Source organism: Podarcis melisellensis (assembly GCF_964234715.1).
Source record: "Podarcis melisellensis genome assembly, chromosome: 5".
Lineage (NCBI taxonomy): Eukaryota > Metazoa > Chordata > Lepidosauria > Squamata > Lacertidae > Podarcis > Podarcis melisellensis.
This window is the reverse complement of record NC_138537.1, coordinates 68852144-69140501: the sequence shown is the minus strand read 5'-3', so window position 1 is coordinate 69140501 and position 288358 is coordinate 68852144. Positions and strand designations below refer to the sequence as shown.

The 288358-nt window shown below is 44.9% G+C and overlaps 5 protein-coding genes and 1 long non-coding RNA gene across 13 annotated transcripts; 4 read left to right on the top strand and 2 right to left on the bottom strand.

Annotated features, from left to right (window-relative positions):
- The first annotated feature begins 46108 nt into the window (after positions 1–46108).
- LOC309370952 lies at positions 46109–53249 on the top strand. Its single transcript, XR_014168758.1, has 5 exons — positions 46109–46214; positions 46712–47135; positions 49120–49247; positions 50174–50828; positions 51379–53249. It is a non-coding gene; the product is annotated as an uncharacterized lncRNA (long non-coding RNA).
- Positions 53250–81129: 27880 nt separating this feature from the next.
- On the top strand, positions 81130–91779 carry PCBD1 (pterin-4 alpha-carbinolamine dehydratase 1). 2 transcript variants are annotated; one of them, XM_081913227.1, is made up of 4 exons: positions 81130–81296; positions 89184–89315; positions 89811–89891; positions 91110–91779. In XM_081913227.1, the coding sequence occupies exons 1-4, from the start codon at positions 81294–81296 to the stop codon at positions 91206–91208; spliced, it is 315 nt and encodes a 104-aa protein (XP_081769353.1). In that variant the 5' UTR covers positions 81130–81293; the 3' UTR covers positions 91209–91779. The 2 variants fall into 2 exon arrangements, with proteins under 2 accessions (XP_081769353.1, XP_081769352.1); XM_081913226.1 differs by lacking the exon at positions 81130–81296 and adding an exon at positions 82302–82433.
- On the bottom strand, positions 91595–133026 carry SGPL1 (sphingosine-1-phosphate lyase 1). The gene is made up of 14 exons (XM_081913154.1): positions 132685–133026; positions 116110–116275; positions 114431–114498; positions 114038–114185; positions 112843–112922; positions 110666–110794; positions 101216–101304; positions 100042–100147; positions 99747–99845; positions 98184–98333; positions 97173–97411; positions 96154–96300; positions 95343–95463; positions 91595–95219 (listed from the first exon to the last, which is right to left on the bottom strand). The coding sequence occupies exons 1-14, from the start codon at positions 132685–132687 to the stop codon at positions 95076–95078; spliced, it is 1689 nt and encodes a 562-aa protein (XP_081769280.1). The 5' UTR covers positions 132688–133026; the 3' UTR covers positions 91595–95075.
- A 4126-nt stretch (positions 133027–137152) lies between these two features.
- On the top strand, positions 137153–158932 carry TBATA (thymus, brain and testes associated). Of its 3 annotated transcripts, none has more exons than XM_081913195.1 (9): positions 137153–137271; positions 143986–144225; positions 144907–145077; positions 146866–146954; positions 150172–150336; positions 152795–152876; positions 155325–155496; positions 156359–156411; positions 157994–158932. In XM_081913195.1, the coding sequence occupies exons 2-9, from the start codon at positions 144006–144008 to the stop codon at positions 158071–158073; spliced, it is 1032 nt and encodes a 343-aa protein (XP_081769321.1). In that variant the 5' UTR covers positions 137153–137271; positions 143986–144005; the 3' UTR covers positions 158074–158932. The 3 variants fall into 3 exon arrangements, with proteins under 3 accessions (XP_081769321.1, XP_081769320.1, XP_081769322.1); XM_081913194.1 differs by lacking the exon at positions 137153–137271 and adding an exon at positions 137784–137921; XM_081913196.1 differs by lacking the exon at positions 137153–137271 and adding an exon at positions 137785–137921 and having other exon boundaries at positions 146869–146954.
- A 489-nt stretch (positions 158933–159421) lies between these two features.
- LOC309370897 (microsomal triglyceride transfer protein-like) lies at positions 159422–177702 on the top strand. Its single transcript, XM_081913087.1, has 18 exons — positions 159422–159866; positions 161377–161564; positions 162277–162411; positions 163526–163633; positions 164189–164305; positions 164924–165063; positions 165842–165992; positions 166287–166444; positions 167220–167388; positions 168395–168502; positions 168624–168836; positions 169592–169806; positions 170501–170601; positions 170805–170926; positions 172049–172270; positions 173021–173145; positions 173731–173901; positions 177521–177702. The coding sequence occupies exons 1-18, from the start codon at positions 159800–159802 to the stop codon at positions 177669–177671; spliced, it is 2661 nt and encodes an 886-aa protein (XP_081769213.1). The 5' UTR covers positions 159422–159799; the 3' UTR covers positions 177672–177702.
- ADAMTS14 (ADAM metallopeptidase with thrombospondin type 1 motif 14) lies at positions 175373–258565 on the bottom strand. 5 transcript variants are annotated; one of them, XR_014168730.1, is made up of 23 exons: positions 258361–258565; positions 255221–255642; positions 239194–239347; positions 236912–237108; positions 220574–220657; positions 219089–219245; positions 207389–207494; positions 206429–206572; positions 205651–205783; positions 204648–204761; positions 202243–202391; positions 200848–201023; positions 198930–199063; positions 197113–197236; positions 196207–196290; positions 193893–194056; positions 193176–193341; positions 190696–190828; positions 189285–189492; positions 187445–187574; positions 186864–186974; positions 183624–184556; positions 175373–177114 (listed from the first exon to the last, which is right to left on the bottom strand). XR_014168730.1 is itself a non-coding variant. In XM_081913073.1 (23 exons), exons 1-22 carry the CDS (start codon positions 258446–258448, stop codon positions 185312–185314), a joined length of 3219 nt encoding a protein of 1072 aa, XP_081769199.1. In that variant the 5' UTR covers positions 258449–258565; the 3' UTR covers positions 184416–184556; positions 185296–185311. The 5 variants fall into 5 exon arrangements, 3 of the variants coding, with proteins under 3 accessions (XP_081769197.1, XP_081769198.1, XP_081769199.1); XM_081913073.1 differs by lacking the exon at positions 175373–177114 and adding an exon at positions 185296–185352 and having other exon boundaries at positions 184416–184556; XR_014168731.1 differs by lacking the exon at positions 175373–177114 and adding an exon at positions 185261–185352 and having other exon boundaries at positions 184421–184556.
- Between the last annotated feature and the right edge of the window lie 29793 nt (positions 258566–288358).

Sequence of the window (288358 nt, the reverse complement as noted above, 5' to 3'; positions counted from 1 at the left end):
TTTTTAACCAGGCCTTTGGTTCTCCTGATCAACAGCCCATTCCCTTTAAAAATGTGGCTCTTTTGGGGAGAGTATTATTGGGTTATTGCTTTTATTTTTATTTTATATATTGTGATCTTTTTATGTGACCCGCCCTGAGACCTCCAGGTATAGGGCGGTATATAAATTCAATATAATAATAATAATAATAATAATAATAATAATAATAATAATAATAATATCTGATGATTTGTCCATGTGAGTCTCCAACTGGGACAAGCCAGATGTCCCCAGGAAACACACGAAAGGAGTAGCTTTCTTCTGTTTGTCCACAGCACCTGTGTATGCCTGGGCATCGCTCTGAACAGGGATGTTCCACTTTTCACTGTGACAGCTTAATAAGAGGCCCCTGCAATCAATGTCACAGTATTGAATTTCAATCAGAGTTTACATGCCAAAGCTGGAAGCGCGAATGAGTCCTCTGGATTGTTTATTTGCATGTTTCTCCTCTCAGCATTTGGGGAACCCTGGAGAGAGATTCGCCTGATATGTTGATTTTTATTTCATTTTATTGCATCACCTCTCGAGAGTTTGAGGTGTCAACAGCACTCTTTGTCCAGCGACAGCAAAACTCACTATATTAAAAGAGCATCTTGTCTAGACTGTGGGGCAACACTGGATATCTTGCAGATATTCTCTTGACAGAAGCAAGATTTAGAAGATGCATTTTGTCCTGAAAGATGGTTCCGAAAAGGGGGGGGGTGGAATGGTAACTCATGGGCATTAGATATAAATTAAGGAGATAAATAATAGTTTGTAATTGGGTGTATGGACTAATTTAAATGAAACTGCAAAAATGTGAATAAGAATGTAAGATTTGCCAATGCTATACAGTGGTACCTCAGGTTAAGAACTTAATTCGTTCTGGAGGTCAGTTCTTAACCTGAAACTGTTCTTAACCTGAGGTACCACTTTAGCTAATGGGGCCTCCCGCTGCCGCTGCACCACTGCCGCATGATTTCTGTTCTCATCCTGAAGCAAAGTTCTTAACCCGAGGTACTATTTCTGGGTTAGCGGAGTCTGTAACCTGAAGTGTCTGTAACCTGAAGTGTCTGTAACCTGAGGTACCACTGTATTAGACAATGTGCTATTAAGTTCAGCACTCTGCCTTTAACAGTCGTCCTCCAAACATCCCTGAGCAGTTCACAAGTCAAGAAAAGTGAATAGACTATATTTAGAGACACTATCTTGAGCAAGATGGTCCAGTGGTCTGATTCAGCATAAGACAGTTTCCTACTTTCTCATTTGAACAAGGGTCCAAATGGATGCAATGCATTATTGCACGTAATTTGAAATATTATTGCACAGCTATCTCTCAAGTGTATGAAAGAAGACATCGGTTCAGCCTCCAGGCCATGTGACATGTCTCTCAACAGCTGCCCCAAATCTGCGAACTTAAACCTTTCACAGCCGTGAGGAAGTGATGGCTTTAGTTGCCTCTGGCTTTTGCCCACATGGAAAACTGTGACCCATATTTGCAAACATGTAACTTTAACAGCCAGGATTTCAAGCAAGCAATCCTAGGTGCAGTTTTAGTCAATCCTTCTCAAAGGGGATATAACAGAGCTGGAAAATGTGTGGAACGGGGCAACCAAAATGAGCCAGGTGTTGGAACACCTTCCTTGTAGGGAAAAAAATGGCTTAAATGGGGTTTTGAGGTGTGTGGCACTTCTATACTGTCATTATTTTGGGGGTGGGATTTGACCAGATACCAGAGAATTCAGGCTGCACAGTTGGAGTTTGTGTGGCGCACTTGCACAACAAGCCCACCCACTGGACTTTTTGTGAAAAGGGAAAGTAAAGGGGAACTACACTGGAGTGGTGTTTCCCTGGCACAATGTCATCTAACCTCCTTGCAAACAAGTCACAATGAATGCACAATAAATAGCTAGGGTTGTCGAACCTCCTCACAAACTTTGTGCAGACAAGTCAGGGTGAATGCTTGATAAACAGGTCGTCTGGAAGACTGGAAAACAACTGCTGGAGGAGAAACATGGTAGAGGTGAATAAAATTGTGCATTATATGGGGAAAGTGGATGCAGAGAAAGTCTCTTCCTCTCTCTAGCGGTAGGATTCGGGATCACCCAATGAAAATTGACCAGCAGGAGATTCGACACAGCAGCACAAAGTCCTTCAAACAACAAAAAATGCACTTCTGGAATTTGCTGTTAAATGATTCAGTGATGGTCACTAGTTCAGGTGACTTTAAATGGGCATTAAACAAAGGATTTGTCTAGTAAAGACTTATGGGAGATAAACTGAACCTTTATGTTCAGAGAGAGAAAGTTTCTGATGGAGGTTTGCTGCTTTCGTGTTCTGCTTGTGGGTTTCCCAGAAGCACCTGATCACCATTTTCTGTGGAAAGATGATGAGTTAAATGGTCCCTTGCTCTGTCCAGCAGGGCTCTATTACGACAGGGGTGGGGAACCTGTGGCTCTCCAAATGTCGCTGGACTACAACTGCCATCATGCCTGACCACTGGCCATGCTGGCTAGGGCTTGTGGGAGTTGTAGTCCAGCAACATCTGTAGGCTTGCAACTGTGTGTAAAGCTCTTGGTTCAGTTCTTTCTGTCTGGAGATAAAAGAGCTCACCTGCGAAAGACTCTTACATGGTACCTTGGAGAGATGCTTTTAGTTGACAAAGACCAATGAAAGTGGAAGTTATATATAGTATAGTTATAATTTAATTCCACACACACACATATACCCCTAAATAATTAGCTGAGCTGGCAAAATGATAAGAGCCTTTAGATCTAGGGGGGGGAAACACCACTTGAGATCATTTATTTATTTATTTGAAACGGTTCTTTTAAACTACCTTCTTTCTACAACAGCAATTAAAGCAACCAACATAATAATTAAACACACACAATCAAAAGTATTGAGATTTTAAAAGCCAGTGCAGAACAATGAGACAAAAATTTTAATGATGGGATAAGACTCATGGTACATCAACTTGAGAGAAAGATGAGTATACGGGGGTTTCTTCAGTCTGCATTTATTATCAGAACTGTAGACAGTCTTATTAATACTAATGATCCAGGTTCCTTTCACAGACAGACAGACACACACACACACAGAGAGAGAGAGAGAGAGAGAGAGAGAGAGAGTTGTGCAGAAGCAGTTTCCCCATAGAGAGCTCCAATATCACTGTGCAGGGATGAAGCACCCACATATCTGAAGATAACAAGATCCTGAACATTTGCTAGATGTAGTAAACCTCTTTTCTGGGTTCAGGAGGTGATTGCAAGCCACACCTGGGTGATTCCAAGTCCCTTTCTTCAGGAATATTTCCTTTTATTGTCTTGTCTCTGTTGATCCTTGACTACAGCAGGAACATGTGAGGGGGGAAATGGACAATTCTTTGTACATATATAGAAGCCACTGGCTTCAAGGGATTCATATATCGAGATTAACCCTGAAATATGGAGCAAAGCAATTGGGAGAGGTCGCTCCAACAGATAGCTCGCTGAAGCTTCAGGTGGCTTCTTAAATTCCACTGGAATAATCTTTAGAGTGCTGTAGAGGGGAATTCAAGGCCTTGGTCTAGCTTATGAGAGGGAGAGATAGAGAGAGAGAATGCAAAGAAGCCTCATCAGAAAGCAATTGATCTAAAATAATGGCAATGAAAGCACTTTTGAACACACATACATTGGGCGGGGGGGGGGGGAGAAAACAAAGAAATGGACCCAGTTTCAATTCTCTGCCAACCATAAACCTTAAGTTGTTGTTGTTGTTTAATTGGGGTATTGATTTGAAATCAAAGCCTCTCTAAAAACAAATCAATTCTTCCTTTCCTTTCCTTTTCATTTTTTAAAAAGCAAGAGCCGCTCTCTTGAGTCATGCCTTACTACGCAGAAGAGCGGGAGGACGGGTGGAATAAATGGAGAGCTGGCAGCGTCTGTAGCTGCAAGGTCTGCTGTTTGCGAACAGCCTTAAGGAAGTGTAAGATTATTGCTCGTCTCCCTCCAGACTTCCATCCTAGAAAACGAGGGCACAAATCCAGCCCAAATTCAGTGCGTGATAAGAAGCCCTGGCGGTTTCATTGGGTTAGCTGAGCACAGTGCTTCTTCAGCTGCGGCTGAATCATGCCCTCTTTAGTTAATTTCCATTGACAATATTATGATTTCCCCAAGAGCCGAGAAGGCATGTTTGGCATTTAAGCTCGGGGTTTGTGGGAAATGGTTCCAATTCTCTCTTCCTTTTTTCCCCTCCACTGCCAGTTCCTCAGACATCCTGTTTGTGTGGCAGCCATACAACGAAAGCCTGTCACCTAGATCTTTATGGCGCTGGTGACCCATAATTCCATGGCCACCTGGTTTAAGATAGGACCGGGCCTCTTGATTATCTGGATCTATCTTCTCTGAGGGTGTCTTTATGTCCCCCAAGGGTGGGGGATCTTTTGGAGGATGAGGGCCATGTTGCCTTCTTTACAAGCTTTCAAGGTCCATGTGCCATGGGGCCAGAGGGAAAAGTGGGTGGAACTGTGGATTAAATTTTTACTTTTGCACAGTAGGCTGGTTTCTACACAACAGGGGTGACAGCTCCTCCAGACAATTGGGGGGGGGGTTAGGGGGCAGAGTCGAATGACCTCTGAACATTGAGGTGGCCCTGCTCCCTAAAAAAAAGTTGGGGGGCCGAAACAGCCTCAGCCCTTAGGAGTCAACGCCTATGCAAGAGAGAGAGAGAGAGAGAGAGAGCTCTTTCCTCCATCCAGGCAAGGGACATTATCAGAGTAATAGCAGCCAACTCCTAGGGGTTGAGGTTCCTTCAAGGGCCCCCCAATAAAATATTTCAGCCCCTTCCCAAAGTTCATGGACATTGCTATTCAAATGGTTTGTGTGTGCCATGTCTTGTGATCAATTATGCAGGGTGGGCCTTACCTCCATACACGCACCCCACAAATATTTTATTCAAGTCAGCACCCCTGATCAGAGTTCATGGTCACATTCCAGCCAGGCCAGAAAGAAACCTGCAAGGTGTGATACAAGTGAGGGGCGGGGCCTTTGGTGGAGGAGTGGCGCTGCACAGTCCAAATCTGGTTTCAAGCTGAAGAATCCTAAGAAGGGAGAGCAGCCTGGACCACCAAGTTGCACCTGAACAGCGAAATGAGCAGATACACCAGACACAGCTGGTCACAGTCTTCCCCACTAAAGTGAGATGTATTTAAATCACAATTATTTGTATATTTGCAGCTACGCTGATAAATTAGCTTATGGAAATGGTATGCGAATCACTCTCATCTTTTGTGGGTGTGTAATGTGTTTCCTCTCCTTTTTTTGTGACTCATAAGTGGCCCCTGATTGCCATCTGGTTTATCCCAAGGTGGCCTTGGTGCATTCAAAGGGGAGGATCTTCATTGTTGCTGCTTTTTGGTTTCAGTTTGGAGAATGGGTTTCTCAATGTAGAAATGGTGCCGTGTCAGTTGGATTCCACATTCCCTTTATTCCAGCACTTTCTTAATTCAAGGCACGGTTAATATTTTCAGCTACCAACCCATTTTAATGGAGGGAGATGTGGAGACGGTCTCGGCAATATATACATTAGTGCTAAATTAATGTACCTTTCTTTAACCTGAGACAAAAAAAAGAGAGCCAAAATAAAGCCTCCAACTTGGCTTGTTAAATTTTAATACCAAACTGTTCAATTAAAAAAGTAAGCAGCTGCCATCTGCTCCACTCTGCGAGAACAAACCAAGAGCAGCGCAGCTAAGAGAGACCATTTCTACCAAGCCACTTTTACGGCTACTTCTTTGTTTTCCTGCCAACAGAGGAGGGAGGAGGCGGGTCACTTGAAAGACTGGCTTCCTCTCCTGACTCAGAGTCAGCGAAACATCTCACATGATGCACTGACCTGAAGCTCCAGAGAACAAGGAGTCTGTTAGCCTGCAGTCATGTGAAAAAGCCTTGGACGTGCCGCTGTTCTTGCCCAAATATTAATCAGCAGAGAGAATGCCTCAAAAACAGAGGCAGGGCGGAGGGACAGCAAGTAGGGATAAGTGGAGGGATTTGATTCAGTTTGCATTTAAACGCATTCTGAAACATATTGCAAAACTGAAAAACAGCCACCCGTCGAAATCCGCACTGCTCCGTGTTTTGCAATGCAGTTCTCCAGAGCCAGTGTGGTGTAGTGGTTAAGAGCGGTGGACTCGTAATCTGGTGAACCAGGTTCGATTCCCCACTCCTCCACATGCAACTGCTGGGGGACCTTGGGCTAGTCACACTTCTATCTGAAGTCTCTCAGCCCCACTCACCTCACAGAGTGTTTGTTGTGGGGGAGGAAGGGAAAAGGAGATTGTTAGCTGCTTTGAGACTCCTTAGGGTAGTGATAAAGCGGGATGTCAAATCCAAACTCTTCTTCTTCTTCCAGCCAATTCATGTTGGGAATTACTGTAATGGAAGTTTCAATGGCATTGTGGTTAGAGTTCTGGACACACAGGCTCACATCTTCTACATATAATTATAGAATTATTGAGTTGGAAGGAACAGCCCACTGCAATACAGGAATCTCAACTAAAGCATCCATGACAGATGGCTAGCCAACCTCTGCTTAAAACCCCCAAGGAACGAGACTCCACCACATCTTGTGAGAGAGTGTCCCACCGTCAGAAGGTTCTTCCTGATGTTTACTTAGAATCTCCTTTCTCGTAACTAGAACCCATTGGTTCAGATCCTAGCCCCTGGAGAAGGAGAAAATGAGGTTCCTCCATCTTCCATGTGACAGCCCTTGAGATATTTGAAGATGGCTATTATACCTCCTCTGAGTCTCTTCTTTACCACGCTAAACATACCTAACTACCTCAACCGTTCCTCATTAGACTTAGTTTCCAGACCCTTGGGTGGGCAGGCAGGGGGAGAGAGGAGTTTTTAAATTCCTTAAAAAAATCAGAACTGATGGAGCCAGGCGTCTTTCTCTCAGAAATTCTATCGGGCAGGATTCACCACTGAATTCTTTGCTTTTTCAGTTAGTTCCTCAGGGAAGCTAGACCCAGGGCTGGCCCTACCATTAGGCAGAGTGAAGCGGACAGATGTTGTATGGACAGCAGTGATAGCCCACCTGGAGCTGTGTGTGCCTCCCACACACTAAAACAGTCTGCTGCTCTCAGGGATACCGCCCCCCGCCCACTGTCAGAGTGCCATTTTCCATTCTACCTTGGGCAGCAAAATGTCTTGGCCTGGCCTTGCATACACAAGACCCAAAGATGAGTGAATACAGCTAGCAGTGACAGGGTGGGGCATAGGCAACCATGACCAAACCAACCAGTATAGTTATTCTCTTCCAGTCATTGGCATTTTCTCATTTACAAGGAGCCTAAACTATAGCAGGAAACACTTTTCTTTTCAGCAGCGTATGTGGATATTGATCAGTGTGCTAACTCATCTTTGAATTCTCCCTTTCTTAAGGGAGGGGAAAAACCTTTGTTTTCAGAAGCTTTCGTTGTTTATTTTGCCACCATTTCTCCAGAGCGACAGTTTGGGTTCACTCAGAGGCTGAGGTGACCATTCGGCTGTGGGAGATTGCAGTGCTAATCTCTGGCTAAATGGCTTTCTTTCTTTTTTTCCCCCATAGGGGGAAAAAAATCTTTTAGCAGTATCTGCAAGAGGGTGCCAAAAGCTTCTAGTCTTGAAAGAAGTCTTATTTCTCCTTCCTTCAAGTGTTATGCAAAAAGAAGACTGCCTTCAGAGTCTCTGGTGCCTGCCTGCCTCTTTTCAATGAGGGCAGCTAGGTGGGATTTATTTAACAGGCTTCCAAAAAGCCAGAAATAATTCTATTCAGCAATATGTTCTGCTGCTTTCCCCACCCTCAGCTCAGAACTGAGCTAACTTTTATCTCTGGCGTTCTTGAGGAGAGATAGCAAAGAGAATGTTGGATTGTGACTACTGAGGAGGAATTTCCCCCTCCATTCTGGAGTTGGTCACGGATGTACAGCTCAAATCTCTCAGAGGGTTACTTTTATATTTTCCTTGACTCAAGAGAGCGACGTTGCATTTGGCCACAAAAAACATACATTTTTACTCCGAAATCTGCATTTTGAACACATTGTGTAAGTACTTTAAGCTAAAATCCAAATTTTGGGACTTTTTGAGTCAAGAACTGTGTAATAAAAAGTGAGAAGGGCAAAAGTGGAAGGATAGCTGATACCTTTCACCAGGGTCCACTGTCACTCATAGGTTTCTACTTGTGTTCACAAGTAATTGGTTCCTGCAGACCTGACCCACCAGGTCTCTTCTTATGTTTTTGTGTAGAGTGCCTCAAGTTTAAGGCCCACCCCACCGCCTCACACTTGCCCACACTTGAATTTGGGCTTGTTCCCCATCTCTGCCATCTGCAGCTGGAGAATGTGGGGCTTGTAGGGCCCATTTACCCCTTGACTACAAACGCTGCCTTCTCATCTTCTGCCACTTCCCCAACACTCTTCCCTAAGGTTTTTCACCCGTGGGGTAAGTTGGGAGACATGGAGAGGAAGGTGGAAGAATGAAGTAGGCAAGGAGGAATAGAGAAACTCAATTGTTCAAGTGGAACACTAAAAACATTCCCCTAAACTGTCCCGATTTGAGCGGGAAATCCCTGAATCACAGAAGCCCTTGATTAGTCCCAGAATGTCCCATTTTTTGGTCCAGCGCTCTGAATCGAATCAACTGGCTCATGCCAGAGTGCCAAACCAAACGACATTTGTTTTTTGGTTTCATGCTCTCGTGGGAGTTAGCTGGCTCCTGCGAGAGCTCAGGCCCCCAAAAACAAGTGTCCTGTTTTGATCAGCAGGGTGTGTGTAAAAAAAAACTCATTTAAAAAGCACACCTTGCAGGTGGACAGGAAAAGTATGACATGGGGAGTAAGCCCATCAGCAAGCTGCCAAAATAGATCCCCTTTCTGAATATTCTGTTTTTGTTCTCTTTCAAACTATGAGAAATACATCATCAGTAGCAGTGGTGGTGACAGCAACAACAACCACTCACATTCCTGTGAATCAGGAAACGTGTGGAGAAATTACTTAATTTTACACAGTGGAGCTCACCACTCTTCCTTTTGGGTTTTGATGCTCCCTTTTGTGACTCTTATCCCCTAGAAGGAGCAGGAGCCAACAAAATTTGAAACTCGTCATTTAAAAATACAAGAATCCCCTTTAGATGTCAGCCCTAGTCACAACTGCTGAGGAAGTCTTTCAGCTGAGTGTTTTCTAGACAGAGATTTCTTCAACAAGGTGTTCTGTATTAATGAATAACCCCAGCCATGTGCTGCAATACATTCCCTACAGAGAGCTGTCACCAAAGAAAGATGCGTTCATTATTTTCCAAGGGGGGGAGAGAAAACCCCCTCACAATCTCACCTCATGCACTAAATTAGTTTAATTAAATAGCTTGGGAAAGAGGGGAGGAAGAGTCCTGTACAATAATATTCATTTGTCTGTATGTTTAAATAGGAGGTGAATGAACGGTTTCTACAGTCGCTCAATGAATAAGATGTCACTGAAAGATACTTTTTATTGTTATTATTATTTGGGTTTCTTTCTTTTTTTCCCCCTGAGGTGTCACTGTTAGAAAAGCACAAATCCAGTGCTTTTTAATTACAAATTTAAGATTGATGGCTTCGGATCATTTTAAAACTAATAGAATAGCCACATGCAAATGAATCAGGAAAGGATGAAGGCGGGGGAATCACTGGTTAATGGATTGTAATGTATATATGCTGAGAATCCGTGGTGGAATCTCCTAATTTCTTTATCAAAAAGCAGCTGGAGGAGAGGAGGTATGTTCCTCTGAGGTGGTATAGATGAAGGCCACTGTGCTGCAACGATTGGTGAAAATGACGTACAAAACTGCATTATATTCAGGAAAATTGCTTCCCCTTATTGCGTCTATTCTGCATGCAAAAATGTCTGTTTTATTTAGGAGAAATTTGTGCTAAAATGCCAATGAATTTTTAGAAAGGCCCAACGTAGAAATGCTTGTGTTGGAATCAGCTTTCCTATTCGTAACTGGAAAATCCTCTTATGAATCTGAAATTTTGCATTATTTCAGCTGAAAAGACGTTTGGTGCTCCCAAAGAACTGGCACGCACAAGACCCTGCTCTGCAACGGGGAATGGTTTGGAGTGCAATGGGCAGGTGGGTTGGAGGCAGCTCTGTTGTTAGTATGTTATCACATCACATATTTATTTCTTTGTTAAAAACATGGTGGCCACACAATGCCCAGGCAGCACAGGAGGTCTCCAATTTGATTGACATTATCATTTCTGAAATGTGATCAACAACATACTAGCCTCATCATCACCCAAGTGCTGATGACTGGAAACCTGTGGGCCTCCAGGATATTGTTGGACTACAACTCCCATCTCCCCTGATTGTTGACCATGCTGGTTGGGGCTTATGGGGTTATGAAGTCCAGCAATATCTGGAAGGCCTCAGGTCTCCCAAGCTTGTTTTAAGCCAGGGTTTCCCAAACTCGGCCCTCCAGCTTTTTTTGGACTACAATTCCCAACATCCCTGACCACTGTTCTTGCTAGCTAGGAATGATGGGAGTTGTAGTCCAAAACAGCTGGAGACCCGAGTTTGGGAAACACTGGTTTAACCAATGAGGACAATCTAAGCAGGGAAACCCAGCCAGATGGGCGGGGTACAAATAAATTATTATTATTATTATTATTATTATTATTATTATTATTATTATTATTATTATTATTTGTTCAGCCCAGTTTACAATGGAAATCAACACATCATTTCCCTGCCCTACACACATTTACACACACAATAGAAAATGGAGGTGATGGTGAGCAAAAAGAGAAAGCCTGAGAACAGGACAGGAATTCATCATTCTTTTGAGCTAATTTGGATTGAAACCATTGCAGTTCAGAAGAGCAAAGTTTGCTTTTGGATGAGCCAGGAGGCATTTTCTTCCTCCCTACTACCCCAAAGATTGGAGATGTTTTTTTACGATGCAGCCCTTACTGATGAAATGGCCTCTCGTGTCTTTCCCATAGGAGGGGACAGGATGACTTGTGATTCCTGGCTCAGAGTCCCAAGGCTGAGTTTACAGAATATTTTCTGACAGGAGAAGGGCTCTAAATGGTGACTTTTCCCCTGCCTGTCTCCCCTCCACATGGTAACAGTTATATTTAGCCATGTTTTGAAGTACTTTGTAAGATGGATCGGGCAGTGGTGACAGAAAGAGGAGAGAGTGCAATTCAGAAGGCACAGGAATAAGGCAAGATTTGAGGTCTCAGGCTGCCAGTCTGAGAAGGCATCCTGGTTCCTGGAAGTCTCTCTTTCCCGCCCACCCTCAACCTGGCACGGATCCTGCACCCTTCTGCATGCATATTTACATGGCCAATTGTGCCATTTAAATGGGTTTCCAAAGCACCTCGCAACTTACATAGAGGTTTTACATAAGCAGTATACATTGCAAGACATTTTTTAATGTGAAATAACGAGTTGCATGGCTTTATATTTCTCTAACCAGTGACTGGTTGATTTGGAACTTGGACAATCTTTTTTTTCCCCTCCCACTTTCCCAAAGCAAATGGGCAGATCTACTGAGAGCAACTGGCATGACATGCTCCAGAGCCAGCTTCTCAGTGTTCACACTATTTAGGAACAAAATAACCCAATGTCCCAATGTGAAAGCTTCATTTTGGGGCAACCAAGCACAGCAAAGTTGTTTGCCAGGTGGCACAGTGCCCTGTAGCAATTAAGATAATGCCCTCTTTTTTAACTGAACATGGGGCTGTGTACAATGAGAGAAAGCTGGCCTAAGGAAGAATGTGGCACATATTGTAGATTCTGCAATATTTTGGACTGTATATTTGTTATTTTATTTTATGCATTTCTTTTTATGTGATTTTCCCCCATGTTTTCTTTTCTGCTGCTGCTGTCAAGAGGATCACATGTTCTTCCTCCCTCTGATCACCAGAAACTTGGGTTTCTGCGCCTCTTCTAGCTTCCTTCCAAAAATCTCACCTGGCCATGAACACTCAAGAGCAATTTCAAATTCAACGAGGCCCTTGAATTTGCAGTCTTGTAACTTCAAGCTCAAAATTATTTTCAGGTGTGCACATTTTGTAATCACGGATCACATGGTGCATATTCTCCCTTTCCTTATTTTTCTCCCCTAAGTATTTGTGGCCATTTCAACTCAGTTACCTTTAATTTCAATAAACTGAGTGCAATCACAGGGGGAAAAAGATTGCCCTAAGGACTTCTGAATTTGCATACTCTGTCATTCCCTCAGTGTGCTGGCAGCCATTTGCATTATTATGGAGTGCCCAGGGAGTAGAATGGATAATTTTCCCTATTGATGGTGAGCTGGAAAAGGAGGAAATTGCAGAGAAAGCCATAAGACATTACAATAGTGGTGCCTTTTCCCCCCTGGAGAACTCCATTCCCTTCAGAGCTTGAGGGCCACATTCAGCACCCAGGCCTAAGGTTTCCCACTCCTGGCCTGTGTCATCAATGCATTCATCTGGCCTTGGCATATTTTCTTGGCTTGTTTTCTAGCAGTTCCCTGGTTTGGCTAGTACTAGCGAATTCTGGCTTAATACAAGTGAAACTCAGCTCCAAAATGGCTAGGGGGGAAGATGAGGGGAGGTGCGAGGGAAGAGCACTTTGACCTGGTGTTCATGTTTAATTGACAATGAAATGCTGTTTAAAATGAAAGTTTAAAATGGGGAAATGGCTAAATGTGTATTGCTTTAAAAAAACAACAACAAGTATACTGCATAAAAATCTCTGCCGAAATTCCAAGTCAGGACAGTGCTTGAAATGAACTTTTTGGGTTTAGCTTTAAAATATCTGTACTACAGCTGAAAGCAGTTCCCATAATTGCTGAGTGAACTGAATATGAATTAAGTTTGTTTGTGGTGGAACTTGGAATGATTTCTGATCAAGTTCATCCCTTTGCATGTGAATTGCTCTGAGATTTAAGCTTAAAGGTTGTAATTGTTGAAGAAAATGAACATTTCACATCTCACTGTCTCGGCATTTTGATGTTTTCGTCATCTTCTTAAGTATATTTTATACTTCTGCACAGCTGCTTGTAAAGAGTCTGAATGCTGAGGCGGACATGCCAAGGATCATTTGGATGAAGTTGAATGTGAACTGAATCTGAATTGAACTAGTTTGTTTTGTAAAGGCATGAACGTTAACTGGTATTAGTTCCCATTTGGACATGTTGAACTAGAACTAGTTTCTTTTTGAAAAATGAACTTTCCAAGCTCTGGGTCACAATCAGGAATGTTCACACTTATCCTTACAGAACTAATTTGCCCATCTTTACCTCTAGCTCAGTAACAATCCTAGATTTCAAGAGAATGAAAAACCTTTGCATAGTTTTTCCCTAACTCAGCTCCCGCTCTCTTCTTCAATCAGATATCTCCCTCCTTTTTTTCCACTTCGTTTCACTACGATAAGAATTAATCTACAGCTGCAGTGATAGAAAAATAAGTTAACTAAGTTCTATAAAAGATTGCTTTTAGGAAGATCTGAACTTTGTGTCTTTCAGATATAAAGCAGTAGACTGGAAAGTATTGATGCCGAAGCAGCTTCCAGAGTTTGAAGGTCCTAACTTGGCTACTGGAAAATCTATATTCTGTTTCTGAACCTACCAGGTTGCATGTAAATGCAATACTGAGGCAGGACCACACCAATCTGGAAGAGCATTTAAAAGGCGATCAGTAAACACACAGTAGTGGACTTAAGCTGAGGACAGGCAGATCCAACCGGTTCCAATCACAAAAAGATTTGACGACCCTGTATTCTACATTCTGCCTGTAGTACGGGTACCCAACATGGTGCCCTTCAGATGCTACTGAACTACAACTTCTATCATCTTTGACTATTGGCCATGATGGCTAGGGCTGAGGGGAGCTGGAGTCTGACAACATTTTGAGGGTACCATATTGAATACCACTGGCCATTGTGTACAACAGATCCCCCACTTCTTTTGATCAATGTATCAAAATCTGGCATGTTTCAGAAATAAGCAGGTCCAGCATTTCCAGAGGCTTACTAAATCTTTGAGGCCAGTGTTGAGAAGATGCAGAAGTCCCCACATCAGCAGTGGTACATCATGCCACCATTAGATGCACAGCTTACGTCACCAGGACCCTCACCAAAACCCACCATGATCTAATAAACTGGGACTATACTCTGGTTTGTTATTGCAGTGGGTGAACCTCACATTCCATCCCAAGTTGAATTTGGCCATATCCTTAGCTAGAAATACTCTTCAGTCCAAAATTTCACAAGGCTCATTCAGGAATGTAGGGACATGTTTATGCCATCTGTTCACCTAGTTTCATTGACTACAGCTTTCCAGAGCAGCAGGACAAGGGTTTCAGATAAGGGTAGCTCTGCAACCTACCTGAAAATGCCAAGAATTGAACCTGAGACCTTTTTCATGCAATGCATGTGCCCCTTCTCCTGAACTATCCGCTACCAAATTGGATGGATGTGTCTTTTGATGTGCATGCAGATGATAATCCCCATTGGGAGCCACTAGTCACTATATGCTTTAGGGACTAAAACTACGTTGGGAGCTCAGGTGAGCTGGAACTTCTCCCCTAGAGAGAAATAATAATACAAAGATAACAGCTACGTTGTAGGAAGTGCCATCCAATGAGGGTTCCCCACAAGTGCATAAGTCCCAGTAGCAAGAGGCTAAATCATCCCTCTAACCCAGGCATCACCAACCTTCAGCCCTCCAATTCCCATCATCCCTGACCACTGGTCCTGTTAGCTAGGGATCATGGGAGTTGTAGGCCAAAACATCTGGAGGGCCGAAGCTTGGGGATGCCTGCTCTGACCTATAATCCACAAAAGTGGATCACATACACACACAAAAATACTTGCACTGATGAAGAATCCATAGCTGGCTTGAATCTCCCCTTCTCCAGGGGCAGTTCCTATGGCATTTTCCATAGCAAACATGCAACATGTAGACAACATATATGAGTACATGTGTCTGTTTAAACACATTTAAATGTGTACATGTGAAACCTGGCTGAACTCAGGTTTCCAGAAACACGAAGGCTGATGCTAAAAGTTGTGTGTGCACTTGTGTGTAACAGCCACACAATTGCTGTTGGAAATGCTATTGTACCACTTGTGTTCCCTACAGCAAACATGTGTGTGGAGCAGCCCTTGCTAGTGGTTGGCATGATGGTTAGCCCAGTCCTCCTGCGATACGTATCTGGCCATGCATTTCAAGTAGTGACCAGATCAGACAGGTAGCATATTTGCCATTCTGGTTCAAAATTAATAATCTAGTTTTTGTGGAAATGCAGTTTATAGGCAGAGTAGGCAGACACTATACTTAAGGTTGTTGTTGTCTTTCACTTTTACAGTCTGGAAAGAATTCATGCCTGCCCATCTGTACTGACAAGAAATTCTCCTCCCTCCCCACAACACACAAAAAGAGGCAAAAGAAAGAAATTTAAGCTGAGCCACAGAAGGAGCTGACCATCTCCTAACCCTTTTTATAGAATGTTGCCAGCAACAGGCAAAATTGCCAGCAAGTTAGAACACAAAACAAAGCCATGTTCAATCACACGATCTGTTAGAAGTGCCTTGACACAATGTTTGGCAAAAGGAGAGGAGTTGACAGACTTGGTACCAGCAAATGTGATTTCAAAGCAATCTGCGTTGTGATTTGCAAAGGAGTGGACATTAATGAAAAAGTGGTTGACAAGTTTTCGTTAACGCACCTCAAATGTCTTGTAGTTTTCTTTCTCGGCACTCTTTTTAAAGTGAGCAATTTGTGTCAAAGAGAAAGTAAGAGGGAGGGAGGGAGGGCGGGAGGGAAGGAGGGAGGGAGGCATCAGCTATTGAAAACTAAAGGGATGGTTCTAATGGGCTTTCATGTGGATGAAATGAAAGACGATGGAGGCAAATCTTGTTGATCTAGTTTTGACACCTATCGACCACCCATTAACAACATCCGCTGGGCAGTTCACTCAAAATTCAAAAATAATAGTTATAAATGACAGCGGCATGTTGTGTTGTTGTTTTTTTAAAGTAAAATCCTCTTAAAAATCAATCAAATTATCCACATTAAATATATATAAAAGCACAAGCAGCACAAAATCATTCTAAAACAGCAACCAGCTAAGAGAAAAAAATGTCTTCCAAGAACTAAAATAGACAGAGCAATCAATTCTAAGTGGGTTCGGGGAGAGGAAGTGACCAAGTAGAAATATCTCCACAGCTTCACCCTGCCAACTCACACCAACCAGGGCAGGGACTGGGGCCTTACACTTTTCCATGATTTTCCTGTTTCACTACTCCAGCTCCTGGCTGCTACAGCTGCAGGGCTGGAGGATTGAGCTCAAGGTGTGTGATTTGGATCCAGTTAATCTATGAGTAGACAAACTAAGGCCCGGGGGCCAGATCCGGCCCAGTCGTCTTCTAAATCCAGCCCGCGGACAGTCCGGGAATCAGTGTGTTTTTACATGAGTAGAATGCTTTCTTTTATTTAAAATGCTTCTCTGAGTTATTTGTGGGGCATAGGAATTCGTTCATTGCCCCCCCAAAAAAATATATAGTCCGGCCCCCCACAAGGTCTGAGGGACAGTGGACCGGCCCCCTGCTGAAAAAGTTTGCTGACCCCTGAGTTAATCCAGAGCCACTGCTGCCCTCCTCCAAAAACTCATGTTTGCTTGCTCTTGCAAGAGGGAGAACTGTCATTGGTCACTTTCTGGGCAAAGCCATAGCCCTCCACTGGGGCAACCCTCCTCCATTTGTGGTGCTCCTCTCTGGTGTCAGAGCGAGGCCCCTAGGTGCTATTCTAGCTGCCACTGCCACCCCAGATACTAGGTTTAGGGTTGTGCTCTAGACAGTGGTGGCTTGTCCCCACTTCTGCTACTCCCGTGCCTTGAAAGCAGTGGTCTGAGTGGTTTTTCTTTGGTTCAGCTGCTTTCCCTACTGATGATGATGATGATGATGATGATGATGATGATGATGATGATTATTTATTTATACCCCGCCCATCTGGCTGGGTTTCCCCAGCCACTCTGGGCAGCTTCCAACAGAATATTAAAATACAATAGTCTATTAAACATTAAAAGCTTCCCTACCACTGAATTTGAACAAACGTCAATCTGCAGAAAAACTGGATTGTTCGGATTCAGTGGTAAGCAGTGGGTTTCCTTGGGGGAAATGGCAGAAGCATGGGCAAGCCCTGGGACTGGTAGGACAGAAGGCAGAGAGGCCAACCATAAATGGAGCCAGATCCAGGAACAGGCAGAGTTTACTCCTTTCCCCCCCATCGTATTCTACAAAGGCAAGACTGAGACCGAGCAGAAGGGAGGTGATAGCTGGTGCTACCCACCAGCCTGGTTGTAAGCAGGAAGGCAGGCAGGTGGGGGCTGGCTAAGGGCAGAGTGGAACTGGTGGGGCATTGCCCCATTTGCCCTAATAGATCAGCCTCCACTGGTTCTAGAGCAAGGTTCCCAAACTTGGATCTCCAGCTGCTGTTGCACTACAACTCCCATCATCCCATGCTAGAAGAACCAGTGGTCACAGTTGATGGGAACTGTAGTCCAAAAACAGCTGGAGACCCAAGTTTGGAAAACGTTGCTCTAGAGCATTATCTGGCAGGATAGGAAAGTCCATGCCTGGTGTCAAAAGGATCTGAATGTAGGCACCACCAAGTGAGCCTTGCTGGCACCAGCATTCCATAATCAGGACACCGTCACTGAAAAGACCCTCTCCGTGATGGCAATCCCTGTCACCCTTTTATGGAGGTGTACCTGGAACAGAGGGACACCGGTGGCGCTGTGGGTTAAACCACAGAGCCCAGGACTTGCCGATCAGAAGGTTGGCGATTCAAATCCCTGCGACGGGGTGAGCTCCCATTGCTCGGTTCCTGCTCCTGCCAACCTAGCAGTTTGAAAGCATGTCAAAGTGCAAGTAGATAAATAGGTACCGCTCTGGCAGGAAGGTAAACGGCATTTCCGTGCACTGCTCTGGTTTGCCAGAAGCAGCTTAGTCATGCTGGCCACATGACCCGGAAGCTGTACGCCGGCTCCCTCAGCCAATAAAGCGAGATGAGCACTACAACCCCAGAGTCAGCCACGACTGGACCTAACGGTCAGAGGTCCCTTTACCTTTACCTGGAACAGAGCCTCTGCTGATGTTCTTGCAGTCATTCTATTTGATTCCTAGTTGCCTTCAGCCTTGTACAGAAGGAGCTGCTCGGTTTTGTCCCATTACAGGAGGTGGGCGCATTGCCATTGCAAGCAATTATCCCTTACCGCTGGCCAAGGGAAGGGGCCCAGCCCATAAGCACCCTCATTAAACCGGCTGTGCTTACATGGGAATGGAGCACAGCAGTGACATTCAACAGGGCTTCCTTGGCCCCCTTCGTCTCTCCGAACCCTCGGGGCATTCTTTGGGCGATAAAGGCTGAATTCAATCATGAGTCTCCTGCTGGCTCTAGGAAGCGTTGGCAAAAAGGGAAGCTAAGATGGATGGCCTGCCTGGGGCTTGGGGGTGGGTGGCTGGGGGAGAAGTTAAGAGAGGGAATGATGATTTCCTGGGTGATTGATTTAACTAATTAGCACAAGTGTTTAAGGGGAGTACAGGGTGGAGGTATGGCGAAGGTGGGGGCTGGGAGAAAGAAGAGCACTTCTTGGCTTTTAGCTAAAGAGTGCCGTGTTTTGTGAGTTTGCAGTTGCCTCCGCTAAACTCTCCTTTCCGTTAACCAGGAAGCTCCTTTGCTGTTCAACAGTAATGGTCAGGAGGTCAGGCATGGCGGGTGTTAAGAGACCAGTTACTGCATTATTTATCTGTTCCTGCCATTTATGGGCTGACCCATAATTCGCTGAGCAGCTTACAATAAAAGCTTGTTAAAATACGATCCAAAGCCTTCGTGGTTATCACAGGAACGATGACTGCGCAACTGTACCTTGACAAAGGCTAATTTAGAGGGGAGTCTGGTAGGCCTGGTTCTTTGCCCAGCAGTTCCGTTTTCAAGAGTTTTTAAGCTATAACTCTGTGGTAGAGCACATGCTTGCATGCACAAGGTCCCAGGTCCCATACCCTCCAACATTCCTCCAATAAAAATAGGCACATTCCATTCCATAATGATAATTTTACTATTTTATACATCTTATTGGGTTGCCCCAGCACTCTGGGCAGCTTCCAGCATATATAAATAACATAATAAAACATTAAACATTTTTAAAAAACTTTCCTATACAAGATTGTCTTCAGACAGCTCAGGGGTTGGATAACTCCATAACCTCCAACATTTCTCCAATGAAAATAGGGACATCCTAAGGAAAAGCAGGACATTCTGGTATCAAGTCAGAAACAGGTATAGCTTCTTTAAAGCAGGGATGTCCCTGGAAAATAGGGACACTTGGAGGGTCTGAGGTTCAATCCCTGGGATCCCCAAGGAGAAGAAGAGTTTGGATTTGATATCCCACTAATTTATCACCACCCTGAGGAGTCTCAAAGTGGCTAACATTCTCCTTTCCCTTCCTCCCCCACAACAAACACTCTGTGAGGTGACGGAGGCTAAGAGAAGTGTGACTAGCCCAAGGTCACCCAGCAGCTGCATGTGGAGGAGCGGAGACGTGAACTCGGTTCCCCAGATTACGAATCTACCGCTCCTAACCACTACACCACACTGGCTGGGAATGCCCCCTGTCTGAAAGCCTAAGCTCAGGGCCTTCAGACCTCTTTATGCAGTCCTCAGGACTCTCCTCAGGCCACACACCTCATTGGTTCTGCTCATCACCCTTCTTCACTGTTTATGCCTAGCTGCAATACGTCCTTGAATTCTGACAATGCTTATTTTTTGCCTGGATAGAGGGCAAAGGGGACATGTGAGCACGTACAGAAACAAGCCTACTGAACCAGATGGGAAATTAACATTTGTTGCTCCGCCCATTTTACTTCTGGCCATGCCCACCACTGACGGTTGCGTAGAAGGGAATGTCACACTTGAGCGGAAAAATGTTCCTCAGCCCAGCTGCCAGTCAGTATAATGAATACTAAGATAGATGGATTGGTGGTCTGACTGGGACCAAGGCAGCTTCCTTTGTTCCTCTAATTTAGTGTTCACGCAAAACTGGGGCTTTGGGAAGTGCTCATGCCACATTCAATCCAAGTGTGCCTTTTCCCACTCCATAGCGAAAGCCAGCTCAGCACATTTGCAGCAAAAAACAACAACCCAGGTATCACAAAAGCCATTTCCCTCCTTTCACCCGCCACTCGAAAACCTGGAGCAGTTTTGAAAATGCATCCCATTAAAAACACTGAAAGTGTAAGATATGAGTCAGACACTTAAATGCTTTGTTTAAAGATGGACAGTTCACCTGAAGTGTGATGTAACTGACCCAGATTTCAGCTTGATGGGATCCACAATTACCATGTGAATTGGGAAGGGATAGGGGACCTGCTCTAATTTCCCTTTGGTATTACGTCTTTCTTCACTCATTGTCTATAAAAGAAGGTTTGTGGTTTAGGAAGACAAATGGCATGTGAGCGGCAACTATGGCAGGAAACATATTTGATCCTGTTTTAGACTAACCCTACACTGGTGGCAGCAACAGCTGCTGCCCAACACTCCTCTGTTTGTAAAACTCCAAAGCGGATGAATTGACTTTTTAAAATAAATAAAAAATTGCGCTATTTGCCAGAGTCTCAGAATTACAGCAGCTCTGTTGACATGAGTTCTGCCAATAAATCCCACTGGCCTTGGTTCAGTGGTAGAGCTAGGCCCATGGATGCTCCAGCTTCTGTCCAGATGTGCAAAGAGCTAGGAGGGAGGCACAGAAGGATACAGGGCAGACAAAAGAAAGCACTCATTCAGTCAGTGCGTAGTTGAACTATGGAATTCTGAAGACTTCTGAATTTGATCTTGGATAGCCTAGTGGCTGGTACAACAGGAGAAGACCTATGAAAACAGGTGAGGCCAATAACATTTCATAAATCAAACTAAAGACTGGTTGCATCCAGTGAAACTGTCCTGTTTGCTCAAGGACCTCCACTTATACAACAAAACTTCCTCTCCCTCTCCGATCCCCATGTACCCCACACACAGCCAAAATCCAGTTCCAGAGGGTTGGGGAAACCCCCAGAATAGATTTGGGGTTCACACAGGGAAAGTATGGGGGAGAAGAAGTTCTGTTGCACAAGCAAAAATCCTTGTGCGAATGGGATGGTTTTGTTGAATACAACCCATGTGGCCCAAAAATATCTCGTCGCTTTTTCTCCTTCCAGAATTTTTTTAGAACTCTCTGTGGTAGATTGATAGATATAGTTATCCTCGGCTAATTGACCAAATATTTCAACAGAAACACTCTCTGGAGCATTGTCTATCAATGAGAAATGGAAGTGTCAGAGGGCAGATGTTAAAGGTGAAACATCTGCATCCAATGGATCTTGTACAATAATTTCAATTCCCTGCTAGACAAGGAGAGTAAAATAGCTTTGAAACCCCTTAGAGCCACTCTCACACTTTCCTATTTCTTCATATTGGGCCCTTTCAATATATAGGGCAGGTTGCTTTTGCTTTACCACCAAACCAGCCACATCCTTCACTTTGATGGCGAATAAATAGGCACTTGGCTTAATATGACAGCATTTCTCCTGTGAACTCCCTAGTAGTACTCCCACATCAGTTGAACTCTCCAGGGTCTGACATTCTCTCGAAAAAATGCTCTGTTGGCCATTTTTCATCTTGGCATATTACCACTCCAAGCCCAATCCACTGGTTTCTAGCTTGTGAAGTGATATGTGCTTTATAATTGGCCGTGTATGTAGGTCACCGCTAACTCTTTGGACCCAGAAAAATGTTGCTCACACAAGAAAGGAGCCAGCTTCCCCCACCCCAGGTGGACCACCTGGCTGGGTTCAACAGGTGTTGCTTCTGAGACTGGCATCTGCAAGACTTTAAAAACCTCAAAAGTGTACATAGGTTAGTTGCCTGGAGGAACTATGAACAACAGCCTGTCTAACCGATGGTTTCAATAGTGCCAAATAATGCATTATGAATAGGGGAGGGAAAATGGTTGCTCAGCTGCTGTAAAAAAAATCTATTTTTAAAAAATAGCTTTCCTCCAGTTTGCGTAGATCCGATGTGAGGAACGTTTGTTCCTCCAGGTGTTGCTATCCTGAAACATCCGCCATCCCTGGTGATTGGCCCATGCCTGCTGGGGCTGATGGGAACTGTAGTTTAGTGACATCTGGATCACCTAAGGTTTTTCCACATCTGGTGCTGATGCTGTGTGAAGATGTGGGTATTTTTTTCTTAGTAGCACTTCTTTTTGTAAGCAGATTATTTTTCCCAAGGGAGAGGAATGTCAAGATCTCACTAGCATGAAACAAAAAATTCCTGCTGCAGTAGACATGAAGATACCCAATAGTTCTGGAAATCTGAACTCTTGTTCTGTTGCCCTCTTGTTCTGTTGCAGGGTCCACTTCTTCTTACTCTTTCTTGCAAACAGTGATATTTCAGGAACCTAGCCAAATGGGAGCCCATCTTTTAAGACAACAGTTAATGACTGGCAACTTCTCTGCCCAGACTCTGAAGCTATAAAAGTCTCTTAACTAGCAGGAATGTGTTTCCACTACCTCCCAGCAACAGACAATGCTTTAGAGTTCATGCAGGGATTTCTTGTCAATAAATTGGATCTCGGGGCTTTAGTGTCCTCATTCCAGATGAGTGGGGAGGGATGGGGAAACAGTGTCAGTTATACAAATGGTGAAGACTGGAGATAATAGCAGAGATTCCGGCTGGTTGGCTGGGAGACACAATGCAAGGGAGCAATCTGAACAAGCCCGGGGAGATAGCAAGTCAGGAGAAAGGATATTCATTTCTCATCCAGAGCCCTTTTACAAATGATGTCCTCTTGACTTTCTCCCTTCCCACCCCTGATTATCAGAAAGCTTTCCAGGCTGCATTTGTGAGAGTGTCAAACTTCAAGGATATTCCAGAGAAACCTACAGCACCTCCTGGGCTTAAGTCATGACCAAAATGAGGGTAAAATTCAGGGCCAACCCAAGATGTTTTGCTTCTTGAGGTGGAGCAGCAAATGACATCCCATCCCACCTCAAGTCAAGGTGTATAGCCATAGTACCCAAGGCCACTCACATTATTATCCTGGGTGAGACAGCATCTTCCAGCTTTAGTGGACAGGGGCCACTAGGAGCTGTCCAGGGTCCTGATCTGCTTAAAGAGCCTTAGCTGGTTCTGTGTGTTGCCTTCTCATGGGAGCCCCACAGAACAGGATAAGAGCTGGAGCATCTCCATTATATTCTGTCCAGCCTTCACCTGAAGACCTCCAGTGAGGGAGACCACACCAGCCCTCTAGGGCATCACTTCCACCGCTGAATTTCTCTTACCATTGAGAAGTCCCTCCTAATATTCAGCCAGACTCTACCTCCCTATAACTTAAGCCCATTGGGTCGTCTCCTGCTCACCACACAGCAGAGAACATTATTTTCACCCTCATCTATGGACAGCTTGTCAGGTGTTCACAGTGTACTGCCACTCTAGGACACTCTGTAGTAAGCATGGGAAGCCAGCAGTAGAGACTTACCCAGCCCATGACAGACCCTTTGAGGCACAGGGATCAGTGGAAGCTGGAGTAGCCCACATATCTCAGTGGTGCAAATTGGAAGCATTAAAAAAGATCCCAATTCCCAGAATTAAAGCAGTCTGTGTGTGCCCACAAAGAGGCCATGAAATGCAGAGCAATCTTGGAAGACACAAGAACTACCCACACTGGAAGAATGGCAGACAAAGGTGATTGACTACATGGGACTAGCGGAGATGACCGGCAGAATCCGTGACCAAGAAAAAGAGATGGTGGAAGAAGATTGGAAGAAATTTAAAGTTTATCTTTAAAATTGTTGTAAAATTGAAGAATGCTAAAATGTCAGGGGAAAGGAAATTATAGAATTACAGCTGTAACTGATTAAGGGTTAGAAGAAGCTTAAAAAGAAAATAAGTAATTAATTAATTGGTCTGAAGAGTTGCTGAAGAAATTTTAAAACAAGGATGCAGAAAAGGGGAGGTAAGGGGAAGTCCGAGAAGGAAGGTTATGAAAAAAAGTTTTTGAAATTATACATGTTTATATGTTTTCATTTGTTTATGTGAGTGTGCTGTTTTGTCTTTTGTTTGTGTTGGAAAACCAATAGAAAATTATTTTTTAAAAAAAGAAATGCAGAGCAATCAAGGCTGGATCGTGAGTTGGGAGTTTTGCCACGGGAAGGTAAATCTGTGAAGGTGGCCCCTCGACCATCACGTGTGACTAACCTATACATGTGTGATTTGCTGCAAGTATGCATGGTTCCTGTGCCGCCTCCTAGCAATCTGCAGATGATTATCACCCATGCACGTTTCAGGTGTAATTTTCTTTCTGTGTCAGGAAAATTGAAACAGGAAGTGTCCCCCAGTGACAAAATACGTTGAAATGAAAGGTCTGGGGAAGAAAATGGAGCAATGTTTGTAGAGAAAGAAACAAATGTTTCTCATGGGGTCAGTGTTAGTCCTTTGGCACTTTGCAGAGCCAAGGGATGCTACTATATGGAAGGCAAATGTTATGATATGCAATTAATAATCCTGTTGAAAGTATGGAACCTGAGGCCTGCACTTGCTGTCCAACTCACACTTACTTTTTGAACTTCACTATAAAAATGCCCAAGTTTAAATAGCAACACTCATGGGCACGCAGGGTGCATATGACCTCTGCAGTGATCAGATTCTCCTTTCCTGATAGCTGCTTGTTTTCTTTACTAAAGAGAAGGCCAGTTATTTAAAAACACCATCCATAATCAAAGGCGGATTTTACTGAGACAGGCTGGTAACACTGAGACATTCATGCTGGCAAAGCTGGCAAGGAAATCACGACATAAGGCACAACTAGTTCAGCTTCCAACACCAGGATTTGACATGCTGAGGATGGAAACAATACTTATTAGATGGATATACATGGAGAATTTGGAAAGAAGCCTCTGTTCATTGGCGCTTCTTTGGTGCACAATGGTTAACTTTTTTAGATAGTGGGAAATTATGCAAGGAAAGTGTCCTGTGCTGCTTAAACAAATGCTGATTTTGAGGGAGGAAGATGCTACAGTACCATCTCAAAGACTTCCTGGCTTTTGTTTTATCTCATATAGAAAGCCCTTTCTGTTAATTAACATACAACTGCCAGGCCTGCTGTATCTTCGAGAATTTTCTGCCGTACTTCTTTCATTATCCCAGATCACGTTGCATGATGCTAGCACAGAACAGCTGGGCCACTTGTTCCCTGCCACTCCTGAATTTAAAAGATGGGATTGTTTCCTGAAGGACCTTCATCTTGTTTTTCTGCCTCTTGTTGTTTGGGTGTGATCCGAAGCAGAACATGGACCAGAGCGAAGCAGACAGCGCTTCCAGCTCTCCCATCCTTCTTGACATTGTAAACCTGTCTTGTAAAAGTAAAATTAAAGGCCTGAGTGCTGGCCCTGGAACTCTTGCTCTCTGGACATGTTTTAGCTACGAACAGCTCCAGCTCACAATGGCAGGGATTGCAGAAAGGAGAGGGAGGATAGCCAGCACTAAATTCCTTTATATAAATCTGTTGATGGCATTTTATCATTTCCTGACAGTCTTCTATAAAAACCACTCAGCTACATTTACAAATTAAAAAATTAGTTTTATGAGAAAGATCCAGCTAATGGTGTAACTAAATCTAGCGAGCAGAAAGATTAGATACTTCTTCCTTTCCACTGCAAGAAATTTATTAGGTAGCATCTTACCAGGGGGTTGGGGGGGGGAGGCAGAGAAACAAAGAAGTCGAGTTGAGTGGCACTTCTCAAGGGTCAGCAATGCACCAACCAGAGACTTCCTTGCAGTGATGAAGCATGATTGGATGGGTTAGGGATGTACTTACACTTTATAGATCACAAATATACTGCCTATAAATAAATGAGTGCCGAACTGGAGAAGGAGTTTAAGTACATGGAGCAGTGGGCTGAATGCTGCGAGAAGAGACAGAAGGAATGAGCAAAGGGCTGGGGAGATTTAGGGGGAGTACATACAGGCACACTCTCAGATCCTGATTTTTTGGGGGGGCAGCAGGGGGCATGGACAAGATGCCCTGAGGTCAGCTCCCCCTTCTTCAAGGAAATAAGGTCAGGGACTCAGAGTTAGAAGGGAAACTAATGTAATTCTAGGCTGCATCAACAGAAATTATAGTGTCCAGATCCATGGAATTAATAGTACCACTTTATTCTGCCTTGGCCAGACCACAACTGGACCACTGTGTCTGGTTCAGGGCACCATGTTTTAAGAAGGATATGGACAAGGTGAAACGTGTGCACAGGAAGGCGACCAGCAACAGACCGCCATATTATTGTTTAACATTGCCTTCAGTGCTTCAAGCCACCAAAACACTTAATTCTGTGGACTGCTATTTTGGCTATGTACTTAAGCAAACTGCTTTATTTTAACCCAAGTTGGGACTTGATGGTTTTTGGCCAATTTCCCCTGAAGCAATTAAAGGGAGCAGAGCCACAGTGCAATATCCCACGAGGCATGCAACGAGCTACAAACTGAAGATCTCCGGTATTGTGCCTCTGTGGCCACATGTGGAACTCAGGAGTTGATGTAATACATAAACAGATTCATGCAGACTACAGAGCCAACTTGGATTTCAGAGCAAACTCCCCCCTATTTATCTATCATCTATCATCTATCTATTTCACAATATTTATATACCACTTGATTGTAAACCTCGAAGCAGTTTGCAAAAAGAAGAAAACAATAAAATTATCAGTCATAATAGCTAAAAGTAGCTATTTAAAACTTTTTTTAAAAAAATCAACAATGATCTAAAAACCAGATGACAACACATCTCAAGATTTTATGCATCTAGATAGGCTTGCCTAAACAAAGCTGTTTTTTAGCAAGTGCCGGAAGGGAAATACAGTGGTACCTCGGGTTAAGAACTTAATTCATTCTGGAGATCTGTTCTTAACCTGAAACTCTTCTTAACCTGAAGCACCACTTTAGCTAATGGGGCCTCCCGCTGCCGCTGCGCCGCTGCTGTACAATTTCTGTTCTCATCCTAAAGCAAAGTCCTTAACCCAAGGTACTATTTCTGGATTAGCAGAGTCTGTAACCCAAGGTACCACTGTACAGTGAAGGCACCTGCATGGTGTCAATAGGCAGGGAATTCCCAAGTTTGTACTTACAGTATTATGAACAGAAAACAAGTATTACATGGCATGTTCTCTGCCACTTTGCAGAGAAAAATATCTTCTCCTGCCTCTCAAGCAACTGCAGTGTCTAAGGGCGACCTAAAGCAGCCCCTCCCCCTCCCATTGTCAGATTTTATTACAAAGCCAAATGTGGTCCAGATTGTGGCAGAGAACCAAAACTGTCAGAGGGGCTCTTAGAAAGGATGCTTTGGAAAAGGAGCTGAAGCAGCAATGGCTCACACTGAGCGACATCTTGTTTGGGGGATCATCCAACACGAGCCTGCAAACATCTGCACGAAAACAACAATGCCTATGTTTATTTCTTCGCTTATTCCCTGAAAGTTTAGTCTTTCCATTTGTGGTCTTTAAAGATTACTCTGGGATGGAGAGAGAGAAAAATAATACGGCGTAATGAATCAAGGCCTTAAGAGGCAGATAAGCAGCGGGCGGCTGGTTGGAGGAGAGCGTGTCTCCTGATTTAATTAAAGTCTTAAAAGATACTCCAAGAAACAAAATCCATTCAAGCCATCAATGTGATAAAAAGACTGCGAGTTTCCATCTACTCACCTGCCTGCCTCATGAATCTCCTTGCTAGGAAAAGTAAAGCAAAGATGTGGTCTTCTTTCATTTAATTCTTCAAACCAGCAATTTTCTTGCAAGCACTACAGTTTTACTGCTCCCTGGAAACACTAATGGGAGCTACGCCTGAGCAGTGAGAGGAGGAAAATGCTTCAAAGCAATGCCAAGGCCAAGGTGCATCAAAGCCCTGAGAGGTAATTGAAGACATGCTATTCGTCGGAGGACAGGCATGTGTTCTGATCTAAAGCTTCAGAGACGGGGGAGATTACTGAAGGCAGTGGCACTCTGCCAGCCAAGTTCACTCCGGCGTAACTGAGAACAGATATACACACTATGCAGCTCACACAACTTTGAACGTGAGCTTGAGGCTGATGCCTCTGGACTAAACCCCTCCTAAACATCTATTTGGCTGGATGTCTGGAGTATGTCAGAAGTCTGTTCTGCAGGCCCCAAATAGGCAGGTTCTTCCAGCTTTCATGCAAGGGTGATTTTGTTCAAATGATTATATAACACGAGCAAAAAAAAGGACGGGTGGGAATAGGGAACCTGGGTTTTCTTTCCCCCCATCTCTTGCAATGCCAGAAGGCAACAGACATCATGGCGCAGGTTAAGTGTCATCCTAGAGACCCATGTTTATATTCAAGTCTACGAGACGGACCACTTTTTCTTGCCCAGCTTGCACCACATTGTTCAATAGTAACAGTGCACTCCCAACCATGCCTACTCAGATGTTAAGCCCTGCTGAATTCATGTGCATGGTTAGGATTGGGCTGAAAATCCATCTTATCTGGTGATCCAAGATTTCTGCATGCCTTGCTGATCACAGGATCAACAAGATAATATCTCAGTAAAAGCCAGCTCCTGGGCTCTTTGTCACATGCTGTCATGACCAAGAAACTGAATCTAGAGTGGATCCATCCATGTGAGATGACTGGACACTGCTACACAGAGGTTTGCTTGGTTCCTTGTGGCTCCCACTCAAGGGCCAAGAGCCATAGCTCAGTGGTAGCTTGCCTGCAGAAGGTCCCAGGTTCTATGGTGGTACCTCGGGTTACAGACGCTTCAGGTTACAGACTCTGCTAACCCAGAAATAGTACCTCGGGTTAAGAACTTTGCTTCAGGATGAGAACAGAAATTGTGCTCCGGTGGTGCGGCAGCAGCAGAAGGCCCCATTAAGCTAAAGTGGTGCTTCAGGTTAAGAACAGTTTCAGGTTAAGAATGGACCTCCAGAACGAATTAAGTTCTTTACCTGAGGTACCACTGTATCCCTAGTATCTGCAAATAGGCCTGGGAGAAAACACCACCTGAAATCCTGTGAGGGCCACTGCCAGTCGATATAGGAAATACTAAATTGGCCAATGGTCTGACTCTGTATAGGGCAGCTTCCTATGAATTCTAAATGAGAAGCTGAAGAATGGAGCAAAATTTGCCTAGCACATTAGACACTCTGCCAAGAATCCCCGATATAGGCATCCATGTATCATTCGCCCTCGGATAGTATACCAGTAGGCATGTATCTGAGCATGCTAATCTGATGAATGAAGCCAATGGGATAAATGGGGTTCTAAAATTATCCTGCGGATCACAATAGGAACAGTCAAATAAGTCACTGCTTGGCAGGATATGCAGAGGGATTCATATCACTGATCGTTGTGATGTAAAATTAAACTGCAAAAAATAAATAAATCACAAGGTATCTTGCGACCAATTAATTCATAAATAGATGGGTAAATTATTCAGTGTGAATTTTTCACTCAGATTTGTTCACTCTGTTTACTTTTTTCATGCTTGGTGAAGACTAAACTGTTGCTTTTTTACATTTACCTGTGTTTCTCTTTGTTGTGCTATGCAATACGATGCATGTTTAATCAGAAGGAAATTAAGTTCACAATTGCAGAGCAGTAAGACCATTCAGCTAAAGGCTTATTTCTGAAAAGGCATGTACATAGGATTTCCCTGTTAAGTGTGCAGACGTGTGACCCAATCCCATGCATTTTTTCACAGATGTGAATTTCATTTCACAATTAGAATCGCTTGATGGCTTCATGCCCACTGTCTCCCTTTTCTTCACCCGAATCCAGAAGTGCTCCTTTCAGTCGAGTGCATATTTCCCCCTCTCTCTTTTAAAGTTTCGCTGAGAAATAAAACCAGTAAGAATGGAGGCTCCTCAGGAACTGACGTAGCCAATTTCCACACACTGTATGGAGGTTGAAGAAGAAACTGGAATCAGGAGTTTGGAGATTCTCCAGTACACTTTTTTAACTTTCCTCATTTATTCCCTGAGTCAAACCACCCATTGGCAAAGTCAATGCTCAAGCATCCAAGCGTGACAGATGTCTGAAGAGTTTCTTTTCTCTCTCCCACCACTTACTCAAGGATTATCTGCAAATAGGAAAATGTAATGTGTAAAACAGCTCTCGGAATCCATATAGTTTTGGAACCCATCTGCAGTACAATCAATATCGTGAATCCATTTGCAGCCATGCTTTTGCAGCCATGCAAGTCTAGATAACAAAATGAATCTAACACGCCATCTTGTCATTGCAATATGGCAGGCTCTGTTAGTTAGAAGCAAAATGTCTAAAATTGTTTCATTCCTGCTGGATGCCCGAGTAAGCTGAGTGATGAGAAAGGTACCACTCATTCTGTTCAGAAACTATGTGCAATAAAAGCAACGGTTGGGAGCAATCTGATTCTATAGATACAGTCCATACATCCACCACAGATATTTTCTACAAGCAGCTCTGCCAATTGCTGCCAAATCTCCATCGGTAGTTTTACCAGCTGGGGAAAACAGTGTACCTTGGTTTGATCCCTGCTGCCACCTAGAGGTAATAAATATAGAAACCAATCTGCCTTAATTAACAGAACAAATGAGAGAATATTAACAAGATGAGAAGAACTCAGCAGGAAAGACTCAATTGGTGCTATTTAGTAGTTGGCTCAATATGTTGTTTTCTAGATTGTGAGCCCCTTGGGGCAGGGAGCAGCCCTCACTTTCTCTGTAAAGTGCCTTGTATGGTGGTGGTGGCAATTGTAATAATCCTTCAGAAAGATCACAACAGTAGGGCTGATATTCTAATAGGTCGATTAATAATGTAGGCAAAACATGATGTTGATGTTGATATACCCGCCTAGACTGTGATGTACTAAGGTCACAGATGCTCACACAGAATGCAAAGAGGCACTGGGTGGCTCAGAGAGCAGTGAAGGGACAGAGAAAGAGTGAGAGAGCTCTTGCAATGATGCAAAGCCCTTTCACTTTTGGCTCTAGCTCCACCCTCCATCAGCTCAGAAGACTTCTCCCATGAGTCTTAAGGAAAAGGCGCCTCACTCTGGATTAGTGCTTCTGCACACAGATAGAACGAAACTGCTGTCAGTCTTTGGTTCTCTCTCTCTCTCTCTCTCTCTCTCTCTCTCTCTCTCTCTCTCACACACACACACACACACACACACACACACACAAACACCCTTCCTCTTCCCACCTTGCCAGGTGGGAGGCTTTAGCAGAGCTTAGTTTTACTTTGCATGCAACCTGGCTCATCCCTCTGGCATGTGAACCCAGTTTCTAAATAAAACAACTTCAAACCATGGTTTCCGAAGCCGGCTTCTTTCACTCAACAGCAGATGCTCTCCAGGGTTTCCAACAATGGAGATCCTGGGTATTGAACCTGCAAAGCAGATGCTCTACCACTTGAGCGATGGCCCTTTATATTACTATCTAAAGTACACACACACACACACACACACACACACACACAAATGTCATAAGATGATTCAGTTCAATCTGCAACTATCTAACTGCACCGCTGGAATCCAGGGCAAAACATATTCTATTTACTTAAGGTGCACAGCTTTATATGGGGAGGGGATCAATCCAAGGGGTGGAAGGAAGAGCCTTGCCCTCATTTCTTTGGCCACTGGCCTCAATTTTGCCATCAGTTGATTACCCGACCCTTCGCATATTTTTAATGTTCAAATCTTAATTTAAATGAATTTGCGGTGACACACACACATACCTGCATGTGCCTATTTCTTTCTCTTGTCATTTTGGGTGGTAAGGATGCTTATGTGTTGGGGGTTTGGCATGGCACTGCTTTTCAAACGGCATTTTAAAGTGACTGTCTCATTTTGTTAATCCTGCTTTAAATAGAGCTTGCGTGTAATCCCCCAGGTGGAAAGGTGCATCGAACATTACAATGGATTATGATGTGGCAAAATGTGGACCGGTGAGATAACTGCCACAGTTAATTTCCTGCCTTCTCTATGTAAACCTCACCTTTGGCCCTTCTGTCTGAGTGTTGACTGTTTCCTGTGCGTGAGTGTGCTCAAGAGATTAGGATGCTCTTCCCACTGCTGCCCCCCCAAAAAAAACACTTTGGGGAAAATGTATATTCCTACCCACCCCACCCCAAAAAAAGCATCTGGTGCATGGAGGTGTAGTTTATATAATCAGTTCTGACTTTGAGAAAAACATGTCACATTGCATATTGTTCAGAATTGTCTTCTTTGTTGGCCAATTCTCCTGTTTGCAAATATTAATAATCAAACACTTCCCATGCTGCTAGCCCTCTCTAAACATCCATTGCTTTTGAGAGACTTCCCCTTTTGTGGAAGGAATTTGTAATGTGTTAGTTCTCACTGGATACCAGGGAGGAAAAAATAATCCCTAAATAAATTAACCAATGAAAAGTTGCCATTTCTTTCCCCTCAAGGAACATGCTGGATGAATAAGGTTTGATCAGTTTTACATGCAGCCTGAGACGTTGCAAACATTTTTTCTCTCTCCCCTTCAGATAAATTATTTGACAAATCTCAGCATCATTCATCCAGTGTATTCACTGAGTACTATTTGACCTGCTCTGTTTTACATCGGAATTAGACTGCAAGGCTTTCACAACTCCCTGAGAATAATTCAGTGAGCCAGCTTCTGTTTTTCTTTCTTGACCCAGTTCTCTCTCTTTTTTTAAGCCAATTATAAATCATGAAGCTGCTGCACAACACCTACAACTAGTGGACCAATGATATGAGGAGGCTGGCGTGAATAAGGAGGAACCTCTCTGCCCCCATTCCTCATCTGATGGGAAGGTTCAGCTGACAGAAAGAAAGATTGGTTCCATTCTACATGTTTGACACAGTCAGTACAGTAGTGGCAAGTTCAGAAGTAATAATAATAATAATTTATTATTTAGACCCTGCCCATCTGGCTGGGGTTCCCCAGCCACTCTAGGCAGCTTCCAACAGAATATTAAAATACAATAGTCCATTAAACATTAAAAGCTTCCCTAAACAGGGCTGCCTTCAGATGTCTTCTAAAAGTCTGGAAGTTGTTTTTCTCTTTGACATCTGGTGGGAGGGCGTTCCACAGGGCGGGTGCCACTACCGAGAAGGCCCTCTGCCTGGTTCCCTGTGACTTGGCTTCTCACAGGGAGGGAATCGCCAGAAGGCCCTGGGAGCTGGACCTCAGTGTCCAGGCAGAACTGCGGGACCTTTTCATGACAGTCGCAGCCATGCCCTCTCACAGCCACACACCCTTCTAAGATTATTCAACCATCTAAGATTATGCAGTAATAATAATTAGGGATGCAACAATCGATGCAGATCTCCATGTGTTGCCTTTCAGCTAGATCTAATATTTTCTATGCGGGTATGCACAGGCAAATGATTTGGAGCACTCCAATATCTTCTTTTCAGAGTGATTCAAGTTGTGTTTTCCACAAAGTTCCTTTGTAAGTAGCAGAACTCTCACACTATTCTTGTGAAACTGGATAGTCCCTTGTGTTTTCAGTGTTCCTCAGTGGTTAGCATTGGAGCATAGAGAACAACTCTTCTGTGTTCTTCCCACCCGCCTTCTCCAGAATGACCCTAGGAGCCAATCCTCAGTGGCTGACTCACCTCCTTCCACTCAGTCAACCCAAAGACTCTGGACTAGATGGGTCTTTGGTCTTATCCAGCAGGGTTCCTGTTATTTTGGTTACATTCTTAACATACACACAAACTACATTGTCTTATGAGAAAAGCAGTAATTCAATGGTAGGAGCACACTTAATCTCTTGTGTCTCCAGGTGGGGTGGAGAAACACTCTTGCCTGGAGGCCCACTGCTAGTTGGTGTTCACAGTACTGAGCCAGATCAACCCATGGCCTGATTTGGCATAAGGCAGCTTCACATAGTTCAGTCGGTAGAGCATGAGACTCTTAATCCTGTGGTTGGGTATACAGGGCTGAGGCTGTTTAGGGCCTAAGAGGTCAACACCAACACTTCAAACTGTGTTCAGAAATGTACTGGGAGCCAATGTAGATCTTTTAGGACCAGTGTTATATGGTCTCGGCAGCCACTCCCAGTCACCAGTCTGGCAGCCACATTCTGGATTAATTGTAGTTTCCAAGTCACCTTCAAAGGTAGTCCCATGTAGAGAACATTGTGGTAGTCCAAGCTGGAGATAACCAGAGCGTGTATCACTATAGTGAGGCAGAGTGCAAACAGGTAAGGTCTCAGCCAACAGACCAGATGGAGCTGGTAGACAGCCACCTATGTTCCTATGACCACTTTGCTTAGCTGGGATCACCTCCTGTGATGACAAAGAGAGATCTCTAGATATCAAGGCACTATCTTCTAACAGGTAGGTAGCTGTGTTGGTCTGCCGTGGTCGAAACAAAATAAAAAAATTCCTTCCGGTAGCACCTTAGAGACCAACACATGCACACAAAAGCACATACCAATAACAAACTTAGTTGGTCTCTAAGGTGCTACTGGAAGGAATTTTTTATTTTGTATTTTGTATCTTCTAACAATTAGCTTCCTCTGAAGAAACATCAACCAGGCACCCTTGGCCATTAAAAAGCAAAGGAATGGTCCCAGAAGCCAAAATAGTATTTATATAGCATATTCTCAAAACCCTCGAAGCTCTTGCCATATATTATCTTGTTATTTTTACATCAACCCTGTAAATACATCCATAATTCAACCACTCATATCTTCAGTATAGGACAAAAAGGGCTGGCACCCAAGGGAACAAGTCGTAATTGACAGATCAATGTCTTTAACGGCTATCAAGACCGGGTGAGAGAGACATTCTAAAAATCAGATTATTATTACTTTTCTAAAAGGCAATGAGCAGGCTTGCACTTGGAACAATCAGGGCAGCTGAGAGACCAGAGGCAACCTAGCGAAACGACAGTAGTGATTAATAAGGGTTGAGAGAAATGTCAACATGTGGGCGAAAGGAAGCCTCCTAAGGTCTCGCAGATCTCCACCCTCCAAGCCTGGCTATGGTTTATTAAGATTCAATGAGCCAAGGGTTTATTAAGCAACATGCTCAATCGCTGAATCTACAAGCATCATCAAATTTCATTGGAACAAACTATCACCAGCTGATGCCAAGGGCACATTACTGCTTCCAGCCAGGTCTTTAGGTTCTAAATTAACCTTTTCACAGCTGCCAGGCACCACAGTGGCTGTGTTTTGCTTTTTTTAAAAAAAATAGCAAATTAGATACTGTCAGGGAACTGCCATCTAAAGCGCCGGGGGCGCAAAGGCTCACTGAGGTTGAGAGAGGAGTAGCAGCGGAAGAGGGAACCAGTAGAGGGCGAGCAAGAACTCCAAGGGAAAGTAAGTCGGAGGGATGGCTCAGAGACACTTCCAGCGAAAACAGTGGGGAGGTCTCAGGACCTCCTATAGGGACACCCACACCTCGCCGGAAACTGTCACGCCGAGAGGCCAGACGACGTGTTTCCGTTAAAGAGCTTTTATGTTGGAAAAGATTCTGAAAGCAGCCACTTTCGGATTCTACTAGTGATTGACGCAGCCATGCTGGAGGGGCTCCGTCACAGGCAGAGGTTTGAAAACCTGATCAAACTCTGAGGGACTTGCATTTTACGCACAAGCAGCTCATCGTCCCATCACAGCAATCCGAAAGTCACCGAAAGCCAGCTTGTGCAGGGAGAAGCATCATGAGCAACCCAGCCGGAACCGGAGGAGCAGGAGCAGCTGGAGGGGGTCCAAGCCTGGAAGAAAGGTACAGGGCGTTGGAGATCCAGTTGGCGCTGCAAACGGCGAGGCTTGAGGAGAGGAGGGCTCAGGATGCAGAAAAGGGAAAGGAGAAAACCACCCCGCTCGCCAGAAAGGTACCAGGATTGGTGCAGAAATTCGGGGGGGATCCCAGGAACTATCATGCCTTTAGAACAGAGATGCAATATGCTCTAAACTTGCAGTTTGATGACTTCCCCGACGAGGAATCGCGAGTGGCTTTTGTGATTGGCCATCTCGAATCCGGGGCGAAAGATTGGGTTAGACCCCTGATGGCAGCGAATAATGAGATCCTAAAGGACACGAGGAAGTTTTTTCGTGCCATGGACCTGATGTTTTCCAGCGATATTGAGCAGGGGGTGGTGCGAAGGCAGTTAATGGCTTGCCAGCAAGGAAGCAGATCTGTCCGTGAGTACTGGACTGAATTTACTATGCTGATTCATAAATTGGGGTGGGACCTATCGGCGGAGCCCATCCAAATGCTTTTCGAAGAGGGGCTTTCTTCAACCGTCAAAGATGAGCTTTCCCGGGGGCCCAGGGCGGAGTCTATGGATCAGTTAACCAAATCTGCGCTGTCCATAGGAGCGCGCCAGGAGGCGAGGGCTTTGGAAAAGCGGGAAGGGAAAGGAGACCGTTGGAGGGAGTTCCGCATTCCAGACATTCCAGAGCCACCTTTCCCGCCGGCAGAGCCGATGGAAGTTGGAACAGCGCGGGCGCGCGCAGTTTCAAATCCCAGTGAAGGGCGGAAGAAGGAGGGAAAGAGCGCCAAGAGATGTTATCTCTGCCAACAGCCAGGGCACTTTGCCAGAGTCTGCCCACAAAGAAAGGAATGGCAAGGGATGGCAGGAGCTGTTGGGGGAAAGGAAGAGGAAGGCAAGGAGCAAGTAAAAGCCAACGCCTGGCTGCCACCGTCGGGGCACAGCAGCCAGGCCAAAGAGCAGTGAAAGTGCCCACGCCGGAACCTCCCAGACCCGCTTTAGTGATAGAGGTGTTACTAGAACTGCCAAACGGACGCCCACTAAAGATCAAGGCGCTTTTGGATTCAGGCAGCTCCTGTAATTTCATGAGTAAGGAGTTTGCAGCTGAGCATCAGATACAGACCATCCCTTTAAGTAACCCCTTGCAGGTGACTACGATTGACGGCAGAGAGCTGTTGGGGGGAGAAGTTAGCCAACAGACTGTCCCGATGATAATGAGGGTGGCAAGGCACACCGAACAGATAGCGTTTAATGTGGCCATCCTGGGAGGAGCGCCCATCATTTTGGGGATGAGCTGGCTGGCGCTACACGATCCGCTAGTGGGCTGGCATCAGAGGGTGGTCTCCTTTGGGTCAGCGCATTGCCTAGAACACTGCAAGGAGGGGAAGGTTTCGGGAGGAGACAGAGTCACCCTAGCCGGGATGGAAGTAATGGACAAAGGGAAGGTGCCCCCGCAATACGCAGATCTGAGCAACGTATTCAGCGAAAGGGAAGCAGACAAACTGCCACCGCATAGACCCTTTGACTGTCAAATCAACCTACTCCCTGGGGCCCAACTCCCAGTAGGCAAGCTGTACGCCATGTCAGACAGGGAGATGCAGGAGCTGAGGGAGTTCATTGACAAAAACCTGAAGCGAGGTTTCATCAGAGAGTCCCGAGCGGTGGGGGGCAGCCCAGTGTTTTTTGTGGACAAAAAGAACACAGACAAACCGAGACTGGTGTGTGACTTTAGGGCCCTCAATGCAGTGTCGGAGCCCCTGGCTTTCCCTATGCCCCGAATTGATGACATTTTGACCAGAGTAAGGAAGGGAAAGATTTTTACAAAGCTGGACCTGCGGGGGGCGTACAATCTGATACGCATAAGGAAGGGAGATGAATGGAAGACCACCATGTTTACCCCTTTGGGAGCCTTTGAATACCTCGTTATGCCCTTCGGTCTACAAGGGGGCTCCGCGTGTTTTCAAGCTTTTATAAACCACGTTCTGGGACCTTTGCTTTACAAGAATTGTGTGGCCTTTTTAGACGACGTGTTGGTGTATTCGGAAGATGAGGAACAGCATGTGAGGGACGTTCGAGAAGTGTTGGGCAGGCTGCAAGCCAACCAGCTGTGGGTGAAACTGGAGAAGTGCCAGTTTCATACCAAGGAGGTGGAATTCCTGGGGTACCGCTTGTCAGACAAGGGATTGGCCATGGATCCAGGCAAGGTCCAAGCGGTACTGGAATGGAAGACACCGAAGACCAAGAAGGACGTGCAAAGATTCTTGGGGTTTGGGAACTTTTATCGGAAGTTCATCAAGAACTTTGCCCACTTGACGGCGCCCATCACCGACTGCCTCAGCAGCAAGAAGAAATTTGTTTGGACGGTAGAGGCGGATCGAGCCTTTGAAGAACTGAAAAGGGCTTTCGCCTCGGAAGAACAACTTCTGCATGTGGATTTACGAAAACCCATGAGAGTGGAAACCGATGCATCCGACCGGGCGGTAGGGGCGGTCCTTCTTCAACCGGGGAGGAGTGCGTCGGAGTGGAGACCGTGTGCCTTCTTCTCGCGGAAGCTGAATAAATCCGAGAGGAATTACACGGTGTATGACAGGGAACTACTTGCCATTCACGAAGCATTTCGGAGGTGGAGACATTTATTAATTGGGGCACAACACAAGGTGCAAGTGTGCACCGACCACAAGAATTTAGAGTATTGGAGAACAGCTCGAGTGCTCAACCAACGACAAGTGAGATGGGCACAGGAATTCTCCAAATTCAACTTTGAAATTTGTTATGTGCCAGGCCCAGAAAACGTCAGGGCGGACGCGCTCTCACGCAAACCAGAGTATTGGGAAGGGGAGGGGGTGATCGAAGAGAGACATGTCATCCCTGAGGACCGCTGGGTGTGTGGGGCGGCGCTGGTGGGGCAACGAGAACTGGTAGAGGAAACGGAAAATGATGAATATGCCCAGGATAAGCTCAGAGGTCTCAGGGGGGAGGGCGAGAGTCCCGGAGGTTTTGAGGAAAGAAATGGGGCATTGTATTACAAAGGGGCACTGTATATACCCGAAGGTGAATTGAGGGGGAGAGTACTCAAGCAGTTGCATGATAGCCCCACGGCGGGACATTTTGGACAACACAAGACCATGTGGTTGGTTACCAGGGAATTTTGGTGGCCTAAGGTGAGGGAAGATGTAAGGGAGTATGTAAGAGGGTGTGACCAATGTCAGCGAGCCAAAGGGGAAAGAAGGGCGCCGGCAGGGTTATTAGAACCATTACCCACACCAGAACGGCCTTGGGAAGCGATATCAATAGATTTTATGACGGATCTGCCAAAGTCCAAGGGGAAAACAGCCATCATGGTAGTAGTAGACCTGTTAACTAAGATGTGCCACTTTGTAGCATGCTCACATGCAGTCACAGCGGAAGAAACAGCGAAGTTGTTTGTAGAACACATCTTTAGGTTGCACGGGGCTCCCTTGAGGGTGATCTCAGATCGCGGCAAACAATTTACTTCCAGGTTCTGGAGGAAGCTCATGAGCTTGCTGCACGTGGAAGTCAATTTTTCAACTGCCCGGCACCCTGAAACCAACGGGCAGGCGGAAAGAGCAAATGGCATTCTTCAACAATATCTGAGGTGTTATGTCAATGACAGAGAGAACGATTGGGTCGAAAAGTTGGCGTTGGCAGAATTTGCCTACAATAATGCGGAGAATGTGTCCACAGGGATGAGTCCCTTTTTGGCTAATTACGGGTGTCACCCCAGGGCATTTCCAGGGGAAGGAGGGGAGAGATGGAGCGTCCCAGCGGCTGAACATTTTGTAGAAGAGATGGAAGCGATCCATCATCAGCTCCAGCTCAACTTAGAAAGGGCTAAGGCACAATATAAGAAGCAGGCAGACAAGAACAGAAGGGAAGGTGAAACCATAAGGGTGGGGGATCAAGTGTGGTTGTCAACCCAAGGGTTGCCGTTCAAAGGGGGTTGTAAGAAATTGAGGCCCAGAAGATTGGGACCCTTTGAGGTCATTCAGCAGGTCAACCCGGTAGCTTTCAAACTCCGATTACCCAACCACATGAAATTGCACCCAGTGTTCCACAGGTCGTTACTGTCACCATACAGGGGGGGACGTGAAGGGGAGTACGTCAGGGGACCAGCCTTGGAAGAGAGGGAACGCCGCAACCATGTAGCGGAAATCCTCGATTCCAGGTGGAAGGGAAATCAGGTGGAGTATTTGGTGGCGTGGGAAGGGGAACCGGAGTCAGAAAACACCTGGGTAAGTGCAGAGGAAGTCAATGACGAGGTTTTAACAGAAACGTTCCACCAAAGGTTCCCGAGGAAACCTCAGCCGATAGCAAGGTTTAGGAGGGAGTATTTCGGCACCACCGATGAGGAAGAGGAAATGGAAGGGTTCGCGGAGTCGGAGTTGGAAGAGGGAGTGGACTCCGATGACGAAGATTACCGAGAGAGTAGGAACAGCAACAAGTGGAGGGAAGTGTTCGCGACGTCGGAAGATGAGGGAGGTTCTTTCAGGGGTTTTACCTCCTCACCGCCAGTAGGGGAGGAGACGGGAGGGGGTGAAGGGGGCCCTGGAGGGGAGGTGGATGTCAGGGAACTGCCATCTAAAGCGCCGGGGGCGCAAAGGCTCACTGAGGTTGAGAGAGGAGTAGCAGCGGAAGAGGGAACCAGTAGAGGGCGAGCAAGAACTCCAAGGGAAAGTAAGTCGGAGGGATGGCTCAGAGACACTTCCAGCGAAAACAGTGGGGAGGTCTCAGGACCTCCTATAGGGACACCCACACCTCGCCGGAAACTGTCACGCCGAGAGGCCAGACGACGTGTTTCCGTTAAAGAGCTTTTATGTTGGAAAAGATTCCGAAAGCAGCCACTTTCGGATTCTACTAGTGATTGACGCAGCCATGCTGGAGGGGCTCCGTCACAGGCAGAGGTTTGAAAACCTGATCAAACTCTGAGGGACTTGCATTTTACGCACAAGCAGCTCATCGTCCCATCACAGATACACATCTTTGCCTCCTGTGAGACTCGGGATGCAAGAACCCTTGAAAATTGCCGTGCCCACTGCTGCTGCGACATCGCAGCCGTTCTTCACAAGTTTCTGGCTGGATGTTTTCATGGCTGTAGGCTGCACCTGAAAGAAGAGTCAGGGTGGGATGGGATGGGGTATCTCGCTCCTTGTTCTTAGCGAGGTCAGCCGCTTGATTGACAAGTTGACATGTCCAGCTGACAGATCTGTCAGGGGCTTTCAGTGGCCTCTAGCTAAGCAGTTTCAGTGCATCATCCACTGTGCTCATTTGATTCCCTGCAAGGGTTATACAAGCCACCTTCTGATATACTAGTAGATATTTGAGAATAGTCCTTCGCTTTCCTTCTCAACTGTGTGGCGTTCATACGGAGCCCCCGGTCATCTCACGGACTATTGACCCATACACCACTAATCTGGGGAGAACCAACCAGGTTCTCCCCAGTAAATCACTTAGTCTCAGTCAGGTTCTCAAGTTAACAACAAAGATTGTTGTTTCTCCCTACTGTCTTTCCCCTACTGTCTAAACCTATGGCTAAGCCTTTTAAAGACAGGTAGGCTCTGCCTCTGGGCTTTCTATTGGGCTACCTATTAACCCTTTCTCTCCCCTGTACAAACATTTCCAAAAGAATGAGCAAACGCCACAAACTGTTATTTATTTTTATTTGTGTCAATGTTGTTGAGTGGCTAAAGAATTTGTTGCTGTTGATTAATTAACACACTGCCTCTGGTGAACGTCAGACTTTGGGACACTGTTTCTGTTGCATTTGACATCCAGTCTGGTGGAAAGTTCTAGCAAACTCCAAAGGTTGCACATGACTTTGTGACATTCTGGCTGGTCCTAATCAAGGTGTTATCATGCTGTGGCTTTGGGCGTTATTGTAACGGGCCATCGATTTTTATGTGCCTTGTAGTATGTTGTCCTGGGTCATGAAGGAGAGGGAACTTTAATCCAGAAGGAAAATATCTTCTGAAATAAGAAAACAGTATAACTTGGGGGACAGGGAGTGCATGACACTAACTTACCCAGTTTTAATGTTTTTATGTGGGTGAGGGGATGGTTGGTTGCAACTCACTTTGGGTTTCCTTAGGCAAGAGAAAGTGACTAAAAATTCATTAAATAACAATATCTTCCCCTTCCCTCTTCTCTCCCTATGTGCCCCACATGCCCCCTAGCCATGGAATCTGCTGTGGGGGGATTGAGGGGGACCAGAACCGATTTGGACAACACAGGGAGAAGAGGAAGTTTCCTTTTGCAAGCAGACATCATTGCAGGAGTGGAAGAACTTAGCTGAATGCAAGCCCTCCCTCTCCGAGATGACTTGTGCATATCTCATAGCAATCTCCATCATGTTTTTTGTTGTTTTAAATGTGTTTTTGGCTTTATTCTTAATTGTATTGCTTTTCCCCTTTGGTGTTCCTTTGGGAGGAAGGGTGGGATAAGAAATATTAATAAATAAGTGGAAGAATCTCAATTAATCAGCAGGCAGATTTCCTCTTCCAATGTAACTATTTTCAGTATGCAGGTGGATGGCACTATCTCAGGGTGTTTCCAGGAAGCCTGTTTATTGATTGTTTGTTCTGATTTGTTTTCAGGGAGGTTAGATGATGCTCGAAAGCAAGTGTCATCCCACACTTTCCAATTTCCTGTCACTTTCCTTATTGCAAAAAGGCTGGCTCTTTGGAGGGGAGGGTTGTTGCACACGACCTCCCTATGAACTACAATTGTGTGACCTGAATTTGTCCGTATGTGATTGGGTCCCACCTGAAAATACCAGCACTCTGGAAGCATCCCTTTGGATCCTCACCATGGATCTTCTGAGAGGCTGTGATGCTTTTATTCATCTATTGTTCACAGGAATATTTTCATTTGTTCTGATTTGCAATAGTTAATGAATTATGTTGTTTGTTTTTGATGTTGTGAGCCATTTTGGAATGTAGATCATCCCTGACAAGTGGCATGAGAGATGCACTTATTTATTAAATCTTATTGGATCTTCTAACCCTTAGAATGGGAAATGAAAGATGAGCCTGTGAAATCATATATGATTAATCTGGCAAGGGGTGTGGGGCACAATATTGAGCCTGCACTATGGGAGAAGCTATGGGAAATGAACCTGAAATATACTGTGTGTTATATATTGAAGTAAAGCCACATGAAAATGATCCACAGACGGTATTTAATGGCAAGGAGACTAGCAAAACTGTTTAAAGCTGGGACAGGCAAATGCTTGAAGTGTAAAGAGGTAGAATAATCATTTTACCACACGTGGTGGTTGAGTAAAGTAATCAAGGAATTCTGGGAAATGATTCATAACGAATTAAAAATATTTCAGAGAACATTTCCCAAGAAACCAGAAGCTTTGCTTCTGGGAATAGTAACAACATAAGTCCCCCAATGGGTGGGGACACAGGTGGTGCTGTGGGTTAAACCACAGAGCCTAGGACTTGCCGATCAGAAGGTTGGCGGTTCGAATCCCTGCGACGGGGTGAGCTCCCGTTGCTCTGTCCCAGCTCCTGCCCACCTAGCAGTTCAAAAGTACGTCAAAGTGCAAGTAGATAAATAGGTAAACAACATTTCCGTGTGCTGTTCTGGTTCGCCAGAAGCAGATTAGTCATTCTGGCCACATGACCCGGAAGCTGTACTCCGGCTCCCTCGGCCAATAAAGCGAGATGAGCGCCACAACCCCAGAGTCGGCCACGACTGGACCTAATGGTCAGGGGTCCCTTTACCTTTAAGTCCCCCAATATGTTTTTTAAAAATATATATATATGTGTGTGTATGCCACTACAGCAGCCTGAATTTTGCTTGCACAAAAATGGAGAACAGGTGTAGTACTGACCATGAAGGAATGGCACTTTAAGTTGTTGGAATATGTGGAGCTGGTGGGTCTGACCAGTAAGATAAGAGAACAAGATGATGAAGAATACAAAACGGATTGGAAAGTGTTTGTACAGTATTTTAAAAATCAGTATAAACAAGTGAACAGATTAGCAGGACTTGAATAAATTCAGCAGTATAAGTGGAAGTAGGACTAGTAAGAAGAGTAGAACTTGGTAACTTGGAAGAGAGGGAAAAGAAAATATATCAGAGAAGGAGAGGAAGGGAAATCCTTAGGTGTTTTGTGTTGTGTCCTTGGTTTTTCATGGTTTTGTTTTCATTTTTCTTCATTTATTCTTTACTTTCTTTTTCTTTTTAATTGTATGTAAAAACACACATAATAAAAATTACTTTCAATTAACCCAACTGATTAATTGACAAAGTACTGCAGCTGGAGGAGGAGCAGTCAAAAATGTCAGGGCAGCATTGCAGATGGTTTTATGGCATGGGGAAGCAGAGAAAGCTAAATCAAAGCTGGCTTGTGAAAGGTAAGTGGTGTTCCATTGAAATATCAGTAGGCATGTGCCAAAGAAAGCAGGCGCCATTGTATCAAAGCACTGCGAGCTGCCTTTTCCCCTTCCTTCCAAAGAACACCAAGCTCCTGATCCCGCAATATTAAAAACAAACAAACAGCTAGCTCTCTCAGGTACCTTCCTCAGCGCAATCACATATTTCACCCTTCCATGTATAATAGCATTGGTTTCAGCTAGCCAATTCATAATGCGCTTTACCTTACAAGAACTCTGTTTTTGTGTGTTCCCATTTCTAACCACTCTTCCGGGTATTTGCAAACCCCTCTCTTCTATACCTCTTGAAAGAATTGCTTTTCAGAGAATGCAAAGCATGGGGTGGGGAGCCTCTTGTTTTTGGGAGCAGTGAGAATCAGTTCACTTGAGGAAAACATGCCCAGCAGAGAAAAGGGAGCTTGAGAATCCCTGGATTCAGTTCCAGCCAAGCCAGGGCAAAAAGTTCGACACCACTCATGTGCCAGGTCAACAACAGGTCGCTTTCATCTCATTAAATAAAACAGGGTGAATGGGTATTCACTGCAGATCCTTATACAACACTTAACATTTTCCTCACTTTATGATGGAAGGTTAAGATGCTCCTGTCCTCTCAAGCCTATTACGTATTTGGCTACTGTTGCTTTGATCTGTTTAAAAAGGATACATTATATAGCTAGCAGAGGGCAGCAGGATGCTCCCCAGTCCACCAGAACCAGTGCCTTGGAAATGAGCACATGACCCTTCTAAGATGAGCACAGAAATCGTGCTCCGGCGGCATGACGGCAGCGGGAGGCCCCATTAGCTAAAGTGGTGCTTCAGGTTAAGAACAGTTTCAGGTTAAGAACAGACCCCCAGAACGAATTAAGTTCTTAACCCGAGGTACCACTGTATCATCATCACCAGCACCGCCAACACAGCAGTCCTTTTGCTAGTAATAATATAAAATAGATTCCCAACAGATGAGGCTGCTCGGTTCTGATGAGGTGGCTCCCGCCTTCTGACATGCCGTTTTCCACTGTCCTTTGCAATCGGCAGATATCTTTAACCTTCTGGGGTTGCCATGCTCTGGCACACAGTTCCTGCTATGTTTCCCCCCCCTCTGCCGACAAACAAATCATTCTGTGACTAAAATCACCGCTTGAGCATCCTTTCGAAAAACAAATTGTCGAGGAGACAGTAATCAATTCTGTGTCTCCATGTTATTACAGCTATAACCGACCCCTAAAAATTAACCTGTCTTTTGGGAATGCCCTTCAGCCAGAAGCGAGCAAATCTTATAAGAGCAGAAGATTCAGCCTTCGTCCCAGTCGAAGCAAGGGGTGAAGTTCTCCACTCTTCCTGCAAAACGAAGAGCTTGCAGATGGCTTGCGATGCATCCAGCCACAAATCTCTGCACATCCAAATAAATGCACCTGAACTTTAAAAACGAGGAGGGGCCACCACTGAAAAGGACAGCACCTGCTTGCATGCAGAAGGCATTAGGTCCAATGCATGGCATTAGCAGCTTCAAAGGGCAACGGAACCTGGCTGCAGCATCTGAAATCATGCCTGAAACTATGGAGAGCTGCTATCAACCAGAATAGGGTATATACTGCAATGGTGCGCAGAAATAAATAGTCCGACGAGACTGCTGAAAGGATAAAGAAAACTTGGGTATAGGTTTTACATGTGGTCAAGATGGAGCCAATTAGTTAACACTAGCAGAAGCTGACTCATACTCAAAACCAGGCATCCCCAAACTCGGCCCTCCAGCTGTTTTGGGACTACAACTCCTATCAGCCCTAGATAACAGGACCAGTGGTCAGGGATGACGGGAATTGTAGTCCCAAAACAGCTGGAGGGCTGAGTTTGGGGATGCCTGCTCATAACAGACCTTGGAGAAGAAGCAGAAAGGAAGTAAGCCTGAAAGGATGTGATCTACTTTGCCAACAAGCATACTAAAAGTGAACGGATCAGTGAGCTGAGCAACAGGTTGCCTTTCTATCACCCTCTACTGGCTCAGGTTGTTGTTGTTGTTATTTAGTTGTTTAGTCATGTCCAACTCTTTGTGACCCCATGGATCAGAGCACACCAGGTACTCCTGTCTTCCACTACCTCCCACAGTTTGGTCAGACTCATGTTGGTAGCTTCGAGAACACTGTCCTCTTATCCTCTGTTCTCCTTGTGCCCTCCATCTTTCCCAACATGGTCTTTTCCAGGGAGTCTTCTCTTCTCATGAGGTGGCCAAAGTATTGGAGTCTCAGCTTCAGGATCTATCCTTCCAGTGAGCACTCAGGGATGATTTCCTCAAGAATGGATAGGTTTGATCTTCTTGCAGTCCATGGGACTCTCAAGAGTCTCCTCCAGCACCATAATTCAAAAGCATCAATTCTTCGGCAATCAGCCTTCTTTATGGTCCAGCTCTCACTTTCATATATCACTACTGGGAAAACCATAGCTTTAACTGTACAGACCTTTGTTGGCAAGGTGATGTCTCTGCTTTTTAAGATACTGGCTCAGGTACCTAAGTGCAAGCATTGTTGCTTTCCTTGCCCCACCTAATAGATTTAGTTTTGGACAAGGCAGCAGAGGACAAGTCTTCAGTTATCTTCTCAGCAGCTGTGCAGGGTTAAGTCAAATGCTGTGATGTGGAAGTACACATGCAACTGCAAAGGAAAGCCAAAAGGCAAGTGTTTGATATGTAGCTTTTCATATATGATAACACAGGGGTGAGATGCTGGGTGTAGTTCTGAAGATGTCCACCACTATTACTGCCACCAGAATGGCACACATACACTTGCCTTCTTCCCCCAGGTCTCATGCAGGGGTGCTTGGGAAATTTGAATCCTGTCCATCCCACTGCAAATGGATCTTACCTCTGCCTCCTGGACTAATGTGTGGATTGGAACACAATTATTCTTTGGATTTCACACTTCTCCAAAGGGTGCGATGCGGCTCTTGATTCAGAAGAACGTGCCAATGTGCATTTAAAATGGGTATTTTAGGATCAAACACATTTAGAAATGCATGCACTGAAACGTATTTATTCATTCCTTCAACTTTGAAGTGTTTTACCGGAGAGAGAATGGAGTGATGTGGTGGGTGTTAAGGAGATTGGTGAGCAATTGCATACTCGGAGGTTGCATGCTTAGTTTTGTGCAGTGCGGACGTGTGGTTCGGTGTGGTGTGAATATGCAGATGAATGATTTTGGTGATCTTACTTTGTGGCTTTAAAATATACTTACGATATGTTTAGGGTGCTTTGTTGCCTGTTGATGTTCCCTGGACGGTTAAGTTTTGCATATGGTTACATTGCTTAGAGGAATGTATTTAATGAAGTTAGATAACGTAGGATTGTCATGATTAATAGTGACCATAGTAAGGTAAACAGACCCCTGACCATTAGGTCCAGTTGTGACCAACTCTGGGGTTAGAGCGCTCATCTCACTTTATTGGCCGAGGGAGCCGACATACAGCTTCCAGGTCATGTGGCCAGCATGACTAAGCGAGAGCAGCGCACGGAAACGCCGTTTAGTGGCCATAGTAGTTCTACCTTATTGTGTTTCAGTTAAAGGTTTTGTATTGCGTTTCTTAGAGATTTCTGCTGAGAGATTTCTGTTCAAATATGAAGCGGTGTATAGAAGAAGAGGAAGAAGAAGAAGAAGAAGAAGAAGAAGAAGAAGAAGAAGAAGAAGAAGAAGAAGAAGAAGAAGAAGAAGAAGAAGAAGAAGTAGTTTTATTTATATCCCGCCCTCCCCAGCCGAAGCCAGGCTCAGGGCGGCTAACAACACTAAAACAGTACAACATTATAAAACATTATAAAAATGAATTAAAATCAAAATTGATGGCAACCATAAACTAAAGTTTTGTAAAGATTGCCAAAGGAGGGAGTCAGGCTGCGCCCTGACCAAAGGCCAGGTGGAACAGCTCTGTCTTGCAGGCCCTGCGGAAAGATGTCAAGTCCTGGAGGGCCCTTGTCTCTTGTGACAGAGCGTTCCACCAGGTTGGAGCCGCAGCCGAAAAAGCCCTGGCTCTAGTTGAGGCCAGCCTAACCTCTCTGTGGCTTGGGACCTTCAAGGTGTTTTTATTTGAAGACCGTAAGTTCCTCTGTGGGGCATACCAGGAGAGGCGGTCCCGTAGGTACGAGGGTCCTAGGCTATATAGGGCTTTGAAGGTTAAAACCAGCACCTTAAACCTTATCCTGTACTCCACCGGGAGCCAGTGCAGCTGGTATAGCACCGGATGAATGTGATCTCTAAGCAAAGACCCCGTAAGGAGTCTCGCTGCGGCATTCTGCACCCGCTGGAGTTTCTGGGTCATACATACCTATTTAAATAGCATGCTGCAAAAAATTCAATTTAAATACATTTTTTGTGCATGTTTTTCCACCCTTTTTGGTAGATTAATGCAGAAATAGGATGGAACAAATATATGAATAAACAGAGAAATAAATAGACTTGTTCATCCATTCCAAGTCCCTGGGATACAGGCCATATAAGTTCTTAACCTGAAACCTGAGGTACCACTTTAGCTAATGGGGCCTCCCACTGCCGCTGCGCTGCCGGCACGCGATTTCTGTTCTCATCCTGAAGTAAAGTTCTTAACCCAAGGTACTACTTCCAGGTTAGCAAAGTCTGTAACCCGAAGTGTTTGTAACCCAAGGTGTTTGTAACCCAAGGTACCACTGTATCATCTCCTGCACCAACCTCTGAAGCACAGCCAGCCTTCCAAATTCTAACATCTCCAAATTTCGCAGTGTGAATTTATTTCTCCAGCCAAATAAAGCTAACAAAAATGCCCATACTGGGATAAAGGTATATATTAGGGGAAATAGCATACCAAAAAAGAAAGGTGTACAGTACAAAAAATGCACACTAAAATGCTGACAATTTTCATTTGGACTTTTTTAAATTAATAAAAAAAACCAGCCTTGGTGTGAAAATATGCAGAACCAAACTTCAGATTGGAAAGGAGAGAGAGAGAAACTGAGAGAAACCAAAAGTGACTCATTTGCCCATCCTGAATCACAGCAAGCACCACCTGGACCTCTTGAGGAGTAAGTGCCACATTTTCAAGAGGTGAGACATGCTTTCCAGTTTAGATTATGGTGCTGGCTCCGTGTGTAGAGATGCACAACTATTTCATTTGCACTTCATATTTAAGCAAACCAGCCTGAATCACACTTTCCGGACTAATACACTGATGAGGGGGAAAATGTATTTTAGGGCAAAAGATGTATCCAAAAATGCTAATTTTATGCAATATAAATATATTAAAGCTCAAAGTCTGCACCTTAATAAATGTAAAATGCATGATTTAAAATAATAATAATAATGGCATAATGATGAGGCAAAATAGTTTACTTATTATTTTTATATCCTGTCTTTCCTCCAAGGAACTGAAGGTTGTGTACGCATTTCTTTCCCTCTCCATTTTAACCTCACAACAACAACCTTGCGAGCAAGGTCAAGCCAAGAGATACCGACTGGCCCTCATTCAGCCATGAAGCCCAAGGTCACCCAGTGGGTTTCATGGCTGAGTGGGGATTTGAACCCTGGTCTCCCAGGTCATAGTCTGGCACTCTAACCATCACACCACACTGGCCCTTAGGAATGAACATGTGTGAAACTAACTAGAACTAGGAAGAGACTGGCCTGCCCATCATCAGTTGTGTTCAGTGAGTCCTTGGCACCATACGCAGAGCTGTTCAGGCAGCCTAACTTTACAAGGATCGCATCCCACCTGAGTCACTGTGCAGTGGCTCTAACAAGGTCACCTGAATGGTGCTTCAGATTGTCACCCCAGTGCACGGAGCCTTCCTACCTTTTCTTTTTAATGGGCACACTTGTAGGAGAAATTAACAAAAATGTGGCCGATTGGGGAGGGGGTGGGGAAGAGAGAGATGAGTAAAGGTGCTATTTCATTAGATGTCAGGTTTCCTTGCTCTGAAAGCACTTTTGCTCTGGCACTTTTTTCCTGCAGGCGATGATAAAGCTACTGATTAAATTTTAAAGAAACTGTCTTTGAACAAGTCAAGAGCTGGAACTGTAGGGGAATACATTATTTAAAGGAGAGGCCACGTGACTTCCAGGCTCCAGCACAGATAGCACTTGTCCTGAAAGTCCCGGGCTGCAGAGTCTCTCCACCACATAACAGCACTACCTCCAAGTAACAAAGAAGAGCCCTGAACTCTGATATATGCTGAAATAACTCCTTTATTGCACCCTCTGACTGTAACTTTAACAAGGCTCCGTTTTTATAGCTAATACTCTGGAAAACTATAACTCCCGCTCTTTATGACAAAGCACAAAACTCTGCAGGAAAATGGGGGCAGGGTGTGTGTCACATGGGTTCATCTTGCCTTATCCATCAGGGCCCTAAACAGATTTTCCACATAAAAATATATATCGCATGATGCCTGTAAAAACAAACAAACCCAGCTGTAAATGGCTAAATGCCAGCTCAATGGTATGACGCATTTGTGTGTGTGCAGATTTACGCAGCAAGATGACCGACGGTGTCACAGTGATTGATAAAACTCTTTTGGAAAGTTAAAATTGTGGCTGACGTTGCATCTCTTGTTAGGTGTGTTTGACTGTGGATTTGTATTGTTTGAGCCAAAGGAAAGTAAGCCTAGGTGAGTTTTTAGGTGCATGCTGGACCAGGTCAATATCTGGACAGGGTGGAGATTTGTCAAGGTTGAAAGCCTATAGCAGTGAAGTCTGGAGCTCATTGGGATTGGTAGGGTGGAAGGTAGGGAGGTCCAACAGTAGGTGGCGCAAGAGCAAATGTTAGGCAGAGCCAAGGAATTCTGGTTTTGTTCCTTTCCTCAGTGAATTCAAAGAGGAGGAAGCTGGCAGCCATTACCACTCCTTAGATTGGTTGTATGTATAAGGATGTAGATAGGCTGGTCGAGGGCAGGCTGAGCTCAGTGCAGCAGTGACCCATGTGTCCTAATGGACCCATCTTCCCCAGCCAGCCCTACCATTAAGCAATTTGAGGCAGCCAGCTCAAAGTGGTGGTAACTGAGCTGTGTGTGTCCTCTGGTTTGCCCCGTCCCCTCAACTCTCCTGAGATGTGGTGGTGGTTGGTATCCCATTGCCAGTGCTGAAATAAAATTCTCAGCCACCAGCCTAATTGGCCTCTGTTTCTAGAATTGAGCAGTCATATCTTGTCTCTCATTCCAGGTAGCAAATAACAAGCCCTGCCAGTAAAGCAAGGGTGGGGACCATGTGGTCCTCCAGGTGTTGCTGGACTCCAAATCTCATCACCCACAGCCAGCTTAGAAATGGTCTGGGATGACGGGTGTTCAAGTTCGACATCATTTGTCATTCCACAGGCTTCGCATCCCGGTTGTTAGAGGTGCTGGATGTAGCCTTATGTCTCTCTATCCAGAGGAGAAATAATCCCTGACAGTTGCCTGTCAGGAATTTGCTCCCTCAAGACGTAGTGGTGGCCACCAAAAGAGGGTTAAACAAATTTGAGGAGGAGAAGGCTATGAATGGCTACTAACTTTGATGAATATGTTCCACCTCCACTGTCAGAGGAGTATGACTCTGAACACCAGTTGCTAGGAGGGAACTGCACTTGGAGAATGTGGTTGCACTTGTGTGCTTCTCATAGGCATCTGGCTAGGTTCTGCGAAGAGAGCACTGGACTACGTAGACTTTTGTCTTGTACTCCTCTTACGTTCTTATTCCTCGTGGTCACCTGGCATGCTCCCCAAATTTGGGAGGGTACGTCCACCTTCACCAGCACAGCCAAGTCAACAACATGAAGCCCAAGTCTCATAAAGCAGACCTGCTCAAGATGTGAGCCACTAACCACACCAGACATGTTCAGCGGTCGCACCCAGTGGGTTAATAAACATCCCAGGCTAAACCTTCTGAAGTTCATCAGAAGCTGTAAAATCAAGAAGTTAATTGAGCTGCTAATGGATTGCATACATGACTAGTGGTGGGTAGTTTTCAATTTGGTGGGTCATAAGCTATGGATGCCCACTGTAAAATCCCTGCATACCATAAAACCCTATGAATAGAATGGGGATGGGAAGGAAGGAAGGAAGGAAGGAAGGAAGGAAGGAAGGAAGGAAGGAAGGAAGGAAGGAAGGAAGGAAGGAAGGAAGGAAGGCTTCAGTGGGACTGAATAGGTTAGCAGTATCCTTGCTTCCATTGCATTTCCCCCACCAGTTCAGACTTTTAAATCTGGATTCCAAAACTGGAAAGACACTTCACAAAATTACTGTCACCTTGATTATTTTCAATCTCTTTAAAGAGTGTCTACAGAACAGCAGGGTTCCGCTATCATTTTTCTGGTGCCAACCTCTACTAATTTTTCCCCCTTCAGATTTTTCAGGAAAATGTATTTTCCTTCTCAAAAATTGGATCAGATTGAAACCGCGGGGTGAGAAAGCAAAGCGGGCTTCTCAAAATGCTGTCGGCATCTCGCAGGACTTTATTTATTTGTTTTGCATTTGGAAAGACTTCAAGACATATTATGGCTCGCCTTGGCCTCTTCTTCCTTTTAATTTGAAGTTACATTAAGGTGAAAAAATAATGTGATGTTTACATTTTTATTATTGTTGGCACCCTGCAGTGTGTAAAATAATCATAATGGGGGGAATGATTACATCTGTAACATTTTGGTCAGAAAAGTGGTGAGTTTCTTTTAAACCAATGAAATGGCTGCTTGATGTAGCTGGTCATTATGGAGTGGAGTGGAAAGCATGAATCAGTGCAAATCTGGTGGGCTAAAGGGGCTGCTTGTTCCTACTGTGGACCAATGGGAAGAGGGGAAGGATAATGCCAAAATTCAGTTTTTTTCTTGTGACTGTGAATGTGCTTTAACATGGTATAACATGGTTCTGACATGTGTGGTGCTGATTCAGCATCACCTAGTCTGTGCAATCCACCAGAAAACCATGGCATCAATCTCTTTGAACATCCCAGTCTCTGCACATTACAGGTCACAGAAATTCCAGGGGCAGACACAGAGAACACACTCCGTGCTGGGAGATGTTGCCATGTGTATCGTGGTTTGTGAGTCTTGGTAAGGTTAAAAAAAAGGTAAAGTACCCCTGGGCGGTTAAGTCCAGTCAAAGGTGACTATGAGGTTGCGGCACTCATCTTGCTTTCAGGCTGGCGTTTGTCCACAGACAGCTTTCTGGGTCATGTGGCCAGCATGAGTAAACCGCTTCTGGTGCAATGGAACACCTTGATGGAAACCAGAGCGCACAGAAATGCTGTTTACCTTCCCGCCACAGCAGTACCTATTTATCTACCTGCACTGGCATGCTTTCAAACTGCTAGGTTGGCAGGAGCTGGGACAGAGCAACGGGAACTCACCCCGTCACAGGGATTCGAACCACCGACCTTCTTATCAGCAAGCCCAAATGGCTCAGTGATTTAGACCACAGTGCCACCTTCATCTGGTCCAACACTTTAGGAAGCTTCGGCCCTGCTGATGGACAAAAGGGATATTGACAAACATTGCTGGGAATGATTTGCCTGGTGCTTGAGAGCCAGTGTGGTATAGTGGTTAAGAGCGGTGGACTCGTAATCTGGTGAACTGGGTTCGCTTCCCCGCTCCTCCACATGCAGCTGCTGGGTGACCTTGGGCCAGTCACACTTCTCTGAAGTCTCTCAGCCTCACTCACCTCACAGAGTGTTTGTTGTGGGAAAGGAAGGGAAAGGAGATTGTTAGCCACTTTGAGACTCCTTCGGGTAGTGATAAAGCGGGATATCAAATCCAAACTCTTCTTCTTTCAGCTGAACAACAGCTATACTAACAGCAGTAAATAATAATAATTACAATTACAGCAGCATACATTGCTTTATTGTGTTTAAAGCACTTCACCTATTTCACCTATTTGTAATACTTACAACAATCCTGAAAGGTAGATTACTTAACTGTTTTCCCAATATAGCAGAAGGGGCTAAGGCCAGCTAATGGGTTCATGGCATGCGTTCGGAACAGGGTCCATCTCTTATTCCCTCTGCTTCTTTAGCATCTCCCAGGTGCTGGAGGGGAGCCCAAGCTCCCTGAAAGCCCAAAATAAGCAGAGTTACCGCAGAACAGAACAAATGGATTTGGAAACACTTTTGCTTTCGGCTCAGCAAAATGACATGGTTGAATATGCGACTCCTGTCTCATCTTCTGCAGGCGTGGAATGGATTTATTAAGAAGATTTTACCCCTTTCCTCCCCTCCAACCGCATCTGCGCATCGTAACTTTGATATGTTGCTTTCCGAGGCAAAATATAAATGTGGTCTCTGCCTCTGCATCTCTGCCCCCAGTTCCACACCATCCCTGCATGCAATCTTGGAGCTCCTTCATGCAAGGTTTCTCTCTGCCCATCTTGATATTGTTAACTCTTAAACTGCCTTCAGGTGTTACAATAAGGTAAATTTAAGCATGGGAGAAGGAGGGGGAGGGGAGTTAAGCATGATAAAGTCAAACCTGCTGCAGCAGCCATTCCCATTTGCCCTCCTTCTCAGGGTAGGCAAACATCTGCAACAGGGATCCTTTTGTGTCTGTGGAGGCTCCATGCTTATTTTAAAAAGCTAGGGAACTGGGAAAGGAATTATGATGATGATGATTTTATTATTTATACCCCGTCCATCTGGCTGGGTTTTCCCAGCCTCTCTGGGCAGCTCACAGCACATAAAAAATGGTAAAATGTCATACAAAGGTGACTGCAATTCTTGATCATTCATATACATATACATATACATAGATATATTATACAGGGCTCATCCACACATTTGCATGTGCTGTGCCTAGAAAGCACAAGTCCTGGCTATTTCCCGCTTGACCCACACTTTCTAAGCGTGGGTCCAGGTTTTCCCCTTGCCCAGCTCCTTTACAAGGCAAAACCCACTCTTTAGTGATATATCAGAACAAATGGCAATCTGGTCAAAACCCAAATTCCTGTTAGCTCAAATTGAGCACTAAAGAGCAGTTTTTTCCCCAGGAGGGTGATGGAAGCAGCAGAACAAGGAGATGTGTGGATAACCCAGTCTGTATATATGTATGTCTTTATTGTGAAATCACTTTGGGAATTGGGGCAAAAGCTTTAAATATGCTGTAAATATATGCTATACATATATACACAGCCTCAGTGTATGGGAGTTTCCTATGTTCCTGTCCCACATGATGTCATTACATTAGACTCTTCTTCTGTTTTCATAAAGTTCTGCTGAATTTTTAAAATATTTGTAAAACTGCACGAAGTCCATGAACTGCAAGCACGGGGCATTTCATACTATGTGCTGGTTTACTGGCTAAGGGTGAGCTGGGCAGAGAAGATGGCAAGGAAACGAGAGGAATTAGTAAATGAACAGATTGAAGCAACTGATGTTCAGTTAAGGGTTGAAATGAAAATGAAGTGCTTTTACTGCCTTGACTCCAAAGAGCCAATATTCTTAAATAACGCTGGTGCCTGCCTGCTGTATAGGTCCACTAAATCAACTTCATTTGTTTTAAGCAAAGCTGTATCTATCTATCTACTTACTTAACCAAAATCTACCCTAAGCACAACTCATCATGCAGGCAGGGAGACATTGCAGTGAGCTGAAAAACAGCTAAGCTGCAAATCTTGCAGGAGAAGGAATGGCGCGGCTGATCGAAAAGAAATGAAAGTTTCTGCAGGCAATGGAATCGAAACAAAATAAATGAGGTACAGGACACATTCACACTACCAAATTTCAATGTTATTCCCTTTGGGAGAGAAGCGTGGGGGTGCGGAAATCTTCGGCAAAGAATTCTTGTAGTAACAGCAATCCCCAGATTTGCAAAAATCTGACACTGGTTTTGAGGGGCATTTTGTTTTTCCAGTAGGGTGCTTCTACTGCAGTTGGAGGCGAAGCAAATGGATGAGGAGCTGAAGTATGAGATTAATTAGGCCATATGCACACTACCCCAGTGTAGTGTAGTTGTTAGGGTGTTGGACTAGGGCCTGAGAGACCAGGGTTCAAAACCCCACAGTCAAAGTCTCCCAGCTTAACCTACCTCACAGGACTGTTGGGAGGATGAAATGAGATGGGGGAGAACCATGTGTGCCTCTTTAAGCTCCTTGGAAAACTGATCTGCTTTCCCCTCTACTCTGTCTTTCCTTCAGTGTTTTGTCTAGTTTGTAAGCCTGATGTAAGCGGGGCCTACCTTTCCTGTTTTTACTGAATTGAAATGAGCTGCTTTGGCAACTGCAATTCCAATGTGGCAACTGCAATTCCAGAAAACTGGTTCAGTGGCAAAAGTGGACTCAGCTAGCAGGCAAGCCCATTCCTCATGGGCAACATTTGACAGGTGTGTGGGTCCACTTACCTGATGTCACAATGGCATCAGGTGACCCATTTTTCCCTGAGCAGTGCACCCTGAAGCCCGTTTGAGTCAGGTGATTGCCAGGGCTTCAAAGAACCACACACAGATCTATGCAAGTGCTGACTATTAACTGGTCAAAGGGACTTCAGAACACATTGCCACTGTGAGCACTGGGGTAATATTAGCTCTCAGAGCAGTAGGTTAAGTGTTAGGCCAGCGCAGCCTGTTGTCTATCATCACCACTATTTAGGCACATTTGTTTAAAAAGTCACGTGTCTGTTGCATGTTTCTGCACTAAATTAAAACATGAAAGGAAGGGGAAAGAAGGGAAATTTTAACTGAGCAAGTTTAATTGAGTAACACTCCTTGGCATAAGCTGAATTTGCACATAACAATAAGCCATAGTTTGTTTGTGTCATCTAAGCCAAGTTTTAACCATGTAACTATGATTTGCTCACGTCATCTTGCAGAACAGCAAATAAGCCCCACCTTCTTCCACCAAATCATGGCTTGCTCTTATTTCATGGTGAGTGTCTGGGATGGTCATACAAACCATGGTTAAGAAAGACAGTTGGGTTCAAACACAATGAGAAACCATAATTAAAACAAGCTGTAAATTGTAAGCTGCCAGCAAACCTTGCCTTCACATTATGGTTTTATTATTTATTGACAGAAAGAAAACCATAGTTAGTATGCTGGACTAGGTATACATGCTCAAACCAACCATGGTTTGGTTTAACAAATCATGACTTGGCGTTGTGTGAACCAAGCTGATGCAAATCAAGACTAATCTGTGTCATGAGAACATAAGGAATGAACAAAGTATACAACAAAGAGAAACAAGAAGGTACAAAGTTATAAAAAGGAACAGCTATAGTCACAAAACAATACTGATGGAGCTTGAATGGTTTGCTGCTATGGAACAAAGTTTCGTGTCAATTGTATTCCAACCCATTGTCTGCTGGGGGAAATCAATGTCATTCAAAGACTCGCCCTTCAGTTTCCTGTACTCCCCCATTCCCAAAGGGTTCTTCTGAGCTGTGACCTTCCATGTCAGGAATTAGAAATGTGCCACTCATCACTCTCGGCCCAGAAAGGAAACAAACACATTATGTGCTAGTCTACTTCTCACCCACTCTGCTGGTGAGCACATCTGACTTCCCAGGTGACTGCAGGGGATGCCCTGCTGGACCGTGACAGCATGGCAAAGAGCCGCAAACTCCTTTACACCAAATCCTCTTCCACTTTAGAAATGCGCTGCAATGGACCACAAAACCTGGAGGGATGACAACGGCTAGGAAATGTCACAATCTTCTTTGTAAATGTGACACAAGCTGACTTGTGGGCGAAATTAACACAACTGGAAGAATTTGCTCAGCCTTGTCAGTGTAATGAAATGTGATCTGTGCCGCCAAATGCTGTGGCGTGGGCAAGTTTGGACCATGTTAGAGCAGCCGTGCCCTTTGGACAAGTGACTTCCTTGCAAAATTTAGAATAACCTTTGGAATACCATATGCCTCATAAAGCGAGGCATATTATTATTTATTAAATTTCTATAAATGGTATGAATAAACTGTATGAATCTCATATCCATGCAAGGGAACACGTTTTCTTTCTTTCTTTCCCAGTTTCTCCGCTGCCTGTCCTTAAGGCTCGGGGCAGCTTGTAGTCTGTAGTTTAATGACGTATCCATTTAAAACAAATTAAAACATATTTTATAACAGGAGAAACATAATCAAGCTAGGACTTCACCAAATGTTTTGTTCTTGGGATGGAAAGTTGTGAAGGAGATGGAATTATTTCCGGGTTGGGTTGGGGAGAGACTTTTAAGCTTTGAGAATGTTCACCTTTTCTCTGTTGCCAGGGCTCACTGCCATTGTTCCGATATGCTGCAATGTCGGTGCTATTCCTCCACTCTTCCAATTATTGCGTATTTTCTTGCTCAGTTGATCACATTGGCAAACTCAACCAACTGGAGATCACATAGCAGGGGTCTGAGCAAGCAGCAACACTTTGAGGAGCACCCCAGCTCCTGTTGAGTTCGGTGAGACCCGGGTCACGGCAGAAGTGAGGTGGTGAAATGGGCTGGTCCACCCCAATCATGGTGGTAAATAGCCAAATGGATTTGAGTATGTTACCAAATAATCGAGGGCAAATGAAGTCAACTCAGAGTGAGGGCAATGTCTCCTAGGCCGGGCTGCAATCCTATGCACTTAAGTGCATTCTTTTTACTGGATAACCCAAACTGTTAGTAACACAATTTAGGACTGTGGTGTTCTTGTTGTTATTATAATGTATGGATTTTTACCTCAGGCGTGTCTCTTTAAAAATAATTCCACTTATACTGTCCCAGCACAACATCTCCAGAAATCTCCTAGATTTACTATTTAATCAGAAGGAAATAACAGCAGGAGAAAGTCTGTGGGAAATTAAACATACACAAACATTAAGAAAGACAGTAAGTGATGTATACTGCCCAATGAAACTTTATAGTTTGTGACCGATAGCTGTATCTGAAAGTGTGATTTACGAGTTTGCATTAAGAGCTGGAATCTTTGTCTAAGCCCTATAAATAACACGTGCCGGTAACTCTTAAGGAACATTTTTCAGCTGGGCGCTAAACAGGCTAGGTAAATATTTTGAGGCAAAATAGGAAAATAAACATACATTTAAGGCACAGCCAACACATATTTAAACCATCTGACTTCCTCCAAAAGGATCCTGGCAAGTGTAGTTTGTTAGCGGCACTGGGAATTGTAGATCTGTGGTGAGGAAACTATAGTCCTCAGGACTTGGGGTGGGGGGAAGAGTCACGTGTTTTAAGTACGCATTAGGTGTGCTTTGACTGTATCTGCTGAAGTTTCCATTGGCAAAATACTTAATGGGTCTGATATCCTCCCCAGCCCTCCCCACCTTTTGCAACTTGCGTGCGTCTGGCAGAAATTCAATAGCTGCCTTTCGGCCTGTACTGCTGCAGTTAATGGCCACCAGAAAAGAGATGACAGCCTTGATATCTAAGCAGGAGAACAATCATGCTCGGGAATCAGGAATTGTTACCCTGGGAACTGTGTTTTGCTTGTACAAAGAGACAGCAATTAAATGTTCGTGGCAACCAGAAAAACCTCTTCCACCGCAAGGACCTCTAGGAGTGGCTAGTTTGTCTTTCTTATAGTTGCGCTAAGCCAGGAGAGAAAAAACAACCCCTCAAGTTTCAAGGTCACTTCCTTAAGACGCTCTGGGATGGTTTGCCACTCTTATCCCTCAAGGCGTATGAGAAGGCGGCATTCTCTGCCGCTGCAGCGTCTCCCACGCCGACGAGTCTCTTTGTCCTTCTGGCTCTGGGGACATGATGGCCCAAAGACTGGAGCCCAGTCAAAAGGACAGCTCTTCATCCAGTGAGCTGTGTAAAACTTGGAGTGGAAGAGGGGGGAGATATTTCTGCCAGTCTCAGAATGAGAGCCTATTTCACTGCACGGCCATAAAATGCGGCAGTTGCTACCCTGCCCTTCTGGGACTTTGTGCGCATGAGTCCTGAGGTCTACAGGGTTATTTCCCAAGCGAGTTCTGCTAAGCAAGTGGGGAAGTCAATTTTTAGTCTGGGAGAATAGTAATTCAGATATCAATGAATATTGATCTCCCTTCTTGACCTAGGAAGGCATTCTCAGATTACTTCCAAAACGAAGGAAACTATACATTATTTATCCGCCTCTTAAACGGCTCACTGTCCATTCTCTTCCTCAAGCCGCACACAGAAATCTGGCCAGAAGGAGCGTTGGAGATGGGGAGGGAAGGAGGCACAATGATGACCTTTCCACCTCCCTCTTTAATAATAATAATAATAAACTCCTGCATTTATATTGGATATGTTTCTCATATACCGACATAGGAAACTATGCCCTATGCCAAGTCAAAGAATTGGTGCATCTAGTTCAGAATTCTCTGCGCACATTGAGTGGCAGTAACTCTCCAGGAATTCAGACCAGGGGCTTCGCCAGAGTCCCAAACCTGCATACCTAGAGAAACTGGGATGGAACCAGAGACCTTCTGCATGCAGATGATCTGCAACCAAGCTTCAGCCCTTCCTTTCCAAAAGTCAGATTCACAATCTCTATTCTGTTCCTCCCCACTACTCTTCATTTCTTTCTTCTCTTAGAAAAAAACCAGAATCCCAAACTTTAAACCAGCTGCTACATACATGCAGCTGAAGAACCTGATGGAAAGGGAGATTAGGGGGTTGTTGGCAACCCCAATTAATTTAGAAGAGACGCATTATGTATAACAAAAAACCAACCAAGTTGTTCATAGGAAGCTGAACGGAAAGGGGAGGAGCCCAGGGAAGAATCTCCCCAATTGGCATTGGCCAGTCATGGGGCTCTGAGAGTTAATGAAGACAGATGAGCCCATCTACACTGCTGGCCTCTCGTTGCTAATGAAAATTATTTAATGGTAAAGCGCTGTCACTGGGAGGGCTGATTAATTAGCAAAGGAAGTAAGGAGAGGAGCTCTAATGGCATATCAGCTGCTAATAATAGAGATCCAATCAAGTCTGGTAGCCTATGTGTTAAAAGAGGAAGATAGGGCAGAGCAGCTTTGCAGCTCACCTTCTGCACCAGCAGCAAGGGTGGCAGCAGGTGCCCTCGTCACCACCAGCGAGCAGCTCTGACCTCCGAATGAGAGGGGCACGGCCAAGATAAATCGCCATCTTCTCTGCAATTAACTTTGGCCTTGGATCCAAAAATCCATATGGCTCAGCACTTGAATGAAAGCGCCGAGAGAGGCGCAAGGGTGCCTAGAAGACTTTGCGTTGGATGGGGCCCAACTGCATGGGAAGGCTGTTGTTTCAGGTGGGTCCCTCCAGCACGTTTCCTTTGCCGATGGAAAACAACGAACTGCTTCGACAGGTGGTGCACTCTCCTTCACAGGAGATTTTTTTTCAAAGTAAAGGCTGGTGGATAGCCATCTGCCACAGATATTGTAGATGCACCCTGCATTGCAAGTACTACATTGAGCAGACTGGACACTGGACCAGATGTTCTCTATGGGATCTTCCAACTCTTAACACTTGATGATTTTATGAAAAACATCACTATGAGAGGGAACAGTATCTGGATGATTCATTGACACAGCACCATTTTTCTTGGGCATTCACAATAGGATGCAACCTAGCCCAAAGCCTGTGGATTTGATTGGGATTTAAATATGGGTGACACCTCTAGAATCACAAAAATGAAGTGAGATCTTCCAAAAATTCTCTAGCTTAAAATCCATTACAGTGGTACCTCGGGTTAAGAACTTAATTCATTCTGGAGGTCCGTTCTTAACCTGAAACTGTTCTTAACCTGAAGCACCACTTTAGCTAATGGGGGCCTCCCGCTGCTGCCACACCACTGGAGCACGATTTCTGTTCTCATCCTGAAGCAAAGTTCTTAACCCGAGGTACTATATCTGGGTTAGCGGAGTCTGTAACCTGAGGCGTCTGTAACCCGAGGTACCGCTGTATTATGATGGATTTCAATGGAAATATTAAAAGGCACAGAACAGATTGTTGGTCCACATTGCATATAACCAGGAGCGGTAAACTGGAATAATGAAACAGCAGATGAGAACAGATCAAGAATCTCGCTTCTAATTTTATAGGCTGCTTTTATAAGAACATATGGAGAGCCCTGCTGGATCAGGACAAAGGCTGTTCTTGTCCAGCAATTTGTCCCCTCAGGGCCATCAAAGTGCCTCTAGAGAGCCCACAAGCAGAACATGAATGCAATAGCCCTTTTCCCTCTTGTTATTCTCAGGGACTTTCCAGGCTGGCATGAAGGTATGGCAAGCCCCAGACTCCTTCCCATTAGCCTGCTGGTAAAGTCTGCTTTGAACTGGATAACTTGAAGCTGGGATGGGGAAGCTGTGGCCCTCCAGAAGTTGCTGGACTACAAGTCCCACTATCCCTGACCCTTCACCACACTGCCTGGGGTTGATGGGAAATGGAGTCCAACGCCATCTGGCAGGCCACAGGTTCACCACCCCTGGTCCCATACAGGGTTAAGGTGTGCTTAAGTGGCACAAGCAAGTCAGCAGTAAATCACAAGTTGGAGTTAACGCTTTACTAGCAAAAACACATTTTGCGCAGGAGTGTCAGGCCTAATGAGCACAAGAACTCATCTCTGGTAGTTCTGGCCCCCAAGAAGCAGTTGCTAAGACTGAAGGTTCCTAAATCACCTCCTCTCCAGGGTTTTTCCCAAGCAATCAGAGACTGTGTCTATGTGTCACCAATCTCTCCCCTGGCTTTTTCATGCCTCTTCTGGTTCTGGGAGCTGGATGCCTCTTCACCAGTCTCTGCCTCTTCGCCTCCTCTGCTTCAGTTTCTTCCTCTCGTTCTGGAATCCTCTCTGCCACAGACTCTCCCTGCTCACTTAGTCCTGTTACCTCTTCAGCTTCCGATGCCTCCTCTTCCCAGTCATCTCCCTCTGACCACTCATTGTTGTCCCACCACCAATCCCCGGGTTCTGAACCTCCTTGGGGGTTCCCCAGCAGCTTCCTCCCACCGTTCCTCTGTGTCCAATCAGTCCATGACACTAAGCCTACTGAAATAATGCAACTGAGATTTTCTTCTTGATTTCTCAAAATAAAGATAATAAGTCAAATTTTGACTTACAGTGGTGCCTCGCAAGACGAAATTAATCCGTTCTGTGAGGCTCTTCGTATAGCGGTTTTTTCGTCTTGCGAAGCAAGCCCATTGACAGCTTAGTGGATTAGCGCTACAGCTGTCAAGCGGCTTCCAGCAATCAGCTGTTAAGCGGCTTATCAGCGGAACAGCTGATAAGCGGCTTAGCGGCTTAAGAAAAGGGTGAAAAAAGCGAAAAAAACCCGCAGGGGGATGCAAGATTTTTTTCGTCTTGCGAAGCAACCCCATAGGGGAATTCGTTTTACGAAGCGCCTCCAAAACGGAAAACCCTTTCGTCTAGCGGGTTTTTCGTCTTGCGAGGCGTTCGTCTTGTGGGGCACCACTGTATTTTCATTTAGTTCACCGCTTTCATAACCATCCATTTTTCTTTTCCTAGATCCAGAGAACTATGGAAGAACAACAAGCGGGGGGCGGGGGCAAGAAGGGAAAATATATTGTATTTTCTTCTGTTTTCATTGAGGCATTTTCACCCTTGTTGACTGTGGGGAGAGTTTTGTGGCAACGCTGAGAAGTGTTTAAATCTTCCGAGGAAAATGTCATCCCCTTCTAGGATATGCTGGGACCAATACATCACCGCAGCCTCAAAATACTTAAAAATAGGTTTTTAATAAGCTATGCATCGCCTGCGCTTTTAGAAGTCATCAGTTCAGCAGAGCAGTAAACCTTTCAGTTAATCCATATGGATTCCAGATTTTATTTGTATTTACTTGATTACTCGGGGGATAGCTCTCTCTCCAATTGTAAGTGAGGCTCCCTTCAAATATCACAAAAGCAGCTGGTTAATGAAACTTCTGGATTTTAGGCCTGCTGCTAATTCATACGAACAGTTGTCTCAAGCTGTTTTGAGCACTGTGTTTTAATTGCCATAACCTGCCCAGTGACTTTAGGGTGAAGGGCAGGCGAAGAAGGATTTTAAAATCCTCCACATGATTTCTGGCTAGGATTCATCCTTAGCAACTGCTATAAATGCTTCTTTCTTGCTAATGCATCAGTAAGGCAAGGATAGGGAGTATTCATGCCAGCTCCTAGGGACTTTCAGACCCTCCCCAATTTATCCAGGCCTATCAGTTAGCACGGCCAATGGTAGGAGGTCAAGGATGAAAGAAACCTATGAGGGCAAGTCTTGTCTAGAACTGCTGGCATATGTAGTTTGCTGCCATGGGTCCAGTGGCAAATCTACACTGGTTGGTTATAATGCTAAAAATGAGTTATAAAAATGTGACACCAGAGGGCGCTGCAGGGCATATAACTTTTTTTAAAAAATAGCCTTTCATAGTGTTTTTACAAATCAGTGTAGATCCAACTCAGGTCAAGGGGCAGCAGATTAAGAAGTTGGAAAACTGACACCCAATGGAGCAAAGAAAGATAAGCTAGGTCCCTTTTGCCCACAGCCCAAGCCCACTCCGGCCATGTCACTCAGAAGGAATCCTGAAGGGTCAAAAAATAATGGAAATGACCATTCTAGAGTTTCAAGGACGAAATGAGATTTGATCTACCTCTTCCCCGCCCTCCGCCCCAAGGCGCAGCAGAGGAATAGCGAAGCCTTTAGTGTTCCACTCGCTTAAACTTACCTTTTGATGCTGACAAAAGGAGAGGTCTGAAATATTTTCTCTGCGTGGTGGGGGACATGTCTATTCAGCCCGATTTCCCTTTTCTACAATCAACCTGCTGGGTGCTGCTCCACAGGTACATGCACAATATTCTGCAGAAACACAGTTACCCTCCAGCAGCAAGTGTACGATTTCTTAAAACGAGAGAAAGAAAAGACCTGAGGACAAAGCAGAATGGTAGCAGTCATAAACACAGCACAAATCATTACCTCTGACAGTTTTTTTTCCTTTTATTTCCTTCCACTACCTATTTCCAAAGCCATTTTCCCACAATTTTTATTTATTTTTTATTTTGACCTATTTCGGCAGTTAATGAGCACACCACGCAATGCGGCTGCAGGCGCAGATTTACGCACAAGTTAAGTAAACTACAGTTTAGGGCTTCCGATTATGAAAGGTCTCAACAATTTTCTTTTAAAAAAAACACACTAAATTTCAGTGACGTCGCTCTTAAAGAAAAAAATCACAAAAGAATGTGCTTTTAAATGTTATGTCATGTGCAAAACACAGTTGTGTTTCTGTGTAACTGTTCCCAGGTTGCTGCCGTGAAAAGCTCCCATATATGCTAACTAAGAAATCATAAGGTGTTTTCATTTAAAAGCAGTGCTTTTTTTCTGAGGGGAAGCAGGGGGATGCATACCCCTAAACATTTTGCGAATCTAAGTTTGGCCTCATTGAGGGGCAGTATTTCAATAGGAGTAGGAATATGAGAGTACCCCGAAACATTTTTTTAAGGGAAAAAAAGCACTGTTTAAAGGCATTTCACGGCTTATTGCAATATAAAGGTTTAAATTAGATTGTAATGTTTTAGTTGTATCCCCACCTATGTGCAGGTATAAATGGGAATTTAAAAGTATATCATTTATATTTTCATTGCCTTCTCTGTTAGAATAATGCACATTTTGTTTTGCAATGCAAACTTGACCAAGCTTAGGCCCTCAGCATGTCTTACTCCAGTCCTGGGGAGCTGCTTTCAACATATTACTTGGTTCTACTTTCCATGCAGGGTGGAGAATTCAGGGCAGACTTCGCTATACATTGCAGCTGATCCAGTCTGCAGCTGCTGTTTCCTGGAGTTTCCTCTCCTGACCCCCCCCCCCAAATGGATGGGATACAAAGTTGGTGACTGGTTGCAAAGGAGCAGAATGCATTTGTACCTTTAGGAGTAATATAAAGGTAAAGGTAAAGGGACCCCTGACCATTAGGTCCAGTCGTGGCCAACTCTGGGGTTGCGGCGCTCATCTCGCTTTACTGGCCGAGGGAACCGGAGTACAGCATGACTAAGCCGCTTCTGGTGAACCAAGAGCAGCACACGGAAATGCCGTTTACCTTCCTGCCGGAGCAGTACCTATTTATGTACTTGCACTTTGATGTGCTTTCGAACTGCTAGTTTGGCAGGAACAGGGACCGAGCAACGGAGCTCACCCCATCGCGGGGATTCGAACCGCTGACCTTCTGATCGGCAAGTCCTAGGCTCTGTGGTTTAACCCACAGCACCACCCGCATCCCATTGCTGGAGGTAGCATGCCTGTACTAAATATCAGCTGCTAGGACTCACAAGTGGGAAAAGAGTGCTTAGATCTTTATTGCAGGCTTCCCAGAGGTATCTGATCAGCCATTGTGAAAACAAAATGCTGGGCTAGATGGGCATCTGACCTGATTCTTATAGACTTATATAATTGTAGAGTTGGAAAGGGACCCTTAGGGTCATCTAGTGCAATGCAAGAATCTCAGCTAAAGCACCCATGACAGATGGCTATCCAACCTTAAAAACCTCCAATGTTCTGATGCTGGTGGTATCATTCTTACTTTTGTTTTCTAGCTTTCTTCCAACATGGATCCCAAAGTATCATATATGTGGATTCCAAGGGGTCTCAAATCTAGACACTGACTAGACCAGACTCATATCTCCTTAACCTTCAAGAAGGTGGTGGTCTCCTCTGCCTTAAGAACATCCTCAGCATTTACACAAGACGTCTTCATTTCTCCTTATCAAGATTATTCATAGCCAACCTTTCAGTCTAAAAGGTTCTCAAAGCAGGGTACATTTGACATTAAAAATGTGAAATCTGCAGATAATATTTGCTATGTTGGCCTTTGGAAGCTTTGGATTATGAGCAACCCATCCATTTGTTGTGATGCTTAACCCTGTGGATTTTTGTAATCATTCATTGATGTGTGTTGTCATGCATTATTTGCTTAAATGAGATTATAATGCTACTGAGCATCTTGCAAAGTGCTTTCAAGTGTTTGAGGCACTTCGCCAGCATTACCTCAGCGATGCTTGCTTACAACAGTCCTACCATTATCAGATGGGATGAGGGGCTAAGGAAAAGTCACTTGCCTGAGATAGTAATCCCTGTGCACTCTTACCTGTGAGTGAATTCAGTGAGACCTACTTCTCAGTAAAGGGACGCAGGTGGCGCTGTGGGTTAAACCACAGAGCCTAGGACTTGCCAATCAGAAAGTCGCGGTTCGAATCCCTGTGACGAGGTGAGCTCCCGTTGCTTGGTCCCTGCTCCTGCCAACCTAGCAGTTCGAAAGCACGTCAAAGTGCAAGTAGATAAATAGGTACCACTCCAGCGGGAAGGTAAATGGCATTGCTGTGTGCTGCTCTGGTTTGCCAGAAGCAGCTTAGTCATTCTGGCTACATGACCTGGAAGCTGTATGCCAGCTCCCTTGGCCAATAAAGTGAGATGAGCGCCGCAACCCCAGAATTGGCCACGACTGGACCTAATGGTCAGGGGTCCCTTTACCTTTTTACTTCTCAGTAGCTATGTATAAGACTGCCTGATCATACCTGTTGAATTCATAATAGAAAAAGCCATTGCCTGATTCACTCTGTCCCTGAGAGACAAATCTGATCTGTTGCAAGTTCTGTCATTAAGATATCCCATAATGGCGTTGGTTTTGTTGGAGGTAAAGATAATAGCAGCCACAGATGGGGGTGGGTAAATGTGATCAAGTTTATGTATGATGCAGAAAGGGGGGGTTGCATCCTGATCAGGTTTTTGATAATGGCATGGTGACTAACCTTTCTCCCATGCTATTTCCCTAATTAACATTGCTACCCTGAAGCTGCAACAGTGGTACCTTGGTTCTCAAATTTAATCTGTTCCGGAAGTCTGTTCCAAAACCAAAGCGTTCCAAAACCAAGGTGCACTCTGCCATGGAAAGAAACGCAAAATGGATTAATATTTTCCAGACTTTTAAAAACAACCCCTAATACAGCAATTTAACATGAATTGTACTATCTTAGAAAACCACTGATCCATAAAATGAAAGCAATAAACAAAGTACTGCAGTCACACAAGCAATCAAGCAATCGGTAGCTGAACTGGGTTCCACACAGTCACAAAAACAAAACAAAAAGAGCCGCAAAAACAAAAACGCAAAATAAATAGCAAAAGCAGATAGACCTCAGCATAACACTCAAACCGTCAGTGTAACACTCAGTATGGAAATGTGGCTCTCAAAACGGAAGTGCGGCACTCAAATCGGAAGTGTAACACTCAAAATGGAGCACATTTGGCTTCTGAAAAGAGTTCGCAAACTGGAACACTTACTTCTGGGTTTCCAATGTTTGGGTTCCAAGTTGTTTGAGTACCAAGGTACCAGTTTATTTGCATCGTTATGGAGCAACGCTTACAGGTATCATATGGGCACTTCTGTGGGAGGGGTAGGGAACTTGTGACCTTCCAGAAGCTGAAAGACTCCAACACCCATCTTCCTCAGCCAATGGAAATGGATTGTGGGAGTTGTAGTCCAGTCTGGTGGGCCACAGCTTCCCAATCCTTGCTCTATGTTTTGCCGTGAGAGCAAACAGTTTCAGGGAGGCTATTTTCATCAGGAATTGGGCACAGGAAGGGAAAATTAATCACCTATTCCCCTCCCTCCAGTGCCCTTGGCTCTCTCAGCTGGTGGTGTGTGTGTGTCTGCTGTTGCAAATGAACTTTAGTTTAAACCTAGAGGAGTCCCGGTTGCACATCTCCAGCATCACATCCAATTTGACCTACAACCGGCTATCTGCCGAGAGTCGGATGATGTCCAAACCCTGTGAGGGTGCCTGACAGCAATCTGCAAGATTAGTACAAACTGGGAATCTGCCTCCCCTGTGCTTTTTGTACTTGGCAGGGGATTTCTTTCAAAGGTGCAGTCTGCAGACACCGTGCTCTCCACGTGACTGAAAGGGTCAGAAAACGTGGATGCAATGCCAGGCCTGCAAGCCCTAGCACAGCAAAGGATAGTGAGCCTGGCGCAACATTGGCAAGAAATGTCCAGTACAGAGCATTGATAACAACCCGGCGGCTCACGCCACCTCCACTGCAGGAGTAATATGATGTAACAGCCAGAACATGATGTTTCCTGGCTACTCACAGCAGGCAGGCAGAGCCTCCGAGACTCTGACTGCTGAGCAAATTAGAGCGTCTTGCAGCCTATGCTTACCTACTTGGCAGAACATCAAGGGCTTGAGGCTACACACACCTCTCCACTTTGCCATGTGTAATTTCTGCCATTCATCAAATCCAGTGGTTTACCTGAAAGGGTGCGCGTTGCGGGCAGGAGGGGGAGTTACCATGCATTCCCACCCCACCCCCCAATAACCACAAATAGACCCGTTTTCTAAAGTCTTTGTCTCACTTGAGATCGCCTGGCATTCCCCAAAGGGAACTTTTATATAATCTCTGAATCCAGCCTCTGTTATCCAACCAACTCTATGTTGGTTCACACAGCATAAAACAAAAACAAAAAAACACAACAACAACAAAACTTGGGAATGAGGTTTTCAATATCCAGAGCAAGAGATTAGGGCTTGAGTTTGTTGTTGCCACAAGTGGTGATGAGAGCTTTTCATGTGTCAAGTCCTTGGAAGATAAAGATGGTATATAAATTAAACATTGACAGATGGTCTGGACAGAAGAAGGGGTTTGTCATTGGGCCATATGTCTTCCAGGTATCAGATTCCTAGCTAACACTGGATTCAGTCTCAAAAACCACCTTATAAGTTACCTGCACCTGCATTTTGGGGATATGGGTCACATGACGTTTCCACCATCTGCTTGACATCTCGATTTCTCTAGCGCCTAAAATCTGCTTTTTGCCTGACCATTAGCTGTGTGAAACATCGTCTAAAATGATTACATTCCACTGGAGCGCGCAATGTGTGTTTGGCATGTCACAGTTTGGGGCTTAAATGGGCTATCCCTGCTTTCAGAGCCCACCCCCTGCCTGTGCCCACAATCATGTCACATTCTACTTGCCCTTCCTTGCCCCATTTTCTTTCTGCTGCTGCCCCCATTTCCCATGCTTCCGAGTACCGTCCCGCACCTTTCACTGAGTCTCTTCAACACATTTGACTTACTTCTGGTTTGCTCATTGCTCCAACACGTGCCAACGGCCTCCACTTTCCCCACCAGCCCATAATGTGCTCTTCCACCCACTGGGTGGAACAATCTAGCAAAAGCTGCACCACCAGAAAGCAGCCTAGGGAAGATCCACTGAGGCCTGCTTCTGAAATTGTGGAAGCTTAGTCGGCGCATATCTAATAAAACAATGCCCCCTAGCAATCTAGCAATCTAACAATGCCCCCCAACCCCACAAAAAAATGCATGGGGGTAAAAGAGAAGCAAGCAGAGCACATGCATCTTTCTTCTTTCCACCGGAAACAGAAATCAGTGGGTTTTATGCGCTGCTTATGAAAAGTTTGTGAGCAGGGGCTCATGATCAATAGGCGCCTAGATGTGAAATACAAATTAGGCAGAACATGTGGTTTTGGTCGAACAAACTGCAAGAACAGCAAACAACCAGCACAGAGCATTACAATGCACAAAACTGATTTGAGAAATGTGGGTTTTCAAAAGATACGCCTGATCTTTTAGAAACTCTCACTAGAACATGCTCTCCAGTAGCTGTTCCCTGACCCCTAGTGGCAGGCAGAGAACACTGCATTGCAACATGTTCATAAATGGTGCAGCCAGTCTGCACAACTTGTGATTCAACCAGCCTCATGCAGAGCGTCAGCTAAGACAGGCAGCCAAATCAGGAAGACTGAGACCTGGCTAGACCGCAATGCATACCAACTCTGATCTTGCAGGCCAGTGACAGAGAACCCTTTTTCCTAAGGGTTTGTGGGCTGCTTCACATATCCTATTTTAACAAGAGTGGCTGGGAAAACCCAGCCAGATGAGCGGGATATACATCATCATCGCCATCATCATCACAAGTGCACCTGAAGTGTTTTGTGTGCCCGTGTATGGGCACAACAGCATACATTTCAGAAAATGCATGTTTGCAAAGTTACATGCATTGAAGCCCAGGGACTGGCTGTGCGTCCTGAACCACCGTGCATTATCCAAGAGGCTGGGTTCTATGGCCTCTCTCTGTAAAGACTGAAATAAAAAAGGACTGTAATAAACTTTTCCTTAAATTTATAATTTCCTGGGCAACCAACCGGGAGCCGCTAACAGCACCCTGAGAGTTGCGAATACTGATTTCTATTTCAAGAAACAACCTAGCCGCAAGGCAATCAGTCTTGTAGGGGCAGTTCTACTAAGGTCCATCCAGTCTGGCCTTCTGTTCTGACAGTGGCCAATCAGGTGGAAAACTGGCAAGTCGGAGCCAAATGCAATGATCTTCTCCAGCAGCAGATATCCAAAGGCATACTGCCTTCATTGGTGGCACTCTCACTCCTCAGCAAGGCCCCTTTGTTTACCATCTCCATTCCTTGTTTTATACTTGTCATGGTCATCATCCACATCAACCTCAACTCAAGCGACAACCCGATTCCTTTTCTGAGTCCTATTCACAGAAAGGGACTCTATGCAAGTGTGTGTGGAAGTAAACCCCACTCTGCTCATAGGCCTTACTCATAGCTGGGTGTCAGGGATTTTTTTGCAAAGAAAACGTAGAACTGCCCAGTGGTATGTGATTATAACTCATGCACAAAGCACTACACACCTGTGCATTTCCTTCATGCGTGTGTGCACACTTTCCTGCTTACAGTCACATTCCATGACATTTAGACGCTCGCAAAGAGTGGGAAAGAAGCCTCAGAACTGGGGATTTGGTGGCACTAACGCAGAAAAGTGTTGTAAGCACCACACATGAATTGCGGGCTTTGGGGGAGGTGAGAAATTGGTATGTTTGGTCAGAATCAGGGGTTCTAGGGCAACACGGACAACCGAATTTACTTTTCACATTGTTTACTTTTCACGTCACCTAACATAATACAATTTTTTGCGTGGCTTGAATTTTTGAGCTGCCCAAATATTCTTTTTGTTCTGCCCATTTGGGGTCAGGCTGCCCATTAAAAACAACGAGCCCTGGCAGGTGTGCACAGGATGATGGCCTTAACCTTTGTCTTGGTCCCTGCCTCCGCTCAAGGTATTTAAATTCATGTGCGCTTTCCGCAGTGATTTATTCCCTTTCTCTTAAAAAACAATTTGGACAGAGCATAAAAGATTATGACTATTCTCCAACCCTGTTACAACAGACTGTATGTCCTAGAATGTATTTTCAATGTCAAACTCCTATAAGTCCAGAGAAGTGAACTTGGGCTATTACCACCTATGGCAATGGGCCAGGACAGAAGATTTTCTGCCATGCAAAGAGGTAGTCAGGCTGCCTTAAGGGGCCTTAAGAACATGAGCAAGAGGAGTCCAGGATAGGGCTTCCATACGTCTGGAATTCCCACCCACCCACTTTTGTGTCAGGATTCTCACTTTTAGAAATATGGCAACCCTACCACAGGAAGAAAAGCTCCATCCCTGCGATGGCACCTCCAAGGAGTCCCTGGTCCACAAGAAGAAAGCTCTGGGACATAAATGTCCCATTCTCACTGATACTGAGATGGGGAAGAGGACAGGGACAGCCTTGGCTCTGCAAGATGCAAAGCCCCCTCACTCCCAAACAAATACACCAGTAGCCAGGTTAATTTTCGTCCATTGGCGTCAATGGGAGATAAAAAAATTAAATGAGGAAAATAGAAGGAGGAGGAGGAGGCATACAGGACCCACCCCCCACATACCTCAGCTGATCTGTGCAGGTCTGTAGGCGAGCCATCAGCCCCTCCTTGCTCATGAAATAATTGATCTGATTTGCATTCTCAACAGGAAGGGATGGGGAAATCTTGTCAATTTCAGTTTCTCCAGCTCCCAGGGCCTTCTGGCGGTTCCCTCACTGCAAGAAGCCAAGTTACAGGGAACCAGGCAGAGGGCCTTCTTGGTAGTGGCGCCCTCTCTGTGGAACGCCCTCCCACCAGATGTCAAAGAGAATAACTACCAGACTTTTAGAAGACATCTGAAGGCAGCCCTGTTCAGGGAAGCTTTTAATGTTTGATGTACTGTATTAGAGTATTTTAATTTTTTTTTTGGAAGCCCAGCCAGATGGGCGGGGTACAAATAAAAAATTATTATTGTTGTTGTTGTTGTTATTTCTCGTTTCCCCCCGTTTTAAGCTCCCTTCTCTGCACTTCCATATCAGTCTGTGACTTTCTCCTAATACACACGTTCATGCAGTTTTACCTAACGTACACATTTTTGTAAAGCAACGCATTTCTGCCGTGTTTCTGTTCTCGTATTGTTTCAGAAAGTGCGAATTGGGGAGGTTCTCAGCCTTTAAATGCAAACTGAATCGAATTTTTCTCCCACCCCTAACTGCAACACACAACCCAGTGAGAGTTGTTCTGCCCATTGCATTGGGGGGGGGGGACCTTCGCTTGCCCTGACAGCCAACTGGCCGCGCACCTGCTTCCCCCCAGTCCATTTTCCTCCCCCCTCTCAAGCAAATGAGTAAATGAGTCCTCCTCAATGACTTTGGCACGGCGACACGACAAGGCCGAGCCTTGCGCGGGGGATAATTAATACTTGTTAATAATTCATCCCTGTTTATCTGGCTCTTTAGTCAGTGTAAAGGTTGCCACAAATCCACTAAATCCAAAACACTAAACAAGGCTTTTAATTAAACCTTTTGTGTGTGAAAGACAGCGGCAATGTTATAAATACTGACGGAGCTGGAAGAACCTGCTGCAGCAGGGATTGCAGTGATGCCAGCAGAGACCGGCAGAGTAGAGAGAGGCAGCTCTGGTAGGTGAGTTGGGTGGGGGAGGGAAGCAGGCACCTTTGCCACCCAAGCTATAACTTAATCCTGCTGGCTTTGAAACAGCTATTCTTAGCCTGATTATTCAAAATGTCCTCCCACGGAATTATGCATATGCACACACGTACATGCCAGTCTTTGAAATCACGAAGTCACTTTAATTGCCTTTCTTATAATTAAGCAAGCACGCCTTTTGCCAATGCCTCCCTACCCCCAACCAACCAACCACTCCTTACTAGTGGAACCCAAAGGGATATCTAAAGTACAACCTTTTCCCTCCGGTGTAGAAATGGCTAATCGTACTGTTGCATTCCACCCCAATCTCCAAATGGTTTGAGATGACAGGGGTTCCGGGAGCTTATGCAAGGTTTCCATTTCCTTCAGGAATGAGGCACAGTGGAGACCATGGAGTCTTTATGATATATGGTTTATTTGCACAAATATACAACCTGAGCATTCGATGCAGGGGTTCACGGCATCACAGGAGCCAACTCCTAGGGGGCAAAGGGTCTTCGCCTCCCCCCCAATAAAATATTGGAGGGGGCCACCCCCCCAAAAAAGGTTGATGATCATTGCCATTCAAATGGTGTGTGTGCACCACATTATGTGATCAATTGTGCAGGGCGGGGCTTACTTGCCCCCCCCCCAATATTTTAATTCCTGTTGGCACCCCTGCACAGCATGAACACCCAAAAAGCATCTCGTTTCTCCCATAGCTACAGCCTGGGATTCAAGTGGAAATCAAACTTTGCTCTGACTCTCTGTCCAGCTTGCTGCTTTACTTATCACTGTCCAAGCTCTCAGTTCTCAATGCTGACTTTTGTCTGCCTCGCTACTTGCGAGTTGAGGAAGCAGCCCCACACATTTGTCGTCTCCCACTGAAAACCCTTCCCTTGTTCCCCTTGCTTCCTGGCTATTCCCCTTGCTAGCCTGGCTATTCGAAGAATGAGAGCCTTGGTTAAATTCTAACCTTTGCTGGATGCAGGGATTAGAGGAGTCTCTGCATACAGGCCATTTTTCACCCTCTGCCAAACTTATAACAATACTGTAATGAGATCTGGTGGGAGCGGGACGGTTGTATGATTTTTCAATGCTTCCCCTCCCCAGTCCTATGAATCTGATCATAAAAGGGGACTGCTAAAGGGGGTCAGATCATTTGGAAGTGGCAGAGTATCTGATGTCTCCGGTTCAATCCCTGGCATCTCCAGAGATGTCCCATCTGAAACCCTGACGAGCTGCCAGTCATTTTGACAACGCTGCGCTAGATAAGCCAATGGTCTGTGCAAGGCAGCTTCCTGTGTTCCTAGGACAAGCTTAACCTGGCAGAGTTGTTGGGAGGAAAGACCTTTGTATGACTACAGCAGATCCGGCCAAGTTCAGGTGGAGGCAAACAAGCAGTTGTGATTTTGGAAACAGAATATAATTGCCCTTAATCTTTCCTGCAAACACTGGAACTTTTGGAGCCAATGTTCCAGCTTCGCAAGCACTCCCACAAGGGCCCCTGTCTGTCCTTTCTCTGGCAGAATCTCTAAATTCCCTACTGCAAAGACGGGAAACCTGTGGCCCTCCAGATTTTGTGGGACTCCAGCTCCCATCAGCTGCTGCCCGTCTGGTCAATGGTCAGGCATTATGGGAGTTGTAGTCTAATTAACATCTGGAAGGCCACAGGCTCCCCATAACTGCCTACTGCTTTTGTGTAGCAGGTTGGGCATATTCAGATCAGCTGGAAGACACTTGTGCCATGGTACCTCTGCAGGCAGCAATCAACTCTTGTTACGGAGATTTGCAAAGCACAGTCTGTTCCATAGCTTGCGTAAAGCAAGCAATTATCACAGCTCTTAAGTAAGTTAGGTCTGATGCAACCAATAGATTTGCTAAATGGTGCTCCAGCAGTGTGTGGCAAGTCGTCCAGTAAATCTTTTATTAACTCTATAGCCTATGTACCTATTTCCATTGCCAGATTCACGCATACACACGTCCCTGCCATCATATTTCTTTCAAATTTAATTTTGATTTGTGAAAGATCTATTTTAGCAAACTGCTGACAAATGGCAGCTGAAGGGAACCATATATTATTGAAAAGTTATCCGGCAATATAATGAAGTGCTTTCCTCGGATCAGCATTACTCCTGGAATGATTGCTCTGACCACAAAAAAAAACCAAACACCATTCTAATGAACCAAGATATATGCAGTGTGCTAGTTCACAAAGGCGTCACTGTTAGTGGTAAGAAGAAATGGAAGTCAAACATGGACAATCACTGCAACAACAGCCAAGGAAAAACCCCAGAAGTGATGCCAGAGACTCAGAGTTATGGATCCCAAAAGACTCATATAAACAAGTGAATCTCACCAGGAGAAGACAATTGCTAGACTTGGTGTTAAATATCAGGGAGTGTGGGATGTGCTGGGAGTCAGGTCAAATATTGCAGTTGTGCCCCTTCTGACTCCTGATCTTAGCGTTCTGACAGCCATTCCAAAATCTTTCATGCTTATGATGAATCGACTTATGTGAGTCACACAAGCATTTTCTTTATTCTTGTAAGAGCTGCACTCTTGCAAACTTTTCCCTCCCAGAGTTACAATTCCCAGAGTTCCCTGGGATGAGGGATTGCCTGTTAAACCACTCTGGGAATTGGAGCTCCATGAGGGGTACAGGGTCTTCTAGCATCTCACAGCATCCTTAACAAACCACAGTGAACCAACTGCAATCTAGGAGGCAGGCAAATGTTGTCCCTATCTTCAAAAAAGGGAGACAAGAAGACCCAGGTAACTACCGACAGGTGATCTTGACATCAATACCAGAGAAGTTCCTTAAACAGATAATTCAACAGTCAGACTGTGAGCATTTAGAAAAGGATGCTGTGATTACGAAGACCCAGCATGTGTTTCTGAAAAATAAGTTGTGCCAGACCAATCTGATTTCTTTTTTGATAGAATTACAAACTTGGTAGATCAGGAAAATGCTGTGGACACAGTGTATCTTGATGTAAGGCTTTTGACAAAGTCCCCCATAGTATTCTCACAAGGAAGCTGGTAAAATGCAGGTTAAATGGGGTAACTGTTAGGTGGATTTGTAGCTGGTTAACTGACCAAACCCAAAGAGTACTCATTAATGGTTCCTTGTCATCCTGGAACAAAGTGACAAGTGGGGTGTTGCAGGGTTCTGTCCTGGGCCCGTTGTTGTTTAACATCTTTATCCTTGGATGAAGGAATTGAGGGGATGCTCATCAAATCTGCAGAGGACACCAAAGTGGGAGGGGTAGCTAATGTCGCAGAAGGCAGAATCAGAATTTAAAATGACCTTAGCAGATTGGAGAACTGGGTGCAAGCTAGCAAAAAAATGAATTTCAGTAGGGACAAATGTAAGGTTCTGCACTTAGGCAGGAAGAACCAGATGCACAAATATAGGATGGGGAAACCCCTGGTTTACTAGATGTACATGTGAAAAGGATCTAGGGGTCTTGGTGGAACACAAGCGTAACATGAGTCAACATGTGTGTGATGCAGCAGCAAAAAAAGCTAATGGCCATCTGTGGATGCTTTAGCTCAAGATTCATGCATTGCAGGGGGTCGGACTAGATGGCCCTAGATGGGTCCCTTCCAACTCTATGATTTAGGGGCTACCCAGAGAATGTTGTTTATTATGCCCACCACCCAGCATAAGAGGTGCTACTCAGAGGAACTCTCCTTCAGGTAAGAGACAGGCAAAGGTCAGACCAGCTCACCTGCCCTTTTGAATTTTCTACTTTATCTGGGAGCATACAGAGGATAATTAAGAAGCACTGGCAACTTATGTGAGCTACCAGGATGTGAGGAGCCCCCCTCCGGGGGTTCTAGAAGGACAAATTCACCAGGTCATACTAGTCCATAGAGATGCATATTCATGGCTTCCGTCTGTCTTGGGAGCCAATGGAGGAGTACGCCTTTGGAAGTGAAGTCAAACCGTTGGAGAGTTACAGCGCCTGCTGTGGCTGTAGAGATTCGGGAGACACATGTTTTCTTGCCGCTGGGGCAGATGAAGGCGTTCTGCTGCAGATGCACCATGGAGTTTCTTCTCTCTGCCATCCTCCCAGAGGTCATTCCTCCTCTGGCCACTGCTATGGATACACGACCTGGCCTGATCCAGCAGGCTCTTCTTATGTCATTATCGATAGATATATGTTGATACAGGCAAAATTGATGCAAATTTCATCATCTTTTTTTTGATGAGGTGGTCACACTGGCACACTGTTCTCATTTCTGTTCTCCCTGCTGCTAAATCCTCCCTTCCTGGCCCTTTCTTCTTTCTAAAAACAACCCATCTGATAGGTTCCCTTATTACTTCTGCCTCTTGAGGCAGTCACAGGCAGGCATCTCGGTATCCAGACATTTCTGGTAACATCTCACTGGCACTCTGTGCTGCAAGCGTTTCATTCATTCAAGGCTGTCTCTACCACTGACTCAATATTTTTGGTACCCTGCAGACCTTTTCCGTTCTGTTCTCCAAGCTGAGAACAGTCAGGTCATCAGTCCAAACTACAAATAAAATGGTATTTGTTGTCCTATGTCATTTTTTCAGATCTCCACATCCTGTTTTAATGGATTGTAAGCAGGGCTGCAATCCTGACCCCACTTATCTGGGATTTCACTTCTATGTGCATTTGAATGCAATGGAACCTTGGAATGGGAGCAGGGGCGCCGACTTATAAAAAATATTGGGGGGGCCCATACCGACTTATAAAAAATATTGGGGGGCCCAAGACCTCCAAACCGCTGCTGCTGGGGGAACGAAAGGGGCGAGCCCCGGGCTGCCCCGACCTTAAGTGAACCTGTGAGGTTGGCTGCCGCCGTGGGCGGTGAATATTAATGATGTATCATTTTTGTGCTTCATGCTGTGGCCACGGACATGTGATCTGATGGTGAATTTGGGGTGACCCAATGCAAAAATCCTGAGAATCCCTGTGGATCCATGCTTTGTAACCACGTTTTTGCACCATTGCAGCCCCAGGCAACAGTGGGTGTGTGATTTTTGGGGGGCAGGCTGTAGCCATGGACATGCTATGTGCTCTGATGGTGAATTTGGGGTGACCCAATGCAAAGATCCTGAGGATCCCTGTGGATCCATGTTTTGTAACCACGTTTTTGCACCATTGCAGCCCCAGGCAACAGTGGGTGTGTGATTTTGGGGGGGCAGGCTGTAGCCATGGACATGCTATGTGATCTGATGGTGAATTTGGGGTGACCCAATGCAAAGATCCTGAGGATCCATGTGGATCCATGCTTTTAAACCACATTTTAAGTGGGGAGGGAAGGAAAAACACAGAACGGACAAGGAGCACGAGAGGGGTGTGCAGAGAAGCAGCTGGCTAAGAATGCAGGGGAGGGGTATAACGGCAGGGAGGAAAGGAAGGCAAAAGTTTTCCCTCACCTACCCACCCAAGCCAGCCAGCTCCCGAGTGCGCTCTCTCTCTCTCTCTCTCTCTCTCTCTCCCCCCCCCTCCTGGAGCACAGAGACGACACTCTGCTTGCCTGGAGGGGAGGGGCTTTCCCTGCTCTTTGTTCCGTTTGAGCAAACACAGCAAGGAAACAGAGGCGAGTGGGCAGTAAGACCCTGAGGCAGAATGCAGGAAAGCAGCCGCTTCCTCTTTTTGAGGGAAAAATACGGTAATAATTTTCTTTAATTATTGGGGGGCGGAGCCCCCCCAAACGAATTTTTGAGGGGGCTCGGGCCCCCTCAGGCCCCATGGAGTCGGCGCCTATGAATGGGAGCAAAGCTCTGCTCCCATCAGCAGTTGCTGCCCATCTTGTTGTCGTTTAGTCGTTTAGTCGTGTCTGACTCTTCGTGACCCCATGGACCAGAGCATGCCAGCAGTGACGTAGCGTGGGTTGTCAGCACCCGGGGCAAGGCAAGTAATTTGCGCCCCCTAACCCGTGGATTTGCGCCCCCTAACCCTAACCTAACCCTAACCCCCAGATGTTGCGCCCGGTGCGGCCGGCCCCCCCTACACCCCCCCCCCGCTACGCCACTGCATGCCAGGTACTCCTGTCTTCCACTGCCTCCTGCAGTTTGGTCAGACTCATGCTGGTAGCTTCGAGAACACTGTCCAACCATCTCGTCCTCTGTCGTCCCCTTCTCCTTGTGCCCTTCATCTTTCCCAACATCAGGATCTTTTCCAGGGACTCTTCTCTTCTCATGAGGTGGCCAAAGTATTGGAGCCTCAGCTTCAGGACCTGTCCTTCCAGTGAGCACTCTGGGCTGATTTCCTTAAGACTGGATAGGTTTGAGCGACTTGCAGTCCATGGGACTCTCAAGAGTCTTCTCCAGCACCATAATTCAAAAGCATCAAATCAGCGATCAGCCTTCTTTATGGTCCAGCTCTCACTTCCATATATCACTACTGGGAAAACCATAGCTTTAACTATATGGACCTTTGTTGGCAAGGTGATGTCTCTGCTTTTTAAGATGCCATCTATGTTTGTCATTGCTTTTCTCCCAAGAAGCAGGCATCTTTTAATTTCGCGACTGCTGTCACCATCTACAGTGATCATGGAGCCCAAGAAAGTAAAATCTCTCACTGCCTCCTTTTCTTCACCTTCTATTTGCCAGGAGGTGATGGGACCAGTGGCCATGATCTTCTTTTTTTGATGTTGAGCTTCAGACCATATTTTGCGCTCTCCTCTTTCACCCTCATTAAAAGGTTCTTTAATTCCTCCTCACTTTCTGCCATCAAGGTTGTGTCATCTGCATATCTGAGGTTGCTGATATTTCTTCCGGCAATCTTAATCCCGGTTTGGGATTCATCCAGCCCAGCCTTTCACATAAATTCTGTATATAAGTTAAATAAGTAGGGAGACAATATACAGCCTTGTGTTACTCCTTTCCCAATTTTGAACCAATCAGTTGTTGCATATCAAGTTCTAACTGTAGCTTCTTGTCCCACATAGAGATTTCTGCCCATCTTAGAATCATGGAATTGTAGAGTGGGAAGCGACCCACGCGGTCATCTAGCCCAACCTGCCTGGCAATGCAGGAATCACCGCTAGAGAATCTCTGGCAAATCACACAGCATCCTCTTGCGTTGGCGGAGTATTCTCTCCGACACTTCGCTCACCCTTAATCTGGCCCGCCCCGCCCCCTCGCGCGAACCCTGTTCCATTCAGGATCAAAGGGCCGCTTCGGAACCTTGCGCGCCTCGAGATTCCACCTCCGCTGATACGTCACTGGTTAATCATTGAAAAAGCTACTCCCGCTCCTAGTGAGCAGCCTGCGGACAGAGGCCCCGCCCTCTTCCGCCAACGCAAGGCCGAGAGCAGGACGTCTGCGAAGCGCCCGGGCGGTGCTATGAGCGCCCGCCCGCCCGCCCGCCCGCCCTCCTGTTGCTTGCACAACCCGGCTGCTAGTTAATCGGCTGCAAGCATGGTAAGTTAGAGAAGGTGCTTTCTTGTTGCAGGTTCTTAGCACGGTGGCTTGCAAAGCTAGCTTAAGAGATCCCTCCCGGTGCCAAAGTGGCGGAGGCACTGAGGGAGATGGAGCCGCTCAGGTGAAATAGATGGACGAGTTAATGCATAAGCCAAGTTAAACGCCCTGCCCTTCTTTAAAGGAGGGGTGGGGCGGGAGGAAGGGTTTTTTTAGGCTCAAGTCTCGAAGATGGGGAGAATCCCAATGTCTTTAAGGTGCCACTCTCTTTTGCATTTCAACGGATCTCTCTGAAAGTATTTCTCTCTGTAGATCTCTCTGTAGTATTTCTACGGCTACGACAGTTGTACTCTTGTTAGGCACACGGACAGTCATAAAATACGGTGGGTTGGCGTCCTGTAAGAACCGTGGCACCTTTGAACCCAGCAGAGCAAGGGGGTGGACAGTGGGGGGAGGGAAGGAGAGAGCGTCTGGCATTTTCTGTTTTTAGCTAGGGGGTGAGGAGGGGCTAGCCAGGTTTTTTCCCCCAGGTGAAGCCTCCAGAGGGGCGCCATTGAGGTTGCCAGCATGTGTGCATGTGCGCGCACAAATGTATGGGTGAAATAACGCCTAGTTTTGTCCCTGGCTAGGTGTAAATGTTGCTTTAAGAGCCTTCATCCTTGAGATTGCTGCTTCTGTTTTTGGAAGGGACTGAAACAGACAGGTGAAAGAGGCACTGAAATCAGCCTTTCCCAGCTTTGGGTCCCCAGATGTTGTGGGACTCTAACTCCCATCAACCCTGACCACTGGTCTTGCTAGCTAGTTGAGATTATGGGAGTTGTAGTAAAAAAAATATGTAGGTACCCAAGCTTGGGAACATCTGGTTTAAAGCACACACACCCTCCCAAAAAAGGACTCTGGGAACTGTTGTTTGCCCCTTATAGAGCTTCAATTCCCTGTATCTTTAAACTACAGTTCCCAGGATTCTTGGTGGGGGGGACGACGTGTGCTTTAAATGGATGGTGCATACACAGCCAATGTTTCATGTGTGAGTTTTGGGGGAGTGGAGGATGTTGTTGCCTTTTGGGTAATACATTTTGCAACTTTTGCCATCCCCAACTGAAGCCTGAAAGGGAGTTGCTATACCTTTTTAAGTTCCAAGTAAGTAGACAAAGTAACTTCTGTTGTATGCCTGAATTAGCTTTTCATGCATCTGTTGTTTATAACTGGGTCCAGGAAGTTAGAAAATTGCATTTGTTGGTGTGACGTTCCCCCTTAAATGCTTTCGGCAGTCTGCTGTAATGAGAAGCATGTGGACTTTAATGGTTTGTGGAAAGCATGTGGAAAGCGTTTTTTGTTTCCTATGTTGGAGAGAAAAGGGGGCAAAGCACATCAGATCTGTGAGGCATTAAACATGCACACCCACAGCTTAGGACTCATAGTCAGAAGCATTAGATAGGGAGAGCAAGCTGACAAGAGGCATGATACTCAATGGGTAAGGAAATTGTTAAAGCTAGTGGCTGTCAACACCAGGGATGAAGAATCTTAGTAACAAGTTTACTCATAAGCCTGCAAACTAAAGTAAAACATAGGTTGGCACCAGTTGTGTTGAGGTCCCACTGCTATCAACGGGGCTTGAGTTAGTCATGACTAACTTAAGCTCTACTGACAGCAGTGGGACCTAAATGCAACTCATGCAGTTTGGATCCAACCCTTTGTGACCTTTATAAATAGACAGTTGTCAAATGAATTGGAAAGTGTTTACTTTAGGACCTAATTACAAGCAGCAATGGGATTGCTAGTGGATACCTTGTTCTGAGTCACCACAAATGTGTGCTGTCCAGATATTCTGGACCTCGGCTGCTCTCTCCGTTCCTAACTGTTGGCCAAACTGGCTAGGAATAATGGAAAGAGGCGTCCCACCAGCATCTGCAGACTTAAGGTTGAAGGACACTGTTCTCCACCCATCATTTGTGTCTTCTGAATGTCTTCATACTGGATGCCTGCCATTTTTAACAGCGGCACAACATCACAGACTCTGCACAGGGATGGGGAATTTGCTGACCTCCAGCTGCCATCAGCCCCAGTCAACATGGCCAGTGATCAAGGATGATGGGAGATGGGGCCCAACAAGATGCTGCAGGTTCTCCATCCCTGCCTTAGCAGGTGAGGCCTTCTCTAGGCTTGTCTATGAGACTTCTATATGCATCCTTGATGGATGTAATCTCTCTCCATTTCTGGGCAGCATCTGAAAGTGGAGCAAAGCCTGCCAAATAATAATAATAATAATAATAATAATAATAATAATAATAATAATAATAATAATTTATTTGTACCCCGCCCATCTGGCTGGGTCTCCCCAGCCACTCTGGGCGGCTTCCAACAAAGATAAAAGATACACTAAAATGTCACATATTAAAAACCTCCCTGAACAGGGCTGCCTTCAGATGTCTTCTGAATGTCAGGTAGATGTTTATCGCTTTGTGCCAGGAAGAGAACGTCGTCTTCAAACTGAATAGATATAGTATGGCAAGGTTGCATAATTAAAGTGTTGATTTGTTTAATCTATAAAAGGGTGGTTCAATCCCTCTTTTTCCCCCATGGAAAGAAGTGGTTTTTTTCCATAGGACTGAAAAGAATTGATTTATCCTTGCTTAGTCATCACTACCTTATCTTGCTTTTTTGTCATGGCCCGGGATCTGCAAGAGTTGTGGCACAATCCCACTCCCAGAGAATTATCCCTTTCAGGAGTGGAGAGTCTGCTTTTTGCAGTTGCCTTATCTGAATTTGTTTTTAACCTTCCATTAATTGCTGGAGAACTAGCCACTTCAAGGATAAAGTGGAAGAACCTCACCAGTGTGTGCTGCCTTGACAGCACCAACATCCATCTTAAAACTGAATGCGAGCTCTTGAAACATCCATTCACATGATAGAGGTGAACCCGTTTTCCTTTTCTCTGGTCAGTTGCCTCCTCCCTTCTAGCAGGCGGTTATTGGAAGAGCAGAAAGCAGTGGGCTCCGTCAGTCTCCCTTCCTCCTGTCCCTTCTCCTTTATTGTTGCTAAGATACCCTGTGCCAGCTTATCTACTGATCTCACTCAAAGGGCAAAGGCTGGAGCTTTATTGCACTGAGCAGCGTTTACTCAGTGCAGCTGCACTTCAGCAAAACAATTGGCTGAGATGAAAATGGGAAGAAACCCTTTTGAGTGACTCCCTGAATATTCCCTGCAGGGTGTAGGGGTGAGGGTCCTGCGACCCTCCAGATACTGTTGGACTGGAAACTCCCATCATACCTGACTGGTTGGGCTGGCAGGAGTTGGTAGTCCAAAACATCTGGAGGGTGCCAGGTTGGGGGGAGGCTGTTCTTAGCCCTCCGGGAACTTGCTGTTTTACATTAGGGTGGCTCCCTCATGGTTTCTGAAGTGCATCTCCAGCCATACCTGACCATTGGTCATCTTGGTGGGACCTAAGGGGAATAAAACAACATCTGGAGGATCAAAGGAAAGCCCCCCACCTTTTCGGGGTTCCAGTCTTGTGAAGGTTTTTCTTCCTCAAACTTGGCCCTCCAGATGTTTTGAAACTACAGTTCCCATCATCCCTGACCACTGGTCCTGCCAGCTAGGGATCATGGGATTTATAGGCTAAAAACATCTGAAGGCCAGAGTTTGAGGAAGCCTGCTCTACACACTAGCAGTGTGAGTTACCTCATACACAACAGAAGCCTCAAGAATCTCATATACATATGTGTGTGTGTTTATATATGACCAGAGTCTTAAACAATCCACATCTTCAGCTGGTTTGTAAGATGGTCAAAGCAGGAACCTACCAGACATCGCCTTAGTGATGCTTCCCTGATCTAATATGAATATGTTTTCATAGAATTGCAAAGTTGGAAGGGACTCTCAGGTTCATCTGGACCAACCCCCTGCAATTCAGGAATATGCAGCTGCCCCATATGGGGATCAAACCTGTGACCTTGGCGTCATCAGAACCACGCTCTAACCAACTGAGCTATCCACAAAAGCTTCTTTGTTGTCCTTTTAAGAAACCACCGTGGCGTCTAGTCCAAGCAAATTGCCCTAACGGGAAAGGCAGGCTAATTACGCAAATATTTGATATTCAGTAACTTATCTTGAGTATTGCATGGTGATGCAAAGTTGTGGTTGTGTTATAAAACAATGTACAGTAAGCCCACAACTTACGCAAGTTTAACTTGTGCGCATTCAGCCTTGGGTGCTTGGCAAAAACAATTCCTTTGCTGTGTTTTAGTTGTTGAAAAACACAACCTACCAGCATAGTGCTGTGAACTCATGAAGACTGGTCCTTTAGGGAAAGTGGGGCACTGCCAGCCCCATTCCCCCTTAACTGCCTTCCTACTTGCAGGGTTGAAATTGCCTGCCAGCTTCCTCAGCCTCCATCTTGCTGTTGGAGAACTCTGCAGAGATGAGGATGTGGTCCAAGCTAGAATGTGTTGCTCTGCCTGTCCTAGCCACCAGCCCCCCCCTTTTGGTGCTCTGCTAGCCCCTGTTCTAGAACAGAGCCCATCGATGCATGGGGGGGGGGACAAAAAAGTGGACAGATGGTAAATACAGTGGTACCTCAGGTTAAGTACTTAATTCGTACCAGAGGTCTGTTCTTAACCTGAAGCACCACTTTAGCTAATGGGGCCTCCTGCTGCCGCCACGCTGCTGGAGCACGATTTCTGTTCTCATCCTGAAGCAAAGTTCTTAACCCGAGGTACTATTTCTAGGTTAGCGGCGTCTGTAACCTGAAGCGTCTGCAACCTGAAGCGTATGTAACCCAAGGTACCACCGTAGTGAGCCTGGACACAGAAGAGGCTTTACATAAGGAAACAGGTTGACAAGGCTTCTACAGCTTTGTTAAATGTTCCAAAATGTATAAAATTTTATTAGAATGGTCAGTTAAAGATGAGGAGGTAAAATCCATGATGGTAAAGTGGGCAAGAGATCTAGGTCATAACATACAACTCTCAGATTGGCAAAAACTGTGGAGGGAAGAGGTTAGGTTCACAGCATGTTATACTATTAAGGAAAACTGAGTACATAAAACCGAGTAAATTAGCAATAATGTACAAAAAATAATTCAGACCGGTGTTGGAAATGCAGGGGGGGGTGGGATCAATGTTTGGCTTATGTAAGGCAGTGCCGTCAGCAGGAGGCACGATGTTTGGTGGACCTGTAAAAGAATGAGGGAATTTTGGGATTTAATTTATAATGAGTTAAGAAAGATGTTCAAAATTTCATTTCCCAAAAAACCTGAGGCATTTCTTTTAGGGATTATCAGGAGGGAGATTCCAAGAGACTTAAAGAAACTATTCATGTATGCCACCACAGCGGCGAGAGTTTTGATTGCACAGAATTGGAAAAGTGAAACCATACCATAAAAAAAAAAAGATTGGCTGATTAAACTGATGGAATATGCTGAGATGAACAAACTGAGAGGCAGATAAGGGATCAAGCGAAACAACAACAAAAGAGTAAAGATTGGAATATATTTAAATAATACCTGATAGACCACTGCGGAGCACTAAAAATTTTGACTGGTTTAGATTAACTCTTGTAATGGGAAACATTAAATAGTAATAAAAGTTTGTTACCAACAACCTAGCTTTATCATGATATGCACTCAACCAAGAACTTTAAAAGACCCAAGTAAGAAGGGCAGGGAAGTGAGAGGTAATTAGAATATCAATGAATCAAAGGAATAAAAATATATCTTTGTTTTTCTTTTTTATGATTTAGAATTACATGTTTATCAACAAGAAAACTGAAATTTTACATTGTGATTTCATGTTAAGAAAGCATTTCTGTTGTAAAAAAAAAACCCAATAAAGATGAATGGGGGGTTCCCTAGTTAGTGTCCCTCCTCTTCTGTAAAAAATAAAAAAATAAAAAAATGGAGATTACTTTTGAGTAGGTGCCTTGTGGATCTACAGTCCCATCAGCAATTAGCACAGGATGGGAATAGCTGGCAAGCAGCAAGTATGATACAATTAGTAGTCAGTGGGCTGTGTTGGGACACTCAGTCTCATGACCTTATCAAAGACCTTGCAAGGCCATGGCTTGGCAAAGACCGGTTGTGGCTCCTGCTGATGACACTGCCTTACATAAGCCAGCCTATCCTTGGATCGCCATGGATTGGGAAGCTTGTTCTTGCATAATAATGGTGTGGTTTTTCTCCACCTTCCCTCCACCCCAGCGGTAATGGCAGTTATATAAAATATTACCCAAAGTGGTTCGATTTATTATCCGAATTCTGGTTCAAACAAAATCTGCTGCAGACTGGGGAGGGGTTCATTGCATTAGAGAGCCTGCTTCCAATATTACTGTGCTATGGACAACAGTACTGGCTGTTCCTGATTTGCCGCTCTCTGTCCCTCCCAATATCCAGGCGAGCTTAAACAGCAAAACAAAGTAATGCAATAGCTTTTAACCATTAACCGCAAACAAGCTGGTTAATATGAAGCAGTGTTTCTCTCTCTCCCTGCCCCCCCCTTCACTGGGAGCCAGTGTGGTGTAGTGGTTAAGAGCGGTGGGCCAGTAATCTGGTGAACCGGGTTCGATTCCCCGCTCCTCCACATGCAGCTGCTGGGTGACCTTGGGCCAGTCACACTTCTCTGAAGTCTCTCAGCCTCACTCACCTCACAGAGCGTTTGTTGTGGGGGAGGAAGGGAAAGGAGATTGTTAACTGCTTTGAGACTCCTCAGGGTAGTGATAAATTAGCAGGATATCAAATCCAAACTCCTCTTCTTCTCTCTTCATATAAACATGGGTGCTTCCTATTTCCCAGAGAATAATAGCCACATGCTTTAAGAAAAGCTTTCCCAAAGACAGAAAATGCACTGCACCCCAACAGCACACATGATGTGACATTGGAGGCATGCATTGTGGTGCAGTTTAGGAGAGCATCTAATCACAGACACCAACTGCATGACGCAAAAAACCAAATTGTTCTTGTTCATAAGCCCTAGGTGTATAGCCTAGTGTAGCTGGTGTAGTGTAGCTGCCAAGATAGAGCCCAGTGAGTAGGGATACGGAAGGGCTTTCAATTTAGCCTGTTGGCCAAAGGATGGGTTCAAACACCTGGACTTCAGCTCCTATAAGTACCAGAGAGCATGGCCATTGGCCAGGGGTGATGGGAGCTTTGTCCAACACCACTTGGAGAGCCCCATTCTTCACCTCTACTGTAGGTAACATATACACTGGGCTGTTCCTAATGGCATATTACATTTTTTTGTGAGGGTTTCCCACAAAGAAAGAAAAAAAGTGTAGCAAGACCCAAACGTTGTGAGTAGTAGTTAAAAGTGGGGCAAACATCTTGTCAGATGTTCTCAGCAAGATGGTTCAATTGATCTAGAATAACTCTGAAACAAGCGAAGTATGAACACCTTACCCCAGGCATGGCCACACTTGGCCCTCCAGCTGTTTTAGGACTACAACTCCCATCATCCCTAGCTAACAGGACCAGAGGTCAGGGATGATGGGAATTGTAGTCCCAAAACATCTGGAGGGCCAAGTGTGGCCATGCCTGCCTCACCCTATCAAAAGGCTTGTGGACAAATCCCTTCCCACACCTGACCTGCTCCGACGGACGTTCTTTGGTTGCTCATCTGTTGCTCAGCTGCAAGTCAAAGTCTACTCGCATGCATGGAACAAACCACCCTCTGAGCTTTCAGTCCGAATTATTTTCTCGAAATGGAGAGTTCAGGTGTTTTGCTTTGTCGTTCGCTGATGTGCGCACTAGTTTGTCTCTTCTTCCAAGACAGATTGTCCTGCTCTCCGCCCCAGTTGAGAGTGCGCATTCCAAATGAAGCTTGTATTATGAAGTTCTGAAGGTGATCTTAAAGCTCTTGTGACAGTGCCACTTTCTCTCTCTCTCGCTGTCTTTCCTAGGCGGGAAAAGCCCACAGACTAAGCGGCGAAGAGAGAGAACAGCTGCTGCCCAATCTCAGAGCTGTTGGATGGAATGAGGTGGAGGGTAGAGATGCCATTTACAAGGAGTTCCACTTCAAGGACTTCAATCGGGTACAAAGAATAATAATATCCCCGCATCATAGTTCTTTTGTCTGCATTTTATTCCAGGGAAGCTCAAGCAGGTTTACCTTCCCACTGGAGTGGTACCTATTTATCTACTTGCACTTTGATGTGCTTTCGAACTGCTAGGTTGGCAGGAGCAGGGACCAAGCAATCGGAGCTCACCCCGTCGCGGGGATTCGAACCGCCAACCTTCTGATTGGCAAATCCTAGGCTCTGTGGTTTAACCCACAGCGCCACCCACGTCCCCACCCCTCAGGGTAATAGCTTAACTTAAATGCAGTTTAAGCCTCCCCTTCTCTACCAAATGATTACATTGTGTACAGTACTGTGGTGTCAATGACTGTCCATTCTTTTAAACTCTGTAAGAGTCAATGACAAGCTTGTGCAGAGAGAAATGAGTATTGGTTGATATTTATGAAGTTCATCATGTGCGAACTTCCATGTGTGTGTTTTCCTAACTCACTCTTTGCATCTCGTGAGCAGGCCTTTGGATTTATGACCAGAGTTGCTCTGCAGGCAGAAAAACTGGACCACCATCCTGAATGGTTCAATGTCTACAACAAGGTAAGAGAGAACAGTTGGCTGTCCAAGCTTAGACAAAGCGGTCTGCGGCTGCAATCTTATAATATGCACCCTTCACCTGAGAGTAAGCCCCGCTGAGCTCAACGAGGCTAACTTTTTGAGTAGACATGAGTAGGATTGAGCTGCATGTGATTAAATGCTACTGGCTTAAGATCAAGATAACCAAACTGTGCTTTCCATCTCCCCAATTCCCATTGTTTCCCTCCCCCCTTAAGCATGTACCATTGAGGAGACTAGAAGGGGAGGGGTGTTAACCCTCCCTCCAAAATGTCACCTACCAGCTACATTTTACCCCTACCAGCCAACTTGGGCCTGTCCTCTTCCTTTCAAAGGTATGGTATGCTGCAGGGGCTTGACAGGGGGCAGTTAGAAAACCAGGAAGCTGCCTTAGACAGAGCCAGAAGATGGGTGCACCTTAGCTCAGTAGAGTCTACCCTTGACTGGCAGCAGCTGTCTAGGTATCAGGCATGGAGTCTTCTCAACCCCAGCTGCAAATGCCGGGGACGTATGCTGCAAACAAGTCAGATTCTCTACTACTGAACTACAGTCCTCTGCCTGCGTAAACAACTCTTCCTTTTCCAATGCAAAAGAAGGGGAAGGAACCACTAGGGCTTTGCTATTTATGCCTATAGCGTAATTCATAGTCTTCCTCTTAGGTTGCATAAAAGGAGGATCGTGTCCCTTGGCCAATGCATCAGTATTTCTTTTTTCCACTTTAAAATCAGTGTTTCGCCAGCAGTTAAGAAGCAACAGAGCTCTTTAGAATTTCCCTAGATCCAAAGTGGATCCTTCTAATGTATGTGGCATAGATGAAGCCAGAGCTTTCCAAACACTGTGTTGGCTGCAGTGTGTAGGTGTGTTGCGCCAACGCTCCCCACGCTCCTCCCGGGGCCAGAAAGGGGTTAGTTCGCTAGTAAAAACTGAACTACTGTGTCACGAAATGATGCAAAACTGAATTATACCGTGCTGTGAAATGATGCAGGTCTAAAAAGTGTGTCACCAACATCGAAAGTTCTGGATTAAGCCTTAAGTTGTGCTGGTGTACTCTCTGGGGCCGAAAGTAAGAGATACTTCGTACAGCGGTACTGAACTTTTAAAATGTGCCCTACTGCTCTAGGGTGCTTCCAAACTTGACGTGTGCTTCCTGTATTCCCACTCAGCATGATGACTACATTTTTATTTTATTCTTTGTATTTGTAGGTTCACATTACCTTGAGCACCCATGAGTGTGGAGGCTTATCGGAGCGGGATATCAACTTGGCCAGCTTCATAGAGCAAGTGGCAAACACACTGGCTTAGAATCGGCCACCCTTGCCACCTACAGTCTTCGGTTGACCAAGGCAATGCCAAGGGAGAAGTGTGAGATGTTGATGCAAATAATTGTTTTTATCCAGTTGCTGACAAAGCCTTAGTATTAGCCCAGTGCATGATGGTACCCTGTCATTTTAAAAATCCATGCCATTGCATTATTTTGCCTCTTAGAATTCAGTGTTGCTACTCCGTAGTCTGTTCAAGCAGTATTATACCAGCACAGTAAAAAGCTACTTTTGGGGTAGGCGAGATACCGTCCAAAACTGTTTTGAAGTCCATATCGTGATATCCGTTTCATAATTTTTGACCTGCCGATATATCGTGAATCATGGTGTATGTTTGTGTATGCAAAAATCACATTGTGGGGACAACCGTGAAGCCAGCCAGTGCCTCTACATAGCTCCATCCTTTATTTCAGACATTGTGATATATCGGTCTATTGCAATGTTTTTAGCTGGTGATAAAACCAGGTATCGCCCAGCCCTGCCTGTGATACAGTTACAGTCAACCTGGCTTGTGACTTAAGCGGTTTACAATAAACCTAACATCTGTCCCGTTACCCGAGTCTTACCTTCTTTCTGCTGAAGGGCATATTCTAGAACACCAATGAGCAGACTGAACTCAAACCAGGCATTTTCTCTACCAGGGCACGATAAATGATTGCATGCTTTTTGAGAAAAGAAAGGGATGTGTGCGTGTGTGGGATTTTGAGGCAAGCCTGCCACCTTATCCAGCATCCTATTGGGTGGAGGAAAGGTGCAGGAGTGCCCTCCATTGCCATGTCCTCTTTTCAGCTTTACAGTTACTTCAATGAGCATAATTAAATGGTTAGAGCGTCGACCTGGGAGAGCAGGGTTCAATTCTCTACTTGGCCATGATGCTCACTGGATGACCTTGGACCAGTCACCATCTCTTAGCCTAACTTACCTCACAGAGTGGTTGTGAGGGTGAAATGGTGAGGAGGAACCGTGTACACCACCTCGAGATCCTTGGAAGAAAAAGCTGGCATATAAATGTAATAAAAATGTCTCTCAAGTTTGAGGTGGGTGGGGTAGGGAACTAGGATGACTTTCGGATCCAAACCATTTCCTAGAATGTCCCATTTCTAGTTGTACCATGAGAGAAGGGAGAGAGGTCCAAGCTGTGATGTCAGGAGAACAGATCCTCTGGGACCATAGGATTGCACCCTTTAGTAAACATCATCTGTGAGTGTTTGTCTCAAATACAGTGGTACCTTCGTTCCCAAACGGCTTAGTTGTCGAACAAATTGACCCTCAAACCCAGAAATGTTTTGGTTTGCGAACGTTTTTCGGAAACTGAATGTCCTCTGCAGCTTCCGATTGGGTGCAGGAAACTTCTGCAGCCTATTGAAAGCCACGCCTTGGTTGCTGAATGGTTTCAGAATGGACTGCCTGAATGGATTAAGTTTGAGAACCAAGATACCACTATACAGTGGTACCTCGGGTTAACTACTTAATTCGTTCTGGAGGTCCGTTCTCAACCTGAAGCACCACTTTAGCTAATGGGGCCTCCCACTGCTGCCGCGCCACCGCTGCGCGATTTCTGTTCTCATCCTGAAGCAAAGTTCTTAACCCGAGGTAATATTTTTGGGTTAGCGGAGTCTGTAACCTGAAGCATCTGTAACCTGAAACATATGTAACCCGAGGTACCACTGTACCTGAAAAGGAAAATGGAATGTACTTTTACACTTTTGTAAAAACAAGTTAAAAACAAATTTGGCAGCAGACCTTTGTTTGTAATAATACTTGATAATTTGTGGAAGGCTGTACAATACTTTGGAAGCAAAGGCCCCCAATGGGTGAGTACTTACTCTCTTAATTTGAAAAAAGTTTACCAGTGAATGCAGCTCTACATTTAAAAATCTTATCTGCTAAATGGAAAAGTCATCCCAACAATATTAAAAAAACAACTATTTTTTCTGCCCTAGATTTTTTTTATTTTAAACTTGGAATTGTATACATGATGCATGATAAAGTAAACATGGATTATGCGTTCAAAATAAAATAGTACCGAGACAGTATCCTACAGGATAATTTTTTTAAAAAGTGGTATGCAAACACATGTTCGACTTCCTGATTGGACTGCAAAATCCAACTCATTTCTTGCAGAAACTGACAAGAGTTTCATTCCACTCTAAAACATAATCAGAACTACTTGAAACACATTTCTGGGTGAATTATGCACAAGGATGTGATGGTCAAATGTTTCCCTTTCTTAAACAATGCAGAACTGTCAACTTGGTGAACAGCACACAGTAGTAAGTTATCATGAGTTCTGTACAAGTCCAAGTTGTATGCAAAGCATTCTGGTTGGACTGGCTAGATTTAAAACTAATTCAGAAAGATGGCTATGGAGGGCTAAGCCAATATTCCCAATAGTCAAAAGGGAAGATGTCCCGCGGAACAAATCAAGCCACAAAAAGGATTCTGTCATAATGGCGGAAAACAATGTGCTGCACAAATCTACAATTCTGTAAATTCACATTTGTGCTTCCTTCAAAGGAAGCACTGCTACCAAGTAGGAGGTAATGAACTATTTCATGAGACTGACCCAGTGAAGTACTTAGTGCTGTATCAAAATGGCTCAAGTCCCAACTGAAAACTCTGCTTTCAGCCTCACTTCAAGCCTTGGAAGAAGCTACTGGTGTCTGCTTTTCTCAGCTTTGTGCAGGAATTATAGCTGTTTTCTAAAAGCAAACTGTATACAATCAGAATACAAGTTAAGACCACTCCTCCTAGTCAGCAGGTAGCCCAAAACACAGTTGTGAAGTCCTGTTCTACCTATAAATAGGAACGGGGAGAGGAATGTTTTCATTATACCTGAGGCTGATTCACCACTGAGGTTGCTTTCAGTGTAGTACCACAAAAGAGTTGATCACCTGTTGACTGACAGTATTCAGCTCCCTTCCTGGGCTTCCCAGGGGGAATGCTATCAACATTAAGGCAAACCTGTGAGTGCTCTTTTTAGAAATGTGCCTTACAGTCAACGCAGCACGAACAAAGCCAAATGGAGTCCGCTATTGTAAGATTACATTTAAAACGAAACAAAAAGTTGATGTTAGTGCTCTCCACTTTTATAAAAGCTCACATCCAGTTACAGGAAGGAGAGCAGAGCTCTGGACTTCTCAAAATCCAATTCTGGCACCTAGGAATCGCAAAATCGCTTTCTAACACTGCTGAGAGTGCATTATTTTAAGCTGGAGCAAAACATTCAGATAACTGAATAAGTGTGTTGCCCTTGAAGCTGTTCCACAGATACGCCATGACTCAATAGGACTGTGGGCGGCACTGTAAAAAAATCCAGAGAAAAAGGAAAGCAGCAAGGTTGTACCATGGGGAAAACAGAGTTAAGTACCTCGTATCTCCCTTTCAGAGCAAATCCCACACCTGGTGATTTGGAAAAAAACAAACTAGTTTCTCCTTTCTCCTCTTCCAACACTTTCAGTTCTTTTCCCATGGCTCATCATTCAGCACAAACAAGCAAGCAAGCCAACCAGGAGGAAGGAATATATAGATTTTGAACACCTGAGAACGAGGGGAGTAGAATGGAGTCTAAGTGGCCATAAATATAGCTGTTCTGTTGAAGACTAGTAGTAGCAGCAGTGAGCAAGTGTGAAGAAACACAAGGAGTTAGTGTTAGAAAGAAAGTGGGGAGGGAAACCACTTGACTCTGAAAACTCACATAAACAAAATGGTGAACAGAGCCGATGCCTATCAGAAAGAGAGATGGGACAAGAACAGAAATCAAGCTGCCATATGATCTGCAGGAAGAACAACATTCCCTTCCCCTGGAATTCTTTAGAATACCATCCATCAGCGGACAAGGCACACAGAATCAATGGTGGCCTGGAGACCCATTCACATGTGCTTCAGACGAAGGAGACATTTCCGTGCTGTACAGGCAGTCCAAGTAAGAACCAGCAATCTCTGAAATCATATTCCTGTCGGGGATGGCTTGGGCCATGCCATAGATAGCACCCTATAAAAGTCAAAACAAAAGAAAAGTCAGTAAATGCGTCCAAGCTTTTTTTTTTGCAAACGCAAGACACTCCTGCTGAAATTCAACCCAAAGCATCCCCTTTGAATTTGAGAGTCGTCTTACCAGGCCAGTGGTCTTGCCCTTGGGGAACTTCATGATATCATGGACACATTCTTTGATGTCGTTCAGCAGCCGTTCAACCACCCCAGGCTTTGTGTGCAGTTGGGTTAAGCAAAAATGAATACTAGGGAAGGAGAGAAAAAGAAAAAAATTAGCTTTGTTCCCAATAGTGCTGTTCTGTTTCACAGGCATTTGTACATAGCCTTTCTTTTAGTTCTAGAAAACTGCTGGTAGATCCGAAGAGCATCTTTCATCCATACACGATGCTCACCTGTGTGGAATACAGCAGCTGCTTTGGGTTTCGAACACAGACTGGAGCTGGCTGTAAATTTACATGAATGCAACAGCAAGCACTGCTTCTCTGTGCTTCCTGTTCCTTTTGAGAAACCAAGCTATTTGTTCAGAGCACTGTGAAGTCACAGAACACCCAACGAGTCAATACCTTTTTTGCTCTGCTATTGAAATGCAGAAGCCATCTGTGCCAACACTTTTTTGGTTTTAAAAAAAATAGTTAAAAAAGAAAGCGTCTTTGCGAGATCAAATGCCGGAGAAGCTTCCCGTCCTCGTCGCATCGTGGCGCAACGGCATGTGAATTCCTTTGCCCTTCCTTGCCATGCCCTCTCACTCCAGACACCTTGAGTACTTGGCTCATGTAAAATGTAGTAATTTCTAATGTGGCTATTGCAGTAAATAGATTTTCCTCAGAGGTGGGGGGGGGGGGCGGGCGCCAAAACAGCTCCTTGACTGTTGCTCGTTCTCCTACGTGATCATCAAAGCACTCAGCCCACAGAACCCAGGATCACAATGAGCTCACCTTGGAGGAAACTGCAGAATGTTCAGATTCCATCCTCTTGTTATTAACATGTTTGACAACCGATATATGTCAAATGTGTCCGACCCCAAAGCAAGTGCAGACACCTCGGGATTTCCAAAGATGAAGATGTTGTCAATTTTCCGCAGCCTTAAAAAGATGCAAGTTCAAAAAGTTTACACTATTATTGAATTTATATACCGCCCTATACCCAGAGGTCTCGGGGCGCTTCACAGAACAAAATCAAAATATTCCTATTGCCTTTTGATACTGACGGGGGTGGGGGAATGATTCATACACCCTAATTACATTTAATTCTGATAATATTGTTCATATTTTTATTATCGTCAAAGGCTGGCTTCCCTCCCTCTAAATTCAGGGAAACCCTCCATCTTCCCCTAAAAGAGCACAGAAAGCGGTTACTGATCAGTGTCACCTTTCTTCCCCTCCAGAACAGCTGCAAGGAGCAGTTCGGAAGCTTTCCCACTGTCACTTAACCAAGGTTTCAAGTTGGCTCATTTCACACAAACAGAAGGTTGACAAATACACCGCAGTTAAAGGAAAATGTAAGCAAACACTTCCAAACTCCTTGCAGCCATGCTGGCTGGAGCAGGCCTTGCACAAGCCTGTTCATATCACACTAAACAATGGTTTGTCTCAGTAGTGGGGAACCTGTGGCTCATGGTCAGGGATGATGGGAGCTGTAGTTCAACAACATCTGGAAGGTCATAGCTTCCCCATCCCCTGTCCAGCATCACATCTTAATGAGGCCAATGTTTTCTTAAGTTTTCATAAAGTTTGTGTGCCTCTTTTCTTCAAGGAGCTGCGACCACCTGCTATCCCAAGGATGAGGGGCTCTTTTAGCTTCATGGGCCATGTCCTTATCAGGGTCAGCCTCATGGGCCAAATTTGGCAGGTGGACAAATTTAAACAACATTATGATGTCACGAATGGCAGATGGGTGGCCCCGACAATCTCTGTTTGAAGCGTCTGGCTTTGTCCCCTTTAAACCCCGCACATACTCTGCTTCGAGGAAGCGCGCAGCTGCAATTATCTTCCTGGTGTATTCCACGTATCCATCTTCTCCTATGTGCATCATGGTCGCCCAGCAAGCTGCGATGAGGCCACCTGGCCTGGAACCAGACATGGTAGGGGAGGCGTAGATGCCTCCTGGCCAGTCAGGGGCAATGAAGAACTGATACTGCCGATATCTCTCACTGCTGTACAGGATCACAGAGGAGCCCTTTGGTGCATAGCCGTACTGCAGAGGACAAGATGGGAGTCCAAGTTGCAAAACAATAAAAAGCAAGCATTTAATATAAATCCCCACACACAAGAATTTGATGGAGACTGAATTCCACAGACATGTTCAAACCTCTTCTGCAGGGAATTGCAGGGTAAAACCAGCAGCTTAATGATTCCACACAGGCTTCAGTGATTTTTAAAATGTTAAGTGTGGGTTTTCTTTTTTCTTATAAAGCATTCCAGCTGCTGAAAGTCTATGGGCAGGTAAGAGCTCTGCCAGATGAGGCCAAAGACCCACCTGCACCAGGATCTCGCTCTCACCATGGCCAACCAGATGCCTATGGGAAGACTGCAAGCTATTTAGGAGTCTCTCGTTCAAAGATGGGGCATAACAAGGGGACAGGTGTCAACTTGCTAAAAAGACAGAGGATCACATCTGAACCCAGTTCCAAACATTCTGAAGATTAATGTATTTATTATTGCATTTAGTCTTCTATTAAAGTCCACTCCTTTCTTGCAAAGGTAAATTCTCCTGCTGTGTACACACCTGCCATCATGCTTATATACCCTGAACCTAAAGAAGTTTACTCAGAAGTGCAGTGAGAATTATTTGCAAGGACTTATGTTCAGGATTGCAGTTTAGGGCAAATGCCCAGTGGCAATGATCATAAAAGTCTTTCCGTAGAAATGAACCAGAAGCAGAATTAAAGGAAGCATGCCTGATCCAGTTTGGAGAGTGGGCAATCGACTCAAGCTAGATTTTCTCCATTAAACCTGCTTAAACTCACCTTGTGCGTATCTGCAGAAATGCTGGTGACACCTTTCACTCGGAAATCAAAACCCCCCTTCAGAGGGTACCCTGCCTTCTCCATGAAGACAATGAGAAAGCCTCCCAGGCAAGCATCCACGTGGAAGGGAATCTTGTATTTCAATGCAAGCTGTGCCAAAGGGGGAAATCAACTTAGTTTCTCCAGCTAAACCAAAAGCAACAAGACAGAAACTTCCCGCCAAGTGTGAATCTCAAATATATCAAGCCTATTTACATTGTTTGAAAAGACAAAAGGATGCAAAATTTACCATTCTCAAGGCATTCTACAAGCAAGGAGGCCCTGACCAGTGGCTTCAGATTCTGGTAGTGTCTACCCAAGTCCTTCTATTTGTAATTTCCAAACTGTTATCCTCCCTTTGATCCTCATGAAGTCAATGAACGGGAGATCTGCATCAATACAGGGTTGCTTCAAATCCAAAACTGATCACAAGGAACAGTCCTTGTGAGGTCAGCAAAGTTTTTGTGGCTTCGGCCGGTTCACGGTCCCGCAGACACCGCAGTGGGCCGGAGTGCGTGCACATGCATGTGCAAACGCTATTTCCAGTGCTCCTTCCAGAGCGGAGGTGGTGTGTGCAGCTTCCCATTGGCTGCAGGGGCTTCATGCAGCCAATGGAAAGCGGGCCAGCATCGCGGAAGGCGGTCCCTGTTGGGAAACTGTGTACGTGCAGCTACTCACACAGAGTCAATTAAGGTTTGACAGACAACCAGAAGGTCATGTGAAGGAGTAAGTCCGCCTGGTGATAACAGAGACATGGAGACAGCTCCCTGATTGGTCAAGCTATCTCAAGGGAGTGATAATGGCCTACTAACTGGAATGTGTTAGTTCAAGAGTTTGGAGTTCAGAGTTCTGTGTGTCAGTGTAGGAGTTGTGAGAGGTAGCAAAAGATCCGCGTTCTGTTCCTGTAAATAGTCCACTGTATATAATAAACACCTAACTACAAGTTCCTGGTTCCTGCTTCGTCTATCCTGTCTGCAGCCAAGTCGCCAATTGCTTCCGTGCATTCTGCGTTTACTCTGCTAGGTCTGGCTAAGGTCCTGCAACTAGTCAGAAAGTTGCGAAAGACCAATAGGTTTTGCCAACAGTCCCCACTCTGCTCAGCGCTGGTTTAGCGCAGCATACAGGAGCCGACCGAGCGGGCAATGGGGGTCCCCGAGTGGGCGGTGGGGGTCCATGGGCCGCTTAAACGACCCCCATGGGCCGCTTGTGGCCCGCGGGCCTTAGGTTGCCGACCCCTGGCCTAAGACCACAGAAGGTATGGTAATAGAACCGTTTGCTATCTTCCAAAGATGTGGAGCTGCACTCAGCTACATCAGGATATTGCAGTCACTTTGCAAGTGATGCGAGTTTGTATTTATGAACACATGATGCCCTGCAGGAGGCCAGATCTGTACATGGGTTTTCCATTCATCAGCTATGGACCAGGGGGCTGGAGGGATAAACTTTGTGTGTTGAAAACAACTCTCCTCCCCCCTCACAGGAAGCAATGTATATCTCAGGTTGAAGTAGCACAAAGGTAGTTACCTCTGCGACCTCCTCAATTGGGTCCATGACTCCATGTGGAAACTGCGGTGCTGAGCAGACCAGCATGGCTGTATTCTTGGAAATGGCTCTCTTCATTGCCTGAAAAAAATCAAGAGGAAACGATCAGGCAGTCAAGATGCTCTGTTAGACACCAGTCTTCAGAATGGCACATCAGGCCTGCAACTATGATTGGGATACAGGGCCTTTTGATGAACCCTGTCCTAGGAAGCCCAACGATGTTCAATACTTTACAGAGTCACTATTGATAAGAGGTCTGAGAATATCTGAGCAATACCTCAACATCCACTTGCATCGTCTTGGTCAATGGAATGTGCACAATCTTCATCCCAAAATAATGAGCTGCTTTATCAAATGCTGCATGGACACTCACTGGAACCAGCCTGGGGGAGACAGATATAGCAAGATGTCTCAGAAAACGTTTGTAGTTGCCCGTGATTTGTATCCTTCCTGTTTCATCCCCTCCTTGTCTGCACAAAAATAAACTGATATATACCTGAAAGCCTGGGAGATGTGGGGGGCTCAGGGTCATGGATTCAAGCCTTACATTGGGCAAAAGATTCCCACACTGCAGGGGGCTGGACTAGATGATCCTTGTGGTCCCTTCCAACTCTGTGATCCTATTATTCTGCCTCCAATGACAGTTTATTCTTCCATTAACAACCACCAAACTCCAAAGTGCTCCTAGATAAGCAAAAGTCTTTTTTGGGGGGTTGCATTTAGAAGAGGTTTCAAAGTTGTGCTTTTTGAATTCTTGCCGTTCTGCAGTGAATTCAGAGTTTAATTCAGAGTACGACCATCAGCCATAGGGGATGGGACTGATGGGAGTTGGGAGTCCAAAAAACATCTGCAGGGAACCATGTTTGGCTACCCCTCCCGTTTAGTTTTTGATTCCATTTTCTTCAGTGTAAAGTATTTGTCAGTACGCCTTTCAACCGATGTCAGTGACTGGGCTCCATAACTGGTTCTGCCCCGACGGGGCTAGGCGACTGGAGCACTTTCAGAGACGTTCCAATCCTGGAAACAGGTCATCTGTGCATTGTGAGCACCAGACTCATGCAGAGTATAAATAACGCAGAAGCTAGCTGTGAAGCATAACTCCTTTTATTTCTAATAGCTACTACAAACTAAAGAACTACTGGCTTGCATGAGTGTTACATCTCCCAGTCAGCCATCTAGTCACTACGTAGATAAGACTGTCTCCACACACAGGCAGGCAGTCAGGAGCGGAAGACTAGAAGAGCAGTTTCTGCCCCCTCCTTTCTCAAAACATCAGATCAGGAGATTCTTGCAATGGGAGGGGTGAAAATATCAACAGTATTGGCCCAGCATATGAAAAGGTAAAGTAGTGACCAATCTAAAAAGATGCTTAATGAAAATAGCTTCTCCTATATTAAGGGTGTGATTAGTTACTTTGTTGGGGGGGTGGAATGGGCTAATGGGCTACATACATTTCTGGATGCTTGATTCCTTTTTCGTAAGCCAAATTCCTGTAAGCTTTACAGACCATCAGGATGCTCTCAGTCCCACCAGAGGTCATCTGTTAAGAAGGAATTAAAAACAGCAGACACACTTAAATGACCACATACAAATGGAAGTACCGTCTTATACTGGAAAGTGAATTTTAGTCCCTAGTTATCAGAAACTCTGAAAGAGTGTCAAGTGCGCACGGGCACACACACACACACACACACACAAATATAGACACCCACGCACGCACATACACACATCACAGGAGAGGATGTAAGTGCCACAGCAACACCGAAATCAAGCCAATGAGATGCAATGCCCTGTCCTAACAACAGAAGACTTCCACACACACAAATTGCACAAACAGAACAAAGGGACTATTAGCATGTTAGCTCCTGTAGGCAGCAGGTCGTTTCCAACTATAGGGGGATGGATATATATATATATATATATATATATATATATATATATATAATATTTATAGAATATATATATATATATATATATATATATATATATATATATATAAAATATTTATAGAATATATATAGAATATATATAGAAAATATTTATATATTTGCTTTCGTAGATTTTCGTAGATTTTCGTAGATATTCAACAATTTTCATTGTTGAATATATATATATATTCAACAATGAAACCCTTTCCAGTAAAGAGGAACGGATGACAGCAGTTGTAGCAAGGACTTTTCTGCAGCCAGACTTGTTGGTACACATAAACCCAAAGAGACATTGAAGTAATCTGAGACAGGGAGACAGTTGAATGAGAAATCTGCTTAAGAGACTCGGCTGTTGTTGTTGTTGGCCTGGTGTTGTGGGATCCAGCATCCAAGTCACTCCTTCTTAACTTCTTTGTGCAAAAGCGTCTCCAAACATTCCAGCTACTGTGCATATCAGAAAAGAGCAGAGTTGTGGTATTTTGAAGATTATGACCACTTTTCATGGGACAATTCAAAATTTATAAGCAGAAGAAATGTAAATGAGAGTCCATTACTGAGTGAGGTTGTGAGCGCAATTGCAGAACTGCCACGTTCAGACCCCTGCTTAAAGCTTTGATGTCAACTTTAGCCTATATAACACTGTCTTGGTTATCTTCCAGTGTAGACTATTGTCTCCTTGAGACTGTATGAATCACTGTCACACGGCATTTATTCTGGTTTTTGCAATATAGTGGGCAGCTGGCCAATGCCAGGTGACTCAGCAACAGCTGACAGCCTTTTCAAGCATGTATAGCTGACTGACTTCCTCTAATACAAGGGGGAAGCTCAGAACGTGACGAGCGAAAAATGAAGCAGACAACGTCTGGGAATATCTTTCTAATTCTGTATACAAAAAAAAAAAAGCTGAATGCATTACCTCAAGAATTTGACTGTTTTAAGGGAAAATGAGAGATGTCTTATCACATATATTTATATATACACACTCTCTCGAAGAAAGTTTAGAAGATATAACTCTTCCTTGCTAATCTGTCAGTTCCACTACATATAATGTTGGCATTCCACAGCAAAACAGCACCCTATTATGATTATTTTTAAGCACCTCTAGAGTACTTCCTACATGGCATATGAATAAACAAGAACCATTTCTATGAAAGGAGAGGGAGAAAGAGCCTCATGCAGCAAATCTCAAATTCACTGCTTATGGTACTTGGGCAACAGTGGTTATATTTATACTACAAACCAGTTTAATATTAACATTGCTCTCCCAGGAATCCTGGGATGTGTAGTTCTGCGTGGGAATTCTCAACATCCTCATCAAACTACACTTCCCAAGATTCTTTGGGGAAGGTTATTACAGTTGAACTACCCACAACTATGCCTCAGCTGCCTTCATGAACACACAATGCCAGTACTGAAGGTCAATGTAATAGATTTACAGTGGTACCTCAGGTTAAGTATTTAATTCGTTCCGGAGGTCCATACTTAACCTGAAACTGTTCTTAACCTGAAGTACCACTTTAGCTAATGGGGCCTCCCACTGCCCCTGAGGAGCAATTTCTGTTCTCATCCTGAAGCAAAGTTCTTAACCTGAAGCACTATTTCTGGGTTAGCGGAGTCTGTAACCTGAAGCGTATGTAACCCAAGGTACCACTGTAGTGCACTTACTATAAAGAAAGGTGAATGATATGGTTTTTTAAAAAATAAATGACAAATAATAAAGGCACATATATTGTGGGCGTATGAAAAAAAAAGGGTGTGTGCCAGAAGTAATAACTCACACTATAAAAAATTACTTGCAAGATGAAAGCACAAAGTCCAACTGAATGAGTACAAATTTAAATCAGTTCCCTGCCATAGAATTGTAGAATTGGAAAGGACCCTGAGGATCATCTAGTCCAACGCCCTGAAATGCAGGAATATGCAGCTGCCCCATGCAGGGATTGAACCTGCAACCTTGGCGTTATCAGCACCATGCTCTAACCAACTGAGCTATCCACCTATGGCTTATTTGTGAAACCTGTAATTCCCTACCAATTCTCAGAATCACTGTAACCCCCTTGGAATATATAGCTCACGATTTGTCAATGTAAGATCCCACATCCTTTTGATTCCTCTCCCTTTAAAAAAAACACAAAGGCAAGAAAACAAACTGTCATTGCACAAGACAGTACGTCACCTCCGACCCTATCCCTCTAACAAAGAAAGAACAGATGATGCACTGTTTGTTTTTAGCAGAAGCCAGACAGCTGTGAAAACACTAACAAGGAATTGTATGTCGCTCAGCAAGATTCTTATCCCAGTGCTGTTGTTCTTCCCAAGTGGGATTTGAGTAAAGCACTGGCAAATTTTAGCATGGCATGTGTCTGGAAAGAAAAGGCTGGGCTTATTTGCAAGTGAGGGAAGCATGGGGTGTCACCCCCCCAAAAAAAACACACACCAAAGATAGCATTTCCTATACAATAAACTCCTCTTTTATTCTGTCCTGTTCTGTGTAGGAAAATTACTTGACAGGAAATCTTCATATTAACCTTCCCCAACCTGGTGCCCCTTCATATGTTGTACTACAATTCCCATCAGCACCTGCCAGTACAGCCACTGATGGAAGCTATGGTATATACATCAACATTTGGGAGGGAGGGGGGGAAGTTCTGCTTCCAGTGCATATCTAGTTATTAAACTCCCCAGAACAGCTGGGCAAAAAAATTGGCCTTACTCATTTTTCCTTGTCACTTTGTTTCTTGACAAGATTATTCTGAATGTTGCCAGTTTTAGCAGGGAAGAGCACATTTAAGATGTGCCTTTCTGAACACTGCAGAAGACAGAAAGGGTGTGTGAGAGACCAAGAGGAATATCCTTTGATTCTGGGATTAAAGATCATGGATAGTTTCCTCGAAATAGTGGGAGTGGTTTGGCAAGCACAAGAGGTAATGTGAAGTTTGTTACAATGGTAGAGCAGTACGACAGAAGCATATAATCCTCTGAGTTTGGTTGGAAACTCACAAGACGGCAGCACATCTATGCCCACAGACACAGCAAAACTGGAGTGACACATAGCCTGAACCTCTGGTAAAAACAAAATGCCGCCACTGGCAATTAATTCTTTATGGGTAAGAACAGTGGGACTGCTCTTATGACTTGGCAGGCTTTCAGTTTTCACCAGAGATTCAGACTGTGCGTTGTGTCCCTAATCTTTTTCTCACTGTTGCAATATATTTTGCATTTGAAAGTCAGGTGGAAAATTGGCTCCATTACAGACTGGAAGTGTCAATATGGCCTACATGCATGGCCTTTGAAAACTGGAAATAAATCAGAGGTGGCAGGTCATATGTTGCAAGGGAGGAGACATAAAATGAAAGCTCCCCATTTCACAATGTAAAACATGCCGGGTGCAAGAAATGTGGCAAAGTCACCCTGGAATTCCTTGGGTCAGGCAATAAGAATATTGCTACAGCTCTTCACCACATTTAGTTTCTTTGTTTAGCATAACAGCTCAAGAACCTTCTTTGAAGAGTAGTAATAGGTAGAAGATGCTTGGGCTCAGTGGCTTTTGATGAGTGGCGGGTGCTAGCAGACTGCAAAGGCAGCAGAGATTTGCAAGTTTTAATTTCAGGAAATTAATTACAAAGGGTTGGGATCATATTGCATCTCTCCCTGTTCCTCCTGCTCTTGCATTGACACACTTCTGCAAACATTCCATGCCTCTTACAAACATTTCATGGCAAAATCTCTGGCACGTCTTATCTCTTTAGATTAACAACTAGAGTATAGTCAGTGAAGGACACAGAAGTATGGGAGCTTGCAGCGGCAGGGGGAGATCTAAGGGTAAGTTGTTTGGTTTTGTGGGGGTTGGCTGAGGTAGGTTTCTATAATGCACCTCCCAAGGAGAGGAATCATAAAAAAGGTTGTTATGTAAACTTGCTGAGAAGTGAAACTCTGTGGGCTTAAAAAAATTCTGAAGCAACTACAAAGGAAGTAGCAAAGAAGGAGCTCCACAGCATGCATGTATTAGGAGGACCCGAGTCAAAAGGTAAAAGGTAAAGAACCCCTGGACGATTAAGTCCAGTAAAAAGTGTTAGAATTCCTGCTCCATGACTGCAGTCATGGGATTGTTGTCTATCACATGACAGTGTATGTTTTGACTCCACAAAGTGGGAAGTTACGGAGACAGGATGTTTGTGATACTGTGTTCCGTAACATGGGACTATTGTCCTTTGTTCTTTCTCTTTGCTGTCTGATGCTAGAGAGAGAGGGAGCCATGTTGCAGTGCTCCGTGTGTGTTTATATGTAAATATAGTAGATTAGCCAAAATGCTGAGTTGCTGAGGTCTGTTACACAAGCTGTGAAGACTCTGCAGATCCCTAAGTGTGCCGATGTCTGCTGGCATCAGTCGCTGTGATGTTCTGCCTGAAGAAAGCTTTTGAAGCTCCCAAACGATTGACCAGGAGGGAGAGAACATGCCAGTCGGGCATGTGTCTCTGCCAGGGTCCTACTCGAGTGTAGGATGAGCTCCTGACAAAAGGCGACTATGGGGTTGCGGCGCTCATCTCACTTTCAGGTTGAGGGAGCAGGTGTTTGACAACAGACAGTTTTCCGGGTCATGTGGCCAGTATGGCTAAACCGCTTGTGGCGCAACAGAACACCGTGATGGAAACCAGAGCACATGGAAATGCCCTAATTATGTTTTCATTAATCAGGCATAGTTATAAGGCTCAGAATAAACATTTGCCGTGCCCAAGCACTGAGGTGGGGCCTTGAAACTCAACAATTCTATACTGCGAGAAAATAGATCAAGAAAAACATTTTTTAAAAGATTAGGAAAAGGAAGTATCTGTGCTCTACTCTCAAGTAAAAAACAAAACAAAAAACAGACACTCAGAATTCCAAAAACACATTTTAGCTTCCAGAAATTTACAGCAAGAATAGAGGAGGAGGAAGATATATTGGCAGGCATGGCAATAATCAATTAACAAAGACTCTACCACTTTTTAAAAAAGAATTGTTAATTGTACGTAAGCCTTTTTCTCTCTATCTTTATAGTGCAGAAGGACCCATTTTATGTTGCCAAAAGTCAAACAGAATTAGCTAAGCAAATAAAGGCTACACTGGTGAAACCAGCAAATTAAGTCTGCACGGATTCAGTTAAATGGTATTTAGGCTCTTTTGAAAGTGTGATGTCAGTACATTTATGCAAAATGGAACTGTGGCTCCTAAGACCTAATGGGGCTTCGTGATTAAGAGAATGAGCTGTGATGATCCCCCCAAGCTGCCGCATTACACACACATCTGTAACAGGAAAAAGGATACTAGCCTGTCTTACAGGGTAGTTGGAAGCATTCGTTGAGAATATATGTGAAGCCCTTTAACCCTTGAGAGGAAATGCGAAGTAAATGCTAACCACCAACAAATATGCAGCTATTCAAGCAACTATTCATATCATTGAAGAATTGTTTCCTATGCCACACAGCCTCCTCAAAACACCATGTCGTATTTTCTGCTCCAAGTGAGTTCTATTAACCGCTAGCCACACACCTCTGAGTCCTTTGAACTGTTAACCTCCTTCCTAAGTTTCACTGTCTGTGGGCAGCTCCTTCCCTACGGATTGCAAGGCAATGCTAACCCTGCAAGACGAGTTTGCAAGAAATTAATTTTAATAAGGTCTCCGAGCACACGAAAGTACAACCCTCGCTTCCTTACATCACTGCCTGGGAGCCTGCTGCTTCTTTAGCAACAATGCCTTACCCAGTCTAGGTCACGGCTGGTGACTGGGCACCGAGAGCAGTGGTTTCAGGGCGCCGCTGCTTAGTTGGAAGCACTCAGCCTCAACTGGTGGGCAAGACTGCACAACAACAGTCTCCGGTTCAGCCCCACAGAGGACCAGCCCTCCTCACAAATAAGCCTCTTTCAGGGAAGTCACTTGGCAATTTTCATCTGCCATTGGACAAGAGCAGCTGCCTCAGTTCTTAAAACTGGAATTTTATCCTTGCTCTCCCATTCAGGTCTTGTATATCTGAAGGAGCATCTCCACCCCCATCATTCAGCCCAGATACTGAGGTCCAGCGCCAAGGGCCTTCTGGAGGTTCCCTCACTGCAAGAAGTGAAGTTACAGAGGGCCTTCTCAGTAGTGACACCCGCCCTGTGGAACACCCTCCAATCAGATGTCAAGGCAATAAGCAACTGTCTTACTTTTAAAAGACATCTAAGTCAACCCTGTTTAGGGAAGTTTTTAATGTTTAATGCTGCATTGTGTTTTTAATGTTCGCTTGGGAGCTGCCCAGAGTGTCTGGGGAAACCCAGCCAGATGGGCGTGGTATAAATATATTATTATTATTATTATTATTATTATTATTATTATTATTATTCACCCCACACTCACATTCCTAAAAATGTACATGAAGCACAGAAGCACCTGCGAATACAGACAATGTACAGAAGGTATTTTTGGATCAGCGCAGATGACTGTGAAAGGCAACCTTAGGGCATATCTACATTAATCACTAAGATGTATTGCAGTTTATTCATTGTGGCTTCCTCTGTGATTCCTGGGAAATGTGGTATGGTGAGGGTGCTGGTTGCTAGAGACCCTTAGCCTTCTCTATCCCTCGTGAACTACAGTTCCCAGAGTTCCCTGGAGAAAGGGGTAACTATTGCATAAATTTCAGTCTAAGTCCGTAGCACAGATAAGCATCCTAGCAGTAGAACTCTAGAGGCTGGTTTTGTTGTTCATAAGGAACACAGTGGAGGCTAAAGAAAAACAGATTTTTTTTTTATTCTTGGTAGTTTTTCTGATAGCTTTTATTTACATGGAGATAGAAGATTAACACCATCCTGCATATCGAATGGCAATATTACATCTTGCAAGTTCATGTACGCCCAGGAACTGGAAACGGTATTGTGAACCTGACAGTTTTACTCTGGGGAAACGTCTGGAGAATATAAATATTGACATAAAGATGTTCATCTCTCTTGGTACAAAAGCAAATCAGTATACTTCACTTAAAGTGCATCATTAATATTTCGATTATTACCTACCCTTCATCATCAGGCTCCAGGGCAGTTACAACCATTTAAAATTCAGTATTTAAAATATGTAAAACAAATTACAAGAACAGGGTAGGTCCTGAATACATGCATCTCATGTATCAAAAGCCAGGGTAAAGAGATGATGATTTATCTTTTATATGCTGCCTGTCTGACTGGGTTGCCGCAGCGACTCTTGAGCAGCTTCCAACAAACTATAAAACCACAGTAAAACATCAAACCCATCAAAAGGCAAGCCCTTGACCTATTACAGATCTGTAGACAAACAAGTGTCCAGTTGGTTTCAAGTCCATCTATGTCATCCATTCTCTCCTCCCCATCACCCTCTTGGCATAGGTGAGATGCACTCTTTCGCAGCTTTGAAAGCCAGGTTTCCCAGATCCTGGCCCACATACAATGCCTCTTGAATTGAACAGACTGACAGGATGCAGAGCATGACTGTTGTTCGACTACAACACCCATCACCCCTAGTTAGCAGGACCAATGGTCAGGGATGATGGGAGCTGTGGTCCAGTAACAGCTGGGCACCCAAGTTGGAGAAACACTGTTTATAGAATGGGACGCTGCATTGCTAGGGTCATAAACCCTAGGCTAACTGCGACACGAAGTTAAAATTAAGCATGCCTAAATCTGTGCTGGATTTAGGCCTCTCATCCCATATCTTCATTAGCAAGATGTTAATGTGTTTCCTGCTACCCCACCCCTTATTCTTGCAAACCTTGCAAGTGGCTGCAGGAGAGGGTCACTGAGTCAAACCACGGGGGGTCTTTTTCTAGGTCTAAAATGAAACTGTGACGCTCCCTTGTTCTTTTTGCTATTGAATGCTGCCTGTCAATTAATCTTGTTTTATTTACAGTATTGAAATGTGGTTATTTTGTATGTTATTTTTGTTTTGCCAGATTGTTATGAAATTGCTATTGCGTTATTTTGCTACGTTATGAAAGTTTTTGCAATGTTTGCTTGAAATGCATCTCTGCTTCTTTGTTGTAAGCAGCTTTGAGAAGTGTGTGTGTGTGTGTGTGTGTGTGTGTGGAAAAGCGGTATACAAATAAAGTGAATGAATGAATCTTACTGACCCTAAACTGTTCCAGCAACAAATACCATCCACATTAGATCCAAAGGAACTCCGGCCTAATCGCTCACCTTCTTGGCAACAGAATATAGAAGATGCTGCTACTAAACATATGAGTTGCTGAAATACCAACCACAATTTTCACCCAACATATTTATTACATACAACTTGCTCTGATAACACACACACACACGGAGGGGGGGGGAGAACACAATTCTCTTTCAATTTTGACTTTTTCAAAAACTGGACACCCACAATTCTTGGTGTTGTCCTCTTTAGAAATGACAAGGCTTTTTACATTTGCAAGCAAATTTGCACAGGTCAACCATCAACATTATGTAAACAAACTAGCCAAGCAGCGTGCAACTTGGAAGAGAGGTTAATGAATAGGACTGCATAACTACCAAGGTATTTGACAAGCTGTCCACAATTTCTTAATTACCTTTGGTGTCTACTGTGTCACCAGTTTGCCAGCACAGCTGTTAATTGTCAGGATAGCTTATATATGTTCTGCCTACACAGACAAATAATTTAACTACCTGTATTGTAGCTACGTAAAATTTGTTTTCAAACTTGAACAAAATTTAACAATGTTTCGTTTCTCAACTGTTTTGTGGATTTCAGCTGTGGTTTGTCTACAATTTCATTTGTACACTGCTTAGGCAGCTCTTTCATCGAGCAGGTTATATACATATTCTAATAAATAAAATAACAATTTCATTAGAGTTCGCTAGACCCAAAGCAAATGCAGCTTCCCTTGGAAACAAGGCAAAAAAGACACACACTTTTTTCTGTAATGGATCTTTTAACATGTACACAAATACACTGGCTGCAGCTAGTGGGACTCATGTCGTGTTACTTACTGTTCCACAAGATTTGGGTCCTCCGTGGAAAAGATTACAAGCCATTCTCACAACCTCTGCTTCCATCTTCCTCACGCCCGGAAATATATCTGGATGAAGTGGGTTACTCCATGCAAATTCCTCATAAACCTTCAGGGAGAAAATTGGCACAGGTGAGATAGCTCCTCGAAAGTAAACCCTGAAAAGGTGATGCTGTACTGTACAGGAGAAAGTCACCTCACTCCCCATCCATCAAAGATGACTGGTTTTGGAGAAATCACAGGAGGACCCTGCAGAGTTTTCTCTGCTATAAAGTTAGTCCCAGAATGCTTTGCATACTGTCATATCATCCAAATACCGAGTTCTAATGCCGCAGAAGCTTTGAATAGGAGTTACGTCTCACGTGATGGTAGCTGTGTGAAGCAACGAGTGGAGCTATGCTTGGTGGCCTCAACCTCACAGACCCTACCTGTTCCACGCATTCGCCAACATCCACACCTTGGCTGCAAAGTCTGAAGAAGGGACCCCTAGGCTAAACCATGTGAGAAGCCTACATGCACACACAGAGGCGGCTTCCCACCCAAGGCAACTGTCGCCATTCATTCCTATCATGGCTGGGGGCCTCAAAACCTAGAAGCAGCCCAGGGTCCCTCTGGACCTCTGAGGGGGGCCTGCAGAGGAGTAAGGGAGCAAGCACAGCCCTGCTCTTCTCCTGCAGTTCTAATCACGTGGGCCTCAGGTGCCTCTACAAAGCTAGTGTGACATTTCTTCCTACTTATTTTCTATGACAGAAGGAAAACAAGTTTTAAAAGAGATACAGAGGACTGTTTGGGAGTCAAGCAGACTATTGAACACCTTTTTTCTTAACAAGCCTTTTTAGCGGAGATTTTGTATCCCGGCCTGAAGCTTGAAATTCTTTTTATGCGTGCTTTCATTGCAGAATCGCATCAGGTTTGTTTCACAGGAAGTGATTAGCGATAAAGTGTTTTAAGTAACCTCATTGTAAACGGACTGTGGCAGAGGCAGGGACAGTCTACCAAACTCTTCCACCTTTTCCCTACAATTTCTATCTCCATTGGGCATGGGAAGGGGGAAGGATAGGTTTAACTGAATTAATGCTTGGAAGTCACAGCATGTGGTAGCCAAACCACACCTTATAATTATGAGCAAGACACATTAATACATTTGAAATGATTCACACGGCATAAATTCAGGGGAATTTCTGCTTCCAATTCCAATGTGTGTGATGCCTAACCAGTACACCTACTTCACTGGTCTGCCTGAACCTCATTTACTCACAAGTGGGATGGGGGTTTTTTCCCCCTGTCACAATTTGTTTTCCACTTCACATTCCTTCCTGTTCCTTCAAAATAGAACGCCTCATTACAGGGAGAATTAGTTATCCTTATTATTTAATTTGTATACCGCCCTTCACCCGAAGAGAGCACAGGGCAGTTCACAACATAAAAAATACAAAATGAGAACTTGCTTCATTTAAAATGTCATTAAAAAAATAAAAAGTTGCACACATGCATTCAGTGTGGTGTAGTGGTTAAGAGCGGTAGACTCATAATCTGGGGAACCGGGTTCACGTCTCCGCTCCTCCACATGCAGCTGCTGGGTGACCTTGGGCCAGTCACACTTCTCTGAAGTCTCTTAGCCCCACTCACCTTGCAGAGTGTTTGTTGTGGGGGAGGAAGGGAAAGGAGAATGTTAGCCGCTTTGAGACTCCTTCGGGTAGTGATAAAGCGGAAAATCAAATCCAAACTCTTCTTCTTCAGGAAGAATCAGGAAGATTGGATCAAATTTAATGATTACTTAGTTAACATGTTAAGCTAAACTAACTGAAAACAGCTTGCAGATACTTAATTGGCTTAGGATTTTATTTAAGTGATGAATTAATAGGTTTAATTTTATAATGTGAAAATCTAAGGATGTTAATGTTTAAGTTAAATTATTTTAAGAACTATGAGTTGGAAAACCGTTAAAAGGACGTGCAATGAAATTCAACCAAGGGGAAGCGAGGAAGTAATTTAATAATGTTAATGAGTGTAATTTTTAATAAGGTTATGATTTATGTTTGTTTGTTTTATGTGTTTGTTTATAATGTTGTGAAAATCAATTAAAAAATTGAAGACAAACGCTTCTTCTTCTACAAACTGAAGGATAAACATATAGCTATTACCACACTGAATTACCTTCACAAGCAGATCCGTGAGTTTCTGATCCCCACTGTACACTGTCCCGGACACTTTCCCGTCTTCCCAGTTTACTTCACCTGAAAGAACGGAGACAAGAAACCGCCCATCATATTTAAAAGCACTTTGCCGATCAAAACTGCAGTTGATTGACCGTTCACACAACGGTCTATGGAGACAACATTAAAACTACAGTCTAGCACAGAGCTGGGGAACCTTTACTCTGCATGCAGAATTAGGCCCAGCAGGTCTCCCTTTCTGACCCACAAGGCTGGTTTTTTTCTAAATCACACCCACCTGCTGCTTGCCTGACCTCATATCAGGCTTTGGGCGGGTAAAAACAAGGCAATGTGGGGTTTTAAGACACGCTTTGTCAGAGACAACTATCAGCAGATAGGCATGGAGGTTTTTAAGCACTTGCAAACAGCCTGCCTCTCTAACTATTGTTAAAAAGCAATGATTAACCATGGAACTGTAAAGTTATTATTTACTGATTTTACTGTTTACTATTGGATTCTAATGGATTACTGAATATTGATTTACTTGATCTATATGACCAGGAAAGCTGTTTGTGGACAAACGCTGGCTCCCTCAGCCTGAAGCGAGATGAGCACCACACCCCATAGTCACCTTTGACTGGACTTAACTGTCCAGGGGTCCTTTACCTTTAACCTATATGTGTTGGAAGCCACTCAGAGCGGCTGGGGCAACCCAACCAGATGGGCGGGGTATAACTCACAATATTATTATTATTAATAATATCCGTATTATTACTACTATTACAACAGCAGGTGGCAGGAATTCATGCTCCAGAATGGGACCCAAACTTATAATAATCTCTTTCTGGAAGAGAGAAATGTCCAACACTTGTGAAAAATACATGGCAAGGAGAAATGATGAAAATCAGGTTTTACACCCCTCCAAACAGGAGCTCTCCAAACTTTCTAAGTCAAGTTAGTATTTCCACATGTTCATGCAACTAACAACATTACTTCGCTTCTATGAGACAGTGGCAGGGTTTTTATTTTGTTCTCTTCTCCATGAACTATGCTTCCATCATTAATTGAGAATGAAGGCTGAGTATTTGTAATACACAGCCATTTGCTGCTGCTTATTAATTAACATTGGCACTGGAGCAGAGCAGAGCAGATGCTGAAACTGATTGACACGTGCCAGTATGCATTCAGACTCATACCCATAGAGCTGTATTCTTTCATCTTCTTCAGCACATCTGGTTGGCTCAAGCCTTTTGCCGGCAGGATTTTGACATAACCCGTTTTTTCTTTCAAGAAACTTAAGGTGCTGGCCATATCTTCCATAGTCTTATTCATCTGTTTCTTTATCTGTTAGGATAGACAAACACACATGCAAATATAATATGAACAGATTCTAATCATGGGGATAATTTAATTGCAAATTCCTTGCAAAAAAATAGTTCAAGCCTTGAGTTCAATTTTAAACAAGCTGACCTCTTTTCACAGGTATGCTTTTAATTCCCTTCCCCCCCCCCCCGAGCATCAAATGAGCAATAAATATGTTTCCTCCTAGCAAATTAAATAGGTAAGTAGCTCAATGCTTAAAAACTTACAATAGTACCAATAAAGGGCAATTTGCGTAAATTTCTGAAGAACCACTTTTTAGATCGTGATGTTAAACCTAGAAAGAAAACATTAAAAAAATATATTATTATTCAGCCCTAAAATTTCCAAATTTTTATTTGCCAGGGTAGAGAAGAATCCCTGCTTCTTGAGTACAGAAGGCTTCCTGCTTCAGAAAGCTGCCTTCTACCCCTCTTGCATGCTTACCTGCACTGCCCTCTAGCCATCAAAGTTCCCAGCAATTTGTTGCCAAGACCTTTGCACTGCCCCTACTGATCCCAAGCACATCCGAGTGCACATCTTTGGGAATTGCAAAACCCTGCATGTACACAGGAGAAGGCTGGCATGCACGAAATTTCTGAGCTGCGAAGCTTCCCCAGATGCTCTTAGACCAGAAGGGGCAAGGATATAAATGAAAGGCATGTCTGCTTTGCGAAGCTGGAAATGCTCTGAAGCCTTCTGAATTCCTGTCTGTGCGTAGCAATGGGGGTGGGGGGATAAACGCAATCCAAAAGCTTATGGATGGAATGAACACAGAAAGCAGCACGGATCACATTTGGACATGTGCTGTAGGAAAAAACACTAATACCAACAAGGGGGTGTGGAACCTAATGAAGGCCAAAAACTAGGCTTTTGTGTTAAACCAAGAACCAACTTGTTGCCTGTGTTATCAAACATGTCTGTATTTAAAATGCTACCTTTCTTTTCTCCATCAGGGACACATGTGCTCACACACACACACATGGATATCAAGACCTATCACACCCTACAACAGAGAGTATAACATTTCTTCAATACCATAACCCTGAACTGCAGAGGTGATGCCTAATTAATGAATTTGTTGAATTTGAGTACGCAATTTGTGCACTCTCTCTCTCGCCATGAACCCTATCAACATATAACTTTATTTGGTGGACCTATTCTACAACACCCAACTTTGAACATTTTCGAGCCAGCTGTTCAAAACGAACCCACAGTTTAGCCTTTTATTTCTAGAAGTATTTATATACGGCCCGGTCACGTTAAGTATCAAGGCAGTGGGCATCGTAATGAAATCATAAAGCAATGTGGGAGTCCCAAGGGCTATACAGGGAAGAAGCCCCTGCGTCTGTGGTCCCAATCCCTGGAATAAAGCATTAGAGAAACGGACCTGAGTGAGCCTCAAGCTCACACCCTCCCATCTCTCCTGGCTGAGCCACAGGAAATTTGAAAGCTTTCATTTCTGTTTTAGATCAGCTACAGCTTGCTCATGCATCTAAACCTGAGCAAACTGTGGTTATCCTTAACTCTGATTATGAACGCAAGCCAACTCCAAACCAGGCTGGCTTGTTTCCACTAATATTAAGGTTAAACACGGTTTAAGATCTGGACAACACACCAAACTGTGGTTAGTCTTAAAGAGAAATGGAAACTTCTGCTCTCCTCCTTGAAGCTGTACTGGACGAGAAGCCAAGCTCTCATAAATTATAGTTTAGTCTTAGGGCCAAACACAGCCATAGACTTGGAAACAAAATAAGGTGAAGAGTTAGTTGGGACTTTCTAACCTCACCTCTTTGCTACCACGAAGGTGAGGGGCTTTTAAAAATGAAATCCTATTTGAAGAGCATCATGCTACACAAATGCAGTGGACCCCCCAATTCCTCACATCAGAGACGCACAAAGCACTTACTTTCTTGTTGGAAGAGGAACCTGTATAGCCAAACAACCAGGAGGGTAGCCCCAATTGTGGATGTTACCAGTTGCCAGGGCTCAGCCCCAGCACACTTTGCATTCACGACATTTCTTGTTTCGTTTAAATATTGCAGAAGGATTTCTTTGTAAGGAACAACCGCATCCTAGAAAAGAAGAGAAAGGACCCATGAGGTAGAGGGCAAGGGCAAGGCCAAGGCAGAATGAACAAATGTGGCTGGAAAGTGAGGTTGATTTATTTGCTATGAGTGTTTTAGCCCCACCTTCCCCTTCAAAGAAATGCCCAAGGCAGTTTTACCATCGAAGCAAAAGTAACACCAACAATAAAATACAAAAAATTAAATCGAGAAGAAAAGAGGCAGCAAATAAACACATCAATTAGCATGTCAGAGAGGTGGTACAGTGGTACCTCGGGTTAAGAACTTAATTTGTTCTGGAGGTCCGTTCTTAACCTGAAATGGTTCTTAACCTGAGGTACCACTTTAGCTAATGGGGCCTCCCGCTGCCGCCGCACGATTTCTGTTCTCATCCTGAGGTAAAGTTCTTAACCCGAGGTACTACTTCCGGGTTAGCAGAGTCTGTAACCTGAAGTGTCTGTAACCCGAGGTACCACTGTATTTAAAACTGGGGAGCTGGCAAATTGAGTTACCAAGAGCCAAAGGAAGAAGGATAATTTCATAACACTTTGGTTAAATTTTATCTTGTTTGTAGCTAAAGAGGGCTTTATGATTCTGCTTTTGATTTCGGTTACGATTACTGAATCTGGATTACAGCCCTAACAAACTATTATACATCCGTGGTTTTTGTGTTTAAAGAAATTGTTATTGTATGCTTTGCAGTTTCTTTTGTGTATAGAAAAGAATGGCTGTTTGTTTGACAATGCAGGATGCCTGCAGGATAGCTCAGTCGGTAGAGCATGAGACTCTTAACCTCAGGGACAGGAGTTTGAGCCCCACATTGGGCAAAAGGATTCCAGGATTGCCGGGGGTTGGACGAGATGAGACACGTGGTCACTTCCAACTCTACAATACTATTGTTCTAAAGTTCTCAGCTACAATATTTGTGTATCGCGAAAGCTAATAAAAATTATTTACCCAAAAAATGGACAGGCAAAATCCTTGCTCAGTGATAAGTGATGTTGCACAGAGGTGGCGAGTCATCAAAGAGGGATGAGGTGGGCTTTTCTCAGCAGGAGATTCCAAAGTCAAGAAGTGGCCACAATGAAGGTCCCAACCAAGCACAACTCAGTGTCCCAATCAAGTGTCCCAACCAAGCACAACTCAGATATTAAGAGAGATGCAAAAAAGAGCCTCCATGGGAAATCTTAGGGAGAGTTTTGGCTCAAATGGGACGACAGCTCTGAAGGTAACTGTGCTCCAAACCATTTAGCATAGGGTTGGGGAAACTGTGGTCTTCCAGATGTTGCTGGACTACAACTCCCATCATCCCTGACCGTGGGCTATGTTTGTTGCACAAGAGCACTAAACCACCTCAATTGTGCCGCCTGACTTTGCTGGCATGTGAACTAATCCTATCTGAAAACAGCAACCCTCTCCATTAGTCCCCATTAACCCAAAATAAGAACCACCAGCGCACAGGGATAAATCCATGTTTAGTGTCTCCCACTAAAACTAACCGGTGTTTGCTGTTCTTGAGACTGTGTCTTTTGTAACTGCTTTCGTCATCAGCCAAGATTTCCTCGGGGCAAGTTCTCCCTGTGTAAGTTTAAAATTACAGCTCAACAGCAACACGGAACATCTTCCAGCAAAGTTAGCCTCCCATTCATTTCCACGTCTTGCACCGCGACTTTTGAATGGCATCAATGGACAATGCAGGATCTGCCATATCAGCTTGAGGTTCCAGAACTTTAGCCCCACAAAGGACAACTCTGGAAAGCGTAGCTCCTTAAACACAAGCTTCCTTTATTTTTCCTAACATCTTTTGTGGGGGGAAGACCTCTGCTGTAGCAAATGCACTGAAGAAAGGAGCCTTTCCAGTCTCAATCTCAATACTCAGTGAGTGTTCCTTCCTACCATTTTCCCTTTCCCACCTCACTGTGTAACCTTGAGCCCACACCCCTTAAAGAAACCAACCCTTAATTTTTCAAATTCACAGTTGCTGTCCTTTGTCAACCACGTCTGTCATATCCAGCTCCCAATCTCTTAAAGCCACGCTGCAGAAAATACAAATTTTCACGGCTGCACTCTGCTCCTCAGACCTGTTCTTCCACATCCAACTTTTGAAACCTTCTTCTGAGCAACGTCCCTACCAAGGTGTGGCGATTTCGCCTTAATTGAAATGCACAATAGCAGAATGCAGTGAGTAAGCCTGTGGAATCCTGCTTGTGGAATTTGCATAGGCCACTATGGGAAGCAAAATGCCAGGCTGGAGATGCCTCTGGTCTAATTCAAACGAGCTTTTGTTTTGAACTAATTAATTATAATAATAGTTTGATTATTATATACCCCGCTCACCTGACTGGGTTGGCCCAGCCATTCTGGGCAGCTTGCAACATTTATAAAACATAATAAAACATTACACATTTTAGGGCCATCCACATCATGAATGCAATTAACATTTGCACCCCCAGAAGCGGAGAAGACGGGAAGTTATAGACAAGAAGGATCCCTTGACACCTTAGATGTCTGACACATTTATTGACTAGCAACTTCTGATAGTTGATGCCACAACAACACAGTGGCCCTACAAGGAGCCACAGAACAGTTTTATTCAAAGGGGAAATAATTTGAATTGTGGGAAGAGTACCCAACAATGGATAACTAATACGAGACATATCACGGGGGGGGGGGGGAGGGGAGAGACTCACTACTTTGGTGCACCAATCATTATTGTAACCAGATATGCCTGGATAGCTCCATTGGTTAGAGCGTGGTGCTGATAATGCCAAGGTTGCAGGTTCAATCCCTGTATGGGGTAGCTGCTTATTCCTGCATTGCAGGAGGCTGGACTAGAATGATCCTCAGCGATCATTAATATGATACCATGAGCCATTATACATTCCAGCAGCTGTTCTTCTTTCTCTCCTCAACACATCCAGTTCCTGACATCACCAGCTGGCAAGATAAGGACTGTCCAAAGCTTTGGAGAGCCACCGGTAGTCAATGTTGACCAGGGTCAGGGAACCTGTAGCCCTCCAACTCCCATCAGCCCCACCAACAAGGCCAATGGCCGGGGAGAATGGGAATTGTATTCCGTATCTGGAGTCTCACAGGTTCTCTACCTCTGGTGTAGACAATGCTCAGCAAGATGAGACAATGGTCTTGACTTGGCGGACGGCAGGTTCCTATGTTGCTAACATGTCGAAATACAGAAGTTTCACAACTCCCCTCTTCCCCTGCCTGCCACTTCAATCCCTATGCATTTGTTTACTTGCAGGTGCATATCTGACTTACCGTATATACTTGAGTATAAGCTGACTTTTTCAGCACATATTTTATGCTGAAATAGCCCCCCTCAGCTTATACTCGAGTGAGGGTCCCTGTCGGGCTGCTCCTTCCTCCTCCTCCACTGCTGCCGCCACCAGCCTCTAGGTAGGCAGGGGGGTGGGAGGGGCTGGGGGGATAGAGAAGCCCCCTCTGCCATGTGCACATGCGCACACGCACGCACGCGCACACACACACACTGGCCCACCAGGAGGTTTGTGGTGTGGTGAACTGGCTTATACTCAATAAGTTTTCCCAGTTTTTTGTGGTAAAATTAGGTGCCTCGGCTTATATTCGGGTCGGCTTATACTCGAGTATATACGGTAAGTAATTTCTACTTCCATATCAATGCATATATACATAAGCCTACTTTATTAGGCCGCAGCAAGTAAGCTGCATGCATTTTTCATTATCCGAAGCCTTTCGAAAGAGGAACAAAGAAAGCCAGCCAAGCAATCCCTTTTTTGTCTTATGCAGAGGGGCTTCTTATCCAAGAGGTTCATGTTCCCTTTTTTATAACAGAGGTTTGAAGTTCAGCATGAACTGTTCTATCTGCTCTTTATCAGGATGCTTATATAATACGGATCTGAAGATTAGAACCTGCTAAGCTTGTGTCTTCTGCCAGAGTACAAGAGATAACAAGCCTCTACTTTGCAGCTATGCTCCTTGACAGGACCCCCTCCCCCCTAGCTTTTATTGCTACTTCTCCTTACACCACCATTACACAACAGAACTGCTGATGGCATGCAAAAAGCGAACCACCTGGTTCTGGACAACCTCCCAAACCATCTCCCTGGGTATTCCAACTAGCAAATGAAAGTTAATCCTCTTTAACATTTGTTTGAAACTGCTGGGATAAGCTACTCAGGGAGACAGAACAAGGTGTCTCCATGTATGCTGACAACACTAAACACCCTTTCTCTATCTTTTTCAGGCTGTTCAGGTGAGGCAAAGCGAGTGTTGAACAAGTATGTGAAACCAGTAATGATCTGCATGACAAAACAGGGGTCAGAAATGGGTTTGTTTGTATACCCAGAAAGGATCAAAATTGCAATCTGGGGGGTACTCTTTGACTCAACTTTGTCACAGAGTCCCCGGTAGCCTCTGGGACAGTAAAGTGCCTTTCATCAGCTTATCAGTGCTGCGGCATCATCTAGATCAGGGGTCAGCAAACTTTTTCAGCAGGGGGCCGGTCCACTGTCCCTCAGACCTTGTGGGGGGCCGGACTTTTGGGGGGGGGGATGAACGAATTCCTATGCCCCACAAATAACCCAGAGATGCATTTTACATAAAAGGACACATTCTACTCATGTAAAAACACGCTGTTTACTGAACCGTCCGCGGGCCTGATTTAGAAGGCGATTGGGCCAGATCCGGCCCCTGGGCCTTAGTCTGCCTACCCATGATCTAAGCAATATTAATGATTATGTATTCTCTTTACTAGTCTTCTAATTTGAGGACATCTTCTGCATCCCCTCATACCACTCCAACTCTTATTAAGAGCAATCTCAACTCCAACGTTGCCTGTACTTTGTTAACAAACAAACAAAAAAAATTGTCTAACAAGAGGTATTTCAGTGGTTTGTGAAAATAGCAAGTTGGAAAGAATTAGAAGCAATGCCGTGGTTTAAGAATGCAGATACGCCCTAAAGAACAAAGACAGTTTCTGAAGATCCAAAATTCCAGAGGCCATTAAAGTCCCTGCTCTTCAAATGCAGATTCTTCAGAGAAATGCAGTTCTCACCAAAACAGAGAACCTGCAGTCTGGGCTATGCCATTTTATCACGCTGTAAAGTATATTCACACAAGAAAGTTCAAAACAAAGAAAGCTTCCAATATTTAGCTAAAAGAATTCTTGCTGCTGTAGTTGCATATAAAAAGAAAGTTCTATCCTTCTTTGTCACTCTCTGGCCCACAATGCCCAGGAGGAAGGCCTCTGGTTTCTTAGTAAAGGTATACTTAAATACCTTTTTCAACTCGTTATAAACCATTTCCCAGAATGCCTTCACCTTCGGGCATGTCCACCAGAGGTGAAAGAATGTTCCTTCAGCTTCCTTACACTTCCAACACCTTTTATCAGACAAATGATAAATCTTTGCAAGTTTGACTGGGGTCATGTACCACCTATATATCATTTTCATAATGTTTTCTTTCAAGGCACTACATGCCGTGAATTTCATACTGGTGTTCCATAACCTTTCCCAGTCTTCAAACATGATGTTGTAACCAATGTCTTGAGCCCATTTAATCATAGCTGATTTAACTAACTCATCTTGTGTGTTCCATTTAAGCAGCAAGTTATACATTCTTGAGAGCACTTTCGTCTTAGGTTCAAGTAGTTCTGTCTCTAATTTTGATTTTTCCACCTGGAAACCAATCTTTTTATCTTTTTTAAACATCTCTTGAATTTGGGCATAGAGAAACCAGTCTCGCACCTTGTCCTTTATTTTTTCTAAACTCTGCAACTTCCAATTATCTCCAACTTTTTCTATTATCTCACAATATTTAGCCCAACCACTCTCCATGTTCAGTCCTTTGGTGGTCTTCGCCTCCGTTGGTGACAACCACCTCGGCGTCTTATTTTCAAGTAAGTCCTTGTATTTAGTCCAGACATTAAACAGAGCTTTCCTGACAATATGGCTCTTGAATAATTTATGTACTTTTACCTTGTCGTACCACAAATATGCATGCCATCCAAAAGCATTGTTAAACCCTTCCAGATCTAGGACATCAGTGTTTTCTAGTAGAAACCAATCCTTCAGCCAGCAGAAGGATGCTGCCTCATAATATAACCTTAAGTCCGGCAGGGCAAACCCCCCTCTTTCTTTAGCATCTGTTAGTATTTTAAGTTTTATCCGGGGCCTTTTGCCCTGCCAGACAAATTTCGTAATGTCCTTCTGCCACTTTCCAAAACACTCCACTCTATCCACGATCTGCAGGGTTTGGAACAAGAATAACATCTTTGGCAATACATTCATCTTTATAGCTGCAATTCTTCCCAACAAGGTAAGTTTTAATCTTGACCAGATTTCTAAATCCTTTTTAATTTCAATCCAGCATTTTTCATAATTATCTTTAAATAAGTTCAAATTTTTCCCCGTCAAGTTCACCCCCAGGTATTTCACTTTTTTAGCCACCGTTAACTCCGTTTCTTTCTGAAACTCATCTATTTCTAAAGAAGTCAGATTTTTCACCAAAACCTTTGTTTTTTGTTTGTTCAACTTGAATCCTGCCACCTGACCAAACTCATAAATTAATTCTAAAGCTCTTTTAGTACTAGATTCTGGCTCCTGTAGTGTTAAAACCAAATCATCTGCAAAGGCCTTCAACTTGTATTGTTTACCTCCGACCTGTATTCCTTGTACCTCCCGATCCTTCCTAATCAAGTTCAGCAGTACCTCCAGGACCGAAATAAATAGCAGGGGTGATAGGGGGCACCCCTGTCGTGTTCCTTTTTCAATTCTGAACTCTTCTGTCACCACATTATTCACTATCAATTTAGCTTTTTGCTCTGAATAGATTGCTTCTATACCATTTTGAAACGCCCCTCCCACTCCCATCCCTTCCAAATTTCTCTTCATAAATTTCCAAGATATATTGTCAAAGGCCTTCTCTGCATCTATAAAGATTAATACAGCTCTTGTGTTCATATTTGTCTGCACTAGCTCCAAAACATCTATAATGTTCCTAGTGTTGTCAGACAAATGTCTACCAGGGAGAAAGCCTGCTTGGTCTTTATGAATTACTTCATTCAGAACTTTTTTAAATCTACTTGCCAAAATGTCAGCAAAAATTTTGTAATCCACATTCAGGAGTGAAATAGGACGATAATTCTTGAGTTGAGTCTTTTCAGATTCCAATTTTGGTATCAAAGTGATGAATGCTTCTTTCCACGATTCCGGAGCCCCCTTCCCCTCCATAATTTGGTTACACACCTCCACTAATGGTTGAATCAAATAATCTTTTAAAACCTTATAATATTTGGAGGTGAGTCCATCTGGGCCTGGGGATTTCCCCAATTGCATGTTCTGAATGGCACTTTCTATTTCCTGCTGTGTTATTCTGTAATTCAGGGTTGTTTGTTTATCTTGGGATAATTTTTTCAATCCATTACTTTTTAAAAATTGAATAATCTCCTCCTCCGCCTGTGGACCTTGAGTAAACAGTTTTTTGAAATATCTCTGGAAACACTTTCTAATTTCTTCTGGTTTCTGAATACTTTCTCCATCAACCTCCAAGTTGGTAATAGAATTCAATTTGTGTCTCTTTTTCAACTGCCATGCTAATAGTTTTCCACATTTGTTTGCTGATTCAAAAGATCTTTGTTTCATTTGTTTAATTTTCCATTCTACTTCTTGATTTATCAATTTGGCGTATTGTGCTTGATGGAACTTAATTTCTCTTAACACTTCTTTTGACTTTGGGTTAAGTCTAAGCCTTTTTTCACCCTCTCGTATCTTCTCTAAGATCTTATCTCTTTTCCCATTCCAGAGTTTTTTCTTAATAGAATTTTGTTGAATCAGAAACCCCCTCATTACAGCTTTGCTTGCGTCCCAGATTGTTCTCTTGTCCACCGGGGTATTCATATTGATTTCAAAATAATCCTTCAACGTTTTTTGGGCCTTCTTTACAATCTCCTGATCTCTAAACAAAGTGTCATTCATTCTCCATCTGAAGGATCCAGCTGGCACAAGTCTCAGATCCATTTTCAATGCGTTATGGTCGGAGCAAGTTTTAGGGCAGATCTCTATTTTTTTTGTCTTAGGGGCCAGCCCTCTAGTTATCCAAATTTGGTCAATTCTTGTCCATGATAGGTGAGCCTCAGAAAAGAAAGTCCCTTCTTTACCTAGTGGGTTTTTGGTCCTCCAAATGTCAATCAAGTCCATATTGTCTGTCAGTTCAAAAAAAGATTTAGGTAGTCTGCCATCTTTAGTCAGATTTTGGTTTTGTGACTTGTCCATATGTGTAGAGACGACTCCATTCATATCTCCCATCAAAATGATGTTGGTGTAGTCTATATGATCCAACATTATCTCATGCAGCTTTTTATAAAATTCCGATTTCCCCTCATTTGGTGCATATACTCCTGCTATCAGAAATTTTTCTCCTTGTGTTTGGATTTCAATCGCCAAAATTCTTCCTTGTTCATCTTTAAATATCAACTTTGGTGCTAGGTTCTCTTTTGCATAAATCACTACTCCTCTTTTCTTAACTTTGTCTGAGGAAACAAATTCTTGGCCTAATCTTTTGTTAATTAAAACTCTCCTATGGAGCCTAGTCACATGTGTTTCTTGTAGGCATATGATGTCCAATTGTTCTTTTCTCAATATGTGAAAAATCTTTTTCCTTTTCTCAGGGGAATTTGCACCATGAATGTTCCAACTAAATAGCTGCAGAGACATCTTGAATCAAATTGTTAGCCAATAGGAGTGTCTTTCTTGCCGTCCAGATCTGGAGGTATTGCACCAGGCGGAGGTGGTGGCCAGGCACCTGCTACTCCTTTCCGAAGGTCCTCCCCGTAGTCGTTCAAAAATTTTTCTTGGTCTTCTGCTGATCTAATTCTCACTTTTTTCCCTTTGATGCTGAAAGATAGTCCTTGAGGGAATTCCCACCTATAAGGGATTGTGTTGTTTCTCAGTAGGCTTGCGAGGTCTTTATATACAATTCTTAAATCCAACAGCTGTTTCGGTATATCTCTGAAGATTTCTGCAGTCCTTCCCTGAATCACCAATGTATTTTTAAAATGAAGGCCGAGTATATTATCTTTTTCTTGCTTAGATCTCAAAATGACCAAGCAATCTCTTGGTTTGTCCTTCTTTGCTACTCTTCCCAGCCTGAAGGCGGTGACAATTTTAAAGTCCTTGTCTTCTGCAATACCCCAGAACTTTGATATTTCTGCCGTCAAGTAGCTGATCAAATCTTCTTTCTCAAGTTCTGGTATATTCCTGATCCTAAGGTTGCTTTCCCGATTTTTCAGTTCTGCCATGGACAGGTAGGCTTGCTGTTCATTAAGCTGTCTGCTCAGTGGTCTTACTTCTCCTCTTACTTCCTCTATCCTCTTTTTGTTTTGGTCTGCCTTTAAATTTGCTTCTTCAGCTAATTTACGATTTTCTGCTGTTGTTGATTGCAGATTTCCGATGGCCTCTAAATTTTTAGAAACTTGGTCAGTCAGTTTGTTAATTGTGGCTGTCACCTGATCAAACTTAGAGGCCTGCTCATCTGCCTTTTTATTTAACGCTGCCAGCTGTTCCAAAATTTCCTTAGATACAGGATCTAGTCCTCCTGCAGCCATGTCCCGAAAAGCTGGCTGTTTAGTTTCTCCTTCTTGCAGACCTGTAACTATTGGAACTGATGATCTGCAAGGCTGCACCGGCAAAGTTGTTTGTACTAGCTCAGATTGTTTTGCTTTTTTGGCAGCTCTTGTTTTTGCGGCACCACTCATTCCACAGCTGTCCATATGGCAAGGTCAAATTGTAAATCCCATGGGAAAGACAAACCGAAAGGAAAACATCCAGGCAGAAGCTTTACAAAAACAACCTGCAGTTCCCAGAGACTAAATATTCCACAATCCAGTAGGGGGAGCTCCCCGAGAGTTAAGGGAAAAAAAAGTGAAAAGTTTCCACCATTAAATTCCCCACTTTAAAAGTTCCAAGAAATTCCAAAAGTTAAAAAAAAGAACCAAAAACCAAGGGGTAGAACCTTCAAAAGTTCGTTTTAACTAGCAGAGAGTAAGTGTTCTTTACAGTGGTGCATGCAACAGTTCCTTATTTGTAACCACAAAAGTAGCCCCAATGTATCTTTAAAGTTTTATATACAGTTACCGCAGTCTGATGATTTTGTATCCAGACAGCCCGAGAGCTGGGTTTTGAAACTTTGTAATCCACACAAAAGGGAAAGGAAGAGGTTGCTGTCTATATCCTCTTGTAAGAAAAAAGTTCTCCACTTTTCTTAACTTTTCATGCACTTTAATCCGAATTTGCAAGGTATACTCCAACTTCTTAAAAGTCCCTCTCAGCGCTTCAGATTTATAGCTCTTTGCTTGGTGTTTAAACAGAGCCGGAAGACGGACTTCCTTTTTAACGTCTCCCGCTTTCAGCCAAATTTCAGAAATTTAGAGTCCCAAATCTCAAAGATCTTACTCACGAGTAAGTTGATTCCAATCGAATGTTCAAGGAAGAAAGGTCAGCGCTCATCAGCAGCAGCCGCGCGGCTTCACTCCCGCGGAAAGAGCGATGAACTCACAGCACCGCTACCCCCTCCACGTTCCGGAGCCCCTTACGGGGTCCCTTCTTCGTTTCCGAGGTCGCTCTTGGTGCCCGCCGAGTCCCACGACCACAGGCTCACTCTACCTGTGGTTTTTCTTAACGGGTCTCCGCTTTGCCGTAGCGGACGACCCTTTTCCGCGGAGCCCCTCTTCACAGCGCGAAGAGGACCGCCATTGCTGTTTCGCGCCGCCTCCGGAAGGTACAGGAGCTACCCACGCTGGAAGAGTGGCATACGCAGCTGATGGACTATATGGAACTGGCCGAAATGACTGGCAGAATCCGAGACCTGGGAGAAGAGGCAGTGGAAGAGGACTGGAAAAAATTTAAGGACTATTTACAAAAACATTATAAGTTATATGAATGTTGAGAATTTGTTAAGTTTTTAGACAACAAGCTTCAGATTCCAAATTTTGATATTGCTGGAATTTAAGTTCTGATTGTGAAATGACTAAAGTCTAGGGTAAAGTTTCTATATTGAGGACTGTTGGAATTGTGAACTAATAATATTTTCCCTAAACCTAATATACAATTGAGGAAAGTACAAAAACACAGGAAACAAGGTATTAATTTGCTGTAACTTTATTTTATTGAAAAAGATGCAGGGGATGGAAGATGTGGGGAAGTCCAGTAGATCATGAAAAATTGTTTTGCAAAGTACGATTTTTTTTTGCTTATAACCTTTTTTCTTTTCTTTCTGTAAAACTGCCTTTGTTGAATAACTGACGATGTATTTGACCTTGGAAAAAAGCAAATAAAAACATTATTATAAAAAAAAAAACAAAACAAAGAAAGCTGACCTGTCAGGGAGAAGATTTAAGTTAGAACTCTTCAGCCTGACATGCTAGCATTCTTTGTGCAGGGAAATATATATTCGGCTCTGTGAGCCTCAACTTGAAGACTAAAGTAACACAGTCCATAAACAGGTTTGCTTTCTTAGTGACAACGAGATCACTGTAGATAAAATTCAAGGCATGCCTGCTTTCTTGCTCAATTCCTATATACCCTAAGGAACCTTACTGCATTTTTGACCTACAGTATGAAAAATCAGCCCAGACTGGATAAAAGAATGTTGCAAACGTATAATTTGTTTTGTTTTTCAATGATATGATATATAGCCAAGCTGAAGACCCGCAATTCTGTGTACATTGTGTGGTGCTCCTTGATCTAAACTGCAAGCTCATATATTCCTGACTAGATGAAGAAGCTATGTAAATTAACAACAAACCGCAGTGGGAAAGCTTTGAGACAGTCTGAAATAAAGACAAACCACATGAAAGATCCATGTATGTAGGCATCAGCGAACACTACAAATGAAAAGAACTGTAAATGAGGCTAATAAGAGAGATCTCAGAAATGTATGTCTAGAATAGGGTGGGGCGGGGGGGGGAGAAAGAAGGAGACATGCTTGGAAACAGCTGAGTCCTACTGATTTACAAAGCCTATTTGTGTGTTTTATCTCCCTTAGATGTTAAAGATCACTACTGAGTACTGAAAATATAGTCATTCTGGATCTCATCCCACATGCAGCCAACACAGATGCATGTCTGGATTCCCACCACAACACCCATCCATGTCCCAATAAATTGGCTGGGTGTGTATTTTGATACAGGCATGTTCTGCTTATCCACTAGTTGTTGCATATCCTTCACTTTGTGGGACTTCAGCTATATCCATGACTAGATGCTTAAAGTGACTTCTTTATCTATTGTTAAGAAAAATCAGAATAATGAAAAACAACTGTGGCTTGTCCAAGATGTCTCAGTGTTCACTCTTTTTGAGGTTTACCCTGAACCTGAAAAGGAGGGCATTTTGATTTATGGAAGATAAGTAATGCGTGTTTTCCAGGGGGAAATGGAGTAATCTGCATAGGGTAACATGCACAGGAGAGCAGAGGGTTTTTTGAGTCCATGGGTCCCTTGATCAACTACAGTGGTACCTCTGGATGCGAACAGGATCCGTTCTGGAGCCCCGTTCACAACCTGAGCAGAACTCAACCCGCGTCTACGTGTGCTGTGATTCGCCGCTTCTGTGCATACGCGTGACGACATTTTGAGCGACTGCGCATGCGCGAACGGCGAAACCCAGAAGTAACCCTTTCCGGTACTTCCGGGTCGCCGTGGAACGCAACCTGAAAAGATTTAACCTGAAGTGTCTTTAACCCAAGGTACTGTCTTTAACCAAAGAACTGTACATTCTTTCTGCAGTACCCCTGTGGGGCTCAGGAGCCCAGTTATGTCACCCCTTGCCTGCAGAGTTTTTTCAAACACGTTCCCTTGTGGAGTGCTTCTTCAGCCTCCTCTCCCTGAGAGTCCTCCAGGCAGCCACTGCTGCCCCCCCTGTCCCAAAGAGAGGTGCCTCCTCACACTGCCCCACAGGGGCCTGGGACTTTGTCCATTCCCAACAGCAAGGCCTGGCAAGCAGGCGGCTGAACCCCTTGCCTGCTTGCTTGCTTACTCTAAGGCTGCCTCAGCTTCTGGCAACCAGAACCCCATGGCCAAGAGGCACCATTCATCTGGGAAGCTTGTAGCCAGGGCTGCTGCAACAAACAGCTCTGCAAGCCTTTGGGAGACACAAGAAGGCATCAGGAGGGAGGGAAGGAAAGAGGGATAGAGGCCAGTGTTGCCCGCAGCACCCCTGGCCATCATTCAAGGCACCCCAGTTGAACTGGCTGAACACCACTGCTCTAGAGAGTAATCTAATTTCTCATGTTTCTTCTACTTGCCTTTATTAAGCAAAGCTAAAAGCACTGAAATGGCCAAGCTTACCTAATATCATAATTTCAATTAGTATCCATTAATTGTCACAAATTTATAAAAGGGGGGGTCAAATTTTTCACCTCACATCACTGGAGCAAATTCATGCACAGTCTTAAACTTTTAGGCACTATTAAAAACAGATGGTGAGTCTCATTGAGCATGGATTGTATCAGGGTGGATTTGATTTAAATCACTAGTCAGTAAGATCTGATTTAAATCACTAGTCAGTAAGACTTGATTTAAATCATTTTTTTTTACAGAAAGACTAATTCTTGCTGGTATAATCTTAATATTTACAACCAGATGAAGGTTTCATTTTTGGAATAATAAATATTCAGAGTAGCTTTTACAGTTATATAAAAAATTACTTATTTGGTTATACTATTAGAAATACATAGACAGATAATTATGAAATTATTGTGAGATTAAGTTAACTGTTTATATTTGGACAACTTTTCTGCTATACTTTATTGGAAGGAGAAAAATAATAATTTCCTTAATAACAATTTAAACAATGTATTTAACTAAAACAATAGCATTATAGCATATGTATCTATGTTTGTTAACTGATGCAGTTAAACAATTTAAAAAACAACAACTTAGGCTGAGTTTTAGTACACATGAAAAACTTAAAACAAATCCTTATTTCCTGATGAACAGCCTTTGGACTATAATGTAACTTAAACAGAAAACTATCTTTAGAAAGATTTTTCCTCCAAAAGCATTTTATTTTAAAAATCCGATTTAATTTTTTTAAAAAAAATCCTATTTCTTTGATTATTATTTTTTAATTACTGATTTTTATCCACCCTGGATTGTACACAACAGTTGGACAAGCAGAGAAGTGACAGCATGCAACTGCCACATTTGCAGTGTGGAATGATGTGATCACACCTCTGCTCAACCATCCTTCGCCACAACATGTCAGGCTGCATTTTAAAAAGAATGATTTCGACATAGGACAAGGCCTGGATCATTTTTACCACATGCCCAAACTCAGCCCATATTCGAGAACTGCTTCACATATGGTCCGTGTCCTGCACAGGTATCACCTCTGGACAAGAAAACCTGTGTACACGGTCACATGTACCAAATGCATGCAACCATTTCCCCCTGCATACATGCAGTGGGAAGCTACAACTGGCAACATAAAACACTCAGCAGGACTTAGGATCGATGTTGTGTTTGTTAGTTTGTTTATTTTTAAAAAAATCCATTTATTAAAAAGTTACAGTACAGTTTTGTCCACTGCCATAATATCACATAATGATCAATGTTAATTCTCTATATTCACCTATGGACAACCTTTGGGCCTACAGGTGAGATAAAAGATGTTGCCACGCCCACCCACCATGAGCTCTGCCCACTGCCAGCATGTGAACCCTGACCAATGGCCCCCTAGGCTCTTTTGGGGGGGGTTGCCTTAATCCTGATGGATGCAATCCTCTTTGGGCACTCAGTCATGTGAGGAAAGAGCAGTGTGTTGTGCACAGCAGAAATTTATGGGTACACTCCGCCGTGATTTTTCTGGGAGGGGACCAATTGATACGTCAAAAGCAGGAATCACCAAAAGTGCAGCTGCCGTGCTACAAGTTCACACAATAGACTTTGTTGTACAACTATGGAGAAAACAACCCCAAAAAGAATATGAAAAGCAGCCTTTTTATTTTCTACCAAATGCCAAGCTGGGCACAATAGTTGGTTTTCTGCCCATGCAAAAACACCAGTTTCAACCATCAAGCCCTTAGCCTTTTCAGGGTAATAATCTCCGCCTTTCAGCCAAGCTTTTAGAATGGAGCAGGGAAACCAGCGTGGGCTAACTCAAGATATTCCCCAGAAAGACTCTCTTGAAAAGGATACATTTAAAGTATTCTGTTTTTTAAAGGATTTTTAGGGCAGGCCACTTTTATCTGCCCGCCCCCCCTTCACTTCCTGTTTTGTAAACTCTCTACTGAGAAAGTAATCTGTTCCATTCCATTCTCCACTCACTAGCTTTTGTTTTATTACCAAACACACGCAGGGTGCCCATCTAACCATTTCCCCAGTCTGGGTACTTTCCTATTTACCATTAGGTAAGGGGGAAGCAGATGGAGTGGGGAGAGGGAGGGAGGGAGGGAAAGAGAGAGAAAGAGTGAGAGAGAGTTGTGGAGAGAAAACAGGAAAGACAAACAGGGAAGTTATCCAGAGATCTAAGAGAGCAAAGCACAAAAGCATTACGGGGAGCGAGTTCAGCAAGGAAAAGCTAACGCCAGGCTTTGAGATCAATCTGGAAACAGGGAGATGAATAAGACCCATGGAGAAGTCCAGTACTTTGTTTTATAAGGGGAGAGGGTGGGCGGCGGGAGGAGACCACGGATAGGGGAACCTGTGGCCTTCCACATGCGAGAGGACTACAAATCCCATCATCCATAAACACTGATGGCAAATGGTGCCCACCAAAGGACCACAGGTACCACCCAAGGGGTAGACCGTCCCTCAGACTGATCTGCAAAACATAGTGATGGGGGTGGGGAGGGTAGGTCCTGAGACTGGCTGAGCTTATGAACAGATAAGACTGAAAGACCCCCAAGCAGAAATTCCGTACTGGTTCCCATTAGATTGGGGGGGGGGGGTATCCGACGACGTCTCGCTCACTTGCCCCACCATCCCAACCTGACCTTGGAAAAGTTGGTTCCTGGCTTGGCATTAATTATATCCCCCTGCCTGCCTGCCTACCTAGCGCCGCCACCTCGGCGCACTGTTTACAGGAGACGGCCCAAGCGCCTAGTGGTTGGGCTCCTTCTCTCCCGACGCTCCCCTCGGCGCCCCGCCACACGGGTCGATCCCCGCGGGCTACGCGTGTGCACACGAGAGGGTGCCAAAGTGCCGTGTCTACTACTCCCGGGAGCGAGAGGGGCTCCGGAGAAGTTTCCCCTGGAGTGGGGGAGCGCGGGGAACGGGGAAAGCGGAGCGAAAGTTTGACGAAACTGGAGCAGGGGACCCGAGAAGTGATGGAGAGGAAGGAGCCGCGCGCGCGCCACCAGCACCTCCTCGTCCGGCGGGTCCCCCAAATAAGTGAAACAAAACCAGAGAGGACGACACAAACACTCACCATGATTCTCCACAGCCTCTCCGGGCAGCCTTTGCACGCGCGGGGTCAGCGAGGGACGCTGCTGTTGCTACTGCTGTTGTTTGTGTTGCTCGACTAAATCGGCCTGAGCGTGGGGCGGAGAGCTGGGCTTTGCAAAAAAAGGAGGAGGCGGAGAGCGGCCGCCTGCAGATCCACCCCAGCCTGCCTCTCTTTCTCTGCGCGTGACTGGACAGAGAGCGAGAGGGAGAAGGAGAGGGCGGGCAGGAGGGCAGGAGAGAGAGGAGTCGCCGCCGCCGCCGCCCTCTTTCGCTCCGGCGCGGCTGTGATTGCAAGAAGCGCCACCGCGCGCCTCTCCGGGTGCCGGCCCGGAAGCAGGCCTAGGCGCCCTCGCAGCCTCCGCCTCGAGTAGCTCGCTCGCTCGCCACAGGCCTTGGCAATCACAGCGCCCTCTGCCGCAGACCCGCTGGGTCCAAAGGCCGCGGAGCCGCACGCTCGCTTTGCCCCTCGCCCGGGCGAAAGCGAAGCGGGCAGGGAACGCAGCTGCAAGGGGAGCCTTTGGCGCGCGAGGGGAAGCGCTGGCTAGAGCAGGACGAAGACACATCTCACCGCGGCCTGCTAGAGCCAGGGTGGGGTGGGGGGTTAGAGTGGGTCGGAGAGAGACCCGGGTTCAAAGGCTCACTCTGCCACGAAAGCTCAGCCGTAGGCCGGTGGCTGCCTCTCTTCTCAGTCTCAACAAGACTTGTCTTGTTTTGAGGATAATTTGGAGAGTAAAGGGAACTATGCTCCCTTGAACTTCTTGGAGGAAAAGTGGGGTCTAAATACAATAAAAGGATAATAAACAAACATGACCTGACAGCAACAGCGCTTGCTCCCACTCGTGAGCATGTTTTCCGATACTGGAGGTTGTGCTTGGCATAACCTTATCCTCCATGATTTGTCAATTTTCTGCTTAGGAAAGTGGGGAGAGGTGATGACCCGAAATGCTAAAGACCACACTGAATGCACCTGACAAAGTGGCCTCTCTGACCCAGGAAGACATGCTCAAATAAACGTGAGAGGGTTTAAGGTGTTAGCAGGCACTTTGTTGGTTTGGCTGTTACAGGCTAACATGGCTACTACCATCATGAATGTTGTCTTAAGTACCACAGAGACTCCAAAATTACCACTACAGTACTATCCTTTTGCCCACTTCAGACTAACTACTGTATATAGTGTTTTTCAAATGCACCACCATTTCCCGCATTAAAAAAGGAAAAGAGAGGAAAAATCCACCATCACGCTAATGAAGTAAATACATTTCTGTTCTTCACTTCCAAACTCCCTGGAGTATGCCACTTATTCCTTGCTGTCGACTTCATCCTCTTGGCCTGTTACTAACTACCACCCCGTGCAACTCCCCAGAAACTGTCCTACCAATGATTATGATCCATTGCAATCCACCTTCCACCCACTGCACCCCACAGAAACTGCCCTATTACCAATCACCTCACTTCCAACTCCTTTTTGTTTTGTAAGGAGTCTCTGCTCCAGAGATACTTTGACTGTCCCCTGCTGGTTCTTTTCCTACCTCTTTAATTGCTCAGTGATTACTGTCACCACAAGGTGAAACGTTTTGTAGTTTCATCCTTTCCATTAGGAACTCTTAGGATCTCTTCTTAATCCTCTTCTTTCTCTTCTCACTACACCTGGGGGACAACATCAGAGTTTGTGGCTTTCCATACCACCTAGAGCTTTCCACCAAATCTTAGATCTCCATTTGTGTCTGACATTTTGTGTTCAGGTGTTTCATTGACACCTGAAATCCAGCTTGTCTCTGACCAAACTTCTCTTTCCTCCTAAGTTTTTCTCTGTTTTCATCAAAGACATCACAAATCACCCTGTTGATCAAGCACAAAGCTTTGGATTCATGTCTGAGATTTCTTTTTCTCCCTATATTCAGTGACGCAAGGGAAAAACTCAATTTCTTGACACCAGCTGTATGCACAAATATTCTCTTGAACTGGAGGTTCTATACAATATTTGTTACTCAGGGGTCAGCAAACCTTCAGTAGGGGGCTGTCCCTCAGACCTTGTGGGGGGCCGGACTATATTTTGGGGAAAAAAATTGAATTCCTATGCCCCACAAATAACCCAGAGATGCATTTTAAATAAAATGACACATTCTACTCATGTAAAAACACTGATTCTCGGACCATCCACGGGCCAGATTTAGAAGGCAATTAGGCCGACTCCGGCTCCCTGGCCTTAATTTGCCTACCCATGTGTTACATGCTTACTCTTTGGTTGTTCAGAGGGTCCTCTATTACAAAGAATACATGCTGCAAAATCTTATGAGAAATGTTTTAATGCCATTGACGTTGCAGGAACTATGTTGCCTTTTCCCACTATTCCTATGCAAGAGTGCCTATGGTTTAAGGTTTTCAGTCATTCAGTGTAAATAAGTTTTGCATGTGCAAAACTCCTTTTCTGTTGTAGGAAGCTAACTTGAAAGGAGCCCTACAGAGTTAAGATTGTTTGTCAGTAATGCTACAGGTACCATAGGGCTAAGTGTAACCATATCTTCCCATTGCTTAGATGAAACAATTCAGAAGCAAGACATAAAACTAGAATTTCTAGTCCTGTGATGTTTATTTGGTTAACTGATCAGAAGATCAGCCTAAAAATTCTTCAGGATCTACAAAGCTGCACCTGATAAACAAGTATTTTAAATTATTATTATTACAATGAGTAATAAACCTGCTGATGACATGCACTGCCTTCAAAGAGATGTTCCCTGTGTGTGAGAGAGAAATGAATTATTCTAAGCTGATACCTGTTGTAGCACATGAGTACATCATCTAAAAGTTACCTTTTTAAAAAATGCATAAAAGGTAAAGGGGACCCCTGACCATTAGGTCCAGTTGTGACCGACTCTGGGGTTGCGGCGCTCATCTCACTTTATTGGCCAAGGGAGCCGGCGAACCAGAGCAGCACACAGAACCGCCGTTTACCTTCCTGCTGGAGCGGTACCTATTTATCTACTTGCACTTTGACGTGCTTTTGAACTGCTAGGTTGGCAGGAGCAGGGACTGAGCAACGGGAGCTCACCACGTCGCAGGGATTCGAACCGCCGACCTTCTGATCGACATTTAGAGGGAGAGGAAAGGAGATGCCGCTAGAGGATGGCTGCCAAATCCATTGCCCTGCAGTGATTCTGTCAGCGAGATGTGAAATGTTATGAGCAGCTATTTCTTTTACTACCAGAGCTGCTATAAAGTTGTGCCATTTCTGTGGACATGCTGAGGGAATTAAGAGGTTCTGAATGTGGTGTAACAATGCACATCCCTGGCATGCCCCATTTTTACTTGCTCCACCAGCAGGACATCACAAATAGAACATCCTCACTGGAGGAACTATTCAGAGTCCCGCCAGTGGCATAAGTGTTGCTCCACAGTCAACTTTCAGCCCCGTCAGCAGAGCAACGCTTAATGCCCTTAAGGCTCCTCAGCTGGTTTTAAGCTGTGGTTAGAATTGCACCCTTAAGGGGTCATTTAATTAACTGATTAAAAATCCATGCAAGTAAGTAACTAATATTTCTTTAACCAGCTGACAGCCCTAATAATTTCAGTTGAGTTGCAGAAGTACCAAACTGTGGCAGCAGACAACTGCCACAGGGACATACACAGAGGGCATATTCTTTCTTGCAAACTTAGGTAAAGGTAAAGGGACCCCTGACCATTAGGTCCAGTCGTGACTGACTCTGGGGTTGCGGTGCTCATCTCACTTTATTGGCCGAGGGAGCCAATAAAGCTTCCGGGTCATGTGGCCAGCATGACTAAGCCGCTTCTGGCGAACCAGAGCAGCACACGGAAACGCCGTTTACCTTCCTGCCAGAGCGGTACCTATTTATCTACTTGCAAACTTACATGGCCTGTATTAGCTTATCTTTCAAGGTTTCCTCCAGGGAATTCTGGGAGCAATAGTTTGGTGTGAGATTGCTAGAGTTCTCAGTTAGACATTTCCATGCCTTCTCTGAGAGCAACAATTCTCAGAGTTCCCTGCAGAGAAAGAATGATTATCAAACTAGTTTTAAGTCTGAATGGGCCTGGGGTCCATGTAAAACATTCCAGCCGTGACCTCACTGAAAACCATGGTGCTGGCCTTCAAACTTGCATGCAGTCAATATAAATAATACCAGTAGTGCGTACAGTGGTACCTCTGGTTACGTACTTAATTCGTTCTGGAGGTCCGTCCTTAACCTGAAACTGTTCTTAATCTGAAGCACCACTTTAGCTAATGGGGCCTTAGGCTGCTGCCGCCACGCGATTTCTGTTCTCATCCTGAAGCAAAGTTCTTAAACAGAGGTAATATTTCTGGGTTAGCGGAGTCTGTAACCTGAAGCGTATGTAACCTGAAGCGTATGTAACCCAAGGTACCACTGTAATGTATCTCAGAGTCTTCTCACTCGCATAAGTAACACTATACCATGCCCTAGGAAGTGATCCAGTGCTGTTTACAAAGACATTACTGATGTCAGCATGGAAGCCTGAAAATGCAAGTGTGTCAAAAGATCTTATCAAGCAGCAGCTTGATGAGATACATGATCTCCAACTTCTTCTCTTCCACAAGGTGAGTGCCTGTCATAAACAAGTTACATGAACCTCAGTCTCTTGAGCGGTGAGACCTTTCAGGGACTTCAAGCTCACACCCGGGCTATTTCCCCTGGAGTGAAGGTCACGGGAGACCAATGGCATTTCTGTGCGATATGGCTTTATTGGCATATATGTACAGGCTGAGCCTAGCACTGGGTTCATCACAGAGTGCAAGACAAGTATGCGTGAGATTGTTAATGGAAAAGGAATAAAAATAAAATAGAAAAATATCTCAATCCTCCTGTCTCGAGCGTGATGAATCCACGTCTCCTCCCACTGATGAAACAAAATCGGATTTAAACAAAAAACAAAACTCAAGTGAATTTTCTTAACTGGAATTTGCCTTTGGAGGAAAGAAAACCAGGAGTTGACTATATGGTTAAGGGGGGGGGGGCGAAAAGAAAACAGAGCAGATGAAAGGGGAGAAGGGGTAGGAGGGACAATCGTTGGCTGTTGTCAAGAAAAAGTGTTACCTAGCAACTTTGACACAGTCGGGGGGGGGGGGGAGGGACAAAGAAGGCAGACTTTTGTTATGTACAGAAGTGAGATTATTTTTGCAGCCTTTGGCCAGACAGTAAGTCAAAAGGACACCCCACTCCCCACATGGATGTGGCAACAGCTTAAATGGTGAGTCGCTTCTTTATAAATATTGAATAAGAAGCACATCTGGGGTTTGTTGTTGTCTTTGTTCAAATGTCATAGCTGCAGGCCAAATTAGCTTATGCAGATCCTTTAAAAAACAATTGCTTTCTGAGAACTCAGCAAGGGGGGGCGGGCAGAGAAGAAAGGGAGTGAAAGCAAGAAATATACTACCTCCTATATCAAATTTCCATAAGTATCCAGCAACGGCTTTAAAAACAGTTGAGAGACAAGAGCACTTTCTTTCTGCTTCTTACTAGGCATTTAAATTAATTGCATACGGCTGTTGACCACGGACCACCTTGATTTTCAAGCATATGGAGTATATTTTTTCTTGTTCTGTTTGACCGACTGCTATAATTTCTTTTCACGTCTTGTCCCATATTCATCTTGGAGACTGGACATTTTATGTATTTGTTGCATATGTCTATTGGATGGTGGCTCAATTAGGGGCCCCTCCAGACAGGTGTTTTATCATAGGTGTATTCTGCAACGCTTTCTTGACACGACAATAGTGCATTAGTTGTGAACTTTTTCTGCTCTTCTCTGTTCTGGGATGCTGCCCCAACGCTACCACACTGTTGCTGTCTGGAGGGGCTACAGTGCAACAAAAGTGGACAAAAACAAACGGGAACATGTATGTTTTAAAAGGTGGTGGGATTTCAGCAGGAATTTACAGGCTATGCCCTGATGGGAAGTGAAGCAGTTTGAGCACCCCAAAAGTTTTGCAGCTTCAAACACAGTATTCAAAGCGGTATCATGTCTGACTGCCCCAAAAGCACCATGAGCAGAAATCATCATGAGTGTGGAATAAAAAGGAAGTGCCCACAGTTTCAACAGCCCCCCCCCTTTTTACAAAAAAAATAAAAAAATTGAGAAAGTTTTCAACATAAAATACAATAAAAACCTATCTAATCTAAAAAAAGAAAGAGAAAGAGAAGCGAAAAGAGAGAATAAAAAGCAAGAAATAGGAAGGCGAGAGAGAAGAAAAAGAAATAAAAAGTACGGTAGTTGCATCATATCCTTTATCCATATACAGAAAAGTAGACCTTCCTAGCTCTCACCTGAGAACTTCTGTTTCTTACTCCAGCCTCCCACCCTAGGAGATCCTTTCTCCTCTGTCTCCCACACCAGCCAGTCATGTGACCCTTAACAAAGAAAAGGAAGTACAGTGGTACCTCGGGTTAAGTACTTAATTCTTTCCGGAGGTCCGTTCTTAACCTGAAACTGTTCTTAACCTGAAGCACCACTTTAGCTAATAGGGCCTCCTGCTGCCGCTGCGCCACCGGAGCACGATTTCTGTTCTCATCCTGAAGCAAAATTCTTAACCCGAGGTAATATTTCTGGGTTAGCGGAGTCTGTAACCTGAAGCGTATGTAACCTGAAGCGTATGTAACCCGAGGTACCACTGTACAAACTTTCCATTATGGGTGAAATTGACTAGATCAGAAGCTGCTTTGGATTCGGTTGAGTCAGTTTCCCCATTCTTTTCACTTTCATAGGACATGAAGAAGCAACTCCAAATGCGAGAACCCTAACCCATTCCCACAAATTACATTTATACATTGACCAGCCTACTGAAGCTGGATCAAGACCATTGCCTCCACAGGAGATTGTGGCAGATAAAGATTTGTCAACACAGTCTGAATCAGACTGTGAGTGATGTAGCTACCTCTTCACTGTGTCCATTCAGTCAACTCCCCTTCCTCCTTGCAAATTCTTCCTCAAGATGGTGTTTCCTGCTTGGCAGGGGGTTGGACTCGATGGCCCTTGTGGTCTCTTCCAACTCTATGATTCTATGATTCTATGAAAATCCATTCTCTCTTACAAGGACTTTCCTGGTCCACCACAGGCTCACCTGTGCTTTCTACCACTACGTAAGCATCCCTGGATGGTACGGGCCCATCTGCACAACATAAACCCCTCTCTACGGTTGCCTTTTCTGTCAGAGGCGCAGGCAGAGAGTGATGAGAAATAGAACATTGTGTCAGTCCCTGGCATGGCCTTGAGACATTACACTGCATTGCACTAAAACTTTTGCAATGCCACAAAAGGAGACCAGCCTGTTCTCAGCACTAGGTGTACTAGATGTGTACAAGCTAATCAGAAGAACTGCTGGATCGGTTCCACATTGTGTTTTCCACAGTGGCCAACCAAATCTTCTGGAAAGTCCATGAACAGAGTGTGAAGGCCAACCACTATGACTCACTCCCAGTAGCTGGTACACACTACCACACTACTTTTGAATCAGGATGTTGAATGTAGTCATCATGGCTACGAGCCATCGACAGACTTCTCCGTGAATTTCTCGAATTGCTTTTTAAAGCCACCTGAGCTGGCCATCATCAGAACCTGGCAGTAGCGAATAGTATTAATTGTGTCTTATACAGAGAAATCCTGTCTTTTGTCTCCGCTACCTCTACTTTTTTGAATCTGCTATCAACCAATTTCTGTGGCTGACTCCCAAATTCTAGTAGTATGAGAAAAGGGGATATATGTTTCTCCATTTTCCCCATCTATGCATAATTATATAAACCTCTATAACAGCCCCACTTAGTCATATATCTATTTTTCTAAGCCAAAAGGACTCTGGTGTTTTCACCTTGATCATTTGGGTTTCTCTTCTCTGCCTCTTTTCCTACTCTATTACATCCTCTTTGAGATGGGCAACCAGAGCTGTACACAGTATTTGGAATGAAAGAAATGTGAAGGCATCTGCCCCATCCTTGCAAAGAATAAAAAACAAAAGCAACTACCTTTGTTGCTGAGACAGTTCGCTGTCATGATAGGATGGTGAAATTTGTTTTTGAACTGAAGGGTGGAGGGAAGTACCGGTATTTACTTTCAGTAACAACGGCACAATCTAACCAAAGCATCATTGATTTCTATAGAAGAGTAGTAGAGCATGTGCTTAAGTCAGAGGTTTTCAACCTTTTTGAGCCCACGGCTCCCTTGACCAACTACATTCTTTCTGTGGCACTGTGATGCCTGGGACTTGGGCTCAGAACCAGAGCAGTCTTAGTCCGCACTGGATCCTTTGCCTCAGTCGGCATCTGAACCAAGTCTGGGGCTTGATTCTGAAGAGCCCCAGTCTGCACAGGTTCCCCTGCAACAAGCTCCAGCTGAGCCAAGCCAGGGGCCTGAGCCTGCCCTGGCTCCAGATGCAGGGATTACCTTGTTGCCTTCAGCAGGGCAACCACTCACAGCTGCTCTGCTTCCAGTTGGGTCAGGAGAGGCTGAGGCGGCCTCTGGGTCTAGTAACCCACCAATATTTCCGGAGCTGCAGAGACTAAGGTCTGAGAGAAGGAGAGATCTGAGTGCTCGCCTTTGGGCGAGACAGGGAGTTGAGTCACCAGGGGATCAGGACTGGCCGTTACCCTGACAAAGATAAAAGGCTGCCGGACCCCACCCCAGATTGCGGGACCAACATTGCTGTTTGCCAGAACCTGCCTGAGACCCTGTGCCTGACCTAGCCTTGTTTCCTGGTGTCCTGCCTTGGCCCTGTCGGACTGACTCCTTGCAGAATCCTTGGATTCAGGACCAGACCTGGACCATGTTGCTCGGGTTAACCCCCGGGCCCAGTTATGTCACCCCTTGCCTGCAGAGCTGGCAGCCTCTTATCCTTTTCCGAACAACCTCCCTTGTGGAGTGTTTCCTCAGCCTCCTTCCCTTGAGAGTCCTTCAGGCAGCCGCTGCTGCTGCCCCATGTCTCTGCGCTACGTCCCCACCCCACCCCTGCCAAAGAGAGATGCCTCCTCACACTGCCCCACAGGGGCCTGGGACTTGTCTGTCCATTTCCAACAGCAAAGGCTGGCAGACTGGCTGTCTGGACTTCCTTGCCCACTTCCTTGCTTGCTTGCTTGCTTAATCCGAGGCCGTCTCAGCTCCTGGCAACTGTACCCCCTAGCCAGCCACAGAGGCACCATTCACCTGGGGAGCTTATAGCCAGAGCTGCTGCAACAAAGAGGTACACAAGCCTTTGGGAGGCAGAGATGCGAGAAGGCATCAGAGGAGGGAGGGAAGGAAAGAAGGACTGAGGCCAATGTTGCCTGTGGCACTCCTGGCCACCATTCAAGGCACCCCAGGGTGACATGGCACACTGGTTGACAACCACTGGCTTAAGTATATTCCATTGAAATGGGGGTTTCAAAGCTCTTCAGATGGATGATTGCATCTGTTTGTAAACCAAAAAGTGTGAGGGTTCAAGCCCACCTGGAAGCTGACTGAGGAATCCTTTCACCCGAAGTCAGAAATAGAAAGAGCAGCTGCAGGGAGTCACTGGTAAGAGGGGACAGACTTCAGAGATAACACTCTTTTCCATTTGGCTGGGAAACGGTGCTGGGTTACACGATATGGGAGAGCCAGGTCCCCAAACTGAACAACGGGTTCAACAATAAATTCCAGGCCTGGTGCTGCTCAAATCAAGACCCTAATTGGCAATCTCATTTCCATGAGCCTAAATGGTACATGCAATATCTTTCCTTGAGTGAAAAATGTATACCAGAGGTGGGGAAACTACAGTCGCCCAGATGTTGATGGACCCCAACTCCCATCAGTAACATGTAGGGATGATGGGAGTTGTAGTTCAGCCATATCTAAAGGGCCACAGGTTCCCCACTCTTGCTATGTATCATCACTCATGTAGGATAGGAATATCCCTGCCCAGGAATGGTAGCAGCGTTTGAATAAACAGGACCTAGCAGGGGCTAGTTAATATTGCAATGCAAGTTGCAAGATCACCATTTCACAAATTCTGATTACTATCAGATTCCAGGCTTCACTTCCAGTAATAGCTGTTGGCTCTGTTCACCTCCGTTGGGCAAACAAAACTTTGAAACCATAACACCTTAATGTAATTAATTAGCTGCTTTCTATATAGCACATGCTGTACACAGGTCTACGTGGAAACATCATCAAAGTCAACTTGGGCAGCACTGTGGGGCATCAAGATAGCATCATTAAACTGAGCTGTGTTTCTGAGTTTCTGTTTTCGTTTTGATAAGATGCTTCAATGCTTCTTCACAATTGCATCTCTTTTATTGATGCTGACGGTGCAACGTGTGTGTGTGTGTTGAATAGCACACAATCCTTTGAGACAAAGAGCTTGCTGGGTCTTCAGAATATGATCTCAGTGGCACGGCCAAGACTCCAGGTCACCTTTCAAAACTGTCAGAAAGTAGGGTGTCTTTAAATAGCCAGTTGTTTTGTTCTTCAGCAAACCTGTTGCAGACTCTGTTTCTCAAGTTCTCGTTCATCACATGACTCAGGCTCCCTGTCATAGAGTCTGCCATTAAAACCTTTCCTGCACACCTATGCGAGATTGTTCATATCATCCTTACTTGCGGCAGTCTGTTTAAAAGTGGCTTTTAAGGTTAGTATAACATTTGGGATTATTGACTTCTTTATAGAGAGAAAAATACAAGAACTCGCCAGCGTTCATCCAGACATTGGATTCAATCAAGTTGGTTGGATTCCCTGGAGTGTAAAAGATAACGTGTAATAGTTAGGCCAGATCAGAGCAAAATCAATGTATTTTTAAAGGCATTCACTTCAGTGGGAGGGAATAGAAATGTTTTAAACTGTATTGGCTTCCAGACAATGTGTTTTTATTCAGAATTTATTCCGATTTGCTTGTTTATACAGCATCATGTCAAGCAATTGTTATCCCACGCTTTTCCACTGCTTTTCCATTGCCTTCTTTGCTGTAGAAAATCAGGTTATTTTTGAACCAGGCTTGATGCATAAGAGCACCAGATCCAAAACCATTTTAATTGCACAAGCTGAATTTGCTGCAATTCTACTTGCAAACTCGCCACAGTCTAGAAGCGCCCTGTCTCACTAGAAACGGGGGCGTTTGCAATTATTTAAAGTTGTTTGTCAAACTATTTTTGCACGCCTTTGTGGATTTGGAACAAGGAGCCTGGGTACTACGTAAGCAGCCAAGGGAACCAAATTTCGCTGTTTTCCTAGGAGAGACATCCTTTAGGCATCCGTTGCTCTGCAAGTTGTATAATTGTTTTTTTATAACTTTGCCTCTTCTCTTTTTACTCAGGAACATCTACGAAAGAGGAAATGGGGGATCTGAAGAGTCCATCTGCCAGCCCCTTCACAGGCAAAGACATCACTGTTCTGGCAGGGAAGCTTAAACACATGGCCCTGAATACCCCACTCCGTTTCAGCGCTCAGGCCTTGAGACCCCATTCCAAGAACAGCGCTCGGTTTGGCTGCCTCAGCCATCACTCTTTCTTCTCACGGCACAATCCCCACCCTCACAGAGTCACTCATATTCAAGGTAAACACACAGCAGTGCCATCCTGTACGAGTCTGTTCAGAAGTAAAGTTCAGGCATGCTTTTGTTAGGTAATGAAAATCCGAAAGCGCTTAAATAAATAAATAAAAATGTGCAAATGTTGCGGCACAAAATTGCTGCTTATAGCTGTAAATTACAGTGCATATTTTTGTGCTTTGCATGCAGTAGAATGCAAAAAGTACAATGTGTGACAATTCAATTAGCTCTTTAAGGCATGCAATAACAACACAAATTCCTCCAGTAATTAATACCCTAATGTAGGCCCACCACGCCACAGAAAGAGGCTGTGCATACACCATACATTGAAAGCACATGACCTCCCCCAAATAACACTGGGAATTGTAGTTTGCCAAGGGTGATGGGAACTACAGTTCCCAGGATTCTTTGAGTGGCATTGGGTGCTTTCAATGTATGGTGTGTACATAGCTGGAGTCTCACCTTTCAGACAGTTTGAAGGCAGAATTGGAGCCTTCAAAATCCGGAATGGATTCCAGAAGGGATTTCTAAAGACTCAGCAGGCACACAAGTGAAGAATCTGAGTCTAGGAAATCCTTTCTGAAGCAGAACCAGGTAGCTCCTCCAATCTCTAGTTCAAGCCAGTTTTCTTCTATAATGTGGTTCTTTCCTGTGCAACTTATCCATGGATGCCTTCTTCTGTTGCAGGCTTGAATGGTGCTCCTGTTTGCACAGTTAATGACGAGTGGTGCGAGCAGACCATTCTGCCACCTCACCCAATGATAAAAAGTCAGATTCGTGCTTCTATTTTGGGGGCGCCTGGGGCTCAGATACCCATCGGAGACCCACAACCAGTTCCAGTCCCCTGGCTATCAACAGGTTAGTATGCAACAGGAATATTTCCAACGCAAGCGCCACACTCACACATGCACAACTTTCCAGGGGTGCACACTGGCAATTTGCAAAGCAAGAGTTTTTTGGGGAAAACACCTCCCATTCACTTCAAAATGAGCTTTCCCCCCACTATGCAAATAGCCCACAGGGGCCTTCATCTGGATTGGGGCTAATAGTTAAACTTTCTACACACACACACAAACACACACCCTGTTCCACAAACATGCTAGGGTCTCAGTCTGGATCATGTTCCTCATGCTCAAAACCATATATATATGGTAAAGGTAAATGACCCCTGGACAGTTAAGTCCAGTCAAAGGTGACTATGGGGTTGCGGCGCTCATCTCGCTTTTCAAGCCAAGGGAGCCAGCATTTGTCCACAGACAGCTTGCCAGGTCTCGTGGCCATCATGACTAAACCGTTTCTGGTGCAACGTAACACCATGATGGAAACCAGAGCGTACAGAAATGTTGTTTACGTTCCCGCCACAGCGGTACCTATTTATCTACATGCACTGGTGTGCTTTCAAACTGCTAGGTAGTCAGGAGCTGGGACAGAGCAACAGGAGCTCATCCCGTTGTGTCGATTTGAACTGCCGACCTTCTGATTGGCAAGCCCAAGAGGCTCAGTGGTTTAGACCACAGCACGACCCGCATCCAAATATCTGTGCATAAGGGCACAGATCTGGAGCTGGTGTATTTTGTAGCTTGGTGCATAGATCAGATGCTGATAAGAGTCTCCAGGTGAAGACTTTTTCCTGCCTGTTTGGACAATTACAAGGAAGCTTGTCTCCAAAGGACAGAGAGCTTTTCGCACAGTCCTGATAGTCATATGAAACAGGTTTTGGTGTGTGTATGATTTGTTGCCCCATCTTACGATACCACAGAGAGCACTACTGTCAAAAAGCTCAGCTTAGCTTCCTTCCGAGATCCACTTCACCACCTGCAATCTATCCTAATCAACAAGGGTTGTCAATGCTATTATATCACAGACTGTGCCATTAAATATCATCATGATGAATATGCCTCCTGAGGACACGGTGATTAATAGCACGCGCATTAAAGCAGAAACAGGGGGTGGATGTGTGCCTGTTTCTTGAGCTGCCTCACATGATCTCAGCTGTTTCTGAATCTGCATCAAATTATTGCCAGGGGTTTAACAGATTCCACTTGGGTTCACATCCATACCAATATATACAAAGCATTCTCATACCACTTTCAACAGCCATGGCTTCCCCCCATGGGAAATGCCGTTTGTTAAGGGTGCTGGGAATTGTTGGCTCGTGAGGTCAGCACCCTTAACAAACAACACTTCCAAGGATTCTTCTGGAAATCCATGGCAATTACGGTGGTAAAAGAGTGCTTCGTATGTATGGCGTGAATGTGGCCTCGTTTCCGAGCTGTTTCCGAATGTTCAAGTCGCTGCCGAATTTGAAACAATGATCTTCCATCGTAACCCAGAGGGGCAAGGATGCCTCTGTCAAAACTAGCATATAAGAAATAATAGAACAAGCATTCTAGTTTTGAATGCACAAGGGGTTTTTGTGTAGCGGAATGTTTAGTCTGCCTTCTGAAGTGGTAAAGTCCAACTGCCTGCTGTCAATATATCACACAAGACTGCCAGTCATGTATTTTGCCTATAAGACTGTTCCACACGTTACGCACAGAGGCAAGCTCAGAAAGGGAATCCGCAGCTGATCCTGATGACTGCATCCCAGCCACTTTTGTTTTTATTTCGAATTTGCCATCTTCCTCATTCCTCCTTTCTCTCAAGCAGGTTCTTTGTCCAATGCCTGGCGAGAAGAATTGAGGGAACTTGCTGCAAGAGTCAGAGCCGCCTCATCCACTGAGAAAAAGGAGGCAGTGAGTAGGAAAAAGGGGTGGCATTGTGATCCCATCCCGTGGGGCTGATTTGCTAAGGAAGGGGGTGAGCCCAACCCTGGGAATGAAAGTAACCAAGTACAGTGGATGGGAGCAAAAACAGTCCAGTACAATTATTTGTTCGGATAATGAGGAAAAATAGCACTGCTGTTTTCCATTTTGTAACCCTGCTGAGACTTGGGCCGTCTTCTTTAGTGATTCTTTCAGAATATGACAACTCCTCATTTTGTTGATATCAGAATAAATTATTTCTCATTCAAAGAATACCCAAAGACGAGTTAATGGAATGCTTAATGTACAGGTAAAGGTAAAAGGTAAAGGGACCCCTGACCATTAGGTTCAGTCGTGACTGACTCTGGGTTTGCGGTGCTCATCTCGCTTTACTGGCTGAGGGAGCCGGCGTACAGCTTCCGGGTCATGTGGCCAGCATGACTAAGCCGCTTCTGGCGAACCAGAGCAGCGCACAGAAACGCCGTTTGCCTTCCCGCCGGAGTGGTACCTATTTATCTATTTGCATTTTGACGTGCTTTTGAACTGCTAGGTTGGCAGGAATGTACAGGTAGGGGATGATAAACCCATGGTACAGTGGATTGGTGTGTCTGACTGTTAACCAGAAGGTTGGTGGTTTGAGCCCGCCCAGAGATGGCAGTGGGCAGGATTCCTGCAGTGCAGGGGATTGAATGAGATGGTCCTCAAGGTCCCTTCCAACTTTACAATTCTATTATTTTATGATATAGTTACATGATGGACTTCTGCTGAAATGAATAAGCATGCATAACACTCCCCTGCAGGGTGCAAGGAACCTGCAACTTCTAGATGCCATTGGACTCCCAGCTCCCATCATCTCTGTTGGCTAGAGCTGATGGGAGCTGGAGCCATCATCTGGAAGGGAACAGGCTCCCAAACTCAGCTCCACCAAGGGCTGGGCTGAGACTGAAACTTGAAGAAGATAAGAAGAGCCTGCTGGATCAGGCCAATGGTCCTTCTAGTCCAACATTCCCATAGCGACCAACCAGGTGCCCATGGAAAACCCATGAGATCTAAGCAACCTCCAGATTTAGGGATGTCAACACTCCAATCCAGCTTACTTCTCTGAACTCTGAGGCTAAGGTCCAGTACTAGAGGACAGGGCACTGTGGAAAGACTGGGGTGGTTCCTAGGCAGAGAACGGCATGCAGTTGCTAGCCTTCCCATTGTTGAAACTTTGGCTCCAACCAACTTTCTGGAGCAGCTGCCTGGAACGATAAATATCTGTGGCCGGTTACACAAGGCCAACCAACTACACAACAACACCATCATCTCTAGTTTTGTAAGGGTTGGTGCTGAAACTCTACCGGAGGTCAGAATTATGGAGCAGCAGAAGACTAGCACAACCAAAATTTGAGCTTTTCCTCAAATACAGACAATACTGGAAGCAGCTTGTTCCAACCTAACCTGGATGGCAGCTCAAAAATGAAGTGCTGCACTTTCTGGGAGGAGCTTTGTTCACCCAGCTCAAATTCACTGAGTGCTATAAACCACTCATATTTAGAAACAGAAGATTCAAGGCTCTATTCTTTCCATATCAGTCATTTAAAGCCACAGCTCAGTGGTTCATACACACACAGACGTAGATAGATATAGATATATACACAAAAGTTGGGTGCCTCCCCCTCTGTCTGCTGAGCAGTAGGAAAAGTCCATAAGGTTCCAGGCACTCGCCCAGGGTTTGGGCTCCTTTGGAGAACTGAAAGCAGCGGAGATCATTGTAGCTTTAAGAAATATGATTTCCCCCACCACCACCTATTTAGTCTGCATGGATGGAGTCCAGATTTTATAGCATGGTCATCTCAAGAGGGTCAGTGCAGCACTCAGTCCAAGGCATCTCTCCTAATTATACCTTCCTAAAAACTAAGCCTCCTCTATTCAGTTTCGTTCTTTTGGTGCTTTGAAGTACTCATGGTTAGGTTTCACCTAACAAAGGAGTTCCCCTGCCTTCATCAACACTTGTTGATTGACTAGGATTAAAAATTGGTAAGCACTTAGAACATTTAGCTCTTTCCATGCTAATTGCTGATGCTCAGAAGTAGGTACACACATTCCAATACAGTACACATGGATCTTGATTATATTCTCGACATTGGACACAGTCTTTACAGATAACCTCTGATTAAACCTCTTGCATAACCCCTTCTAATGCACATTGAGACAGTCTTGCAACATATAACATACAAGTTCTAATTACATTCTTTTCATTAAACCTAAACATTTAGCACCACAGATCTATCTAGATCCATCCATCCATCCAACTATACACACAATCTCTCTCATGTACACATCAACCAACCAACCAACCAACCAACCAACCAACCAACCAACCAACCCACTCAGTCGTGTTTAACTAAAAGTCATTACAAATCTCTCACACACATATACACTGTTGGCCACCAGTAGATGGCTCACAAGCCTCAGCTATAAACAAGGATGGGTTATTTTGATTTCAACATCTAGTACTTTCCCCATGTCATATTTTGGAGTCTTACGTAAATTTTCTTGATACTAAAAGGCCACACCTTTAAATCACTATTACAACATTTTACACTTGTGGTTTCCCCCACAGAATCCTGGGGGACCCCTATTCCCCTCTCAGACTGATTTAACAGTCCATCTCTCTTCCCAGGAGACTCTGGGAACTATAGTTCTGTAAGTGGAATAGAAGTCTCTTCAGGACTTCCAGCACCCTTAACAATCTACAGTTCCCAGGATTCTTTGGGGGAAGCAGTGACTGTTAAAGTGGTATGAGGGCCCTTTAAATGTGGCCAAAATGGATTCACAATGGTTTCTTAAGAAATGTGTTTCCTTTACTGGAGCAAAAATAGGCTCCCGAGTTTATGTCCACATTAAAGGTTCCTTATCAGATCCATAATCAGAGAATTAATTTGCTGTAATATATGCTAATAGTGAATATAGGGCAGGCTGCAAACTCAACTCAGCAAGATCAGAGCATGCTCAGTAGACATGGAATACTGATTGACAGATGAGAGCAGGTGGGAAAGGAAAACCTGGGCAGGAGGGGAATGAAATGGAATGGCGAATCCTGAAAGAGGGTATGGCTGGCTTACTACAACTCTGGACAGGAGCACTCTACATTGCAATATTTGTGTCTGACATGTTCTTCCATGTCCAGTTCCTCTACTGTAGCTTGTTGTTGTATTTTAAGGCAGAAAAGTCTCGGAGGGAGACGCAATACTCAGAAGAAACAGGACGTCTCATCCCACCTCCCTCTCGAGCTACAGCTTGCCATTCGTCCCGCCGTTTGCACAGGAACAATGCCAAGAATAAAGGCAAGGATGCGACCCTGCTCTTCCGGGACCAAGAACTTATAGTAAGCCATGCATGAAAAAAATGGGGCAAACAGACCCTTCTTCTTCTTTTTAACCTGTACCACAAACCAATTACAACTATTTTCCTAGAAATTAATTGGTGGAGTAATAAGAAAAGTTTCTGCTCAGAGCTGATTATAAATTAAATTTGATAATTGATGGAATAATAAGAACAGTTTCTACTCAGAATGGATTAGAAATTAAATCTGATAAAGCAGATAATTATCACACACAAACACGATTGTTATGTTTCATTTGCTTTGGGGAAAAAGTTAGGAAAGCAGCAAAGTGCCCAGAGATGTTTATCTTTTTTAAAAAAAAAACAAAAACAAAATTTATATACCATTTGGTTGTAAGAAATCTAGGTGGATTACAAAACTATAAAGTTAAACACTGATTAAAAAAACCATTAAAAACAGGTATTTGAAAACATTCAAAAGATGATTAAAATGAACAGTAACCAAAAAAGAGACAAGCACATGTAGTTTGCATAAACAACAATGTTTTAAACAAGTTCTGAAAAGAGTACAGCGAAGGAACCTGCCTGGTGTCAATAGGTGAGGGGGTCCAAAGTGTAGATGCTGCTGAACTAAAGGACTGATTTATTACAATTGTGGAATGAGTATTATATGGCATCAGTAACAGCGCCAGTTTCACAAATTCAAGCAGCTGCATGTGCTTATACGGATTAAGGTGATACTTCAGGTAAACTGGTCCCAAGCTGTTAAGGGCCAATAGTAACACACTGAACTTGGCCCAGCCCTGCAGCAAATGGGCAACTAGTGCAGAACTCTTTGCACTTTGAAAAGAATAAAACATGGTCCTAAATAGCCACTGTCTGAGAGCCCTACGTAGAGCGAGTGCCCAAACAGACCGGAGATTCATGAGACACAACTTTTGCTAGGCTGTGTAACTCAGGCCTGCTGCGTGCTAACCTGCCTATTTAAGATCTTATTCTCAACCCCCACCCTCCAGAGAGTTCATGTCTCTCCTCTTGAATAAATAGATTTTGTCTGGTAGAACTGGGGAAAACTGGCCTTATTCAACTTTTCCATAGCCCATCTCCCAACTTCCAAAAGATGTTGAGGCATCTCCCTGATGGACCTGACTGACTAGTTATTGGCAGGCCACAACCACCTGTGCACCAAGGCCCTCCTGGATCAGAAACTCTTTCAGAGATTACTGTTGCCAGTTCCTCAGCATTACTGCTACCTTATACGTGCAGAGACCTGAAGCCTGATTATAAGTAGCAGTGATAGGTTGGAGAGATTTGAACATAAAGAATCCTTTTATTCTTTTCCCGAAGCAGCAGCCTATGTTCGTCCTCTTATTGCCTCTTTTATTCTTAATAAATTCCATAAAGTTGGTGTCGGGGTCCTGGGCATACTTCTGGCCAGACTCAAAAGGGATATTTCCCCTTCACATGCCTAGATCCACTTGGCTCATGCTGCATTTGTGCAGGGTTTGACAAAGAAAAGCAAGCTATACCTTGGGCTCTGGGCTAGCTCTGTCCCCTCATAAGTGTTGGACTCTCAGAAAGCACGCCTGTCTACGGATTGAGGGGTCCTAAGGGGAGTGTGGTGGCAACGGGGAAGATCTCACACTGCCCATGGCATTAGGTTACTCTCCAACACCAAGTTAAAGTTCCCAGGACCTTTCCTGGAATTCCTAAGCATTCTAGCATTGCCATATTTTGAAGAGCAAAAAAGAGGAGACTATGACGACCATTCAAAGCAAATAAATGCAATGTGACTCAAATTATACGCCTGAAAAACAGGGAAGCGGGTGGCGCTGTGGGTTAAACCACAGAGCCTAGGATTTGCCAAACAGAAGGTTGGTAGTTCGAATCCCCGCAACCGGGTGAGCTCCCGTTGCTCGGTCCCAGCTCCTGCCCACCTAGCAGTTTGAAAGCATGTCAAAGTGCAAGTAGATAAATAGGTACCTTCCGGCGGGAATGTAAACGGAGTTTCCGTGCGCTGCTCTGGTTCTCCAGAAGCAGCTTAGTCATGCTTTATGCCTGCTCCCTTGGCCAATAAAGCAAGATGAGTGCCGCAACCCCAGAGTAGGTCACAACTGGACCTAATGGTCAGGGGTCCCTTTACCTTTACTTTATACCCCTGAAAAAGAGGGTGTGTCTTGGAAAAAGAGGACACATGGCAACGCTAATTATCCTAAGATAGGTCTCCATACCTTGCTGCCTGCAAGCTACTAGGTATAAATGGAAGCCCACCAAGGGTTTGACCAGTGTCCTCATTCTGACCCCTGCCTGGGACTGAGGGGAGAGCCGTGGGGAGATTGCACCATAGGAACAACGAATGGCAACGCAGGGCAAAGTTCTCACCAGCATAAAAATTACCGAGATAAGCCTGTGTGTATACCCTCTTGACCCTGTTGTTTCTTTCAATGTCACTCCGACCCCGGTTGTGCTGACACTTTCCCACTGTACTCTTCTGTCAACAGATTTTGGAGCTGCTCTGTCAGATCCTGCAGACAGATTCCTTGACTGCGATCCAGCAATGGCTGCTCATGGCTGCGCAGAGGGGTAAGGTGCATGCAGAGCCTGCAAGGAGCAAAAGGCTTTGGAAATGTGGATTATGTTAACACCCCTTGCAGCTCAGTGGGTTGTCGTCTAATGCAGTGTTTCCCAAACTTGGGTCTCCAGCCAGTTTTGGACTACAATTCCCATCATCCCTGACCACTGGTTCTGCTAGCTAGGGATGATGGGTGTTGTGGTCCAAAAACAGCCAGAGACCCAAGTTTGGGAAACACTGGTCTAATGCATCGAAACACTCAGGGCATGCAGCATGTTTGCAATGCCACCTTGAAGCCTTTCCACACATTAAATCACAGCAGCACCCGGGGGGTTGCAGCAGAATGTGTAGCTGACAAGTCAGTCCTGATTTTCTGGTCATTGTTTCCAGTTATGTCTCATTTGCAGATTATATAGCCCAGCCAATGTGGTCCATGTGTTGGTACCCTGGATTACTGCAATGTGCTCTGTGTGGTGTCACCCTTAGAACTGGCCTGGGAGCTGCACCTAGTGCAGAATTTAGCAGCTCAGCTGTTGAATGGGCTGGGCCCAGTGGCAGAGCAAGCCAATGGGGCAGCCTGGGGATGGGGCCAGCCACCCGCGGGGGCGGGGCCAACCGGGGCAGGATGCTCTACAGCGCCTCAGAGGAGTCTGCCTGCCTCCTCCCACTCAGCTGCCCTACAGCTGAGGAGGAGGCAGTGGGCGGACTGTTTGGGGCAGCATGGAGCCTGCGGGCACTTAAGCCACTGCATCACTCCCAGGAGAGACGTATGGCTCAGGTATGCTGCAGGCCCTGCGGTGAGTGCCACCTGGCAGTTTGTCACACACACACCCTCAGTGGCGACACCCAGGGCGGGGCAGCCTGCCCTCCCCGCCCTCCCCTTCCTCCACCCCTGGCTGGGCCATCGAGACCACACACATCACCTCTGCTGAAATATCTGCCCTGGCTGCCAATATGCCAGCAGGCCAAATACTTTACCTGCTGGACCACCTCACTCCATATAGCCTTGCCAGACCATTAGATCATTAGGAACAACACTTTTGCCAGTGGTGCATGGTGGAACTACCAGGAATAGGTCCTTAACCGTGGCAGTGCCAAAAACATGGAACTCCCAACTGATATTATGCAGACACCTCACTATTAAGCATTGGACACTTAAAGCTTTTTTATCATTCAGGTATTGTGACTCAGCTGTGTTCAATCTGCATATTATGAACAGTTTTCTTTGTTTTATTAAGTTTATGTTGTTTTATTAGTGTCTTAGGCACATCACCCTTTTTGTGACTTAGCAGTATATGAACCTGCATGATGAATAAACATAATAAATTAGATTCCTAGATATGCACCTAAATTAGCAACATAGGAATAATTCCTAAGTGTGGTTCAGGTATGTTAACACCTGTACAACACCTTCCTCTAAGGAAGTCCCCAAGTGACTTTACAGCCAAAGTGAAAATGCAATAATAAAATCAGATAAACATTAAGCACAGTCCTATCACCAGGGTTGCCCAAATGCCTGGGGAAACAAGTGTGTCTTTGCCGGATGCTGAAATGATGACAAAGTTTGTGCCAGTCAGGCCTCCCTGAGGAGAGCATTCCATCAACGAGAGGCTTCTACAGAGAGGGACTCATCTTCCAGCATCATAACTTTTATATGCCTGTTGTCTTTGTCCATGGAGTTTTCTTGGCAGGGATACTGGAGTGGTTTGCTGGTTCCTGCTCCAGGTGGATCACGTTTGGTCAAAACTCTCCACTATGACCTGTCCATCTTGGGTGGCCCTGCACGGCATAGCTCATAGCTTCTCTGAGTTGTTCAAGCCCCTTCGCCACGACAAGGCAGTGATCCGTGAAGGGATCAAAGACCCTGATGTTGGGAAAGATGGAGGGCACAAGGAGAAGGGGACGACAGAGGACGAGATGGTTGGACAGTGTTCTTGAAGCTACCAGCATGAGTTTGACCAAACTGCGGGAGGCAGTGGAAGACAGGAGTGCCTGGCGTGCTCTGGTCCATGGGGTCACGAAGAGTCAGACACGACTAAACGACTAAACAACAACTACTACAGAGAAGGCCTGTTCTCTCATCACCAACCCTCAGAGTTTCCAAAACTTGGGTCTCCAGCTGTTTTTGAACTACAATTCCCATCATTGCATACCACTGGTCCTGCTAGCTAGGGAAGATGGGAGTTGTAGTCCAAAAACAACTGGAGACCCAAGTTTGGGAAACCCTGCTCTATCTAGATCTCCCTCAAATATCTCAAGATCTGGGCAGGTTCATTTGGTTATTTACAAACTGATAGTTTTATATGGGAATGATAACTTGTGGGCTAATTCTTATTTATATGTGAAATTGCATGCAGAAAAAAAAGAAGGGCAGCTGGAACAAACCTACGGTATTTATTTTACCTTAAAACTGTGCAGGTGAGATTGATTCCTAAACATGTCCTCTCCTCTCCCGGCAGAAAAGGACCTTGTCATGGGATTGTTGCAGACGGCCACTGCCAATTTACATCTTGATCCTCAGGAGCTGACCACAAGCATGGAAAGTGATGGAAAGCATCCATCACGGTTGCCCCCAGATACTTCAGGATTTGCTCCCAAACAACGCAGCCTTGGGAGAAATCATGTGTCCAGGTGCCCTCTTTGCAAGTCCTTTGAATGTTTGCTAAAATGAATTTCTGTTGCATATTACAGAAAATAACTAGACACGTTATGGGGGAAAGTACTTCTTGACACAGCACAGACTTAAATCATGGAATTTGTGCCCACAAGAGGTAGTGGTAGCAAGCAACATGGATGGTTTTAAAAGAAGTCTAGACAAATTGATGCAGGGTAAAGCTATCAATGGCTACTAGCTGCCCAGAGTGGCTGGGACAAGTGGCTAGGATGGACTACAATTAATACATTCTCATTATTGTTATCATCTTCTACTTCCAGTAGAGCGTCAAACCCACTGGTTATATGTTATATAAACACAGGGCTGGATTTAGGTTTGACGAGGCCCTAAGCTACTGAAGGTCATGGGGCCCTTTATATGTCCAGCTGTCCTTTGTCAACAACCAATTGTCACTGTTTTTTGTATTGAATATATGCTATACGGTAATTTATGGGCCTAATAGGTATCTAAAGTCATTTGAACAAACCAAAATATGTATTTTATCAAAGTAATGGTTGAAGTGAAATACAATTAAGAAGTAGTATATTAATAGTGAAATTGGGGGGGGGGAGAGAGTGGGGCCCTAAGCTATAGCTTGTTTAGCTCATATGTAAATGTGGCACTGCATGAACATTAGGGACGCAGCCAGCGGAATGCTAAAGTCTCCCCAGCATCATTCCTGCTGGAAAGAAACCATTTAAAGGGCTATGCAAATGCTGAAGATGAACAGATTGTCCAAGATGATCGCAAAATGACAAAAGTAGTTTTCATGCCAGAAATGTTGGCCAAGGTGCATAGCTTCTCTTATAATCATGTTGGCCCTGGTTTATTTTGTTGCAGGCTGTCTGTTATGAGACAAAAACAAGAACCTATCCCAGAAGAAGAAAAGCCAGGTAAAAACAAAAAGAAAAAAACCCTGTAGAAAATGCTGTGTTTTCATTGGAAAATGCAAGGCGTGAAGTAGGTATCCCTGAAGCAACCAGGGGAAGCAGGAAATTAGCTGCTGGATGTGCTTCAGGTGGGTTGAGACTCAGAATAAGCCAAGGGCAGTGCCCGATTACACTGCTCAGCTTCCAACATGTTCCCATCAAACTATTTAATCTGCGCAGGGTATGCTTGCTCCTTAGGTTCAGTGAGCTACCCTAAGGTGGAGGAGCAGGACTGCATATGTATTGTGTAAGCACTTAATGTGGAATTATGCTTCATCCCTGCTTTGTGCATGCTGAACCACACAGAGAGTCAACATCGTGCCCTCCTGACATATAATTACAGCAGGACTTATATAATTACAAAATGGATGGCACAATCGTTTCCTGTATTTCCGAAGAAGGAAGGTGTTCTCACCTGGGGCCTGTGTGAAGTCAAGCCTTTGGTGAGCTGCATCCAGAAAAGCGAAAGATGCTGGCACTTCCTCAAAAAGCTTCAGGTTTATCAAAGTGATCTTTGACTTAAGCAAGGTTTTTCTGTTTGCGTTTTCTGTCGTGGCAGTGGGCCCAGTCAAAATCAGCCATGCTCCTAGACATGACTTGATATTTCGTAACCAGCAACTGGAGAAAGAAAATTAGCCATGTATGCTTCCCATGGGACTTGATAGATATTTGTAATTAACATTCCTTACTGGATGACCAGTGAATGTGACCTGTTTTTAAATGACAGGCTCCCTGATCCTTCATTGAAACGGATTGATACTTTACTGTTCTGTGGCTAACAAAATTTAACAAAATTTCTCCTGAAGTTTACTTTTCATGAGCGCTTCCCAGCATTTTGGTCGCAAGTTTAGGTTTAGTCCGTTCCGGCCTTACTCTTCGACAGTTTGAGGGGACTCCTTCATACTTCATATATATTTTTGAATACCATTAAAGGGGTGAAAAATTCTCTATTACTATTTCCCCATCCCCACACACAACTGAGTGGGCCTTTTTGATCTTTGACCTCAGGCACCAAGTTAACTTGGATTATCTTTCCACTTTATATTTGTGTAACCCTATTGAATTCTCTGCTGATTCTGGCTTACTTCGGTGGATGCAAGCAATCAGCCATCATTCATACCTATGCTACCTAGTTGCCCAAAGGAGGTTTGGAAGTCTGGGGGTATGCCTTTATAGTGTTTAGGGGAGCAAATCTGGTCAGGGGGTTTACAAAAATGTGGCCATAATCTCTGCTTCTCATTGTTAAGTTGTGGGTGAACATATCAGACGACACAGCGATTCTTCAAACAGCTCTTGTTTATTCACAGGCCAGAACAGAACTGAACTGAAGGGTTCAGTCAGCCTGCTTATATAGAGCTCCAGTACATCGTAACTGTAACAACTTTTCTAAAACTATCCAATCACTGAACATCACTTTCGACCCCTTATTTGCATAACTATCTACAGTATCCCCCTGCTGGCCCAGGGTGAGAACTTCAGTACATAACACTCATATCCACTGGAAACACATTAACCAAACCGTCTCATTTGTGCTTTCCATTTTCAGTGCACATCGGCTCTGCAGAGGTTCTCCAGTTTCACCCCTCCGCAGATGAAAAGCAAAACCAATTAGACCAAACCAATTAGAAAGAAACCTTCCTCCTGATGTGACTCCTCTTGCTGCTCCAGCTTGTAGTGTTACCGCTCCTGCTAGTCACCCAATGGCAACAATGCTGCAAGAAAAAGGGCTTCTTTAGAAACACCCGGCATCTCAGAACTTGGCTCTTGGATTGAAGCACCACAGTCTTCAAGGGGGATGACATTTTGAGATGTTGTTCAATGAGACTCTGCACAATTCTGAAACCGTTGGAAAGACCCATTCCGCTGTGTCCCCGTGTGTCCCAGCTTGGTATTCAGCATGATTCAAGAGAGGAACGCCAAGAAGTTGCAGAATGATGAACATAGAAGGTGCACCTTTAATGGCATGGTGCCTATTGTAGGACGATTCTGAACTTTGAGACAAGGACTCAGAGCCTTTCATTCCTTCTTTGATAGTTGGTAGTATGTCAATTAATTATTTCCTCCCTTGGAACAATTTGCATTCCATCCCCACACTGCCGTTTGCTTGCTTGCTTTTTAATGACCATAGTAGGAGTGCAATTGAGATGTTACAAAATTCTATAGCTTTGTTTTTTAAAAAATAAAAAGCTAGTTGTTTGAGGCTGCTGCTTAGTGCTCTGAATTGTCCTGGGTGTGGAGGAGCTGAAACTTTTCCTAAAGAGGCAGACTCTAGTTACCTGTTTGGGCTGTGAAACTGACTAGAGTGAACGGGAGAGGACAGAGAGAAAGATTCCTCCTGCTCAGGAATTTGCTGATTAAATTCATGTATATTACGTGAAACAAGGATTTAATCATACAGAATTGTTTTGTTGTTGCTGCTGCTGTTGGGTTTCTAAAGTCAGCCTTTAGAATCTCTTTAACAATAAATCTACAATGAGCAAAAACATTCGACACATGCCTCTGCCTGCCTCCAGAAGCCGTTCAGTTCCTGAGGCGAAACTAGGATGCAAAGTGCTTGCGGTTTGCACATTCCTCTGCGATGGAAAGCCTGTTCTGCAAAGGGACTGTTCCTCCAGTGTCAGGGAAACACCTAAGCTTTCTGTGCCGCCATGTGATCCCTATCAGGGATGCCAAATTTCATTCAAGCAAAGGAAGTATCGGGTCTGCCTTTCATGCACTATGAATGATTTCCTCCCAAACAATCCAATTCAGCGTGAGGGAAGCCTTCATACAAGCTAGAATGGGCTGTGTTTGTGCATGCATATGCATGTGTGTGCTCCGTTCTTCCAGAAGTGCATTCACAAAGCCAAGCTTCTTCCTCCCTCCCTGCCTGCCCTTGAAGTAACTTGATCTTAGAGGCTGGAACACTGAGCCCCTTGATGTTGGTAAAGAGGAGAGAGAGAGGCGCTGCCTCTTAGTGCTATGCCCGATTCCTCCACGTCAGTTTCCCTCTGGAGGAGGAAGGTGAAGGGGCCCCCTTTGCAGAACTTTCTTACAGATGGGGGCTGATGGGTAGGGAATAGAAAGGCTGCAAAACAGGCAAGCAGATTCCAAAGGCTCCGCTTGAAATGTCCATTGCAGCATTCATCCTCAGAGCTTTGGTAAATGTTGATCCACCACATTCCAGGCCCTGAGTACCTTTTGCTGCTGCAGATTAATCATTTGCCTTCCCGGTGATGTGTAATTTGGGGATAGGAAGCAAGTCAGGGCTGGCCACAATATATTGTGAATCTCGGCTCGAGGGTCTCTCCCCACCCCCTTTTCGGATTCGCTGCCCATCCATGCATTTTGATTTGCGCACACAGTCTGCACCATGAACTCGCCGGCAGCTTCAAGATACTGCTGGCTGCTTCTCTTTTTCTTTCCCTCTGCAGCAAAAGGTAAGAGAGACAAGGCAATGGAAAGCTTTTGGGGAGGGCATGAAATCTGAAAAATATCTCACTGTGGTGAGTCCTGGTTAACTTATTTGCTCGTTGGGATTCTCAAGCTCAAAGGAGGGAAGCTGTGAAAAGGATCCCCTTCTCAGTCCCATTTATGTACAATTTATTGGCATGGCAACTATCAACCAGTGGATCTTGAGGGGCAGCTCTTTGTGACTCAGATTCTGGATCCCAGAGCCTTGCCTGCAAATTTCCCTGAGCACCTGTTGTTTTCCACATGTTCGTGGGAAATATAAAATTAAGTGGCTCGGAAAGTATTTAAATATGACTTAGCTTTCATAGCTACCAAACGGTCAGTGGAAAGCTGATTATGCCCCCCCCCAACCCATAGCTGTCAACTTTTCCCTTCTCTTGTGAGGAATCCTATTCAGAATAAGGGAATTTCCCTTAAAAAAAGGAAAACGTTGACAGCTATGCCCCAACCCCATCCTTGGATCTGCTATGGACTTTTTGCAGAATTAAGCATGCCAAATCGACATGGGTTATGAAATGTAACTACTTGGTTGCTATGAGCATTCAAATAGCGTGTTATATAAAACAACAACCATTTTAATAACACAACGTATTGGACCATCCTAGCGTTTGGCAAGGAGGATCTTTAAACCCTACAATTTATGGGGGCTTAAATTGGACAGCATCCGTATTAAGACGATTCAGATGTGGCACACCTCAACCAAATTAAATTCATCTTTAAAGCTATTGGCAACGGGGATTGAAAATGATCAACTCTAACTGGATTGGGCTGATTTCCCCCCACCCCCCATTAAGCTCTATGGCTGAAATTCTAAATATATTTTATGAAGTCTCATCCTATTCATAAGTAAATCATTGGAATTTACTTACCCAGTGTGGATCAGGATTAACAAATGTCCATTAATATCTGTAATAGTGTCTAAGAGCATCTTCCTGCAGACATGGTAATATCTCAACAATGATTGTTCTATTTAAAATTGACTACAATTGCCATTATCCTTAACCACTGGCCATGCTGGCTGGGGCTGACAGGAGTTGGAGTCCAAAAAACCAGAGGCCCACAGGCTCCCCACACTCTATAGGAGTGAGCATAATAATTGCACTGCCCCTCCAGAATATTATGATACTAATCAAAGCCTATGGCAGATAATCACACAGAACTATGCTGATCTAGCTGTTCCATTTTCTGCCATCCAGCGTGACTTTCTCCTACCTCTGTCCAGCTGTTCATGGCATGAGAAGGAATTACAGTGCACATGATAAGAGCTTGATATTCAGTCCTTGGGGTGATGTAGGACCAAGCCACATTTCCTTAGCAAAGGGGGGTTGTGAGGTTGGTGGGGAAACTCAACTGGTCAGTATTCTTGGGGTCCAGCACCTCCAACAAATCCAGCCCTTCCTTCTCACATGGACCAGCTGAGACTCAGCATCTTATTTAAAAGTGTTCCAGTGACTTCAGTGTAGGACTCTTTTATAGAGAACCTGGAGGCACCATCTTTCAAGTCAGGAATCCTATACCAGTACCGCTACTCATTGGATGGCCAGCTAAGATACCTGTCAAGGCCATCTTTGCAAGGAAGCAAGCTGCAGGCTGAAGCTCTGGTTGATGTGCATCTCGTGTGGAGAAATCCCAGCAATGCCGGGGAGCACCTTCTCCAAATTCAAGTTGGTGACGTCTTCATCCTACAATGGGTTTTAAACGATTGAGAGGGGAAACACTGGTTTTCCATTACTAACCAACACCGGAGATTTCTTTAAGCATGTTCAGATTGTATGCTTCTCCTGCCACCGCTGGGCTTCTGTTCGGCACTAGAACTGACATTGCTCACTTAGAATGTTCACCTAGTCTGACCAATAACTCAGGTTGATCTGGAAATGACTAACAACCCTCCCCGTTCCCTGCCAACACTATCTGCACAGATGTCGAGCAAAAGAACATTGCTTATTATTTTATACACTGCAAGCACATAGTTGAACTATGGGATTCTTTGCCAGAAAGGGAGCTCATGTCCACTAACTTAGATGGCTTTAAAAAGGGATTGGACAAATAATTAGCATTGTTATTAAAAGGGGAGTAGAGAAATGCAGGTCTTTTTCCTCAGGCTAGCCCTGGGTACATAGAATAACCAATGGATACTTCTCTTGGAGACCTGTTCTGTTTATAGACACTTAGCCCCACTGCTTTCAGCTGGGAGAAGAGAGGGACATCACGGTGTGGTACATTTGCAAATAATTTGTGGGATGGGAAAGCAAAAGAGAGAATGAGAAGGGGTGCCACCTTATCCCCTTCAGACCACCTGGCCCAATGGTGTAACTCTGAAGGACTGGGGAGGTGGGCAAAAGTCTTAATTTTCTTCTGCTCATTTTGGGAACTTAGATCCATGGCTTACAACTCCATCACGATCCGGAACAAAGTAAGAGTCAGACTGAGAACAACAATCAACCTGCCCAAGTTTCACTGAACACTACAGAACTGGAGCAGCCCGTTTTCCTACATTGGAAAAATGGGAAGGTATGTTAATATGAGGCAGACTTTTTGAGGTAAAGGCTTGCTCACTTTTCTCTCCAGTTTCAGCTTCATGCAAGGTAGCCAGCATCGCCAACAAGGATGTTTATACTTTTCATTGTCATTAGAAAGCAATTAGTGGCGGACAATTGTCCATGTTTGCCTGAGTTAAGAGGAAGCTCCCTTCAGAAACCACAAGCACAGCTTTCTATGGGCCAGTGGCCCAAGTAAGTACCAGGTGGGATGCCAGGTATTAACACCACTAATGATGCACTTGTGCAAGCCAAGGAGGAGACGGAAGTGACTGCACTACCCAGCCTGCTTCAGCCAAATATATTTCACAATAAATATAGGATAGAACTAATATTGCAAAGGACACAACAGAAGCCTGTGCTTTCATATTTCGGTGAACATTTTAAAATGTTCCAGTTCTCAAATTACTTTTTATCTACAGTGGTACCTTGGGTTACATACGCTTCAGGTTACAGACTCCGCTAACCCAGAAATAGTACCTCGGGTTAAGAACTTTGCTTCAGGATGAGAACAGAAATCGTGCTTCGGTGGCGCGGTGGCAGCAGGAGGCCCCATTAGCTAAAGTGGTGCTTTAGATAGGAAAAAAATAAGTTGTTATACTGCCACTGCAAGTAGAAAACCTCCCTCTTGAGAAACCACTGGAGAATTTCTCCCCACCCTGGAGAAATTTGGTGGAGTACTTAGCCCACCCACCAAATTTCCCTACTCACAAATGGGGCACAAAATTTCAAGAGGCCACTTCCACACAGCTCTGACTTAAATGCTTGATAATTAACAGCTGAAGTGTGTGGATTGAGTTTGCTGAAAAAGCATTCTGTTTTGAGGAGATGCGTAAGTTCGGTCTGTGATGTTGGACCTGAGATGGCCTGCTCACCTCAGAGTCACAATTCATCCTTCTGTTGTCTGAAAAGTTGTCTGGGATACTCCAATTTTCCTACCTCATGCTGCTGTTACTCATTATCAAACTACTGATAGCCCAAGAGGAAGAGAAATGATGACCATTTAGTTCATGCACCTCTTTCTGCTGTCCTTGGTCACTTTTTTCCTCAGGATTTCCTCCCACCATGGCCTTGCTTTTACTTTGCAGGTTGAAGGCATCTATGAAGACAAAGCTGGAAGCCCCTTAACTTTGGAGCTGAAGAGAGGCCTGGTCAGCCTTCTCCAGTTTCAGACCCACCCTGGGACAGTGACTGAGGTAAAACAAGGCTTTTTCTTTCTTTCTTGTGGTATCCTTGTACTCTTATACAGCTGTAATAGGACTTGGAATACCTAGCACCTTTTACGTCTTCTAAAAAGTGCTCTTGCCCACCACAAAATAAGGCCAACAATTAAGGAAGCGCCATGCGGGTTTATTTCATTGTGCCTCAACTTTATAATCGGCCAGTTCTGCTCATGTAGCCACTCCACTTTTTATGTTTGTAAAAAATCAAACACCAAGTGCTTTCAGCATCAATAAAGAGCATTTGTGCATCTTGTGTAGGAATCATGGAATTTGGAAAACATCCTCCTTGCCCTTTTGCAATGGTGGATGGGATCTGGAGGGCTACATATCCGCCACCATTGTTACAGATGAGTCAACGCACCAGAATCCCATTTATTGCATCGTCTGGATAGAATCTGCAGCATATTCAGAAAACATCTGATCCAGCCAAATCCATCACTGGAATAGTAAAAAAGACATTTGAACCAAACACAGGGCTAATTTAGCATCCACTATTCTACTCCTAATTTTCCCATTTATTATGTTTAGGATGACATTTCTGGGAGCTGCCCAGTGACCTACACAGTCTCCAAGGATTCTGTTCTGAAGACAAAAGACCTACATGGATGCAAAAGAACAAAGTTTGGATTCAGCTCTGTTAACAAGGCAAGTTTGATAATTGCATCTCTACCCATTTTCCAGCTTTCTCTAACCACTTTCAAAATATCAGTCTATCCTGCGCCTGAAAATTAGTGGGTTTTGACTTCAAAGTCCACGTAGAACTACTTTTCCTAGGCTGATTCACTGTGCAATATTCAATGAATGCCATACATAGAGTGCACATTAAGTTCTCTCTCTCCCTCCCACATGTTTGGCATTTTATTAGGTTTTTATATGTGTTGGAAGCCACCCAGAGTGGCTGGAGCAACTCAGCCAGATGGGCGGAGTATTATTATTTATTTATTTTATTATTATTATTATTATTATTATTATTATTATTATTATTATCATCATCATCATCATCATCATCATCATTTGCACTGAGGCAGCAACATTTCCCCATGGGCAACCACTTACTGGGGTCTGACTTCTCTTTGGAGGAAAACCATTGGGGGCTAATGGCACTTTATAATATTTAATAGCAACTGGTTGATTTTAGTTATCTGGTTTAACTGGTTGAAAGTTAGATAAAGCTAACTTTATATGGAGCAGGATTGCTCTTCCAAGCAACCTGAAGAAGTGGAGCCAGGGTCTAGTGAGGAAATATTCATCTTCTTTTTACAGATGTTTGGAGTCCTGTGGCAACCTGTAAGTAAAAGTCTTTATTCTGTGGAAGGACAGCTCCTCAAGTCCGCATTGTCCGAAGAAAGTCATACAATCTCTCTAAACCTGAAGTCTTCCGTTGGAGTCGATATCACCTCCAGGTTGGTTCTGCGCTGCTACATTCAGTTGGCCTGGCACACTGGGGGTGGCAAATGGTGCCTTCTTTGGTCAGAATTAGAAAATGGAGTCCTGTAGAATCTTGATTTCCTTGGAGTTGAGGCCAGAGTAAGAGGAGAAACCTATAAGCCCCAAACAAGTGGCAACAACGTAGTATTAATTGCTGTTGTTGAGGGCCTCCTCACAATTTCTCAAATGTCTTCATCTATTTATATCCCATGTTTCCTTCAAGGATCTTAAGGTGAGCATACACAGTTCCTCCTCCCTATTTTATGTTCACAAACTTGTGAGGCTGGGAGACTGATTGTCCCAAGATCACCCAGTGTTATTCAAGGCTGAGTGGGATTTCAACCCTACTCTTTCAGGTCCTGGTCCAGCACCCTAACAGCACTGTCTCTCCCATTTGCACAACCTGCAGAAAACACCAAGGAGTTCACCTGAATTCATATCTATTTCACTCAACCACAGTAGACCACTAGGTGTCTGGTGGAGCTGCTAGGAGGTCATGGGAGTGTGGCCAATGAGTGTTAATGAGGACGTGCCCAAGTTGTTCTAGTTTTCTCCTCTTGCAAGGATACTGTGGACACTTGAGTGCTGCATTTTTACCAATACTTAGCACCTAACTAAACTTGAAAGTGCCTTACTTTGGTTCAGAAGGGGTCCCAGCTGTCATAATTTCAAATGTGAGTCCATGCCACACAGTAAGTTATGTTCATGATATTTAAAGATGGAGGCCCTGTCAAGTGTCTTTTCACTCCCCAGGCAACACCTTGAACTTGTGACTCAAGTGCCTGGATCAAAAGAATTACCGGGGGAAAGTCCTCAGGAAGCCCTGGCGGCTGTGCTGAGGAAACCGCAACCCATTAACATAGCGAGTGATCCTGTCAAGAGGACCAACACCCAGTACCCAACTGTGAGTGGAACAGAAAACTATTGCTTATCTCTAGATTTACCCATTTTCTATTTAAACTTCAGAGTAAGTTTAAATCAGGAATTATTTAGAGCGATGAGACCTCATCCCTTGGTTTCTTGGTTCACAAGGTGTGAAAACAGCACATAGCTTGTGGAGACTGTTTGTCAGGAAGGTGTTCTGCAAATTTCTGTTTTTGGAATCTATATCAGCATACATTGCTGATATATATTGTTATGAAGAAGGATGTTTGTGTATTTCAATTTCTCTCTCTCTCTCCTCCTCTCTCCCTTTTAGCTCAAAACCTACTTGAAAACACTGGCTAAAAAGAGACGAAGAATGGACCTCTCTGAGGCATCGACCACTTGGCATTTTTGCAAAGTTGTCCAGATGTTGCGCGATGCCAAGAAGAAAGACATCCTGCTGTTGTTGAAGAAAGCACCAGAAGAGATGGCGTAAGGAAAGAGACAGCAGGGCAAATGAAGAATTACTCTTTCTTAAGACCCTGGAAATTATTTGTGTATTTATTTTGAAAATGATTTTTTTTACTCAGAACCTTCTAAAGGGATGACTCAGGGTGGTCTGCAACAGTTAAAATCAGACAACCTGTTTGCTGAGCACCTTTCCTGATTTGTTTGCACACAGTTTGTGGGGAGTTTCAAGGATACCTGCTATTTGTTGAGCATTTGTTCTGATGTGTTTGCAGGAGGAATTTTGCGGTACATTTCTCTAGGCAAGCAATGGATACAAAAAGATGCATTTTATTAGGGTAAAGTGTGCATAAAAGTGAATATAGTAACAGAAGTCATATACAATTGCATTATATTCGAGAAAATGGCTTTGCAAAAAAAAAGTGTTGGGCAAAACTGCATGCAAGAGCATTTATGTTAGGAGACATTTGAATGAAAGTGATTGTGAATTTTCTGGGCTTTTTAATTTAAAAAACAAACAAACCAACAACAAACTGATGTAAAAATATGGAGAACGGAACTGAAGAATGGAAGAATGAGAAACAGTAAAACAAAAATTGACAGATTTGCCCATCCCTTGCTGTCACACAGTGCGTGGTGCTGATATTAAATTTTGGGTCACCTGATGTCAGATGCCCATCTAATTTATATACCGTATCTATAATTTGCACCTGTCTAGTTAATCCTGGGTTCTCTGCAGGTCTCTTCCTTTACTTCCAGCACACCTGATCTTTTCTTTCCGTCCCTTCCCACCTTTTAGGTCCTTCTACGTTGAAGCTGCAGTGGCTGCCCATTCTACAGCTTCCTTGATGGCACTGTCTGAATTTCTCAGTTTCGGGAGCAAAAAGAACGCCGCCTTACTGGAGAAGTTCTTCTACGCTGCAGCCTTCTCCCCTCGCCCTTCAAAGGAGCTCTTGCGTCTGGTGGTAGTAAGTAGAAGGCACTGTGGCTTATTTTTCTGGGCATTTTCTTGAGCTGTACTTCACCCTTTTAATTTATGAATGGATGTCCCTGTGATGTAGGATGGACGGAGATTTAGATCTGGGCGTAGTTTGACCTACCAAGTTTGCCCTACCTCACAGGGCTTTTGTGAAATTAAAGGGGGCAAACTGCTCCTTTTTTTTGCTGCCCTGGGAAAGGAAGGAATTTGAAAATGTGAAATGCCTAGAATTCACTCTAGTGATTTTCTTGGGCTTGTTCACACACCTGTGCACTGTACTCGAGTGCTCAGCTCATGATGACTCTCAGGTGAATGTTTAAGCTGGCTCCATTGAAACAAGTGATGTTGAGTCGATATCCATTGGTAGCTAATATTGGCAGTGATTCATCAGTGGTGGCTTCTTCATATATGCAGGTTAACACTCAAGCTAGGGGTGGGGGCATCTCTGTTCACGGAGCTGAATACAAGACTCTCTATCTGGCCCATAGGACTATCCCCAGACCACACAACCCTCCCTAAGCCACACCCTCTCACGCATCCTGCTTTGCACCCTCCTTAAGTGATTTTGCCTAGCTGAAAGGCATCCTTGAACTTAGATAAGGACTCTTGCTTGTCTGGATGGAGGATACAGAGAGATGTGTGAGTGTGTAGAAACTGGTGTACAAAAGAAAACAATTATATTTTGCTTCCGGCCTTGCCAACTAACATTTCTCACGCACGTGTGAAAAACCTGCATGAAAGTCCATGTTTGCATAGGTATTTTTGAACATGTTTTCTCACAAAATATGCATCTCAAGCCATCTTCCGATACATTTTTTTTAAGGCGGCAGCTCAAAAGGTTTGTACAGTACCAAGGAAGGCTGTGTTGTGATCCTCCCGGTACTCCCAAGAGGTGTGGATCAGGTCATCCCCGATTGGAATTTGCAAAAACAAATAAATCAAATCAAATTTCTCAGGCATCTCTATGCTATGACCGGTCTTCATTCCTCTTCCAGGATAAGCTGAATGGAAAGAAACTAGAAGCAGCCACCTGGGAAACGGGGAATATTGTAATCGGCAGCCTGATTGGCAAGCTGTGCCAAATGAAACTGTGTGGTCTTCAAGTGAGTTGACGCCCGTCCAATGCCTTGTTCTACTCCCACCCACCCTCACCTAGGAAAGCTCAGACCTGTCAATTTAGTGCCCACCTCCCTTTTTCTTGTGTCTCCCATGTCAAACAAACAGGAAGTAAGACTTGAAGTAGACTCCATCGTGCAAAGGCTCAAGAACACCAAGAAGGACTCTGAGAGGGTGATTTATCTGTTGTCCCTGAAAAGTGCTCTGCTCCCAGAATCCATTCCAATCTTCCTGCATTATGCAGAAGAGGGCTCTGCCACGGTCTCAGCCACAGCACTGAACGCACTACAGAGGTATTCTGCACAGCACATCTCAAGCACGGTATGGCACAGTCTCCGTTACTTACAGAGCATTTCCCAAAAATATATCTCTTTTTTTTCCTATGTAAGCTTTCATCAGCGAAACATTCTAGGTCCTCTTGTGCCAAGAAGGGCTCGGTTTATCCAACAGAAAATAATTTCACCAACCCTCTGTGGTTTTTGGAGGTTCCTCCACTTCTGCTTGAAAGGTCATATTCCTCCTTCTTCACCATCTCCCGCTAGTGGTGGGACCTGGAGATATTCTGAGGCTGGACTTTGAGACAGACTCCCCTTATTTAGGGAGAGTCAAGGGTCACTTCCATACCATACATTGCGAGCACTCTTATAATACTTTAGCAGTCCTGGCTTCCCCCAAAGAATCCTGTGAACTGTAGTTTGTTATGGCTAGGAGACCCCTTACAGGCCTACAATTCCCATGATTCTATGGGTGAAGCCATGACTGTTAAAGTGGTATAAGAATGCTCTCAATGTATGGGTGTGGAGGTGACCACAGTGGGTATAAATATATCACCCTGTCAAAAAAATAAAATAAATAGAGCATATGGTATAATCCTCCTGTGACTATACCACTTCACAATGCAATTAAGGGATTACATGACTGAGAGCATGGGGGAGACCCCTACATGTAGAAAACTAGTATGTCAGGGATAAAATTGTAGCTTGGAAAGGTATTTGATTTCATGAATGACCTCTGTACAAACCTAGTTGCTGAATGTCATGCTAAAAACAGACTGTGTTCAATTTCTGCGTTGCCAGGTTAAAATGGCAATGAAACGCATATTCCATGAAGTGCACAGACGCTATCCAAAAATTTCAAGGCTGGCTGCTGCAGAAATCCTGTTGAACAATGATCCCTTGCCAGAGGACTTCACCAATATCCTGTTGGCCACCAGAGAACTTGAACCAGAAATGTCAAGATTTCTGCTGTCAAAAATCCAAAACATCGTACACTCCGGTCATCATCCAACCAGGTAAAAATATCCTTGTATGATAATATTCAGTTTAGGCTTGGGGAGAGATCAGAACAACCCCACTTTCAAACTGGCTTTTAGGAACATGGCAGACATAGGCATTCACAGGGTGTGGGGCAAGGGGAGGCAGCCCTATCCCAATGAATCATAATCCCCAGATTCTCAGATTTCATTTATAGGAAAGTGTAAGGGTAGGATCCAATGTAGTACTAAGTGAATGTTTCTGTCAGTGAAAGGATTTCTGCTTCTCCCCCTCTCCTTCCCCAGTGTATCTCAAATATACTTTAGGGGTTCCCTTAACACTCTGGAGCAGGTTGGGAGAGTGTGGGCGCCTGCACAAGAGGAAGTCCCATTGCACAAGCGGGAATCCTTGCCTGACAGGATGCGGTCGTTTCTAGCATTTGTAGCACCTGAACTACAAGGCAAAATGTACTAGCACTGGTTGTTTTTTAAGTGACAAATTAACCTCTCTGCCCTCCCCCCCCCACACGTTGTGGGTGTCCATGGTCACAGATTTTCTACATTATTCTAGGGAATGCACTCCTCCTCCTCTGCATTTACCATATATTTCACAAATCAATTTAACCTCTTCCAAAATGGCAGCCAGGTTCCCCAAAACAAGTTTACTCTCCTTTGCAGATATAGTCCATATCACGCACCCCTTCCTGGTTTTTTTGTTTTGTTTCCCCCACAGGAAGGTCGCTAAAGAGGTTCTGAATGACCCACAGATAAATAATTACTACTTCCTCTCCTCTGAAGCTGGCAGCTCCATCTCCTTCTCAGGACCAGTGACAGGTAACTTTTCCCCCTCATGCACTAGGCAGCCATAGTCTCCTGCATATTCTGGGGTCAAGGGGTCAGACCACATGTTCAGACAGATACTTCCCATGTTGCCACGCTTTTATTAAAATCTTTGGAAAGCTGTCTGCTCCTCTTCATGCAATATTCCTTGATCGTGATGTGAAGCTATGTGTCTCTTTCTCGTATCTCCCTTTCAGCCACCAATGACACTCTCTCTACCATTGGCCTGGATCTCCTGTTCTCAGACATTGGCATTCTGAGGAAGAGCACCACCAGTTTCAATATCCTAAGCCATGGCTACCAGCTCCAAGCAGCTCAGGTATGGCGCTTCCTATTGCTTCTATTGTGGACTCGGCTACATTAGAAAAGAAAAAACGTTTTATATGCGTTATGACACTGCGACACCAGGTGGCGCTGTGAAGTCCCATCTTTCGCCAACGTGGCTTCCCACTTTGAGGTTTACAACGAGTTTTCCTGAAATGCTTTTTTACATGTCTAGATCCAGCCCATATTTCATTGTTCTGTTGTTGATCGAGACAGTTCTGAATATGTTTTAGGTCTCACCCTTGCCTTATGGGCAATGTGTAATTGTCGTCCAAGCATACCCTTTGATTTTCAACAGATTTCTCCCTCTCCCAATTTTTATTAGCGATATTCATCAATTTATACAAAAAGATGCGTCCCAATTTGCTTAGGCAGTGGCCCCCACTCCAAAGGAGGAGGAGTTTCAATGGCCAATAATGCTCTGGAAACCAAGGCAGGTACTTGGCATTTTCCTCACACCAGCCCAAATCTTGAAGATAGCTGCTGAGTGATAATTGGCTCAATGTCATAGTAGAAGACCTGCTTTAGGATGAGGGGGTGAGGCCTTGCTGTGTGGTATATAGAAACATCTTGACTCTTTTCCTCCCTTTATTTAGGATAAGGGAGCTCTCTTGTTGGGAACTAGGGTGGAGTGGAGAGTACACATCCTTTAAATATCTGAAAGACTAACTCTTTCCCTAAGATAAGTGGGGGGGGGGAGGACCCTCTTGGTGGTTCCACCACCCTTAGAAGTTCAGGTGGGTGGTGGTCCAGGAGAGGGTATTCTCTGTGGCAGCCCCTAAATTGTGGAACTGCCTCTCCATGGAGGCACACCTGGCAACTTAACCATACAGACTTTGGGGAATGCTGAAGATGCTCCTGGCCTTTACTCCAGCCTTTGACACCTGAGACGTGCATTTTCAGGGCCCGTCCTTTTTCAAGTGTGATATTCTTCACCCTAAGGTCTCAGGGCATACAATAAGTAATAAATCAAAATAATAGTAGTAGCAGTGTTAATAATAACAACTACTACTACTACTACATAGAAAGAGGAGTATGTTCTGAAGTGGTAGTCTAGTGCTGCAGAAAAAGGAGTAGTCCTGAACATCACACAGACTTTCCATCTCATGTATCCTAGGTGGCCATAGAAGCAAAAGGATATGAGAGCATCCTGGGAGGCAACGCAGCCGACGGAGAAGACGAATTAATGGCCGGCATGTCTGCTGCTCTGCTTGATGTCCAGTTACGGCCAATCACTTTCTTTGAAGGATACACAGATCTGATGTCGAAGTTCTTCACGAGCTCAGGAGAACCCACAAATGTGGTCAAAGGGAATGTATTGCTGATGGACCATCTACAGGTACCAGCCCCTGCATACCCGTGTACAGTGATGGCATAGAAGGAATTGTCATGGTGGGACCAGCCCCCCCCCTACACACACACACACACACACACACACACCACGCTGCATTTGTTTAAGCCATGTTGGAACCAAAGCACCAAGAACAGGTCCTCCCATGACAGTTGGTGCATTCAGGTAGAACACCAAACATTCCCAGTGCCTACAGTTTGATATATTAGCCTAAGGACATCCACCCTTCAACTGACAACATTGTACATCTGCATTAGCTTTCCAGTCACCCATGTGCATCAAGAGTACTGCTTATGGGAAGAGGTGAAGAACTGCATCCATAAGAACATCCCATTGCTCCTGGTGCCACCACCTTTGGAGGCTAGCTTGGTGAGCTACAGGAAGCAGGACTTCTTTGTGTAGGGCTATTTAGTGGGGCTCCTTGATCAAGGGCTCTTATTCAGTCCAGTCTTTGACCATTTGCCATGTTGGTTGGGGCTGATGGAAGCAGCAGCCCAACCCCTGCTGGAGAGCACTACATTTAAATCCCTGATTTAGAGAAAGATGGGCTGGGAATGTGATTGCAATTATTACTGTTTTGAAGCAATGAGCACCAATTGTCCCCTGCAGACTAGCTGGCGGGGGGGGGGGGGGACACCTGTACAGACAAGATGTACCTTACTCAATAGTAAGGCCCATTGATAAGTCCGTGATAAGCGCTTGAACAATCCAGTAAGTGAATGTTACTGTGCTGCATAGGCAATCCCACTTCAGTCTGGTTTGCAAACTGTGATCACTCTCCGAGGAGGACTTGGGTTAGATGTTTCAGCTGACGTCAATGTGAATTTGTGGGAGCAGGAGTTCAAAACAGGCGTCGAAACCAGGTACGTGTGAGTAAGAAGTGGATTCATCTCTTAAGTATGATAGACCCTTACCCAATACTCTGTCAAACACTGGAAAATTTGTAGTGTTATCCCAACTCAATAAAGCCCATAAAATGACTATTTGATTGTCCAGCATTGCTCTCTGCATTTCAATCTCCATCTCCGCATGCAAATTGCTGGACATGCTTTCTGTGCTGGGACAAAGGTACAATTCAGAGTCTGCATTGCCCCTCTGCTCCATGCTAAACATGCACTGTTTCAGACCCATCCCAGTTTACTTTCATGTCCAAAATGGCACCTCTGGTCTTCAAGCCAAAGCAGCCAGATATGTGTGTCCTTTGTTTTCTGGGGCCAAGCAGTTGCATCAATGCTACTCAAGAGTCATAGCACTTCAGATGATGACTCTCTTGCTAAGAAGTAGCAGACATCAACTGTTACATTGTGGGGGGGACGACGACACCTGAAATAACTGATCAGAGACAGCAGGACTTGGTGCAAATCAAGGTTAAAACCAGCTTTCCATTGCCAACAATAGTTAGCCAACTTCCTTGAAAAACAGTGCTGATTTCCCCTCTCCAATTACAGGGGCGCACTGACCATTGATTTCCAAGCAGAACTGGATGCGCCATTTTTTCAAGCCACAGTCAAAACCCAAACAGAAGTCGAAATGGCCACAAACTTCAATACAGCTGGAAGAGTTTCTACCGTGCCCGTGCTCATGTGTCTGCAGCTTACAGAAGAAGAAGTCGCTTACAGGTGAGCTGTAGATCTCAAGCACCTTCCATAGCTATGGAATCCAAACCAAGGATAATGTCAAATGTTCTCCAATTTTACAACACCTAACTTTCTCCCAAGTCACAATGGCTTCTCCATAAGGGACACTGGAGCAGGTGCTGTTCTTGACTCCCATATATCCACACAACCAGAGCCCTGTCCAAGAATGCAAAACTCAACGACCTCAACATTAAGGAATCACTTGCGTGGATAACAACCACCATAACAGGTCAAATACAGAGAAAAGTTCAACTCAGCATATCACACTTTTTGTGCTAACCATTATTCAGAGTCCACCTCATAGTCTGAGCTTCCAAACATAACATACCAACCACAGTTTGGAGCGAGGGACACTTTTCAGTCCAAAGGCTGCATTCCCTTTGGATTACCCTTGAGAGCCACATGGCCAGTCGTGCATGGGGCCAGAGCAGTTAATGTTGATTAAGGCAACTTTCTACACACATAAGAGGCATTGTCAGGGTTCAGAGACATCTGGGGGGCTGCATCTAGCCCTCAGCCTGTGGTTTCCCATCCCTGAATTATAAAGTATGAGTTGGGCACAGTAGTCCTCCATGTCTGTTGGCCATCATTGCTGTTGATGGATATTGCCTAGATTCTGTTGGTCAACATTGCTGCTGGTTAATACTGGAGTCTCTACCAAATCCCTGGCCAAAGGCATACCTAGGGTCCCTTGCACCCCCAGTAAATCTGCCCCCCCAAATCACTTTACTGTGGTGCAAGAAGGATAGGAAGCTCCTCCCACATTGCATCTCGCTGTGAATGCGGTGTCGTGTCACCACACGCATATATATCATATCCTCCATAGTCTGATAGGCACTTGTCCTGAACCCCTGGCCTACCTGGCAGCAAGTCAGTATGTCAAGTCCAAAGGTCAAAGTCCGGAGGCCAAGCCACACAAACAGAGTCCAAAGGTCAGGAAACACAGTCCAAGTAAGCCAAGTCTGAAGTCCAGCAGTCAGAATACAATCCAGAGTCAACCCTGGAGGACCAGGAGCCTCCAAGCCAGCATGAGCAGTTGAGCAGACACAACACCTCAGCTCTGCTTCTCTTTTGTACTTTGCCTGCTGATTGCAATATCTGAGCTTGACGAGGCAGGTGACCCTCACCTGTTCCAAGCCTACTCCAGCTGAGGAATCACAACCCTCCTCCCAGAACTAGCAAGCCCCACCTGGCCACCTAGGGAGCTGGGCTGTGGGCTCTTGCCTGCCTCAGCGTCTGGGAGTGTCCCTCCTGCTGCTCGCTACACCTCAGAGCCTGCCCTGTTGGGTCCTGCTACTCTCGTTCCCGTGCCTGGACCCCCATCCCCATGCTATCCTCCATCACCCTGCGAGTACTTCCTTCCCCATCTGCTGCTTGCCCTGGTGTGCCCCAGTCCCTGCTACACACCTTGCCAGGGTTCTCTTCCTCCTTCCCATCGTCCTGCCAGTTCATGAGCATGCCCGTGGCGGGGACTAGTTTCACCAACCCCTAGGTATGCCTCTGTCCCTGGCTACTGCAGCGCTTGGGTTCAACTATGCCATGAGCTTAGCTGCCACTTGGGCTTTGTAAAAATGCAGAAGCAACAGGCCGAGGGAAGCTGGGATAGCCTCTCCTTTTAGAGAGCCAAATATTTATCGCCCTTGTCTCCAGCAACAAGCGATAATGAGTTCCGTACCCACAGTTTGAGCTGAAGCTGGTTCTCTTAAAATAAATCCACCATCTAGGAAGGTTGCTGGGAGGTTAATGGAAGCCTTGGGCAATGCCAGACTAAGGAGCTTTAAGAGGTGCTGCCCAAATACAAAGAATGCAGGCTTATCTTTTACAGTGTTATGGCGATAAATCCCTTCCTTAGGACCATAACTACCGCATCTTGTGCCAAGATTGATTTCCCACCAGACATAACATCACTGCTCTCTTGTGCTCTCGTCGATAAATCTTTCATGGCTGCCTCTTGACATAAATAGACCCAGAGCAGGTTTCGGGTGCTGTGTATGACATCCAGCACAGATGCCCTTGGCAATGTTCCCAGGCTTCATCCAAGCTTGTGAGACAGAGCCTTTGCTTGTGTAGAAGAGAATGGTCTTGGCATATCCATCTAGTTCGGGGACATGAGACAAACTTTGGGACAAACAGGTTTGGAATTGGCACTAGGGAGAAATCAGAACTATGTCATGTCTTCCGCCTCTTCCATGGAGGTCATATGCTCTCAGGTTTTGATATTGTAGAACTCATTTGTAGAACTTCCCCAAGGGCCAAACCTTCAGCCTCTTTGCCTGACATGCTCCTACAAAAGGCAAAGTGCAGATAGGTTCCAATCCTATATACACTAATGGCAAGCTCATTCTCCAGTTGCGGATCTTTGGGCAGAGAAGGTAAATGCGATGCCATCCACACTGAGAGGAGAGCTTTCCTAATTCACGCTTTCTAAACAATACAGAAACTGAAACACAGCATCCCATACAAAAAGAAAAAAACGTCAGTGATTTTCGCAAGGCACTTCTTCAGCCAAGTAATATGTACAAATCTGTGTAAAAAAAAATAGGGAAAATAACATTTACAAGTGCCTTGCCAATTTGAGTGTGAAAGGCAAAATTTCAGACAAATGTGGGTATACTTTTTAAAAAAATTGCACTGATGAATTTTCAGGAGGAGTTTTTGCAAAATTGTAGAAATATGTAGATTTGAATCTGGGAAAATGAGAACCTGAAAAGAACCAAAATAGACACTCCTAGCCCTATCCTGGAGTAGCCAAAACAGCATCACTCATGCACAAGAGAGTAAAATCAGCAGGCATGGAGGAACTCCAAAGGTTTGCAGAAATACAACAAATATTTAGCGCAGAAACTTGGGGGGGGGCATAAACTGTTTGGTAAGGAATGAGCAATGCTCAGAAGGAATGGAATATTAACTGGGAGGATAGAATGCAAGGGGAGGGGGAAATGGAATGGAATATCCTGGGAGAGGGCATGCACCTCTTGAACATGTGCTTTCTAGGCACAGGGGAAGTGGAAGTGTCTATGACCCCTTAAGCTGGTTGGCTAGGATCCTGAACAAGAGCACATTTTGTTGCAGGTCCCATATGTTGTAAATTACTGGGAGTTCTTGAGAGTTTTCAAAGATTCTACTTTTCCTAGTATATTTGCAGAGGAGGAAGGGAAACTGGGAAGGCTGTGTGTGTGTGTGTGTGTGTCCTGTCTAATGGCTTATTGGGGCTGCATTCACCATCTGAGATGGGAAAAGTACATTTTTAAGAATCCCTCCAAAAACTATTTCGTAAAGATGTTAAGAACCAGCTATTTTTACATACAATGAATGTCTCCCAAAGCAAGTCTTCCAGGAGCGTATAACGTGAAAATAGTTTACCTGAATATGTTTTCTTCAGTACCAGTTGGTTTAGGTAATATTGTGGAAAGGTGGTATTTTCAGGCCATAGGGACATATCTAAAGTTAGTTGCATGGATGACTTGTCCTAGAGAAATGTGAGGTTTTTTTGTATGTCTGTACATGTACTCATTGAAATCCCAGAAGCCATCCTACAGATATGAAACGCTAGGTCAGATTGATTTCACTGTTTGTTGGTTGTGGTTTTATTTCCTCACAGAGAAATCTTCTCGGTCTCAGAATCCTCTGCAAACCACAGCACCACTGTCCGCAAAGGGAAATGGACCACCATCCCTGGGCGTGAGCTTTCCTTTCACAGAGCCAACTCTGAAATGTGCAGGATCCTGCTTGCAGAGACAACGGAACAATAAAAAAGCAGCATCCATATGTTGTCAGCTTGTACTTGCCGTTTCTCTTTTCCCACTCACATCTTATACCTAGGCCAAAGTTTAAAGTGTGCAAGTTCCTGGTCCCGTTTTTCCACTTACATTTTTATTCTGACAGAAGTTTTGGATGGACCAAAACAGTACATCACAGGTCACAAATCCTCCACATTTCCAATCTCAACAAATGCTGTTTTGTGCCGTTATAGAGTTGCTAAGGCGGTAGTTCAAACGCGAGAGTCAAGAAAGGAACTCTCGCCAATATTTTTGATCATTTCACAGCTTCTTTCATATCAGCCCCTTTACATGGGATGGCTCAAGTTTGGCTCACCCTGCTAGTCCATTCTTTGAAATGTTCCCCTTTGTTCTTTTCCAGCCTCTGCTGCAGGGCATTGGGGGAGAAAAGATTGTGCTTTGCTGTTTGCTATCGAATCACCTTTCTGCAACACCTGCTGGTCCTCTGCTTTTGCTTCTGAATAAAGGGGGCTGAATAAGCTTTCAGATAATATGGGGGGGTGATTCCGAGGTTTTCAGAAGTATAAACAAGAATTAATTAAGGAAGGGGAGAAAATTTCAGTTTTTAATGCTGTTCCCACTAGAAAGACACCTCCATATTAGAGCCCTATTTACCGTATTTTTTGCTCTATAAGACGCACCAGACCACAAGACGCCCCTAGTTTTTGGAGGAGGAAAACAAGAAAAAAAATATTCTGAATCTCAGAAGCCAGAACAGCAAGAGGGATCGCTGCACAGTGAAAGCAGCAATCCCTCTTGCTGTTCTGGCTTCTGGGATAGCTGCGCAGCCTGCATTTGCTCCATAAGATGCACACACATTTCCCCTTACTTTTTAGGAGGGAAAAAGTGAGTCTTACAGAGCAAAAAATACGGTAATTGCTAAGGCTGCAGTTGACAACCATTCGAATCACTGGGAGACTTTGCCACTGACTTTGACAGGACCTGGTTTGTATCCTGTTGCATGATCATCAAACAACATTGTGTCTCAATTCCTAAAGGAGCCTGGCCATTAGATCTTTCCAAACTGCTGACATTGAACTCAGAAATAATCAGTCCAGCAGTGACCTCTAGTGCTTGCAAAGTGTATGCAACTGAACGAGTGCCTATGAACTGAAACAAAAGCCCTTGTACCCAAAGGAAGGATGTCAACTTCTTTTAACAATGAGCAGGGGGGAAATCTCAGTAAACCGTGTAGACACGAAACCCCTGCTCACTCACCAACAATTTTCAATGGAAGCAAAAATGGTGAAAGGAGCGAATGCTAATGTTTTTTAGAGAATGGCTGACTCCTGTCCGCAAAATTCCAGTATCTACTATGATGGAAGCATCATATTAATATCTAACCTGCAACTTAAGTTTTGGTCTTTCTCATGCAACAGTACCTGGCTCCTTTTATTATAAGGATAAGGAAAATATGTTCAAATTCTTGAACTGGCTATGCATTGCCTAATATTTCCCATCCACCAGAGGAAGCAGCTCAAAAGACTCAGTGTGCAGAGGTGTACAATACTGTATTCACTAAGGCCCAGAGTAAAAAATGACCTGTGACTGTTTTACCACCATTTAGAGAGGCAGAAAATGTAGAGAGAACATGTAGAATGCATGTGCTACTTCTATGAACATTATTGGGGGGGGGTGTTAGGCTGAGGCCCGAGTCCCACTGACCTGGGATTAAGCCCCATTAAATTCAGTAGGATATGCTTCTGAACATGGACTGTGCCATTAGTCAAGTTACAATATAGTTACTGTGACATAAACTTTAGTAGATTAGAGCCCTAGATCAGATGTATGATCCTCAGTTACATGCACATTCATTGGCAAATATAACTGGGTATAGAGGGAAGAAACTGAAAAATATGGGGGGGGGGTTAGCAAATTGCTGTGAAATGTACCAGGGTAGTGTTTACCGCCCCCAACACTTCAGTCATCTGAGGAAGTTCTACTCCCAACATGTGATGACACAATTCTGTTCTCCTTTTAAGATGCCACGAGACTGTTTTCATAAAAGCCACCGCTGCCCAGTCAACCCTCACACCGTTGTCCATGGCTGCTTATTCATCACTACAGAGTGGAGTCATGCATCGCAATCCTGAGCAATGTTTGCTAACTTCTGTTTGCTCAGAGGTCCTACTGAGTTTAGCGGGACCAGTTCCCAGGGACATGTCCTTTGGACTGCGGCCTGAGGGTCAAGGTACATAATTATGCAGCAGGCCCATGGATTCATCTCCTTGCTTGACCTTTTCACTGAAATACAGTCACACACGGTGGGTGGTCAGTTTGGTGAGGGGGGCAGCAGTAGAGCGGAGGGAGGAGCCATTAACTTTCCTTCCTCGTTCCATTTTCCAGATATGCCTTTACATGCGAACTGAATTTTCTCTCCCCAACAGGGCTGCCTTCAGATGTCTTCTAAAAGTCTGGTAGTAGTTGTTCTCTTTGACATCTGGTGGGAGGGCGTTCCACAGGGAAGGCGCCACTACCGAGAAGGCCCTCTGCCTCGTTCCCTGTAACTTGGCTTCTCACAGTGAGGGAACCACCAGATGGCCCTCAGTGCTGGACCTGTGTCCGGGTGGAACGATGGGGGTGGAGACACTCCTTCAGATATACTGGACCAAGGCCTTGATGCCTTGGCAAAGGAAAACAGGCTTTGGCCTGTGGCAACCCAGCAGCTGATGAGCAGGGAAGCTGAAGCCTCAGGAACTTTGCAAGCCCTACCCAGTGCTCTGAATCCCCAACTTGAGGACTTCAAAGCACCCAAACACTTTGTGTCATTCTGATATCAGCCGATTGACCCACCTGCCACATTTGATATGTTTGGGCCATGATCAGATAAGGTTCTGACCTGCAGAATCAAGAAGTTCCCCATGCCTGTTCTAAAGGGATTAGGACCTAGTCTCCCTCCCGCTGTTTTTAGACTCCCAGTCCCACCAGCCCCTTCCAGCATGGCCAATGAGGATTGGAGTTGCAGGTTAGCCACATCTGGAGGGACACAGGTCTCACAGTTCTGATGTACATCAGTGATGCTTGGTGGATGGAGAGTTTGATACACCTATATGCATTCTGTGACGAGTTCGTCACTGCAGGCTAAGAAGGCCCTGTGTTAAGGACAAATTGTGGTTATTTGGAGAGCAGTTTCAGGAGCAGTGGCGTGTAATATAGGTGATTAAAGTGAGCTGTTCTGTATCATGGGAAACAAAATAGGAAGCCTCCGGTAGACACTTAGTTAAGTTGATACACAAATACATTGAAAAACTAGGCAGGTCTTACAATCTTAGAGGGGAAATGGTTGTCCATCAACACATTAGAGAAAGCAACGCTGTAAGAACTAACCGTCACCAAATCATTGCAATGTTCTGACTTCATTATTTATGTGCTTATTCCAGCTTAGCTGCATTTAATTAGTAGGTAGACAGCAAAGCCAGAAGCAGCTTCTGGTGGTGTTTGTTAGATTTGTTTTGGGGTTTTTTTCTTGGTAGGAAAAATCTAGTTGCAGTGACATGATTTGTATAAAATGGCTTTCTAGTATAAAGCAAATGGTGATTTAAAAAACGAAGTAACTTAATTTATTAGGAAAGACTGTCACGTCAGTGACAGATGAAGCAAGCCTCTGTGAATGAACTTTCAGCAGGAGACGAGAACGTGAGAGCTATATTTATCATGCTGCAAAACTGTGATGGGCTTCAGTAAAGCAGCTCTCGTATTACCAAAGGTACAGTCCCCTTGCATTTGATCAACACTTTTATATTTCCTTGAATTCAGCTGAAGAAATTTAAGTTGTTCAACAGACTGGACAGCTGAGCATCCTTCCAACACGTCTCTCGGTGGAGGATTTCCAAGTAGAGCTACACAAATCCTATGAGTAGATCAGTGTCTAGAGCAATGACCCATCCTGAGTGCTGTTCTCAAACACTGTATATATATGTTTCTCACAATAGCCGTTTCTGCACAGTCCCATGAAAACATGCAACGTGGAAAGTATAATTTGAGGGTGTTTTTTTTATAAACAATGAACTTCAAAACATGCAAGTCTCTTTCTGCAAATGCAAACATGTGGCTGCTGAATCTGTCCCCTATACTTTCCAGAAATTTGCCCTGCTTTCCTTCATCTCTTTTTGCCATGGCCTGATGTGTTTTTGTCTGGATACTAAAATGATAGGACTTTTGTCTTTTCAGACATAGGAAACATCTCCCAGACACAAAAAGCAGCACGAGTGATCAATGCGGTTCAGTGGGCACCATCCAAAACCGTCCTGATCCCTGAGACTATGCTTGTGGCATTTGCAAGGTTCTAGAAAGGACAGATAACATGGTGCAAACACGATTAAAAAGAAAAGAAAAGGGATAGCCAAAAAACCCCCACCAGCAAACCAAAATAATAATAAAAAAACAACCCACCACCACCAAACCAAAATCCCAGAAAAGAGAGACTCAAGTGTGTTGTGTGTAGGGGTGGAATGGGGTGTCCATTTAATATTAAACCAGCCTTTCTCCCCAAAAGGCAATTCAATTATTTGCATGACCTTACATCACCTCGATCTTATTTAGCATCCACCGTTGGCAAAACACAGCTCGTATCAGACAGTTTCAAAGCTGCCTATTGCAGCTCATGTTGTTGTTCTTGGGTAAAAGTCACTCCAGAGTTGTTGTTTTTAAAAACGCACCTGTTACCTAACTTATTCAGAATTCCTGTGGTGGGCATATTTTATTAAAACTGGCGTCACCTCCCATCACAAGCAGAGTTCCAGAACAGCAACCTGCCAATGCAAGAGGACATCTTCAAACTCAGAAGTGATATAAACTGCATTGTGAGGAACAAAAGTGGCTTTTCAGAGGGAGAGGAGAGAGAGAGGGAGGTGTGGGGAGAGAGAACCAGGAAGCCCACAACATCCTTGCAGTAATAACATTGCTTTAAAACACAAAGCATTTGGTAACACGCTTGGGGATCTGGTTCCCTGGTTTGCTCTGAAAATCTACTCATTCTGAGGGCAGCATACCTCTGATGACTGCTGGGGGCAGACAAATAATGGCTGAAAAGCAATCATGAATTGCTTGTGGGTGTCTAGCTGGCCACTGGCACAAGCGAAGTGCTGGAACAAATGGACATTGGGCCCAGTTAGCAAGGCAAGGCAATCCTCATGTTCTCATATTCTCCCTGCTTTTGACTGAGAATTGTCGCTGCCATGGTGAACAAAAAGGTAATAAAAATGGTTTTTAAAGACAAGGTGTTCATTGCTCATACCCTGTTCAAGGGACACTCCAAGTGAGCTGGAGAGGGGGTGTTTCAACACCCACATCCCAGGACTCTCAGCACACCAGCTCAGCATTGCAAGGAGGCAGCTGGCTTGCTGGCTCAGGAGCCCATTAGTCCAAACCACACACCCTTTCCTGGGATTGGTGCTCCTCGTGCATGCAAGGTTTTTGCAGCATCTACACGGTGCCATCATCATCAACAACAAAAAAGCCAGCCTGCATTTCTCTCCCCACCACCACTTTTAATCTAGATTTGCCCTTGCCAAGGTAGAAAACAACAACAATAACCTGTTGCCAACAACCCGTTTGCGCTACCTGTAAGACCCGTTTGCAGTATTAAGCCCTCCACCTGGAAGCACCCCAGGTCTCCTCCCCTCTCCTGACACAATTTCAGTCCGCATAGCGTGCAGTTATGGAGACGTGTCAGGCTGTCCACAGTAACTCAGACTAAAACCATGTCCCTTGCAGCACCATTTCAAGGCTCCATCAGATGGCTGGGATAGCAGCAGCAATGAGTGGAAACTGAGGAGGGGAAACAAGGTCCTTGAGCTGGCTTGGCTCTTTCTTGCCTTATTGATTGAGAAATTGATTGAGAAACTTGTTAGCAACCTTGACGGAAAAGCCCTCAGAGGCGACCTAACCTGGGCTACAGAAGCACTGTGTGTGTGTGTGTTCAACCTCAGCAGTTTCAATTTGTTTCCTTCACTGGGTTTTTCTTAAATATATATATATATACATATATATTTCTAAAAAGTGCCACAGAACAACGGCGAAATCACCGCCATTGCTAAAACAAACGTGGTTGCGTTGGCAATGGTTACTCCTTCCATTTTGGAAAAGGGCCCCAGATAAAACAACAACAACATGGTGGCTTTGCCGCTCCACTCCTCTGGATGTAAACGGTGTAGAGAGACGTAATGAAACCCCGCCAAAAAAATAAGAGAGGGGTTTCTGGGGGGAAAGAAAGCACCAGCCCCACTCATGTCACAACAGGGGAGGAGGTCCTGAGAGTGGCAGCTGACTGTTTGGGCCCCACGCTGTCCTTTCTCCACCCTCCTCCATCTTGAGGAGGAGATGGGCCTCCTTTCTGCGAAACAACGGAAGGCTTGTCCAAGGCGGCAGGGAGCCATTGGGACAGCGAGCTGCTCCGATGCTCCTCAGGGTCCCACCCTGCTGGAGCCTGCTGAAGAGGAGGAGGAGGAAGAGGAGGAGGTAGTAGAATTGGCGTGCCCACTTTCGAAGTGCTATTGTCAGGGCTGCCCTGAGGCTGTGAAGCAGCGTTAACCTGGCAGGTGCCAATGGCCGTGGAGCCGGCGAGAGTAGCCAGGAGGCCACGGGATGCCTCTGTCTCTTTCGGAGAAGTGCCCTTCATCCTCCGCAGTTGGCTTGTGGCAGTGGGATGGGGAGACAGTTGTGGGAGAGGGCCGGGAAGGGCAGCGCCTCCGCGGGTGCCAGTCTCAGAAGCTCCTTGGTCAACGGCGGGAGGCTGGCTGGTGGGGACTTTTTTGCCGCAGGATTCGCAGCAGAGTTTGTTATAGCCAGGGATGGAGCAGTAGCGAGCCAGGACTTCCATCTGGCAGAATATGGACTTGTCTCCAAGGCACGGCTCCTCTGCAATGAAGGGAAATTACGGAAAGTTGGCATGAAAGTGACCGTGACTTCAGACGACCGCACACAAGAGAACAGTGCTACAATGCAGTCTAAGACTATTATCCCAAAAGGCTCATGTGTGTGGTTAAGCCATGTCAACTTAGGCTACAACACTCTTCTAGCCATAGAATAGCATCTGTGGCTGCCCAGATGTGCCTGGGCTCCAACTCCCATCATCCATGAAGATTGGGCCATGCTGGGTGGGTCTCATTGGGGTTGGGAGTTCAACTTCTGGACAGCCATGGGCTTCCCCACCCCACCCCGTGCCATAGAAGGAATGCTCCATATCAGTTACACAAACAATATATAGCAGTGATACCAGAAGCGGAATCAAGCAAAGAGAGAAACAGAAATAGGAATAGACAAAAAAGAAGGAGGAGAAAGAATCACAGACCCCGGTAGAGTTGTGGGGCAATCGCAACCTCAGGCGAGTGTCAACGATGCAGGAGGGGTGGGTTCCATCCACATTATGATCCTGGGTGCATATGGTGGTTTTGATTCAGAGTTAGAAATTTGGGATTGTGTGTGTGTCACACTACCTTTCCTTCTATGGGAAAATCCCAGCCCCTATGATACAAAGACTAAAGAACTGCAAAACTCAGTGGTGGGGTGTGTCTGAAGATTCAGGATGATACATATATAGAGACAACCACTGTATTATTTACTCTTTACAGGAATCAAGTTGCAGAAAAGCATGTACCCAAACGCCATTAGGCCTATGGATATGTCAGCAACTGCAGAATGTCAGCTGGGGAGCCTAAGAGGAGAAGACAAAGAGAGGAATGTAAAAGTCAGTGAGATGCAAGTGTACAGACAGCTGAAAGAGAAACAGTCAGACAAACAAACAGGCAGACAGAAGCACCTACACAGGAATCTGTATAAACATCCCAGAGAGTCAACACTAGCGAGAAACACCTGCAGATGAACGCTAGAGGGCAGTGATTCATTTTCAAACAATGATCTCAAGGGTCTGCAATTACTTACCTGAGTAAGCCCCAATAAATTCAATGGGACCTGCTTCTGAGTTGAGCTTGCACTGTAAGGCTCTCGGATGAGCATTAATCCAAAATTAATTCTGAAGTGGGATCATGAATCTAGGGATCCATATAAAGGGAAGCCTTTCCACTTTATTTGGTGTATTTTAAGGTGCAGAAGATTCTACTGGCTATCTAAGCTAAATAAGGTTGGCCTCTTCCTCCCAGTGATTGCTTATAATTATAAGCGCTCTCAGCTTAGGCTATATAGTCACACTGGAAGCAACAACAGCAAATCCACTTGTAGTTAACCTTTTCTGCAATTATTTACGTTTCACCATATGTGATGTTACAGCAGGCCTGCACAACGTGAGAACCAAACTGTGGCATGGTGGCCCACTGAGAACTCAATAAATATGCTTCCAGCTGGAGCTGGTCCAGAAACCTGGCAGGTGGGCTGCACTCAGCTTGGTGGGTCCCCAGTTGAGTAGACCTGATTTACAGAGTACAACAGAAGTCTGAATTGGGATGCGTCGACTTCCATGTAATGGCCCGTGGCAGGGGTGGAAAACCTATCTGGAGCCCAAGGGCCACATTCCCTATTGGGCAGCTTTCCAGGGGCCAGAGGTGGGTGAGGCCAGAGGCCAGAGTGCGTAGACAATGAAGGTACTCTTTACCTCTGTGCCATAGGCTACTTTCTACATACTCACCCATCCAATGCAAACAAGCAAGAGTCATCAGACTTCAAGGCTATGTTCCAGCAAGACAAAAATACTCTAGAGGTTGTGGGACAAGGCCAGGGAGGGTTTACGGCCTGGGGAGAGTCCCAAAGGCTAGGAGGAGAGACTTGGTGGCAGTGGTGGGGAGACACCTGGCCTCCAGGACTGAGGTTCCTCACCTCTGACCTCTGATTTCAGAATTAGTGTATTTACTCACTTGCAGAACTGGACAGAGAACATCTAAAGTTTTCATTCTTCTCGGTTCCCCAAGGGTAAGGGGAGGTCCCAGATGGCGGCTTCCCGTTCTCAAGCACACAACAGCCGCCCAAGAAGCATTCCAGGCAAAGGAAGGTTTCATTTTCCTTGGATTACGCCCCTACACCAACTTCCCACCCATTAAAGTCACGGAAAGTCAGCTGCTTGACCTGTTCAACCTAGCAAAGCCTCAACAACTGTTATAATATTCTACAAAACCCATCTTTTCTGAGTAGTGTCTGGAATTTTTTATTTTTTTAAAAGAAACCGAGAGGGGAACAGGTGATGAGCCAAACTGTGGAACTCAGGAGGGCACTTACTTGATGATATCTTGGTAACAGGATTTTTGGCACTCTCCTGAGGCACCCATTGGACCTTGGGAGTCACATGATCGCTGGTGCCTGAGTTTGTTGTGACGCTTGGTAGGTTTCCTGGGGGAACAAAAAGGAAGGCAGGTCAAAGTATCTAGATCACAACAGCGAGTTTTTGTTTTGTTTTTCCGGGGCAGGTGGGACACCAGAGACTTTCCTATAATAATGGATTCAAATAGTGTGAAGAAAATAAAGTGCACTCCAGCATTCTAGAGACTAACAGGATGCCAGAGTACCTTGGAGGGGGGGTCATTAGGTGTCATGGCTCCTTAGGATTCTACACATATGTAAGATATATGGTACAAACCACCCTGTGATCTTGGGATGAAAGGTGGCATAGAAATTCAATAAATAACAACAACAACAACCAAATGACCCAACCCCTAGGTGTAAACAAGCACAATGCCACACACCCATGGGCATCACCATGTTTCGATTGTGTGTGTGTATTTTAATGCTGCATCTATTTCATCCACTTTGCATGCATTTTTTTTCTTTTGTTCCTTCTACAACTGCAGCTCTTCTCTTACCTGGGCATGCTGTCATTTTGCAAACCTGGATGGTCTCTGGCTTCTCGCTCTCGCACTGGCCGAGGTTGTTGTCGTTGGACTTGCAGACCACCTGGCGCTGCTGGATGCCTTCTCCGCAGCTGACAGAGCACTGCCACAGAGGAGGAAGAAGAAGAAGGAAGAAGAGTTTGATATCCCACTTTATCACTACCCGAAGGAGTCTCAAAGCGGCTAACAATCTCCTTTCCCTTCCTCCCCCATAACAAACACTCTGTGAGGTGAGGGAGGCTAAGAGACTTCAGAGAAATGTGACTGGCCCAAGGTCACCCAGGAGCTGCCTGTGGAGGAGCAGGGAATCGAACCTGGTTCACCAGATTATGAGTCCACTGCTCTTAACCACTACACCACACTGGAAAACCCATCTATCAAGGCTAAGGGGAAATGAAGGGCTGGAGCAATTTCAATGCACTCCCCCGTTACACCCTGATGAAAAGAGGGCTGAGCTAGCAAGGAGGATCTGCAGGAAGTACATGCCACTGGAGCAGGGCAGGTGGTTCCTCTGTCTGGATTCATACACCCAAAACAAATGCGATTTCAGTCACCGCATTGGGTCGACCGCAAGCACATAATGTCCTCTCCCCTCCAACAAGTGGCTGACTATCAAAGCTGCCATCGGAGCTTTGGATGAGGACTGGTATGCGTTTGAGAAATACAAATAAAATGATTCTTTTGACTGCAGTGTCACTTATCCCCTCAACCTTGAGGGAAAGAGAGAGTGTCAATATTTTACATTCTACAACACTTCTCTTAATCCATCTACCTTCACAAACTTGGCTGCTCCCAAACTGTGAAAGAAAGAAAGAAAGAAAGAAAGAAAGAAAGAAAGAAAGAAAGAAAGAAAGAAAGAAAGAAAGAAAGAAAGGGACCCCCTCAAAAGAACGCCAGTTTGTGTCTTGATATACAGATTTAGAAAAGCATTAAAAATAGTGGAAAAACTTCAGTAATTGCATCCTTTATCAGTTTTTGCCAGAGATATTTTCGAACTTCTCTGTAGCTGCAAGGTCTAGGATGTTCAGGATTCTGACAAGATCTCCCAGGCAGCTCAAAAGTGTCTAAAAAGCTGCATCATAACCCCATATCATTTGTTTGCTTGCAGCAAATGTAACTGCTCCGACCCCATTCTCAAGCCATGTTTTTCCTCACCCAGTAATGCCAGTGGCACTGCTCTGTGCTCGCTTTTCTTTTCTTTTTTCTTTCTTTCAGAAGCATCCTCCTGGCACAGCTAAGGGTTCTCAAATCCAGCCAAATAAGAAAAATAATATTGCCATGTAATCTGAGCTATTTGGCTAGGCTCTTCCTTAACAGCAAACCCAGTAAGACAGGTTCTGTTAAGGAGAGGGCTGTAGTCAAAGGAAGGACAGGTGTCTACTGGTATCTTTAAAAGAATAACTCCTAGCAACAAGCATCACCATTGGGAATCCTGGCTCCCAAGCTTACTGTCACCGAGCGAAGGGAATATGAGACTGTGGATTAAGGTAGGGCAGTGGCCTTCTGGTAGAACATATGCTCTGCATGCAGTAGGATCCAGGAAAAACTAGAAGACTCCTGTCCAAAACCCTGGAGAGCAGCTGTTCATTAGTACAGACAATGTCAATCTAGATGGAAAACTGTTCTGCCTTGGCATTAGGCAGCTGCCTAAGGTTCCTTCCCCAAAAAGTCCCACACATCATAGGGCTGCTAGTCAAATCAAGGTGCTCTGTGGTGCACTGCAGAGGTGCAAAGTGTCGATATTTTCCTTGTTTTGCTTAGGGCACCGAAATGCTGGCTGTGGCATAGTAGCCAAGTGGCGGCGGCCCCTTACCTGAGACCAGGCACCTGTCCTCCACTGGGCAGGGCACGGGATGCGACTGCAGGGCCGGCGTGCATCTGGCTTGTCTCCTGTGCAGTACTTTGTGTGCACGGTCCTGTTTGTGCCGTTGTGTAGGTGCTGGGTGCACTGCACCACTCTGACCTGGACTCCCAGCTTGCCGCAGGACTTGCTGCAGGCCCCCCACTCCTCAGCCCCCCAGCTGAAAAGAGAATAGCAAAACCAGACACTCTTAACAGAAAGACTCGTCAGCTCAGTTCCCACTGAACAGGATAAATCTGGGCTGGGCCACTTCAGCCTGCAGGAATAAGCTCACAAAACAAATTCCCTTCGCAGAAAAAACCAAGATATCAAGGGCAGGGAGGAATATAGCCTAGCCTCCAACCTTGACTTGTAGGTTTTCTATAGGCAGGGATGAGGGTAGTTAGCCTAGATGCATATTTACCATCTCAGTGAGAACTAGGCCACCTAGGTTGAAAATATGAAGGCTGTTGAGATTTCAGATTATGGGTGTCTGGCTCTGCACAGATCAAAATCAAAGACTGAACTACATAGTTGCTCTGATCCTGCAGGGAACTTCTTAAGTTCTCGCCACTACAATAGTATGATCTTAACCAAAAAACATTGCCAAATAACCACAGAATAAGCATCTGTCAAAAGCAAGAACACCAGAGTGGATTTCACACGACCGTTATGCAGTGATAGCCACATGGTGGCTTTTTCTTTCAATGTTCATAATAATAACAATTTAATAATTATTTCTTATTTATACCGCGCCCATCCGGCTGGGTTTCCCTAGCAACTCTGGGCGGATCCCAACAGATTAAAAACAGAATAAAAAAATCAAACATTAAAAACTTCCCTAAACAGGGCTGCCTTCAGATGTCTTCTAAAACTCAGATAGTTGTTTATTTCCTTGACATCTGATGGGAGGGCGTTCCACAGGGCGGGTGCCACCACCGAGAAGGCCCTCTGCCTGGTTCCCTGCAACCTCACTTCTCGCAGCAAGGGAACCACCAGAAGGCCCTCGGAGGTGGACCTCAGTGTCTGGGCAGAACAATGAGGGTGGAGACGCTACTTCACGTATACTGGGCCGAGGCCGTTTAGGGCTTTAAAGGTCAGCACCAACACTTTGAATTGTGCTCAGAAATGTACTGGGAGCTAATGTAGGTCTTTCAGAACCGGTGTTATATGGTCTCGGCAACCACACTCATTCACCAGTCTAGCTGCCGCATTCTGGATAAATAGAGCGATCTCAATGGTTTTTCACTTACTTGAGATTTTATTACATATGGCTATTTCACAAGACCACAATACCGTGGTAATATTGAGGTGAGTTCTGCACATCAAAAATGGTTGTGTGAATTGGCCCCTGGACCTTTAAGACAATGAAAAAATGACTCACAAAGGCTGCGTGCACTCCTGCATGTTGCATCTCCTACGGATGGGTTTTGGTTTCTTCCCGTTATCGCAGAAGTTCCGGTGCACCATCCGGTTATCGCTCTTCCTCCGGCAACCATACTTGGTATACTGTATTCCTGCAAAACAGCAGAATCAAAACTACAGCTAGGAAGGAATCAGCAAGTCTAGGTTGCTCAAAGCACAAAGTGGGCATCCTCCTGACAGGCACTCATGCCTTTGGGGGGTCCAGAAAATGGCCTGAAGGCACCTGATGCACGTTCGCAACCCGCAGTGTTCGCAACCCATATTTGTGTGTCTGCACACGCACAGGTTGCAATTCGGCGCTTCTGCGCATGCACAAAGTGCGCTTTAGCACTTCTGCGCATGCGTGACCGCCAAAACCCGGAAGTAACCCATTCTGGTACTTCCAGGTTTCAGCGGTCTGCAACCCGAAAAAAACACAACCTGAAGCATCTGTAACCCGAGGTATGACTGTACTCTTGTCAACTAAGTGGAAAATAGGTCCAGACAATATATGGAGATAGCCTGAGAGTAAAGACACTGAAAAAGTGTCATGATGCAACAAATACGTTAAAAAATAGTGCAAGTGAGATATTTGGAATCCTGGTGTCACAGTGGCCAGCAGGGACAGATAGGCAACTTCCATGCGGCATGAGAAACTACTTTTGGATGAATGCCACCTGATAAAATCACTTCTCTCTTTTCCTGTCTCTGGCTAACACAGGCTCATTGAGGCAACTGAAATCCTCCCCCTTCCCCTCCCCATTTTTGTTTCCGCTTTCACACCATGCTCATTTGCATAGTAGCGCACTTCACTGAACAGCCATATTACACAGATAGCACAGCCATACAGAAAACGTGCCCATTGAAAAATGGACTTCAATATACTACAGTATTTGTGTGTGTGACTTCTGCTTCCCATTCACATCTTTGCACCACATGAATGAATGAATGAATGAATGAATGAATGGATACTACACAGCTGCTGCCACCATTAGCTCCTTACTGCTCTGAGGAAGCAAAGGTGCAGGAAGCACTCTGCATCGGAAACGCAGTACAAAACGGACGCTGGGTCTTGGTGTAATCGGCAGCTTCGGTCTTTCAGGCTTGGCTTTCACTTTGTAGGACGGCCCACCAAAGGCAGCCTACTGTGATTGCTTGGCAACCCAAAGGCAGCACAGTGATTACTTGTAAAACACCCTGTCTATGATACAAGGGTCTACAGATCGGAGTACCTTCTCTCAAGTATTTCCATTTGTTTGGACAGATGCAGGCTGCAACCCTCGCCTTGCGCAGGGAATTTTTAGCCTAGCCAGTTTTACTAGCGCAATCCCTCCTTGTAAGGTGCAGAGCTGATCCCTCACCCTGGACTCAAGCACAACTGAACAAGGTCAGAATCCAACAGCTCCACACATGGGTGACTGCTGAGAATGGGTGGGCGTGGGTGGGGCAATATTTCTGGCGTAATATCTGCTGAGACAGATGTGCTACTCACCTTCCCAGTAAAGAACAACACAGATATCAAACCCTAGTCACCAACACAACTTGGGGTGTGTAGGGTGGACGTCATCAGCTGCTCCCAGGAGGACATATCCCTGGAAATGCAGTTTATGCCACTCCAATGTTAGCAGGGCAGGCTTGAGTCAGCAAGTTCTGACCTGGCTTTTCAAAACCTGCTTTGTGTATTTAAATGCTCTGAACAGAAGCTTGTGTTGATCTGCTCAATAATTATTATCTCACTTCCTTAAGGGACACTGAGAAGAACTGTGACCCCCATCTAAAGTTTGAATTCACGCTCTCTTAAAAGCAGCTTACTTGCCTCACAAACACAATAATATTAATATTGCCAAGGGTTTTCCTTTTCTCGTATTGGTAACATCAAGAAACTATAGGGAGCAATCCCAGCATATGACTGATGCCAAGATTTAGGGGGTGGGAGCACTTAAATGTGCACCAGGGGATGTCCTGATTTTCCCTGCAGTGCCAGTAACAATGTGCAAAAAATATTGCTCCTTTTAAAGCAGACTGATTTGGGCTTTGCCTGAAGTGACACTCAACATGCCATTCCTAGACTGGAACCAGAATTTCCACTCGCGTAGACATTCATTTTTAAAGAATTCATGTTCAACACTAAGCAATTGAAATAAACACCTAAATAAAACCTGTCGAAAGCTTGCAACAAAGAAGGCACTCTTATTTTCCCCAAGGTTTCCAAACACAGCTGCTAACAGCTGGTTTTGCACATGCAGGTTCATTACTTGGAGGGACTGACTACAAAATCAAAAGTGATAAATGAAGTACCATAGAGTGAACACCTCAAAAACACTGCTTTTCAAGAGTCGGTTCATGCATGCAGTCCTGGGATAGACATTCATACATGAACCAGACCTCTGCAAGCAAGGAACATTCCATACACTGGAAGTGCATCCAAGGCACTTAAACCAAGAAATGCAGGGAAAATACCTCCTCCACAAGCTTTTGAACACTGAGACCAGCTTTTAAGGGCCCACTCATAGGTGTCCATTTCTTCCAGGAGGACATTGTTGTTTCCAATGACAGGAAGGAGATCTTCGTGGATGATGTACTTGTACATCAAGCTACTCTTGGATTCATCTTCTTGCGGGATGACCTAGGATGCAGAGAAAGGGAAGAAAGAGTAATGAGAGACGAAATGACCTCTCTCCACTTGTTACACAAGTCTTCACAAATGTATAGTTGTGCGCACAGTTCTTCAGTTTTCTGCTGAGTCCACCAGATCCAGGCTCCCAAGGGCTAAAGCCAAACTAAAATCTTTTATAAGATGCTAAATTTCATAAGGGGAAATATAATAGGGCTATTTTTTCCCTCTGAAACTCCAGCAGAAATTTTTAAAAGGCACAGGTGTGGCCCAGTGAATGGAAAGCGAAGGGGGAAAGGACAGCTGTGTTTCAACCTGAACCTAGCCTCTCTCTCTCATTCTCATGTGCAAAAGAGGAAAATGGCAACTTTCCTATTTTTTGCATGGATTCTGCAAACAACACTGGTTGTGTGAAGTGCTCTTGAATTAGTTTATGCATTGAAACAGTTTTGTCTGGTGCAGTTGAGCAAAAGGCTTAAAGGGCAAAAGGAAAAAGGGGGGGGGGAGAGACTGCACATGTCTTGCTGAGCATACACATGCATCTACCTCTCTCCAGGACTCACCAGGACGCTGATGGCTTCATGCAGGGGCCCGCTGGTTTTCAAGCTTTCCTTGCCGTTCTCAATGGCGTACTCCCATTCCAAGCCCATCTCCAGGAAAGTGCTGCTCTTGGCATCTTTGCCCTTGGGATTAAGGATGATGTTGCCAGAGGCTTGGTTCTTAACAGCTGTGGGGGAAAGTAGTGCTCAGGGTCATCTCCGCTCATCAACGTCCTTTTACATGCAGCAGAATTTGAGCAATAGGCAATTAAGCCTTTTTCCTTTTCTTTTTAGTGTATGTATGGGGGGGGGGTTGTGTCAGTGTCAGTTGGGTAGGTTCTCTTTCTGTTCCAGGGCAAGAAGCATGACACTTCACCCCTTCCCAAGGGGATCAAGTACCCCTGTAGTGTGCATACGTGATTTATGTTTACGTTTTCACTATATTGTGTTTTAATTATGTTATGGAACCATTTGGTGAAACGCAGGCTATACAATTCACAAATAAATAAACAATTTGGCACGGATGGCATTTTTTGAGATGGTTTAAGATGGTTTGAGATGGTTGAGATGGTTTTAAAATTGGACCCATTGGCTAAATCACGCTGAGTGCCTAGGGGCTGAAAAGTCTTCCAAGATTCCGTCCTGCACCAAGAAACAAGCCCCAGGGCGCAGAGAAAGGGAGGCAACTGGGATGATCATGAACCAAGCTTTGTTCCCATTCCAGTGGTGTCCCTGGCTCTACGGTTCTATGATTCTACAACTCTCCTGTTTGCTCCTATGGAGGGAGGAGGAGTGCTCTGCTTGGGATATTGACGCAATGAAAGCAAAGCCTGCTGCTGAACACATATGCATACATACAGACATGCAAAACACCCACACACAAGCCAAGACCTCTTGCAATATAAAGGCTCTCCTTCTGCACACTTCCTCATCCATCAGCATGGCGGACATTTTGCTGCAATGTAAAAACAGTACCCTTTAAAGCTAGACCTTCTGCAATACATTTGCCTCTCTTCTTGGGCAAAGGTAGAAAATAAAACCCCAATCTATCTCCCCTCCATCTTCTTTATTGTTCATTTTCATTTTGCTCGGCTGGTTTGTAATCAGCTGGCACACTTAAATCATGCCTGGCATTCCAAGTCGTCCTCTGAATTAACAGAGCTTGTAAACAGAAAGGGGGGGGGAATACACTCTCTCTTCCCCTTCCTCTCCCCCTATGAGCATGAGAGATTTGGCTTCTAGTCTGGACCTCTCCAAGTTTGTACAGCGCATAGAGGAGCATTGTGTGAGCAGCAATAAAGGATCACAGCCAATTCCACCAGAAGTCTCACAGATTTTACAGACAGCAGGACGTGAGCTGCAGACAGACGCACAAGAGGGAGGGAAACCACTGCTTCACATTACCTACCAATTGATCAATTCCTGCCACCCACACTTCCTTGCATAATAATAATAAAGGTTTGCTATCATGTTACTAAGCACACTGATGGAATGCAATTTAAAATGTCTACTGTGATGCTGCAACGTGTTACAAAAGCTGTCAGGTTCAGATGGGCTAATAAGGGTCTTAATAGTTGTGTAATGATGATGCTGAAAGAACAGAGGGAAACAGAGAAGAAAGGTGAAGGACAAGATAAACAAAGATAAATATGGAGGAATCTGTTTTAGTTTAGTTTCAGAGCAGGGTATGGACTAGCCTGCCGTTTACTCCAGATTAAGCGCTTATCATGTGCAGTAATTTGTGAAACAGCCCTTCAAAACCCCTATATCTGACGGTGGGTATTATGTCAATTGATCCGGAATAGGCTTACTTTGTAAAGTTTTGCACCTCAATATTTTGAGTTCGGTGAAGAATTGTTTGTTAGGAGATACTCCCATGTAGTCCTTTTCTCAGAGTGCACAACATATACAAACACACAAACCAAGCCTATGATGCTTATTTACACAATATATATATACACACAATGATTAATGAAGCTGGCACAGGACAAGAAAGAAGAAAAACTACTTTATAAATACTAATGTGCATCTGACATGTGGTGTTAGCAATGTGTGGCCTAATATCCAAAGTTAGCTCGCTGGGGATGGGGATGAGGGGTAGTGAGATCCAGCCAAAATTTAAAATCTCACTTATTTCATTGAGAGAATTAAACATCTTTAGTTTGTTTTCTCCTGTTCAGATGAGCAAGGCTTTAAAGTGCTTTAATGCTGACTGGACTGAACCCTGCAAATGTCTTTAACAAGCTCTTCTTGAGAACCAAACTGTTAAAAAGACCTTTGTATAAAGAGTGTCAGGCAAAATCGACCCTGTCTACCTAAACCCATTTTCGGTTCTTACCAATTGTATGGGTTGCTGGCTCCATCTCTTCAATCTGCACATGCCTGGCGCCGGCTGGAATCTCAAACATTTTCAAAGCACCCACTGAAAATCGTGAAGAAAAGAAACCATTCTTAAAATGGGTAGAGCTACAGTCAGAGATAAGTTCCACGAAACATTCGCTTTTAGACTCTCTGAAGCTGCAGGAAATAACAGGCTTTGAAAAACACACACAAGTATTTTTCTCTTTTGACTTTTGCTACAGCTATGTTTATTTAAGTATGTGTTTTGACACCCTAGGGACACCTCCGGCACAAAACCACATTGAAAGTCAATGGAGATGTCCCCCATGGACTGAGTAATCCAATCCAGTTCTGCGGATCTTGATTACAGGAAGCCAATTATATAATTTTTTTGAATAAGGAAATTTGGACTTGTGTATAAGAAACACACACACACCAGAATATGCCCAGATGGAGAGCATAAACAGGAAATTTCAACCCATGTAGCTTTCAAATGACATTGGAGAATATACACAAAATTAGAGAACAAACAGGATGTTCTGCGCATTGCCTGGTCAATATATACAAATGGATGGAATCCCTCGGATGAGTTCATATCCTCAGTCACCCAGAGACTATGGCTACTGGGAAAGCAACATCCAGAAATTCCCTGCGTGTTCATTGGTGCACACTCTGCATGTCGTCATACAGATACACTCCATCACCAGTGTTTATCACACTAGATACAGCTCACATTAACTCCAATGTAAATAGTTTTCCCCTCCAATAATAGAGGCGGGGAAAGGGCTGCTGCTAATTCTGGCAGCCTATATAGCTTGTAAGGAAAATTTTAAAGGACACTCTGTCTTAGAAGCACTCTAGGTCCTCCCCCGCCTTTGAGAGAAGTTTGTCTTTGTACTCTCACCTGCCTGCTTTGGGGATTTGACCAAAGTCCCCTTCACCGTCCGGCAGTGGGAATTGTCACCCCCACAAACACCACATTTGTCGTCCTGTTTGAGGGAGCCGATTTCTTTGTCGCACCCAACATGCTGTCATAAGTAGAAGAAAAGCACAAACACAGAGAAAATATATACACAGATAGAGTTTTGCTTCAGATTACAGTGGTGCCTCGCAAGACGAAAATAATTCGTTCCGCGAGTCTTTTCGTCTTGCAATGTTTTTCGTCTTGCGAAGCACGGTCCGTCGCAACTGCGCCTCTTCAAGCGGCTTTAGGAAAAAAGCGAACAAACTCGCAAGACGTTTTCGTCTTGTGAAGCAAGCCCATAGGGAAATTCGTCTTGCGAAGCGACGCAAAAACCGAAAAACCTTTTCGTCTTGCGTGTTTTTCGTTTTGCGAGGCATTCGTCTTGCGGGGCACCACTGTAGATAGATAGAGTCTATGTATCACCAGTATCATTAAAACAAAGTTATGATCCCAAGTGTTTTTAGAAAATGTTGGGTGCGGGTGTGTGGGTGTAATGGTATTCAGATTGTGTTGGATCTTGCAACACCACACTCAACCAAAAACTTCCTATTATCCTGGAAGCAATCAGCATTGTCCAGTGTTTTATTCTATATCTAGCAAGCTGAGCTTCGGCGACTGAACAGCGTGCTATAAATACTGAAATAGTAAGCCAGAGGATTTATTGCAATCACCACAATTACAGCCCTGTGTGTGGTGCGAATGAATAGCAGCAACACACAAAAAGCCAGTGCGGTTGTCTGGTGAGGAGTTCTGGGTTTGTGGGAGCAAAGTTCAACCCACTTTCTCAGTTTACGAACTTGCTGGGTGGCCTCAAGCAAGTACGATCTCTCGTGGATTGTTTCCCCGTCTGCAAAATGGCAAGGCATAGGCCTGCTTTGCAAGGCTGTAGGAATAAAGAAGGATGGATGAGATCCTATGCCCATGTACTTAGAAGCAAACTCCCTACACATCCACTGGACTACTCTCTAAATGAATGCACTGCAAAAGGGTGTGTGCAAAATTCAAATACACACCCAGGGTGGGGATATTCCCTTCCATGCAACCTAAATAACAGTGAGGAAATTTGGCTAAAGATCCAAACAACAAACACTTGTTAATATCTCTTCAAACCAAAATTGCAACATGAAAGGAATTTTAAGCTAAGACTGAGCTGAAATTACTCATATTTCCTATTTTGTGAGCATCAAAAAAAAAAAGCCTATCACTTTTGGTGAGTTTTCTGCACTTGTCGCAAACACATTTGCCTTGTTTTGATGCTTTCCTTGTTGCCCCCTTTTCCATTTTTCTCAACCTCACAAAGTCCCCAGTCTCATTTGTGTATGATTCTGGTTATAAAACTATCCTATGGGTTATGACTGCCCATGTGGTTTGTCAATGACATTACAGACACTCAAGACAAAATCATGTGCGTCAACTCAAGTGACGAGATTCAAAGCTGTGTTGGTAAATGAATCTCAGGATTACATGGGCAAAGGAGAAGGAAAATGGCACCTAGAAGCTGGAGAATTGAAAGGATGCTGAAACTGCTGTAAGGTGGGTATTTGCGGGGGGCAGTTTGCTTTGGTGCACTAAATGTGCTACTTTGGAAACAAATATGAAAACTACAGGACATCTGGCAAAGCCCTGTTCAATCCCATTCCAGAAAAATCTACCAAAATCTGTGAAGGTTCAACCAACAATAAATAGCTGTCCTCTGCTCTTTCTTTTGACACAAAAAGTATAGGAAAACAGATGAACCAGCAAGTTCAGTTACGTACCACACACTCTCCCCTCACACAGACACTGTATGGGTCTCTATAGCTGCACCTTGTACCATCATGAACAACTTGATTCATGAATACTACGTCTCCAGTTTCCTCAGACTGGCAAATCAGCTCACACTTCTGGGCATCTGCAGTAAAACAAACACACAGAGGCATTTGGTACTATGTGTGAGGATTTCAGACAAAAGTGAAACAACAGTATTTTGTAGGGCTGATCCAATGTTCTCAGAAAAGATATTTTTTTTTCTCACCCTCCTAGAAAATGGAGAATTTGCAGAATTTTTCTCTGGATATTCTCCACCATTTCCCCCATACCAGAATGAGGCTGGGTCCAGACCTTGTGGAGGATGCAAAATGGCACCCAGGCTACACACGCAGTTGCTGCCGTTGTCACTTGCAACAATGGCAAACACGCACAGCACCCTTCACTTCAGGGAGTGGAGGGAGATAAAATCTGCTGCCACCACTGTCAATGGTGAGCCCCCGTCCCCCCCCAAAAAAAAACTGCTGGAGGGGTGGTGTGAGCTGGAGTTCAACACCATCTGCATAGCACCACATTAACTACTCTTGAGTTGAAGTCCACCTTGCCTTCTGCTCCTGGAAAGCCTTTTTTCCACCCATCCAAATGGGATTCAAGTGCCTCTTGAAGCCCAACATTCTGTAGTACCATATGCGAACTTTCTTGCTCTGTACTGGTCAAACATCCCTATCCCAAATGTTTTCCCGTAGGGCATCCAAATCAGGAGGTCACAGAACACATGTGTACCATATTTTAGCCTGTAAAAGAGCTTAGCAGGTTTGGGGTGCATTTCATATCCTTTTAAAAATGCCCCCACTTAAGACTTTTCTTGATACACTCTTTAAGCCAAGGTCATCAAGTAAAATGGTAAAGGGACCCCTGACCATTAGGTCCAGTCGCTTTATTGGCCGAGGGAGCCAGAGCAGCACACAGAAATGCCATTTACCTTCCCGCTAGAGTGGTACCTATTTATCTACTTGCACTTTGACGTGCTTTGGAACTCCTAGGTTAGCAAGGAGAAGGGACAGCTTAAAGAGTACCTCACACTGAATCATTGTTTAGCATAGCATGCACAAGCAAGAACAAGCCTTGGGTCCACATGCTGCCCATTGCCTCTTGGCCAAGAGGAAGAATCCAAAAGCTTTTGAGTTAATTTTCCCTTAACCATGAAACGTGCTGCGTTGCCCGATGGTGGTGAAAATCCCCCACTATGGTTAACATCGAAAGCCAACATCAAACTGTGGAGCTGCTAACAGCAAAAATAAGAAACCAACATGACGGACTATTCACGGAAGAATGGAAGCCGTTTTTGGAACAGCTGAAAGAATATTATAATCAGGGGAAATCGCAAACAGGATTTGAAATATGAGAATTGGTAGAAGATTGATAATATATGAAACAGAAGAAAATTTATTAGGTGAAATGCAGTATGTAAATGGGATGGGATTAAGAACAGCATGGAGGGAAAGGCAGGAAGCCAAAGTTTAAAGACAAATGTATAACAAATTTGAAATCTCGATTATATATGTTAAGATTCTGAAGTTTAGGAAAAAACTTGACTTTGAAAATTGCGGGGGGGGGGGGAGGCAACATCAAACTGTGGTTGCTGAAGCTAACCATAGTTTGCGACAACCACAGTTCCAGGTTCAAATTACACAGTAAACTGTAGCCAACTAAAAGCAGAAGCTTTCAAACTGCTGCTCTCAGCCACTTGGGAGGATAGGGAGCACATAAGGCAGAGGCGCCTGCGCATGAATCACATCTAAAATGTTCAGCTAGTGTGGAAACAACACTGATGATAAGAGTGAGTTGATCTCTCTCCTAGCGTATGAAGTCAGGCCAGTTCGGTAAGCTCTCGATTCAGGGTGGGTCAGCAGTGTCTCAATGCCTTACCATCATGGTGTTCATAGGGAAGCCAAGTGTGCTTGGAGTTCTGGTGGGTGTAATAAGAGTTCCTCTTGGAGCACTGCTGGGCACGGAAATCCTCATAGGGACCACGGCACTCTTCTGTATTGCAGACTTGGTACTCGTACGTGGCACCTGGGCAATGGCGCCCTCCGTAGGCTGGGCTGGAAAACAAGCAAGCTGCTGTTACAGATAGGTAGCCGTGTTGGTCTGCCATAGTCAAAACAAAAAAAAATTCTTCCAGTAGCACCTTAAAGACCAACTAAGTCAGTTCTTGGTATGAGCTTTCGTGTGCATGCACACTTCTTCAGCTGCTGTTTAGGGAGCCCTGCATTCTCATCACCCAAAAAACCTTAAAGAGAAATTGCATTCACTTCCATGCTTTCTAGTTTAGCTAATTTCTTTTCTTTGAACCAAAATTTGATACCCCGCTTTATCACTACCCGAAGGAGTCTCAAAGCGGCTAACATTCCCCTTTCCCTTCCTCCCCCACAACAAACACTCTGTGAGGTGAGTGGGGCTGAGGGACTTCAGAGAAGTGTGACTGGCCCAAGGTCACCCAGCAGCTGCATGTGGAGGAGCGGGGAATCGAACCCGGTTCACCAGATTACAAGTCCACCACTCTTAACCACTACACCACACTGGCTCTCAGGCAAGCTCGGGCAAACCCAAGGGAGCGTCTCCACCCACATCGTTCAGCCCAGACACTGAGGTCCTGAGCTGAGGGCCTTCTGGCAGTTCCCTTGCTATGAGAAGTGAGGCTGCAGGGAACCAGGCAGAGGGCCTTCTCAGTGGTGGCATCCACCCTGTGGAACCGCCCTCCCATCAGATGTCAAGGAACGCCCTCCCATCAGACTTTTAGAAGACATTGGAAGGCAGTCCTGTTTAGGGAAGTTTTTAATGTCTGATTCTATTTTTAATATTCTGTTGGGAGCCACCCAAAGTAGCTGGGGAAACCCAGCCAGATGGGCAGGGTATAAAATAATAGATGATGATGATGATGATTGGTAAAACAGAGTGCAGTCCCTGAAAACTGCCAGAATCTCAGTCCAACTAAGCAATGCATTTAATTTTAAATATAGAAACATGCATATGAGATAGCTCATATCTGTGGCATAAAATGGTAAACCCAGCAACTGAAATATCGCTCAAGGATACAGATCACATGTTTCAGTTGTTACTAGATGAATTTCTGCTTTATTTTATTGCAATTCATTTATGACTTGTTCTACTGTTCCTTCAGCTACGATTTCCCACAAACTCTCCTCCTGCCTTTTTTGTTTTTCGGTGACCCAGATGCATTAGAAGGAAGAGAGGCCCCTTCTGTCCCCTGCCAGATGAGATTTCCCCAAACGACGCTCCTAGCGGAAGGGCCAAACTTACGGTGGGTTGTTGCAGTTCCTGCTGCGGGAGCGTACCCCACCCCCACAAGTCCTGGAGCAGGAACCAAATTTGGACCAGGAACTCCAGCTGCCATCCTGGCTGTACGGTTGTTCTGAAGTCTTCCAGATGCAGTGACCCTTGAAACACCACTGGAACAGGAGAAGAAACAGGGGTTACCTGAACACCTGCCTCTTCATTACTGTCCAGTGTTAGTGAGGAGATCAGTTCTACAGCCACGGAAGCACCCGGCTTTACAATAGGGTTCGGAATCTGTTTCTCCCACTCTCATTGGTCAGGCGGACAGTGACGGCTGTGAAGTCACGAAACCTTAAAGTAATAAAGAAAGGTCTCAGGGGGCCTGGGTGGCACAGTGTATTCACGAAAAAAAGCCTGTCACCTCTGCAGCACCAAGCTAATCCCCTTGCACAGATTGCAATCTGAAACCACACTGAGGTCGGCGTTCCTGTCCTTGCCCTTGATTTTTCCACATCAGAACTTTGCAGTATTTACACTGGAACAGCTCAAAAGCCCGGAATGGGAAGGGATGGAACGAACCTCCTGTTTTCCATGACTGCACTTGAACTCAAAGCGCAAACACCCAATGCTTGTTGCTAAAAATGCAGTGGGCATACACCAGGGAGCTGCTGGTAGTGAGGATTTCCTGATGTGCAGCTCTGAGTATTTAAGGATGCACAGCTAACCATCGTACTCTACTGTGGAGACCACCAGAGTAAGGCCAGCATAGCCTTGGCAAACACAAGCTACCAAGTGGAGCAATGCAGACCTATGTAACAGTCGGCGGTGGACCAAGTTCCAGTACCCTTAGACGTATGCATTTATTCTTTATTTAAATTTAGGAGTTTGCTTTTCCACCAAACGATGCTCAAAGCAGCTTACAACAGAATTAAAGCGAGAATCATGGAACTTATAAAATAGCTTGATTTTTAACAGTCTCGTTTTAAAGCCAGCAGTTGACAGCACTGAAAGATAACAGAACCAGATTTAGAAACATGTGGTGGGCAGGTAGAACAAATGCTTCTTCGCACTAGGTGTCAAATTACTGCAATGGGACGTGTCTGGGTGGGCTCACCTGGGGAGGGAGTTTCATGATCCAAGAGCCATCACTGTTAAAAGGTTGCTTTCTGGTGGCATTTAATTTCATGCCCAATGTTGGTGGACTCAAGAGTATCATCTCTTTTAGAGATCTCAACTAGTCTCTGTGTTGCGCAGGGTGGGGTATTCCCTGAGACAGCAGTAACCAACATGGGGCCCTCCAGACACTGTGAGACTGCAACTCTCATCACCCACAGCCAGCATGCCCAATAGTCTGGGATTATGGGAACTGCAGTCCAGTAATATCTGGAGTGCGCAACATCGGCTACCCCTGCTCTAGTTTATTTCTGAGCTGGTCATGATAGGGCTTTGGCAGCACCAAGAATTTAGCCTGTAAATAAACTAGCAACAACAGTTGCTGGTGCTTCCAGGAGCTAGCTCCTGACGCAAGTCTTGCTGCTGTGTTCTGGGCTGTCTTTTTCTAGGGAGGAAAAATGACAGAAAGAGCAGCAACACAGTCTGCATGGAAGCAACCACGTAAGCATAACAGAAGTGAAGTACTTTTCTGCTAAGTTAACGTGGGAATAAACATAATGGTTTTCATGGTGGAGGATGGAGAGGTGAAAGATTCCTGTTCAATGCCTCCAGTCACCTTTTTCTAGAAGTCCATGGTAAAAAGGTAAAGGACCCCTGACAGTTAAGTCCAGTCACAAACGACTCTGGGGTTGTGGCGCTCATCTCGCTTTACTGGCTGAGGAAGCCGGCGTACAGCTTCCGGGTCATGTGGCCAGCATGACTAAGCCGTTTCTGGCGAAACCAGAGCAGCGCACAGAGTTTACCTTCCCGCCAGAGTGGTACCTATTTATCTACTTGTGCTTTGACCTGCTTTCGAACTGCAAGGTTGGCAGGAGCAGGGACCAAACAACAGGCACTCACCCCATTGCGGGGATTTGAACCGCCGACCTTCCGATCGGCAAGCCCTAGGCTCTGTGGTTTAGACCACAGCGCCACCCACTTCCCTTCAAGTATATGATACTTTTGTACTAATCTTACGAAGCTATTCTCCAAGGTGCGGAACGTTACTGACATCTCAGGCTTGGTTGTTGTTTTCAACCACTGCCAATTTTGGGCAAAGGTGTGAACATACACAAAGCATTTTAAGGTTCTAGAAGAATAAAAGGTGCCTGCGTAATGCTGCCCAAAGAGATACACACAGTCCCTACATATTCCTATAACAAGGCATGGTCTGGGTGCCCGCATGTATTGTGCAAAAGGGTTTGGGCAAGGGTGGAACACGCCAGCCTTCTGCCAAGGATGAAACCGTCCAATATCAGATTCAACAGCATGGGTACCTTGCCTGATGCACACTCAGTTCCATCTAAGGGAGGTCCTTTCTTTGTCTTACAGAAGTAGGGGTTGTCAGGATGGCTGCACCACAGTTGTTTGCATGGGTCAAAGGTTCTGAACTGTGAAGAAGGAAAATACAATGCAGACAAAGAAAGGACTCACTTTGTACATTTAATCCAACAGGAAGTGCAAGTAGCTTGTTCCCACCAATACTTCAGCTTATGATCTAGTGAGGATCGTGTATTATTGTATTATAACACCCAGAGAACCATCTATTTAAATGAGGAAACTTTGAGGTTAGGATGCCGCTTTAAGCACTGCCCCTACTGAAAATACAGAATTTAAGGCAAGTGAAGTCCCCCCCCATCACATTATTCTTTTACACAAGGAAAAGCTTCACCTGCTAAATTATGTATGCCAAAGTACTTTCAAAACCACACTAAAAAGGCTGGATTTTCTCCGTTTTTGAAGGAATCCAAGCCTACATGGGTCTAAGACACACACACACCCTTTATTTTATTTTATTTCAAATATTTTTATGCCACCCTGCTAGATTTCAGGACAGTTTTCAACAGCACCAGCTGTGCTGACACCATTACCGTGAGTGCAGAGACTGCTCCTGCTTCACTCCTTCCTAGCAGAAGGAGCAACAAACAAACATCTCTGGCTTAGTTTTAGGTCCAAACAACTTTTAATGAGAATCCAAGGTTTTGTTCTTGGCTTACCAATCATGGTTTGTTTGGAGGCTAATGCTACCAAGCCAGAGGTTGCAGAGTGTTGCTTCTTCTCTTGTTAGGGGAGAAGTGAAGCTGGGGCAAAACATGGTAAACCATGAACTATGATTTATTTATCACAGGGGTGGCCTAACCCTTTATTCACCCAAGGCCAACTTTCCAGGGGCCGCACGGCAGCCCAAAACCGGGTATGTGGGACATCCCTTTCATTTACACATGAGCAGGACGGGGAAAGTAGCAGCAGACCCCCTACCAACAGGGTTCCTATACTCACAGCTGTGCATGTTTTGTAGCCCACACCAAAGTCGAAGCGGCATTGCTCATCCATGGAGTAATTGATTCCTGGCAGCTCTGGCAACTTAGGCCAGTTGTGCTCAAAAGGGTCGTCCAAGAGGCAGTCGTAAGAACTGCAACACAAGACAATAAAGAAAGCATGCTCAAAGTTATTAGGTTCCTTGCCACTTTAGCATTTTTCTTCAGATACCCCACAGGTCCTTGTTCTCCTAAACAGCTGGGCATTCCAGATTGGATTTCACCGTTTTAATTCAACATGGAATTACCGTATTTTTCGTCCCATAGGACGCTCCGTCCCATAGGATGCACCTAATATTTGGGGGGGGAATAAAGGGGGGGAATCCTTTATTTCCCCCCCAATACCAGGTCGGGGAACAGCGGGATGGCGGCGCTGCGCCTCCCCGCTGTCCCCCGAGCTTGTGGGGCTGGCTAATGTCTGCCTGGCGCGTGGGGCGCTCTGCTTCAGGGCATGCCGCGCACCAGGCGGCAGGCTGCTATCCGCAGCGTGGGGAGCCCCGCACCGACCCCTCTCGCTCTCCACGCTTCAGCGAAAGCCTGCATTCGCCCCATAGGATGCACACAGATTTGCCCTTCATTTTTGCAAAAAAATGGGCAAAAAATATGGTATAAATATCTATTCATTCAGTGTGCATCCCTCCTCACCCATTCATTCTCTCCATAGAAGACAAAAACAAAATTTCAGAATAGCTTAAGAGCCCATGACGACGACGACGACAACAACAACAACGTAGACCTACTGTATGTATCGGTTCAGCTCTTGCTTGCTGCATCGCGACCAGTGGTAACGGTGGAATGCAGCTTGCACCAGTGGCGCCATTATGCTTCCCATGCTGGTTTCATCGGCACATCGGTTACCTTGGCCGTCGTGTTCCATACCTAACCTGTTTAAAAAGTCTGTAAGTGGTGTTCCCAAGCACTAAGGTATATGAAACAGTGAATAATGGAACAGCAGAAGTTTGAGCCCCACTGCTTCAGTTCCTATTTGTTTTTTTGCCACATGTACAAAACTGACGTTAAGGCAATCCTAACTATGTTAAAACTGCTCCGACTTACCACTTCCAACCCACCCCCTTCCCCTTGCTCCCAGACCTGGTGGGAGCCAGTGTCCCTCATCAAAGTGACCCACACCTTTCTAGGTCACAGAAATTAAATAACAACATGGGAGCACCTCACTCAACACCATGTTTGCAGTAGCCCAAATATATGTGCTGAACTGGACTTGTGACCAGAATTTGCAGAAGTCAGAGACCTTCTGACCATATGGTGGATGACATCTCATGAGTTCTCTCTGTGATTACCCTTACAGGAATGAGTTCCACAAGGGCCTATCAGGTTCCATAGCTGAGTCATCAGCCATCAGGGTCAGTGGCATTAGAAGCTACTGAATGGTCTCCGGGGATCAGGAGTGTACCATTTCCCTTACCTTGCCAGCAATTGGCTGGCCCAGGCCCAGGCTATCTAATGTCCTCTAACGAGGCTGCAGGATGACGAGCACTTCCACAACCTTACCCAAAAAGGGAAGGTCGAAAGACTCGTCGGAGAATCAACATCAAAAGATGCGGGGGATGTTTCTGCCCAGAGCACGGCATTAAAATTTCTCATTAAGCCAGCAAACTATTAAAAGCAGCTGAAACAAAGGGCACCCAGGCATCAATCACTGCAGAGATACCAGTGAGAAACCTGCCCAGATGACTTACACATGTCCAGTCTCATGAGCGACCACGAATGCCGACGAGAAGCCGTCTTCGTGATTGAGGGTGCAACTGCGCAGAGGGTGACACATGCCTGTGACAGGAGCATATCCTGGAACAAAGCAGAGGAATAAGGGAGAGAAAACCAACCAAGGCAGGGATGGGGGACACATAGGAAAGAGGTGGGGGGAATCAAGTACTAGAGCTGTTTCCATCAAATTTCACACCCAGCTCTCTCTGGAGGGAGGTGAGCTTCACCGGGAATGCAAATGAATCATTTTAGGATGTTCCGCCACTCATATCTCATGAAAGCATATATGCTTGGAAGGTCCTAAAATCAAAAATTGTTGTTTTTTTAAAAAATGTTTAATTTTTTAATTTTTTACCAACAACCAAAACACAAACAGTGAAACCCCCCAGGCGGCTGATACATTGGGTATACATAATCATTAATAACAAATTCAAATTGACCACATGTACAATTTTATATACGTTAACACTCCTCCACCCATGAGGTTTATTTAACTTTTAACATTTTAATTGCCCCAAATTGTTCAAACCTACGCAAATAATCGAATATCTTCTCAAACCAATCCTCCTCTTTCTCACTAACCTTAAACCCTTTCATTTTGTGTATGTTCACAGTTAGATATTCTAAAATTAAAATATTATTCAGTTTTTTCCTCCACTGGTTCACCCCTAGCTCTTCTGAATTTTTCCAATTACTCGCTATAACCTGTCTGGCTGCAGTTACCATCAATTTTACCCATTTACATTCCTCTTTTGTTTTTAACTCGGTGCTACTTAGACTAATAAGAACCATTAGTTTAGATATTCCCACCATCCTACCCACAACTCCCGATATTTCTATACCAATCTATACTAAAATTCCTTAACTAACACAAAAATTGTTTTAAATCTCAGCACACACACATACAGTAATTTACCCACCACCACATACATTCCCGATCGGCATTGCGGCAATGACACAGCAGGGAAAGCATTCAGACAAACTAACAGAAACTAAATGCCAAGGCAAATGCAGCCCACTAAGGATGTACAGTACTGTGGGGGCCTTCCCTGTGCTTGACAATGCCTGTTTCTGCAGCCTGAGGCAGGTAGCAAAAGCAGGACATTGGTTGACTCTCTGGTGGGCCACTTTAAATGTATGACCATGAGCTGCCTTTGGTTTGACGAGCCACAAGTTGGGCAGGCTTGCTGTGATGGGACGATGAGCTGCTTGTGCGTAAAATGCAAGTCCCTCAGAGTTTGATCAGGTTTTCAAACCTCTGCCTGTGACGGAGCCCCTCCAGCATGGCTGCGTCAATCACTAGTAGAATCCGAAAGTGGCTGCTTTCGGAAACGTTTCCAACATAAAAGCTCCTTAACGGAAACACGTCGTCTGGCCTCTCGGCGTGACAGTTTCCGTCGAGGTGTGGGTGTCCCTATAGGAGGTCCTGAGACCTCCCCACTGGTTTCGCTTGAAGCGTCTCTGAGCCATCCCTCCGACTCACTTTCCCTTGGAGTTCTTGCTCGCCCTCTACTGGTTCCCTCTTCCGCTGCTACTGCTCTCTCAACCTCAGGGAGCCTTTGCACCTGCGGCGCTTTAGATGTCAGTTCCCTGACATCCACCTCCCCTCCAGGGCCCCCTTCACCCCCTCCCGTCTCCTCTCCTACTGGCGGTGAGGAGGTAAAACCCCTGAAAGAACCTCCCTCATCTTCCGACGTCGCGAACACTTCCTTCCACTTGTTGCTGTTCCTACTCTCTAGGTACTCTTCGTCATCAGAGTCCACTCCATCTTCCAACTCCGACTCCGTGAACCCTTCCATTTCCTCTTCCTCATCGGTGGTGCCGAAATACTCCCTCCTAAACCTTGCTATAGGCTGAGGTTTCCTCGGGAACCTTTGGTGGAACGTTTCTGTTAAAACCTCGTCATTGACTTCCTCTGCACTTACCCAGGTGTTTTCTGACTCCGGTTCCCCTTCCCACGCCACCAAATACTCCACCTGATTACCCTTCCACCTGGAATCGAGGATTTCCGCTACATGGTTGCGGCGTTCCCTCTCTTCCAAGGCTGGTCCCCTGACGTGCTCCCCTTCACGTCCCCCCCTGTATGGTGACAGTAACGACCTGTGGAACACTGGGTGCAATTTCATGTGGTTGGGTAATCGGAGTTTGAAAGCTACCGGGTTGACCTGCTGAATCACCTCAAAGGGTCCCAATCTTCTGGGTCTCAGTTTCTTACAACCCCCTTTGAACGGCAACCCTTGGGTTGACAACCACACTTGATCCCCCACCCTTATGGTTTCACCTTCCCTTCTGTTCTTGTCTGCCTGCTTCTTATATTGTGCCTTGGCCCTTTCTAAGTTGAGCTGGAGCTGCTGATGGATGGCTTCCATCTCTTCTACAAAATGTTCAGCCGCTGGGACGCTCCATCTCTCCCCTCCTTCCCCTGGAAATGCCCTGGGGTGACACCCGTAATTAGCCAAAAAGGGACTCATCCCTGTGGACACATTCTCCGCATTATTGTAGGCAAATTCTGCCAACGCCAACTTTTCGACCCAATCGTTCTCTCTGTCATTGACATAACACCTAAGATATTGTTGAAGAATGCCATTTGCCCTTTCCGCCTGCCCGTTGGTTTCAGGGTGCCGGGCAGTTGAAAAATTAACTTCCACGTGTAGCAAGCTCATGAGCTTCCTCCAGAACCTGGAAGTAAATTGTTTGCCTCGATCTGAGATCACCCTCGAGGGAGCCCCGTGCAACCTAAAGATATGTTCCACAAACAACTTCGCCGTTTCTTCCGCTGTGACTGCATGTGAGCATGCTACAAAATGGCACATCTTAGTTAACAGGTCTACTACTACCATGATGGCTGTTTTCCCCTTGGACCTTGGCAGATCCGTCATAAAATCTATTGATATCGCTTCCCAAGGCCGTTCTGGTGTGGGTAAAGGTTCTAATAACCCTGCCGGCGCCCTTCTTTCCCCTTTGGCTCGCTGACATTGGTCACACCCTCTTACATACTCCCTTACATCTTCCCTCACCTTAGGCCACCAAAATTCCCTGGTAACCAACCACATGGTTTTGTGCTGCCCAAAATGTCCCGCCGTGGGGCTATCATGCAACTGCTTGAGTACTCTCCCCCTCAATTCACCTTCGGGTATATACAGTGCCCCTTTGTAATACAATGCCCCATTTCTTTCCTCAAAACCTCCGGGGCTCTCGCCCTCCCCCCTGAGACCTCTGAGCTTATCCTGGGCATATTCATCATTTTCCGTTTCCTCCACCAGTTCCCGTTGCCCCACCAGCGCCGCCCCACACACCCAGCGGTCCTCCGGGATGACATGTCTCTCTTCGATCACCTCCTCCCCTTCCCAATATTCTGGTTTGCGTGAGAGCGCATCCGCCCTGACGTTTTCTGGGCCTGGCACATAACAAATCTCAAAGTTAAATTTGGAGAATTCCTGTGCCCATCTCACTTGTCGTTGGTTGAGCACTCGAGCTGTTCTCCAATACTCTAAATTTTTGTGGTCGGTGCACACTTGCACCTTGTGTTGTGCCCCAATTAATAAATGTCTCCACCTCCGGAATGCTTCGTGAATGGCAAGTAGTTCCCTGTCATACACCGTGTAATTCCTCTCGGACTTATTCAGTTTCCGCGAGAAGAATGCACACGGTCTCCACTCCGACGCACTCCTCCCCGGTTGAAGAAGGACCGCCCCTATAGCCCGGTCGGATGCATCTGTTTCCACTCTCATGGGTTTTTGTAAATCCACATGCAGAAGTTGTTCTTCCGAGGCGAAAGCCCTTTTCAGTTCTTCAAAGGCTCGATCCGCCTCCACCGTCCAAACAAATTTCTTCTTGCTGCTGAGGCAGTCGGTGATGGGCGCCGTCAAGTGGGCAAAGTTCTTGATGAACTTCCGATAAAAGTTCCCAAACCCCAAGAATCTTTGCACGTCCTTCTTGGTCTTCGGTGTCTTCCATTCCAGTACCGCTTGAACCTTGCCTGGATCCATGGCCAATCCCTTGTCTGACAAGCGGTACCCCAGGAATTCCACCTCCTTGGTATGAAACTGGCACTTCTCCAGTTTCACCCACAGCTGGTTGGCTTGCAGCCTGCCCAACACTTCTCGAACGTCCCTCACATGCTGTTCCTCATCTTCCGAATACACCAACACGTCGTCTAAAAAGGCCACACAGTTCTTGTAGAGCAAAGGTCCCAGAACGTGGTTTATAAAAGCTTGAAAACAGGCGGAGCCCCCTTGTAGACCGAAGGGCATAACGAGGTATTCAAAGGCTCCCAAAGGGGTAAACATGGTGGTCTTCCATTCATCTCCCTTCCTTATGCGTATCAGATTGTACGCCCCCCGCAGGTCCAGTTTTGTAAAAATCTTTCCCTTCCTTACTCTGGTCAAAATGTCGTCAATTCGGGGCATAGGGAAAGCCAGGGGCTCCGACACTGCATTGAGGCCCCTAAAGTCACACACCAGTCTCGGTTTGTCTGTGTTCTTTTTGTCCACAAAAAACACTGGGCTGCCCCCCACCGCTCGGGACTCTCTGATGAAACCTCGCTTCAAGTTTTTGTCAATGAACTCCCTCAGCTCCTGCATCTCCCTGTCTGACATGGTGTACAGCTTGCCTACTGGGAGTTGGGCCCCTGGGAGTAGGTTGATTTGACAGTCAAAGGGTCTATGCGGTGGCAGTTTGTCTGCTTCCCTTTCGCTGAATACGTTGCTCAGATCTGCGTATTGCGGGGGCACCTTCCCTTTGCCCATCACTTCCATCCCCGCTAGGGTGACTCTGTCTCCTCCCGAGACCTTCCCCTCCTTGCAGTGTTCTAGGCAATGCGCTGACCCAAAGGAGACCACCCTCTGATGCCAGCCCACTAGCGGATCGTGTAGCGCCAGCCAGCTCATCCCCAAAATGATGGGCGCTCCTCCCAGGATGGCCACATTAAACGCTATCTGTTCGGTGTGCCTTGCCACTCTCATTATCATCGGGACAGTCTGTTGGCTAACTTCTCCCCCCAACAGCTCTCTGCCGTCAATCGTAGTCACCTGCAAGGGGTTACTTAAAGGGATGGTCTGTATCTGGTGCTCAGCTGCAAACTCCTTACTCATGAAATTACAGGAGCTGCCTGAATCCAAAAGCGCCTTGACCTTTAGTGGGTGTCCGTTTGGCAGTTCTAGTAACACCTCTATCACTAAAGCAGGTCTGGGAGGTTCTGGCATGGGCACTTTCATTGCTCTTTGGCCTGGCTGCTGTGCCCCGACGGTGGCAGCCAGGCGTTGGCTTTTACTTGCTCCTTGCTTTCCTCTTCCTTTCCCCCAACAGCTCCTGCCATCCCTTGCCATTCCTTTCTTTGTGGGCAGACTCTGGCAAAGTGCCCTGGCTGTTGGCAGAGATAACATCTCTTGGCGCTCTTTCCCTCCTTCTTCCGCCCTTCACTGGGATTTGAAACTGCGCGCGCCCGCGCTGTTCCAACTTCCATCGGCTCTGCCGGCGGGAAAGATGGCTCTGGAATGTCTGGAATGCGGAACTCCCTCCAACGGTCTCCTTTCCCTTCCCGCCTTTCCAAAGCCCTCGCCTCCTGGCGCGCTCCTATGGCCAGCGCAGATTTGGTTAATTGGTCCATAGACTCCGCCCTGGGCCCCCGGGAAAGCTCATCTTTGACGGTTGAAGAAAGCCCCTCTTCGAAAAGCATTTGGATGGGCTCCGCCGATAGGTCCCACCCCAATTTATGAATCAGCATAGTAAATTCAGTCCAGTACTCACGGACAGATCTGCTTCCTTGCTGGCAAGCCATTAACTGCCTTCGCACCACCCCCTGCTCAATATCGCTGGAAAACATCAGGTCCATGGCACGAAGAAACTTCCTCGTGTCCTTTAAGATCTCATTATTCGCTGCCATCAGGGGTCTAACCCAATCTTTCGCCCCGGATTCGAGATGGCCAATCACATACGCCACTCGCGATTCCTCGTCGGGGAAGTCATCAAACTGCAAGTTTAGAGCGTATTGCATCTCTGTTCTAAAGGCATGATAGTTCCTGGGATCCCCCCCGAATTTCTGCACCAATCCTGGTACCTTTCTGGCGAGCGGGGTGGTTTTCTCCTTTCCCTTTTCTGCATCCTGAGCCCTCCTCTCCTCAAGCCTCGCCGTTTGCAGCGCCAACTGGATCTCCAACGCTCTGTACCTTTCTTCCAGGCTTGGACCCCCTCCAGCTGCTCCTGCACCCCCGGTTCCGGCTGGGTTGCTCATGATGCTTCTCTCTGCACAAGCTGGCTTTCGGTGACTTTCGGATTGCTGTGATGGGACGATGAGCTGCTTGTGCGTAAAATGCAAGTCCCTCAGAGTTTGATCAGGTTTTCAAACCTCTGCCTGTGACGGAGCCCCTCCAGCATGGCTGCGTCAATCACTAGTAGAATCCGAAAGTGGCTGCTTTCGGAAACGTTTCCAACATAAAAGCTCCTTAACGGAAACACGTCGTCTGGCCTCTCGGCGTGACAGTTTCCGTCGAGGTGTGGGTGTCCCTATAGGAGGTCCTGAGACCTCCCCACTGGTTTCGCTTGAAGCGTCTCTGAGCCATCCCTCCGACTCACTTTCCCTTGGAGTTCTTGCTCGCCCTCTACTGGTTCCCTCTTCCGCTGCTACTGCTCTCTCAACCTCAGGGAGCCTTTGCACCTGCGGCGCTTTAGATGTCAGTTCCCTGACACTTGCAATGGGGATTATTAGCAAGCAGCAGAGTCGGAGGTAAAGTGATATGCACCTCGTAGCCGTACGACGATTCTGTGGGTCTTTAGGCTTGTACACCAGCCATCCCTGAAATAGGCTAATGGGAAATAGGGTCAAACTCTCAATAGATCTGTCAGCAAATGCCATAAGGTCCAGTTCCTGGCATTTAACACCTAGTGACTGGTTAGATCGGAGTGGTGAGGGCTGCGATTCTCCTCCTGGCTGTTGCTGGGTTTCAAACTCCTCTCACAGCCCCAGTCAACATGCCCAATGATCAGGGCATCAGCAAATGGGGAGCCACAGGTTCTCTGTCTCTGGCTTAGATGTTTATTGTGCAGTGCATTATCTGTATATGGCATGGCATGCAGTGGTGCTGCTAAGTTTATCTGTAAATTTAAAAAAATAGCTATAAAAATTATGCCCTCGATACAGATTTTTCTCCATTTAGATACTTTTGAGATGTTGAATACAGGCATTTAATTCTCTTTCCCACAGCTCTTTATGCGACTGGCTCCATCCCAAACAACAATCTTGCAAATGCTTCGGACAGGTAGATTTTGGGGCTCTGGTGTTTTGTTTTGTTTTGTTTTGTTTAAGAATAGATCCCACAATCCTGAAATTTGCTGGCCCCTGAGAAAAATGGTTCGACCCTCATTTAGTGACGTTACAGCTTCTCTCAAGAGGCAACAGCTACATTCACAGAATCTGTGCTTTTTTAAAAAAAAACTTATCAGTGACAAGCCATTATCCTCTTATTCTGCACTGGATCACATAGTCAAGAGACAGGAAAAACTCAACAGAAATGCCGGCTGTTCTACGGCACAAAGAGGGTGAAATAAACACTACCAAGGAAGAAGCAGAAACCAAAAAGACTTTGCCATATACCTCCGCTGGCCAAGTGTTTGGAGAGCAGCCAGCAGGGTACAGACTTCATTTCCAGTGAAGTCATCTCGGCTTCTATTGCCAAGGACTGAATTTAACATATCTCTCTCTGTGTGTGTGACACTTTACATTCCTCACTCTTTCCATGGTTTAATGGCAATGCCTCTTGACTAATCAGATTGTGCTTTCAGGTAGCACGGCCATTCACTTTTGTCCTGTTTCCTTCTGGAGACAGGAGGAGAATTTATACCTTTTTCCTGCCCAACCCTGTGTCAAGTGGGCTATTATCCCCATAAATGGATTCAACACAGAATGGAGACAAAAGGAATAGAAGTGGCGCAATGCAGACCATTGATATGATCCAATTATAACATTTAGCAACACTGGTCAAGCATGAGACTCTTATATCTCAGGGTTGTGGGGTTGATCCTCAAGTTGGGCAAAATGTTTCCTGCATTGCAGGGGGCTGGACTAGATGACCCTTGGGGTTCCTTCCAATGCTACAGTTATAATATTCTATGAGTCTATGATTTCCACTGCGGAATGCAAAAAACAACAACACAAAACGCTTCCACAGGGTGGCTGTTATCGAACTACTTTTGCCATAGAAACTTCACATAAACAGCTATGGAAGGGTGGGGGCAGAAATGTCTCTTTCCCATGATTAAAAAAAACAAAAACCCTACCACACACAACCCCGAGCACTACTTTCTGCACAAACAGAGGCCTCAGCATTTTAAAGCAGGCACGCTTGCCAAATGGAACTGGAAAGTCAGGGACCCCTGCCAAAGTCATGAATGGCCACCTTTGTAACTTTGATCTTTCGTTTACAATACACTGCATAGCTATTGGGTTTAAAGGCCCAGAGCAGCTTCCATTAAAGCAAATGGTTTTAGCAGGATCAACGTTAGACCCCTTTTGAGAAGGCGGGCCACCAGCGTGCGCACTTTAATTACCGTTTCAGTTTTGCTGACTATCTCTCTTGGCTCGTATCCCTGTGCTGAGCCGAAACATTATGGAGTTGCTGCGTCCACCCCCCGTCCACCCCACCCCCAAGGAGCTTGAGACTTGCCCTGACCTCAATGCGCTGGGCGAGATCTTCCCATGTTGTTCATTCCAGAGATACCCAGCGGAAGCAGAAGAATTAAAATGAATGGATGAGGCACTGGGCTTTATAAGCGCAAATGTGACCGTGCTGAAATGTATTTATAAACTAAACGGTTGGGTGGAACTGTACTAAGGGTAATAAAACGAGAGGAAAATATAGGAGGAAAATATAAGTCACACTCTCATTTAAGAATCCCTCACACTCTCCATCACAACAATAGCTGTCATGCTTAGGAAAGCATTTTATTGAAAACCACATACATCCCCTGGGCTTTCTCACCAAAAAGCATGCCCTACCATATTGCCCCAAATAGCTCTAACTCCCCCCCCCCCCCGTTAGACAGAAGTGAATGAAGCCTCTCAGATTACAGACCAATTAGTCTAGGTTTATTTGCCTTTTTAAGGGCCGCAAGTGGTGCTGTGGGTTAAACCACAGAGCCTAGGGCTTGCCGATCAGAAGGTCGGCAGTTCGAATCCCTGCGACGGGGTGAGCTCCCGTTGCTCGGTCCCAGCTCCTGCCAACCTAGCAGTTCGAAAGCACATCAAAGTGCAAGTAGATAAACAGGTACCGCTCCGGCGGGAAGGTAAATGGCGTTTCCGTGCGCTGCTCTGGTTTGCTAGAAGCAGCTTAATCATGCTGGCCACAAGACCCAGAAGCTGTATGCCAGCTCCCTCGGCCAATAAAGCGAGATGAGCACCACAACCCCAGAGTCAGTCACGACTGGACCTAATGGTCAGGGGTCCCTTTACCTTTACTATTTGCCTTTTAAGCTGATTGGCGAGGGAGAACTAAACGGGGTTCACTACCCACTCTGCAATTTGGCAGGCAACTATTTTATTATGAAAGCAGAAGTAGCCCTAGGAAAACAACTTGCAAAATATCCCAAAATCCTGTGTGGGAGATGTAAAGGAGGAGTAAGGAGGAATGCTTCAGTTTTGGCTATCCTGCACTGAACACGGGGTTGCACTTCATGACTTTCAAGGTCCTTTTCTGTCCTATAATTCTATGTGGATGGTATTGGTTGCCAGTTGGGTACTTCTGACATGGAACAGTAGTTTCAATTGCACAGGTTTGACATCACAACAACCTGGACACAGAACTCCAAGGTCACTTCCACTGCAAATAAGGATTTGAAACGAAGTGCATCTAAAGGATCATTTTCTAATCACTATTCAGTTATATTTCATGATGACGAAACATAGACCTGCCTTCATATAAATTTGGAGGGGAAGATGTAACACTGTAGAATTTATTTTTTAAAATGTTCGCATTCGTGAATTCTGCTTATAACACTTGAAAGGCAACCGTTGGTTGTTGGAAATTATTTTGTCGGAATGGTTTTTACGATCTGAGCATAACTTGATTCATTAATTTCATCATTCTAATATTTTGGAGTTCGCTCATGCTAAATGTTAATGAACCTGAAGATAAAGACTGCAACGGACACAGTGAACTAATTGCAATTTCCTCTATTTCTTAAAGTCTATTTCTCAAACAACCATCTGAATTGGATCCATCTGAATTTAATAGTCTTCTTGGAGGAACTAAAATAAACCCTTCAATGAGTAAGAACTTCTGTGGAAGAAGAAGTTCCTCCGAAGACAGGAGAGTTAGAAGTCCAAGTTAGGTGTTGTTTACTGGACTCAGACGCATTGCAGACAAGGAACAAATGTTGACTTGTCACAGTTGCAGAAACTTTGTTCTTGGGGCGGGGAAAGCAGCAACATAGGCTAATACTTAAGATTCTTTTCAAATACCTCACTTCTTTTGCTTACAGCAAAAACACCAGCCAAATATGAACACATATTTTTAGGCCAAGTTTCAGTCGCTTTGCTATTCCAAATGACTTTTCTTCTACAAAAAAAATCTCAGATTGCACAATCACAAATACAAAGGCATGGAGTTAAAACAGTCTATAGTTTTACCTTGCCTTACAGGAACCTAGAATTTGGAAATCACACGCTGAACTCTTATCAAACCCAATGATGTGTTTTGTGTGCAAAATCCTTCCCCCTTTCCCTCCACCCTCTAGGGCTGGCATAGACAAACTCGGCCCTCCAGATGTTTTGGGGACTACAATTCCCATCATCCCTGACAACTGGGTCCTGCTAGCTAGGGATCATGAGGGTTGCAGGCCAAAAACACCTGGAGGACGGAGTTTGCCTATGCCTGCTCTAGGGCAAAGCCACATGTTAGAAGGGGGCAAATGAGCTTCCCAACACACCTACCTCTCATCATGCCAATGCAGGGCAGATTGAATTTGTGGAGGAGAAACTGCAAGGGAAGTAATCCCCTTCCTCAGCCACCAGTTTCCTCCTTGAAATCCCCCATTTAAAAAAACACACCCACCCACACCTGTAAGACAGACTCCAGGACCAGAATGCAGAGGAGATCAACTTGTGGGAGTGGCACTTCCAGAGAAGAACTCCGGAATACCAGTCACAAAAAAAGGATGAAGCATCACCTCTGGGGCTCCTCCTCTGCAAGCGCCCCCCCCCCTAAATTCCAGGCTCTACTTTCACTTGATTTTGGAAACATCTTTGCAGATATAGTGCAGACGGGCGCAGCTTGTCGCCAGCCAAGTCATGTAAAATCCCATAGCCAATAGAGGCTCAATAAACCCACTTTTGATCCCTGACCAAGAATACAAAAATTGGGTGGCAAGGGGATAATCAAGCACCCAGAAGGTCACACTGCATAACTAAGAGGTTGCATTTAGCCCAGTTAGTTAGAGAATGGTGCAAGTGTGAATTAGCATGCATGGAAACATGCACAAACAATTCAAAAGGATGAACTATACTTATGTCTGTCTTCCATCTTTCCTCCTAAAATCCCAACTTTCATGAGCCTTTTTAAAACTTTAAGAGCAATCAGTAAAGGAAAAGCTCTTCAGAAGGTCATCAGACAATGCTTTTGAACTGGAAGGCTCTCTCCTGTGTCCACCAAACTGCACATACCTGATCGAGATAAATACAGTACCTTGCATACCTGCGGGACCAAAGTCTTGCCTGGTGAGGAACACAGCATGGTCATGGTATTCTGCGTGTTCTGGGTCCGAGCGCTGCTGAGAATGGGCCCACCGGCAGACCTGCTCCAGGCTCCGAGATGGGTTCCCTCGCTCTATTAAACTGATCGACTACAGGAAACGAGGAAATGAGAAATTCATTCAGGATGAGTGAGCCTGGCCAGAATTTAAAGTAGGGCTTCATAAAGTCTGTTTCAGAAACTCTAGTTCAAAAATCATACTCTTGAGTCAGAAATACGGAGTGAGGCTTGCAGCTGATTGGAAATTTGCCTTCTCATAATGAGTCAGCAGCTCAAAAATAAATTGAGACCTAAAAAGGCATTCTTCCATGAGTGACAAAACCCCGTAAAACAACTCAAAACATGCTGTTCCATGGAGACAACTCCCTATAACATTTAGGCAGCTATCCTGTGGGCCGAATCCTGGAAGCCACAGCATTATCTCTCAACGTCAGTGCTATAGCTCTCAAAGCTGAGATGGGGAGATAAAAACTCTCAGCCTGTGATAAGCAAAAAGCAACTGACCATCGTCATTCCAGGGCTGCAGTGCAGAGGGGCAGTAACTGCTTTTTACTCAGGAAAGCCCTCAGCTGCAAATATGGTGTGTGTGTGTGTGTGTGTGTTCTTCATGTGTGATGCGTGTGCTGTAGGTGGCCTGTAGGTGTGATGAGTGAACAAGTGAACAGATATGTGCGCGAGTGTGCATGTGCACACGCATGAACTCATGTACAAATATGCATTGGCCACACCCATATGGCCCTCAAAGAGGGGGCTGGCCATCTATGCAGCGCTTGGCCTAAAAAGGACTAGCCAACCTTGACTTAGATGGATGAACAGAAAATTAAGGAGATCAGTTAAAAGACTGACAAGCCATCTCCACATTTATCAAGTCTTCCCCTAGCATTTGAGCCCTACGTTTGCTCAGTCCTCTCCTCTACTTTCTATTTTTAAGAATATGGATAACAGCCAACACATTAGATCTCCTACATGTGGTCTGAAGTGATAAGTTCCTCCAAGGCTACAACATGCCAGTTCTCTGAAAGTACAGATTTCCGTTAAATCTGCTGTTGTTCTCTCTACTGCCATCTCTCTACCACCTCCCCAGTGCCCACAATCTCTTATAATCCACCCAGCAGAGCAGGACTAGGGAATCTTTGGCCTTCCAGAAGTTGTTGGACTACATCTCCCATCATCTTTGACCACCAGCCATGCTGGCTGAAGCTGATGGGTACTGCAGTCCAATAACACCCGTATGGCCAAAGGTTCTGACCACTATATACCCCATTATTTCTGGCACGAGGGATGTTAACTCTTGGCCAATTAGAGAACAGCTAGTACAGAAAAACCATGTGAACTGGTTTGAAAACTTCTTACTTCCTCTGCCTAAAACACAGGCCTGCACATATATCACATTAGAAAGAAAAGCTACTACTATCTTACCTGTCTGTATCCCACCATGATCATTCTAACCAGCACAATGTTGATGTGGACCCCCAATGATTCATCGTGGTAAATTTCATCTACCTAGGGAGCCGGGGGAGGGGAAGGGAATACAAAAAAAAAAGCCATGGGTTAAAAAGTATGCATCACGTTTTGAGTATGAAGCATCCTTCAACCCTTACCTTGTTCATCCTCAAAGCAGCACAGTGATTATTACCTACAACCTCAGCTCTACTTTTGTAGAAAGTAACCCCCATTTCTACCTGAGGACTTCAAGAGGAGTTGCGGTTTTGACCTGGTTTCCCTTGGTCTGAATCTAGTTGTAAGGAGGGTGACTGGGGCCTTTGTGAGAGAAACTAACAGAACAAATGAGGCAGCAGCAAAGAGGCCACCCTAGGCTGAAAAGATATTAAGTGTTTTTCCGTCTCAGGACATGGTAGCTTGGTATCTTGCTACACAAAGACACATAAGGCTGCTTTGGCACATAAATACCAATAAAGAAATCACCCTATAATGGGCTTGTGTGGGAAGAAGGGCAGGTTATTAATTTGTTTCTACTACTACTACTACTACTACTACTAATAATAATAATAATAATAATAATGGCTTATCCACCAATGGTGTCACGCAAAGTGGCATCTTGCACAGCAGAAAGGGTAATGTAGACCAGTGTTTCCCAAACTTGGGTCTCAGCTGTTTTTGGCCTACAGCTCCCATCATCCCTAGCTAGCAAGACCAGTGATTGAGGATGATGGGAATTGTAGTCCAAAAGCAGCTGGAGACACAAGCTTGGGACACACTGATGCAAATAAAGGGCACATTGTGGAAATATTATCCCAGAAACATTTTATGCATATGAGATACAAATAGGGCCCAGTCTTTATTCACTTACTTAAACAAACACAAATTTTTGTATCACCTTCCAATAGAAATTTCTGTGGTGGTTTACATCTTTCCACTTTTCGCACTCACACACAGGCAAACAAATTCCTGCCATCAATCCTGGATCAAATGCTGAATAAACACGGAATGACTTGTATGCCGTCTCACCAAAGCTCATTCCTCTTTCTGCTTCTTTCACTGCCCTCCCTGCCTCTTCTTCCCTGACCTGATACACATTTAGTATGTCTCTATAGGAGTCCTCCATTTGTAAGAAGGAACCTAGCATGCGCTGTGGGAATTGCAAAGGGAGAAAGATGAGAATAATCTTCCATTAGAATCACTGGAGGAGGGAAAACCTGTTATATTAGAGCAGAGACAGTCAAGGCTGTGCCCTCCCCAAAAATTGTTGGATTCCAGCTCTGACCAGACCTATCCAGCATGGTCAATGGTCAGGGCTGATGGGAGGTGTAGTTCAACACTCTCTGGAGGACAACACATTGGCTACTCCTGATTTGAAAGAGAACTTGCCCCGACTACCCTTGCATTAAGAATTTGTGCAATAAAGATTAGCCCTCCCTGCGCTAGACTTCATTCCCTTGTTGCCTATCTCAAAACACCCATGAAAATGTTTCTGAAAGATTGCTGTATTCTACAGAAGGGAATTGCTACAGAAGGGAAGGAGGGATTGCTGTCTTCTACAGAAAAGGAAGTCGAGATGTAGCAAGAGATAAATATTTAACAAACAAATACATTGGGGGGGGGGAATATTCTCAGTAGCAACGTGTAAACTTTGCTAATAATTTCCCCTCTTTCCCTGTTCTGCCCTTCTGCTACAGTGCCAGGTGCTGAAGGAACATCTTCTTTTACCATAAAAGACCAATCTTGAATAAACAAAATGTTCAAATAAAGACAGAAAGCTAGATGGTGGTGATGATATCACCAAGTGGAACTGAGAACAGCTGGATTTCCCACTAGGAATTCATCAGCCATGAAACATCCTGCAAACATTCAGCAGATTCAACGAATGGCCAAAGAGTGAGTGGAATTCATCCAGCTAAAAGGAAAACGTTCACATCCGAACACATTTGCACCTCACAGAGAAACTGGATGTCTACTAGTCATTTTGAAGGGGAAAGTCCAAAGGAACATGAATCAGGTTCCCGAAACACCCCTCAACCCCATCACTCTATAAACAGCTGGTGGAATGGATGAGAAAGGGGAGAAATCCTTCCCTCTCTTCTCACATAAGGTAAAGGTAAAGGTACCCCTGACCATTAGGTCCAGTCGTGACCGACTCTAGGGTTGCGGCGCTCATCTCGCTCTATGGGCCGAGGGAGCCGGCGTTTGTCCGCAGTCAGCTTCTGGGTCATGTGGCCAGCATGACTAAGCCGCTTCTGGTGAACCAGAGAAGCGCACAGAAACGCCGTTTACCTTCCCGCCAGAGCGGTATCTATTTATCTACTTGCACTTTGACATGCTTTCGAACTGCTAGGTTGGCAGGAGCAGGGACCGAGCAACGGGAGCTCACCCTGTTGCGGGGATTCGAACCACCGACCTTCTGATCAGCAAGTCCTAGGCTCTGTGGTTTAACCCACAGTGCCACTTGCGTCCCTTCTCTTCTCACATACTCATACGTAAATTATTTCCCTACATCAATTATTACCCTATTGCCCCACTCTTTGCCACACAGGGGGGGCACAGATCAGTTGCTCCTACAGTAATGCTGGCTAATCCACCCACCCCGTAAAATGTTTCATGTGGACTCCTCAAACCCCCATCCCCCTTTCCCACAATTGACCTTAAAAAATGTTCTGGGGCCTATAGCCATGGCTGAGGGGCAAGCAACACACACTGAGCAAGTGAAGCCTACACTTCAGTTGCTGAGCACAGATCAGGCCCTCCTTAGACAACACTGAGGTAATAGACATGCCCTGTAGGACCTCCTCCCAGTCTGTTCCCTTAGCTGTCTAAATGCAAACAGACAACAGAGAGTTCTAAACTGGCCCAATTTAGTAGGATTTTTTTTTCCTTCCAAGACTACATGATATCATTATTTACTACCATATCATATGTAAAACAGAAATGGGGTTTTCTATTTTTGGGAAAGGAGTCACGCTTAATAACCAGCAAGCAAACAAGAGGATTTAAATATTTTCCAAGTATCTGAGACAGAGATATTTTCCCTGTACACTATCATAATTTCCCAAACTATGAATAAATATGTGAACTGGACGCATTTTGATGGTTGAAAAAGTATGCACAAAGCGGAAACCCAGAACCACAATCTTCCACACCCCCTCAGTACGTATCAATATTAAAAAATCTAGAATAAAGTTCAGGCTCTAGCAGTCCTCTTGCTGAAAGGTCTTCCAAACCTAGGAAGGGCTCCATTTCCTATGCTACCTTAGCCAAACTTATCCACATCAAAGGAAGTGCCTCTGAGTACATAAATGGTGTAACAACCACTACCTCGGTACAATTCTGTAAGCTGTCCAGAGTGGCTGGGGAAACTCAGCCAGATGGGCGGGGTATAAATATAACAACAACAACAACAACAACAACAACACACAAATAATAATAATACAGATGCACAGATCCAGAGAAGATGATGCATATGCACTCCTTGCTTCCTAGAATGGAAAATGCATGGACAAAAAAGGTGCATGAGTCCCACTGCTGGATCACTGCATCAGAAACTGGGACTGCACACACTGTTCCTGCAAAAACTGTTCCTGGCACTGGATTGGGAACTGTGTGTGCAACTCCGAGCAGATGGCCAGCTGTATCGGCTGAGACAGGACCAATTGTGATTTGGAGGGAGGGACGGAATCTAGACTCTCCATCTCTTCTTCCTCCAAAGGACTAGCACTGACAAAGCTGGCATTAAGCAGCCAACTGCTGTCTGTACCTAGATGCTAACAGGTGCACCTTAAAGCAGCATGCGGGTAGTTGACAGCTCTGCTGACATCTTTCTGGGTTAGGGTTGGAGGCTACAACAGAAGATAGGCTGGAAGCAGTTCCTAAGGCATGTGAATCCTTCAGTAGCTACCCTGCAGCAGATGTTGTCAGACTCCAGTTCCCATTAGCCCCAGCCATATGGCAAATTGTCAGGGAAGAGAAGAGTTGTAGTCTAGCAACATCAGAAGGGCATCACATTGCCTACCCTTTGCACATAGTTATATAGAGAGAGTTAAGAATCCTGCTGAATAAAATCAGATACTTAGCAATAGAAAGCGTTAGCACAATGAGTCTGGCTACAATCAGTAATAACTATTAGCAGAAAAAGCAGAAAAGCAACCTCCTTGCCTTTGAGATACAAATTTATTGTCTGTATGTGGAGAGGGAATGTCACTACCAAATATTTCACTAGCAGTGAGCATGCCAGCTCGTCTCTGAACCAGGCAGAGCTGACCTGAAGTGCCTTCAGCATGACTTTGGCAGCTCACAAACAAAACCTCAAGAAAATGGGTTGGCCTCAGCCCAAGTCAAGGAAAGGGGGAAAGAATGATGGCTGAATGAGAGGGAAGACAGGAGAGAGAGAGAGAGAGAGCGCAAAACTATGTGCCTTTAAACATTAAGCAAAGCAAACACAAGTCAACTGCTAAGTCGAAGAACTTTGTCTTGCTCAGAATTGTTAAGCAAATTCCTTTCCTCACCTCTCCAAGGGGTTAAGTCATTTGTTGTACATGCACACAATCTGAATTCAGCCTGAAGTGGAGTTGGGTGGGCGAAACCAATCTCTGCCCATTCTTCTCCCACTTAATGGGAGAGATAGTTACGCACAGAGAGAGAGATCGCAAAGTGTTCTGGAGTGTGGTCAAGCCAGCTCTAAGTGGAAGAGCAGAGCTATTTGTGCTGGCAGCAACAAGTTGTACACTTGTTCCTATTCCACCCAGATGAGATATTTTTTACTGCTAGGAGGGGAGATTTAATATATCTGCTGCTATATGTATATATATACAAAGAACTGCTCCGTTCAAGTTTTGTTTTGTTTTTTACTTTTTTTTAAAAAAGGGCCAGACAGCATGGAAACAGATGGCGTGGAAACATCACTCTGGGGGCTTTTGAGACAGTTTGTGCATCCAACGCTTCCAAGCTCCTGACAACGGAAGTGATGTTTCTCAAAAGCAAGGGAAAGCCCTTTCTCATTCTAATTCTGAGTCACGGTTTCAACAACATGTAAAAGGTAAAGGAAAAGGGACCCCTGGCCATTAGGTCCAGTCATGACCAACTCTGGGGTTGCGGTGCTCATTTCGCTTTACTGACCAAGGGAGCCGGCGTACAGCTTCCGGGTCATGTGGCCAGCATGACAAAGCCGCTTCTGGCGAACCACAGCAGCGCACAGAAACACCGTTTACCTTCCCGCCAGAGTGGTACCTATTTATCTACTTGCACTTTGATGTGCTTTCGAACTGCTAGGTTGGCAGGGGCAGGGACCCAGCAACGGGAGCTCACCCCGTCAAGGGGATTCAAACAGCCGACCTTTTGATCAGCGGGTCCTAGGCTCTGTAGTTTAAACCACAGTGCCACCCGCGTCCCACAGCACCACCCATATCCCAACAACAAGAGAGAGAAACAAATTGATCTAAACACAAAGAGGTGGACAGAGAACCACCAGCGAGTCTCCTAAGACTGTAGTCTGCCAAGGACCAAAAGGAACTTTCGTTTCCGAGGCAAGGACTGAAACTTGCAGGTGGGCCTCAAGGAATGAAGCCATATCGCTGATGGGTCTCTGCATTAGTCAAAATCCTCACGTGGCATGTAGGTGTTGGGTAAGCAGGATCAGTGCAATGGACACACGGAAGGAGGGAAATTTAGAAGGTCTCCAAGAGACATTGATCAGAAGGACACACCAATGTTATTAACTCCACCATCATCATGGGCACTGTCCACCTGTTCTAAAAATACGTTTCTAATCAAGTTCCACTGAGAAACAATGCTTAACATATACATTAACTACCTAAATCATGATTACAGATTGCCTTCAAAGCAAGACAAGCTTGGTTTGAACTGGCTTTCTTACTAACCATGTTTAAGTTTCCTCTTGCAAAACAGCAAGCTGGAAGCCAGAAATCGCTTGGAACCATGACAAGGGCAAATGGTTAAAGCAATGGCATAGAATAAATATGGAGGGTTGTTTTTTGTTTTGGTTTTTTTAAAAAATTGTTGCGGATACTGCCAAATTCTACCCCAGATGTGATCTAGCATTATCTGGGGGGTTTCTGGCCCTTTGGGGTCTTGATTTTGACAAGGACTGTCTGGAAGCTGCAGTGGGTACCATCAGGTCCCCCTCTGCACCAGGTCCCACCAGGTCTGGGCTGAGCATTGAGCAGCTGAAACAAGGGAGAAAACAGTACCTCTGAAAACAGCATCCAAGTGCAAATTACGTTAACTGTGTGGCTAGCAACCACATCAGGAGGTTTGGAAATTTAATCCCAGATACAAGTAATAAGAATAAGAATAATTTATTATTTATACCCCGCCCATCTGGCTGGGTTTCCCCAGCCAACCTGGGCGGCTTCCAACAGAATATTAAAAACATCAAACATCAAACATTAAAAACCTCCCTGAACAGGACTGCCTTCTGATGTCTTCTAAAAGCCAGATAGTTGTTTATTTCCTTGACACCTGATGGGAGGGCATTCCACAGGGTGGGCACCACCACTGAGAAGTCCCTCTGCCTAGTTCCCTGTAACTTCGCTTCTCGCAGTGAGGGAACCCCCAGAAGGCCCTCGGAGCTGAACCTCAGTGTCCGGGCTGAACAATGGGGGTGGAGATGCTCCTTCAGGTACAGTGGGCCAAGACCGTTTAGGGCTTTAAAGGTCAGCACCAACACTTTGAATCGTGCTCAGAAACATACTGGGAGCCGATGTAGGTCTTTCAGGATCGGTGTTATCTGGTCTCGGCAGCCACTCCCAGTCACCAGTCTAGCTGCTCAGTTTAGGGCCCAATTTCCCTAGAAACAGCAGCATCTGTGGAGGTGAGCTTTACCCATTTCCTTCCCAACCGTGATCCTGGGGGTGGGGTGGGGTGTGGACCTTGATGAAAATTTCCCCTCACTTTAAAACACTGCAGTTGGATTTAGGGGGGAAAGCTAACTGCATTGGCACCGGGGGGGGGGCAGGACTTTCGTCAGGTGAGTGGAGGGGGAGGAGATAAACCTGCCCTCTTGCTGTGGTCCCAATGAAAATTGGAGGGGGTTGCACCTAGGTTAATGTTTTTATTTTATTTTTTAAAATCCCACAGTATGGCTATGAGCCACACAATTTATGTAATGCGTAGCTTAGTCCTGAGCGAATTACATCTGTGCAAAGATATTCAGACCTGTGAAAAGCTTCACGTGTTGTTTCACGGGGGCAATTCATCACTCCACAAGGTAAGGGAAAACTTTGCGCTACACAAAGGGGGTAAAGTGGAGGTCACGCAAGTAAGGTTGGAGGGGAAGTTGCACTCCAGAGCCAGCAAAACCGTTAATCCCCACTTGCAGTAAGTTGAGAAAGATTTGACTAATGAATCTACTTGGCACAAATCCTTCTAACGAACAGATTAAGCTCACACACAGAGAGAAAAGATATTTAAGCTTTAATAGCAGAATCCAACCTACAAAAATGTCACAAAGCCATCAAGATCTCCAACAACACTCGATAGCTAACCAGGAGAATTTTCTTTCAAATGGAGGAAAAAAAATGAGATGTAATTTTTAAAAAAATTTTACAGTGGTACCTCGGGTTTCAGACACTTCAGATTACAGACGCTTTGGGTTACAGACTCCACTAACCCAGAAATAGTACCTTGGGGTAAGAACTTTGCTTCAGGATGAGAACAGAAATCGCACGGCAGCAGCGGGAGGCCCCATTAGCTAAAGTGGTACCTCAGGTTAAGAACAGTTTCAGGTTAAGAACGGACCTCCAGAACGAATTAAATTCTTAACCCCAGGTGCCACTGTAATAAATTAAAGGCAAATCGTTTTGCTAGAACAGGGCAGAATGATGGGGGGAGGAAGAACTTACCTTATGCCACAGGAATAATAAAAAATAATAGATCTTACGACTGAACAATGACTGACTGGGAAATGCTAAAAATATATTATGACTTACTCCCTTATTGAAAACAGTAGTTCCCATTTCCTGAAGATACTTGCAGCCCCGTGCTGCTGGGTCACTTTCAAAGATGGCTTCCATGCCACCAGAATGAAACATTCAGTTGTCAATTAGCCCTGGAAGCAAAGCCACTTGGATTGGCCAGAGCACTGGAATATTATGCAACCTTAAGCTGATTTAATAAAAGGAAGGTTGCCTGGCATACAAGCTACTTAGCTTACTTCATGGCACATTTCCTGACCCCAAGATACTATTATGGGGGTTCTCATGAAGCATGTTGTGATGTGTCCCTGATGAAGTGAGGCTCCTACTTACAGTAAGTGGCCTCTTCATCTCCAATTGACATGCAGTGACCCGTTTCCTTCTCTCTATTCCACTCTTGTATAGTCAATAAAATTTATGCGCCTTGGGGAAGGATGAAGATAATTTTGGGAGAGTCTTGCAAATTGTTTCAATAAAACAATTAGCTAAATAAACAGAACTTACAACCCAGCTGCTAAATCCATCGTTCTAATGTCCCTTTGCTTGCTACGTAAAAGAAACACGCACCACCACCCCCCCCCAAAAAAATCCAATTCTGGTTCTTTTCCCTCCCTCTTCCTTTGGCAGTAGCAATTTCATCTCCACTGTAGCAGCCAATATCTGTTCCTTGCCAAACAAGGTCTTGTGCCACACATCACGCAGAGCATTCCCCGTCTGGAAAATATCGCTAGCTTTGGGATTAAGTTGCATTTTAACATAATGCGGTATGCTTTTAATCCAGGAGCTTCTTATTTTACCTAAGCCGTCTCCTCTTAAACCAGTTCTAAATTCAGCTCTTTGCTGCTCCTCAGCTACCAGCATTTGCGGTGGGCGAAAATGGTTCGAGTTAACGCATTTTGTTGCCTAAACAATGCACATTTGGTTTCAGAATAGGGGAGGTGGGAAACACCCCAAAAAGTTTGAGGTAAGGCCTGCCTCTTTTTGCTGCCTGCTGTGCCTTTAAAAACATATATTCAACTTGTTTGGGTGGGGGAGAACAGTCTTTCCAGGATGGCCAGCGACCATTCCGTCTCCCACAATGCAGCAGTCAGCACATCTATATCAAAACATAGCAGCCATTGCCTTCTAGGAGGAAAAATGATGCCATCAATCTGTACATCGTGGTTCTCTTTCCTACACAATCCAGAAAGCTTTAGCAAGGGTTGTGGTGGAAGGAAGATCCATCTCTGAGAAGAATGAATAGCAGAGTGTGGGGGAGATAATGAAAGACAGAAGCACATATATTTTACAGAATGAGGACAGAGAACAAGGAACAGTGCAACAAATGTTTGCAGGGGATTCTGTGATAAGTGATGTGATATTGTTTGAACAAGGAGTCAGCTGTAACTGATGAACAGAAAACGTAATTGTGCACCCAGCTATTTAGAAGAAGAAAAATCCAACTCTGGTTTGATATCTATTTTCTTTACATATGGTTCAAGAAAAAGTCAAAGTCTTGTTTTTATGGAAAGCAGGCCACAAGTGCATTTGAAAGGCATAGGCAAAGTCTGGCCCACCAGGTGTTTGGGACTACAATTCCCATCATCCCTAGCTAACAGGACCAGTGGTCAGGGATGATCGGAATTGTAGTCCCAAACATCTGGAGGGTCAGAGTTTGCCTATGCCTGCTTTACACACATTGCTCCCTTAAGACCCCAAAGGAAGATATCCAGTCCATACAATGGACTGAAAGGGATATATTGGTGTATGTGCAGATGTGTCCAGAGGGGTGGGGCTAAGTGTATGTTCTAGAGCCTGAAAATGATTGCTTCTTTGCAGTGGGGAAACATCCTTTGCAGAGAATCTGAGCTGGGCATGCTAAAATAAACCCACTAATCTGGGGCAGAGAATTAATGATAACAGAGGAACAAATGGATGTCTCCAAAGATCCAGTATCACCAAGTTTACAGTGCAGCAGTAGTTTTCAACCAGTCCGTCGTGGCACCCTGGGGTGCCTTGAATGATAGTCAGGGGTGCTGTGGGCAACACTGGCCTCGATCCCTCTTTCCTTCCATCCCACCTTGGATACCCTTTTGCATCTCTGCCTCCCAAAGGCTTGCACAGCTGTTTGTTGCAGCAGCCCTGGCTACAAGCTCCCCAGGAGAATGGTGCCTCTGGGGCTGGACAGAAGTTGCTTTCCAGACCCCTGTGGAGCAGTGGGAGGAGGCACCTGTCTTTGGGGCAGGGGTGAGGCAGCTCAGAAACCAGAGGTGGCAGCTACAGCTGCCCAGAGGACTCTCAAGGAGGGGGAGAGACAGAAGGCTGAGGGAACACTCCACAAGGGAGTGTGTTTGAAAAGGGGTAAGGAGCTGCCAGCTCTGCAGGCAAGGGGTGACATAACTGGGCTCCTGAGCCCCACAGGGGTGCCGCAGAAAGAATGTAGTTGGTCAAGGGAGCTGTGGATTCAAAAAGATTGAACACCTCTGCAGTACAAGGTTGCTGTTTTTAATGTTTTTCATATTTATTTTTTAAAACCAACAGCGACTGCCATTTTAACTAATGTCCCCAGAACCAAGCCAACAGCAGCATAATATATTCTAAGTGCCTGCATGTAACATTCTTCCCATTGCTCTTGGATAGGTCTCCAAGCATCTCCAAAGCCAATGTTTGGGCCACAGTAGATAATCAGGCCACCTCATTAGTGCCAAATGGTAACTGTTACAGTTCTGAACCCAGCTAGTTGTTAGAATATGGTGGGAAGGATTTTCTCCCTCTAATCAGATTAAGGTGGCAGGAACTAGTGAGTCCTCCTCATGAAAACCCAACAGGCTCACAGACAGCTGCCTCAAGGGCCTCCCCCACCTTCCAGCCCCCCGTAGAGGATCACTGGGGGAAAGAGCTTTGTCCTTTTTAAGTGCCGTGAGCTTAAAATTTCTTAACCGTTCTGGTGGTTCCCACACTGCGAGAAGTGAGGATACAGGGAATCAGGCCGAGGGCCTTCTCGGTAGTGGTGCCCCACCCTGTGGAACGCCCTCCCATCAGATGTCAAGGAAATAAACAACTATCTGACTTTTAGAAGACATCAGAAGGCAGCCCTGTTTAGGGAAGTTTTTAATGTTTTGTGTTTTATCGTGATTTTAATATTCTGTTGGGAGCTGCCCAGAATGGCTGGGAAAACCCAGTCAGATGGGTGGGGTATAAATAAATTATTATTATTATTATTATTATTATTATTATTATTATTATTATTTATACCAGCAAGGAGAAGAGTAACCATTGGGACATGGAAGCAACCATCAATAACAAAAGCAGCACTGCAAGACTGCAGATTAGGAATCTTTTGCACTTTCTATGAACGCAGTGGTTCTCAAACTTTTCCCCCTGGGCCACACTTTCAGAATAAAAATTTGCTCATGTCACACCTAATCTTTTATCGACAAGGAGTACAAAATTGGAAAACAAAAAGAAACAACTCCTGTCAGTGCTTCATTTGTTAACACATGAACACAACTACTTTATAATATGATCATGGGACATCCAGAAAGTAAACTGTAAAACAATGCAGAGCTACACAAGAATATGAATCATTCCCTCTTGCTCTCATTTCGAGAAGATATCTATCCATATTTTGCAAATAAAATTAAAAAAATACTTTGGCACTATACTATACTACATTACACTGGAATGTTTAAATGTTTCTTTGGTTGTCCTTGAATCTTCCCGCCACACTTGCCTCCACTGTCTTTGAGAACCACTCCATTAACACAACAGATGAACAAAAATGTCCAGGGAACATGGGGAATCTACCTTACACCAAGTAAAACCATTGCGTCCAGCCAGCTCAGTACTGTCTACACCAATGGGCAGCAATTTTCCGGGATTTCAGACAAGGGACAATCCCAACGCTACCTGAAGAACATGGTAGGTCTTCTGCATGCAAAGCAGTTGTTCTACCGCAAAAGTGCACCTCTTACTCCGCCCCTTGGGCTTTGTAGCCAAAGAATGCAGAGCTCCCACAAATTTCTACCCACTCTGTTCCAACACATGCTAAGGCTGTGCATATGAGTTGCTTTCAGGTTTGAGTTAGAATCCTAAAGAACCTGAATGTTCATGTGGCTAGAGAATCTCACTCGTCTTCTGGCTTTCCTTACCTTCTATGCACATTCACCAGATTCATATCCCATATAGGGTGCCCAGGAATTCAATTTTTAGACTCCACACCTTTTTATAAGGCTGGCTTTTAAAAGCAATTAACACACATGCACATACTGTCCATGGCCTCACATATTCGGCCATTTGATATTTTGTGTGCTCAGTCTTGTTGTGTATCACTGCATTCATGAAGCCTAGAAACTTCCTTTGTGTTGTTATTCTTCATAAAAGAATGCTTGGATCTTCAGAATTCTAGAAAGATGAATGAACGAATCAATTTATTACAGTCACAGACCAGAGATAGAATTCTAGGGAAATCCCAAAAACTGAACAAAATGTTTTTTGGGGAAATCTGTGCAACCAGTGTAATGTTTATGTTGCAAACAGCACAAGGCACTTTAAATTGTTTTCATAAAGTTCAATATATCTGAACGTTTACTTGGTTTACATTTCTTACAGTGCAGTCCTGCGCTTGTTTACTCAGGAGTAAGCTCTACTATGTTCAACAGTAGGTGTGTACAGTATTGCAGTCTTAAAACTGCGCTAACAGGAATACACTTTATTTTTAAAGCCAACTTTTTATATTATATCATCACAACAGCTTGAACTTAAATGATTCATTGACAGCCTAAGCTGCTAAAGAAACAAATATTGTTTACAATAATAAGAGGAAAATGAATCCATGGCAACACAGATGTACACGAATATCCAGTCATCATCCTGTCCTAAATATAGACTTCATTTCCACATAAACAGCTCATGGGCAAAAGACACACTTCATCCCTATGTTGATAGAACTGTTTCAATATAGGGAACTTCCGTTTTCCATTAAGAAAACGCAATTAGGATACATCTTACAAACAACTGAAATAAGCTCTTTAAAATCTCAGGGCGTTTATAGTTGAGGAAAACAGCTCAATTCCATTCAAGGCAGCCCTATATAAGAGTATATCCCATGCAGGATTTAGCCCTTGAGGGCTAAAATAATACACAGTGTATTGTATCTCAAACCTGTCAAAAGACTTCTCCCTTAAGCCCTGCCTTGCTCTCTCTCTCCATTAACACTGTGGTCTCTCTACTCACCCAAGCTACCAGTTCATCAAATCCTTTCTTCTTACAATCTGACAAGAGCTTCGCCAAGGCTCTCCCTCTTCAGCCTTGCCTTGAACTAACAGGATTAGTGTTCATTTGTGTGGTCTTGGTCAGGCTGTGATTTATAGCTGCTGGCATGGCTCCCTTTTGTATTCCTTTCTGATGAACTCTGAACTTGCTCCCCCGGGTCACCCACCCCACAAAAGCACGGGGGCATTCTGCTCAGCTGTGCATTCCTCTAACCTATTTCCGATTTAAGAAGGAAACAGGCTGCTTCTGAGTAGAGCTAACCTGCGGCGTCCTCCCATCTTCCACTCCACACGTCAAAGTCTCCTTCCTGCAATGGTTTCTTCCTCTGCACACCAGACTTCAGCATTTGCAGGACAATTTAAAGTATCCAAAGCGCACGAGAATTTTCCATCCCACAAGCCTCGTAAAAGACCAAATGATAAGGCTCCCTCTCTACTGGCAACTAAAAATGCAAAATATCCAACAACACAGCAGCTAAAAGCAGTAATAAAACAAGTCACAAACCATCAGCAGTTGGTTTAACACCCCATTAATTCGGGCTCACTGTTCCAAACACCCATTAAAACAAAGGTTTCCTGCATTCTTATCACAGCAAAGAATACCTCCTTCAGATAAGGAGGTTCACACCCTGGTTGCCACTCACCAACCTGCCCCTCTGCCAGCTGATCTAACTGTATCAAACAAAGGAAGAAACTTGAAGCTGTGGGAAAGAATACACAGAAGTATTATTAGGGAAGGGCCTTCGCTCAGAGATAAGAGCACATACTGTGCGTGCAAAACATTCTATGTTCTATTCCCAAAATCTCCAAATAGAGCTGGGATAGATTACTATGAGAACCCTTCTACCAATCAATATGCACAGTACTGAGCTAGATGGGCCAATGGGCTGCCTCAGTATAAGGCAGCTGATCTTCCTATGTTCCTTTAATATTTGGAGCAGGGAGACCTCCTAGAAAAGTGTGGGAAGAAGCAACTCCTTGAGGTTAAGATGGTTGTTGGCTGTTAGAATCTGGTTCTCAGTTGTGTTGCATTTAAAAAATAGAAGGAAGTTGGCTTCCCACTTATTTAGAAAGATTTATAGACTGCTTAACCACAAATATCTCCCAGCGATGTACATAAGGTTGCAGGCAAAAGGCAGCTAGAAACCCACAAGACTTATTGAAAACAAATAGTTCCCTTACTCCCTGGGGAGTTTGCTTGCATCCGTTTAATTTTATTCCACCTCAGCCACATTTGGGGAATATTGTAACAGTACTGAGAATAGAGCGAGACTTGTCAAATTGCGTGTGGGGTGGGGGACTACTGCTTGGGAAGCGGTCTAGGCCAAAACACCTTTTGAAGTGAGAGGCCCCCCCGAATGGCATGGTGGCGCGGTGGGAGTCCAGTCTAAAGAGAAGCCTCTCAAAGGTCACCAGCAATGATGGATAACTAGCAGGCGAGGCCCTTAAATGGTGGGTGTTGCTCACCAAGTGCCTGGAGACTTGACAAGGGTGCGAAAAGAAAGTGTCAGAACTAAAAGAAGGGACAAAGAGGAAGGAGAGAAAAAGGGTCTGCCTGGAGGCTGGCGAAGGAAATAATGCTTTAGCAAGCTCTTCGTTTTGCATCTTACCCACAGAGGTCATGTTTTCTCCTTTTTACCGATCTTTTCTTCTATCTCATTAAGCTCTCCAATAGGCCTTTTTCCATCTGAAAAGGCAGCTGCCTCTCTTCCACTCCTCCCCGCCCCCCGCCGCCCCCCCAACCCAGCATCCTGAATATTCACAGAGTGAAAAGCGTCCCCTGCTGAGTATAAACCATGAAATGGGGTTGAAAATGAAGCTTTTGATTAAACCTGACAATTTCAAGCTTCTCATGCCGTCCCCTAGAAGCTGGGGGGAAATGACATCATGCATGACACCCAGTTCCGCAGGAGGGGCAAGCGAAGGGTCAGGGAGTGGCGGAAACCCCTTCGCTTCTCTACAACTTGGGTTCGTTTAAGGAGCAAATTGGTGCACTTGAAAGGGGAGCGTTAAAACATCAAGGTTATAGGGAGACGAGACGTCTTTGCATTTACGTTTTGCCATGTGACAAAGTTACGATTTTAATATTCTGATGGTTTTTCCTGTTTTTTTGCTATTGTTTTACTGGGTCTGTTTTACGAGTTCTCGGATGATTTTTAACACAATGTATTGTTCTTTTTATGCTGCGCTTTGTACCCTTAAAATGGTTGTAAGTCACTTGGAGGGCAAGCAACTAATAAATCGACTAATAATAATAATAATAATCGATGAACCAATAGCAAACAAACCATTCTGCACATGTAGAAGCACATCGTTTATGCAGAGTACTGTAGTTCTAAAACACAGCTGGCGTATAAAATGTCGGATAAATCTGAGGGGCAAGCCAAGGTGAATGCTCAGGTCCCTAATAGGGCATGGAGTTCATCTCTCTGGAAAACATTAATTAAAAGCATCCATCCTAGCAGCACGATGACATCTGTTGTCATTGTTGATGCTCGGATAGAACCTCTGCTCCAAAAAGGGAACCACTTCTTTTGAAATAACTCCAAAGCTGCTCTGGTATTTGCTGAAGTCTGACCTCTGGTAAAACTGCAAGCAAAACATCTTTTAGCTGGTCACTTCCGACAAATTTCATTATATATAGCCAGAGTTTTAAATGGGGCTTCACATCATCTGAAAGCTTTCACCCACGAAAACAGTAACTGGAGTGCCAGAAGGATCTGACGGTTGGTTACTACTGTTGATCAGACCTTTTGATCAAGAGTCATGATTTCCTTAGTAGAGAATCTGAGCAACTCCCTGCTTCCACAGCCACTTTCCCGCCCACCCAGCCCATGGAATCTGACAGGGAAATGTCCATTGAGCCAATCCAACTATCCTTCGCTTGGGTAGGCCCCAAACCTTCGAACACAACATCAAATGCCATTATAAGACATGAAGGTTTCACAATATGCACCATTACGGCCTCGCAGACTTCTAGGGTACATATGTGCACTCACACAGTGAAACTACGTCATCCGATGCAAACAGCAGATACCCACACTCAGGTGACTAGTGGATATGCAGCCCTCCCTTCCAGTCCCCATCTGTAACAGTTAAAATAAAACAGCAGAGAGCCTCACTATGTTCATGAGGGTGAGGACGTAATTCTGGACGTGTTCCTTCCCATGGAATCGTACAACAGAATCGTCCACGGCCAGCAGAATCTCTATGTTGTAGTCGTCTTTCTTGGCGTGGCGCCTCTTCCGATCTGCTTCGCCAACCTGCTCTTCAATTAGGTTCAGTGTGTTTGGGAGCTGACCTAGGCTAAAGCCTGGAACTAGGAAAGTTGAGAGCAAAGACAAAGGGGTTAAAAAGCTATTGCTGGCACAATTGTCAAATTTCAGAAGTTATTCTGGTCTCTAAAATCTATTATTCTGCAAAAAAACAAAACAACCTCGAAAAACATACACCACAAGCCAAAGCATGCAAGTTACCTTCACACTGAAACATATATGCAGTAATGTAACATATATGCAGTACTGAAACATATATGCAGTTGGTCGATCTTAATTGCTGTGAGTCGAGCTATCACTATAATCTGTGTCTAAAGTACCACATTTTTTGCTCTATAAGATGCACTTTTTCCCTCCTAAAAAGACTGCTGCACAGAAATCCCTCTTGCTGTTCTGGCTTCTGGGATTCAGAATTTTTTTTTTTATTGTTTTCCTCCTCCAAAAACTAGGTGCATCTTATGGTCGGGTGCATCTTATAGAGCGAAAAATACGGTACTGCCTGTTGGGGACCAAGAATTGGATCAGAAAGCCTGAATGCTCCTTAAACAGGGAAAAGGTAGCCATGCTGGCCCATTAAAAAAAAATCCAAAATACATAGTAGGGCCACACTATTTATTAGGTCAACCAAAATGTCAAATCTTGAACACTATTTTGTGGCATTTTGGTTGGCCTAAAGGATAGGTATTGCCCTGCCATGTATACTGGAATTTATGTTCTTTGATGGCCTTAGCTTACAGAATTCAACCATTGTCAGTTTTGAAAGGGCAGAGAAACAGCTAACAGCAGTTTTGCATTCTGAATCTGGACACAGAAAGAAGTGGAAAGACCTGAGAGCTTTGAGCTTGGCTATAGCAGATGGAAGGGGTACAGGGGTCCATGCTGCTGGTTGGGGTACCTGGGGCAGGATTAGCAGTTGTGCTGTCAGCTTTTACTATGTTCTGCTTGCATATTTGTAAATAAAAACCAGTTGTTAGACAAAGTAAATCTCCAGTACTCTCTCATGCAAAAGAATGCTAGACCAGTACTTTCCCTAGACCTCTCTCCACCCAGAGGGAGTGCTTAAGAATACGAGTTGCATATGTTGGGATTTTATGGTTGCAGAATTCTGGAGCATTTTTGTCACACACAAAAATAAATCTCTTCTGTGTATGTGCAACAACGTCTTGGTGACTGACAGAGGCAATCTGTGTTTCTCTTTGTCCTCCCGGAAAGAAGGAAGCTTCTCCCATCACAGTGTGTCAGCCCTGGGGAAAACTGTACCTGCTCAGAGATGCCAGGCCCTGAAGCTCTTAAAAGGAGAAGAAGCTATGCCTTTTTTGCTTTCTATATGTAAGCATGTATATTGATTGATTGATTGATTGATTGATTCATCCCCCCAATACAAAAATAGCATACAATAAAAAAGTTTAAAAATAGAAATCCTCAATAAATAAACAAGACTATAATCATAAAAAAAAAATCCAACAGCAGCAAAGACAGCAGTACAGTCAAACATCGGCTTTTGAACATCTCGGCTGCTGAACATTTTGGAAGCCGAACGCCGGCAACCCAGAATTAAGTGCTTCTTTTTTCAACGGAACGGCTTCCACTGAGCTACCACTGTATTTTTCTCAATTTTCTCTGTAAATTTGCAGACCGCCCTTTGATCCTTGGTTTTCAAATGTTTCCCAAGTTGACCGGACTTCCGGAATGGATTACGTTAAAAAACTGAGGTTCCATTGTATTTGAGCTACGATTCACAACCCATAAAAACAGAAAATATGCAAAGCAAAGAGCAGATAATATGAACATAGAGTTAGTGGTTGCCTTTCTGGGTCTCCCAAAGCATCTGGAAGGCTTAAGAGGGAGAAACAGAGTCTCCATATAAGAAAGAGAGAATGTGTGTTTTCCCAGTAAGGGATAAAATCAAGATAAAATCTGCTTCTTGTGGAGAAGTGGGGGGGGGGGGAATGGACACCACTTCAAACACCATCTTGGCAAGAGTCCCTCTTCAGGCATAATGTTTTTTCTGTCCTGGAACTGTTACGGAAGCAGATAGTGCCTCTGTGTCAAATCTATCTGGAAATGGATGTGTGGGAACCATGAACACGATGCTGGAAATGTGCATCCATCTCAACAGGAAGACTTACCTTCATTATGATGGTCCTTGTATGCTTCTGCTCTCTGTTTGACAGTAGACCTACGGTAGACCACATGAGCTCTCCCATTCTTTTCTTTCTCCCACTGTCCTCGCTCCAAGGGCTCAATAAAAAACTCGCCGCTGTCTGTACGAATCAGGCCTGCCTGGAGAGCCATGGAAGAAAACGGCAAATGAAAAATAAGGAAGCGTGTATTGGTGGTGTCAGTTTGAAAGCCATGTTTGGCCCTATGTATTCAGCCAGTACCATTGACATATCCTGGAACCTTCCAAGTTCTGGAGCGAAAATGCAGGACTTCAGTGATCATGCAATTTATACTATTTGCCAGGCTGGACACCACTAAGAGTCTATTTGTTTCTCTTGCTGATAAAGGAGTAACAGTGTTGTGATTTTCTTGCTGTATTAAACACTATAGCACTGGGCATTTGTGCCTATTTCCATTAGAGACAAAACACAACAAATCACAAGCCAAGACAGCAGTGAATTTCTGTTGGGGTCCGTAAATGCAAGCAAATATCCAGAATAGTAGAAATGGCATGTGGGGCATAGCTGGTAACATAAACATCGTTTCAAGACACCAATATGTGCCATCAAAGGTGCTATTATGCACTCTAGAGTGACATTAATAACAACAGTAGTTCTGGTGCTATTACAGTAATAACTCCTGGTGATTGTGTGAACTTTCCTCATTTGTGACATTACAAATTTTGCTGGATTTGCAGCTAAATTTTCCAGCTAGTCTTCTTAACGTGCAACTTGGCAGAGAGCCCCTGTCAATCCCTCCATCTTCAAATGCCTCCCTGGTTTTGGTTAATCACAGTTCTGATTTCAGTTCACATGCTACATTTTGAATGCTTCAGGAAGAACCTGCCTTAGAAATGCAGAACATCACAATGGTGAATACCCCCAGCCCAAGGAGCTGCTGCACGAAATCCTTGCGATACCAGATGTCTTTACTCTGAAATAAGTCTTGCGCTTCCAGTAAATCTGCATTGAGGCTGCCCATCAGTTTTATTCTGAAACTCCACCTGATTAAGGCTTTGGACAATCAAAAGGAAATCAAATCACACACTGCAGACTGACAAGATTTTGGCAAGGATGTTAATATTGACCTAGCGGTCACTGACTTTCCCTAATCACCACCCACTTTTTTCTTCAGCTGTTGGCTATGAAAAAGCTCTTTTGTAACACACATCAGCGGTATCCTTTGAAGCTCTGCAACAATCCAGACTATTTTTTCAAGAAACATTTTTGTCCCTATTAAGCCAACAAACGCTTTGGGAATTCGAAACTAACACCGGCCATGTTACCATATTTGGTGGCCTCTAGTCCTGAGTTAATTTGTTGCCGCAGAGCTGCCAATACATGCCAGGCTGTCCACACTGGGAAATAAGGCCTGAGAACAATGGGTGATTTGCCTGCACTGCCAGAGAGTTGGAAGAGTCGCTGCAGTGCTCTCACATTGACTGTGCAGCAATAAAGTAATTTTGCACGTCAAGCAGGCAGCAGTTCATAGGAATGCACTGTAAAATCACTTACGTGAATATTAAATGCTCAGCGAGCTTTGCCTGGGGTAAACAGCTGGGCAGTGGAGGTTTATGTAGTACAGGTGGAATGCAATTATATTAAACTAGCCTTCACCCATCTGCCACCTTCCAGATGTTTTGGCTGCAGCTTGCACCAGCCCCAGCCAGCACGGTAACAGATTGGCAAAAGTCAGTCTAGACTATACACACAAGAAGGAATATTGGTACCATAAACGTACTGCAGCTAGGGTGAGCTCAGAATGCCTTATATGACCATCAGTTTCCCTTCTTCTATTTTTTACAGTTATAAACGTGTGCAAACTGGTTTCTATACTGTGCTAGCCTCAATGAAGAGAGCTCAATATAGGCCTATCACCTACCACCATCTCCAAAACCTCCCCGCCTTTCAATAGTTTACCCATCCAAAGCAGCACTAGAGCTCCAAACTGCAGTAAGCGGGAACAAGGAATAGCTCCCCAGGGTTGCCATGTCTCCTCTTTTTCCAGGACACGTCCTCTTTTTCAGGGGTGAAATTTCTGTCTGGGTGGATTTTTTAAACTTGCCAAAATATCTCTGGCTATACTTTCTGGATGAGACATAGGCACAACTGGTGGTTGAAGACTTGCTTTCCTCTTCTCTTCTCCTGCCAGACCCCTCTCAACAATATATCAAAGCTTCTATAGCCTACATATAGCAGGGGTATTTAAAATAAGAGTCATCCTAGCATCCTCTTTTTTGCTCTTCAAAATATGGCAACCCTAGATCCCCGCCTCCCTTCACTGTTTGCAAATCAAAAAGGAGTGCACCCTAGAGTGGAGGGGGAGAGAGAGACCAGATCTCCCTTGATCTCTTTTAGGACCTCCACAGGACATCCATGCATGCGGGAAGATTCAGGAGACAAAAGAAAGCAGTACTTCACATCACATGCTTAAACTACAGAAGCTGCTTTCACAAGATGGCCACAAAAGAGGAATAGACAAATCAGATAAGACTATCAATGGCTACTAACCATGGTGGGTATGTTCCACCTCCACTGTCCAAGGCAGCACACCCCTGAACACTGGCTGCTGGGTATCACAAACAGGGAGAGTTGCCATTACCCTCATGCCCTATTTGTAGACTTTCCAGAGGCATCTGGTTGGCCACTGTGAGAACAGAATGATGGACCAGATGGGCCTTGGCCTCAACATGGCTCTTTCTGGGTTTTCCTTACTACATCTCGACACTGTCTCCATTGACTAGTACAAATGTAAAAGGTAAAGGTAAAGGGACCCCAGACCATTAGGTCCAGTTGTGACCAACTCTGGGGTTGCGGTGCTCATCTCGCTTTATTGACCAAGGGAGCTGGCGTACAGCTTCCGGGTCATGTGGCCAGCATGACTAATGGCAAACCAGAGCAGCACACGGAAATGCCGTTTACCTTCCCGCCGGAGCAGTACCTATTTATCTACTTGCACTTTGAGGTGCTTTCCAACTGCTAGGTTGGCAGGAGCAGGGACCGAGCAACGGGAGCTCACCCCGTCGTGGGGATTCGAACCGCCGACCTTCTGATCGGCAAGTCCTAGGCTCTGTGGTTTAACCCACAGCGCCACCCGCGTCCTGGTACAAATGACTTCTAAGTAAAAGTGCATAAGGATAGCGAGCAGTGTCCTGATCTGGTTGAACACTTTCTGGGACCTGATGCAGTTTGATCCTACACGTGCTTACACGGAAGTACCTAAATTCTTTACTAATCTCAATGGGATTTAAGCCGAAGTAAGTGTGCATATGATTTGTTGCCTCGACATTGCCTGCTCCTTTGCATTTCTGCAAGAAAGGACCAAGCAACCCTTTCTTATGACCTTTACATGGAACACAGAGTGCAGGTTGCATGTTACACACTTGTCAGCTTCCTGGGATGACTGAAAAAACAGTCTAGACAATTGATTCTAATGATCTGCTCCCTACTGGGCAATCTATTTTTCCATGTTATAACGCTGCCTTTGAACAGATTAAGGTCACCGAACTGCAGGTGGCACAGGGCCTCTGCTAATGAGTGGACCAACGCAATGTTGGTCCTGAACCTAGAATCATACTTTTAGAAAACAACACACACACACACAACCTCTAACCTTTGCAAGCACCAAAGTATTCTTGTGAAGACCTGTCTCATTTGCACTCCCCTCTCCTGGGCTAGGAATAATAATTACTTCCAGGGAAAGGGCTCACACTGACCCCACTGTTCAAGCCACCCTGAGAAACAAAACCACATGTAAACCTTTTAAAAATTATGTATCTGCAAGAATGAAAGGGAGTATTGAGGTCATGGGCTTGTGAACACTTTTTGCTGTGCTGTCCAGGAAAGAAAATTCAGTTCAGAGCTATGAACATGCATGGCTTTAAAAGAGGATTGGCAAAATTCAGTGACAATCATTGGCCTCTAGTCTATTTTACCTCCACTATTGGAACAGGCAACCCGCTTCTACATTAGTTTATGGGAATTGCAAGGAGTGAGAATTGTTATTGAACTCCAGTTCTGCTTGTGAGTTTCTTCACTGTGACAATAGGATGTGGACTAGATGGGCCTTTGGTCTGCACCAGCAGTGGCTCTTCCTATGTCATTAGGCTCCCAAAAATCATATTTAAATGACACATCTTGCAGTAGTTCTTTTTTAAAAAGGGGGGTTAAGCATTTTTAACTAGATATAGTGAAATTCTGATGTGCTTTCAATTATCTTATTAGTCAAATGTTCATTTCAGTTAGTTTGTTTTTAGTTCTAGCATTTTTAATTGTATATCACAGATTCTTTTTTTGCTGTTGCTGCAGAAAAAAGCAATTTAAAAACAAACAGGGTAATGCACTACCAGTGTGATCCCCTACACAGCCTTCTCAGGAACAAGCATCACACAGTTCAATGAGGCCTACTCCCACATCACAAGGTCTATAGTGTCTATAGTGAAGTGTCCCAAACTTGGGTCTCCAGCTGCTGTTGGACTACAACGCCCATCATCCCTAGCTAGCAGGACCAGTGGTCTGGGATGATGGGAATTGTAGTCCAAAAATGGCTGGCGACCCAAGTTTGGGAAACCCTGGTCTATAGCTTCTTCTACTGCATATGTCAATGGCAAAGGGAGAAAGCCTAAGAAGTCACCACACTGTCAACATAACAGAGCTTGTTCAGAAGACAAGCAACAACAGCAAACTGGGGGGGGGGGGATTAAAAGCTGTTCTATTGTCTTATTTCTCCCTCCTTTGGAGGAGGGCTAAAGGTGCAGACATGGCTGCGAAATGTCCCAAAATGATCCCATACAGGAGCCTAATCCCCCTTATTTTCTCTTCTCCCAATGGGCCTGGCACCAGCCTTTTCAGCCAAGCACGTTTCTCCGCTGGAATCTCATCAGCTGAGCAGCTCTGGAGTTGGGAGCCAGCGCCAAGCCAAAGAGAGACTGGCTTGGCAGAAGCTCCTGGCAGCCCCCAGCACGGGAGGCTAGTAGGCAAATGCTTCAGTAGACCCTGCCAACCTCAGCACCTCCCTGCCAGCTATCTTGGTAAAGTTGGGTCTCAAACATTTTAGTTGGCTTGGAGGTGATGAGCATATGACTGGAGTCCAGCCTCTAGGCTGACGCGGGTTTTCTCAACGTTACACAGTAAGATAAAAACCCTGAAGCGTTCTGTGTATAGTGGTACTTCTGGTTACGTACTTAATTCGTTCCGGAGGTCCGTTCTTAACCTGAAACTGTTATTAACCTGAAGCACCACTTTAGCTAATGGGGCCTCCTGCCGCCGCTGCACGATTTCTGTTCTCATCCTGAAGCAAAGTTCTTAACCTGAGGTACTATTTCTGGGTTAGCGGAGTCTGTAACCTGAAGCGTATGTAACCTGAAGCATATGTAACCCGAGGTACCACTGTACACACAAAGCCAGTCTAAATGTTCAGAAGCAGCATTTGGTGCAGAACTGCATGTCTGATGGGTCTCCATATAAAAGGTCAGGGGTTGGGGGCAGTGGCCTATCATGGGTTGCTAGTGCCTGGGGCTGCGCAACGTGGGTAGGAGGGAGGTACACATGTGCATTCAACTGCCTAATAACGTCCACGTCACCCAGGAGATCGCAGCCACAGAGATAAGCAAAGAAGAGTTGTTCTGTTGTATGGAGAGGTCACTTCCTGGTTCGCATGGAGAGCTGTTTTCAATGGACCCCAGCGACGGAAGCATGCAGCTGAATTGAGGAAGCACCACATGTTGAAATTTTGTGCCCCTAGAATTTTGCGCCCAGGGCAACCATACCTTATTCTCTGGCTTACCAAATATCCAGCATCTGCATGGCCAGCAGATGGAAGTAAATATCTTCCCCCACTCATTCAAGACAGGGTAGGTCTTATTTTGAATACACTGAGCTGTATTAAACTACCCTGTTCTGCTAGCAGAAGCCAGCATGAGGGCTCCCCTGCTAACACAACAGGGCTTTCCCCCCTTGTGCACCCCCAAAAAAAAATCCACTCTAGGGGCTTGTGAGAACGCCCCCCCCCAGAACAATGTGTGGAGGGAGGCGAAATGCTTGCGCTGTAGGAACAACCTCCTTAGCACCACATTGAATTCCACCCAGTACGACCAAAAATTAAGCACAGTTAGTCTTTGTTATTTCGGATTACACGCTTGATAATCCACCCTGCCCCCCTCCCCGGTTTCACCCACTCTATTACAAGTGTCTTTATTAGTCCATAGGCATAAGGGAAGGAAACTCTACTTCCTGAAGTTTGCATCTTAGACAGCTTCCATTACTACCCTACTTTACATAACCATCGCACTGTATGCCTCATTAATCCACCCCAACAACTAAGCAGAACTTAATTTTAATGATGGCATTCATTTTCAAATTGGATCCAGCTCTACATAAGTACATACTGAATCACAGGTCAGTGTGACCCTGCCAAGGAAACATCAGAATGTGGGCAGGTCAACTTTAGGTGGAAACAGCTTTTGTGGTAAGCATTCCTATCCATACACACACACACACACACACATACACAAATGCTGGGCCTGACCCTCCCCAGGAACCAACAATTTATTTCAAGAATTGGCACCCCCAGAGCCAACAAAAGACAATGTACAATGTACATATCACTGCTTTTCCTATGTGTTCATTGAATGATCTTTCAGCAGCTTCGGTATGTTTCATATTATGGAAATATTCCCCAGCCTCCTCCAGCACATTGCATTCTCCCTCTTTGACACCACAGCAGCAGCAAATCGTGGGACATTTCCTTCTTAACCAATTCCAACCGATCAGGACTCACGTGGCACGTGAGATGTCACAGGGCTAGGAAACCGAACAATGAAATGAGGCCAATGCTTTTCCACCTGCCACTGTCCTTCCATTCCTGATAGGGGAGTCTTGCAAAATTGGTGAACATTTCTACGCTCTTCATTGTCACTCCCTATTGCAGAAAGCGTTCCTGAAAACCAGAGTCCCATTTTGGCACATCTCAAGAGCGAATAGGATTGAGTTAAAACAGCCACACATACTGAACATTGTGTAAGGCAGTTATTAAGCAACATCTGTACCAGCTGCAGACACAGCAATGTTTGTAAAGGGACGTGTGGAAGTGAACTGCAACCTCCTATCCCCATCCATTAATCAAACTCCAGCTAGTTCCCATTACACTGTAAATGGAATAATGACTGGTGTGCACTTTTCACTTACAATGAGAGTATTCTAAAAAACCAAAAAGACCTCAGAGCAGCCCATTCAATTCCTGCCAGGGAAGTTGGGCACTTAACATTTTGTAAGTATGCCCATTTTAAAGAACGCTAGCTTTATTTGCATGTTTTGCCAGCTTGTGCACAAATGAAAACAAGAAGAAACGAGGCCGGGAGACTCAACAGTATTCCTTCAGAGTGTTTCTCCAAGCTCAATCCAACACCAGGAATTCAGCAAGTTAGGTATGTAGGAAGTTGCCATATAGACTAAGACTAATGGTTCGTCTCTACACTGTCTGGGTCTCAGACGGGAATCTTTCTCAACTCCACCTGGAAATACTAGGGATTGAACTCAGGATCTTTTGTGTACAAAACATGCATTCTGGCACCAAGCCATGGTCCCCTCCCAGCTCTTATTTCCATCCGCCCGTCACCAGGGATGTCAGAATTCCAACACAAATGGAAAAGTAAGCAGAGATTGTTGCAGTTCACACATTTCTCTGTGGTCAGGATTGAAAACCAGTCCAGTGAATAAAATCTGTATTCATTTATGTAGCTGCTGTTCTTTTTTGGTCTGCAAATGATACATAATCTAATTATAGTTGTTGTTGTTGTTTTACACTGTTTTGCTGTTTTCTTTACACTAAATGTTATATAGGAAATGTAAATAGCCACATAACTTATGCAACTTATGTGCAGCTAGATAAACAAGGTAGTATTTGGCAGAAAACAAACTATGGTGGAAAACAAAAGAATGCTGACTGCGATGAATACAGGTTGGAACAAAAATAATAGAATCATAAAGTGGGAAGCGATACCAAGAGTCATCTACTCCCACCCTCTGCAAAACAGGAATCTCAACTAAAGCATCCATGACATAGAATCATAGCCTTCCTAGATACTTGCCCATGACACTAGATGATCAAATGATAAATTGCCATTTCAGAGGCTTTCATCAGAGGTTAGAAGTGTTAAGAAGATGCAGTGATCAGGATCGCAGGACACTCCATGCACTCAGTAACAATGCTACCAGAGTTCAAAAATATCCAGTTTTGAATACAAGTTCCCTTTGCCCCAGAAAATAGTTTTCTGCTCATAAATTATGAACATTAACGCTCATGTGCCCGTTTTTGTGCCTCCATGGTCTACTTTCCTCTGAATTTAAGGGCTGTCACTAAAGTTGGTTAGGAAGGAGAAGATTTCCCCAATTCTGTCCCTCCTCTTTCCTTCCACCTGAATGTCAGTGTAGCTAAGTGAACACCTAAAACCAATTCTGGAATTTCACTTGCTTCACCTTGTTTGCACAGTCCCCTGTCACCACAGTGCACATATACTTCGATGAAACATTGCAAAACAAGAAATCGTATGATTGTCTGAAAAAAATATTATCGTGTGGTTTTCCACTGGTACATCAATGAACTTCTGAGCAATGATAAAAACACCACACAAAAAGAATCTTGGAGCAATTACACATACCATCACATAAAGACTGATAAAAAGCACTGTGCATCAGTTAAGTATTGCAAGGGGAACAAAAAGAAACTCAAGGAACTAAAAGCTGCCACATACTGCACAAGCACCCTACCGTGTTCAAAATACGCATTCATTCATTCATTCATTCAAGGAAAAAGTGGGGTTTCCAAGTGTGCTGGTTTTTCCTTAGAAGCAAGACTGGGTGACTCAGAAAATTCCGGAGGATATTTGGATGAGATATTCAGAAGCATCCCCAGCATTTGTTGATTTCTGAAACAAAGAGTTCGACTTTGAGTATGCAGTTAAAAATAATAATACCCTGTGATTTGTGATTTGAGCAATCAGTTTGGCTTGGAATTTCCTTGTTAGGAAAAAATAACAATGCATGCACCACAAGTGCAGGCACACACATGCAATCTCTCACAAAAGCCAAATTGGCTGTTACCAAATAAATAAATAAAATTAAACTCTAAGTCTGACTATTTGAAAAACACAAAACAAAACCCTTGCATCATGAACAGCAGACCAATGAACCGATTTAAAAGTTAACCTAACAAGGCAATCAATGTAAAAATATTGGCATGTGCCTTCCAGTTTGGTCTGCTGGTGCAGGTGACCTACAATAACCAATCATGCAGAGGGGGAAAGTCACCAGTATATAGCAGCCTGGTGGATTTTAAAATCCCAGCCTTTGCCTAGGCAATGTTTTGCCATTCCCCACCAACACTGAGAGAGCATGCGTAGATCAGAAAAAAGTTGTGCATGTATAATTTGTGGGGAGTTGAAAAAAGAAAAGATCCAAGTGTTTGCCAATGCTGATCATAAATTGCCAGATCATTTCTAATTGAAGCTGAGGAAACTTTGCCCACAAGGGGTGGGTGGGAAGCAAAAGCCCTCTTCTGTGCCAACATCATCTACAATGGAACCAACACCAGAAGCAAAGCATGCAGTCACTTAGGGTCAGAAATCTCTTTAGAGGTGCCGATGAAGCTGTTATGTACTGAAGTTCTCACCCTGGGCCAGCAGGGGGATACTGTAGATAGTTATGCAAATGAAGGATCGAAAGTGACCTTCAGTGATTGGATAGTTTGTATGCAAATGAAGGATCAAAAGTGACGTTCAGTGATTGGATAGGTTTAGAAAATGGCAACAGTTACATTGTTCTGGAGCTCTATATAAACAGACTGACTGAGCCCCTCAGCCAGTTCTGTTCCAGCTTACAAATAAAGAGCTGCCTTGGAAGAATCGCTGTGTCGTCTGCTATGTCTACCCACAACTTAACAGAAGCCATGTGCAATCTGAAAAGTGCCCTCCTCACAAGCACTTGCACTATTCCAGTGGATCTCAGGGCACAACTTTCCACACGGCCAACTATTATGCCACTCAAGTGATTATGTCTGTTTCTGGAGGTTCTCAATTGCCAGTGTGTTTTGGACGCAATCCCAAAATAGAAGGTGACAACAAGGACCAGTGCAGCCTGTGATGCTCTCCAGGCTGTCTGAGCTCACTTTTCACTTGCCCTTCTAATATAATTTGCATGTGGGCCATTAAAAAGCCAATACTGCAATATTTTTCTTTTGTTCCCCCCTCCTATCCTTAGTGAAGGAAATAAACCAAAAGCCTTTATGTTTGTAGTCTTATCGACGCCAACATTTCCCTTGTCCATGCCTAGGGAACGGGCGGTTTAGTCCTTCAAATACTGTAGATACTATCACTTGAGAGCCCAGTTCTTTCATCTTTCTCATTTGAACAACATGGCTCTCATTTAGAAGCTTTTTTAAGCCAATGTGTGACACAGAAAAGTTGCTGTGACTGAGGATACTTTGGGAATACAACTTAGTGATTTGTATAATTTGAAGCAGCTATCTGAGATGCTCAACAAGACAGGCACTGCCATAATGAACTCAATTTTGTAACAGAAAGAGGCAGCACACACGGCTGCTTCATTTGGAAAACGTTAAACTTATCCAAACAAAACGGAGAGGTTTCATGGAATGAAATAACTGAATGGGTGGGTGGGGGTGTTTCAAACTTCCATTGATAGTCTGTTTCAATACAAGACAGTGGAATCCACCAAGCTGGAAACGTGCCAGTCGTTTAATGAAAAGTCAGACAGTTTGGCACAGACATTACACATTGTGCCATGGATAAAATTACTGCCCTCTCTAGTGTTTCCTCAATAAATCAATAGGAGGGGAGGTAAAGAGGACAACATGCCAAACAGGACAGGAAATGCTGACAGTGAAATACGAGAAAACTGATAAAAACTGCTACTTGGAGATCATAAGGCAAGGAATCTCAGCTGCAAAAGAACAGTCCGCTGCAACTAATATTTCACTAAGATTTAAAAAGATCTGGAAGGGCACCAGCCAAGAAGAGAGGCAATTTCAGGCAGAGAGATATAATTTATATTAAGCACTGCAAAAAAAAAAAAAGCATAGCAGTTTGCAACAAAAATTATCAAACGGCAGCAAACTCTGTCTGCAAATAAACCCACCCATCTGGGAAAGCCTGTAAAAATAAAAGTTTTCAGCATCAGACAAAATGCATACAATGTTGGAGCCTGTCTAACTGCATTGGGCAGCATGATCCACTGAGCAGGGGGCACTTCAGTGAAGGGCCTAGTCCAAATCACTACAGAATGAATCTCTGATATAAGTGGTGCAGCAAAGACAGTCCCCATAGACAACAACAGTGGACAGGTAGATACATAGTGATATCCTGGTCCCCAGTTTTTTAGGGCTTTATATGCTTAACAGAAAAACCTTAAATCTGGCTGGCTGGCATATTGGGAACTGGCAATAGTTCCCTCAGCACCAGCCCTACATGCTGACAGAAGGCAAAGCTGGCCACAAATTGGCTAAAAAAAGTAAAGGACCCCTGACAGTTAAGTCCAGTCACGAACAACTCTGGGGTTGCGGCGCTCATCTCGCTTTACAGGCTGAGGAGCCGGCATTTCTCCGCAGAGTTTTTCCAGGTCATGTGGCCAGCATGACTAAGCTGCTTCTGGCAAAACCAGAGCAGCACACTGTTTACCTTCCTGCCAGAGCAGTACCTATTTATCTACTTGCACTTTTGGGTGTGCTTTTGAACTGCTAGGTTGGCAGGAGCAGGGACCGAGCAATGGGAGCTCACCCCATCGTGGGGATTCAAAACGCCGACCTTCTGATCAGCAAGCCCAAGAGGCTCGGTGGTTTAGACCACAGCGCCACCCGCCTCCCTCACAAATTGGATACAGCCCCAATAAGTGAGGTAACCAGAATACATTTCTATGTCCCAGTGGTGAGGGACTGATGAGCTTCCCTCCCACCAGCAGATGGGAGAGCAATCAAACCTTCCTGGATGAAACTGCTAAGGTAGTGTGGTGATTAAGAACCTGGGGCTGAAATCACTTGATTTAGTTAATGTACCCAATTCAGTTAATGCATTAATATTATTAAATGCATTTAGCAATATTAGTAAATGCAGTTAATATTATTACTGCTCACAAGTTATGCTTCCCCCACTTTAAATGTCACTACGCTCCTTCCATTTAGTTTAGATACAACATTGTTATTTATCAGAAATATTTATGAACTCTAAGCTTCGTAATACCACCACAGAGGTATACAAAAAACAAAACAAAAAAGTTTTAAGCAAGTAAAAACAGGTAAAACAGTTCTCGGAGGATATCAGTTACTGCCCACAAATAAACTTCTCCTTCTGGAAATGTCTGGGAAAACAAAACAAAAAAACCTTTTCCTGCATCTGACAAAATATCTAGAATGCGGGAGCCTGTTTAATGTCAGTCACAGGCATCTCAAGGTACAAATGGGGAAGTCAAACCCTGGAGAATTCTTGTACTGAGCTCAATTGTCTGACTTGGTTCCCCCTTTAAAATATGGCTACAATTCTAAACATTTAACAAGAATGCTATTCCCCACGCCGTCCCCACAAATACCACTTGCTTAGGCTATAGGAAATCACCATCTTTCCTTTCTGCAAATCATGGGGCAGGGGGGAGAGAACTCAGCAGACATCTGGACACTGAAATGAAATATAGGGGCCGCAAGGGAAATTTAGGGCTCTGGCCAGATGAAGACTCCTGGGCATCTCCTTAGTTTGCTTACTCACTTGCCTAGAAAATGACAAGCAGCTGGCTGAGGGGCATGTGAGCTGCAGCTGTAGTGCTGTTTGCAAAATGATACAAGACTTAGCTTTTCAACTCCATGGTAATTAGAACTTCTAATTTCCTAAACCACTTTGGAAAATCGGATCCCATGTTCATAATTACACAGTTGAGAAGGACAAAAGCATTCTGATGTAAGGGACTAAAAGCATCTGGAGGTGTTCATTCCTACATATCCTGCAATTATTGTTGGCTTTTCACCTGATCTTTTATCTTCAAAGGGACACTGCTCTGTCTTTTTACTTATTAAACACGCCCCTGCAGGCTCAGAGTGAATAAAACTAATTGGCAGGTTTAGGAAAGTCCACAGCAGAGCAAGTCTGTATCTAGATCCTTGCTAGGCATGGATGAGTCCACCAACGTCAGTTTCTCTTACGTTTCTCATTGCTCCAGTCTTACCTTTAACCTGTCTTGTCTTCTGCCCTCTTGTGTGGGTGAAAACTGTAACTAAAACACTTGGCTACTGCAGTGTGATAAACAAGGGGCAGGGCTGTGGTAAAGATGTGCCAACTTCAAGGCCTTTGAATTTGGGCTTAATTCTTGGAATTATTCTGCAGAAACAGAAATGACCTGCAGAAATATTACACAGGGGGCAACTATTTTTTTGTGCATGACTGCTGGCATTTGGGTCCTTTTGGACTGACAAGAGGGCAGAATGGGGGTGTAACTGAGGGGGCAGAACGGGGCGGGGTATAAGGAGGGCAGGGCAGATTTATGTGTGGTCTGCTGACATGCACTGAGGCCAGGAACGGAACCCCACGCAAAATGGTCCCCACCTGTATATACCAGAACTCACGACCCTCTTCATTGTAAACTGACCCATGCATTGGGATATAACTTCATCAATTCTCCCATAGCTAGCTTGGACAGGCGTTTCTATCACCGAGCTATTCAACTATGCCAACTCAGCTTTCGGCGGGGCAATATTATCAGATCCCTAAGTATAGCCTAACACTTAGTACACATAGGAATAACCTTAATACTCCACTTTATCTGTATTGCTCGTTTTATTCTGATGCAACAAAATTCATATTGGGACTAGCAGAATATTGAGAGGGGATGTCTCATTTCCCCCCTTCTCTGAAAACAAAAATAATAACAATAAATGGCTAAATGTAAGGAGTACTGGGCTGTAGAGAGGACCTACAGGGAAGAGCCTTACTACAAGAAGCGGGGCAAAAAATAATAATATAACAACTTCCAATTCAAATCCAAGATGGTATTTGGCATGCAAAACCGAGCCTCTGTACCCACTCCTTTGAATTGCCAGTAAGTATGGCACATAAGGCCATACGGGTCTAACTTGGAATCAGTGATGACGAAGAAGCAGCTAACAAATAAATACCTTCAAAATTCTCATATATTTGGAAATGTGCATAAATAGGTTTGCTATTGACAAAGATTTCAATTAACATAGGATATTGTTACTAAAACCACAGGACTTGGTACATTGCACAGTGCGCTTGGTACACTTTAAGACCTCCACAGATGTTCAGTCAAACGTGCAATGTTAGGATGGCACTGACTCGACCAACCCTACATCTGTTTGTTCAGCATCAAAATTGCACAGAGACCTGCCAATTTTGCGGTATACAGACACTTCAAACTAGGGCTTCATGGGCTGTACGCCTACTGGTCTCATCTGTGACACTCAGTGTACAGGCACTGGGTGGACCTGATAGTAGTAGCCCAGGAAGCGGGCAGGGCAAGCCTTCAGAACCCTAATATTCACTGTGTGTGTGTGTGTGTGTGTGTGTGTGTGTGTGTGTGTGTGTGTTTCAGTACAGAAGAAAATGGCACAGATGGCAACAGACCATTAAACACTTGAATATATTCTCTAAAAAAAAACTTTGTTTAACGTAAAAGCTGAAACTTTCTGGATGCTGAATTATGTACCAAATATAGAATTCTGCACTTGTGTGATGCATTTACAAAGCTCCAGAATACATTTGAAACTAGCTCTGAGAGTGCAAGTGAACTTTAGAGTTGTTTTACTCCAGGCTTCCTCAACCTCGGCCCTCCAGATGTTTTTTGAGACTACAATTCCCAGCATCCCTGACCACTGGTCCTGCTAGTTAGGGATCATGGGAGTTATAGGCCAAAAACATCTGGATAGCCGAAGTTGAGGAAGCCTGTTTTACTCCCAACAGCAGCAGCCCCTGCCCCATGGCAAACTAAGCTGGAAACTGAGAGTAGATTCAAGAACTGTTTGTGATGTGGTACCCAGGGTTAGCGGTTGAATGAAGGTCCCACGAGCCATGTGGCCAAGCAGGTCTTTGAAACCTTGCCAGACTTAAATATTTAGGATTCTGCAGGTGACTTGGAAGCATTTTCCAAAGTTTGAAAAGCAACTCAGAATCCCTGAAGACATCATTGCCTGCAGGTGCCTCAACTGATCCAGCAGTGGTTCATGCAGGCTACCATTCTCTTTAAAACAGCAGCTAGGCTGATGCTCACAGGAATAACCTAAAGCTGGCAGCATGTGCTTCCCTGAGATTTATCTATCAAGACCAATAGTTGCAAGTGAACCTATCCTATCCATTCTGCAAGACACTTCTAGTTGGCAGAGTTACCTCTTAACCAAAAATAAAGTCCAGCCTGGCTAGTAGCAAATATTTTGTGCTGCGTAAGAGCCAGAGGTCTGATAAAACGAACAACAGTTCTTGAGTAAAGCTCTTTTGTGAAAAGCAGCGTTTCCCCTGAGCCCCACTAAGGCACAAGACTAGTGAGATAGCTTCATTGTGCTCTATTTCACCCACTGCTGAATGAGAAACTGAATTGTGTTCTTACTTTGCATCCTGCCAGCACAGGTGCTGCTGAAAAGCAGGGCTGCTGAAGATCAAAAGGAAAACATCGTGATGTCAGCAGAACAATGGGGATTTCCTTCACACCCACTTACCTGCTGGTATTCCCCTACCCTGATCTGCCAGATCTTCAAACAGGAAACAGAAATTTTTTAAATCTGAAGTTGGCGACTTTATCCCCTAATATCCGTAACAAATATAAGGTGAATTCCAGAATACACACTCATAGCAAAAAATTATTTGCAAGGCTCAGAGGGGCTTAAGTAACAAGGCAAAGACAGTCCTAAGGCTGGGGAAACAGGAGAAAGGGATTCATCTCTTCTGTGGACAAGAAGAAGAAGAGGAAGACTCAATCTGCTTCTGCTTACCAGTCCATCACAATTACTGATGGCCACTGCGGCACCTGGCATCCCCGAGACTCCTCCTGTAAAAGCACAGTCCTGTTGCAGCGGTTCCCGAAAGACTTCCCGGAAGTCCTCTTGCCACTCAGTCAATGCGCCAGGTGACACCAGCCGCCGGTTGGGCTTCAGGCGAAGATGCAGCTCCTTTCCAAAAACAGTAACATTGAAGTAGTACAAGCGATTCCCAGGCACGCCTTGGTTCAGAAAGGAGGTGCTGCGGGCAACCCTGCGCCGGCCTGGGTGAGGTGGAGGAGCGGGAGGGTGGGTGGCTTTGCCCCTCCTTGCTGCCACCGAGCCAGACACCACGTGCGAGAGGAACCGTCCCTGGCAATCTGCACTGAAGGGCACAATCACACCATATTCACTTAGCTTTCCAGACAGGAGCAGCTCTAGTGGAAATAAATACAGATAGACATACTTCAATACATTCAAAGCAGAGCGGGGCGGGGAAACCCCTTTTTTCGTAAGCGTGTTTGAAAAGCCTTTGCTCCTCTCAAGATATGCACACCTGCGGCTCCAGCCTCACGGGGCTTAGTCCTGCAGTTAGCCATCCATTGGCCCATGGCAGGTCACACTACTTTCCAAGTGAGCCACCCGAAGGAACTATCACACAAGGCACCCAGTAACAACACAAAGGCAGAGCTGTATGAAGTCTGAACAAATGTATACATAAAAACTCTACAACCAAAACAGAAGAATTCTGGCACCCGAATAAGACACATTTGCAAAACCCATTTCATTGATTTAAATTTATTCTGCAATTTCAAGTGTTTTGCATAATTTATGCTGGTTTTGCTAACCATGTGCGTGGATCAAGGAACTATGCAGGGCACTGAAGTCTTCTCCTGCCCAGTTCCACCACCACCACACCAGACACAAGTTCCAGGAGGCATACTTTTAAAAAATCTAAACTTAGAAGTGTGTTTTCACTACTCCAAAGAGTTAGAAATTTGTTTATAACACACACACAAAGGGGCTGTAGCCAATGAAGTTTGACTCAAGAGTAGCCCCACTGATATTCAGGGGCCAACGTTTGTCATGTCCATTAATTTCAGTGTGTCTACTGAAAGTTTGACTACACTCCCCTATAAGAAACTCATTTTATAAATTAAAGCTGAGAATCTCAGGAAATTCAGGTCTGTTCCTTATAAGTGCTTTATGCACTCTCCCCCGTGCTCATGTGGAACTGCGGAACACAAACAGAATAGGCACGTGGGCTGAGGGCTACATATCTGGGTGGGCTACTACATAATTGTGTTGGCCTGCAAAGGTTTGCAGAGACACTTTACTTTTTACCTCCATCCTTCACCCAGTTTTTTTATAGGGGTTCTTAAATTTAACTACAAACCTTCAAACTTTTGTTTCAGAGTAAGCCAAAAGAATGGTGGCTGCAAACATTGATATTTATGGAGAGGGGCAGTTCTGTTAAGTGGGAAGCTATTGCTCTTCTTCCTCCACCTGCAAAACCTTTATGATTTCCCCCTCATAAACTGTAGCTCACAAAGCGTCAACTGGGCATGTTCAACACAGCAGAAGAAATTCACACTGACACGCCCTTATGCTTCTTGCATGCCCAGCTAACACCAAGCATCCAAAGTATTCATTGTGCAGTTTCCATGTCACACTGTTCCTCTAAAGTAGAGAATCCCGCTGAACTTAAAAAAAAAAAGTGTGTCAGCATTGTAACATACTTTGGCAAGGCTTGCAAAAGAATCCCATGTGTTAGCTCTGTATTCCAATTCCTCATCAGAGCTTAAACAACACTGTTTTAGCTACTGCATCAATTGTCAAAACGAAGCTTTTAAAAAATGAACTATGGAGGTGAGCAGCATTGCCATCTTAAAAAAAAAAGAATCTCTGAAGTGATGCACTCCTATTCCTGCAAAGTGTTTTGCCTTACTGACTGCCCATCTCTGCACCCTTCAAATGCAGCAAAGGTTTTAAAATGGAACCTGTTTAAAAATACTTGGGCAGCAAGGTAAATGGAAAGAACTCTCAGCCTACCCGTCAAATGTCATCAGTCCAGCTGAAATCCATTAACCTGCCTTTGGAGGAAACATGCTTAGGTTCAGAGGTATAAAGCTAATTTGGAAAACCTGACTCATAGAGCCAAAACACAGTGATAAGTTTAATTCTGTGTTTAGGGCTTGCCATTTGTTTCAGGGCTCCATCCCAACTTAATAAGGAACAGGGGTGGGGGGCTGTGAGTTTTTAACTGGCGTTCTCCCTGTCCTGAAAAGAAAACATGTCACTGGTAATATGGGAAATGCTGGAACTCCCCTTCCATTTTTTAAAAAAATTGTTTTTATTAAAGAGTTTTGGGGGTTGTTGGTTTTGTTTTGTTGTAAGAAACAAAATCTTTAAAAGCCAGGCGTGGGGAAACCAGAGGCACCTGAAAATGGCTCCCAAAATCTGTCTTTCTTATCCTGTCCTAAGCAGGATTAGCCGATAGAGATCTCGAATGTCTAAAAGTCAAGATCAAAGAGTAGTTTTTGTTTGGCTTCCCCCCCCCCTGCCCCGGCCCACCTCTAAGGTACAGTCAGGGGCAGGGTAGAGGGCAACGGGTGCCTGGAAATGTGAAACCTCGGTGTTTCGCAGCATTTGGTGCAACACTTTGGTACTTGATCAGATGGGCGACAGATGACCGGCCCAAAACAAAACAAAACGCCGAACTGCACTTCCGCGCGATAACCAAACCAGCATTTCCATCTCTCTCGGGCCACTCGGGTCAGGCTGGCAAGAAGACGCGTTTGCATTCATTCCTGGTCGCCGTTTAGTGCGGCAGCAGGAACCACCGGCGCCCAGTGGAACTTGCTTGCCGGTGAGGATACAGAGACTGGGCGGGGGGGGGGCGGAATCCTTCCACGTTTTGCTAGGTAGAAAGCCTTGAATTCAGCGAGCCTTGCTCTCCGGGAGCGGGCAGCGCTGCTGGATCGCGGACCGAGCGCGCGCCTCCTCCCGGACCCTGCCTCCTGCTTCTTCCAAGCGAGATGCCCACCCAGGAAGCCCGCAGGTAGCGGGACGCGAGCAAGGCGCCCAGAGAGATGCAACGGCGCGCGAGCCGGGGCGGGCAGGTTGACCCGCTTCCCTCCCCCGCCCCTTCCTACCTTGGGCTCTCGCTCCCCTGCCCGCGGCGAGCCAGCAGCTGAGCGGCACCAAGCAAGACAGCATCGCATAGAGAGGCGGGTAATCCATTTGCGGAGGCTCGCCCGGCGCGCCACCCGGGGACTCCAGCGCCCGGCCAGCCCCTCACAGCCGGGAGGTGGTGAGGAGAACGAGGAGGACGGAAAGCTGCTCCTCCGGGTCGCCTGAGGGGCTCCCCGCCTGGCGCGCTCTCCCTTCTCCTACCTGCCTGCCGCCGCCTCCTGCCGGCCCGAGAAGGGCGCTCTGTCAGCGGGCGAGGGCAGGCGCCGCTCCTCCTCCTCCTCCAGCCGGCCCCGTCTCCGCGCTGCGCCCGGCCCGGGACGAGTGCCCTCCATGCAAGGCGCGCAGCGAGCGAGCGAGCGGCCGGCCGGCGGAGCGGAGGAGGCGCTTCCCGCTCTCGAGGCGGCTGCCAGCTGAGGAGAGGCGAGCCCGCGGGGGGGCGGGGGCGGGGAGGGCCGTGACGACGCCGACGCCTCTGAGTGACAGGCGGGCCGCCGGCTGGAATGGGATACAAAGGGGAGGGGGCTGCACACAGCCCGCTCGCCGCCGCTGCCTCCTCTCCCGCGGGAGGCACTCGCAGAGTGGAGAGAGAAAGAGAGAGAGAGAGGACTTTCCATTGCACGTGGCGCTTCCAGCCCTGCGCCACTTGCCATTGGTCGGCCCCGGAGCCAAGCCCCGCCCCCCACTTTCGGCGAGGGTCGTCCCACCCCCGCCTCAAGGGCTTTTGCCGATGGCACCCGAGAGAGGCGCAGCACGCGCGCACGTCGCCACGCAGCCTGGGCGCGAGACGCGCTTGCCCGTCTCCTGGCAGACTGGCGGGGCGAGGTCCCCACCTGCCCTGCTCGGCCGCCTCGGAGGTTTGAAGCTGCTGCCTTGGTCCAAGCCAAGCTGGTGGCAGCCCCTCAGAAATGGGATCGGTCACCGTTTTCATAAACGGGCGGGGCGTTCCAAAGTTTCTGCCAGCCTGGGGATGCTAGGACTCCCTGCAAAAGTTACCGAAGCCCTTTCAAGAGGGAGGCGTGTTGCAGTCATCTACGTCTCTGAGTTCCTTCAGTGCGTTTCTGTACATGTGCTACTCAGAAATAAGCACCGTTGAGTCCCAGGAAAAGATTTGTTCATGGCAGTTTCTGCTTCTAAAAAAATCCATCAGATGGCTTAAAACATAACAAACCTTTGGTGGTGGTGGTGTTAAAAAAAAAAGCCAATATGAGTCCACACAGGGTAGCGTCAGAAGTAATCGCTCCTCACAATTGCTGGATCACTGCAGTCTGCTCTCCCTGCAGGATGCAAAGTATCTGGTGTTAGAATTCTCCTTGGGTTCACCCCCATCATGGCTAAAATGATTGGTAGCCATTTCAAGCTTAATGGCCTTTTGAACAATGTATACAGTATATGTCTAATACTCAAGTGGCAGTCAGGGGGTGTCAGGATCCAGCACACTGAGCGGACGAGACCAATAGCGGTTCTGGTTTTGGATTGGGGGTGGATTCGGTAACCCTACGGGACGATCTTTGCTTAGAGATGGACAGATGGAATGTTTTTTCTGCTGCTCTTACTGGACTTCTAACCAACTTCTGATACTGTGGATCACAAAACACTCTTAAACTGACTAGAACACCCAGTTGTTGGTGCTTAGATCACAGCATGCAACGAATCTTGGAAAGACCATCTAACCTAATTTGCTGCTGATGCAGGAAACCCAGTGCTAAAGCATCCCTAACATCCAGTCTTGCATGCCTCCTGCTGAAAACAGCAGCCATGCCTCTAGCTCTCACCCTTCTAATAGGTCTGTGCTGTGATATCAGGCGTGTGACACTCGGCATTGCACACACAGCAGCCTGCAGCAGCCACTGCCAATGGGTGCACAGGCAGGAAAACGCATACCCTTATGACATCAGAAGAGATAGAATTACTACTAGACATTGCAGAAGGGAAGCTTAAAAGCACACAGTTGCCATTTTCAGCAGCTTCTGGCCCAGACCGAGATTCTGAAAATGTATGCTGACTTCTGCTTCCCTGCCATTTATTTTCAGTTTGGAACATGTGAGAACAAAGGGAGTGACAGCACCAAAAAAAGACCAGTGGCTTTTCGTTTGCAGGAAACTCACCCTTCCGAAGGCTGCACTGAACTTCCTATGACTTGGGAAAGAGGGATCAAAACACTTCTCTAAACTTGCCCTGGAGCAACACTTTCTTCCACAATGAACCCCTGATTTATTTATTTTTAAAAAAGAAACTTCCTCAAAAAGCTTGTAAACATCCTTTTTCTTTTATATGATGAAATCAATCTGCTGCCGATAAAAAAATAAACAAATGCATGCCCACACAAAATTCTGTATCCGATATGGAATGAGGTACTTCGTTGTACTTATAAGTTACAGCGTATCTCAAGGTGCTAACCAGGCTTGCGAAACTAGTTAAGGTTGCAATCCTCTGCATGCACATGAACTTGGGAATTTCAGGAGGCTGGAGTCCTAAGCATACTTCCTAGGGGAAGAACCCCACCAAACTCAACAGGCCTTCCTATACAACACCAACTTAAGTGTTACATGCAGGGGGTTTTTTGTATTGAATCCTACTGGAATCTTTTGCATAAGCCAATAAAGGTTTGAGAATCTGAAGTCAGCTCAGCCTTGTGCTGTAATGCACATGCATGTTCTGTTGGGCTGCATCTTGGCTTCCTGCATTTTGCCCTCTCCCTGTGTGTTTGGATAGTTGCAAGGAAGGGAAATCCCCTCCCCTCTGCCTCAGTATGACAGAGATCTTCATTTTCATGTCCAATACCGTGATGAGACTTTACAGCATCTGTTCTGCATGATAAGAATCACGAGCAGTAAAGCACAACCGCCATATGATCTTAAGTGCAAACAGCTGTCTGCACAGGAATCTCCAGGGGGGTCCCTGAAATCACAGCAGGAATCTCACAGCGATTACTGAAACAAACACTAAAAAGGGGGGGGGTGCAGAGTGATATGGAACCTGGATGATCTGACATAAGGCTCATTGAGCACTCGAAATATCTGACCCACCCAGAGGGCATCTGTCCTTCAAAACTGAAGACTTTTAAGTGGCTGAGGTACTTCCACAAGGCCTGGAGAGATGAAATTCTGTACACATCTTGTTCCAGACCACCTAGAAAGCTACAGAACAACAGTGTTACTAACCAACATGGTAACAACTGAATGCTGCCCAGTTGGCTTTGACCTGCAGCAGGGCCTTCTTGGTGGTGTTTCCCTGTTTACAGAATGCCCTCCCTGGTGAGGTGTGTGTGTCTTTCTCAGTACTAATGTTGAGGATGAAACTTTTAAACGTTCCTGTTCAGCCAGGCATTAGGTGGCTGAAAGATGCCGTTCCTGGCAAGCCTGAGATTGTTTCCTCTTGTGCCAGCAGAGAGGAAACAGAAACACACAGGGTCTGTGGAAGTCTTGTTGCCTTCCACACACTTGGATCAGTCTGGAGAAAATTTCCAGGCATGTCCCGGAATGTGAATCTTTGTCTGCAGAACACAGACTTCCCCACACATATTTTGGTACACGCCCGTTTTAAGCACTGCTGCCATTCTCCAGGATTACATATGCCTTTTGTCCTCAGCCCTTGACTCTGTTTATAGAAATATTGTTCTATAAATATTAAGCCCTTTCTCACCCAAATTTCTACAGATCACATGTTATGGCATTGCAGGAAGGTCTTGAATTTGGGACATCTGAACAAATGCATATCCCGAATGTCTGCTGTAATGCATTCTGCACATGCCACATTAAAAAAAACCCAAAAAAAACCCTAAGACCTATTTCAGAAATGTTGGCGAGAGTTCTAAAATAATTTTAATTGGTGCTTTTTTCAGCACCCTCATCTGTAAAATCCATAAGCTTGAAGCTCTGCAAGACCAGCTGTGCACGCCTGAAAGAACGAATTACAGAAGCCTTTCTAGCAAGGACAAAAATAGATTTCTGACCCGGAATCATCTCATGAATATGAGCCAATCTATTGAGACCTCCAAGGTGAGAAATGGAAAGTCATGCTTCCATCTGGTGTGACCTGTGAATCTCTCATTGGTGAACATGATAAAATAATGGTGCCCAACTGCTGAAGCACAGCTGTGTGTCTCACAAAGTTATCTGTGTACTACAAAATGGGTTAATTGTAGTTGATCAAATTCTGCTAACTGATATGTCACAATCAACACAGACCCAGGCAAGCTTTAAGTTCATTGGTTTCAGTGAACTTAAGCCTACCTAATTATGTCAGATTGTGCCCATTTCTCTACATTGGCCCCAACAGAAGTGGAAAACGGCAGACACTCTTCTCCCCTTTGCCTTGACAGCGTCTTTTGCACACTGAACCCTCTCTAGTTAGCTGTTTGGTCCAATTTATATATTGAGCTTGTGGCAGCCAAGCATCTGATACTGTTTAGCGAAGCTGGTGTGGCAGCAAAGGAAGCTCAGTTGTTGAGGGAAGCAAACTGTAGTCCAGCTTCTGAGAGGGAGGAAAAACATCAGTTTGGCTGGATCAAAATCTCATACAGTGGCAGGTTGATGGTTGGGAAATGTTCTGGGACATAGGGAAGATATGAGACAGGAATTCCAGTGGCAAGGAAGCTGAAAATAGTTATAACAGCCAATGGTCTGAGAAAGAGGAAGCTGAAGGGTCCATGGAGAGCTTGGGGAAAAGGGAGAGATTTGAGACAGGAGGGGCAGCCACAGAGCAGTTAAGAAGTGTCGGGTTTAGGCAGAAAGCAAAGCGGCATAGGGAAGCTGATAGGGCATCTAGAAAAAGTAGGCGGTGTCCTGGGACACTGACCAAATCCAAAGAGTGCTCACTAGTGGTTCCTTAACATCCTGGGGGGAAAGTGGCAAGTGGGGTGCCACAGGGTTCTGTCCCATTGTTGTTCAATGTCTTTATAAATGACTTGGATGAATGAATTGGGGGGATGCTCATCAAATTTGCAGATGACACCAAACTGGGAGGGGTAGCCAATGCAGCCGAAAACATATTCAGGGTTCAGTATAATCTTAAAAGATTGGAGAACTGAGCCAAAACTAGCAGAATGAATTTCAATTGGGACAAATGTAAGATTCTATATTTAGGCAAGAAGAACCAGCTGCACCAATATAAGATGGATTACCAGTAGCACATGTGAAAAGGATCTAGTGGTTTTAGTAGACCACAAGCTTCACATCAGTCAGCAGTGTGATGCAGCAGCACAAAAAGCTAATGCTATTCTAGGCCGCATCAACAGAGGTGCGTATATTGTCCTGATCAATGGAAGTAATAGTACTGCTTTATTCTGCCTATGATGTCCAATTCTGGGCAACACAATTAAAGAAGGATATTGAAAAGCTGGAGCGTGTGCTGCTATCTTAAGGCTGGCTGAAGATTTAGGGTGGGGTGTCTACAGTACAGTACCAAAGGAAGTGCCCCAGCCCATCTGCAATGAAAAAAGTTTGGAGGCTATGATTGCTGAAGGTAACACAACTATTGAATCTAAGACAGAGGAGCATGTTCCAAAAAAGGTCCAGCAGACAAGGACCATGCTCTTCTACAGCCTTATGAGGAACGGTTGAAGGAGTTGGGTAAGTTTAGTCTGGTACAGAGGAGACTGAGAGGAGGTTTAATAGCCATCTTCAAATATCTCAAGGGCTGTCATGTGGAAGATGGAGCAAGCTTGTTTTCTCCTGCTCCAGAAGGTAGGACTTGAACCAATGGATTTGAGCTACAAATAAGGAGATTCCAACTAAACATCAGGAAGAACTTTCTGGCAGTAGGAGGTGTTTGGCAGTGGAAGAGTCTCCCTCCGGAGGTTGTGGACTCTTCTTCCTTGGAGGTTTTTAAGCAGAGCTTGGACGGCCATCTGTCATGGATGCTTTAGCTGAGTTTCTTGCATTTCAGGGGGTTGGACTCGATGGTCCTCAGGGAGGACCCTTCCAACTCCACAATTCTATGATGCTAAGAGGGGAGCATGATATTTTGGAGGTTGCTAGCAAGAAGCAGCCCTGGGGAGCCGCAAGTGTGTGCCTGTTTCTTTGGCAGGAACTGATAACTGCAAGACTTGTGTATCACTTATCCAGGTGCTTGCATGCTTGCTTCCACCAGTTCAGCCTGCATGTTTGTCAATAGCCATTACAGACACATTACAGATTCCCTCCTTGCAGTGAACTGGACCCCGTAAAACGAGTGCAAAGCAAATAGGTGAGGCTTTAACACTAATGGGTAAGGAGATGAGCTTTGCTTGTCGAATTCTCTCGTGGAAATTATCCGCATGGTAGCACCAGCTTGTTGGGGTTACGTTCAACTTCCCTGCCTCTTACTGATTTCTCTCTCCGGTGCTTGTGGTCCCTTGACAAGCCTAGTGCCGTGTCCCTCCCGAAGGGACTAAAGCGAAGCTGCCAGCAGTATCCCCGTGAATGGGGATGATCTCATCTCCCAGACGTGCAGAGCTAGGATTATATGAGAACAGAAAATATTTACTGCTGCACCAACTGGGTCCCATATAAAAAAATGTATGTGTGCAAAAAAAAAAAAAAAGGGAGGGGGAATTAAGTCCATGCTAGGCATTTAGGGTGGAATTTCCATGCATTGATCACTCACCTTCTGGGATCCCACACATCAACCAACCATTGTCATCCTATTATTTTCCCTGCAGTCTTTGCATGGGCTCCTGTAGATTCCTTGTTTATTGAGCATTCATTCATTCATTCTGATTTTCTTGCAGGCAGGTTATTCGACAATGACAAATCATATATAAATTGTATATATCTTCCTCTTCACTGGTCATTTATCCCACACATTTTTACTGTATTTCCCCATCACGTTCCTAATCACAAAAGGTCTGGGTTTCTTCCCCTTTAAAAGTTGATTTGCTACAGCAAAGCAACAGAAGGCTCTAATCTGCTTTAATTGCACGAACCTAAATTTCCGGATGCAATTGAATCCCTCCAGCAAAATACTGACAGTCTGGAGATGGCAAAAAAAAAAAGTCTGACTTTCCTCCTAGCACAATCTCCGCAGGTGTAGATATTATACTTCCATGTTTTTTAAAAAGGGCAGGGTTTGGACTTCCAGACTGCCAAACTTTTGCACGGATCTCTTGCCCAGTCAAGTCAGCGTATGACTGTTTACCTTCCTAACCCACCGCAAAGAATGTGATAAATAGCAATGGCACCATAGCACTCTTGGGCAAGCAACAAAATAACTTAATAAAAAAAAAAAGTAAGGCCTTTTACTATAAAAAAGTGGCCGAAAACTAAAGAGGAAAGCACAAGATAACAACTACACAAATTCTGTGAAAATAAGCCAGGATGATTGCTCAATAGCCACTTCATCAAAAAGCAGTTGCGGTCAGCGACATAATGAGCAGATGAAACTATCACAGATCTTTATAACCTTAGCAGTGGGCAGTTTTATGATCCAGGTCAAACTTTTAATTAGTGCTATGCTAAAACACTTTTCTGGCTTGCCTCATTCAGTCACGACCATCAACCAGGTTGCGGAAATGCTGCTGACCAGAAAAGACACCAAATACAGTGGTACCTCGGGATGCAAACAGGATCCGTTCCGGAGCCCCATTCTCATCCTGAATGGAACGTAAGACGCGAGGGCGCATCTGCGCGTGCGCGGGTCGCATTTTGCCACTTCGATACATGCATGTGACGTTATTTTGAGCGTCTGTGCACGTGCGAGCAGCGAAACCTGGAAGTAATGTGCTCCGTTACTTCTGGGTTGCCGCGGAGCGCAACCCGAAAGCGCTGAACCTGAAGCACATTCAACTCGAGGTATGACTGTACTTCTTTCTTTCATAAAGCTATTTTGTAAAACAAATTAAAAATACTGTGTCCATATGGGTTTTAACTGGCATTTAGCGGGGATTAAGCTGTTCCCTTGTTTTAAATGGCATTGGGTTGGGTTGATAATGTGGTAGATATATTTTAGTGTTATGGTTGATATGCTTTATTATGTAATGATGATTTTTTGCAATATATTATGCATGTCACTTGATTCACAATTGTATTTTAGTGTCTTACAAAAGCTGCCTTGTGAAGGGATTTACTCCAGAAAAGCATCCGATAAATATTGTAGGTCTTCATTTATATATTTTCTGTATTCAGGGTTGCTGTTCTCAACATATTGAAACCATCTGTGACATATAAGATGGCAGAAACATAATCTAAAATGCAATAATGCATCTATAAAAAAGGTGAAAGGTACATTACCTTATCCACTATTTAGCAACAGCAACACAGTTTTATCCACAAGTTGTCACCTGGACCTTAAAAAGTGCACCTAAATAAAGTTTATGTGTCTGTGGGCTTTACTTATTTCCACCAATGTTGGATGTTATTCTGGGGCGGCTGATGGGCAGGAGGTGGGGACTGTGACCACAGTGGGAGGCCTGGGAAGTTGTGATGAGGCCATGGGTTGACTGTTCTGATCAGTCCATAACAGATGCCAGCAAGGCAGCACCATGGAGAGCTCCTAGTGAGCCACTTATTCCAGGGTGGACTGTGGCCTTATGTTCCCCTCTACCCTTCCCAAGCTCCTTCTTCCTGGCTGGAGAATATGAATTCTTAATGGACCTTCCATCTGGCCTGAAGCAAGCACTTTCCTACCTGTGGCCTCCCACCTGACATGTTCCTTGCAATGTTTGGGCCGGCATAGTAGTGCAAGAGATACCTGACCCCTCAAGGAAATTGGGCCTGGGAGGAAGGTGTCCACAAAGGTTCTGGCTCGGGTTCCACAAGTTCCTGAACCACCAGCCTGAGGTTCAGAATCAGGAACATCAGAAAGCCAGTATGGTGTAGCAGTTAGAGTGCTGGACTAGGGACCTGGGAGACCAGGGTTCAAATCCCCCCTTCAGCCATGAAGCTTTTTGGGTGACCTTGGGCCAGTGGTGGACCTACATTTACAGGGGTGGGGGTGGACCTGAAGCTTGAACTGATATGGAGACCCCTTTGCAACCAGCAATGAGGTCTGGGCAACCACTGTTGTCTTCTTCAGTGGGTTTGTTCCATGACAGATCACCACAATTACTATTTTTAAAAAATTAGCTACTGCATCTCAGATTTTGATTAAAACTGCTATACTCGATTATCTCACATGTCAAAGGCACTAGTGTGAATTTAAAAATTCCTGCGCCTTATAGTTTGAGATAAAGCTCAGTTGGTAGAGCATGAGACTCTTAATCTCGGGGTCAGGGATTCAAGAACCATGTGGGACGAAATATTGGACTAGGTGGTCCTTGTGGTTCCTTCCGACTATTCTATGGTTCTATGCGGGAATGAAAATTAGGGAAATGTTATATGCATGCACGGTGCACTTTTTAAAGCTTCTGCTTCAAGATCTCCAGCAAGGGAGAACCCACCACCCCTCTGAGTGTCTAATTCCATTACCAGGTTCCTCTTCTCATCAAGAAGTTTCTCTGAATCTTCAGCCAAACTCTGTCCTCTTGTAGCTTAGGCCTATTAGAGAAAGTCCTATTAGAGATAGTTCCCCTCCAGGGAAGTGGAAAACAAATGTTTGCCTTCTTCTGTGTGGCAACCCTTGGGGGACTTGAAGAGTCCTCTCATGCCCCTCTTCAGTCAACTTTCCTGCAGACTAAGCAACCCCAGCTCCTTCCATTGTTCCTCAGAGGACTCAGAAGCTATGGTGCAGCTGACAATAACATTTGGCTTGTTTGCTGGCCAGCTTCTCCTGAAGAGCTTGCTATTTCTTCCCAGCGAATCTGTTCCTAGAAGGAGAGTAAGTCTCCCTCTTCTCTGCACAACTCCTGGGCTCTCTCATTAGCTGTTTACAGTAGAGCCTGGAAAACGTCCCAGCTTGTCCGTCTAATTCCCAGTGACCTCATTTCAGGATGCCTCCCTCTGCAACCAAGTTTCTGAATAGTTAGGGTTTGTTTCCACACTTCCTTGCATTACATGCCCCATGCCTCACATCACCAAGAAGACCTCCTGTCTTTTCTGCTCCAGTCCCTCTTCAAGTGTTTTTGTTCATTGCTATGTCCCTTGAACCTGGAAAGGCAAATTGAAGTCATGGTTACCTGTTGATCAAGGGCTACCTCACAGAGATAAGTGGATTCAGAATCGTTAACCTCTCTGAATTGTTAGCAAGTCTGGCTGCTAAAGTCCACCTGAGCAAGGCCCTGATTCTTACTTGCTATGTTATATTACCTGCTATGTTATATGGTTATATTTGTTCACCCAGGACCATTCACAACATTCACCAAGGCAAGCATCTGCAAACGGCCACACTTTGCTGCCAGCCGCTAGTTGAATGCCCATTATAGAGGGAACAAAACTGGGAATGAGTTAGGGTGGGAGTTGGGGAGTGGGGCCTGGCTGCAAATTAAAAACAGCAACGATGACAACAACGAAGAAAGTCTCAGCTCTCTAGTTAGCTCAAAACGAAGGAAGGACGCCATTAAATTATGACGTGCAAGGCAACCTCAGGCTGACTAATAAAGTCAGAGAGGTTTTATTGTAAGTTTTAATTCACGTTGCATCAAACAAACCAGCAATGGTAGGTGAGTATTTCAAATTACAAAGAGAAAAATGGAATGGAGCCATGACAAATTTGTCTAGTTTTCAGTCTCATCACTTGAGGCTAGGCATATTTATTCAGATGTAAACCCCATTAAGTTCAATGGAGCATACTCCTAAATAAGTGTGCATTGCATGTGTCACTGAAAATATCTAGAAGACTTATTAAACATGGGACTTATGACTAAGTAAACGTGCTTAGGATTCTGCTGCTACAGAAATACCTTTGCTCATCCTGTGGCTCTTTTGCTGAAAAGTGATGGTCCAATTGCTTAAGGGTTATTGCATTCAATTTCCCCTCCTATTTTTGGTAAGAAATTCCAACTACCGTACCTTTTTAAACAGTCAAGCAAACCATTTCCCGACAATATGGATTGAAAGATTCTTAGGTAGTCTCAAGATGAAGGATATATAGCTTATTTCAACAGAGCTCTGAGGAGAAGGGAGAGTTGACTCCCTGAATTACAAGCTCAAAAGGCATTTCCAGGCCAAACATTAATAAAGTTGTTGCAGATATAATACAGAATGGCAATGCCCATTTTGAAATCCCTCTGATCCCATGCATGCATACACTGAAATAATGAAACTTCCAAGTAAGAGCGTTAGGATCGTAAGCAACTTGACTTGGCAGCAAAATTCCAATTTGGAGTCGCCGCTCCACAAATTCATTTCCTGGATCATGGCACCTGCGTTTGTGGTTTTGAGTCCATTTTGCTTTTCTGCTTCGGTGACCTCCTGGTTCTTGATTTCAATTGACGATGTCAGCTGAGGACTGTGAATGCTTGAAACCAATTTACCTTACTGTAAAAGAAGAAGAGAGCAGAGCTATTCTGGTTGTGCTCTTTCTTCCGGTATTTGTAATACCATTAACCAGAACTAAGCAGGGCAGAATAATGATTTCACTGATTACATGCCTTGGTTTGTTTGGTTTTTGTAAATCCAGCGTTATGCCTGACCAGGGAGCATTTTGACCGTGGCCTCATAGCACTGATTCATGTCCAATGCACCCCCCAACATCAGCTAAAATTATTCTGTTGCCCTTCTCTCTTTGACTCTCCTGCCCCACTGCTGTGCTCTCCTCACCAGTCCGGTATTTGTGGCCGTTGCTTGCAGTTCAGCCCCCATGTGAATCTCTTACATGAGTCGTGATTTATTTATATTGACCCAGTTTTTCTCATTTATGAAAAGGTATTTATGCTAGGGGTTTTAATCCTGCTGTTATCTTCTCAAGAATCCAAGATCCCTCTTAGGTTTGTACCAGCCACAAATTTGATCAGCCCAATCTCCAGTCTACATTCCTTGACACTAATGAATGAGGATATTGAACAGCAGTGGACCAGTAAATGAACTTCTGCGGAAACCTGGTGCAGGAACCAACCTCCAGCTGGGCTCGTTTTGCTGTTGGTTGCTGAGGAGCAGGAGCAAAGCAGCAATGGGGATGCTGAGTCATCCTTGAGTCATCAGCTCCTAAAACCATAGGTCAACCAAGGGACAAAGACTTAACAGCACTGCAAAGTTGAGCAGAGTGTTTGGTACATTTCAACAGCTGGGGATTTTGTGGTACAGTGGTACCTCAGGTTACATATGCTTCAGGTTACAGACTCCACTAACCCAGAAATAGTACCTCGGGTTAAGAACTTTGCTTCAGGATGAGAACAGAAATCATGCTCTGGCGGCACAGCAGCAGCAGGAGGCCCCATTAGCTAAAGTGGTGCTTCAGGTTAAGAACTGTTTCAGGTTAAGAACGGACCTCTGGAATGAATTAAGTACTTAACCTGAGGTACCACTGTATATACCAGCCCTATCCAAGTCTGTAATTCTTAGGGGAGAAATAAGGAATGCGCCTGTAGCAGCTAACATGGGAGCAATATGGAGCTGTTGCTAAAGGTAAAGGGACACCTGACCATTAGGTCCAGTCGTGGCCAACTCTGGGGTTGCAGCGCTCATCTCACTTTACTGGCCGAGGGAGCCGGCGTACATCTTCCGGGTCATGTGGCCAGCATGACTAAGCTGCTTCTGGAGAACCAGAGCAGCGCACGGAAACACCGTTTACCTTCCTGCCAGAAAGGTACCTATTTATCTACTTGCACTTTGACGTACTTTCAAACTGCTAGGTGGGCAGGAGCTGGGACCGAGCAATGGGAGCTCACCCTGTTGCGGGGATTCGAACCGCCAACCTTCTGATCGGCAAGCCCTAGGCTCTGTGATTTAACCCACAGTGCAACCCGCTACCCATTCACAAAGCAGTTCCATCATGCAGCACATATTTAAGCCATGGAAGTTACTCAGGTAGGAGGCAGTGATGACCACCAACTTGGATAGCTCAGTAAGTAGAGCACAAGACTCTTAATTTCAGGGTCATGTGTTCAAGCCGCATGTTGAGCAAAAGATTCCTGCAGGAGCTTCCCTCAGAGTCCTTTCCAACTCAACAGATCTATGACAATTCCACAAATAAATCAGAACAAATGTTCAATAAGGACCAGGCATAGTCTAAGCTTCGGGCAAGCAGTTCAAGACAAATCTCGCTCAATAGGTTGTCTGGAGAAGCCCACAGCAGCCTACAACCGAATTGTAACAATTATAACGACAATTGCAGGGAATTCCTTGCTTTGTCAAAATGGTGGGCTCAAAACAGGCCTCATTATGAGACTCCAGGGGTGCTTTCTGGCATCCCTTTGAATACCTCCAAAAACATGTTCTGGGTACAGATGGCCATCGACATCTTCCATTTGACAACGAACTTACCATGTGCATATAACCATCTGCTGATGTGGCAAAATCTTCTTTACCACTTGGCAGGATGAGAGAGATGACTAAGCGCCCCAGGGAGAGAGCAAAACACCCCAAGGTCATTAGGTCACTTCAGCTCCATCCTGCCAAATAGGAAAGCACAGCGCCAAACGGATGACCAAGCTGCTACCCCAAGGAGAGGGAGTTCCCTCTTGCATCTTTGCTGTGCTGCCTAGGTGGTGATGGGCTGGATATGGGCCAGTAAACTGGGGGGGGGGGGACTCTCATAAAATACAGAGGTTTTATGTGTCCCAGGTCCTCATGTCTGAAAGGTGGGGAGATGGCCTGCTACGGACAGGATTACTATCCCCTGGAAGCAGCAGGTCTGCAGTGTTGGAGCACTCCTATCACTGACTGGAGGTTCAAGTGACTTGCAATGCCTTTTTCCAGTTACAGCTGGTTCTCCAGCTGCAGCCCCTGTTGGACGGAGGTGACTTGGCCCCTGTGCTCCATGCTCTGGCAACTTCCAGATTAGGTTTTTATAATGTGTTCTCCAGGAGACTGTCCTTGAAGATGACTCACTTGGTCCAAAATGCAGCAGCTAGATTACTGGCTGGGGTTCTTTTCAGATCTCATGGAACTCCTGTTTTAAAGCAGCTGTACTGGTTGCCAGTTCGTTTCCCGGCCTAGTTCAAGGTTTAAAGCCCCAAACAACTCGGGTCTCAAATACAGGACAGACCTTGTCCTCTCCTACAGACCCTCTCAGATGCCAAGATTGGTGAAAGGTGCCTACCTGGTTGTTCTGTCACCCTCAGAAGCTCAGGCCGGAGTGGACAAGAGAGATCATTATCGGTTTCAGCCCCTAAATTGTGAAACTTTCCACAGAGGTAGGCATGTCTGTCCCCTTCATTATACAGCCTCCTACTGATTCAGACCCTTGGCCCATCTAGCTCAATACTGTAGACACTGGCAGGCAGCTGCTCTCAAGGATTTTGGTCAAGGAGTCTCTCCTAGCCCTAACTGGAGAGGCCAGGAATTGAGCCAGATTGGTTGCTCTTCCACTGAGCTATGACCCTTCCTGTAAAGAAGCTTGCACAAAGTAGCTCCAAGTTGTCCTCCCATTCTTGTCCTTCATTTTGGCCTCTCATGGCTGCTGTGCTGTTCACTGAAGTAGATGAGTTCTTTCACTGGCCAGGGCCCAGATACACTCCTATTTTTCCTTCCTTGAATGCATGGTAATCTGCTTTTTAAAAAATGCTTGGGGTACTGCCTCGATGTTGTAGAAACCTTGCGTTGATCACAACCACTATGGGATACAGCTATCATCTGAAAGCATCCATCACTGAAACACAAACACACACACACACACACACACACACACACTGAAGAAGTGAAGAAATGATTGAGGGTCCTGTGAATTGCAGATGTCGGGGCACTAACATAAATTTCCTCCGTTTGCTTGTCAAGCCTTTTGGTTAGCTCATTAGGTTGTCAGGACTCCGCATCTTTCCTGAGATATGAAAATAAAGCAGACATTGGCATGCAAAAGCCTTTTTGGTGGTTGAGCTGACTCCAGCCTCCAGAGTTTGAGATGACTCAGAAGTTGGGGGGGGGGAGTGTGAGCACATTGTGGTTAAAAAACAAAAGATCGGTCCAGACATAGACGTCTCCCCCCACAACCCCCCACAAAACCTAATGGCGTATTTGCAGATTTCTGTTTTCCCTTCTTGTGGTTATTGCTTATCAGAGAGGGATGCAGTGCACAGAGGGGTGACTAAGCTGAGAGCTGAGAGCAGCTTAGCATGGCTCCTGCCGGCTTGTGCAAGGCTTTCTTCTATCCATTTAGGATCTAGGTCTGGGAAGATATTTAACTGCAAAGTAGACACATTGACTTTCAGAAAACTGTTGACAGAGAAACATGACTTGCAATGGCCATGAGATCACTAGAGAAATATGTCATATTTGGGAAGGTGGAGATTATTTTGACCGTATTGTTTGATCACAAGCCTTCACACACTATGGTATGTGTAGTCATAACAAAGATGATTATCAATGCCCCACATCTGCCCGCCTGTTCTCTCCTTGCAAACTGCTTTGTCAGCATGGGCAGAAGAGGACCCAGCAGTTATCACAGAATAAGAGGAAGGTAATAGACTGCGGTTGCAGATCATACAACCTTCCATCTATGAAACAGCACTCACCTTGTGGGTACAAATTACTGCTCCAAGAAGCAATCAGAACCTATGTGGTAACTGCAGCCATTGTACCAATCCTCCCTCTCATCTCACACCTATTTGCATGTGCCTGACAGATTCAGAAGCAGAATTTGGGTATGAACATGGGCATGCAGAGGAGAGCGGAAAGCCTCTCACTAGCCCTCTCATCCAGCTCCAGCCTATGTCTGCTGCCAAATATCCATCCGTATATCTACCATTGTGTAGACATCTCATTAGAAATCATCATTATTCATTCACAGGCAAACTTTGGAGGAACTTCTGCAAGAGACGGTTCCTTCAGTCCACAGATCCTTGAGCAAATCTCAGCAAATCTCAGAATTGAGGGTCACACTGGGATAACACTAATTCCACACTGGGAGAAGGGGAAAACCAGGGCCCTGCACCCCTCTCCTCAAGATGATCAGCACCATCACCTGATGGGAAGGTGAGAAAGAAGCGCTTTGCCAACCCTATGTGCAGTTTTTCTTAAAGGACTGGGCATAGAGCTGGCAACACCCACCTTGTGCTGTGGTTCCCAAGTTCCAGCCAGCTGGTTTTCAGGCACTTGGGAACCCCATGCATGGGTGTGATGCCATGTGATTGATAGGTGGGTTGCCCTGCCCACCTGTCAAAGTCAATCCACAGGGTAGCCAAAAAAGGTTCCCCCACCCATGTTAAAAGCTGTATGCTGCCCCCCATACTTGATCCGGCACAGATCGCCTCAGACACCAAACCCAGGCAGTGGCTGTTGGATTTCTTAAATTCTTGTGAGCTGTGTGTCTAAAAGCTAATCCAGAGGGCGATCTGAGGGGGTCTTCATTCCGTTCATTGATCAGCCATGCCAGATAAGGGCGGAAGCTCTTGCATCTACCCCAGGGCTCCCTTTTGGCAAGGCCAAACATTAACATCTTTATTCTCCCAGCCATTGCATCTCTTCATTTTCTATTGCAGGAGAGGCCACGACTCTAGGAGGAGACTGCAAATGCTAAGCGCCTTAGACAAAAACAGACTGTCATCTTTTTCAGCTAAGTGGTGTTCCTGCACTCCCTGGGTCTGGTGAGCAGATAACATCTCAAGAGTGTCTGCTTTTCCATGCAGAGGCTCATCTGTGCAGGAGGCAAATTTCTTCAGCTGTCCCACTTTTTCTTTTTCTTTTTCTTTTTCAGGGAGGAGAATCGAGCACATCGTACCCCTCTGGATAAGGCCGCCTATGTAAATCCCTCGGCTTACATGTGATGTTATCTGCATGATGCAAGAAAGGAGCTCTCCGCTTTTGGCATCCATGAAAAACCCGAATACTCTGGGCCAGAAAACACTGAAGCTTTCAGGGTGGGTTCCAGGTTTCAGGAGCAAAGTGAGAGTCAGTGCAATGACTCCTGGGTTTAACTAACCACCGGTGAAGTTTCCCACCGTGGTTTAACATCCAACCCCTCTTCCCAAGGAACCCTGGGAATTGTTAATCCGTGAGAGGAAGTGGGGGGGAGGGAGGTCTCCTATCAACTCCCAGCACCCTTAACAAACTACAGCTCCCAGCATTCTTTGGGGAGAAGTCATGACTGGTTAAAGTGGTAGCGTAGCACTTTCAATGCATGGCATGAATGTGGCTATTGTGTCTTTTTAAAAGCGTACCTGCTTTCTGACCCAGGGCAGTCTCTGGATTTTACTCCCCTACACTGTGAAATGGAAAAAAAAATAAGCTGTTTAATTTGGCAGAGATTAATTATTGTGGGAAGGGCATAAAGCAGGCTGTTGTGGGTGGGGGAGATGCTGGAGGGGGACACATGGCTGGCAAATTGGGGGCGAGAAGTGAATGAAGCTTGGAGGTACAATGTCTCATGCAGAAATTGGTTTTATTTTTAGCCTCCCAAGCCCTGGCTCCACCACGGTTTCTTAATTACCATATTATTTCGCTGCTCAATGAAACCCAGATGGCTGTTCTGTGCTGTGGGCCAAGAATTTAATAGGGCTTCATGTATGGTGGTACATCACAGAAATAAAAACATGGAAATTATTTTTTAAAGAACAGCAGCCCTGCTGGAACGATACTGAGTGGCCCGGGGCCAATGGGTGCATTCTGGGCAATGATGGAATGTTTTCATTCTGAGCAGGCTTCTTAATGGCAGAGATGTATGTTGGAGGAGCTGCCGTGAGCCTAAACATAATGTTTAGAGTCCCCCTTGGCGCTGTGACAGGCTCCTTGGCCAGGAGCCACCTCATCAAAGCTATCAAAAAGGGTGGGGGAGGAAGTTGGAAAGCCCCAGGGAGACACCCAAAGCATTTTCCAAAATGGCAGGGTGCTGGTATGGGGACCCAAAAGTTGCCATGTGGTGCAGCAGTTAGAAAAGGTGTGAGGAACCTTTTGCCTTCCAGACGTTGCTGAACTGCAACTTCCATCAACCCTCGACACGGGCTTGCAGGGGCTGATGGGAGTTGTAGTTCAGTGACATCCGGAGAATCACTCTTTCCCCACTCCTGAAGGTTGGACTTGGCAGACCCTGGCTCAAATTCCCACTCATTCATATGAAACCCACTTGATCTAGCATGGTCTGGGTGAGCAGACATAACCCACCTTCGAGTTAGAATGCTATAATGTTGTTATGGCAAAATAAGTTTCTGCTGGCTCTCACCCACTTTCTCAGATGCCCACAAATAGCTGAATTAGTCTGGGGGGGATGGACAGACAGACTCTCTAGTAGAGCTGTCAGCCAATTGTAGCATTTTTGCCAATTAACTGCTTTTGAAGAGTTGCAATAAATGACTGTGGAAAACCTTAATTGGTGGGATTAATTTAAACTAATTGCAGAACGCAAGCGAGTGGGGCAGATGTCCCTGACAACAGGTTTTGGTGTGGAAAACATTGTTGTAAACAACAAAACAAAAACAGAGCCTGGGCCAGCTCAGTTCCACTTCCTCCCTGCCTCTGGAAAGCTCAGTAAAGGAATTCTAAGATGAATTCGACAACACCAGCAGGAATCCTGAGCAAGACCTTCACACCAGTAGAGTCACACCGTTGTCACTCTGCAGGTGGAGGCTGCCAGGAGACCAGCAGGGCTGGGCAGTGGGACACACATACATACACAAACCAGCCCAGCACAAAAGGGGTTTTGTTATTCCCTAATGTGCCACAAGAATCTCGGTTCTTTCTGCTGAGATGGACAAACAAGGCCACCCCTTTGGAAACCCTTGCAAACAATTTAACCAAGGGCATCTCTTAATTTGGTCAATCGCCAACTAACCAGTAGGGACGGGGGGAGGGATGCAGGAGAAGCAGGTGTCTGCAGTTATTTTCCTCTGCTCACCAGAGCTTTTATGTGCCCAGGGGTTTGGCAACCATTACATGCAACAACCCTGAGTGTGAAACCATACCTTCAATCCTTGGCTGCCTCCTGAGTTGTCCCTGTATGATGCATGTTTTCCCCCACAAGTTTTTGTCTCATTCAGCCACATTTTTAAGCATTTGCTTTAAGAATCTTAGAGGTAGTCCACCAGGTGTAATGGATGAAGATGTGAGAGAGAGCCAGTGTGGTGTAGTGGTTAAGAGCGGTGGACTCGTAATCTGGTGAACTGGGTTCGCTTCCCCGCTCCTCCACATGCAGCTGCTGGGTGACCTTGGGCCAGTCACACTTCTCTGAAGTCTCTCAGCCCTACTCACCTCACAGAGTGTTTGTTGTGGGGGAGGAAGGGAAAGGAGACTGTTAGCCGCTTTGAGACTCCTCCGGGTAGTGATAAGGCAGGATATAAAATTGAAACTCTTCTTCTTCTTCTTCTTCTTCTTCTTCTTTTTATACCCTAGCAATAGGGATTCCATAAGCAGGGAGGGACTTCCTTCCTTCCTTCCTTTGCTTGAGAAAGATTTCCACCAACACCCTCCATCTAACGTCCAACTCTACATGAGAGGTTTTGGAACTGTCAGGTAATGTCTCCAAGGATCTCAAGGAAAAACATATCACTCCTTGTCATTTGCAGCTTGCTATTCGTAGTGATGAGGAATTGGATTCCCTTATTAAAGCTACTATTGCTGGGGGAGGTGGAATTCCTCACATCCACAAGTCTCTGATTGGAAAGAAGGGGCAGCAGAAAACTGCATAGAGAGGAGTTTTAAACAGCCCTCTTCCTCCCTGTCATTGTACTGTAACTGGGACAGAAGAAATATGGGGGTATGCAGATTTTTTTAAAAAAAAAGTTAAATGGAAGATCATAGACAAATGATTGTAGACTTAAAACATTTGTATGTTCTTTAGATTCAAAGTTTGACACAAAAGTACCTTGTTATGCAGCAGCAATTTATGTGTTGATTGGCTAGGTTTCTCCCATGTGTTTTATACAAAAAATGGAACTGATAAAACCAATTTATTTTTTACAAAAAGGGGGAGGGGGAAGAAAAGTGAAAAGGCAACCATCTATTCCTGTGCTGAAAACGCTTGACAACAATTCTAAATATAAAAGGGGAAACCAAACAAAAGGGTCTATTTCTCAAAAGAAAGCAGGTGACATCATGAAGGCACATAAAAGAACAAAAAGCAGTCCAGAAAATTACACATCACCCTTTCAGTCCCCCTCCCACAAGAGCTTAATTTAACCATTGTTGTTATAATTCAAGCATGAGCTCAACTGCTGTCATTTTACGGTCGAGGCTCAAGCATCCCCTGATGTTAAAGACAGGGAGGAAGAGCACAAATATCACAGCTGGTCAGAAACCAAGTAGAAGTCATGAGTCTAGACAGACCACAAGCAGCCCAAACAATGCACAGCAAGCGCACTGGACCCACCCGCCTGTCTTTGCTGTGCTCTATTTAGGCATGGCACCACCTAGATAACACATTTTAAAATAACGCTGCATTTCAGAAAGCTCCTCCTCCCATTCCGTAGAAATGTGTATGATTTGTGTTGGTGTATAATTGTATGGGGTAGGATCCAAAGAACCACACAGCTGTGCTCCAAATGCTCAGGGGTGCGCTGGAGTCATGCACTGTGCATGCCACAGACACAGCCAACCATTTTGGAAAATGAACATTAGTTCCGCGATATGGTACAAAGGAAGCTGCCTTATACCAAAATAGATTACTGGCCCATCAAGCTCAGGGGTGTCTAGGGTTTCAGGTAGGGATCTTTCCCAGCCCTTTCAGGAGATGCCAGGATCAAGCCTGCATGCAAAACTGATTTACAGCCCTTCCTGTCCTCCCACAGTGTACATGGGAAGGCAAGAGACTGTTGCGGAAATAAAGAAAAGTCAGAGATTCCACCAGGTATGCAGAAATCCTTGGGCACACCAATGGTAGCCATTTGCCTCTTGGCCGTAATGGCTAAGGGGTGGAAGGAAGGAAGGAATCTATCCAAACATAGATCAATAAATTGCACCATATCAATGTGACAATACATTCAAGTAATCATGATAGGTAATAAATATATTCAGAATAAGTGTCCGATAGGACAAGTGGTTGCAAACTCCTTTTCCTGAAACACAAACCGTCCCATGAGCACAAAACCAACTGCTTGAACCAAACTGCTTCAAGCATCAGGATTTGTAGTATCCTTTGAGAATCAACTCTCATCTTCCCAGACTTGCTTGGCAAACCCAACGTGGAAGCACCTGTTTCAAAAGGGAAAAGGCAATTCTACCTGAAGAATGGGGGACCATGGACTTCCATGTGAGAAAAGGCCAGATGTTGCACCTAGTTCCTGATGGTTACGCTGATCACCTGGGTGAGTAGCTCCTGCCCTCAGGAAAATCCATGAACCAACCTTCTGCCCAGGATTCCATACTCCCTTGTAGATCCTTGGCTGAAGTGACAGCAGGCCTAGAAACAGAACACCATAGAAGGCAAGGCTCCAGGGCAGAATGTGGACCTCTTGAAGACCTAGTCACATCCCACTGAGGAGAGGGGCTAGGAAAGGTGAATCAGGGTCTGTTGGTCTCTGTAGCTCAGGGATCACCAAGCTTTTTGAGTCAGTGGCCATATTTGGAATTTTGAGAAAATGCCAGGTGTGCCTGTCACAAAATGGCTGCCATGGAGCTGTGGCACAACACAAAATGGTAGCCACATCTGAAAGATCAGAGAAAGAGGCAAAATGACGCGGCATGCCTGCCACCAGTGGGGGGGGGGGTCACATTAGCTACTACCACACTAGTTCTTTGAGAGAATCTTGCACACATTTCCTCTGTTCGGTCCTGGAAACCAGTGAAACATAGGCATGTTTAAGAGGGGTGTTCAATGTAGGAGAGATTGAGGCAGGGCAAACAGGAATTGAACAGGAAGAGGAAACTGATTTTTGATTACGGAGACCTTCCACGGGCACAAATATGCACTCCTGCAGGTGCCACATTGCCATGGCAGCTTGTACGCAAGCAATTGTCTGCTGCCCCTTAGAGGGTTCAGGGTCTAACATATCCGATGTCTGACTTAAGTCTCTTCCCTCATTATCTACCTTCTTCCTGCTTCCTTTGCTGACCATTAGCAGCAACTGCTGTTAACTCCCAGCAGCCATAATAGGCCCAGCAGACCAGTACCTGCAGGTCCCAGTCAACCAAAACTTGGTCCAGCTAAACAAATAAATCTCTCACATACATTGGAAGGAACAAATCATACCAAAATTAGACCAGTCTGCTGCTGAAAAGTAAATACAGTTATAGCACATTAAAATTATATAGAATATGGCTGTGCGTCTGTTTTTTAATGTCTTCTACTTTTTCTAGAAGTTGCCAAGGCAGCCCCTACAATTTTATCCCTTCGCAGTCATTTCTGTATTTAATATTCTTCAGATTCCTTCAAACACATGTGCCTGATTCTGTATTTATTAAATTCAGTGGTGATGGTGAAAGAGAAAGAGAGAGAAAGAGAGAGTCATAGGATCGTAGAACTGTAGAGTTGGAAGAGTTCCCTAGGGTCATCTAGTCCAACCCCCTGCAATGAAGGAATATTTTTACTGCAATCAAGGTAACCTTCACAAACACACCCCAGTTAATGCTAGGACATAGAATATGGCTTTCTTTACAAACAGGGGAAGTTGTTTTCATTTCTTAGGGAACTGTGATGATTAGGTTCAGAGATCTGCTATGACCCAGTCCCCCATTACAATATGGTTCTCATTAGTTGACCTCCTGAGGAGAAGTGAGTGGAAATTACTGCTAAGAAATTCAGTTAAATAGCAACCTGAACACACAGCGCAGCAATCAGATAACAGCTTTGTTTAGTGCTCATATTTCTTGCCTGTGCATTTCCTTTTACGTCTCCAAAGCCACACATTGGTTCTGCGAATGGCCAGGAGGAACTTTTGTAGATTTTGGTAGGACAGAAAAAAACTTCATTGGTGGTACAGGAGAAGATTATTGGTGAGATCTGAAGACCCACTTTTGCATATAAGTTTTAAACTGCAAGTGCATTGCAAGGACTTTCTTAATACCTGGAATGATTATTGACCCAGTCACTCTTTTTAAAGCAAAGTTGATTTTAAGGGAAAGTTTGTGCATCTGGAGATTACGCCAAGTATACAGGTCTGTATAATTGTTCCTAATTTCCAGATCCAGCAAGTTGTCCTGAGATGCAGGTGCTCCCGAATGTTGATCACATGAGGTCTGAATCACAGGAAGGGGTCAGTTTGGTGGGGAGGCTGACCTTATCATCTTTCTAGCATTCCAACAAGTTAAGGTCAATTTCATTTGGTCCACCGCAAGCTGTGTCCCTGATTGGTGCGCAGGAATTGAATGTCTCCCTTCAAAGACCGAAATGCCATTTCTCAGCATTAAGTGCCAAGCTCTGCTTCGGCCTTAAACATGCCGTGCTACATATTTCTGAAACAAGAGTTTCTGTCTGTTTGCTGTTAGGAAACCTCCTCTTCTCCCCCACCATGCTTCAACTGTTCCTTCTGGTAACAACCTCTCCTTGGCAAGGTCCCAAATGCCACGTCAGGGATTGAGAACTAAGACAGATGAGCGGTTGGAACTTCGAAAAGCCAGTTTACTAATGCTGTGAGAATGAGAACTATTCCTTTTGCTCCAGGTCTCCTGTTCAGCTCCGAGGGCACACTTTGGATACAGGACTTTGTCAGTGCAAAGCCTTCTCCATTCTACCTGAGCTAAGCACTGGAATATGCAAAACAAAGGAGGGAGCTATTTGGAGGCAAAGCTTTTTGTGACACCATTGAGAAACCAGAACTAGTTTCGGCATAACTTTAATTAATAATTTTTAAAAACCCACCTTCAAACCTGTGGGTAGTTCATTACATCTAAGAGCCAATGAAAGGCAACATTACCTTGTAACAGAATTGAGTAAGTCAACTTGCCCCTGTAATCTGAAATGGATTTGGGCATAGTTCTTTCTTTCCAGCATTTATTAGGTCTGAAATGGCAGAAACTGACCAGGAAAGAAAATATGGAAGTCATTCATGCTGGATGAAAATTTTGACCTAGTGTGCAGCAGCTGAGAAAAAGACAAATTGCATGCTAGGGAACATTAGAAGAGGGATTGAAAATAAAACTGCTGATACTATAATGCCTTCTACAAATCTATGGTGTGACCACACTTGGAATACAGTGGACAGCACTGGTCAACTCAGAAAGGGTATTGTAGAGCTGGGAAGGGTTCAGAAGAGGACAACCAAAACAATGAAGAGAGTGGAGCAACTCCTTATGAAAAATGGTTACGATGTTTGGATCTTTTTCATTTAGGCCAAAGGACCACAAGTGCTGGTGGTGGAGACATGATAGAGGCATATAAGATTATTCAATGTGTGGAGAACATGGATGAATCAAAGTTCCTCTCTCATAATATTAGAAATTAGGGGACATCCAGTGTTGGAAGGTTTAGAATAATCCTTCACACAGCCCATAGTAAAACTCACAGAGGCAAAAACCATCCACGGCTACTAATTACAATATGTTCTACTTCTTCCGCTTTTGAAGGCCGTATGTTTCTGGAAACCACAGGGGGACGAAGAGTCCTCTTGCACTCAAGTCCTGCTTATGTGCTTCTCAGAGACATCTGGCTGGGCACTGCGAGAAGAGGATGGTGTAAGAACAGCATGGCCCCGATCCAGCAGGGCTCTTCTCAGGTTCTTATAGGGAAAGTCAACTGATCAACTATATCAAAGTCAACTAATAAGGTACCGTACATACATATATACTTGATTATGAGCTCTTATCTACAGTTATTGCCCTGCTACTTGACCCCAGAAAAACTCAAATATTTACCGCTGAATTGGAGCAAATGTCAATCAGGTTTTCTTCAGATGGATGTTTGCTCCAATTCAGCACCAAAGAGTGGGTTTCCTGGGGAAATGAGGAGCGGCAAAGACAACACCACTCAGACCCTTGCCTCTCGCACTGGTGCCATCTATGCATGGAACAAGCAGAAGTGTGGACGAGCCCTAAGTGTTTCTCTGCCAAAGGAACTTTCAACACGCATCCTGACCCTCCATTTCATCTGCTTAGATGCAGATCTCCTCTCCATCTTCCATGGGGCTCTGTAGGTACACCGCTTTCCCAGTCATTCTGGCAAAAGGCATTTTCCTTTGTTAGCAGAGAAGCTGCTGGCACACACAAGATTGTCGTCCACCACCACATAATAATAATAATAATAATAATAATAATAATAATAATAATAATTTATTTATATCCCACCCTCCCCAGCCGAAGCCGGGCTCAGGGCGGCTAACAACAATAAAATAGTACAACATTCTAAAATCATTTCATTATAAAATTAGTTCAAATCAAATTGATGGCAACCATTAGGCTAAAGTTCTATGAAGATTGCCAAAGGAGGGAGTCAGGCTGTGCCCTGACCAAAGGCCTGGTGGAACAGCTCTGTCTTGCAGGTCCTGCGGAAAGATGTCAAGTCCCGCAGGGCCCTTGTCTCTTGTGACAGAGCGTTCCACCAGATTGGAGCCACAGCCGAAAAAGCCCTGGCTCTAGTTGAGGCCAGCCTAACCTCTCTGTGGCCTGGGACCTTCAGGATGTTTTTGTTTGAAGACCATAAGTTCCTCTGTGGGACATACCAGGAGGGGCGGTCCCGTAGGTACGAGGGTCCTAGGCCATATACGGCTTTAAAGGTTAAAAGGGAATATTGCTGGAGCATTTTCACCCCAAGTTCCACCGCTGATGAAAAAGATTTGGTAAGAGGGGATCAGGGATGCCCTCCTTTTCCCCCTGGAGTAATTGGAGCTTGCAGATTTTTTGAGCTCTTGCCTGGGTGTGGGACATTTGGCAGGAGCGGAAGTTGCTTCCTGGCAGTTATTTGCGATGCAAGTGATAAGCAATTCCCCAAAGAACTTGGAGGCTGTCCGATGGGCAAGCTGCTAATCTAGTGAGTGAGATCACGTTATTCCACTTGGAGGTTATTTTTAAAATGGATTTCGTTCAGCCAACATGCGGCTATATATAAACATTTTGGTGTTACGAGGGGAAAGCAAGTGAGAAAGCTAGCAGCGTTTTCACTTTACACAAACATTTCAGTGGAGTTTAGGTCTCTCTCTCCATCCATTTACTTCCTAAAACTCCCTCCTGAACTAACTGGTTTCATTTATGCTCCTTCCCCCCCCCCCCAAATCCAAAGAATTGGCTGTTTGAAATTACAGTGGTACCTCGGGTTAAGTTCTTAATTCATTCTGGAGGTCCGTTCTTAACCTGAAACTGTTCTTAACCTGAAGCACCACTTTAGCTAATGGGGCCTCCTGCTGCTGCCATGCTGCTGGAGCACGATTTCTGTTCTCATCCTGAAGCAAAGTTCTTAACCTGAAGCACTATTTCTGGGTTAGCGGAGTTTGTAGCCTGAAGCGTATGTAACCTGAGGTACCACTGTAGTAACATAGCAAGCTCCCTTCTCCAGAGTCAGGACATTGCTCCATTTAGCTCAGTTCTGTCTACACTGACTGGCAGCAGCTTTCCAGGGTTCCAGAAAGGAGTCTGCCCTAGCCTGACTTGGAGATGTCAGGATTGAACTTGGGACCTTTTGTGGGCCAAACAGATTCTTTCCCACTGAGCTACGGCTCCTCCGTTTTGTCTCATTAAACTGTGTTTTAATGGTATAAATAAAATACCCGGGAGGGAGAGGGAAGCTGAAAGCTCAAGAAAGGAGGCTTATCAAAGCCAACTAATGCTGTGGGCCTGGTGAATGAAGACGAAGCCTCCAGGTGATGTCATCCCAGCTTTCCATTTACACCGATAAGATCAAAAGCGTGGACTTCCGAAGCAATTACGGCTTAATTAATTGCACAGGGAGGCTAGAGCAAGGCTTCCAAAGATCTCTGCTGAGTGACAGGGGCATGGCTGGAGGGGAAGTGGGTAGTTATTTCACAAAAGGGCCATTGTTGGGAAAGTTTATAATCTGCTCTTTTGTTTAATTCAATCCTCATGCATCATCGCCATCCTCCCTGGCCAACCCCCCACCCCACCCCACCCCCTGAAACAAAAGATCTCAAGGCAAGCTGCAGGCTTGGGAGGTTTTTATTCATATCCTTAACATCACTATGGTCCGATTCTAGCATATGCTAGATGATCCGCGGCTGAGGCTGGGATTTTGCTGCTGTTTTCACTTCACAAGTTATCACCATAGCACAGTGGCCCAGACGCAGCGAGGCAATTTTCGGGAAGTGATTGAGATGCTTGACACAGGCTGACTGCAAAGCAGTAGTAGCATCTGCAGGAATGGGTCCGTACCATCCAGTGCCTGTGAAAGGGAAAACCTTTAAAGTAGGGGTGGCTAACAACCACAGTTCGGGGGTCTGATCTTGCCTCTTAAGCCCTGTTTTCTGCTCCCCTCCCCTTCCGCTCCAAGAGCTCACTGACTTTGACAGCGGCAAGAAAAACTCATAGCACCTGAACTTGGAGACAGCCAATGAAGCAGAATGTTGTTGGAAGGTTCACAGCAAAAGAAAGTACTTCTTCACATAAGGGAAAGAAAAAGGTAAAGGAACCCTGGACGGTTAAGTCCAGTCAAAGGCAACTATGGGGTTGCAGCACACATCTCGCTTCTCAGGCCGAGGGAGCTGGCATTTGTCCACACAGTTTTCCGGGTCATGTGGCCAGCATGACTAAACTCCTACTGGTGCACGGTGGACTGTGATGAGTGCTAGAGCGCACGTTTGCCTTCCTGCCCCAACGGTATCTATTTATTTACTTGCCCTGGTATGCTTTCAAACTGCTAAGCTAGGACAGAGCAACAGAGCTCACCCCGTCGGGCGTATTCGAACCGCCAACCTTCCAATCTGCAAGCCCAAGAGGCTCAGTGGTTTAGACCACAGCGCCACCCAGGTCTTCACATAGAACATAGTTAAAGTAACACAGTTTGCCTTGCAAAGAAATGCAGCCTCAGTTCCACGTTCCAGATGGTGACTGGAGAAGCAGGATAAGCGGATTTTGCAATAAAAAACCAGAACTGTGTGCACGCAAGCACACACATGTACAGTGCACCTCCGTAAATATGATACAGCAACTTCCTTTTATTCCCAAATTACAATATATCTTCACAAGTGTCTACAGGAGTAAGATTCTAGCTTTTGGACAGTTGCATTAGAAACAGCTAATAGAAACGGTCTGCTACATATTGTACCAAGTCCATTATTCAGTGACATCACCTGTAAATTATTCAAATGCTAAAAAACAAATATTTAAAAATCCCACTGGAACAATAAAATTCTACATCAGATGTTTCACATTTGAGGAGGAGAGCCACGCTGCTTCCTTCCCAGAAGCAAGATTCTTGGCACAAGGCTTTCAGAGTTTGTAGTTGTGGCAGAGCTTACTCCAAAGTGGGGCGGGAACCCCAATATGATTTACACCATTGGTTGTGGGTATGATGATTGACATCCCTTCTGTTTCCCATTATTCCAACCCAAGCTTTTGAGCCTTCCTTTCCATTCATATCTTGTTTGAAATGTTGTATGCATTGTCTTTCTTCGTTACCATCCACATAAAATTGCAATCCTCGAAATTCATAAGGCAGGGTTGTTGTTGTTTTGCAAGTACCTGGTTTCCTTTCTCTGATGCACCTCACCTAATTTCCAACACAGCTGGCACTACTTGTTTAGGTAAATGCTGTGGAACCTGTTTTCCTCCAGATCTAAAGCTGCAACACCTTCAGCTTGAGCCAGCAAGTCTAAAGGACAGAGATGATGGGAGGTGCATTGAACCAACACCTGAAGAGTCACAGCTTCTCTGTGCCAGATTACAGGGGTTAAAAAGCAAGAGGATTAAAAGAGAGAGCGAGAGCCACACATAAGAGATAAACACAGAACAGAATTCAGCTTCTTGGGAATCTCTGTTTTTTATTTTTTTAAAGGCATCTTTCGGTTTCTCATGGGTGCAAAAGTATGCTTGGGGAGCATCCTGCTGGGCTTCTAGCAAAGCCAAAATAAAGCATGCAAACACAGGAGAAATGATGCAAATCTGATCACTAAGTCGCACACTTCAGATTACCTGGGCAAAGAAATTTCTTTTTTTAAAAAAAGCGTGCTCTGTGCAATGCAATGGGCTTAAGGCTTTGGAAGAAGGGAGCTCCGTTACATTCTAAGGCAGGAATGGGAAACCTGTGGCTCAACAGATGTTGCTGGACCACAACTCCCATAATTCCTCTCCATTGGATATGTTGGCAGGAGCTGGTGGGAGTTGGTGCCCATTGACACCTAGAGGACCAAAGCTTCCTCCACTTCTCTGTTCTGTGAAGACCCCTGGTTTTAGGAAAGTGGGTGTTCTCGGCATCTCTCCATGAGGACCATTTGAGCATCACAGGAGCATCCTTGCTCCTACATTAGACCCTGTGCTGCCCCATCTGCAACAGCCGCTGAGTACAACATGAGGCTCAGGCATTGAAACAGGAAATCTTTAGTGCACCAGAATGCACAGAAATGGGCCCAGCTGTGCACAAGCTCTTTACATTTAGACCTTTCAGTTGCTGCAAATTTCTTCTCCACGTATTTCAGAGACACTCTTGCTTCTTCTTTTTAAGTCAGATGGACTGTTGCTCAGTTGCAGAGCACTGGCTTCATATGCAAGAAGGTCCCAGGTCATCTGCAGCTGGGCTAGAGAGAGCCTTCTGCCCAATACCTCATAGAGCCACTGCCAGTCAGTGTGGACAATATTGAGCTAGATGGACCAGTGACCTGCTTCATTATCCGTGTCTCCTACTACATTTCCTGAAATCGGATTCTTTATTTCCAGTCCCCACTGTAAAACAATTTTTTAATTGCCAAAAGGATGGACTGTTTACAACAATTGGACACACTTATTCACTTCTGGCTGCTCAGAAATGCCTTTTTGCAGATCAGGGTCTTTCTACTCACTGCCCCAACCAGTCCTCAACCAGGTCCACCAGGATGGTGTCACTTTACTTACCCTGGTCCTCAGAACCACAAGCAGAACCTGCACATACAATGCTCTTCCCCTTTCTTCCATCAGGGCAAGTGTGTCAAGAGTGCTTCTTCTGTTATGCAGAACAGTTCCCTCTCTCTAGTGCCCTGCATTTGCTTGTGAACAGAAAGATGCTCCCTTAACG

What these genes read in the sequence shown, in the direction of transcription:
- ADAMTS14 (XM_081913071.1), bottom strand. Translation starts at nt 258,448, where the DNA reads ATGGATTACCCGCCTCTCTATGCGATGCTGTCTTGCTTGGTGCCGCTC. An exon ending in GCCAGCAACCCATACAATTG is followed by an intron (nt 194,057 to 196,206) that starts GTAAGAACCGAA and finishes TTTCCCCCACAG; the next exon opens with CTGTTAAGAACCAAGCCTCT. An exon ending in GGACAGGTGCCTGGTCTCAG is followed by an intron (nt 187,575 to 189,284) that starts GTAAGGGGCCGC and finishes CCTCTGTGGCAG; the next exon opens with TGCTCTGTCAGCTGCGGAGA.
- SGPL1 (XM_081913154.1), bottom strand. An exon ending in GAAAGAATACAGCTCTATGG is followed by an intron (nt 112,923 to 114,037) that starts GTATGAGTCTGA and finishes CCGTTCTTTCAG; the next exon opens with GTGAAGTAAACTGGGAAGAC. An exon ending in GACCCAAATCTTGTGGAACA is followed by an intron (nt 101,305 to 110,665) that starts GTAAGTAACACG and finishes CCTTCTTAACAG; the next exon opens with ATGACCTCTGGTGGGACTGA.
- TBATA (XM_081913195.1), top strand. Translation starts at nt 144,006, where the DNA reads ATGGGGGATCTGAAGAGTCCATCTGCCAGCCCCTTCACAGGCAAAGAC. An exon ending in AGTCCCCTGGCTATCAACAG is followed by an intron (nt 145,078 to 146,865) that starts GTTAGTATGCAA and finishes CTTTCTCTCAAG; the next exon opens with CAGGTTCTTTGTCCAATGCC. An exon ending in CCCAGAAGAAGAAAAGCCAG is followed by an intron (nt 156,412 to 157,993) that starts GTAAAAACAAAA and finishes TTCCATTTTCAG; the next exon opens with TGCACATCGGCTCTGCAGAG.
- LOC309370897 (XM_081913087.1), top strand. Translation starts at nt 159,800, where the DNA reads ATGAACTCGCCGGCAGCTTCAAGATACTGCTGGCTGCTTCTCTTTTTC. An exon ending in ACCAGCTCCAAGCAGCTCAG is followed by an intron (nt 170,927 to 172,048) that starts GTATGGCGCTTC and finishes CATGTATCCTAG; the next exon opens with GTGGCCATAGAAGCAAAAGG. An exon ending in AAAACAGGCGTCGAAACCAG is followed by an intron (nt 173,146 to 173,730) that starts GTACGTGTGAGT and finishes CTCCAATTACAG; the next exon opens with GGGCGCACTGACCATTGATT.
- PCBD1 (XM_081913226.1), top strand. Translation starts at nt 82,317, where the DNA reads ATGTGTGAGTTTTGGGGGAGTGGAGGATGTTGTTGCCTTTTGGGTAAT. An exon ending in ACTTCAAGGACTTCAATCGG is followed by an intron (nt 89,316 to 89,810) that starts GTACAAAGAATA and finishes TCTCGTGAGCAG; the next exon opens with GCCTTTGGATTTATGACCAG. An exon ending in GGTTCAATGTCTACAACAAG is followed by an intron (nt 89,892 to 91,109) that starts GTAAGAGAGAAC and finishes TTGTATTTGTAG; the next exon opens with GTTCACATTACCTTGAGCAC.